The 288,358-nt window shown below is 38.0% G+C and overlaps 2 protein-coding genes across 3 annotated transcripts; one reads left to right on the plus strand and one right to left on the minus strand.

The window, feature by feature from the left end:
- The first annotated feature begins 7,907 nt into the window (after positions 1 to 7,907).
- Positions 7,908 to 235,964, plus strand: PDGFD (platelet derived growth factor D). 2 transcript variants are annotated; one of them, XM_059930502.1, is made up of 7 exons: positions 7,908 to 8,399; positions 161,025 to 161,229; positions 164,305 to 164,485; positions 205,383 to 205,445; positions 209,456 to 209,654; positions 223,859 to 224,073; positions 233,344 to 235,964. In XM_059930502.1, exons 1-7 carry the CDS (start codon positions 8,276 to 8,278, stop codon positions 233,467 to 233,469), a joined length of 1,113 nt encoding a protein of 370 aa, XP_059786485.1. In that variant the 5' UTR covers positions 7,908 to 8,275; the 3' UTR covers positions 233,470 to 235,964. The 2 variants fall into 2 exon arrangements, with proteins under 2 accessions (XP_059786485.1, XP_059786486.1); XM_059930503.1 differs by having other exon boundaries at positions 161,043 to 161,229.
- On the minus strand, positions 127,633 to 128,832 carry DDI1 (DNA damage inducible 1 homolog 1). The gene has a single exon (XM_059929359.1). The coding sequence runs from the start codon at positions 128,830 to 128,832 to the stop codon at positions 127,633 to 127,635; it is 1,200 nt and encodes a 399-aa protein (XP_059785342.1).
- Positions 235,965 to 288,358: the final 52,394 nt, after the last annotated feature.

Below are 288,358 nucleotides of genomic sequence, written 5' to 3' on the forward strand. Positions count from 1 at the left end.
CACCAAAAACAACAGGAACTACGAACCTGCAGCTTACAAACAGGAGACCTCAAACAAAGTAAGTTAAGCAAAATGAGAAGACAAACACACAGCAGATGAAGGGGCAAGGTAAAAACCCACCAGACCAAAGAAATGAAGAGGAAATAGGCTGTCTACCTGAAAAAGAATTCAGAATAATGATAGTAAAGATGATCCAAAATCTTGGAAATAGAATGGAGAAAATACAAGAAAAGTTTAACAAGGACCTACAAGAACTAAAGAGCAAACAAACAATGATGAACAACACAATAAATGAAATTAAAAATTCTCTAGAAGGAATCAATAGCAGAATAACTGAGGCAGAAGAATGGATAAGTGACCTGGAAGACAAAATAGTGGAAATAACTACTGCAGAGCAGAATAAAGAAAAAAGGATGAAAAGAGTTGAGAACAGCCTCAGAGACTTCTGGGACAACATTAAACACACAAACATTCGAATTATAGGGGTCCCAGAAGAAGAAAAGAAAAAGAAAGGGACTGAGAAAATATGTGAAGAGATTACAGTTGAAAACTTCCCTAATATGGCAAAGGAAATAGTCAATCAAGTCCAGGAAGCACAGAGAGTCCCATACAGGATAAATCCAAGGAGAAACATGCCAAGATACATATTAATCAAACTATCAAAAATTAAATACAAAGAAAAAATATTAAAACCAGCAAGGGAAAAGCAACAAATGACATACAAGGGAATCCCCATAAGGTTAACAGCTGATCTTTTAGCAGAAACTCTGCAAGCCAGAAGAGAGTGGCAGGACAAATTTGAAGTGATGAAAGGGAAAAACCTACAACCAAGATTACTCTACTCAGCAAGGATATCATTCAGATTTGATGGAGAAACTAAAACCTTTACAGACAAGCAAAAGCTACGAGAATTCAGCACAAAGAAACCAGCTTTACAACAAATGCTAAAGGAACCTCTCCAGGCAGGATACACAAGGAAGGAAAAGACCTACAAAAACAAACCAAAACAATTAAGAAAATGGTAATACATACATATCGATAATTACCTTAAATGTAATTGGATTACATGCTCTGATCAAAAGACACAGATTGGCTGAATGGATACAAAAACAAGACCCATATATATGCTATCTACAAGAGATCCACTTCAGACCTAGGGACACATACAGACTGAAAGTGAGGGAATGGAAAAAGATATTCCATGCAAATGGAAATCAAAAGAAAGCTGGAGTAGCAATTCTCATATCAGCCAAAATAGACTTTAGAATAAAGACTATTACAAGAGACAAAGAAGGACACTAGATAATGATCAAGGGATCAATCCAAGAAGAAGATATAGAAATTGTAAATATTTATGCACCTAACATAGGAGCACCTCGATACATAAGACAAATGCTAACAGCCATAAAAGGGGAAATCGACAGTAACACAGTCATTGTTTGTTTGGGACTTTAACACCCCACTTTCACCAATGGACAGATTATCCAAAATGAAAATAAATAAGGAAATACAAGCTTTAAATGATACTTTAAACAAGACGGACTTAATTGATATTTATAGGACATTCCATCCAAAAAAAAAAACAGAATACACTTTCTTCTCAAGTGCTAATGGAACATTCTCCAGGATAGATCATATCTTGGGTCAAATTTCAAGCCTTGGTAAATTTAACAAAATTGAAAGAGTATCAAGTATCTTTTCCGACCACAATGCTATGAGACTAGATATCAATTACAGGAAAAAATCTGTAAAAAATACAAATACATAGAGGCTAAACAATACACTATTTAATAACCAAGAGATCACTGAAGAAATCAAAGAGGAAATCAAAAAATATCTAGGAACAAATGACAGTGAAAACACGACAACCCAAAACCTATGGGATGCATCAAAAGCAGTTCTAAGAGGGAAGTTTATAGCAATAAAATCCTACCTCAAGAAACAAGAAACATCTCAAATAAACAACCTAACCTTATATCTAACACAATTATAGAAAGAAGAACAAAAAACCCCAAAGTTAGCAGAAGGAAAGAAATCATAAAGATCAGATCAGAAATAAATGAAAAAGAAATGAAGGAAACAATAGCAAAGATCCATAAAACTAAAACTGGTTCTTTGAGACGATAAACAAAATTGATCAACCATAAGCCAGACTCATCAAGAAAAAAAGAGAAAAGACTCAAGTCAACAGAATTAACAATGAAAAAGGAGAAGTAACAACTGACACTGCTGAAATACAAAGGATCATGAGAGATTACTATAAGCAACTATATGCCAATAAAATGGACAACCTGGAAGAAATGGACAAACTCCTAGAAAAGCACAACCTTCCGATACTGAACCAGGAAGAAATAGAAAATATAAACAGACAAATCATAAACACTGATATTGAAACTGTGATTAAAAATCTTCCAACAAACAAAAGCCCAGGACCAGATGCCTTCCCAGGCAAATTCTATCAAACATTTAGAGAAGAGATAACACCTATCCTTCTCAAAGTCTTCCAAACCATAGCTGAGGGAGGAACAGTCCCAAACTCATTCTATGAGGCCACCATCTCCCTGATACCAAAACCAGACAAAGATGTCACAAAGAAAGAAAACTACATGCCAACATCTCTGATGAACATAGAGGAAAAATCCTCAAGAAAATACTAGCAAACAGAATCCAACAGCACATTAAAAGGATCATACACCATGATCAAGTGGTGTTTATCCCAGGAGTGCAACGATTCTTCAGTATATGCAAATCAATCAATGTGATATACTGTATCAAAAAACTGAATAAAAACCATATGTTCATCTCAATAGATGCAGAAAAAGCTTTTGACAAAATTCAACACACATTTATGATAAAAACCCTCCAGAAAGTAGGCACAGAGGGAACTTACCTCAACATAATAAAGGCCATATATGACAAACCCACAGCCAACATCATTCTCAATGGTGAAAAACTGAAACCATTTCCACTAAGATCAGGAACAAGTCAAGGTTGCCCACTCTCACCACTATTATTCCACATTGTTTTGGAAGTTTTAGCCACAGTAATCAGAGTAGAAAAAGAAATAGAAGGAATCCAAATCAGAAAAGAAGAAGTAAAGCTGTCACTGTTTGCAGATGACATGATACTATACATAGAGAATCCTAAAGATGCTACCAGAAAACTACTAGAGCTAATCAATGAATTTGGTAAAGTAGCAGGATACAAAATTAATGCACAGAAATCTCATGCATTCCTATACACTAATGATGAAAAATCTGAAAGTGAAATTAAGGAAACACTTCCATTTACCATTGCAACAAAAAGAATAAAACACCTAGGAATAAACCTGCCTAAGCTGAGAAAAGATCTGTATGCAGAAAACTATAATACACTGATGAAAGAAATTAAAGATGATACAAACAGATTGATAGATAGACCATGTTCTTCATTGGAAGAATCAACATTGTGAAAATGACTACAGTACCCAAAGCAATCTACAGATTCAATGCAGTCCCTATCAAACTACCACTGGTATTTTTCACAGAACTAGAACAAAAAATTTCACAATTTTTATGGAAACACAAAAGACTGCAAATAGCCAAAGCAATCTTGAGAAAGAAAAACGGAGCTGGAGGAATAAGGCTCCCTGACTTCAGAGTATACTGCAAATCTACAGTAATCAAGACTGTATGGTACTGGCACAAAAACAGAAATATAGATCAATGGAACAGATAGAAAGCCCAGAAATAAACCCACGCATATGGTCACCTTATCTTTGATAAAGGAGGCAAGAATATACAATGGAGAAAAGACAGCCTCTTCACTAAGTGGTGCTGGGAAAACTGGACAGTTACATGTAAAAGAATGAAATTAGAACACTCCCTAACAACATAGACAAAAATAAACTCAAAATGGATTAAAGACCTAAATGTAAGGCCAGACACTATCAGACTCTTAGAGGAAAACATAGGCAGAACACTCTATGACATAAATCACAGCAAGATCCTTTTTGACCCACCTCCTAGAGAAATGGAAATAAAAACAAAAATAAACAAATGGGACCTAATGAAACTTAAAAGCTTTTGCACAGCAAAGGAAACCATAAATAAGATGAAAAGACAACCCTCAGAATGGGAGAAAATATTTGCAAATGAAGCAACTAACAAAGGATTAATCTCCAAGATTTACAAGCAGCTCATGCAGCTCAATATCAAAAAAGCAAACAACCCAATCCAAAAATGGGCAGAAAACCTAAACAGACATTTCTCCAAAGAAGATATACAGATTGCCAACAAACACATGAAAGAATGCTCAACATCACTAATCATTAGAGAAATGCAAATCAAAACTACAATGAGGTATCACCTCATACCAGTCAGAGGGCCATCAACAAAAAATCTACAAACAGTAAATGCTGGAGAGGGTGTGGAGAAAAGGGAATCCTGTTGCACTGTTGGTGAGAATGTAAATTGATACAATCGCTATGGAGAACAATATGGAGGTGTCTTAAAAAACTAAAATTAGAACTACCATACTACCCAGCAATCCCACTACTGGGCATATACCCTGAGAAAACCAGAATTCAAAAAGAGTCATGTACCCAAATGTTCATTGCAGCTTTATTTACAATAGCCAGGAGATGGAAGCAACCTAAGTGTCCATTGACAGATGAATGGATAAAGAAGATGTGGCACATATATACAATGGAATATTACTCAGCCATAAAAAGAAACGAAATTGAGTTATTTGTAGTGAGGTGGATGGACCTAGAATCTGTCATACAGAGTGAAGTAAGTCAGAAAGAGAAAAACAAATACAATATGCTAACACATATATATGGAATCTAAAAAAAAAAAAAATGGTTATGAAGAACCTAGGGGCAGGACGGGATTAAAGACACAGACCTACTAGAGAATGGACTTGAGGACACGTAGAGGGGGAAGGGTAAGTTGGACAAAGTGAGAGAGTGGCATGGAGATATATATACTACCAAATGTAAAATCGATAGCTAGTGGAAAGGAGCCGCATAGCACAGGGAGATCAGCTCGGTGCTTTGTGACCACCTAGAGGGGGGAGATAGGGAGGGTGGGAGGGAGATGCAAGACGGAGGGGATATGGGGATATATGTATATGTATAGCTGATTCACTTTGTTATACAGCAGAAACTAACCCACCATTGTAAAGCAACTATACTCCAATAAAGATGTTAAAAAAAAAATGTAGTGGCAAATTCAATCTGTCGGTAAGTTAGTTTGAGATACATGTGAAAAATTAGTTGATACAATCTTATCTATTATCTCCATACCAGACCTTTCCCATTCTCTCAATATATTTTTATTAAACTCTACTCTGTGTACAGTGATACCTTAGTTGATATAATCAACATAATTTATAAGAATTAAGTATTAGGTAATACTGAAAACAAGGTTCTGAACAATTGGTTAGGCTCAGGTGCCTAAATTTTTGGTTTTATAGTTGATTTGGTGTATTTACTGACATTAAAAATGAAGAACATGTTGATTATGTGTGACATCCTTCACTATTCTCAGGTAATTATTTGACATTATGAGTGAATAATACCTTGTGATAGCACAGTATTAGTATCTTGGACAAAACTACTTTGAGTGCTTTAAATTCAATATTTTATATAAGATATTGAGATAAATAATCTTGCTGAGTATTTCTTTGCTTATAATAACATAAGCCACTTGCACATTTTCTAATGATTCCTATATTCTCATGTCAGGAGCTATGGATGAAATTTAATGCGTGTTTCTAAACAGTTTTTAAAAGTGGTATCATATATTTTAATTACCCTCCTCCTATCCCATCAATCTTTGACACTCTTCTCTTATTAATACAGATATATATTTGTTTATGATCTCTCTCATCCATTAGAATGTACACTCCAAGGAAGTAGAGATTTTATCTCTCATGTTCACTATTTTATCCCCAGAGTTTTTAGACTAGGCTATGGCAAGAGGGAAAATCTAATGCTTAATTAAAACTTGCTGAGTGAATAAATGAACAAATGTAAGCCCAGGTTTTATGTCCCTCATCGGTGCCTCTTCCAGGGACTGATTATATTTTGAGACCTCTTTTCCCAGTGACTTACAAACTTTTTGATCAGGCTTGATGGAAATACCTTTTACATCCCTGTGCTTGTGTGTGTTTGAAACAAAATAGTCATGAAACAATCTGATAATTAAAATCTATTGTATTTCATTCTATTTATATTTATTTAAAAAATAATGCTGCAGCAGAGGATTTTTAGAGCAGTAAAAGTACTCTGTATGATACCACAATGATGAATATGGTATGAATATTGGCAAATATGCAATATTTAATGGCAAATACGCCATTTTATATTTGTCGAAACCCACAGAATGTGCAACACCAAGAGTGAGCTGTAATGTAATCTTTATGTGTACCATATGTAACCAAGAGTGTACCATAAATGCAGGTTCATCAGTCATAACAAATGTACCACTCTGGTGGGGGATTTGATAATGGGGAAGACCATGCATATGTGGGGGCAGAGGGCACATGGGAAATCTCTGGACCTTCCTCTCAATTTTGCAGTGAACCTAAAACTGCTCTAAAAAAATAAAGTCAGTTAAAAAAAAATAATGCTGGTCTTGTAATTTATTTCACAATGCACAAACATGCAGTTTGTAACACTGTTTTAGACAAAAATGCCAAGAGGTAAACCACATTAATTTTTGAGTATGTAGAAAGAACACATGTATTAGTCAGCCTTGGATGGTGTAATCTCAAGTCTAAATTTTCCTGAATTTCCTAGGCTTCTCAGGGCTTCCAGCTCTCTCTGTATATCATATACAGAGATATTCTCATACCCCAGACTTTCAGGAGCTGAAAGGCCTAAAAGAGACTGGAAAATGTCTCTTCCTTGAGCAGCTGAGAAATTATGTAAATCTGGAGTTGGATTCAGCTACAAACAAAGCAAAATACTAAAGTTATTTCATATAATTCTCACCACAACCATACAAACTAAAGAATGACTACTCACCTTTTTTAAGTAAAGAAACTGAGGCTCAAACGGTCAAATGACTTAAGGTGACAAGGCTAGTGAGCAGCAGAGTCTTGATTCACTCCTGTTCCATATATAGTCCCCTACCCCTGGGAGGTAGAGGCATGATCTAGAAGTTCTTGGAATCCAGAGGCAGTTCCTCTGGACCTCCGAGCTTCCAGACACTCAGAGTAGGGAGGCCCAAAGTCCTGGATGTTCCCTGCCTCTTTTTGTGGACCACGAATACAACACAATCCCCCCTCAACTTCTTCAACTTTCCTGTCTGTCCTGGCTCAACCCCACCCAACTTCTAGCCCCTTCTACTTTTCAGGGGGTGGGGGTGGGACATATACCAACACCCTTGAGGATTTACTGTACACTTAGTCACACGCACCTCTCATACCTAGGGCCCTGTGAGATAGGAAGGACAGGCTGTGTTTCTCCCTGAGAAATTAACCTTGACTTGGCCAAGGTCACACCTACTGGAGCTCAAAGGAAGCTCAGAAACAAGCTCATTTACTATTGAGCTCTTCCACTTTTTCACTTAGTAAAATCTTGACTGAGTAGAATCTGATCTTGATTATTGTAAACGACAAACTTCCAACTCCAGCCCTCCTCCCCAAACCCCACCATCACCCAAGCAGGAGCCATGTCTTATGGGTGAAGGAGCCCATCACCTCTGGAGAAGTTTGGGGATTCTACCCTCTCCCACTTCCTCCCGGCCACCCTGTTCCTTGTTCCCCGCTGTCCCTCTGGTCTAACCTCTAGGGTTAAGCCCAGAGTGGTGGGAAGAGTTGCGTCCTACGGTCACACTGGGCGCGCTCAGTGGCAGAGCGGGCTTCGGCCGGACCCAGGCAGCCTTGTGCGCGCGCCGCGGCTGGGAGCCCGAGTGCGCGCAGCTCAGGGGCCGCCGCCGCCGCTGGGGCCGAGGACGCGGCTTCTCTGCTCGCCCGCCCGGGACGCCGCGCCACCCGCCCCCTGCAGCCTGTGTTGCAGCTGCCGGCCACCGGAGGGGGCGAACAAACGTCAACCTGTTGTTTGTCCCGTCACCATTTATCAACTCTCAGCACCACAAGGAAGTGCGGCTGCCACCCGCGCGCGGAAAGTTCAGCATGCAGGAAGTTTGGGGAGAGCTCGGCGACTAGCACGGCGGGGCGGCCCGGGCTAGCGCAGGGCGAGCGTAGGGGCCAGAGCGCGGCGTGGTCCTGGGAGCCTGTCCCGGCTTTTTCTTGGAGCGACGCTGTCCCTAGGTCGCTGATCCCAATGCACCGGCTCATCCTTGTCTACACGCTAGTCTGCTCAAACTTTTGCAGCTACCGGGACACTTCTGCAACTCCGCAGAGCGCATCCATCAAAGCTTTGCGCAACGCCAACCTCAGGCGAGATGGTAAGAGACTCAGATTTTATTTTTTTTAATTAAGTAATCACATTTTTTGTTGTCATCATTGTTGTCCCACACCCCTTTTCAGTCTTTCATATGAACCTTGGTTGTGTGTATGGGTGGGGGGAGGGGGGAGGGGGAAGAGGGGTCCGGTCCTGTCTCCAGTCCCGAGAGAGCCCCTTCTTCGGGAATGGACAGAGGGGTGTGGGACGCGTGCCTGAGGGGATCGGATAGGTCAGGTGGCTCATCTCCCTGACCCTAGAGAAGTCATTTTGGTGTCCAACAGTCAACTGATGCTAGGATCCCAGAGTTGAAGAAAGTTGCAAGCTGCGCCGCAACACGGTCAGGCTCTTAACCTTTTGGACTGGAAACACGTAGATGGGGCATTTGTGATAGGTGGAGGGACTCAAGAGTGGCTTTCTCTGGGTGATTTATTTTTATTTTTCTTAAGTGTGGGGAAAGGGAATGATTCATTTCAGAGGAAATGATAGCTGGAACAGAGTGACAACTTATTTATGTATTATTTATGTTGAGGAGACTGCGGTGTGCAGTATGTTGCCCTTTTCATCCCCAGAGTGATTTTTCCAGTGGAGTTCAGCGTGGCTCAGAAACTCAGAGTCTGGGAGAAAAATGCCTTTTGGAGTTTTATCTGTATCCCAGGGGGACCTGGCTTCTGCTATTAGTTGTCTTGCATAGAATTCTTTCCAACTGTTTGCAAGAAGCAAAGCTCTTTAAACAGCTCTCCTAAGCAAGGTCCCAAGCAGGCTTGTTTGTTTTCCTTTACTATGAAGGACACCTGGGTCATTGGATCCCAGCGATTTTAATTGCGTTTATTGACTTTCTGGGCCTCCACCAAGGTCTGATTTATTCCTGAATTCTCAAGTACAGCTGATGTTGCCAATAATTTGCAGCTGTTTCCGCCATCTACCTGAACTGACCCATAGGTTTTTGTGTTTGTTTTGTTTCCCTTCATCAAAAATATCTTTCTTTCCTTCTGCTTGCTTAAAGTTCTAACAGATCTCCTAAGGAGATCACCAAGCTATTCTTAATGGCTTCACTCTTGGAGCTGGCAACATTTGACCTCTGGTAATTACATATTAGCCTTCTTATTTTCTTATCAGTTTCTCTCTTGGTATGTCCTTAATTTGGACATCACTGAAAGGCTTCTGTGCTTTGAAACAAACAAACAAAAACTTTATTATATTTTCTGGTGGCAAGTATGCTGTGTGTTTCAGTGTGCTAAAGTCATCTGAAGTGGAGGGGGTACAGGGAAGGCAGAGAGTAACCTCCAGGCAGAAGGTCACCCTGTATTTATAGAATTACCTTATCACAGTATTTTGTGTAAAATATGCTAGCAGTGCATTTTTGATAACTCTTCATCTTAGTGTAAGCACAAAATTATCTTATTAATTTTAAAAAAAAGGTTTAGGCTCAAGACTAAACTTTCATAGCTTTGTTTCACTCATTAATGTTTCCACCAGGGACAATCTTCTACTCATTGAGTTTTTAGATTTGTTAATGTTTGCACTTAATGTGCCCTTTCAGCTACATAGAGTAAAAGGCCATTTATAATTTGTATGACTTCATAGCGGTAATTTTGTAATCCTTAGCCTCCCAAGTATGAGTTACAAGAAATCAAGGACAGAAAATCAAAAGTATGTAACCATTGCCCATTAACCCAAGATTCTGACTAAAACCAAGTCACGCAGCTCATATCTCTGTTTTTTGGAAAAGAATAATCTCATTTTACTTTTTGCTGTTAAAACTCTGTACATCTATCTAGTCTATACGAGAAGTGCTAATGCTTTATTTTAGTAAAATTTGAAAACTACCCTGGATTTATTTCTTCATATTTTAGCTAGAGCTGTTATGCAGTTACAGCACACATACACACACGCACTTTGATTAGTTCAGATTGCTCAGTACTTAACTCAGTGTCAATCTCATTTATAAACAAGGCTAGGAAAGGGGGAAAGGTAGTTGGATTAAAAGAAAGTTGTTGTATACAGAGTAAAAATAATTAACACTCATAATGAACTTTTAGTTGGGGGAATTTTCAAAAGGCAGCTTATTCTAGTTATAGAGAGACATTCTCTAAAAATGGTAATATTGCCCCAAAGGAAAGCAGTTGGATCTTAGGAGGTGAAAAAGAGTCTTAGATATTACAATGGTTTGTGGTCCTCCAAAGAGTCAGTACATATAAACAGATATTCAGTACATCTGTAGTATTAGCAATTCATAGGGAGCAGATGTGATTAGAAAAAAAAGAATGTCTAAAAAGGCTTCTTAACCAGGGGAGTGATGATATGAAGAAAAGGTTGAGAAACACTGTTGTAGAGTTTTGGTGAGAGAGTAAGAATAAAGGGTCTTTGAAAAAGTTTAGACATCCACTGGGAAATTTTAATGGCAACAATTGAGCTGATGAGAGAAAGTAATAACTTATTAAATTAAACCCTTTTTCTGATTCCAGACATTTTAAACTTGCTCTCTCAAAGTTCCTTAATGGCTCAATAAAGGGGACAATACTCTTGATCTGATTAAGACAGGGTATAAGTTTGCGGAGGACATAAACAGAGAATACAATAAGGGGAAGATAGAAGATAAAAGTTTCCAAACATTAATTTAGGGTCCTTAGAAGACCTGGCCCTTAGATTACAAATTGTAGGAAGTCTAACAAAAGATTAGATATGGCCCTTACTAGGGGTTTCGAAACCATTATCTAATGACGGAACTGTCTTTACACTTGAGGGCCATCGTTTTGTCTCTGCTGATCCTGTTAGCTGCTGCCTAATGTTGGGGTTAAGAAAGGAAGAATGATGACAGGAATCCCCTGTTCTTGGCATGAGGTATGTTGGATCCTATCCAGCCTGATACAAAATCTTGATTTTTGGTCTCCCAGTACCTAATAGCTCCAGGTAACTGAAGTAGTTAAGAAATGAATTGGAGATAGAGTGTGAAGGTTGGTAAATGATAGTCTCCTTCTACCCAGTGTAGGAGGCTGCTCTGTTGCAGTCTCCTGGCCTTTCAGAACTCTTCATCACATTATGTTCTTGTTCTAAAAGGGATGTCTGTAGAGCCCTTGCCAGCACTTGCAGAATGACAAAAGGTGACCCAAGGAAGAGGGTGGTTGAATTTGGTCCCTGTCTCCAGGAGGAAACTAATAGGTTCTATAGCCAGGAAGAATTAAAATATAACAGTTTGCAGTGCTTAATTGAGTATTTATGCTTCCTTATATCATATTTGTTATTCTTTCTCAAACTGATTTACTTTTGAAACCCATTCCTGATCCAACTCTTAGCACAGAGAAAATCTTCCTTTAGCAATAGCATCTACATATTTTTATTTTAGTGCCTGTGCAGTTGGTGCTTTTGTTATAATAACTGGCCACAACTGGTATTTCTCAGAGTGTGAATCAAGAAGTGTGAAGGTAGCAATTAACTGACAGTATTGCTTACTTATTTTTAAATCTAACTAGATAGAACTTCCTGCTTATGGGGTTAAGATTACAGATGCACTCTTCATTTTCTTGACCCTTTTTTGCTTTCAGAAAGTACAGGTGTTGGTGGTAAATTATTCTGAATATAGTTCTGTTTTGTTGTTTAGTATGCCAGGACTTGAATTGTCTATTGTCTATTATCATTATCTTGTGATTGGCCTGCAGTTTTAGTAATTGTGGTCTGAGATTCTTTTTTAAGTGGTCCAGCTTATTTCTTAAATAACATCAGTTTCTATTGTCCTCATTGAAGACAGCACACTGACTTTGGTGCAAAGATCAGAGCTTAAAGGAAAGGCAAAAATAAAACAGAGGGTAATTTAAACAAATTAGTTTTAAAGTGTCTGAAAGCTAAGAATCACATTAGTGTCTAAACATGAGGTTCTTCTGTATTTATATTTTTCTGTTCAACTCTAAGTGTATTAAGGCTACAGAGCGTAATGGAGATTACATATTTTAAATGCAACATGGCTTTGACTTGCCACCATAGGTTATATTACTTAATAGAAGTTCTTTTAAAGAGGTGAGTTTAGCCAGATATCTCCACAGTGTATAGTGGAAGATGCCATAAGGTTGTGAGTTATACTAATAACCATTGTGTGTTCATTGAATGACAGTGATTTTTGAATACAGGATTTTTCCCTTTCAGCAAATGAAAGCAAACCTTTATTGTTTATTAAAGTGCTAACAATGGAGCAATGTCAAACAATGGAGCAATGTCCCCAGAGTCACTTACATGGGACTCCTGAGCATATGTGGTCTCAGAGAATCCTGTCATTCTGAGAGTCTGGAGGATATAGACATTTATGTCTCTGTCCTTGAGAGCTGAGTCATGATGCAAATCATCTTCCTTCTGGAACTTACTCTTGAACTTTCTTTGCTGAAATGATATTAGTGTAAAAAGGCATTAGCTGAACATTTTAATAAAATTCTTCCTGTATTAAAATAGGAGCCTAGTTCAAAATTTCTAAATTTAAAGTGCCCAGTGCCTGGATATCACTGAGGTCCCCTCACCCTGGAAGCCCCTCTGCAGCGCAGCATGCCAGATATTGGATTTTATTAACTGGATCTGAGGTCTCATTAGGGTAATGTAAATCACAGAGGTAACCTGGTTAGTGTTTGACAACATTTTAAGTTATTTCAAAGTTTTACATTTCAGAATTTATGCAATTTTGAAAGGGACTTTTTTATATAACTTTTACGTGAAGGACAGTTTCAGCAAAAAGCTACAGGGGGATGATATACAGTAGCAAAAGGAAAGAATCCAAGACAAATGCTGCAGCAAAAATGTTCTGACTCCCCATATAGTATTTTAGGACCAAATGTAAGTCCTAAATAAAGGAATAAGCCCGTGAGACACTAAAGTGCAAAAGTGCACAGACAGGAAGAAATATTTTCTTCCAAGAATTTTTTTTTTCAGAATAAGAATGAAGCATGCCTTGTTTCTTACAAGCATTGATGATGAATATAGTAATATATCTTTGCTCTTCACCCTGATATGCTGACATTCATTTTAGCTTTAATTTTAATAGATTAATACTGTGTTTTTTGTGATTTGTGCCGTGTGCAGACAGGGAGGTCATAGCACATGAGCTGTCCTTCATTATGAAGAGTGATCTTTTCCCAAGTTTGGGGTTTTTTACTTGAGCACTTTTTGTAGAGTGTTTATAAAGACGGACAGTTTTGGGTGCAGTGCTTTGCCTATAAATATGAGCCAAACGTGATTTGAAACCTTGTATGTTAGGACTCTTGACTTTTGAAATTTGAAATCTAGCATGCCTTCTTTGGACTGAGGGAGCTCAGTGACAGTTCTTGAGTGTGGGCTCTGAGAATGGGTTGAATATGCTGTGTTAGTTTTGAACAAGTCATTTCAGATCCGATGTGAGAAGCTGCTGCTAAGCTCTGCATTTTGCTGAAACATTTAATAAGCTCTCTAGCAAGAGCCTACTTTTTCAGAATTTCACTATTCAGCAGCTTCAGCTATGTAAAATGCAACCAAATGAACTAATATATGTGCAACAGATCCACTTAAAGGCCAAATCAGTGTCACAGCGTGTATAAATGAGGTCATAAAGTTCCTGTGGTAGACACTTATATACCCTGTTCCTTTACTTTCCATGTAGTTCTATCTCACTTGCATATGTGGTTTCCCTGTCCACAGCACAGCAAGAGCATGGTGTTAGAATACAGAACAGGACTGGTTCGATATATTCACACTATTAGCATTGAGAAGTGACAGCTAGTAGTTTTCCTGCTTCCTCTTACTTTTTTCAGGCTTCAAAAAGCATTCATAAGACCTGAGCAAGCACAGCTGGCTTAGGCTTCTTATTGAATCAGGTGAGAATAGCTCCAGCTTGCAATGGACTGAATATTTATTTGTGTCCCCCCAAAATTTGTATGTCAAAATCCCAACCCCCAGTGTGATGATCTTAGGAAGTGGAGCCCTTGCAAGTTGATTAGAATCATGAGAGCAGGGCCCTCATGAATGAGATTAGCACCCTCATAAAAGAGACCCCAGAGATATCCTCACCTCTTCCACCACATGAGGAGACAGCAAAAAAACATGGAATCTGCTGGACTTCCCAGCCTCTCAGACTCTAAGAAATACATATGTAGTTTTAAGCCACTCAATCTGTAGAATTTTGTTATAGCAGCCCCAATGGTCTCTAACCTCTTTCCGTATGTCACCAGGGAAGTACTATATTACAGCCCAGTAAAACTGATGATTTTAGAGGATGTTCTTGAGTCTTAAAGGAAAGTTTAGATTGTATGTTTAATAGGTTTACCAGGATCATAAACTGGAAGTGGTATTAGCTTATGTATATATGGATTTCAACCAGAAAATTGGCAATGCTTACTATGACAACCTTGTGGAAAAGAAAAATTATAGTCTGGATAATCATGGACTGTTATTATCATTCTTTTAGTGATAACTAATCGATTTGTGTTAGCCAAGAGGGAGGTGAACAGGAATTTTTATCTGCATTTTGGATTAGACCCTATTGGGTTCAGGATTCTGAATAACTTGAATGAAGACACAGAAAACACATTTACTTGCATACTTTATCTGGAAAAAAATAGTTAACAGGTTGAATTAGATAGAGTTTGGCTGATTTTTTCTGTAAAGGGCCAGATAGTAAATATTTTAGGCTTTCCTAAAGTCATGAGGTCTCTGTTGCAACTATTCAACTCTGCCATTATAGCATGAGAGCAGCCATAGGAATTCCATAAATGAATGTGTGTGGCTGTGTTCCAATAAAACTTTATTTACAAAAACAGGCAGTGGGCCTGCAGGCTGTAGTTTGCTGACTGCTGAATTAGAGAATCTACATGCTCTTAGGTTGAAATGATGGGCTGATCCTATCAGAACAAAATTCAACAGGGATAAATGCAAAATCTAGCTCTTTGGTTAGAAAAGAAAAACAACTGCATAATTACAGAATGGAATAACTTGAATTAACTTCAGTTTATGCTATGCTAGATAGATAGAATGATGGATAGATAGATAGAGATATGTCTATATCTTTATCTTCTAACTGGTTTAGTTGAACACAGCTTATGCTTCAACAAATGATGTAGCTGCTAAACCACAACAACAGTGTAAAACTGGTATTAGTGTTAATACTATGTCGGGATCAGGGAGGCAGCAGTGCTCTTATAAATTAGACTCTGTTCAGTCGTGCATGAGGGTGTTGTGCTCTTGGTCTCTCTCCTGTGCAGGATTCCGCCTCTTTCTGACTCCTTCAAACCCATGCCCTAAACCCACAGAGTTTACTACTCTCCTGTATTTAAACTTTCTCTTCTTATTGTCTCCATCCTGTTAGCCCACACATATGTTTAAGTGTCTTTGCATTGTCCCACAACATATATAATTTGTTTTAATGTTTTTCTTCATTTTATCACCATATAAACTTCTTCGGTCTCACCATGCCTTACTGTCTCTACTTCTTGTTTCCCTTACCCATTGCACTTTGAAGTCATCCCTACCACTCTGGGTGAGGTCACTGTGATCTGTAGCCTCCTTTGTGATCATTCTTGAAATGATCTCTTCCTTTGGTTTGACACTACCCCTCCTTTGCCTTAACTATTCCTAAATGTAAGTTTGAAATGGTGATAGAAATAAAGCCAGAATTAACACAGTACTTATTTTAGGTTCTTTGGAGAAACAAGATTAGAAAAGGCTTAAAAAGTGTATCTTATGTTTTGTTCTGTCCCTGTAACCATTATGAATAGTGAAAGAAGTAGGAAAAATCTTAGAATGTAATTGGGATCTTGTTAATATAAAAAGAAACAACGTTTAAAGTTAAAAAATAATGTCATATTATAACCTATCAAGCTCTACAACTGAAGCATTTTGGAGGTAGATATGTACATATACATATATATAAACTTATAATATTTAAAAAACAGAATACTTATACTATAGAAATATGACATTGAATAACCACATAGAAATTTTCCCTTATATCATTGAGTGCTCTTTTACTTATTTATTTTTTTGTCTCCTTGGCTGAGTCTTCATCTTCATGTCTGCCCTTAAGGCTCTGGCCTTAGCCTTATCTTCTCACTTTTCCTCACTGTTAGTCTCAAGAGGATCTTAGTTTTTTCCAAAGTATCAATTGCTACTTATATGTGAATGATGTGTAAATCTATTTTTACTGCTTCTGCTGTTTATTGAGCTTTTGATCTGTCTTTTTATTTCACTTCTTGAGGTCTGCAATGGGTGATCCCACTGGCACTTAAAGGAAATGCTCCAATTCAGTAGGCCTCAGGGTGAAATTATCAGTTTTTTAAAATATTGGGTTATTCATCCAATGGTGAATTCCTTAGCAGTATTAATCCTTTTGTTGTTTTTCTTCCAGACACAACATAATTGTTTTTGAATGAACTATTGAGTGAATGTGCTGACCAGGTATCACATTTTAGACAGGAATTGCACCACCCTATGTAGCCTTTTCTGACTCCCAATCCTCCCTAGGTAGAATTGGCTACTCCTTTGTTTTCCCAATGTTTCCATGGTGCTTATTTATTTACAAATCTGCCATCTGCTGATGTGAGCATACTTGTTATATTTAATGAAGCTGTGCACCTCATTGTCTGTTTCATTGCCTGGCACGTAGGACTTCTCCTCAATAAGGTTTGAAGAGTCAGTAAATCAACCAATCACTGTCTTCTGTTTATGACTGATATTTGGGCCACATGAGCCCTATCAGATTGTAAATGAATGGGAGCAAGGATGTTTAAACTCTGAATCTAGGGTGACTGTAAGGTTTCTGTTAATTGTCTGGATGGCTGTTTGTATTATTGAACAAGATAAGGATTAGAAGAGGAAGAACAGACGAGGGAAGGTCATGAAGATAGAAAATTAATTTGTGGATACTTTAAGCTTTAGGAGCTTGTACAATATCCATGTGGATGAAATCTAGAGGAGGGAGGTAATAGAGAAGCACTCATTTGCATGAAATGCATGCACAGTGAACATGAAGTAATCAACTATGTGCTATCATGTTTTAAAAGTAAGTGGTCGAAGTGAGAGAGTGGCATGGACACATATACACTACCAAATGTAAAATAGATAGCTAGTGGGAAGCAGCCACATAGCACAGGGAGATCAGCTCGGTGCTTTGTGACCACCTAGAGGGGTGGGATAAGGAGGGTGGGAGGGAGACGCAAGAGGGAGGAGATATGAGGATATATGTATACGTATAGCTGATTCACTTTGTTATAAAGCAGAAACAAACACACCATTGTAAAGCAATTATACTCCAATAAGGATGTTAAAAAAAAAAAAAAGGATGTGGAGAAAAGGGAACCCTTGTACACTGTTGGTGGGAATGTAAATTGGTGCAGCCACTATGGAGAACAGTATGGAGGATGCTCAAAAAACTAAAAATAGAACTACCATATGACTCAGCAATTCCACTCCTGGGTTTATATCTGAAAAAAACACCAACACTGATTCAAAAAGATACATGCACCCCATTGTTCATAGCAGCATTATTTATAATTGCAAAGATGTGGCAACAACCTAAGTGTCTATCAACACATAAATGGATAAAGAAGATGTGGTGTATATGTACAGTGGAATAGTACTCAGCCATAAGAAAGAACGAAATTTTGCCATTTGCAGCAACATGGATGGACCGGGAGGGCATTAGGCTAAGTGAAATTAAGTCAGACAGAGAAAGATAAATACTGTATGATACCACTTATATGTGGAATCTAAAAAATACAACAAACTAGTGAATATAACAAAAAAGAAGCAGACTCACAGATATAGAGAACAAGCTAATGGTTACCAGGGAAAGAGGGAGAGGCAATATAGGGGTGGGGGAGTGGGAGGTACAAACTATTGGGTGTAAGATAGGCTGAAGGGTGTATTGCACAAGATGGGGAATATAGCCAATATTTTGTAATAACTGTAAATGAAAAGTAACCTTCAAAAATTGCATAAAAAATTAAAAATTAAAAAAAGTCAAAAAAAATTAAAGTGGTATTCATGATTGTGGGTGTATAATACTAATAGCTGATATTCCTAGAGTTCTTATAACATGACAAAGTGCTTTCATAGCCATTATAGACAGTGGCTTGGTGTGAAGAATTGGTCATTTCTAAATGACTTAGTTGAAAATTTCAAGATCACATATACTTTTAGACTGCTGCCTTAGGCATAAGCATGACACTTTGGGGTTAATTTTGGACTAATATCAATGAAATGTGGAGAATTTTCAACTGTTTCTCCCCCATGCAACATTCCCCCCACACCCTGGCCAAAAAAACCTCACACATACTCTGACTAGAATCAATCCTTTTTGGTATACCTTTCCTTTCCAGAATTAGTATTTGAGTACTTCTACGTGAAGTTCCCACTACTTAATAAAAGTTCAAAAGAAAGAAAAAGAAATAAATTAAGGATCATGAAACAAGTCTTAAGGTTCAGTCAGGATGATTGACTATGGAAAGCTAAGGAAAGAGTAATGCATCTCCATTCTGTTTAAAGATTTATCTACAGAGAGAGAACATGTTCACGCTATTTTACTGAGGATTAAATAAGAGAGTTGCTATTGAATGGAATTAAAAAAGTATACATTTCCTATGAAAACAAAAAGTCCATAGATGAAGTTGCTAAACATGGAATTAAGAGATTTTTAGGTAGTTGCTAATTAAAAAAAAGGGAGAGAGAGAGAGAGATGGTGTGAGAGCTATTTGGAATTTAGTTTAAGTACAGCATATACGGAGATTATTTAAATACCCCAGGAAGAGCCACTGTGGCTTTATACTGTTTTCATTCAATTCTTTAGTTTACTACTTTTCACCAGACCCAACTGCAATAAACATAAACACTACTCATTTGTTCAACAAATATTTATTGAGTACTGACTACATGGAAATCTCTGGATGAAACACTGAGGCAGAAACAGTTAAACCTAGGGCACACTCTCTATTCTGTTAAAGCTTATACTTCAGTTGATGAGATAAAGTATTCATGGGAATAAACAAAGGGCAAGACAGGACCATCTGTGTGCCGCCATCATGTTACTTTGTTGTTGTTGTTTTTTTTAAATACTCTGTCCTTTTGACCAAATTGTAACCGTAAATCATCTATCCTAATATTTAGTTCAGAAAAAAATGATATTGATTAAGCTGTTGTTGAGCACAGTACTATTTGAAGATTGAAAGACAAATCCTTTATTGGTTATTACTATTACTATTATTATATCAATTAAGATTTGAGCAGAAAAGTAACTTTTAATTGTAGAACTGGGAGTCATACGTTCTTGGTTTTAGATTTTAGGCTAAATATTTCTGAACCATAAAAACAAATATAGGGGCTCACTTACCTACTCAGGAAGACTTGACTTTTTAACATGTGATATGCACTATGATTATTTGACCACTGGATGGCAGCAGAAAAGACAGCTTTGTGCATCCTTTTTTTTTTTTTTTTACTCCCTCTCTTGGTTGGGCATGTCAGTTCAACTAGGGAAATTTTATATTTTCCAAATACATTGAAAAGAATAAACTACAAATCATGTTAATCTGTCATTAATATATAACTATTATAGTCCATATGACCTCAATAAATTTTAAGTATAATTAAAATATGTTGAAAATACATGACTATTTTACTGCTTTGTACCCTTTACTCATCTAGTTTGCATGTATAAAATTCCTGAAAGTCCAATTTAGAAACATTGATTAGTTGAAAATCATTTTCTGAACAACAGTTGCATGTGCACAGCCATTGGTTGACAAATTTCCTTTGAGTGCATGGCCAGCTAGTTGGCCACTCTAGACTTGCAGTAAGTCCCTGGAGACTCCTCATTACTTGTCAGGTGAATGGGTTTATCAAAAATAAGTTACTTTGGGGGACAAAAGCATTATTATGATATCAGAAGTGAGAAGTCATCTTCTCTGAACGTTGCAGTTTCTGAGATCCTAAGGAGACACAGGGCAGAGTGGTGAGCATGTAAAAGTGTAGGAACATGAAACCTGCAGCTCTCTACCTAGATGCAGAGCAGTAATCAGTTATGGGTGTGCAATAGCCCCATAATTCCACATTAAAAACATTTGGTTGTGTTCATTCAGCTTTAATAAAAATTTCAAAGTGGTATACAAAAATGACCATTTTTAGTGAATGCTTTAGGGCAGATTGGAAAACTATGTATTGGGGTTTGTATGAGGCTGAATAATGACCCTCATGTCCTAATTCTGATACCTAACTGCCATGTTCTATGGCAAAGACTCTGCAGATGTGATTTAGCTTAGGATCTTGAAAAGGTGAGATTATCCTGAATTATCTCAATGGGCCCTGATGCAATCACAAATGCCCTTATGGGAGAGAGACCTAGGGAGATTTGACACAGGCAGAAGAGAGGGCAATGTGACCACAGAAACGGAGATTTGAGTGCTGCTGCGACCACAAGCCAAGGAATGCTAGCAGCCACCAGAAGCTGGAAGATGCAAGGAACAGATTCTCCACTCGAGCATCCAGAAGGAGCAAGACCCTGCCAACACCTTGACTTTGGCTCTTTGAACTGATTTCACACTTGTGGCCTCCAGGATTCTAAGAGAATAAGTGTGTGTTGTTTTAAGCCAGTAAACTTGTGGCAATTTGTTACAGCACTCACAGGAAACTAATAGAGGGTCTTTGATGTGAAAGATGAATGGTTGAACTGCTTACTTGTTGAGCAGTTTTCTAACTGTAAAATTTCATTGGCCAATAAAGCTGTATCGACATTTTAATGGTGCATTTTGATCTCCGCCTTTGAGAATTCTCTAGTAAGACAAGCCTTACTTCTGCCCTAGTTCCATACCAGAATATTTAGGAAATTCTGGTTCCAAACCTTATCTATTTTTCAGATAAGATTAAGTCCTGACATGATGAAAAGGACAGTGATCCTATTTCATCATATTTTCATTGATTCTTAAAATTTTCCCTTAACCTAAATATGTCATTTATGCATTTGTTGGCTCATAGTTTATTCATTTGTTTATGCCACAGAGTTTGTCGTGAGACTATTATGTGTCAGTTTCTATACTAAGTTCTGGGGCAAAGTGTTGAAAGTGATGTGATAATAATTATTTTGTTAATTAACTATATGATAATCATGTGATAATAGCTACCATCCACAGAGTACTTATTGGTATGGAGAGTATGCTGATGTAATATGATATGTGTAAGTGCAATGATGATATTGTATGTTAGGTGATGGAACATAGATATTTCTAGATGACATATTTGCAAATATTAGGATTATTAGAAATTTGGAGTTTAGGACAGAGTCAGAGAATTCCAGTTGAATTTCTGAGCCCAGTTCCCTTAGCTCAGATTGAACCCAATTCTCACCACTGTAGGCCATCATTGTCCAACAGAAATATAATGCAAACCAATGTTATTTTAAAAACTTTAGTAACCATATAAAAAAGTAAAAAGAAAAGCATGAAGTTAATTTTAATAATATATTTTATTTAATCCAATCTATATCCAAATATTATTGTTTCAATGTTTAATAAATATTTTTAAAATATTGATTTGTTTTTATATTATTTTTATCATATTGAGCCTTCAAAATATGATATGCATTTTATATATACATATAACACATACTATTTCAGACTAGTCACATTGCAAATACTCAGTAACCACATGATGCTAGGCATTACTGATTTGAACAACACAGTATCTTAAGATTATTTATGTAGACAAACACAAGTTATCACTGGTGTTTTTCCAACATAAAAAAATATTGAACTTATGAAAACTATATCTCCCTCTCTTTGTTGCAACGTGTTTAAATTGACTGTCACTTTTTAGGGGGATTAATAATCCAGCATGGGCAAGTTTTATGTGGTTTATATTTTGTTTTCTTATATCAACATCGTTAGAGTTGACATTTCTGTTTATTTTCATGTATACTCTTAAAAAAATTTTTTTTGCAGTATCTCATAAACTTGCAGTCAACTGGGCTACTCAGTTTATATTATATGCAGGTGCAAAATTTCTGATATTTGAGAAGCTTCTTTTGAAAACAGCAGCTGGCACTTCATTTCTCTGTTATGGATGGAAAAAAGCTGTGTTTAACCAGCACTGGTTTTCCTTTTCATTTACAACTTAATTTGACTTAGGTAATGATAACATTCTCTTTCTATCACTTGACCAGTTTAAAGAATTACTCTTTCTGGCTGATCAGTAAAAAGATCTGTGAAAAACAAAATACTGCTAGGTGTTTGGGAAGGGGTTAACCTATTATATATTTGGTACAGATTTTTATTAAATTACCCATATCTCCTTGGCTTTAGAAGCTTTGGACAGCATATATTTGGAGCATGCCTTTTTGTTAAGGAAAATTAAATGTTATGAAAACTGTTGTTTTGCATTTTAAAATTTCAGATCTATCATTCGTTTGCTCCGTGGCCAAGAAGTGAAAGGTGATTAATAAAAGTTATTACAGAAATATAAATAATTTCTACTTTTCCTAAGTGACATATTTCTACCAAGCTTTTGGTTGGGTGTTTGTTGGCATGGCCTTTTAATCTGTTTGTAATTTGGGCAAGCAAAAGTGTTCTATCAAGTAGAATGGCTTGTAAGGGTGTACTTTTTTTCCTTAACTGATTTTAGAAACATCTCATTGGATTGTGTTCCTGTGAGAGGCTTATATGCAATGATGTTATGTAAAACTCTCATTGCTGTAAAATTTATTTCTTTCTGTGGGGGTTGCAACCTGAGTTGCCCATTTTGATGTCTCATCCCAGGAAGGACCTCAGCATGGTATACCTGGTTTTCAAAACAAACACCCAAGATTGGAAAGGCTAAGGAAGGCTAAGAAAGGCAGTGCTTCATGAGCTCAGAATCTCTTCAACAACTCTTTATGTCAAGACACAGCATGACTCTATTGTTACGGAAAAACTTTTATTCATAAGGCACTTTTTGTTTTCAGTGAAGAAGTGGTTTTGAAAACACTGACTTTTTTAGTATGCCCTCGTGCACCCTTCTCACTTACCTCTACTTGAAATTGTATCATTCATTTTTATTTGTGCATGTCCTTTATCCTCCCAAGAATCTAAGCTCTGTTAGGATAGAGACTTTGTCTCTTTTATTCCCTACTGTATGCCTGGCTCCTGGAATAGTACCAGGTGTATAGGACATGCTCAGTAAGTATTTGCTAAATGATTGGATGAACATCAGCAGAGTGCAATTCAGATGAAGCTCAATCTTGAAGCAAGAGCAAGGTGTCTGTGGGTAGCAGTGGTGGACTGACTTGGAAGCTAATGAAACTTAAGCTTCAGGGTCCTTCCCTTACTAGGTCCCTTCCAAGGCCCTATTACCTAATTTTATATTTATAATATAAAATGATAGTTTTCTTAAAGAGAGCATCCCAAATTGTATGTGTCAGACCCCACAAAATCTGAATGATTCCTTGGTATTAAGGTACATATCTTGCCATTTGAGTTTATTCTGAAGAAATGTGAAAATATCTTCTACCAGATAAACAAATTAGTACAGCAGGACTCCATTACCCCACGAGCTGGCTTAACCACATGGTCTAGTCTTAATTTAAAACATTCTGACAGACTAATGAGCACAGTGATTGCAGTGCTTTTGTGTTACTTCCCTTGTATGCATTTTTGCTTCCATGATTGAGACATATATACATATATATATATATACACACACACCACGGGTCTGTTGCACAGCAGTCCCCCCTTAACCACCGTTTCTCTCTCCATGGTTTCAGTTACACGCAGTCAACTGCGGTGGGAAAATATTAAGTGGAAACTTCCAGAAATTTAAGAAAAACCCACAAGTTTTAAATTGTGCGCCATTTTGTGTAGCATGATGAAATCTCCTGCTGTCCCACTGTAGTCCGCTGACAAAGTGAATCATCTTTTTGTCCAAAGCCCTTTAGTCACTCAGTAGCCATTGTAGGTTATGTTGAGGTATCATAGCGCTTGTGTTCAAGTCACCCTTATTTTATTTAACAATGGCTCCAAAGCCCAAGAATAGTGATGCTGGAAATTTAGATATGCCAGAGAAGTCTTAAAGCACTTCCTTTAAGTGCAAAGGTGAAAGTTCTCAACTTAATAAAGAAAAAAAATCATATGCTGAGGTTGCTAAGATCTATGGTAAGAACAAACCTACTATCTATAAAATTGTTAAGAAGGAAAATGAAATTTTGCTGGTTTTACTGTTGCATCTCAAACTGCAAACGTTAAGGCCACAGTGCACAATAAGTGCTTAGTTAAGGTGAAAAAGACATTAAATGTGTACAATAAGATATTGAGATAGAGTAAGAGAGAGAGAGACCACATTCATATAACCTTTATTACAGTATATTGCACATTCATATAACCTTTATTACAGTATATTGCTATAATTGTTCTATTTTATTATTATTGTTGTTAATCTCTTACTGTACTTAATTTATAAATTAAATTTTATTATAGGTATGTATATATAGGAAAAACAGAGTATATATAGAGTTCTGTACTAGCCATGGTTTCAGGCATCCACTGAGGGTCTTGAACTGCATCCCCTGTGGATAGGGGAGACTACTATATTTGTTCCCAAGCATATGTCTTCCAGTTGTACACATTAATGTAATTACATAATTTAAATATTGTGTGACACAACAAAACAAAGGAGAGTTTTGTTTCCAAAAATATTTAATTGAATACTTTTTCCAAGCTTTAATGATGAGTTCCTAAAAAAATATGTTGTTGAGTTAGGTATGAGTGAGACAATTGAACTATTCTCCAGAGTGAAAATAAAATAAAATAAATCTAAGAAGCCTGAAGGACTCCATCTATAAATTACTTCATATGTATATTTAATTTTCTTTCTACTTTCAAGAAAGAAAAATTGGAAATTATGGATGAGTTATGGACATGGCTTATTCAAGAAATATTACAAAGATTTTATCAGTATGAGACATACCGAAAGAAAAGATCTTTGTACTTCATCAGAACTTGGTCACTGGAATGCACATTTTTATGTTTAAGCTAAAATAAAATATAAAACTCTCCATTTTAACCGGTGTTTTAAATTGATCAATGCATTGCTGTTTCAACTATGTTGATAAGAGGGTTCCCAATGTGTATACAGAAAAATAATGTCTTAGACACATATATTGTATAATAGAGCATCCAATTTATACTAACAGAGGTTAATGAAATTTATTATTATGAAAAGGAAATCTAGCCTGATGAGAGGCTGTATGGAATAATGATTAAAGATAGCAAGACCTGAGCTGAAATCCTGCCCCTACCACTTGCTAGCTACGTATTCTTGGGAAATTACTCAACCCCTCTCAGACCTCAGAGATTGAAAACAACAAACAAACAAATAAACAAAAAAGAGAAAAACACCTATATTATAAAGTGAATATGAAGATCAGTTACTAGATGGAGAGCTCTTAACACAATGTTAAAGAAACAATACTTAATAAACAATAGGGTATTTAGATGTCTGCATTAAGTTGTTTATCAGGGTTTTTTCACATTTCAACATTTTTTCAGAGTATACATTAAATAATAAAAGTTGTACCTTACTACAAGTAGTAGTAATGGCTATTTCTACAGCATGTTTATATGATGACTTCATAGGCTCACTAAATTTTAGGGCTGGAAGGCTTCTTTGAGGTAGGCTAGGCCATCTTCTTGCTGTATGGTTGATGAAACCATGGCACAGAGAGAAGTGCAGTGACTTGCCGAAAGTCACACAGTGGATCAGATTCAAGTACAAGTTTTCTAACCTCTCATCTGTTACTCTTTCCATAGTATCACAGATGCCTCATGTCTATTGTTAGGTATGACAACAGGCAATTTCAGTAAAGACTGGAGATAAGAATGAAAGAAAGTGACCTCACCAACCTCTTATTGATTATATCATCAATACTGTCTATCTTTCCCTCCAGCATTATGTTCAGTTTGGGCTTTTTTATGGCAAATATAATGGCTATAATTTTTTTTAGCATTTTGAACTAAAAAGTAGTGATAAGAATTGAGAATTTGTGATTGTTCCTTTTTTTTCTTCTTTTTTAAAATTTTATTTATAATATTAACCTTCAGTGTTCAGCTTACTGGATTATTTTTAAGTCAAAGATCAAGCTAGTTTGCAGCCTGTTCAGGAGAGACTTGATTTTTTAGCAATCTGCTTTTTGTATATAAAACATGAATCTAAATAAAGTTGAAAGTCAGGATGAAATCCACTTCTGAGTTGCCAATCAAAGCTTCCTTTAACATCTAAAAGCAATATATACAAACTAGGCTTAAGAGAAAGAACAGAAACTTAAGCTCCCTTAAATAATCTTAACTGAGTTTAAAAAGTAGACAAATCAGTTTTATAATGTAACCAAGGAAAAAAAGTAAATCCTTTCCTGGATTTTAAGCAGCACTTTGGAAGTGAGTTTTGCTTGATTTATCAGTCATTTACAGAATATTTACTGAATATCTAGCCAGGCACTTTAGCTGCTAGAGATGTGCTGGTAAAAGAGACATGATTCTCCACCATGGGAGTTCATATGGTGGGGAGACTCTCAAGGCCAGTAGATTGTAGGCATCAGAGTAACTGCCTTGAGCTAAACAAGCCAAGAGAGCACTGAGGGAGGGACCTCCATCCCAGAACCAGTGTAAGAGTGGTTCCCCAAAACTCTTCCCCAAAATGCTTTACATTGCCTCAAAATGTAAATAATGCCTCCAAGGATAAAAATATATAGGTGAAACCAAATCTTTGAAATCCAATCAGCAGCCAGATTTTGTATTTTCATAGAGGCCAATATCAAATAAGAATTCCACAAAGGACAGGGTTTCTGCTTTATTCTATAAGCATTGACTCAAGATCCCTAATTCACGTTTCCTCTTCTCCAGTGTGTTCAGAAACGCATAGGCCTGGCATAGATATTTGTTTTAGTATAAATCTTATTATCTAATTCATGAGTTTCTAAAACAGCCCCAGCAAACAATTCCTGATCTGGAGGTGTTCCTAATACCAAAAGGAGTACAGCTTCCTATCCAAAAAAAAAAAAAAAAAAAAATCACAAATGAAAATATGGTGGACCTTTTAAAATAGCATGTTTAGTAGAGAAAGCAATTAATTTTCTTTACACAATATTAATGATAACAGCACCCTATTCTTGAAATATTCACTAGAAAGAAAATCTCCATAGTGCCCTAAAAATGAGGCCATCATCTTCCAGGGAGCTGTTGGAGCTGTGTGATCTCAAGACCATGTGATCTCAGTGAGACATATCACTGTCTTCCCTGGAGAGTTCCCTGTCATTACAGGAATGATTTCCTAGCCTCACTCAGGATACCCTGACAGCAGGTGGTTCTGAATCCATAATGGAGATGCAGTAGCAAGGCCCACACCTTTGCTCCTTGATGCATCATAATGTTGGCTACTACAGAAGGCATTGGCTGTGTTGAGTGACTTATGGACAGTCTACATTTTCTGGACGATTTTCGAGGAATAACCATCACTTCTTGGAACACTTTCCCTTTCCAGTCACAAAGAAGTTCTTAGGCCTTACATTTTTCTAAAGCATGGTCAATCACATCTCAGACTCTCACTTAACTACATCAAGAACTTGGAGACTTGGTGATAAGGGAACTCACAGAAGACTTGAAAACTCATTGATTTATTTGACAAATAATTACTGAGCATCTGTTGTTAGTAAGGCACTGCCCTAGGTAGATAAGATGGAGATTTAAACAATCTATTAGATCATCTCTACATTTATATATTATGTATATATTCACACATACACACATATACTCAGATGCATGATAACATTTTACATATATGTATATACACAGGTATACACATACCTGCACACTTATTTATCTGTTCAAATGTATGTTACACATATCATAAATATGTTCATACATGATCTAAATATATGTGCTATCATTAATGTGGCAGTGTTAATTATATATGGTAAGTGTTAAAACATGATGCTGTAACAGTTCTAATTAGGGAGAGTTACTAACCCCAGAGAATCAGGAATCCTTTTATGGAATAGAAAATGGTGTTTGAACCAGACCATAAAAATGGTATATTTTCTAGGGCTGTTGTATCAAATTACTACAGCCTTGGTGACTAAAACAACAGGAATTGATTCTTTCACAGTTCTGGAGGCCAGAAGCCCAACAGCGAGGTGCCAGCAGGGTGGCACAGCCAGCAGAGGTTCTCGGGGAGAATCTGTTCCCGGCCTTCTCTTGGCTGCTGGCTGTCCTGGGCTGTGGACACATCACTCCAGACTCTGCCTCTCTGGTCACACTGCCTTCTCATCTGTGTGTTGACTATCTCTTGGCTCCTTTTATAAGGACAGCTGAGATTGTATGTAGGACTCAGGTGAATAATGCTGTACAGGGTAAACTCCTCAAGGTCTTAAACTTAATCGTATCTTTTGCCATATAAGGTACTAGTCACAAGTTTCTGGTATTAGAGTGTGGACATATCTTTTGGGGGACCACTATTCAACCCCCTACGGATGAGAACCTTTCAAAGGCTGAGTTTGAGGAGAGCATTACAGGCTGAGAAACTAAACTAAGCAGAGATGTAGGGACAGGAAAAAGAAGGCGTATCCAGTAACAAGGAGGAGCGTCGGAGAGCAGCAGTGTGCAGAGGAGAGGGGAGAGGGAAACGAACAAGGGTCAGGGGCCAGGCCACGGAGGCCCTGTGCTCCTGGGCATCCAAGTTAAAATGATGGGAGAACCAGTGAGAACCAGATAGGACTCTGTTAACATAGTGAGGCCTCACCAAAGCCTACATGGAGCTGTTAGCCATGAGAATAGAAAGGAAGGGAGAGATCTCAGCAGTAATTTAGATTCCACTGAAGAGAATTCCAAATGCATGGATAACTGGGAGAGGGTTAGGGACATTAACATTAACAAACATTAACAACGGTAGGGAAATTAGAAGATTAAAATGATGGTTGGGTCTGGATGTGTTGCTTCAGTTTCCAGCATGATATCCAGAGGGAGGTGCAGTTAGAAATGTGGAATTGATCTCCAGAGTGTTTGGCATCGGGGTTAACTACACTGAAGGGTGAGGCTCCTGAAGGATGAAAGGGAAGGGGAAGAAGAAAATGTCTCTAAAGTTACCATCTTAGAGAACTCCTTCCTTTAGGGGTTAGGGGAACTAAGCTTCCTTTTTTCGTTATATTTTAGAAAGTATACTTTTTGACACAGAGGATTATTTAATGCACAGGATTTTTCACACACTGATTGTAAATGAGCTCAATCTCTTTTTGTCGTGTCTACTGTAACACTGTTATGTGAATGTTGCTATGATTCTTTGCATTTTGTGCTAAAGTAATTTACTCTAATTATGACCTTATTAAAGTAACATGATTATATTTGCTCTTTGTTTATGGTAATGACTGATAAACAAAATGCTAATTGGCATTACAGTTTTGTGCTATATTTGTTCTGATATTCAAAAGTTTAATTAAGATTTAATTTGCACATCAGCCTGAGTAGTAGTCTATCCCGATATTTGTTTTGCTTTTTTTGTTCAGGGAAAGTTATTTATTAAGACATGGCAAGGGTTCAAAGTTTTGTCACTGTATGTAGTGTTAATACTGGTTTTCAGGGAAGGCAGTTTTCTTTATTAACCAAGGAATTATGCACTTGGTTCCACTTACGTCATTGAATGTGAAGTGTTTGTTGTTTCAAGTGAAAAATCACTGGATTATCCTTTGTCCAGTTGAAAGCAATAGCTTCTACACTAATGTTGGTGTTAGTCTTTAGTTTTTAGTGTTTGTGATTAAATTTTTGTCCCAGGAGCTTATTTCTGGTTCAGTTCGGATCCATATAAACCTTATGGTTTATCAGATATTAATTTCTCCTGGGGCACCTGGTGCTCATCTTTTCCCATGTATCTCCTGTTACTTTTATTCATTTTATTTTTTAACTATTTCCATTAGAAGTTATATCCCTTCTCCCCACCCCTGTTATGCTCTGAGGTCGCAGTGCAGTGCATCCAATTTCTGCATTAGGAATTAGCTGCCATAGGCTTCACTGCCAACTTTCACGAACTACAGAATCCTGGGTCATCTATTGGAAATAACACCATTCTGTGGTATCGTTAGAGCAGATAATGAAAGAATCAAAGGAGATCATGTGAATTTAAAAGTACTCTGAAAAAATTCAAAGTACTATACAATGTGTGGTATCATCATACTGTATGTTTAATGCTATAGATATTTAGTTATTTATTTTGAAATGACACATTCAGACCACAGAGAAGGAAAGGTAGATGGATTAAAGTTGTGCATCTCAAAATATATTGTGCATATGAACTACCTGGGGATAATGTTGAAATGTTGAGTCTGAAGATTCAGGAGGTCTGTCATGAGCCTGATATGGTGCATCTAACAAGCTACTAGCTGATTTCCATGTTGCTTGTTTGTGGAGCACACACTTAGTAGCAAGGAACTAAAGAACTAATGCAGGTTTCTCCCTAGTCAAATATTAGAAGAATTTAAAAGTACATATATATAAGTTTACACCACTTGTGGACCCAGATGGATTCTTGATAATACACATAGGTCTGGGAGGAAGCATAAGAAATTTTTTAATCCCATTGGAGAATCAAAGCATTGTAAAAACTGGAAAACAAAATTAATCTAACCAGGGATTTTGCTGTTTAAAAAAGCTTTGTAGTGATACCTCTTGGAATGCAAATTTCTGTCTAAAATAACTGCTTTGTAAACATGGGTTTCCTCACTGAGTTTTCTTAAGAGTGGATTTTTAATTTAAAGAAAGAGTTAATGTATAAATTACAATCTGTTGTCAATTTTTTCTCTGTTCAATAAATATGATAATTTTGGTAGTTACATCATTTCATTTTTTTCCTTTAACACATAGAATTATTATATCAGATTAGCTATCATGGATTAATATCATTTGTTCTTAATAAGAACATTTTCAGAAAATATTCATCTCCATAACATAGGCCAGGTTGGGGATGCCTACAGTGTATCGAGAACTGGCTAAATGTGGACGATACAAGATGAGTGGGCATGGTTTCTGCTTTTAGGAGCTCATTTTCTTCTGGGGAGACCAAGCATTTTTGCATAAGCATTGACAAAACCCTGGCATCTCTCTGCAGAGGGGAAGCTCTGTGCTCTGGATAAGGGTGGGTGTGGGGAGGTAGTGTGGGTTCAGCAAAGGTGGCAGACAGCAGCTTGAGCTAGGTGTTAAGTGGGCCTGTTTGGAAGCGCAGGAGTGGCAGACAGAATTCCAGATGGAGAATTCTAGACATTCAGTAAGTAAGAAGACACAAAAAAGTTTTGTACATTGCTCGCAGAATAATTTCAGGTACAATGGAAAATCATAATCAATCATCACAGAATTTGTTACGTGGAAGTCAGCCAGTCAATCTGTGACCCAGTCAAGTCAGGATGGTCTATGGCAACAAAGTGAGATTTTTACCAATTCAACTGTAACTTTCTGAAGTATGGAGTACTAAAAAGGCTCAGTACTCTGGAGCACTATAGCTTTTCCTTGTGCTAAGGATGAAATTTGCCAAATAAGCTTTACTTTTACTCTAGAAACAATGCTGTAAATTTTGTATCTGTAGGCATGTTTATGATTTCGGGGTTTGGCAGAATATTCCAGTTCCCATGAAGTATTTTCTGTGTTGATCATCACACTTTATTACATTTTTTTTGTTTTTTTAATCCCCCTTTCTCCTGCTAGAATGTATGTTGACAAGCTATAGGGCAGTGACTGAATCTCTTATTCACAGCTATGTCATGAGGAGAGTGCTGGAGCATTTTCTTTATTAAGGATGCAATTCTGTATTGGTCCAATGTTTAAAGGTCCTTTAAACATTCTAAACAACAGATAAATTTTAAAATGCACTTAATATTTACAATAGTGTTAATATTTTATGCAGGCCATTTGGTATAATGGGCCCTAGTGTTCAGTAGACCAGAGATGTAGAAATGCTGGGTTAGTAGAACAAAGAATGGAAGGAAGGAACTTTAAGTGCAGCCCCTGCTGAGCTGTTTGACGACTAGCAAATTCTCTAGGATGGTACTTAGTTTTTCCATATGCAAAATGAGGACCTTGGGCTAGTTATACTCTAAGTCTCTTCTAGTTCTAAAATTTTATGTTGTGTATAAGTAAAATATCACTGTAAAGTCTTTTAGGGAGTTGACCCCAATGTTTGAGTGTTTCTTAAAAGTACTTGATCTGGCAGGCAGGATAATCCTTTACATTTATCTGCAGTAAAGCATAAAAGTGATGACAGATAGCTATTGGTGCAGGCGCACCTGGCAGAGCAAATGTTGACATAGATTTAGTTTGACATAATCATGCTTTTCATGTTATTTATTATTGGAGAAGGTGTATTTGTGAAAAGTTACATACAAGCTGAATCTCATTCTCATGTCATTGATGTTGTAATTTATAAAATGTTTATTTTTGTCAGTATATGTATATAGCTAAAAAGTCAAACAGAAGTCTCTCAGCGTTTACAGTAACGAACAGTGGTCCTTCCAATCTCTTTTTATGTGCAAATCCCAATTCCCCGAGTACTCTGGCTTTTTTCTTTAATTGGCAAATGTTTTGTTATTCTTTGCATATACTTCTGTTTCTAGATTTGTCGATTTTAGGCATCATTTACTGTCTTTTTACACTGAGAGGTGATGATTCGTGGGTTTTGAGAGGAAGGAAAGGTAAACATGCTTGTTCAATCTGTCATGCTTAATGGGAAGACTGATAATATGATTTTAGAGATGTTTTATTTTCATTTCTATAGAATCATTATGGACAGTAGCTAGATCATTAAGTCATAGATAGCCTTGGCTCTCTTGGAGGTCTAGTCTTCAAAGACTGAATTGTAGAGACAGTTCTAGGTCTTTTCCAGTGTACATGAGAGCTGAGTGGTGCCTGATATCCTCCTTCTTCAGATTCCAAAGATGAGGCTCATGGAGTTGTCTCTGCATTTACACTCCCCTCTTTTGGAAATGCCTCCCTCTCCCTCACCATCCCATTACACCTGTCTGCCTGGACACCCCTTCTTTTCCTTCCAACTCAAATCCAATGTTACCTTATCTTCTCTGTCTAGAGCACTTTCCAGCCTTTCCGGGAGTTGACGTCTCCATCTCTATTCCCACAGCTCTTGGTGCTAGTATTTTATATATTTTCTTATTAGTGCTCAATGCATTTCCTAGACCTCTCCCTTGAGTGCAGACCCTGATCTTTAATTCCTTTATAGACACCTCATAGCTGTCTCTCAGGTACGTTAAATTCACTGAGCACAGAGCTAAACTCATTCTAGCCTTTTCTGAAGTCAGTTTCCCTTCAGTGCTCTGTATCTTGGTGAATGGCACTCCTATTAAGAAGGGTCCCACTCCCTTCCTGTTGTCATCTAATCTGCAGTCCTCCACCACTGCAAGGAGTAGGTAGAAATCAGAGCAGGTCCCTCCCTTCTTAAAATCCTCCAATGCAACAGAATAGCCTTGAGTAAGGCCCATTTGTTGACTTCTTCAAACCCCTCAAGCCTTTGCACAGACATACACCCTGGCTTCTGGCACACTAAACCACTTGGGATTTCTGGAAAATAGCAGTTCTCTCTTTCCTCTGGGATTTCATTTATACTCCACCATTTTGGAAAGCCCCCTTACTTCCACCTCCTACACAAATTCCCATCATCATCTATGTAGTTCCTTCTCTTTCACCAGCTCATCTCGCAACCCTTTCTGAGTTTCCTCAAAACTGAAACAGTGCCCCTGCAGTGGGCTGCCTCAGGTCTCTGGGCTTACTTTCCCCATAACACCTGACACTGTGTGGTGTAATAGACACTGAGAAGGTTAGCCACTGTTTATTAAGAACTTGTTTTGATCCAGGAATTGTACTAATTGTTTTATAGATAGCAGGCCATCTAAATGTGATTGTCTAATCACTAATATAACAGACATAGTTATCAGTTTACCTGCCTTACCTATGACCCTTCTCAGAGACTAACCATAGTCCCTGATGAGAGGGCAGTGGATCCCCTGCCATGCCCCACTGGCCTCAGGACATTGGGCAAGGACAGACACTTGATTCAGTCTGGGTCAACCAGATTCTCTCTCACTGAAAGCTTGAATTTCGGCTCAGAAACTCTAATGATGTAGGAGGTCACTGAAAGTTCAACTGAGAGGAATGGCTGCTTTCCATTTTGTGGGTACAGAAGTTAAGAAGACCAATCAGAAAAGAGAAAGGAGACTGGAGATAGGTAGCCCATGGGGCCTGGGGAGGCAAAGAGCAGACCTCTGGTTCTGACTTTGAGCTAGGGGTTTCAGCCCCTCATGAAGCCTGAGTAAACATACTGCCTTGGGTTCCAGGAGATCTCTGTGTGTCTGCCCCTAAATTCTCCTTTTTACCTAAGCTAAATATTCTATTGCTTGAAACCAATGTATCCCTAATTAAGATATTGATCTTAACCACAATACTGATTGTGAGCTTCTTAAGGACATGGAATGTGAGTTCTCAGAGCTTGGCATTTGTCTCGATACATTGGAGGTGTTTAATGAGTGAATGGATGGATGGATGACTCACTCTATCCTATGGACTGGGTACCTTCAGACAGTCAAAGCCATAGTGTGGTTCCCTATGTCTGGTGTTACTCGGTTTGTACCACTTGAATTAATTGGGCTTTTTATGAATCTTATTATCCCAGTTTAGAATTTCATTTTGTATATGTGATAAATTTTCTAATCTAACACAATCATTTCTTTTTAATAGTATACTTAGGATGTTCTAACTATGATTAATGGGATGTGTGTCCTTAGAGACTCTCAGCATCTGAAAAAAATTAAGGCTAAGTGTTTAATGTGTGTAATCCATTGCTGATTTTTCAGCAGATACCTAGTATGTAGTATTCCAAAGATGGTGTTAAATGTGTGTGAGTGTGTGTGTGTGTGTGTGTAACATCTAAACACCCATTTGTTTACACACATCTGGGTTTATACTTGCAAAGGGTAATAGAAACAGAACTCTTAAAAAAATTTAATTGCTACTTTCATGCTCCCTATATATTTCATTAGTAGGTGAAAGGAATGATTAATGTTACAGAAATGCATGTGGTTCTCAGAGATTCATTAGGTGAAACAAGAAGTAAGCATAGGCGTGATCCACGCAGCTGTCTCTTCTAACATGGGGCCATATCAGTAGTTAAGAGGTACTCATTTTGGTGGCTACTAGGTCTCTTCAGTTTTACCAGATCATGTCCCTGGTGAATGATATGCACAGATAAACCCTGGTTGCAGGATACACCAGGACTCAGGGCTGTGTCACATAATAGGTTATATAGCCTCTTTGAGCCTCAGTTTTCTTCTTGTTTTGGTTTGTTTTTTAAGAAACTGAATGGAACTCATCACGCTGATCTTGCATTCATGTATTAAATGACTAGTCTATATAGTCTAGTGTATTATAAGATACACAGTAGCATCTCGGTAAATACTAGTGATTATTATTGCTGTTTAACTCTCAAAGAGAGTTAATTAGTTACTGTGAATTAAAAAAAGTGAATCACATAGTGAAACATGCCAGAAAGGATAGCACTTGCAGAGGACTAGAGCACTTGTCACAGATAACACCGCCATACTTGAACATGTAGAGCATACGCATCACATACTAGACAACTCCAACTCCAAATGTGTAAATATGTTTGGACCTCCTTGCTGTATTGTCTTCAGTATAGAAGCTGAAAGTGTGATGAGAACTTCAGAACTTCACTGAAAACTTATTAGAAATAGTTCAAAAGTTCATCTACAGAAGGCTTAGCTTATAAAATCCTACTGAAATCTTGTTGATAAAGTTATTCACAATTCCTATGTCATTATTGACGAGTTATAAAAATTCAAATTAATCAAAATTAGAAAAATGATCTTTGTTGCATGTCATTTACTGGATGCTGGCAACCATTTAATCTTCCATTTATTTAACAAATATTTGAGTGCTTACCACAGTGCTAAGCACTGTTCTAAGTCCTGGATATATAATAATGGCCAGGAAAGGCAAATCCCCTACTCTTATGGAACTAACTTTCTAGTTAGGGAAGAGGCAAAGTAGTAATAAGTAAACAGGATGGTCTCCAAAATTTAGAAGTACCTTGAAAAAAATAAAACAGGGAGTTTTGACAATTAGTGGGGTTGATAGGTGGCAATATTAGGTGGGTTGTAGAAGAATAAACTCTAGGAAGTGACAGTTGAATGATATCAAGGAACAGGCTTTGTGAAAATTGGGAGGACGAACATTCCAGGCAGTGGGAACAAGTACAAACACCTAAAAGCAGGAGGACAGAAGGAGGTCCAGTGCACTGCGTTCTGGTATAGTGGGCTGAACAGCACCCACCCAAAGATGGCAGGTCCAAATCCCTGGAACCTGCCAGTGTTACCTGATATGGTAAAGGCAGTGCAAATGTGATTAAATTAAGGATTTTGAGATGAGGAGATTATTTTTGATTGCCCAAGTAGGCCCTAACTGCCATCACAAAATGTTCTTATAAGAGAGAGGCAGCGGGGGATTAGACACAGACAAAAGAGAGGATCCACAGAAGAGAAAAAAGCAGGGAGAAGATAGAGGCAGAGGTCAGAGTGATGCAACCACAAGCAAAAGAATGATGGCAGCCACTAGCAGTTGGAACAGGCAAAGAATGAATTTTCCACTAGAGCTCTGGAGAGAGCATGGCCCTGCCATCACCTTGATTTTGGCCTCTGGTCTCCAAATCTGTGAGACATAAATTCCTATTGTTTTGAGCCACTAAACTTGAGATTGTGTGTTACAGCAACCTTAGAAAACTAATATACATGATGAGTGAGAACTAGAGTGACAGTAGATAAGCAGATCTTTTTAGGGGCTTGTAGACTGGGTACTATGGATAAAATTTTTCTTGAAATCAATAACACATCCTACTTGGATAATAAACAAAACATGTAGGTTCTTCACTTTTACCCTTTGTTAGTGAACTATAACAGGGAAAAATATAAGTGCTTTTAAATATTAATATTGAATATTAAATATTAATCAACTTTTCTTTATCAGTCACTTTCATCATAATGCTGGGTTGCCATCAAGTAATGGTAAAAGGTGAAATGAAATTTTACTCTGATTGTCCTTGTAATATCTGTACCGCACATACTTGGGGTCATGCAAGGCTATAGAGATTTCTAAATGCAGTGAAAAGGTCCTGCATTGCAGAATTTTAAGCAAATCAGTTTGGCTCCTGGCACTCAGAGTGAAATAGATTATGGTGGGGAAGGGTTAAGGATGGAGTAAGAGTGGAAACACACTATAGTAGTTAAGGTTCGGTTGCAGTAATCTAAGCAGGAAATAATGGTGGCTTGGTTTAGGATGGAAGCAGTAGAAACAGAGAGATTTAGATGAATTCAGATTATATTTTGGAGGTAGAGCCAACAAAACTCACTAATGGATTGATAGTGGAACCTAAAGACAGAGGTACCTTGCTTTGAGTGTAAGTAAAATTATAAAGTTAAGGGAAGAATAACTGTGTTCATCCTGTTGACAGGAAATACAATCTGATAAATTTTTGTGATTCTTTTACTTTTAAACAAACTAAATCATGTATGAAATGGGCTACTACTAAGGAATTTTTCTAAGATATTTTAGGTATCTTCAGCTCACTGTAATTGGAAGGAGATAAGACTGCTTGTGTATAAGAGTGATGAGCAGAGTAAATGCCTCTTCTGGTGGATTTTGAGGAAATGTGTTAGAGAATACTGTGGAATGTACCACTCCATGCACTCCTCCCCTGAACATTTTAGCATGACTCCTTATTTTGGGGTTTTTAGAATCTCTGTAGCCCTGCATGACCCCAAGTATATGTGGTACAGACATTACAAGGACAATCAGAGTAAAATTTCATTTCACATTTTACCATTACTGGATGGTAACCCAGCATTATGATGAAAGTGACTAACTGATAAAGAAAAGTTGATTAATATTTAATATTCAATATTAATATTTAAAAGCACTTATATTTTTCCCTGTTATAGTTCACTAACAAAGGGTAAAAGTGAAGAACCTACATGTTTTGTTTATTATCCAAGTAGGATGTGTTATTGATTTCAAGAAAAAATTTATCCATATTACTCAATTTTCATTATTTGGGAAAATAATATTATAAAATGACCAGGATTCAAAATCAATCCATGAAACTGAATTGTTTAATAATAATAGTAATAATGAAATGGTAACACTTAGGTATTATATTAATATAACAATAATGAATTGAATTAGTAATACTTAAATATAATATGAATTTAATAGCTAAATATCAGTGAATGTTACTGTAGGCTAGGCGTTACTTTATGAGTTATTGTTTATTTAATCTTCATAACTAATTCTACCTAATGGACAGTAGTTGAAGTGACATTTGTCAAATCTGGGCTGAGGCAGTTAAAAGTCAGTGTGTCTCTTCCATTAATTTTTTCCCTCTACTTCAGTAACCTGGAGTTCCAAATGAGGGAGCTACAAGAGGGTCACCCAAAATGCTTTGTATGTGAATGAGAAACAAAGTTTGAGTTAAGTTTCTGAGATGTCAAGGTTATTTTGTTATGCAGTAGAATCTTTTCTATCCTAATACAGTCACTGCATAGTACGTTATGCAGTCTCATTGTTCACTTGGTATACTCTTGGAACATAATGGCGAATGGTGGGTTTAGTAGTAAGGAAGTATGTTTTATTTTAACAGATCAGCTAATTGTAATCTTAAAGTCTCCATGTAAGACTAATCATTGGTTACACGAGAAGAAGATAATGGTTTCAACAAGAACATAAATATTAAGCATGAAGAATTCTTTAAAATAATGCTGTATAGAATTATATTATCTGTAGTAACTGGCTCATTAGATAACTTTCCTTATAAAAGGGTTTTATAAGTCTGCTTTACTCATGTTATAAAGAGGAGAATTGAAAAGTAATACAAATAATTGATGCCAGGAAAAAATCAACATGAAAGAGGAACCTCCATATAAAGAGTTTGCAAAAGAGGTTACTGGGAACCCACACTGAGGCCACTGAGTATTTTATGTCTAGCTGTAGGGAAGTAGGTAAGTATATTGTTACATTTCTGTACTAAGAAGGGAAAAAAACAACAACAAGAAGTTCGTGTAGTAATAAACATCTGAAATTCATCTGGGTATGTTACATGTCAAGATTATGTTACTAGTGCAGAATTTTTTTTAAAAGATGCATAGTTTTTATTGAATCTTATCAGAACTCTTATCTATTCAGTATGCTATAATGAGAGAACTACAAGAGGAAGCATCAGAGAAAATGATGAGAAGTTGACCTAAGAATAAATAATTTGAATTAAATCATCCAATTGAATAAAAGGATGAGAATTTATCTAATACTACCTGAATTTCTGATAGTTTCTTGTTCTTTGGCATGCTTGCCATGTCAGGGCGTATTTAGATCTCTAGATTTCCCGCACCTGAAGGGGATGGTATGGTTTTTTTTGTTTTTTTTGTTTTTGCTTTTTTTTAAATTGGAAGGGATTATTTGTTGGGGTTAAATTTGGTAATTTAGATTTGCCTTAAATTATACAATTTTTTTTTAATATTTTTATTTATTTATTTATGTATTTATGGCTGTGTTGGGTCTTCGTTTCTGTGTGAGGGCTCTCTCCAGTTGCGGCAAGTGGGGGCCACTCCTCATCGCAGTGCGCGGGCCTCTCACTATCGCGGCCTCTCTTGTTGCGGAGCACAGGCTCCAGACGCGCAGGCTCAGTAATTGTGGCTCACGGGCCCAGTCGCTCCGTGGCATGTGGGATCCTCCCAGACCAGGGCTCGAACCCGCGTCCCCTGCATTGGCAGGCAGACTCTCAACCACTGCGCCACCAGGGAAGCCCATGGGGATGGTATGTTTTTAATGGAGCTTCTGTGGTATGTACATCCAAAGTTTCATCCTGCGGTCACGTGTCAATTTTATCTGTACTTTACTAGGCGTCTGCAAATGAGAATTTCAGACTGGAGGTTATCTCATCAAAGGGTAGATCACCAAGAAGCCTTTTTTTTTTTTTTTTACAGTTCATTGCTGTCTAGTATACTTAAAGGAATACACTAGGATAGTGTCTCTGTCTATGGAGATTATATGACATTTCTTCTCATTAGCAGCAACAAACCTTTAAGGCATAATTACTAGACCAGAAATGCCAGTTGTTGTTATAAGTTGACAGAGAAATTGCATTTGTAGTGGTTACTTCATCCTACGTCATTCTAGATGGTAAAGCAGCAGCTTTAGGAGAGAACACATCTCATTCTTTGAATAAATAATTTTTGAGTACCTACTACTTTCTCGGCTGTAGAGGTATATAGGTAAGATTCCTGCTTTCATAGATCTTATATTTTAAAGACAGAGGGGCTATGTGAGAGGTGGTAAATTATCAGTTAGGTTATTTTTCTGAGTCTAAGATACACATTTTGTTTCATGTTTTAGCAATTTTGAAGTCAGATGCAACTCACAGTTGAAGGTGTCTTCCCTACCACTGGCCAGACAGCAGTCTGACATACCTGTCATTTCCTGCTTATGCCCAAACTTGTTAAAAGGTGGGCACATTGTTGCCAATTGAATTGGATTATCTATATTCTTAGTATTACACAGGTTTAGTTTAGTTGCCATTTAAAATGTTTTTATGAAGATTACACTATGAGTTGACATTAAAACAGAAAGTTATTGTTGCTGCAGGAAGATTAGAAACAGAGCATTCAATTTGATATTAATGAAGCTAATATTCATTTTTGAAAGAATGACTAAAACTTAATATTTTACTGACAAACAGTGAACACCATATCTCATTTATATGTTCCTATTTATGTATGTAGAAGAGTTATTTATGGTAAAAATCAATGGCTAAATAAGCCTAAAAGAACTTCTTTTAATTAGCTCTACAATCAGAATTCAAAATGGTAAGAAAATGTTGTGTCTTAGCTTAATTGGCAGCATTTTGCTTCGTTGGGAATACACATAATACTGGTGCATTTTATAATTGATGGCCTTCTGGATTCAATTAAATACAATTAATAAACCAAAAAATACCAAGTGGTTATAAGGTCTATGAAAACAATAAAACAGGATGAGGTGCTAGAAAATGGCTGGACCCAGGGGAGGTGAGGTAGTTCAGAGAGGTGGTCTGAGAAGGTCTCTCTGAGGATGTCTGAGCCATGACAGAAATGAGCCATGCTCCAAGAAGAGCATTCCAGGGAGAGAGACAGCAAGTTCAAAAGCCCTGAGGATGATCACATGTGGCATATTCAGCCAGCAAAGGCTAGTATACTTGAATGCAGCGAAGGCTGATGTAAGGATATTTTTACCTCCTGTTTGTTTAAGGAGCTGGAGAATTACTTATGTAATTCAGATGTTGCACTTTCCGTAGTAGCTGAGATCACCTCTTGGTGCATTTGGAGAAAAGTGGGCTAATCGTATGCCCACTTCCAGTTAGTCCCACTGTTTCTCTGTGTCACACGCAGCCCTGCCGTGGGTGTTTTTCCACTTTGTGGCAGGTCACCACACAGACACTCAACAACAGCCACAACATTCCTGCTGTTTTCTGGTAATGCCTGTGTCTCCCTCCATAGTCCAGTCTCTGGAGGATGCATGGCTGCATTAGAGTTCACTCGAGGTTTTGGTAGAGAAAAGGGGGATTAAAAAAGACTTTAGAATTTAGAGGGTCTTTCTGTCTCATCTTATACCCTTTGTGAGCCTCCATCCACCTGAATTTCTGCAGACTGCAGCCCCATATTATGCTTTTCAGGCCCTACCTGTCTCTCCTCTCTCATTCTCTGTTGCCCTACCCACAGCCCCCCTCTTTATTTTCCTATGCTGAGTGGTTTAGCTATTTCTTCCTCTTATTATCTCCTTTCAACTCTTGCCTTCATGTCTCACCTTCCACCTCCCAGAAATTGATCAAGGTACTTAATGTGAGGTTTCTTCAAGAGGCACTCTGGTACCAACTTTTAAGATGGTAAATTTCATACCTCGCTTCTCCGAGGTTGCACCCAATGTTGGTGCGTGATGCTCCCTGCCATCGTGATAACAAGGTTTTATTCGACTCCTTTTCCCTTCTCTCCATCTTATAAGTAAAAAGGAAAAATAGCATGTTCCTAAGAGGCTTGACTGGAAAGGCAGGTTATTTACTTCCATGTGCCTGCTCATGACTCAAGGTGACCACAGGAGGAAGCGTTGCAGGTTAAGGAGAAAGTTGACAAGAAATGCCGTAAAATTTTCATGAGTATTATTTTCAGGAGGTGGAAGGCAAATGTGTCCGGGCTTCCTCATATTAAACCACTCTCCAGGGTACCTAAATAGCTGCCACACAGTGCTACCTGGAAAGATAAACAAAATTGTTTGAAGTTGCCAAAAGGAGAAAGGAAAAACAAAAACATAGATGACAATGACAGAGTGAGACCGTAGGTGTCGGGAAAATATAGAGGTTGAATTGGAGATAGCTCTCTGCATGTGCTTTGCCAGGTTCCTTGCAGTTTTTTAAGATTTATGTAGGTTTCCAGTTTAATTAAAAAAATTTCAAGATACACCTGCAGAATATTTCAATATTGACTTATAAAACTGGTGGTCACAGCATTTATTTGGAAACTGTTGAATCACTGGATGTTTGGACTTTGCATTTCTAGGTCACCATGAGGATAATTTAATTTCTGAATGCAGTATTGTCATTAAGAATTATGAGCAACAATATAGCAGCAACACCAAAATAATAATCCTTGCCATTTATTGAGCATTTTTTAATGTGGTAGAACAATGCCAAGAGCCTCATGCGCATTATCTGTGTGCATTATCTCATTAAATCCACACAGTAAATGTTCCAGATACGTGTGATTTTTGCCCTCGTTTTAGAGTTCAATAAATGAAATTTCCCAAAAGAGAAGCCATATTTCCAAAACAGATTTTTCTCATAACAAAACAATACTATACTGCTTCTTCTGAATCAGTATGTTGGGTTTTTTTTAACATCTTAATTGGAGTATAATTGCTTTACAGTGTTGTGTTAATTTCTGCTGTATAACAAAGTGAATCAGCTATACATATACATATATCCCCATATCCCCTCCGTCTTGCATCTCCCTCCCACCCTCCCTGTCCCACCTCTCTAGGTGGTCACAAAGCACCGAGCTGATCTCCCTGTGCTATGTGGCTGCTTCCCACTAGCTATCTATTTTACATTTGGTAGTGTATATATGTCCATGCCAAATCAGTACGTTTTAATAGCAAACATTTCTTATTTATTGTTTATGGCAGGCTTACAAAAAAGAAAGGAGAAATACACTCATAATCATGAGTGGAGTCATCCATTTGTGACGGCCTTTCCATGTACCCAGAGTCTCAACTGGGGGTGATACTACTATGCTAGAGGTGTTTGGAAACACAAGAGGTGTTTTGGTTGCTGTGATGAGCAGAGGTGTTTAAATGGATGTGGACCAAGGAAAAGGGCATCTGCTCTCCAGGTGGAGCTGTGTTTGGGTACAAATTTTAAATGAAACTCTGCAGCACTTTTTGATAGATTAGTCCATTCGCTTGTAGACCAACATTTAATCTCTCTCCTTTTTCTCTTTATTCAGGATGTCAGAGCCTTTACTGAGGTATGATCAACCTATACCATGTTTTATCAGTGAGCACAGGTAGCCTCCCTGTGTCCTTTTTGTACTCTTCTCCTCTTCTCAGGTGTGCCAGGGTAGACTTAACACTAAAGAAGGTGTAATGGAGAGAAACTGGGAGTGGGGGTGTTGGGAGGTTGGATGCTGCATAGTTCATGACAGCAGTTCTCTAAGTATATATAGTTCCTTGTCAGGGCTAATTATCCGTGGTTATTCCCGTGACCTGCGCTGAGCTATCATCTTTCTCCGCAGAATTTGTAACAGAAATGGAGAGAGGCACAGAGACTAAATGTATTGGAATACTGTAATGCTAATACGAGTACTAAAACTAAATAACTAATAAATGGCAGTGCTGCCGACTGGGAGAAGGTCCATGAATTTTTGTGCTGAAGTTCTCAGAGCTTCCCTGGATCCTATTCTTCTCAGTATTGGTTGGTTGTTCATATTCTTCTTTCAGTTTTTGAGCTCTGTGTGTGTGTGTATGTGTGTGTGTGTGTGTGTGTATAATCTACATATCCGCACACATATATTCTTTAATTGAGCCATAATCATTGTTTGCAAAACCAGCAAGCAAAACCTTGGCTGGTATACAAGTGTCCCAGGACTAGAATATGGTGTTGAAGTCTATTCTTTATAGTTACCTTTGCACAGATAGTTTAAAATTTAATAAATATTTAATGTTAAGTGCTTCTTAGAACCAAACTAGAATCTAGGCTTCCACACAGCACGAATTTGACCTCTTTGAAATGAATCTGGTTTTGTCACTTCATTCCCCTCGACTTGCTGCACATTAGAAACTTTCTAATATCTCAAAGTCCAGATCATACCCATACTAATTAAATCAGAAAGTCCGAAGGTGCCATGTAGACATCAGTACTTTTCAAAGATGCCCAGGCAATTCCAAATTGCAGCAAAATTGTAGCAGAATTTGGGAATTACTCGCCTAAAAGACACTAGGTTTCCTTCTCTGGCTTCCAGCTCCCACGCCAGCCTCAGCTCTGGCCACTTCCTACCTCATACTTAAGTTCTTATATAATGCTTTCCTATCGTTCTTCAGCTTTTTTTTTTTTTTGTCAGGATAACTCCTTTGTGGAATCACAGTATATAAAACAGGAAAAAACAGAGCTAAGGAGGTGATGGCATTGGTGCTGGCAGAGGGCCTTGAGCCCCTGAAGGTCTGTAAGAGCTCCCCCTCCTCCACGAAAAAAAAGAAAAAAACCTCTAAAGAGCAGAGTTTAAACATCACTGCTGTAGCACTTTCACTTTCAAATAAAGCTTCCTGTGCAGTTGGGAGAGCTCATGTAATTTGTTACTCCAAGGGTACTATAGTTTGCAAATGTGTTTTTCCAAATCAGAGTTCTTTCACAGTTCAGTAACTCCTGCTGTTTGCTTTGCAGTGTGTGTTGCTGTATGGGAGGGAGAGGGGTGGCGTCGTAGTGGCGCCTGTAACTGGGCAGAGCTCGCAGCCTCTGTTAGCAGATTGTGCTAAGGGTTGGCATGAGGTGTCAGGTGTATAGCACTTGCCACATTATATCGATATGCTCTATATATGTGTCCCTCTTTTACTAGACCTTAATCTCCTTAAGAACACAAATTGCATTTAGTTATTTCTTTCACATCTCACATAATGCCTAGCACATAGTATGTGCTCAACAAAGGTTGTTTTTCTTCTTAAAAATCAGCTGAATGATAATTTAATTTATTTGCGTTTAAAGAGACCCAGTGAGAATACTTGCCTTTTCCACCTGGTTTTTGATAAAACTGGTATTGGAGTATGTCTTCTAAGTGTGGGTTTCTTACTGCATATGGAATCCCAGTCGCGGATCCCCGCTTTGTTGGCCCGATGGAGGGGAGGCCTTCCCAGTGTCCTGCTCCAGTGAACTGCAGGCAGTGAGGATACTCAGGCCCAGCTTTTCATTCCCAACTTACTAAGTGTAGACCAAGTTACTCTTCTTTGAGAACGAGTAAGGGAGATGTGAGAGGCTAGGGATATCCTCATGGAGCTCTCTCCACTTGGAAGGAAACCTCAGGAGTCAGGAGGAAAAGGATTCCTTCCTTGAACCCTCACCACCACTGTGACTGCACTTGGTCACTCTGCAGTGCTGTACCCTCAGCCACTGAGCTTTAGTCTTCATTATACGATATGTGTGAGACCATGAATGCTGTTTTCTGTTATTCTGGGTCCTGAAATGAACATCTTGCACCTTCATTGTGCAGTGACAATGTCACCCGTGGTCATAGTATGAATAACTTTACCACTGCCTATCTTCAGCATCAGGAGTACTCATGCCATATGTTTATTTGCTAGGAAAATTATAGGGAGTTTGATATTTTTGCAAATAAAATTATGAGGATTTTCTGTGCTGTTATGCAGAGTCATTTGGTAAATACACAGTAGTATAATAACATGTAATTTGATTCTTAAAATGTTCCTAATAGTGGTATATTCTCGAGAGTCTATAAACAAGAGACATTTTGGGATAAAGTCGTGTGGTTTTTTTTGAACCTAGGTCTGAATACATATAATCTATAATTACTATTTTAAAGTAACTGCGTCCCTGATAATTTTCATGTGAACAGCTTAAAAAATCTGAAATTGAGAACTCTCACAAACACTCTAGTTAAGGTAGAGATTCTCTCAGTATAATGTAGTAGTAATAAAAAGAAAGTGCATGAGTGTTTTCTTGCTATGTGCAGCCCTTTATATGCATTATTTTATTTGATCCAGAAAACAACCCTATGAGGTATATATTTAGCCCTATTATCAGTGAAATAAATTTAGAGAAGTTGTTCAAGGTCAACTAGCTGGTAAGCAGGAAATTCAGACACCAAAGCATGTGCTTCTTGATGTCTAAGCCAGGCTGTGAAGGAGGCACGTTTCTAACCCTCCCTGAGGCTTGTAACCAATGAATAGGTTGGTACATATCTATCGTTCTCCTCCATTACTACTTTAAAAGTCCTGGCTAGGGACTTCCCTGGTGGCGCAGTGTTTAAGAATTCACCTGCCAATGCAGGGGACAGGGGTTTGAGCCCTGGTCCAGGAAGATCCCACATGCCGCAGAGCAACTAAGCCCGTGCGCCACAACTACTGAAACCCGCGCGCTTAGAGCCTGTGCTCTGCAACAAGAGAAGCCACCCGCCCACCGCAACGAAGAGTTGCCCCCATTTGCCGCAACTAGAGAAAGACCACGTGCAGCAATGAAAACCCAACGCAGCCAAAAATCAACCAATCAATCAATAAAAATATTAAACAAAAAAAAAAAGTCCTGGCTATTCCTGAAGCTTATGACTGCCCACAGAAGAAGCTGGAATTTATTTAGTAATAAAGATCTTGGTAATAAAGATCAGAATACTTCTTTGTTGTAGCAATTTTAATAGTAAAAGGCGATTATAAGTCTAAAAATTAGTGTTTCTGTCTCATCTGCTTTAAAAGAAATGCTAGCTAAATGATTGTTTTTACTGTTTTCTGCTTGACAATGTATAAAAAGTTATTTTACTGACTTGTCTGGTCTCTTTAAGATCCTTTATTTTAAATTCGTAAGCAGTTTATATGAAGAGGAAAGCCTGCATGTAGTGCATCTTTTCTGGAGGAGAGGAAACCCTCATTTTTTGTAGAAGCTTTAGGAAAGGGTATGGTTTGGGCTGGAGACAATACAGAAAAGGATTCATTATATCATTAATATAGTTACATTTGCCTATCAAAACTTTGTTTCATTATAAACTAGTACAAAGTTCTGAACTTTTTCTAGCCACTTTGATCAATGAATTTTATGAATCTATTCTGAATAAATGAGAAATAAGTGAACATACCTGGTTTAATGAATATAAACATTTATAATAATAATAAGTGACGCTGAGGGCCTTAAAGATTATCTGCTGGTCTTCTACTCATGAAGGTGTCCTCTGTGACAGGACTTCATACAGCACATTCACAGCTATTGACTCCAGAGGAAGAAAGTCCTTTCATTTCTTAAAGTGGAATCTACTTCCTAGAAATGCCCACAAATTTTTCTGACTTAGCAGATGAATATGCAAGATAACCCTTTCCTCCATCCTGACAACTCCTAAAATATGCTGGTGTTTATTTTGTTCTGTGCCTTTTATACTTGTTATATTTGTGCTGGAGGAGACAAGCACAGAGGTTCTCTGTCGCTGAGGTAGGAGGAGAGGAGAAAGATAAGGACTTTTATTAGCTTGAGCCTGCAAACGAAATACCTGGGAAAACACAGTATTTGGAGCTTGGTATAGTCCACCTGACATCATATAGAAAAAGGTTAGATAAATTCAAGGTCACTCCTCTCCAGGAGTCTAAGCCCCCTTCTCTTTGCATTCTGCATACTTTCTTTAGGAGTAATCTTATTAATGCTCATCCCTGCAATTACCATCTGTTCATTATTGATCCCTAGGTGTTTCTCCTCAGCTGCACTTCTGTATGTGCTGCATACACACATCCCTATTTACATATTTCACCAATATCATGTAAATGTCACCATATCATATAAATTGATCATGACAAAAAGCAGTCATCTTTTCCTGCCAGATATGCTTCTCCCCCTGTGTTTCGTATCTTATTGAGCAGCTCTACTATTCAGCCAATCGCTTGAGCTGGCCATTTGAGAGGGCTGCTTGATTCTTCCCTCTCCTTCACTTTCCATATCTTATCTATCAACAAACTGTTTTTCACCTCCTAAATAGCTCTTAAAGCTTTCTCTCTCCATCCGCACTGCAGCCATCCTAGTCTAAGCCCCTATTACCTCTAGCCTACATCCCTGTGGATCCTGCATGATCCAGCTCCATGCTCTGTTCTCTACCTCCGTGCAGGCCTCAGAAGAGCCTTTTAGTTCCTTGAATATTCCCTGGTTATTTCTAACTTAGGTCTTTCATGCACACCTCCTTCTGTAGAAACCCTCTGTCTTGCCTTGACTGCCCCTAGGGGCCTTTAACCCCCTCCCACAGTTGGAGTTGCAGTACAGGGGCTGCTTTCTTAGATTTAAACTGTCAATTCCATGAGTAAAGGACAACCTTTTCACCATTGTTTCCCGCCAGGGAGTCTGAGATAGACTAGGCAGTCAGTGACTCTTTGTGAGCAAATAAATGATCAACCTTTGAACTGAGCCTTAATGGATTGATTGGTTTGGCCTTACCAAGCAAAGAGGAGAGAAGACCACAAAGTCTGATGCAGAGAATAACTACAGAAGAATGGTGCCAGTTGGGTCTTTGCCGAATAGAAGCAAATTTTTAATTATTTTTCTTGATTATCTGGAGTAAGCATCCAGTGACTTTATAGATACTAAGATAGATAAAAGGAAAAAGTGTTTTAGAGAAATATCAAATCCCAGGAGGAATATAACACAAAGGAATACAGGTGTGTACAAAACAAAGGCCATTTGAAAAATCAAAGTCTACATTAAAATTGCAAGCTTTGTTAACAAGTTATTTTTCCTTTGAATTTATGAATTCAGAATAAAGACAAATGAATGCCACTTTAAACATATTTAATTAGTTGAATTCATAACTTCAGGATATTATTGACTCATAGTTTACTAGGTTTAAGAATTGATAGAAGACTTATTAATAATAGATGCTTGTACTCATTATTTAACATTCGCTAAGCAACCATAGTTTTGTCTCCATAGACGAAACAGTGGTTTGAGGCAATTAACTAGACATTTCAAGAACTTTTTTAGTTGAATTGTCTAGATAATTGCCCTCCTGCCCTGTTTGCTTTTCATGTGCTAAGAGATAGAATGTAAAGTTTTCTTTCTTTTTTTTAAAGGCCATTTTATAGGGAAAAAACTTAATTTGCTAGAGTAATTTTATGTCTATTATGACCTGAGCATTATTTCCCAGGTATCTTCTAATCACTGGTATGGTCAGAAGTTTTAAAAGTGCTATGCTGCTAGTCTTTTACTTATTTTATGTTAGTATTTTTTTTTTAAGTGAATTATTTCCCAAGTATGATACCATATTTAATAAATATTTACTACTATGGAAGTTCCCAGGAAAACATTCTTTTAAAAAAGGAGAGAAATAAAATTTACCAAACTTTCCAGTGGTTTACATTGTCGAGATTAAATGTTAGTAGAAAAAAATGTAAACACAGCTGCGTGGAGTTTGTAGGAGATCTAGGGTCCCCAGCTAGCACTAAGAGTAATTTTTCCTTTTGTATCCATTTTTTCTCCATCTAATCTTTTGTTCCATGTTCCTCTTATATAGATGAAATCATCAAGACCAGGTACAGTTCCAAGCTGTATAAATTCTTAAGACTGAAAAATCTGAAAACTGAAATTAAGGGCAAGTTTATTTCTTCTTTCACAGCCTTTTTGATTAGCTGAAGAAAAGAACAAATTTTTATTTATTGAAGGTTGTGTTTTAAGTATCACCTAGGACCAGAATAAGATACTTGGATATCCCTGGGTTTGCTGCTAGCTATGTTATTAGATATGTCTTTTTTATGGACATTAGTTTCTTTAGCTGTAAAATGAGGATACCTAAAATCCTTACCTAAAAAGGACTTTTTGAGGACTAAATAAAATAAGTTATGTGAAGAATCTAGATCACTGCTTGTTACGTAATCAGTGCTGAAAAAAAGAAAGTATTATGGTTCTCACTTTGCTCTTCTATAAAATATGGGGACTTTACCAGTGCCATTCCAAGTATGGATTGGGAACCAGTAATGACCAATGAACTAACTCATCTATAATGATATAAGTACAGAAATTGAGAGTGTACGTTATAAATTTTACATAATTTGCTAGAGTAATTTTATGTCTATTGAACCTAATAATTAAAAATGGAAACATGTATTCTTATAGATTTTGCTTTTTTATTATTTTATTTTTTAGTGATTCATTTTTATTATGTTTTACAAAATTAGTGGCACATTGAAAAGAAAAGCCAGGCACAGAGGTAGTTTGAGTACCACTGGACTAGATAACCTCTGAGATACTCTTTCTAGCTCTAAATTTCTATAATTCTGGATAAACTATACAATTTTTTTCAGAGCACTGTGATGTACTCGCAATAGATACAGATGTTTTTAGAACATTGCATTTAGTGAAAATAGTTCCACTAAACTAAAATTTCAAACACGTATGCCTTAATATTTGTTCACATTGTCACCTGGATTAAAAAAGATGTTACAGGTGCCTGAGGAAAGAGAAATGTGTCTGGATTGTTCACAAATTAAACTTGCAATTTGTTCTTTAAAATCTAATCTATTTGGATTCAAAGATCTGTTTTTAATGAAAAGCAGTGGGAGATTACAAAGTGAATGGTGACATGTGCTGTCACTTTGTGTCACCCATTGCTTTTGTTAGATTGGAAAGGAAACAGTTTCATTCACTTCTCAAAAACACCACTTATAATTTAAATATCCTGCTCTGGGTGGTTAAGTTAATTTGGAAATTAGATTGCAGATGGAATTAAGGTTGCTAATCAGCTGCCTTTGAGACAGGGAGATTTTTCATAGGGCATCTGATGGGCCCAGTGTATCAATAACAACAGGGGTCCTTATAAGTAGAAGGAGAAGTTAGAAGAGTGAGAACCAGAGAGATGGCAGCATAACCATTTTGCCCTGACATTGCTGGCTTTGAAAAAGGAAGAGAGCCAGGGGCCAGGGAATGAGGAGCCTCTAGACGCTGGAAAAAGTTCCCCCAGAATCTCCAGAAGAATGCAGCTCTGTTGACACCTTGGTTTTAGCCCAGTGAGGCCCATTTTGGACTTCTGACCTCTAGAACTGTAAGATAATAAATTTGTGTTGTTTTAAGCCACAAAGTTCATGGTAATATGTTGTAGTAGCCATGGAAAACTAATGCAGCCAGGCATTTGCCAGAGACATTGCTGTTGTTTCCTCTTTTCTGGCTTCATGTGGGGCCACCAGCCCAGCCAGGAGGAGATATACCTCTCTGGGCTCAGTGATAATGCTCTCTTTCCAAAGTATTTGTTAATTGATATGTCACAGAACAGAGAGCTGCAAAAATGTACTAATCTCGGGCTTCCCTGGTGGCGCAGTGGTTGAGACTCTGCCTGCCGGTGCGGAGGACACGGGTTCGAGCCCTGGTCTGGGAGGATCCCACGTGCCGTGGAGCAACTGGGCCCGTGAGCCACAATTGCTGGGCCTGCGCGTCTGGAGCCTGTGCTCCGCAGCCAGAGAGGCTGCGATGGTGAGAGGCCCGCGCACCGCGATGGGGAGTGGCCCCCACTTGCCGCAACTAGGGAGGGCCCTCGCACAGAGGCGAAGACCCAACACAGCCAAAAATAATTAAATAAATAAATAAATAAGTAAATAAATAAATGTACTAATCTCTCTCTTTCTCCCACCTCTCTACAGTCTACATATGAATTAAAAATTATGTTAAAAATTACCCATCAGATTTTCTTTTATGAAGTCATCAAGAGCGATATGAACAGTAAACTGACCTGAGGGCATGGCATCATCCAGGTTTTGTGTGGTTGTAAGCTTATACAATTGGGGGGGGGGTGTTATTTAAAAGAAAAAATAGAAATTTAAGATGAAACTGAATATGTATTTAGAACAAGAATTAAGAGATTACAAACAGAAATGCTAATAAGTACCACTGATACTAAAAAAAACTAGAAAAATAGTATGTAACTTTTAAATTAATGAAATGGCTGACACATCTTTATAATGCTTTAATCTATATTTTGACTATGTGCTCTGGATTATTTCTTCATATGACTATGATTTTTGTCATTTCCTTTCTGTAAGGAGAATTGAAAGATCAAGCAGTCTGTCTTCTAGCATGGCTAATTAAAATTTGGTTGTTTTTTAATTTATTGATAGTTTAGAAAAATTTCTTTTCAACTTGTAATTAGCAATGCTATGCAAATTTTTAAGGTTGTTTCAAACCTCCATCAAGTGTCTTTCATATATGAGCTTAAAGATTTAGAAGATTTTTCCGTAGTCCAGTTGCTGGCTCCACGCATTTCAAACTTTGCTTCTTCTCTACTAATTCTGTTCTTCCAGTAACAGGCAGGAGAAGACCTTTTCATATCTCTGCAGAACCTCTGGCTTTGCAACTCTGTGTCCTGACAGCATGTGTGTAGGGAGTCAGCACAGCAGGCGGTAGCATATTTCTGGAAGCCATTCCTACTCTAGGACAGCAGGACAGTTATCAATGACTTGACTATACAAGGACATGGCTGTGGACCACATAAGTATAGCCATTAAACACAAACTAAATGTATTCCCAACTCAACTTTCCTTAGCAGGACTTTCAATGCCTCCTCACACTTCATCACCACCCAACATGAGAGGGAGCCTAATGGAGCTTAAGTAAGAATGGAAAGAGACAGTGGTCTTAAGTGATTGCATTAAAAATATCTTACTTTAGCAAATTTTACTAGAACATATGATTTGTAAACACACTGTTAGTGCTCTCCTGGGGCCTTGGTAGGAGCCCTTGCAAGGGAGGGATCCTGAAGCTTTATTGGCTTCTCAGTAAAAACATCTCTGATAAGACATAGTTCCATATACTGGCTGGATTCTGTAATTCTTTTGTTTTTGACGTTTTCCAACCCATGATTCTGAAATTCCAAATGCAGAAGTAACTGAGAAACATGGTCCATATCCCATGGTTAAAGTATTTACTCCCATAGGCTACTTCGTTGACCTTGAAAGACCCAGCTTTACACTAGCATAAAGTTTTTAGACCTGTTTCTATTTGAAGCTTTCTTATGTGCTTTCTGTGGATTCAACTAAGGTATCCTTAAAGCATGTGTCTCCCTTTGCTTTTTGGGTTTTGTTTTTCATTCATTTTTATTGTAACTATGGTTTGATTTAAAATTGGCCATTTTGCAAATTCCTACTCATTTGTCATTTGACAAAAATTAATAAGCATTAGAACTTATTAAAATATGAAGGAAAAGTAGGGAATAATATTACCTGGAATGGAAAAAAAATGATGTACCAAGATTTCTAATGAAAGCAGAAGGAATAGATCAGAGCCTTCATTTAGCCATAGGTAGGAAGTTTCACAGAACTAGTGACTTACTTAGCTGGGTGAATGTCAGAAGTAGCTCTTGCTTTTCACTGCTAAGGAAGATGAGGCCCAGAAAGAGAAACTTTCCATCATTTCTGAATAGAAAATTCCCCTCTGGATTGATAGAGCTTTCTTCATTATTTTTAAATGTTTTTATATTTATCTGTTGATAGTATGTGTAAGCAAATAACTAATTTACTGGGATTTTTAATCCTAGGTGATAGAATTTCCCAAGTTTGATGGTGTCACTTAGAGTAAGTATTTGATGTTTTTTTGTTTTCATTGGTGGAAGGGTGATGTGGGGCATGGAACATTTGTCAGTCTCAGGGTATGATGTTTTGGAAACCTGTAGATGAGAGCAAGATGTGGCATTAATCACTTAGAAATACCTTCTCCAGACTGTAGTGTACCTTCAATACAAAACAGATTGAATCTTTTCATGTCAAGTATGCACCTGTCCTCCCCTAGTTTGCTTAGGTTAAAGTGGTGTGTTCTGAAATACACTCTGTGAGATGCCTGTTTTAAATATGTATTTGATGCCACTTTGAGTTGAGAACTTGCCCTTGGCAAACTTCTGACGGAACAGTTCCAGTTTAGAATTCTCTCCATCTCAATCTCAGATTACACAGGGTGGTGCTGAGGACCTCCATAGCACACTCCCCTCCTCCTCACATTTAATATTCACTTAGTTATGGCTGACTACTTGCTCCTTCCTGAGTAGGCCTCACTAATTATTTTCTCTGTGCTTTTACACAACTATTCTATTTGATATATAATACTTGTTAAAGAAAAAATTGTTTGGTCAAGGAGAGAGTCTTTATCATACCCTTTGTCCTTCCCACAACCCTTTCCAAAATCCTTCCTTTTCCACAGTTTACTTAAGTGCTATCTCCTTCTTGCAGTCATTCTTAGTTTTCCCTGTTGGAATCAATCAGTAAATACATCTCTCTTCCTCCCTCCCTCTTCTTCTCTTCCCTATGCTTGCAGAACCATTCTTATTTCATTCTGCCATGTTTTATTCTGCTTCTCTTGACTAGCCTATAAGTTACATGATGGAAGGAATGGTTTCTTGTATTTTTTTTTGGCCTTATCCTTAGTGCTTTGTATAAATAAAAGATGTTCAAATGTTTTGTTTGTTGTTATTCAACAAATATTTATCAAGGACCTACTATTTGGCAGGTACTACTCTAAGCATTTGAGACTTAGCAATGAAGCAAACAGACAAAAATTTCTGCCCTAATGAAACATATTAATTGAATTGGATTATACATTAATTGTATTATACTCGTATTTTGTTCTTTTTTTTTCTTTTTTTCACACACACACACTGTATTTTATTTTTACAAGACATAAACTGACACCAAGCATTGTAAATGGATGACCACAACAAAAGCAACAATGATTGTGATTACCAAACATGAAACACACTCATACTATGTCATAATATTGACATTCAGTCCAGTAATCCTCCACTGTAACAGGTCCTTTACTTTGCAGTGAAAATTGATTTGTATCATATTTTATTCTTAAATCTATGGTTTTCCCCTTGATTTGTAAAAAGTTAGTCTTGTTCTGTAGTCTTTGATACCTCCTCACATTAATGTCGATCCTTGGCAAATAGCATTAGTAGGTATAATCCTGTAAGGTTCATTTTTACTCTTTTGGCAAAAAAATTTTATAGAGTCCTTTAAAATTATTCCAAAAATTAAGTCAGACAGTGGTTTAGTTGACAGATCTGTAGGATTGCATACCAGTTATTTACTTATGGATTTTTAGTACTTTCTTGGACAGGTCTTGCTTAACCACCATTTTCCTACCCAATTTTTGTCCAGCAACTCTGCCCTCTCCAACCTCTTATTCTGTGTTACTTTTCCAAATTACACATATCCTTCTCTGTATTCTGTCATTGGGCTACATGTTTGTTGTCTGTCTCCCTCAGTAGAGTGTAAGCTTTATGTGGGCAGGAGCTTTGGCTTGGGCATGGCTGCATCCCCAGTGCCCATTATAATGTCAAGCAAAAAAAGATGTGCTCAATCAATTTTTTTTTAATGATTGAAAAATGCGTGAATAAACCTTCTTGATTTCTGGGGAAGTTATATAACCTTTGGTATAGACAATCTCCCTTGTGAAACTAATTTTGGAAACTTGCCCCTTATGAAAAACTATGTCAATGCTAGCCAAACATTTCAACTGACTAGGGCCCTCTTTCAGGTATAGGTCCTATTCTTAATTTATTAAGTCACGTGATTGGTTCCTATCTTTCTAATTCTGCTTTACATTTTTTCATTAATTGAATTAATTAGGAAATATAATAAATACCTTTACATTTATAATTTTATGAAATGACAGTCATCATACCAATGATGAAAATTGTTTGACTTACATTCTTATTTGAGATTCCAGTGTAATTAGGATTTGACCAATAAAATCATTAGTCTGAAGACTTGAAATTTATGGAAGTGTTTATTCTGTGGTAAGTTATACAGGTTACAAGCTATTGATACTTTTTGAAGACGGTTTAGGTGTGGTAATAACAGATGTGTAAATGTCTGAGCTGTTTTACCCTGACTTATAACCATACTTAATTTTATGATTCCTACTTAATTATGGATTCTATATTTTAAGAAGTCACTTATTATTTACCCTGCTTCCTATACATCCTAAACTGGATAATTTATCTAAACTGTAGAATGAGCATTATGTCTAAAATTTGCCTTTTTCTTACCATCAGCATTTCTTCATTTTTTCACCAACTTAGTTTCTTTCAGTAGATTATTGCCAGAGTTATCCGGAACCTAGAATGGTAGAGAATGGGATTTAATTGTTCATGAGAAAATAATTAATACACAGATCTTATAGGATGGATTTGTTACTAATGCTCTCTATGTGTAAATGTTAGTTTCTCCTGAATTGAAAATTTAAGGAGAAAGGTTGGAAATAAACATTGAGTCTATTAGGAATCATGCTGTTTGTGTGGTTATAGTCATTGTTATTGTTGTATGAATAGGTACCTAGAATTCTTCTACTTTTAAACAATAACCACCATAAGAATATTTTCCTCCCATAGAGTTTCACTCAATAAACAGAAAAAATGTATTTCTTAAGTTAAAACTATTTACACTAGGATAAAAGAAGCATTTTTGGTGATATATGTAATGGTTAAAAAGAATTTATTTTGCCTTTATACCTTCCTGCATTCCAGTTGTTTTCAAAATATCTTATCCTGAGATTCTAGTTATTCTTGGAATCTTTCCTAAAACTTTCATAATCTTCTTACCATTGAGAAGGGGGACAAAAATGCAAATAGACCAAACAGTTAACCTCATAGATGCTGCCATCACTAAGCCATGATTAGGGTTCTGTAACACCACTTATGTGAATTTTATTTTATTTTATTTTTCTTTCCCGCTTTTTTGAGAGATAATTGAAAATAACATTGTGTAAATTTAAGGTATACAAAATGTTGATTTATATGCTTACATGTTGCAAAATGATTAGCACCATGGTGTTAGCTAACATCTCCATTATGTCACATAATTACCATTTCTTTTTTTGTGGTGAGAACATTTAAGATTTACTCTGTTAGAAACTTTCAATTATATAATACAGTGTTATTAGCTATAATCACCATCCTATACATTTGATCCCCAGAATTTATTCATCTTAGAGCTGGAAGTTTTTATACTCTTTGACCAACATCTCCCCATATCCTCTACCCCACTCCCAGCCCCTGGTAACCGCATTTTAGACTCTTTTTCTATGAGTTTGGCTTCTTTAGATTTCACATATAAGTGATTTCATACAGCATTTGTCTTTCTCTGTCTGACTTATTTAGCATAATGCCCTCAAGGTCCATATATGTTGTCACAAATGGCAGAATTTCCCTCTTTCTCATGGTTGTTTCATATATATCCTATGTGTATATATATATATATACACACACACATATATGCATGTATGTGTGTATTTATGTATCTTTATATGTATTTTTATATATATATATATATATTTTTCCTTTATCCATGAAACATTTAGGTTGTTTCCATATCTCGGCTATTGTGATTAATGCTTCATTGAACACGGGAGGGCAGATATCTCTTCAAATTTCTGTTTTCATTTTCTTTGGCTATATAGCCATAAGTGAGATTGCTAGATCATATGGTAATTCTAGTTTTTAATATTTTGTGGAGGCTCCATGCTGTTCTCCACAGTGGCTGCACTAATTTATATTCCTACCAACAGTGCGCAAGGTCTACCTTTTCTCCACATCCTCCACAACATTCATTATAACTCATCTTTTTGACAAGAAAGATCTGCTGATAACCTTATGAGGGTTCTCTTATACATAACAAGTTGTTTTTCTTTTACTGCTTTTAAGGTTCTCTCCTTGTCTTTAACTTTTGATATTTTAATTATACTGTGTCTTGGTATGGTTTCTTTGGATTCTTCTTTTTGGAACTCTCTGGGCTTCTTGGTTCTGGATGTGTTTCTTCCCTGGTTAGTTTTCAGCCATTATTTTTAAAATAAGCTTTCTGTCCCTTTTTCTCTCTCATCTCCTTCTGGGATCTCTGTAATGCATATATTGATCCACTTTATGATGTACTCTTAAGTCCCTTAGCTATCCTTACTCTTTTTCATTCTTTTTTCCTTTTGCACCTGTGATTGGATGAATTCCACTGTCTTGTCTTCAAATTTGCTGATCCTTTCTTCCACTTGATCTAATCTGCTGTTGAATGCCCGATTGAATTTTTCAATTCATTTATTGTATTCTTGAGCTCTGTGACTTCTGTTTGGAACTGTCTTATCTTTTCTGTCTTTCTGTTGATATTCTCACTTTGTTCATGCATTGTTATCCTGACCTCTGTAAGCATCTTTATGACTTATTCTTGAACTCTTTATCAGGTAAATCACTTATCTCTGTTTCATTGAGATCTGTGTTTGGAGTTTTGTCTTGTTCTTTTGCTTGTAACATATGCCTCTGTTTCTTCATTTTCTTTGACTCTCTGTGTTTATTTCTGCATGCTAGATAAAACAGGTACTTCTCTCTGTCTTGACCTAGTGGTTTTGTATAGGTGATGGACCTTGTCAATCAGCCTAGCCTGTGCTCCTGGTTGTTTCTCAAACCTTTTGGATCATCTAAGCTGGTATTTTGTTCTTAGTGGATCTCAGTAGTTGAGAGTGTGCCAAGACCCACTGGTGTCTCAAAGGGGAGGATTACACTCAGCACCAAGATGCAGGCTGGTTGGAAGCTGGACTTTCAGGTAGCACCTGGGAAAGTATGTAGTTAGGCCACTTCTAAGGAGAAAATGGGAGATGGGCATTTTTGTCTGTTCCCTCTGAGTGGGGCCTGGGTGTATATATATGGGGAGGAGGGTGCTCCTGAGCCCATTAAGAATTTCTTTATTTGCTACAGTCCTGTGGAACTCCTGAATGCAAGCCCTGTTGGCAGACCCAGGTGACCCAGTGGCCTGTTTCTCAGGTGGCAGCCACAGTAGCTGGGGTGCCAGATGTGTGTACAAGCTTTTCCCAGGGAGATACTGGTGACTTGGAGTGGGCTAGTGGGTGCCTTCCAGCTTCCCTGGTTTCTAGTCATTCCTAGATGCATGCTAAATTAGAAACCTGATCCTCAGGCAGCAACTTTTAAAGTAACTGCAATGAATTTTAGGAAGCAGCAGGTAACAGCTTGGGAAATAGACATAGTATGGATGGCCTGGTTCACAGTTTCCTTTGCCCATAAAAAACGTGCCAAGCTGTTGTTGGGTCCTTCAAATCTTTTGAGGCTTTCCTAGGCTTCCTGTCTCAGTCATCTCTAGTTCCAGCATGACATCTCAGTTTTATCTCAATTGCCAAGAGTTCTCAGTAATACCTGCCCTGGGCATTGTGATGAAAAGGATTGTGAAGGGCTCAAAAATTTTGTTTTAATGAATAAATGGTTTAAAAGCATGGCTTAGAATTCTGGATACCATGACTTACAATAAAGAGGACCTACTTCATTTCTACTGCTATATCTTAAGCTTGTGAAAGGCCTAGAACTAACAGCTTTTATTTTGCCCACCACATACAACAAAATGCCTTGCAGGGAATAGGCAATCGATATCAACTGAATTCACTGAATGGGTGAAATTTTTATCTGATGCATATCAATTCCAGCATTTCACCCAGAGTCCTTATTGGTATATGATCTTTATTAATATAAATTATGACTATTTTTAGAAACAGAGGTCTCTGCCAACACTGTTTGGAAGTTATGCTAATGCAGAGGTAGTGATTTTGTCAAAAAAAACACAAAAAACAGCCTGTGTTATGATACAATTCTGGCTGTGTTTCTTGGTGGTATGCTAACATTCTTCAGAGTTGAAAAATGTAAGCATATGCTATCAATTAGTGGGCTCATGAGGAAAAATTGGAATTACCTCATCTTGTTTACAACTAGGCTTCATGGAAGTTTGAGATTCCACAGTTTAGTAAGGCATATTGTCTGAATGCTTTCAAGTTATCTACCGAGGATTTATTCTTCTCCTCAGAGCAAAAATATATGTTTCTAATATATGCATAATTTAAAACTCCCTGTGGTGCTGGTTTCATTTTTGAAGTGAATATTTAACAAAATTTCTAGAGTTACTCTTTTATAAACTTACACATTTTTTTTTTAATGATCATTATATCAGGAATTTTTGATAACTACACATGTCATTCTGGACTTCTTTGCAGCCCTGTCTCAAGTTTAAGGTTTTTTTCTAATTCATGATATTATAAACATCTACTTATATAAAACAAACTTAGAAGTTTACTTTTTCTCTGAAGAAGTGTGAATTCTCCTTCAAGACCCAAGAAAAATTTCCAGGAATTCTTTTACGTGATAGCTTTGTACTTCATCTTCTTTTACTGTCCCTCTCCTTTGTCTTCTTGTGACATTATTTTCTTCTGTCATTTTGGAAATTATGGGCTTGCACATTTGAATATGAGCCATCACCTCTATACAGAATATCATTGACTCCACATGTCAATGACATGTAAAGCTGAATAAGCATTTGGAAAATATGAAAATATTTACAATACAGTTCGAATAACTGGAGACACACACCTCTACTTTCTTTTACAAGAATGGTCTTATGTGGGTTGGAAGATAACTGACCAATACTCTCCTTTACCCACAAAGACAGGGTTTACTTTTCTCCTTCCCACAGTTTGTTCTAAGCTCTGATTCCTTAGTCTAAGTGAGGTGACTGTATCCAGCAGGCATTTTATTAGGGCCTATGACTTGTTAGTTAGCTCATGTGATTTGAGAAAACTAGTTGCTAACAAACATAGTATGATGAACAGTGGGTCATAATGAGAACTAAAATTTATAGACCTAATTTTAGCACTCCCTCCTTCTTGCTATAGCTACATATAGGGGAGCATAAGCTTCAAATCAGAGACCTGGGTTCACTACCAGCCCAGCTGTTAACTCTCTGTTTGATCTCAGACAAGTTACCACTTAGGTGATCTTTATCTCTGTTTCTTCATCCTATAAAATGATGATCATGGAGCCCCCCTCCCCGCTCCCTTGTGGGGTTGCTGTATGGCCTGTGTGAGTAATGCATGTAATGTGCTTAATACAATGATGGCACATAAGTTGTTTCACTGAAATGTAAACTGTTATTATCATTACATTTTATCATTTATGATACTGATATATATGGTGAGCAGCAAGAAGGAAATCCTTACTGGTGAAAAATAAGAGTTTTTGGTATAGTATTCTTGTAGATATATGTAAATTTGCATGTGGTGTCAGTGTTCGAGGTAACAAACAACTGACTTACAAGGTACTTTTGAATATTACCATATGTTTTCGGTAAGGCATAGCACTTGGAGACTTAGAACACTTCTTGTTTAGAGAAGTTTTTGTAGAAGTATGGTAAATCATTAATGGAATATTTGCACAATTTTGGATAGATTCTTCATACACATACACAATTTTCTATTTTTATTTGGATGTTTTACTTATTGAGAAAGGGAAAGAAATCAGTTCAGCTGAAAGATTCAGATAAAAATAAATACTTACAAATAGAATTTTTTTTTAAATAAATTTATTTATTTATTTATTGGCTGTGTTGGGTCTTCATTGCTGTGCACAGGCTTCTCTTGTGGTGGAGCACCGACTCTAGCTGCAGGCTTCAGTAGTTGTGGCTCACGGGCTCAGTAGTTGTGGCTCATGGGCTCTAGAGCACAGGCTCAGTAGTTGTGGTGCATGGGCTTAGTTGCTCCGCAGCATGTGGGATCTTCCCAGACCAGGGAATGAACCCATGTCCCCTCCATTGGCGGGCGGATTCTTAACCATTTCACCACCAGGGAAGTCCCTACAGATAGAATTTAACAGACCTACAGAGCAGGCTAAGAAAAAAACAACAAACTCATTTTATTTATAAAGAACAAAAGGTAACATTTACATAGCTGTTACAATATGCCAACACTCATCTGAGCACTTCACGTGTATTAGTTCATTAATCCTCATAAAATAACTCTGTGAAGTGCACACTATTAATATTGCCATTTTACAAATGAGGAAACTAAGGCACAGAAAAGGTAAGTGACTTGTTTGTGGTCACATGACTAATGTATGGGGAATAGTGATTTGAAGCCGTGTAGTAGGGCTCCAGAACCTTTGCTTTAAGCCAATATACTAGCTCAAAATAAAAGGTCTTTTCACATATTTCCAAGTAATACCACCTTTGACCCAAGAAATAGAGACCCTTGCCCTAGGCCCTATGTTTTAGTGAGCTCTGCTAATCACACACGCACACACACACACACAACACACACACACAGAAACATCTGAAATAGCATGAGCACATGGTCTGTGCTGGCGAAGTGTGGCCTGCAGCCCATTCAGGCCATGGGAACAACTTTGGGCATTTCTTGTCCTGAGTCCCCAGCAGGGCATCTGCATCTGAATGTCCTGAGGTGTGTGGGCTGCCAGTGGCAGAGGGAAGCTGCTTCTGAGGGTTCAAGTGGTGGAAGTGCCTAAGGGAGAAGATTAATTCACCTGCCAAATCCTTCTTCCCAGGTGGCATGCATGCAGTAGATTTTTATTGCATTGAAAAATAGAATGTTCTCTATTAGTTGTGAACATCCATTTTCTTGCTTCTGCTCCTGTTCCAATTTCAGGTTCAAGAGGTATTAACCCTCTAGTGTGGTATTCAAAACATGCTAACTAATTAGCATTTTGCAAAATAAAACAATCCATGTTATTCTTAAAAATATACATATAAACTTAGACATAACATGCATAAGGTGTGACACCTACATTGGTGACTACAGATGGACATGAAACACTAGATTTGTAAATATTTTTATTTTGCAATAATTATGAAGACTTAATATGATTCAGAGTTTCAAAATATTAATAAAACAATTTAAGCTGTATTTTTAAGGTAGGATGAAGTATGTTTCATTGAACAATTTATAACTTTTAAATATTTAGACTTACTGTGTATTGACCTCCATTTATACTCTTGCTGTGGGCAAAGGATGGACCTGTTTCAAATATCCAAATGTTTGACAGAGTTTGAACTTGAGCAACCACATGATTTTCCTATCTTTTTACTTGTTCTCGGAAGGAAAATTTGAGACCCTATAAAATCCAGATTTCACCTTCTCTACTGTAGATGGTACCTATAGTTATAATTTTTGTTCGTTTGATTATTTATTAGTGTTTTTCAAGGTTGTATGAATTAAGAAACAAGATCTCTTTCAGAAATTCTGTTAAGAACACAGGTCCTTCCTACTGCCAAGACAGACTGGCTTAAAATTCTGGCTGTGCTGGTCATTAGCTGTGTATTGTTCTTCAAATTAGCTGTGCTCTTGTCTCAATTCATCCCTGAAATAGAGGTGCTAAAGGGTCCACCTTCTAGTGTTATTGTGAGAACTGATTCCAAGAAAACCCCAGATGGAAGTTAGGCATTATTATTTTATTTAATTTTCAGTGCCTTCAGCTGTTTTATTAAGATGACCATTTAAAAAAATCACTCAACAATTTATTTGAGGAATTTCACCTACTTTCTCAAGAATAAGACAAAAATTTTCTCCAACAGATTTTATAATTTTTGTGTGGCTTGCCCATTTCTATGTAACATATTACATTTTCCTTCTTTTTTGTATTTGGTAAATAAAATTAAGAAAAGCAGAAGAAAAAAATGCTCCCCTCCATTTTTATGATTCGTTGCCTTTAGACTGTTTTGGATTAGCAAATACTTTTATCAGAGCAAGTAAAAGTGCAAACTAAAGGGAACTGCCCCACCACAGACACACCATGCACCTCTTCCTTCTCCTTCTTTCTTTTCTTCTGGAAAGTCCAGGTCCCTTGGCCTCAAGCCTCAAACCCAGCAAAGAAGTATGAGAATTGAGGAGGGTAGCCATCATGTCTTTACTTTTCTCTCACAAAACAAAAGCCTAGCCCAGAGCTGCGCACGTAGTAGGCACCAGGTGGATACTTTGATATTTGCCACAAGTTTAAACAAATTATGTGGTTGAAGTAGGTTGTTTTCAAGTAGAAGTTGGTAACTCATCTCAACAATGACAGAAATGTTTTCATGCAAAGTACTATTTGTGATGGCATTTTAAGGGGGTGATTCTTTTTTCTGATAAATTGAGAGTGGTGCAGGAAGAAGGTGTTTGGGACTTTTGGAAAGCAAGTGTCTGAAATTTGCTGTAATATTACAATAGGCCCCACTCAGGAATGGTTAGTGCTTGGAACAAGTACTATAGTTATGTTAAAATAAGAACAGAGCTGGTACAGGTCAAAGCCCGGTTGCTTACCAGTTGGACAGATTGAAACTATAAGCCTCAGTTTCTTCATTTTATTGATAAAATAAGGATAATAGCAATACCTTCTCATAGAGTTGGGGTAGGCATACTTAGAAAAGTCTGTGTAAAGTACTTAGCACAATTGAAGAATACAATTACTACTCTACAAATACGTTATCATTATTAAGTTCTTACTGAAGTGTCAGAGTAGCCTCTATGTAACATTAGCCTCTGTGAACTGTTTGGGACCTGGATCCTAACCGTTTAGTGACCACCCCGTTTATTCCTGGCATTGTTCTAGAAGTTTCATGTTCTTTTCACAGCAACACTAACCAGTAGATATTATTATATCCTCGTCACAGGAAGAACAGAGAAATGCAAAGTCTCAGTTTCTGGTTATCGTGAAAATGTTCATGTACTGCATTTTAAAGGTTTGGAAATGCCTCTATATGTGACAAATCACGTCTTGAAAGAATATAATAAAACTTTCTTTGTAATTACTGTGATATAAAAACTGTTGATGTACTAATACCCTAATAAATGCCTCAATATATGTAGCATGTTTGGTAGAAGTACATGGCCTGATGTGCTTATGACTTTATTTTGAAACCATATGAGCTATCATCTAAGAATTACACAAAGAATCAACAACTCTGTTGAGTGTGAGGCTCTGGCTGAAGTCTGGGACAAACATTTTGACCTCATTGACTCTCTCATTCAAGAGTAGAGTAGTGATGGTTTCCAGAAGTACTGTAAGGGATGACTTGTTGAAGAACAAAACGATTTAATATAAAAAGCTGTGTTAAGAGGAAATAAATAGTGACCTCACTTAAGTCACCTTGTAATTATTCAAATCCTAACCATATAATCCATCTCCTTTTAGCCAGTCTGGTCACATCACTACTCCTTAGCACAACTGTAGTTTTATACCTATTGGAGAAGGAGTTTTAAACCACTGGATAAAATTTTACCATGGACGTCATCTCCCATAATTACATCCTACACCAGTCCCGTATACAAATGTGTGCCTAATTACAAAAGATAGCTTGAATTGTTGTCCAGGTTATTAAATATTGACCACTCTTGAATGAGGCAACTTAATCGCAATCCTGGAAACCTCTACAGAATAAGACACTTGTAAAAGAGGCTTTTTGAATGACTGCATACATGATACGTATTGAATGAAAGGACGTGCATCTTCTGTGTATCCTCTCTCATTCCAAGCTGAGTACCTTGCATTTAGTAGAGTCTGAAAATGTTTGCTGAATGAAGAAATGAAGTGTGGGGACTGTTGGTAACTGTAATTTGTCCATTGCTTCCTTTTCCTCATTCTAGGATGAAATCGAGTTGAATAAATTCACCATTTGCATTTCTTATTTTTCATTAACATTTGGTTTTAAGTTACACAGTAAGTGCAATGCTTTCCATTTGCAGTTTTTCCATCATTCCTGATATTTTGACCAATACCCCCATTATGGTAGCTATACATAAGAGAGCTGCTTTTCTCTTTTTTTTCTTTTATAATCTTGTAGCCTTTTTTTGTTTTTGTTTTTGTTTTTGCAGGAAAAATATGATAGTTATTAAACATTTGGATTATTGAACAAGTGCTTAGGGAAAACTCAAATTGTGGTTCATTTTATAACTTCAATTAGTAATTTTAGATTGAAATTATTACTTTTTCAAGGTACACATTACAAAAACTTAACTGCAGTAATATCTGGAGTTTTAGAACTTAATGCTAGATTCTTTAAGTGCCTTAGTAATTCTCTTGGGAAATGTTTAGGCACATCTGCAGATTGTATTACTTTTTTCATGCCACTGGGGGAGTACTGAATGAGTTATTGTTTCAAAGTATGGGTTTTCAAATAATCTGCTCCAGAACTAAGAGCACTAACTCACATTTTTATCTCCTCATATATCAGTAAGAGGGATTTGATTTCAGTCATGAAATATATGAAGAGATAAGTATGATACGAGAGATTGTAGGATGCTTCCTTCTAAAGATTGGAGCTGTATATCTGGCCTTTCCAAATATGAACAGTAATGGAGATTGCATGTGCAGGTGTTCATTACAGAGATGATAGGCTTTTCTATGGAGTGTGTTTTATAGACCAAATCTTAAAGGAAAATGGTGAGAATATTTCTTACATATCAAATTCGCTTCAGCTACAAAAATTAAATCTTTCTCTCTTTCTCCTCCTCTCATTTTCTTTGTCTTTTTTGGTCTCTAAACAGTCAGTGATAATGTGACAAGAAATAGATATTATAATGGGAATTTTAGACATAGATGGCAGTCTTGCTGTGAATGAAAGCAGGAGCTTGTAAATCTCCCACCTACCTCCTTTTTATAGGGCCCAGATTAGAGTTGAGTGGGCTGCCAACTTCAGTGGGAAGAGTGATTTTCAATAGTCAAAACCTTTTCTGTTTATAATTTACACATAATTCTTTTTTTTAAACTTTTTATTTTATATTGGAATATAGCCGATTAACAATGCTGTGATAGTCTGAGGTGCACAGCAATGTGACTCAACCATAAATATACATGTATCCATTCTCCCCCAAACTCCCCTCCTATCACCTCCTGTCTGTACTGTGATAAGTGCTGGATATACAGCATTTCAGAAATAAACATCTAATTCTTGCAACCATGGAGATTATAGTTTAGATAGGTGACATAAAACAAACAAAAATGAATAAATATACTGAAATGAGAGAGTAGTGGGATTAATTTAGGTTAGGTGGATTGTCAGATAAGGCGTTTGAGGGTTTAATATTTAAACTGAGATCTGAAGAGTAAGTAGAAGTGAGTGAGGTTAAGAATAGAGGGTAGTGAGAAAAAACCCTGGCCCAATTGGAAAGGACCCAGAGAAAGGATCATTGAAGTCTTAAGGCCAGGAGAGCGCTGTTGTAGTGCTGACCACTAGGGAATAACATTTCTCAGTTTCTGCGTCATTGGCTCCCTGTTAACCGGGATGGTTGAGAAGTCAGAGACCAGCAATGTGAGTCACAAGAGAGGCTAAAATGGGATTTCTGCTGAGGTGGAAGTAGGCTCTGTGCAGCAGTCCCAGAAGACTTGAACAAGAAGAGTTTCAGACAACAGAAAATAATCCTAAGCGACTGTGCAGTGGGTTTCCGTGGAAAGTGATTTTTGCTGGATTTGGAGGATGTAAAGTTGTAAGCATTGAATCTTTGAATGAGATTCATCCATCTGAAGATGGCAGAGGAGTAAGACGTGGAGATCACCTTCCTCCCCGCAAATACATCAAAAATACATCTGCATGTGGAACAACTCCTACAGAACACCTACTGAACACTGGCAGAAGACCTCAGACTTCCCCAAAGGCAAGAAACTCACCACGTACCTGGCCGTGTGGCTGACAGGGTCTTGGTGCTCTGGCCAGGTGTCAGGCCTGAGCATCTGAGATGGCAGAGCTGAGTTCAGGACATTGGTCCACAAGAGACCTCCCAGCCCCTCATAATATCAGTTGGCAAGAGCTCGCCCAGAGACTCCATCCCAACGCTAGGACCCAGCTCCACTCAATGACCAGCAAGCTCCAGTGCTGGACACCCCATGCCAAACAACTAGCAAGACAGGAACACAACCCCACCCCTTAGCACAGAGGCTGCCTAAAATCCTAATAAGTTCACAGACACCCCAAAACACACCACCGGACTTGGTCCTGCCCACCAGAAAGACAAGATCCAGCCTCATCCATCAGAATACAGGCACCAGTCCCCTCCACCATGAAGCTGACACAACCCACTGAACCAACCTTGCTCACTGGGAGCAGACACCAAAAACAACGGGAACTATGAACCTGCAACCTGTGAAAAGGAGGCCCCAAACACAGTAAGTTAAGCAAAATAAGAAGACAGAGAAATACACAGCAGATGAATGAGCAAGGTAAAAACCCACCAGACCAAAGAAATGAAGAGGAAATAGGCAGTCTACCTGAAAAAGAATTCAGAGTAATGATAGTAAAGATGATCCAAAATCTTGGAAATAGAATGGAGAAAATACAAGAAACGTTAAACAAGGACCTAGAAGAACTAAAGAGCAAAGAAACAATGATGAACAACACAATAAATGAAATTAAAAATTCTCTAGAAGCAATCAATAGCAGAATAACTGAGGCAGAAGAAAGGAAAAGTGACCTGGAAGATAAAATAGTGGAAATAGCTACCACAGAGGACAATAAAGAAAAAAGAATGAAAAGAATTGAGGACAGTCTCAGAAACCTCTGGGACAACATTAAACTCACCAACATTTGAATTATAGGGGTCCCAGAAGAAGAAGAGAAAAAGAAAGGGTCTGAGAAAATATTTGAAGAGATTATAGCTGAAAACTTCCCTAATATGGGAAAGGAAATAGTGAATCAAGTCCAGGAAGTACAGAGAGTCCCATACAAGATAAATCCAAGGAGAAACATGCCAAGACACATATTACTCAAACTATCAAAAATTAAATACAAAAAAAAATATTAAAAGCAGCAAGGGAAAAGCAACAAATAACATACAAGGGAATCCCCATAAGGTTAACAGCTGATCTTTCAGCAGAAACTCTGCAAGCCTGAAGGGTGTGGCAGGACATATTTAAAGTGATGAAAGGGAAAAACCTACAACCAAGATTACTCTACCCAGCAAGAGTCTCATTCAGATTCAATGGAGAAATTAAAACATTTACAGACAAGCAAAAGCTATGAGAATTCAGCACAAAGAAACCAGCTTTACAACAAATGATAAAGGAACTTCTCTAGCAGGAAACACAAAAGAAGGAAAAGACCTACAATAACAAACCCGAAACAATTAAGAAAATGGTATTAGGAACATACATATCGATAATTACCTTAAATGTAAATGGAGTAAATGCTCCAACCAAAAGACATAGACTGGCTGAATGGATACAAAAACAAGACCCATATATATGCTGCCTACAAGAGACCCACTTCAGACCTAGGGACATGTACAGACTGAAAGTAAGGGGATGGAAAAAGATATTCCATGCAAATGGAAATCAAAAGAAAGCTGAAGTAGCAATTCTCATATCAGACAGAATAGACTTTAAAATAAAGACTATTGCAAGAGATAAAGAAGGACACTACATAATGATCAAGGGATCAATCCAAGAAGAAGATATAACAATTGTAAATATTTATGCACCCAACATAGGAGCACCTCAATACATAAGGCAAATGCTAACAGCCATTAAAGGGGAAATCGACAGTAACACAATCATAGTAGGGGACTTTAACACCCCACTTTCACCAATGGACAGATCATCCAAAATGAAAATAAATTAGGACACACAAGCTTTAAATGACATGTTAAACAAGATGGACTTAATAGATATTTGTAGGACATTCCATCCAAAAAAAAAACAGAATACACTTTCCTCTCAAGTGTTCATGGAACATTCTCCAGGATAGATCATATCTTGGGTCACAAATCAAGCCTTGGTAAATTTAACAAAAATTGAAATCGTATCAAGTATCTTTTCTGACCACAGCACAATGAGACTTGATATCAATTACAGGAAAAAATCTGTAAAGAATACAGACACATGGAGGCTAAACAATACACTATTTAATAACCAAGACATCACTGAAGAAATCAAAGTGGAAATCAAAAAATACCTAGGAACAAATGACAATGAAAACACGACAACCCAAAACCTATGGGATGCAGCAAAAGCAGTTCTAAGAGGGAAGTTTATAGCAGTACAGTCCTACCTCAAGAAACCAGAAACATCTCAAATAAGCAACCTAACCTTACATCTAAAGCAATAAGAGAAAGAAGAACAAAAAAAACCACAAAGTTAGCAGAAGGAAGAAATCATAAAGATCAGATGAGAAATAAATGAAAAAGAAATGAAGGAAACGATAGCAAAGATCAAATTGATAAACCATTAGCCAGACTCATCAAGAAAAAAAGGGAGAAGACTCAGTTCATCAGAATTAGAAAAGAAAAAGGAGAAGTAACAACTGACACTGCAGAAATACAAAGGATTATGAGATTATTACAAGCAACTATATGCCAATAAAATGGACAACCTGGAAGAAATGGACAAATTCTTAGAAATGCACAACGTCCCGAGACTGAACCAGGAAGAAATGGATAATATAAACAGACCAATCACAAGCACTGAAATTGAAATTGTGATTAAAAATCTTCCAACAAACAAAAGCCCAGGACCAGATGGCTTCACAGAATTCTATCAAACATTTAGAGAAGAGCTAACACCTATCCTTCTTAAACTCTTCCAAAATATAGCAGAGGGCTGAACACTCCCAAATTCATTCTACAAGGCCACCATCACCCTGATACCAAAACCAAAGATGTCACAAAAAAGAAAACTACAGGCCAATATCACTGATGAACATAGATGTAAAAATCCCCACCAAAATACTAGCAAACAGAATCCAACAGCACATTAAAAGGATCATACACCGTGATCAAGTGGGGTTTATCCCAGGAATGCAAGGATTCTTCAATATACGCAAATCAATCAATGTGATAAACCATATTAACAAATTGAAGGAGGAAAACCATATGATCATCTCAATAGATGCAGAAAAAGCTTTTGACAAAATTCAAAACCCATTTATGATTAAAAAAACCCTCCAGAATGTAGGCATAGAGCGAACCTCCCTCAACATAATAAAGACCATATATGACAAACCCACAGCCAACATTGTCCTCAATGGTGAAAAACTGAAAGCATTTCCAATAAGATCAGTGACAAGACAAGGCTGTCCACTCTCACCACTATTATTCCACATAGTTTTGGAAGTTTTAGACACAGCAATCAGAGAAGAAAAAGAAATAAAAGGAATCCAAATCAGAAAAGAAGAAGTAAAGCTGTCACTGTTTGCAGATGACATGATACTATACATAGAGAATCCTAAAGATGCTACCAGAAAACTCCTAGAGCTAATCAAAGAATTTGGTAAAGTAGCAGGATACAAAATTAATGCACAGAAATCTCATGCTTTCCTATACACTAATGATGAAAAATCTGAAAGAGAAATTAAGGAAACACTCCCATTTACCACTGCAACAAAAAGAATAAAATACCTAGGAATAAACCTACCTAAGGAGACAAAAGACCTGCATGCAGAAAACTATAAGACACTGTTGCAAGAAATTAAAGATGATACAAACAGATTGAGAGATATACCATGTTCCTGGAGTAGAAGAATCACTATTGTGAAAATGACTGTACGGCCCAAAGCAATCTACAGATTCAATGCAATCCCTATCAAACTACCACTGGCATTTTTCACAGAACTAGAACAAAAAATTTCACAATTTGCGTGGAAACACAGAAGACCCCCGAATAGCCAAAGCAATCTTGAGAAAGAAAAACGGACCTGGAGGAATCAGGCTCCCTGACTTCAGACTATACTACAAAGCTACAGTAATCAAGACAGTATGGTACTGGCACAAAACAGAAATATAGATTAATGGAACAGAATAGAAAGCCCAGAGATAAACCCATGCACATATGGTCACCTTATCTTTGATAAAGGAGGCAAGAATATACAATGGAGGAAAGACAGCCTCTTCACTAAGTGGTTTTGGAAAACTGGACAGGTACATGTAAAAGAATGAAATTAGAACACTTCCTAACACCACACACAAAAACAAACTCAAAATGGATTAAAGACCTAAATGTAAGGCCAGACACTATCAAACTCTTAGAGGAAAACATAGGCAGAACACTCTGTGACATAAATCACAGCAAGATCCTTTTTGACCGACCTCCTAGAGAAAGGGAAATAAAAACAAAAATAAGCAAATGGGACCTAATGAAACTTAAAAGCTTTTGCACAGCAAAGGAAACCATAAACAAGATGAAAAGACAACCCTCAGAATGGGAGAAAATATTTGCAAACGAAGCAACTGACAAAGGATTAATCTCCAGATTATACAAGCAGCTCTTGCAGCTCAATATCAAAAAAACAAACAACCCAATCCAAAAATGGGCAGGATACCTAAATAGACATTTCTCCAAAGAAGATATACAGATTGCCAACAAACACATGAAAGGATTCTCAACATCACTAATCATTAGAGAAATGCTAATCAAAAGTACAATGAGGTATCACCTCTCACCGTTCAGAATGGCCATCAACAAAAAATCTACGAACATTAAATGCTGGAGAGGGTGTGGAGAAAAGGGAGCCCTCTTGCACTGTTTGTGGGAATGTAAATTGATGCACCCACTATGGAGAACAGTATGGAGGTTCCTTAAAAAACTAAAAATAAAACTACCATATGACCCAGCAATCCCACCGCTGGGCATATACCCTGATAAAACCATAATTCAAAAAATGTCATGTACCACAGTGTTCATTGCAGCTCTATTTACAATAGCCAGGACATGGAAGCCACCTAAGTTTCCATCAACAGATGAATGGGTAAAGAAGATATGGCACATATATGCAATGTAATATTACTCAGCGATAAAAATAAATGAAATTGAGTTATTTGTTGTGAGGTGGATGGACCTAGAGTCAGTCATACAAAGTGAAGTAAGTCAGACGGAGAAAAAGAAATACCATATGCTAACACATATATATGGAATCTAAAAAAAAAAAAAAAAAAGGTTCTGAAGAACCTAGGGACAGGACAGGAAGAAAGACGCAGATGTAGAGAATGGACTTGAGGACATGGAGATGGGGAAGGGTAAGCTGGGACGAAGTGAGAGAGTGGCCTGGACATATATACACTACCAAATGTAAAATAGATAGGTAGTGGGAAGCAGCCACATAGCACAGGGAGGTCAGCTCGGTGCTTTGTGACCACCTAGAGGGGTGGTATGGGGGTGTGGGAGGGAGACGCAAGAGGGAGGATATATGGGGATATATGTATATATATAGCTGATTCACTTTGTTATACTGCAGAAACTGTCACACCATTGTAAAGCAATTATACTCCAATAAGGATGTTTTAGAAAAAAAAAGAATAGAGGGAAGACATTTCTAGGTAGAGGAATCTACAAGAAAAAGAAATATTAGTTAGGAAAGATCTTGATGCATTTGAATAATTGACAGGACACTAGTTTCGTTGGTGTGCTGTGAGCTGGAAGCAGGATTGGAAACCTAGGCGGGAGTCAGATCATGCAAAGTTTTGTGGGTGTATTTAGGAGTTCTAATTTTGTTTTCAATTTAGTAGAAAGCCTTCTTGAACTGTAAAAAGGAGAGCACCATAACCTGATGTACTTTTTAAGACTATCACTCGGCAGTGTGGGTTGGAAGGGGGAAAGTGCATGGAAGAAACCACCCAGGAGACTCTTGCATTTGTGCATGTAAGGGATGATGTCATGACTAAAGTTTTGGCAGTACAGTTGGAGAAAATAAAACTGAAAAAGAATACATGGGTATAGGTGTATTAATAGATTAGATGAGTCTTGGCAAACCATTGGATGAGGATGGTGAGAGAGAGGGAGATCTCAGAGTTGAAGCTTAGATTTTTTTTGTCCTGAGCAACTGGGTAGATTAATGCTATTTACTGAACAGGAAGACATGCTTTGAGGGGAAAGGTGAAGAGTTTAACTTAGAAGAAGGTAAATCTGGGATACTTCTGTCTCAAGTGGGTTTTGGGACGTATTATTGTGGTCCTCGGGTATAAGTTTTGGCATTCTTGGCACAGAAATTATATTGTATGGGTGAGACAACCTAAGGAGACTATATGCAGAGAGAAAAGTAGAAGGGGCCAGGATTGATTACCAAAGAATTCCAACATTTAGAGTTTGGTTAGAGGAGGAAGAGCCAGCAGATACTACCGAAAGATGGGTTGGGGAAGGCACAAGAGGCAAGAGGATGGTCAAGAAGCTAAGCTGAGTCAGTGACTAAGAAAGAGATTATATCAAGATAGAGCTGGTGGCTAATGTGCCAAACGCTGCTGAAAAGGCTGCTAACTTAGGAATTAAAGCATGTCCAATTACAGTTAACAACGTGAAGATAATTTGGTGTGTAAGATAAGAAGAATTGGTGAAGTTATGGAGGCTGACACAAGGCTGGATGGAGGTCAAGAATGAGTGGGGAGGGAGAGTGTTGACAACGTGTGTAGATAACTCTTCAAGGATTTTTTTCTCTGAAAAGGAGTAGAGAAATTGGAAAGTGGGCAGTAGCTGGAGGAGACTGTGAGACTAAGAGGATTTTTTTAAATATGGGTGATGCTAGAATCAAAAGAGAGAGGTTAACCGTTAGAGCGAAGACCTTGCAAAGAGAATTAATCAGTGAGAGTCAGAGGCATGTGAGGAACTGGCCTTCATTAAGAAAGGAGAAGGGGAAGATGGGTGGAGACCCATAACATTTTGTAATTTGGTGATGCAATTAGGTGAGGGGTGAAAGGGTTTGGGAGGTTTGAGGAAGAAAAAAGCAAGCTTACTAGGAGAATATTATGAAAAGTGTACCCATTTGAGAACTATTCCACAGAATCTTGATGTATAAAATTGGTAAAAGGAGAGAGGTTTCGTTTCAAGATGAGGGGGAGGAACAGCGTTTTGCCCATTCAGTTTTCTTGGCACTACTGGGGCAGCCTCAGAGGAACACTCGGGCTCCAAAGCACTTCATTTAAAAACACCGACACTAGGGAAAATGTTCCTGGCAAGGCATACAGAATTCCCAGTGAAAAATCAAGTTCTAGAAGAGCTGCTGGCTTGTGAAACTCAGAGCATTTAGGTTCAGCTGACAGAAAGCAAGATGAATATCCATACCTGGGACCTGGGAGACCACAGAGTGGGGAAGAGAGCCACTCAGAAGGCACTGGGAAAAGAACCGAGGCAAACTCCATCTACTTTATAATTTTGTAGTAGCTTGAACTTGCTTTTTCTAAGCAATTGTTTAATGTCACAGGAAAATGTTGGACCTGCATGTTCTCAGCCCTCCTGTGGAGTGGCTCATTCTCTTCTTGGGTCAACCTTAAAAACACGAGAGGGAATGAGAGTGCAGGACACATTTTTTAAATCCCAAGATGATGTTTTGGGCTTTCCCTATAACCAGTATTGATTTTCTACTTTTTATGTAATTCAACACATTTATCTTGTCAGAAAAAGCTAACACCATTGAGGTACCTTTTTTAAAAAGGGGATTACATTTCTCAAAATTTTGATAATAATTACTTATGCACATGCCAGTGATATCATTTTCTTTCAGGAAGATCAGAATCAGTGCTTTTTTTTTCTGAAGACATGTTTTAATTATTAAAAATAGGGTAATAATTCTTTTTTTTTTTACTTACAGTAGACCTATAATTATTAATTATAAAAACATGTCCTTTTGGCAGTGACATTTTCTAATCTGTGAGGAAAGCTATTATTTTTCAGAATATCATTCTAAGTGATTTTAAAATGGTAAAAATAATGGGTCAAGTTTGCTGTCTGTTTTGCTGTCTTTGTACTTGGGGTTCTGGATAGTGCAGGGCTCTGGGGAGTTCTGCTGGGTGTGAGCACAGGCACTTTTCTTTTCTCTTTTGTAAAATGTGAATTATAAAATTACCTTTCTCACAAGGTTGTTCTATGGATTTAATGAGTTCATATACCCAAAACACTTCAGCTATTGCCTGGTAAGCAGTAGCCATAAGCTAGTTTAAACATACGAAAAAGCTACAGAATCCACTGGGAAGCCACATGATATCAATGAAAACTCACTGTCTTTGAGTCAGACTTACAGAGATTCAAATTCTGGCACTGTCATTTATTAGCTGTGTGATCTTGGGAATGACACCTTCCTCTCTGAGCCTCGGCCTACTTAATCTTACTAACTTGGTGACCCCACTTTTTCTCTAAGCTTTAGTTTCTTCATCTTCAAACTAGAAATAGTCATCCTTCCTTCATTGGGCTGATGTGACAATTATGTGGGATAATGTGTAGAAAATATATGGAAAAATATCATATATAAGGTTTGTTTAACAGTTGCCGGGGACGCTTATATAAGGTCAGCCTCTCCTTTATTGCCAGCCAAATTTGCTTCCATCCTGACAGATATGACTGTAGCTATTTCTGACAGCTTACTCAATCCTCATGGTCTGTTGCACCTACCAGTCCCTGCATATTAGATCATTTTTGCAATGAGGTGTAGATTTTGGAAAAAGTCAAAATCAAGATTATGAAGCCATTAGTTATATAATGATAATTGTCATTTTGTTTTACATAAACAGTATGGGCTTTACGCTAAGTACATAAAACCAAACTCCTAAGGAGTAAATCATAGCTTATTCCTCATTCAAGGGCAACCTTGGGAACCTTTCAGCAGCTGTGAAAACTGACTCATTAACGACAACTTGTTAGCCTTTCTCCAGCAAGTGCATGTCTCAGAGTGTTGTTGCTGCAGTGAATCAAATGTGAATCAGTTTAGGATACATACCCTAGTGGCTATAAGCTCAATCACACTGGGTAAAGTGTTTAATGTGACTAGCTCTATCTGGGTCATGTAAAAATAGAGAAGGGTTGAAATATGGAAATGTATGGAATGGAGGACGCATCTCTTCTTTAGATACAAATTAAGGATGTTGTGGTACCTATCTCTTAAAAGGAATTCATAGTTGAATCTATAGCTTAATACTATATACATATGTACTTTATATACTATGTATATCCTTTTTTAAGAAAGGAAAGGCAATTATCAACATGATTTTAATTTTTAAATATATTCAACTGAAAAACCATTTATAAAACTATTTCTACAATATGCTTACACACATATAAGCAAGCATGGTTTTGGCTAAAGACTGTTAGAGACTCTATTTTAATTTACAGTGCTTCTTTCTTTTCATACCCTAGGCATCAGCTGTATATCTGTGGAAATTACATTGTTTTAGCTGGCTTAGAGGCCCTGGGGAATGCTTTAGGATTTCAACATTAGACCTGGTGTTTTGCCTAAGGGGCTTCTGAGAGACTAGTCACAGGCCAAGTTACTATATGTGTTTAAAAGCCTTAAAATAAGCTACATCATAGGCACAGTGACTGCTGCAGCTTCCATAACCTCAGTTCCTGGGTGAGACCCAGCAGATCAATAAAGTGCACATTCCAGGCAGAGTTGGGAGAAAGCTCTTGCTTAGCCGTGAGCCTGCCTCAGAAACGGGACACAAACAGAGAAAGAGTCATTTATTCCATTTCGATGTATTTCTCCATTGCAGGCAAATGTTTCTTGAAATGTTATATTTTTAAAAATAGTATTGTGGGTTTTTTCTTTTCCATTAATGCAAAATTTTCCACAATGCCTTGTTCTGCTATACCTTAGTTTTTAGCATTGACAGCACTGAAAGTGATCTCAGTAATGCTGAATTTTAGATGGAAATTTTGAAAGCCACAAACCCAAATGTGAAAACGGAAAATTCATTTCTGTAAGATTCATAGCTTGTTATTGTTGCTGGTGTCATAATATGGTTCCAAGTATTTTGAGGGGAAAAAAGAGAGGAAATATAATTTAAGATGTCTTCTTTCTTTTCTACCTTCCATTTCTGTCTTTTGAGAAAGAGATGACACTGCAATCAATCTTCTAAAAATTACATTATAGATTTGATTGATAGGGACATTAATAGTTTGTCAATATTGATCTCAATTAATTTGGGGCAGGGAGTTGTATGTTCTACTCTGTTGTCTGGATCTCAGGCAGGTGAACTGAACTCTTAAATCTCTGTATCTAGAGAAAATGCACAGCTCCAAGAGAATCTGTACAATTTGTGCTTCTTTTGCTATATTATGGTAAGTACGTTACTGATAAGTTGTATTAATTTTGTGATGACAGATAGATTATGCTTCACATATATCATGGAGACTTTTATTTAAAGCATTCTTTAGTAAATTCTTTCTTAAAGTTAAGAAGGCCGCATCTTGTGATAGGAAGTGAATAAAATTTCAAGTCTAGGTGCGCTCATCGGCTGGCCAACCATAGACATGCATCTTCACCTTGCCGAGACCCATTTCCTCATCTACAAAGTGGAGACAATAATTTCCCATGAGGGTTGGTGAGGATCAGTTGATGTGATTCTTGCAATAGCACTTGGTAAACTCTAAGTCGTGAGCTGATATGATTAAAGTTCTATGTGATATTATTTTATTTTTACAATTAAATTTTTACTTTGTATAAACTTGGGATTTCCAACATCAAAACTACATGGAAAAGGCATAATCTCCTGCACCTGGAATGCTGTGTTCACCTCCTGTTTCTTTTTTTTTTTAATTTTAATTTAATTTTATTTATTTATTTATGGCTGTGTTGGGTCTTCGTTTCTGTGCGAGGGCTTTCTCTAGTTGCGGCAAGTGGGGGCCACTCTTCATCGCGGTGCGCGGGCCTCTCACTATCGCGGCCTCCCGTTGTTGCGGAGCACACGCTCCAGACGTGCAGGCTCAGCAATTGTGGCTCACGGGCCTAGTCGCTCCGTAGCATGTGGGATCTTCCCAGACCAGGGCTCGAACCTGTGTCCCCTAGCATTGGCAGGCAGATTCTCAACCACTGCGCCACCAGGGAAGCCCCTAACTGTTTCTTAACAGTGTTGCTTTCAACCATTTCAGCTTTGGCAGTACAGTGACTGCCTCCTAAGGGTTCAAGCTCTGTATGCTCCTCAGAGAAGAGAAGACATTCTTGTGACTCTTCTTCTTCCTAATCCCTGTGGTTCCAAATCCAGTGTAAGTTAATGCACTGACACTCAAATGAACTCCGATTTTTATCACCTATTCAAATTGTTCCTAGATTTCAGGGTCCTGCTCAGGACCTCATCTTTCATGAAATAGTCTCCGATGACTCCAAAGTCCATGGCCTGCTTCATGTTTGAAGACAGTCTTTGGTACCCAGTTTCCCACTTATGGATGCACATGTTTATTACTGTCTAATGAGCTGATTTGTGTTGACTCCCTAACATTAGCTTTTGGAGTTCCTTAAAGATAGAAGTAATATCCTATAATTATTTTGTTTCCCTGCTCGATGGATTTTTTTACTGTAGCTCTTTATTCCACTTTGATGCTCAGCTTTGAGCATGATGTAGCTAATGGGCAGTTGCACCCTTAGCACTTTCCTGGATGTAGAGGGAGGACTTTTGGATCAGCAAGCGCTAAGAGTGCTTACCCAGCTGAGAGAGTAATCTGGCTGTTCTGATACCTCTTAGCCTCACTCATCCTCAAAGCTGATGTGGCTGACCCAGCTATTGGTCCACGAAGATCTACACATTCTCCATCACTGTTGCCTGTGGGTCCTTCCCACAGTGGCCTACTTTGTTGGAGCAGTCTGCCTTCCCTTCTCCCAGAGAGCAGCTGTCGGTTACTCAGGCACATGCGAATAACAAGCTGTAGTATCCAGACAAGGATACAAACAAACAAATCAATCTTAATTTTGGACTCTCATATTTAAAAAACATGATATCCCTTAAATTTCAGAAATCTTTTCTGTGGTGCATCTATGTATTCGTGCATTTGCCCTTTGTATTGTTCTACGTAATGGGGTTTTCAGTATGAAGAGATGAACTGAGTGCTTAGAAGTAAATTGTTAAGCAGTCAATAAAGAAGTGATATTAAGCCCCATTGGGGTGTGTATAGATACTTGGTTTATATAATTCTCACCTTTGGAGAACTTTCAGTAAGGCAGAGTAAACATTGTTATTTATTGAAATGTAATTGTGAGTTTGTAAAATCTCCTGTGTATGTGTGTGGGTATGTGTGAAAGCATACTGAGCACCCACCCACCATGCACAAATGCTTGTACTAGCTGCACGTAACACAGAGGTAAACTAGACACAGGCTCTGCCTTAAAGGAACTCACTCTACTCACTCTGCTCATTTACATATAGTCAAGAGGCAGTTGTTGGCCCAATGTAAGGGAAGCATAGAAAAAAACTGATTAATTCTATGGTGAAAAGAGATGTCTTCACAAAGAATGTGAAGCTTCAGTTTCCTATAAATGGAAAAATAAGCTTTCACTTATTTTTCCAAAGGTACTGTGTGAAAGGGTGTATAGCATGTTAAGGGAACAAGTTATTCAGTTTGACTGGACCAGGGAGTATGTAAGAAGCCACATCATGGAACTTTATTATTAACTAGCCCAGGCCTCCCTGCCAATTATTCCAAATCAAATCAGTGTAGGTCTCTTTTTAACAGATAATTAATAACTACCTGCCTGGGACACAACACCAAGGCATTAACCAAACACCCAAATGGAAGCAAAGTTTGTTTGTGTTGGGGGTAAAATATTTCAAAAATTGTCCCTGTGCATCCTGAACCTAAGATTGTATTGAATCGTTTAGGAAAAGATAAAGTGGTGAGCAAACAGTAATCTGTGGGTAAATGGACTTGCCTTTGGATTCTGTGTGGTCATAATATGATAATTTAGGAATAGATTTCATTTTTTAATACCATGTGTTAGATGTTAGATACATTGAAAAGATGAAGGAAAAAAGCCCTAAGAGCTGAGATGCAAAAGGAAAACTGCTTTCTCTCTCTCTCTCTCTCTTTCTCTCTCTCCCTCTTTCTCTCAATCAACTCAGTGATGGTCACTGCATTATAAGCTAAAGACCACCAATTCTGACTCTGTGTTTATAATTTTTTCTTGAAGGATTTAGACATTACCTTTCCTGTGACTTGGAATTTGTTATAAGAACATTCCTTGGCACACAAGGGAAACTCTATCTGTTGCTGATACTGAGATAGCTCTGTTTACATCTGGGTCTAAATATATACCTCAGTTTTGACTTCAATAAAATAATTTTGTTGAAATAAGCATAGCAGAGTTCAGACCAAAGGATATTAACTCTAGGCAAACATATCACCCAAACACTGTAATAATACTCATTTTTTTTTTCAATTATCTGAAAAGTGAGTATTATTACAGTGTTTGGGTGATATGTTTGCCTAGAGTTAATATCCTTTGGTCTGAACTCTGCTATGTTTATTCCTAACTAAGGTATTAACAACATGGAGAGGAAAATGGAATCATTAAACATTTGTGCATTCCTACTTATAAAACTTGTTATAAAACTGCTTTTAAAATCTATACTTAGTTCTAATCTGTATTTAACAGTAGTGAAATAGAGAAGATGTGTAGTCTCTTAAATATGAGATGTCATTGATTTTAAGATGCACCATCAATTTAATAGCAGCTTTGGAAGAAGGGGGAAAAAAGGAAAGTCTATGGCTCATTGAATGCACACACTTTTCTCTTTTTCCAAATTCACTCTAAAACTTGCTGCTTCTCCTGGCTTTATCTATACACCAGTGCTCAAGTACAAAATATGTGAGGGATCCCTGTTACCTCTCTTTCCTTCATCTCCCGCATCTGCTTCATCACCAAGACCTTAAAGATACACTACATCACTGCTACTTTCACTGTCACCCCTCTAGTCCAGAGTACCACAGTGTCTTGCCAGGAGAGCATCAGGAGCCTCCTAGTCAATCTCTCCACATCCCTTGCCATGTTCTTTGGTGTCACTAGCCACCCCAGGTATTCATTATGCACAGAGACTCCAGAGGAGTGATATTTCAAAAAGGTATAAATCAAGTCACTGCCTGCTTAAGCTCTACAGTAACCTTCCTTCCCCTTAAAATCCAGCCCCTCTATTATCCAAGACGTTAACTCAGTGGTTCAGGAAGTCCTGGGAGCCCTTGAGGCCTTTCCGGGGGTCCACGAGGTCAAAACTGCTTTTCATCATCAAACCAATTCGTTATTTACTTGTTCTCCCTCATTCTCTCACATATGTTCAGAGGAGGTTCCCGGAGGTCACATGACATGTGATATCACAACGGACTAAATGCAGAAGCACGTATGAGAATCCAGCAGTCTTCTGTTAAGCCAGATATTAAATAGGTTTGCAAAAATGTAAAACAATGCCACTCTTCTCACTGATTTTTTTTGTTTAGGAAAAAAAAAAAAGACTTCTCATAAAAGTAGGATCTTTCTATGAATGCATAATGGGTTTGTTGCTATTTTAAGCAAATTAATAAATAAATATTTCGAAATGCCTCTGTTTGAACCTCTAACACGGTATATATATCATTATATGTAACATATATAAACAAAAGCTATTTGGTATCCGCAGTAATTTTTAGGAGTGTAAAGGCAACACAGGTGTCCTTCAGTGAGTAAATTGGAAAACAAACTGTGGTCCAACCATACCTGGAACACTGTTCAGTAATTAAAAGGGAGGAACTGTTGAAACATGCCAGCAATTTGGGTGGACCACAAGGATATTATGCTGAGTGAAATCAAAAAGCCAATTTATATAACATTCTCAAATTAAGAAAATTATAGAAAACACATCCCTGGCTTCCAGGGGGTTTTACTGTCGTGATGGAACAGTTCTGTAATGATGGTGATGGTGGTTACACAAATCTACACATGTGATAAAACTTAATAGCAATACATAAAAAATGCAAACTGGTGAAATGTGAATAAGGTCTGCATTTGAGTTAATAGTATTCTACCAACACAGATTTCCTTGTTTTGAAATGTACTATAGTTATGTAAGTATTATCATTGCTGGAAGTGGGGGGGAAGGGTACTATATTTAATATATTAAATATATAAAATATATTATTATATTAGTATTATAATATATAGTAGTATTTTATATTATTTAATACATTATTAATTCTGTATTAATTAAATATATATGTAATGTAAAATTATATAATATAAAATATGTTTTTTGTGTTTTATATATATAATTTATGTTCTTTTTTAAAGAGTGTGAAGGAGCTCATAGAAAAAAATGTTGGAGAAACATTGCCATAAATAAATCTGCCACCTGCCTGCCTTTTACATTTCAACCACACTCCTCTCTCTTCTGTATCCAGAGCTCAGGGCCTTTGTATCAGCACTTGCTTCTCCCTGGAAATCACATCCCACATCTCTTCAAGGCTGGTTCTGTCCCATCATTCAATCTCAGCATACACGTCATTTTCTTGGAGAGAGCTTCCCTGACCATGCAGCATTGAGCAGCTGCTCAGTCATGCTCTGTGCTCTCCACTCTTTGATTTTTACCCCAATGCTTCCCACCCCCTGATGTTTCTTGTTTATGTATTGTTTTGTTGCCTGTGAGCTGTGCTGTGAGCTTCATGAGTGCAAGCATCTTCTTTGAGCATGAACTGCTGTTCCCAGTGCATCAAAAACTTGAAATAGTGTAGGAACTAGTTAAGTACTTGCTGAGTGAATGCACTGATCCATACAGGTTCTTCTTCACTGTCACCTCAGAGTTTGAAGCTATGCTTTCTTCACATGCAGCTCTAAGTCTGAAGGGTTCAGTCAGTCAGTTCTCAGTTATTTGACTGCCTTTCATAACCTGAACGTGGAATCTTGACCCCTTTGGCACGTTCAGAATTGACAAAATTGTACTTTAGAGACACATTAAAGAATTCTGAAGCTATAACTGCATTTGCTGTCTTGTAAAACTAGCACTACAAACCCAAATGCCTGTCAGGCCGTCTGTGTAAATTGAGAGGACTTTTTGGGATGGAGTACAGGAAAGCAGGAACAAAGTCACCATATGGAAATGATCAGAATGGCCAGATTCCTCATGAGGGGCAAGAATCTAGAACTCTGTAGAAATCTATTAATTTTAGAATATTGTCAATTAATTTAAATTTTTAGAAAAAGCTGTGTGGGGGAAAATATCATGTATCTGTGCATCAGCTTTTATGGTTGTTCAGATTGTGGCCTGGATTAAATTTGTGGGTTTTATTTTCTGTACTGCAACTGTAACTATATATGCCTGGTATAAAGCACAACTACTTAGAAAATAATCTGGAAAGTTTTGATTAAAAAACCTGGTGATTCTCCTAGAGAAATGGAAATAAAAACAAAAATAAACAAATGGGACCTAATGAAACTTCAGAGCTTTTGCACAGCAAAGGAAAACATAAACAAGACAAAAAGCCCTCAGAATGAGAGAAAATATTTGCAAATGAAGCAGCTGACAAAGGATTAATCTCCAAAATTTACAAGCAGCTCATGCAGCTCAATATCAAAAAAACAAACAACCCAATCCAAAAATGGGCAGGATATCTAAATAGACATTTCTCCAAAGAAGATATACAGATTGCCAACAAATGCATGAAAGGATGCTCAACATCACTAATTATTAGAGAAATGCAAATCAAAACTACAATGAGGTATCACCTCACACTAGTCAGAATGGCCATCATCAAAAAATCTACAAACAATAAATGCTGGAGAGGGTGTGGAGAAAAGGGAACCTTCTTGCACTGTTGGTGGGAATGTAAATTGATATAGCCACTATGGAGAACAGTATGGAGGTTCCTTAAAATACTAAAAATAGAACTACCATACGACCCAGAAATCCCACCACTGGGCATATACCCTGAGAAAACCATAATTCAAAAAGAGGCATGTACCACAATGTTCATTGCAGCTCTATTTACAATAGCCAGGACATGGAAGCAACCTAAGTGTCCATCGACAGATGAATGGATAAAGAAGATGTGGCACATATATACAATGGAATATTACTCAGCCATAAAAAAAAACGAAGTTGAGCTATTTGTAGTGAGGTGGATCTACCTAGAGTCTGTCATACAGAGTGAAGTGTGTCAGAAAGAGAAAAACAAATACCATATACTAACACATATATATAGAATCTAAAAAAAAAAAAATGGTTCTGATGAGCCTAGAGGTAGGACAGGAATAAAGATGCAGATGTAGAGAATGAACTTGAGGACACGGGGAGGGGGAAGGGTAAGCTGGGACAAAGTGAGAGAGTGTCATGGACATATATACACTACCAAATGTAAAATAGATAGCTAGTGGGAAGCAGCCACGTAGCACAGGGAGATCAGTTCAGTGCTTTGTGACCACCTAGAGGGGTGGGATAGGGAGGGTGGGAGGGAGGCACAAGAGGGAGGAGATATGGGGATATATGTATATGTATAGCCGATTCACTTTGTTATAAAGCAGAAACTAACACACCATTGTAAAGCATTAATACTCCAATAAAGATGTTAAAAAAAAAAAAATATATATATATATACACCACACACTATTCACAATAGGCAAGACATGGAAGCAACCTAAATGTCCATTGACAGATGAATGGATAAAGAAGATGTACATATATACAATGGAATATTATTCATCCATATAAAAAGAATGAAATAATGCCATTTGCAGCAACATGGATGGACTCAGAAATTATCATACTAGGTGAAGTAAGTCAGAAAGAGAAAGACAAGTATCATATGATATCACTTATATGTGGAATCTAAAAAAGTGATACAAATGAACTAATTTACAAAACCAAAATAAACAAACAGATTTAGAAAACAAACTTATGGTTACCAAAGGAAAATTGGGGGAGGTATAAATTAGGAGTTTGAGATTAACATATACACACTATTATATATAAAATAGATAACCAACAAGGACCTAATATATAGCACAGGGAACTCTATTCAATATCTTGTAATGACATTTAATGGATGAGAATGTAAAAAAAGAATATATATATATATATATATTTATATATATGTATAACTGAATCACTGTGCTGTACACCTGAAACTAACACCACACTGTAAATCAACTATACTTCAATTAAAAAAGTAATAAAAACTCAAACTCATTAAACAAAAACCTGGTGATTGAATAATACATCTTTTCTTTGATGTATAAATCAGTCAGTCCTACTTGTAGTTTCAGAATCCAATGACTACTTCTGAGAGACTTGGCATTTTCTATTGCTGTCAATGATCTTGTCCTTTATTCCAGTGCTAGTTTAGTGAGTAATTTATTTGAAGGTGTTATGCAATAATTAATGATCTTAATTTATGTGACTCTCCTAATGGAAATAATAGTTTCTATTCAACAATAAATTTTTACAGCCAAGTTCACATCTGTCTAGTCAGTCTCAACTGGGTCACAGCTCACATGCCTGGTGTCAGGCAAGTTTCTTTTGATGTTGACGGTAATAAACACTGCAACACTGGAAACTCTGAGACGAAGTGCATCGTAAAATTGAGTCAATGTAGTCATTGTTAGTTGAGCTACATTGAATTAGAAGACACTGAATTGCTGTTATGCAGAATATTCCCTGACTAGATCCTTTTCCTTTACTTAAATTTTTCATCCAGCAAGAGGTTGGGCAAGTTACCTTCCCCCTTACCAAACCATCTAGTGGCAATACTCAGATTTGAGAAGCATGGGGGCCTACCATTTTCTACTTTTTATGGGTACATTTTTTTTTTTTTACATCCTATAACTGGAGTTCAAGTATTCATGAACTTTTAGCTTACTAAAATAAAGGTACTATAGCAAAACATTTTGCACAGTAGAGTAGATGAAAATATGATTGGTTTCTGAGAAAGCCAGAAAGAAAAGCAATTTCAATTTTATTATTAATAGAAGTATCAGTGTTATTAGTATTATTCTGAATCTTAGAACTATTAAAGAGAAGGCAAACCCAGAGGTAAGGTTACAAGATTTAGCAAATAAAAATACAGGACATCCACACTGGATTGGTCAGCGTCCCCCAGAGAAACAGAACGAACAGGGTACATTTACATATAAAGAGAGTTATAAGGAACTGGCTCACATGATTATGAAGGCTGAGACGTCCAAGATCTGCAGTCAGCAAGCTGGAGACCCAGGAGGACCAACAGTGTGGTTCCAGTATGAGCCTGAAGGCCTGATGTCCAAGAAGAGCCTATGTTTCAGTTCGAGCCTGAAAAGACCAATGTCCTCAGCTCAAAAACCACTGAATACCAATGCCTCAGCCTGAAGACAGTCAGGTAAGAGATGCTTCCACTTACTAGTTGGAATGTCAGCCTTTTTGTTCTCTTTAGGCCTTCAACTAATTGGATGGGGCTACCCACATTAGGGCAGACAATCTGCTTTGTTCAGTCTACAGATTTAGTTGTAATCTCATCCAAAAACACCCTCACACACACACCCAGGATAGTATTTGACCAAATATCTGGGTACCCCTGGGCCTAGTCAATTTGACCCAAAAATTAACCGTCACACAGACTAATTTAAATTTCAGATAAACAATGAGTAATTTTTAGTATAAATATATCCCATGCAATATTTGGAACATAATTGAACTAAATAATTACTGCTTATCTGAAATTCAAATTTAACTGTGCTGTATTTTATCTAACAACACTGCTCAGAGAATATTGGATTACCTTGTGCTCCTTCTTCTCAAGTGGATGGACTGACTTGTCTGAGTGGCAGAATGCCAGCTAATACCTGAAACTCAGAACAGTATGAATGCATCTTCCTGCACATGTCAGTGTTTTATTACAAGTTTGAGGATACATTTTAAGATTTTGCAGTCTTCCAAGACTGTGTCAAATGCATGTGTGATATGCATGTCGTAAAGCAACACAATCCAGTTTTTCTATGTTGGGACAATACCATATTTTGTTTGGTTGTTTGAAAGCCTAGACAAATTTTCTGTGCAATTAGCAATTGAAGAAAGTGATACTTTTGTGTTGTCAGGAAATCTAGTGGTATTAACATGAGCTTTAGAGTAAACGTGATCAGAGCTCTGGAAAATAACAGATAATGGAACTTCTGCCTAATGTGGAATGTTCCATTTCTTAGGATGCCCTCAAAAACCTTCACAGACAATTTTTAAATTATGCTGTTGTCTCTTGTAAGCCAGGTACTTGATACTTTCTATCAAAAATATTGCTTCCATACATCATTTCAGCTTTTCCCCAGCTTTGACCAGATCAAATATTTTGTTTGCAAATCAATGTCTATTGTTTATTCTACTTCTCCATGTAGTTAGTTTAAAAATGACCAAGATGCTGAGATATTTTTGAAAATTTTATACCATTCTTTATCTAACTTTTAGAAATGTCATGGATTTTATTTTCTACTAGCAATATACATATGAAACCAGTATATTATGAAACCAATACATTTCATGAGCAATTTATAGCAACCTGATATATACAGGGGTTACGATTAACAAAAAGAGGACCCTGAAAGTATTTACAATTGGCTGCAACTAGTATATTTGGTAGGATGTTTTTAAAACTTATTTATGTGTTTTAATTAACTGGGACGATAACAAATAAACCTAAACCTTAATGTTTTGAATTGATCTTTAAAATGGATGAACCAAAAAATCAAGCATGCAAATTTTGGACAAAAGTCACTAGTACTTTTGGTAACTAAAAAGAAAAAAATCATGACTATAATCTAGCTGGTAAAAAAAAAATACAACCAAATCCAGAAAATAATACTTTTCTTGGAACTTCCTTCAAGGCCAATTTCAGAATGACCTTTGAAAGTGATATTCACTTAATGGGAGAATATTTTGTGAAACCTTGCCATGAATAAGGTTGAAATTCTTCTGGGTCAAAAAGAGGTAGACACTCAGGAAAAAAGGCACCCTTATTAACACCATCAGAGACTGTATATCTAAACAACTCGTTGAGAGCTTGAGTTTTTGCCCATATAGCTTTATGATTTAGAGCTATTAAAGTTAACACTTTAATGGACTTTGTTCATATATATAATGGTATCAGCAAAGATATTAAACTTCATATTGCCCAAACAACAAGTAAGTGGGAAAAAGTTTTGCAATAATTGACAGCTCTATACAAAGCAAAATTTGGGGAACTTAATAGACTTCATCAAGACCATTGCTATATTTATTAAGAATTACCTGCCTTAAATACTTTGTCTCATGGTTCTCTAAATATTTTCAATGGGATGGTTAAAAAATTATTTTATGAAATCAAGTGCTTCAATTGCTTATTAATTTTAGACAGATTTGTGATGAATTGCAAGATGAATTCAAAAACTAGTTCTATGAATATGTATATTGAGGTGAGAAAAGTGGTCAAAATGCTACAACTTGAGTTTGAATTGTGGCTTTTCCTTTGAAAAGGAAGGTATGGGATAGCATGACAGAAGGCAAAGACTTGGATAAATGGCCAATCTCATTGTTCTCATAAATTTGGTTTATTTTTCACATTTTTTGTAGCTGAATATACTTATTAACAGCTGCAGTTGCAAAACCAAACTTTTTTTTTTTTACTATCAACATTACTACAATAAAAATGAAATTTTATAGTTGGATGAAGAGAGATGATCGTATGGACTATACTTTATGGCTCTTATTTCATTTGGATTTGACAGAAATTATAGGTTTCTTGGTAAAAGAAAAATAGCTTTTGATGACTTATTTTTCCAAGACATTAAAAAGCAAACTGAATAGCGATTCAGAGAATATTTCAATCTGTCACATAAAACAAGCAACTTTACCTCTTACCAAGAAGATGAACTCAATGAATTTTCTATAAACAGTACCTTGAAAATATAACTGCACCAGCTTACTATTAGGACCATGTGTACCTTTTTTTCAGGTATTTCCTTGACATAGTTCATGAAGAAGTAAAAAATAATTTACATCCTATATCCACTTGTGTATTATTTATTGTGCATAACAAAATATCCCAAGATTTAGTGGCTAAAAAAAAAAAAGAAATACACATTTTTCTCTTAGAGGTCTTGTAAGAATTAGGAGTCTTGGCTGGACATTTCTGACTCTGATTATTTTATGAAATTTCAGTTAAGATATCATCTATATCTAGATGATAGATATCTATCATCTGTCATCTGCAGATTTACCTGAGGCTGGAGGATCTGTTTCTATATGACTCACTCACATAAATAGTGTTATGGTCAGTGCTGGTTGTTGATTGGAGGCCTCAGTTTTCCCCCAAGTTTCCTCTCAGTTTTTCCATGGTGGTCTCCTCATGACAGGGCAGCTGGTTTCTTCCAGAATGAGCAATCCAAGAGGCCAGCATGGAAGCTGCAAACGTCTTTTACGACATATTCTGTGAAATCACACACCGTCACTTCCTCAATATGTGTTGGTCATGCAAGTTACCCTTATTCGGTGTGTGAGGGTGCTACCCAAGAAAAACAAGTGAGGATCATGGTGGAGGGACGTATTGGAGGCTGGCTACTCCCACCCAGGTCAGAGTACAATCATGAAATATTGTGATACCACTATGGAGACAAGAAATTGTCTAGATGCTGAAACTGATATGCACTGAATGTCGTATCTCTTTAATTCAGTCCAATTTTCAGACCTTTAGACTTAGTACATCTTGACTATTAACCAAAGTGATATCAAAATTTCTCTTTGTTTTCCAGAAGGTATTTTAAGTCATCATTTCAATATCCAGACATAATTGATATATTATGGAGTTGAATTCAAATTTAAAATGAGATTTCTAGGAGACTTTAAAAGCAGACCATATTTAGGTCAGGCTGCCTAGACATTTATTCTCCTCGAACTTTAACAATTCTTTGGTAGCGAAGTTTGAGAAGCACCTTTAGGGAATTCTTTTCTTTAGACGGTTTGGCTGCATAACTAATTCTAAATATCTGAGTTAAAAAAGTGCAGTGTCAGACTATTTCTTATTAATGTGTAAGTTCTTGAACATGTTCTCTATAAATCTTCAGTCTTTTTTTTTGCATTTCTATGTAGCCTAAGGTCTTTTCAGTCACCTCTCATCTACAGATGTATAAATCCTTCAATATTTTAAAACCATGATTAAATGCTTTGTTTTCCACAAAGACTTTCCATATGGCCTGCAAAACCCTCTCTTGCCTACCAACTTCTGTCCACTATGGGTGGGGTGGGGACCATGGAGTAAATGGGATTGTGAAGAGAGAGGGAGTGTGGTGATAAGTTAGAAGTAACAACAGTCTTGTCTGAAATTCCCCCCATGTAGCTTTTCCTCTGCTAGTTTCATGTCAGTTACAAATACCCCTCTTGTAATAGCACAGTCACATATAAGAGACTCAGTAATGATTTGTTGAATGTATATATTTTGAAATAAACCTGTGCTCAATAAATAACTTTACACTGGTTATCATGATGTGGAAGTCAGGCCTTTCATGTCATGCTTTTTTATATTCTCTTTGAGGAAGAGAAAACTCACAAATTAAAAAGTTCAACTCTGCAATTTGTCATTCATTGATCTTAGTTTAGAATGTAATTGGTTTTAATACATTGAAGGTTTGCTACTTTGGTTCTTCGTTCTCATATAATTCTTGGTATTACTTTCATTGACAAAAATATTAGTCATACTGTTGTACTTATGAAAAAAGGAACACCAGTGATTACTCTCTCAGTTATTTTTTGTAGAAGTTGCTGCTTGTACCACCTATTTAACAGTTAAATTGAATACTGCCTTGAATAATTCTTGCTTTCCTAATTAAACAATAAAATATTATAAGACAAGGTTATTCTTTAGACTTCCTGCAGCATCAAAATACAGTACGTTTTTGTTGATTCATTTGATTGCAGAAGTTGTGAACTGCCAAAATAGTTTACTTCTCTTACTGAAAGCTTGTTTCTATTTTGTTTAAATGGCTTCATTCAAATCAGATTCTGTCCCTGCTTTCTCTCTCCCTTCCTTCCTCTCTCTCTCCTCTCCTTCCTCCCTCCCTCCCTCCTTCCTTCCCTCCCTCCCTCACTGCTTCCTTCCTTCTTTCCTGTTTAAGCTAAACAATTTAGGGTCACAGCTGGCCCTTTTTGCTTCAGTTTTGAAAACTCACTAGTTTGTAAGCTTCCTTAGGACAACACTGTGCTTAGCATAGTGTTATATTCTTGACATCTAATAGAGTGCCTGAATAGAGCAGAGGTTTATAAATATTTGCCCAATGAATGAATGAATGAGATGGTTCATACATAATGATTGAATTACTGAATGCCATGTATAATTATAAAGTTTAAATTTCTGGCCTATAGGTGATATTACTTGAGAGGTCTTTTTTGGCTTAAGCATTATTTATTTACTGTTTATCAACATATATCTCATAACATTGGTAGCATCAAAAGGCTGCAGTGTTGAAAGACCAAAGAAGTCGTGAATTTCAGTCTTTGGAAGTTCTGCCTTCAAATCAGGGCAGTGCTAGCTAACAACAGATTTTAATGATTCAGGCATAAAAATCCCCTATTTTCTCTCGGTAGAGGACACACTGTATCAATCCTCTTTTCACTTCATTTAATCCCAGTTACTGTAGAATTAGTGGGGAAAATGAAGAGTAACTTACTGGACTTTTCCAGTCACATTTGTATGCATAGGCAATAATACTGTCAGCACCATTATCTTTTAATTCAGAGAGTATGACATATACTTCAGAGCATGTACAAAACATATAAATTTAAGTTTAAAGAGATTCATTGCAGAGCTATGAATTCATTTAGTATAAATAAATAGTATAAATGTAAGCTTATGCTATGCATAAATGCCATTAAACCATATTTTCAGCCTTTATCTTTACATCCTTGCCATTAATAATTCATTTATGGATGTGGTATATATAGGTATTTATGCAAAGATTAATTGTTTAGATTACAACTACTCTATCACTATACATGTGTTGGGAAAATTGGCCAGCATTCATAAAGGGAATTGTCAATGGAAATTGAAAGTGGGTCTTAGGCCAGAATTAGCATATCTGTTCAAGATATTCAGGGTATCAACATGATAATTTTAGGAGGGTGAGGTGGAATATAGGCTTATTGTAATTCCATATATTTTTCTTGAGTAAATACTGTGACTTACACATTGTGCTAAGGTGATTAAAGATAGGAAGATACTAAAGCAAATTACTTATTTCAGTTGCTTGAGTAGTGGATCCTGAATTATTTAGCTAACACATCTACATTGGTTTGAATTCACTGGATAAGTTTTTTTTTTTCTTCAGATTTTCAGATCTGTGCTTGTTATTATCAGAATTGAGAAAATTAAATTGTACTATCTGCTAAAGTGAAAATAGTAATTTAACAAATTATTTTTAGCAATACCCAAAGTAGACCTTAAGAAACATCACATGGAAAAACATTTCCTAATCTACCAAATTGCTAAGTGAAAGCTTTCTTAAAGTACAAGAAATCCTAGACAATGTTCAATCTGACATTTCTTCAGGAAACATACATAAAGTATATAAAGAGAACAAATAATGTGACTTATAATGTTTCTGCTCTCATGGGTAAACAGCTGACTGCCTAAACATTAAATACTTTATGGGAATAATTACTTTGAAGACCATTTTTGTCAAAATATGATCAATTTATTGAAATGAATAATATTTTGGTGGACTGCTTCCAAAAGCAACATGAATTACATATTGGTTAGCCCTCATTAACATATTCAAATGCATTTTTGAATGACTTTTATTGGACTTTCAGGTTGTGTAACTAAACCACGTAGAATACATAATAAATAAATTACCCATGAAAGAAGAAATAAGAAATAGATACTTTCAAAGTAGAATGAAGTAGTCCAAAGAGAGAGCAGATGTTCACTAAAATGCTAAGGCCATGAAGGCATAGAGCATCTTTACCATGCGTAGGCAGCAAATGGGCATGTAAGAGGGGCAGTGGCAAGTGCTGTAATAAAGTCCTTTTGAAGTTGTGATGTTTCCTTCTGTGTGTGGTTAAGTGGTGGAGCCAGAGCAACCCAGCCAGCCATGTCCTCCCTCAGTGGTCCACCAAACACAGCATGAAGCAGGGAAATAAATCACCTTTGCAATCTACTATACCTAGTTTCATTTCTGATACTTCTACTCTGCAAAAGTGGGGAGTTCCTTAATCATGTTTAGTCTCACTTTCTTCATTTGTAAAAGAGGATTAAAATACTTAACTTTATAAAGTTATTGTGAGGATGACAAGGATGTTTTTACATTTTAAAATACCTCCCACACTCTCTCTCTTAATGGATATTTGTTTTTCCTCCTGTACCTCATATGCAGTATCATCCTGGGGAGGGAGGAGGGAGAACACCACCTTGGGAAGGAGGTAAATATGGGGGAGCACCTATAAGACATAAGGGGGAAGTAAAAGAAAGTCTGAATCAAGGAAAGTGATGGGGTAGGGGAATGGGTAAGAAGGAAGAGGTAGTGGACCCATCAGATTAGAAACAGCCTACATAGAAAAGGAGGAATCTGAGAACTTGGTACTTAGTGGCTGGCTTCCTGGGACATAGGGTTGGTGAATGTGTCAGCCTTTTAGAGAGATGCTGTCCAACATGCTTCAGAAGCCAAAGAGAAGCACTAATGGAAAAAGATGTCCACATAACTAGCCTGAGTTAATGCTGCTGGTTAGATGGAGCACGTGTGTTGTGCACCTGATGCACAAGCTCCCCATTACTCGGCTGCCAGCCCATCCCTCTGGCCGTGGGCACAAGGATGTGCTTAGTGGATTGGCCAAATAGTGCAGAAGAGGAGGACACCAAGGCCGGGAGACTCGAGAGTCAATGGCAAGGTCCAGAGTCCACAGCGGCAGACCTATGTGAAACAGGCCAGAGAGGACCAATGGCATTGCTCACCCATGTCTAGTGCTCAGAGACAGGAAGGCCAAGGGGCATGTCTGCAGAGACTGCAGGACGGCACTGATCATCCCTAACCTGGCTCCCAAGACCCATAAGCTTTCCTGATGACCCAAATGCCATTTTGAAGGAGAGGGGAAAGGATGAAAAACAACACCAAAAAAACCAAAAAACATTTTCAGGGAATCTGAACTTTGAATTGAATGTTTACCTATAATTGATCGATTAGTACAAACTAATGCTCTTATCAAAAATGCTGAAATACATTTAACTAGCAAGGTAATTTTCTTTCTACTGTCCTTTGGGATAGGGGATCATGAGAAAATCTAGATCAGTTACAGAGAAGGAAAGAAGCTACAGTAGTTTGCACAATCATGCACACTACAAGTAAAGTTTTATTCCTCTGTGTATTTTTAATGCTAATCTCTTCTGGACTTCTGCCCTTGGGTGTCCTACAGGCGTGTCAAAAATCCTGCATTTAGCATTGAACTCATTATTTCTCAATTACCTTTCTCCAAATCCCCACTTATTCTGCTGTTCTCTTTTTGGGGGAAATGACACTACCAGTTGCCCAAACCAGAGTCCTTCTATTTTCTTAACTCCTGCATGTCTGTCTGTCTGTTTGTCTCTCTCTCTCTCATAATTTACTCTCCATTTCCACTTACACTGCCTTAAATCCCATCCTCGTCATCTATCACCTGGTTGTTCTCAGAACCTTCTTCTTGGCCTCCCTGCTTGCAGGCTTGTCACCAGGTAATCCATCATCCACTGAGCCATTAGGAATGCTTTTTCAAATGTAGGTCTACCTTGGTCTGGCCCCTTTCTTAAAAATCCTTCCAGAACAAGCCATTACCTAGAGAATATAATCCAAATTTCTAAGCATGATACATTTGGCCTTTCAAAACAAATGTATCAGAATATCTGGGTGTGAACCTCCTTGGATTGATATATTTTCAAAGCCTCCTTAGAGATACCAGTATGATGCAAGGTTAAGAAAGAAATGATTCAGGTAATTCAGAACTTATTTATTTTTTAAATGATGGATCTGATGTGAAAACACAAAATTTTAAAAAATTCTCATATAAAACTTGCAGACCCCAGACCTGTTCTTTGCAAGGAGCTGGAGAAACAGCATTCTATCCTCGGATGGAAAACACTTGAAGATTTGTAAGCTGAAGAGTGATGTGATCATACTAAATAATAATAATAATACTAGTAGTAGGAGTAGTAATTCTGGGAGCACTTTTAATGGTGGATGCAGAGAACGCAGAGCTATTAGGAGGAAGTCTTGCAATAATCCAGGTGTTGAGATGCTGTTGATGTGAAGATAGATAAGGCACGCAGAAATCACCATAGAGCTAGTCTAGAAGAGAGAGACCATCATGGTACCTGGCAGTGAGTGTGGGAGAAACACATACCAAGTATAAAGACAGCACAACAGAGAGGGGCAGGTGGTAGACAACTCAGATTGTGGATATATACCAAGATTTTTAATTATTGAAATTATTCTACCAAGTAAGTACAGTCTCATATGAAGTAACAACTGGGAAGAAAGGAAAAAAGACTCAGACTTAGTGTGGATTAAAATTAAAAATCTAGAAAATGGAATGGTGAATTCGAATAGACTTATTGTATATTTTACCAAAGGCTTCTGCTTATAAAGCCAAGTACAGCTAATGGTTCATTAGAGCAAGGAGGCTTGCAAATTCATCAATGGCATACTTCACTTTATTATTCGTTTGTGAGAAAGAAATAGTCAAGATATATGAACTCTTTAAAGAGAGCAAATTACAGGACCCTCCTGTTGGCTATTTTTATCGCAGACATGTTTGGAAGCTGTATTTTCATGTTACCACATTACAAAACAATGACCCTGGGTCATTAAGAGAAAGCTAGATGGCAGCCAACATACAATGTGTATTGCATATTGTAGCACGCTTCCCAGCTCTCTTAGATAGCAGAGCATTTTTAGTCCATGTATGAACTGCTTTTACTTAGATGTTTACTTTAAAGTAGTTTATTTAGTTTTTTAATAATGAAATAAGAATTTATGAACCCACGTAACAAAACAAGAGCTAGAAGTTTTATAATGACGTACATTTAACTGTACTTCCCCATCCACCAGCGTATTCCAACCCAAGCAAGCAGCATCCTCAATCCCCTGCTCATCATTGCCTTCCTTTCCTTTTTATATAATTTTGTTATAATCACACTTTGGATACTCTCTCTGGACTTGCTTTTTCACTTTATGTTATTTTACTAAGATTCAACCGCATTGTTGCCTGTTGCTTTAGTTCATTCATACAGACTCCTGTGAATACACTGTGACTTATTCTTCCTTGGTTAGTTGTGTGTATCTGAGCTAGTACCACACTTCTTTATAATCAGTCTTGATATCTGCCTTTCTTCACAGGTATATTTATGGTTCCTTACTTATATGTTTACATTTTATAATCCCATTATCAAGTTACATTTAAAAACCTCTGTTGGAAATAGCACAGCCTTTTTGAGATCTTGACACCAGAAAACATTAAAAGGAAATTTTAGGTGTTTTCTGTATAAGTTGTCCATTGCCACAATACTATTGTAAAACAAACTATCTCAAAATTTAAAGGCTTAAAACAATAGTAATTTACTGTTCTCACAAGATCACTGGTCAGCTGGGTGCTTCTACTGACCTGGGCTGGGTTGACTGTTCTAAGCTGGGCTCAGGCGAGTGTCTGTGGCCAAATGATGGATTGCCTAGGACTAGCTGTTTTAGGAACAACTCTGCTGGGACTACCCAACTCTTCCTCCTGTAGATGAGCCCAGGCTTATTGTCATGGTGGTAGCAGGAGTCCCAAAGAAGAAATGGAAATGGGCAAGCACTTTTCCGTGCCTCCACTGTGTCAAGTTTGCTATTAGCCAATTGGACAAAGCAAAAGCCACACGGGGTGCACTGACTAACAATGTGAATAAGAGAGGTTGCAGCCATTAATGCAATCAATCTGCTGCACATTTTTTTAAAACTCAAATATTAGTTCTTATTTACCTTATGAAACTATTTCATATTCATTATATGATTGAGCAAATAAGTAAATATATTGTGGACAATGGGAAACAGGTTTCTCACTGTTGGAGAAGGGAGTTACAAATATAGAAAGAAGGAAGAACAGAATGAACCCTGTGGTGTTGGACTTGTATTTAAGGCATCATTGTGAACTAATGGGTTGAATATACAATTGTTCAATAACTGGATACATCTATGTCCTAGCTTGTTTCTCTGAGAAGGCCTAGAATCCATGACACTATACTAGGAATGAATACGCTTGGTACCTAGTGCTTGATTTCTACATACCATTCTCCACTAAAAAGGACCAGGGCTCCTTGGAGAAATGGCTGATTCCAGGACTAAGGCAGGGAAAGTCCAAGGTTAGCCTGAAAAATCCTGTGTGCCAAAGGGTAAGGAAGTATTCAAAGAATGATGGGGACATGTCAAAAGGACACAGGGGCTAACATGAAGGAGCTCCCAATTGGTCAAATCTGGGATAATATGAATGTGAATATTATGATTTTGGAGAATTGTAACTATTGAAGTTATAACCTGGGAGCCTATCTGGGGAAGCTCTTGTTTCAGTAGAAAGCCATCTGATAAATGTACAAGGAATGATGGAATTAGAAAACCACCATTTGTCAGCCATAATAATAATAATTGATTTAGGCAAGAAATATCAATGGATGCTAAAAAGAAATGGGTGAAAGTTTAAGAAGTAACAGAACACTTACATAGTCTTAAAATATCTCTCAATAAGATATGTGTTCATTAATTTTAAAAGGTAAAACAATTGTAAAGTAGAAAAGCATGGCAGACACAACCTTAATGACATAATAAAAAACAACTTTGTCAGTTGTGAGTCTAATTGAAAGCGTGAGCTTCCTGATAATGACGTATCGGAAAGGACACAATAGTACTTCTGTGGTATTCATGCCAGAAGTGCACAAACTGAATATAATTGTGAAGAAACATCAGACAAACCAAAATCCATGGTTATCCTACAAAATAATTGGCCTGCACTCTTCAGGGATGTCAGTGTTGTGAAAGAGAAAGACTGAGAAACTATTTCAGATTAAAAGGAGCTAAAGTGACATGACAGCTGAATGCAGTGCATGATCATGGACTTTCATTTGCTCCTTAAGACATTATTGGGACAACTTGGAAACTGAGTAAGGTTTGTAACATCTGTAGATTAGAAAACAGTATTGCATCAATGCCAATTTCCTGATTTTAAAAATTGTACTATGATTATGTAAGAGAATTTCTTGCTTTTAGAAAATACACATTGAAATAGGAGTAAAGGGACATTACATCTGCAACATACTTTCAGAGAGTTTAGGGAAAAAATACAACATATGCATAAGAGGAAAAGGGAAAAGAGAGAGGGAAGGCTAAAGTAAATGTCATAAAATGCCAACACCTCTGTGAAGGTCATTCACATATTCTTTGTACTACTCTTATAATTTTCAAATTATATCCAAATACTTTAAAAAGTGATAGATCACCACAAATATGTAAATATATATTTTCCCATTGTTCATCAATATCTTTAATGAATTAGTAAATATTGGTCAATCACAATTTAACACCATATGAAATGAGGAAACTCTATAATAGCTGGGCTAGCTATTTACTGATTACCAGCAATATTAAACTGAAGAGTGGGATTTTAGTTGGTCCCAGATCTTGGCCATTTTCTACTTTGGAGTGAAGGAACTTTGTATAAGTGAGTAGGGTTGGACTTTCCCCAGAGTCCCTGACTGCTAAAGCCACATGGTTTTGCCAGAGGCATCCAATGGGCATTAGCTGCTATCTGCCTCTAGTCATTGCTGGAATATGCACAGAAGCACAGATTTTTGAAGGTCAATCACTTTACGAAATCATAATCTGGGAATAGTTAATGTCTTCTCTATGAATATCCCCAGATGTTTACGTTATCATTGTATTGGGAACTTAAGAGAGAGATTTAAGTCATACTATAGATTCATCCCCAGTTTGGAAATAAAGCATGGCTGTACACAATGAAATATTGAGACCTTTTTAAATCCTAAGTTATAAAAGCTACTTGGGGAAGAGGTAGTCACAGCCAAAGAAGAAAATAATTATTAGCATTTGATTATACTTTAATGAAAATGTATTCCCTCATTTGGGCTTAAGTATGTGTCCACTGCCTGTAGAAAATAGTCAGATGCAAAGCAGTTTGTTGGTTGGTTACAAAAACTCCGGAGCCAGGCAGATTTGGGTTCAGTTCTTATTCTGTTCTTAATCTTTGAAATGCAGACTTTGATCTCTACCACATAGGGTGTGGGTATGGTTTAACAAGATAACCTAAAGAGGTACAGTGTTGCCATTGTTGCTATCGCTCCAGTTTTCTAAATAGAGAAGTGATACAATCAAACTAGCTGTTTTCTGATCTCGTAGGTTAAAAATAATTATTTGGGAAAGAAACCTACTCTTTAATGTGTTAACATTTAAGTGTGTGATAACACACGATTTCTTTCACTTAACTGAAATTTTTGTGTCAGTTTCAAATATATAATTCTCTTTCCCCTGCAAACTTATTAGCATTATTCCCATGAAAAAAACAAAGAAATAAAGCAAAAGCATTTTAATTAACTCAGGTTTAATGTGTTTTCTTTATTTGCCATTACTGCAGATAACAGATGAGCAGAACTGCTCGGTGTATTCAAAATCTTTTAGTTGATCAAAGAAAGGAAATTCAAGGTTGGAAATTCATTTAGTTCTGGTTAGGCCACGGGCATGAGCAGAGGCCATTTATCCTTCAAACTATCTTAAAATTATGCTTTTCTACTTGAATCTAATATTCTTCAGAATTATTCTGGCTTGCTAAAGAAGACGGTGAACCTGGCTGACCTCCTTTTTTTCTTCTAGTCTTGTATCTTAGTAATGGGAAAACAGGACATTTCTTATGATACATTTGGTAATACTTTAGAGTTTATAGGTTCTTGCGTGTGCACGCACGTGTGTGTGTGTGTGTGTGTGTGTATTTAATTTGACCGAATTTCAATTTTGAAGTACTTTTGTTTCTGTCTTTATATATAAAGCAAGAAAATTTACTTAGTATACTTTTCAACTGGCTGTCTTAATATGGTTAGAACAATTATTCAGTCTATTAAACATTTAGCAGGTATCTGCTATTTGCAAAGAAATGAGTAATTGAGAACCACCACAAATAATTTTTTGATCCTGCCTCAAAAAAAAAAAAAAAAAAAATCAGTTACATTCCCCAGAATGTTCACAAAGAGAAATAACTCCCTTAGTTTAAGACATTTTTATCTCTAGAGAAATGTTTGCACTTGTGTATATCATGATGGGAGCTGAAATGGCACTAATGCACATATTTTATTTCATTTACAATACATGTATATATATTCAGCATATATTCTATAGAGAAGACTAAATAAATGACATAATCCTTGCCTTCGAAGTCTTGAGAGGAGATACGTCATCTTTGTACCTCCTTCACCCTTGCTCAGCAGTGCCTAGCACAGTGCCTGCCCCATCTTTGGCACTCAATAACCATGGGAATAATGAGAATCTACAACTTAGGGTGGAATAGAAAGTATTTGGAGGGACTTTCCTGGTGGCACAGTGGTTAAGAATCCACCTGCCAATGCAGGGGACACAGGTTCGATCCCTGGTCCGGGAGGATCCCACATGCTGCGGAGCGACTAAGCCCGTGTGCCACAACTACTAAGTCTGCGCTCTAGAGCCTGCAGGCCACAACTACTGAGCCCACTTGCCACAACTACTGAAGCCCGCATGCCTAGAGCCTGTGCTGCACAAGAGAAGCCACCGCAATAAGAAACCCACTCACCTCAACTAGAGAAAGCACGCTCGCAGCAACGAAGACCCAACGCAGCCAAAAATAAATAAATAAAATAAATAAATTTTTTTTAAAAAGTAAAAAAATAAAGTATTTGGAGAGTCTCCAAATTCTCCTGGTATTTGGTAGTATAAGTACTTTTACTTCAAGACTTCGATAAAGGGGAATATTGGAGCTAATCCTCAAAGAGTGAGTGGAATTAGATCATATGATTTGTTCCTACAAACTGTTCTGTCTGGGATCAGTCAGTGATGCTCACTGAGCCCAGAGTTTTATACAGTGGCACCAGGAATGTTATATCCCTTCCTTCTGATATATGCTTAAAATATGCTCCAAATACCCTCAGCATCCTTTATGAACTCTTAAGACTAAAACAGGTATTAATTTATCCAAATACTTTATAGTGTGTTTTTCTGGGTGTTAGTTCAATGAGTGTATTGCCTACTGTGTAAAAGGATATTTCTTTTTAGTTGTCTGAAAGCTACTATGACAGTGTTTGTGTCATCTCACTTAGAGGTTTTACTAAGTGCTCACTCCAGGTTTTATAAGACTCAGCATGTATTCCTGAAAGAAATGCATTGTTAGTACTTCTTTATCCATTGAAGAATCTGATTATTTCTAACCTCTATAACTATATGTGACAAAACATGCCATCCAATTCAATTCAACTGGGTCTTTTTTCAGTATTTTTAAAATTTATTTTGTGGTTTTGTTATACAACTCCAGAGGAAGGATTTTTGGTGGTTTTAACAAATCATGGCTTATAATTCTTGTTCAGGTATATCAAAAGTTCTAGAAGATAATGAAGGTACAGCATGCTTCTACAAAAGTTAGTCATTTCCCCACATTTGCAGTAGACAATGCTGCTGTTGCTTCTTTATGTTTCAACAGTAAACATGCTTTATATTTTATCAATTTGAGAGGTTGTATATATGATATCATATTTTCCAAATAAAATTAAAATATTTCAGTTTATCAGACAGATATTTTATTTAGAATGTTTGAACAATTTATGTTTTTGCATTTCTACACTCTATTTACTGGTCAAAATGATTTGTTTTCCCCATATCTTCAGTATTTATTAAATATATGCTGTAGTTCCTTCAGGACAGAATAAAACATCTCCAGGACTTTAATAAAATTTTGTTGTAGCAAATATACAGGAACAATATGTGGAGTCAATGCTTTATGCTTTCACATGATTTGAGGGTAGTTCTCCACAAAACCTTGATATAGAAGGTGGAACAAAGAATTACACAAACATTAACAATGGCTTCATACAGAGGTTGCATTTTGAATAATCACTATCATATTGAATTTGACTTAAGGATTTTGCATTGCCAGTTAATTTTTTGACACATTTTTAAAAGCCAATTCCATTTTAAGAAATTTTATATTCTATTCTTATTTTATTTATATTTCTTTACCTTTGATCAGTTCTTTGTGAGAAATAGTTATAAGTAGTTTAAAATCTCATGCTCCATAATAAGAATTTTTTAATGCTAACTTTCTAAAAATTCTAAAACTTTAGTAAGGCATAAGGTGAGAACAGTAGTTTGTTAAAGCTGCATATGTTAAAGAAATACACAGTTGAGGTCTAGAAATAGTGCCCCAGTAATTGTATTTATATTAGGTTTTGTTAATAGGTTTGTATATAGGTTTTGTTAATTTGCAGAATGAACAATTATATATTGCCTCAGTTTCAAGTCAAAATCAGAATATAAAATGTACAAAGAGGTAACATTTACAGGATTAAATGTGAAAATGCAGAGTGACCAGAACATAGCTGTTTTTTTTGTTTGTTTTGTTTTGTTTTTACTTTTTTTACTTTATATATAACAATATTCTAAATTTATTAAAATCCGAAGTACTTTCTTGGAAACAAACCCCCCCCTTTATAAACAGTGCTTGTCCTGCCTTGTTTATGTACTGTGTTGACCTTGTGGACATCTTAACTGATTCTGTGTCTGCCTGTTGAGTGTATTATGAGTGCATCTACCAGCCTTGCAGAAAGGGTAATTATATAATTGTTAATATACTGAGGTGCAGTAGGCATCTGTCTAAAGGGTGTTCATCAGCACTTCCACTGGACTGCCTTGTAGCCCCAGTCAGGGTATTTCTCACAGGATGATTTGATGAATCACCCAAACACATTAACATAGTCAGCTTTAGGTGATCTCTCTGTATTGTTGAGTTCAGTGGGAAAGGACACATTGTAAGACAACACTATTCTATTTTCTATCTTATAAACACATAGTCGAATTCACCATGAAAGTTGTATTTTAGATGTTAAGAATGTACATGTACTTTTATTACTGACTTCATGTTGAAAATCACAGACTTATGGACTTCATGGGGTAGGTTCAGAGGCTTTGAAGCCCAGCAGCTAGGCTCAAATCCAGACTCTACCACTGACCGTAAAGCCCCAACCAAGTTACCCACATTTTCTGAACTTGCCTGCTTCATTCCTCGTTCCCCTCCCTCCCTCCACTGGTGCTCCGCCGTCCTCATCCTCTACTCTTTGAGGCAATATAGACTTTTTGGTGGCGTCGGGTATAGTGATTGAAAAAACAAATTCCACTTAAATTTTCAGGATGAAGAAGTCTGTGACTTAGTAATGTTCCCAAGGATCCCATATCTAATTATTGCAGAACCCGGAGTCATTACTCTTCTTCCTCTGCTTCTTTATCAAAGTGAAGTCTCTGTCTGTCTGTCTCTTTCTCTCTCTCTCTCTCTCTCACACACACACACACACACACACACACACACACACACACACACAGATCTAAAACAGCATAGAAGGGAAGACAAATCATTAAAGGACTTGCTGAGAACCATCCTGTTTTACTTAATGCTGGTGATGATGCTGGAGTCTGTTTCCTGAGTGTGTACTTATAGAAAGGCCTCAAGATCTTTTGCTTCAGGAGAAAATTACCTTCCTTATTGGCTGCTACCCTTCACCCTCATTCTGTAATATTTAGCAGCATAATTGAGTGGATGTCTATTAGTCCTTTTCAAAGCTTGGAGCCTGGGGCAGTTGCCCTAGTTTGCTGGATCTCAGGGGAAGCTCCTCATAAAGTATTTATATAACCCCAATACATGGAGGTTTGAAATGAGAGCGTTTTGTTTTGTTTTGTTTTTTGTTCAGAGATGATAGATGTTCACAAAGTTTGATGAGAATATGTGGGAGAAAAAGTTAATAGCCCTGACATATACTCTATATATGTATCTCTAGAGAAAGCTGTATATGTGATCAGCAAGTTCATTAGCATATATGTTGTGGATAATAGTGATTAATCTGATTGAAGACATTTTTATTTTCTCCCCTTAACATGATTTTTCAAACATTCCCCCTTGTCCCCAGGAAATAGGTATGAATTTACTATTTTTTAATTGTAGTTATTAAGAGGATATTGGTAGTAACACAATACTCTATACTCTTTTTATGTCAATTCTCAGCTGGTTTGGAGCTACAGTAAATTGAGGATTTAAGTGTGGATAAGCATATTTAATTAATATAAGTAATTATTTCTAAGGTATTCTGAGGTGTTGAGCTGCCACCTGGATATTTTTTTCATCTAACCAGAAAAACATAATTTAATTCAAAACTTAAATGGGCTGTTACATATCAAGCTGATAACACTGATTATTCATTTTCACATACTTTATTTGAATTCAGAAGAATCTTTATTAGATGGAGTCAGGGAGAAAAGATGCACAGAGCCAGACCAGAGGACAAATTAGGAAAGAACAGGAGGAGAGTTTGCCTTTTCTGTGGCCAAGAACAACAGGGATGAGAAACATCGCAGGAAGAACTGACCCAAGGTTTTAACTGGAATGGTGGTTGAAGGTATTTGTTTCCGAGTGACAGAGAAAACATTGGGAGCTGTCTGGGAACTGCTGGGGATGGAGTCAGCAGTTGCTAGCCGGTATCCTTCAGGTCCAACAAAATGTCACTGAAGACCTTCCCCACCGGCTCCTCCCCTGCCTTAGAAAAGCTTAGCTTTGTATCTATCTACATATTTATTTATTTATCATAGAAAGGCATTTTATTTTAAATACAGTAGTGTGTACACGTCAATCCCAACCTTCCAGTCTTTCCCTCCTCCACACTCTTCCCTGCTGGTAACCATAAGTTCATTCTCTTAAGTCTGTGAGTCTGTTTCTGTTTTGTAAATAAGTTCATTTGTATCATTTTTTTTAAGATTCTGCATATAAGCAATATCATATGATATTTGTCTTTCTCTGTCTGACTTACTTCACTTCGTATGATAATCTCCAGGTCCATCCATGTTGCTGCAAATGGCATTATTCCATTCTTTTTAATGTCTGAGTAATATTCCATTGTATATATGTGAAAAGCTTAGCTTTGATTAGAGGGGATGGTATCTCAATTAGGAACTATTCTGTGAAGCACAACAAAGAATGTGAACAGAAAACAGAAGAGGACAGTACCTACTGATCTTGGTTTGGCATGCTAGTTTTTAAGTTGTAACTACTTGAAACAATAAAAACAACAGAGAGTGTATATATGTCCATGCCACTCTCTCACTTCCAGATGTAAAATAGATAGCTAGTGGAAAGCAGCTGCATAGCACAGGGAGATTAGCTCGGTGCTTTGTGTCCACCTAGAGGGGTGGGATAGGGAGGGTGGGAAGGAGAGGCAAGAGGGAGGAGATATGGGGATATATGTATATGTATAGCTGATTCACTTTGTTATACAGCAGAAACTAACACACCATTGTAAAGCAATTATACTCCAATAAAGATGTTAAAAAATTTATTAAATAAAATGACACCAAAATTTGAAAAAAAAAAAACACCAGAGAAACTTAATTTAAAATGTATCAAGAATACACATGCAAATATGCCATATGGGAAATGTGGTTCCTGAAACAGATGTGGAACATAATAGGTTTGTTCATTCACCTAATAACTAGGTATTTAGCATTTATTGCTCTGCTAATAAGCTGGACATGCAGAGGTGTATATAGGAATTTCTACTAGTGAGCCGATCAGAATTCCCCTTTGTGGCCTACCTCTGCAGAATTTTACCATGGGCAGTATAATTAGGTCTGAATTAGCAACTCAGAGGCAGTCTTTCAGCGCTTCCCAGGAATAGTAAGTAATGAGAGAGTAGTGATACCTCTCCCCCCTCATCCCACCCAGATGGGGACCCAGGCCCAGTGTAACAGGACTGTACTCTTCCAGGCTTCTAGGCCAGCCATGTGGCCCAAAGGACCATGCCTACCTGGTCTATAGGAGGTGATGAAACCTGGCCTAGGTAGGAGGAAGCCACATGGGTCAGAATGCTGTCAGTCTACGTGTGCAAGGTCTGAAAGGTACAGTTACACCCAAGTGCACCTGGACATCTGGGGCCTTGATGGTTGCTGACCTGGGCAAAACCCAGATCTAGAAGTGAAGATGCCAGAACACAGTCAGAATGTGATTCATAATGTAGTGGATCTGTATAATCCTTTGCAGCTCTAACACTGCATGTTTTCTGATGTAACCCCCCATTAGTAGGTCTTTAGGGATGACACAATGTCTTTATGAAGCAGAAACAAATAGCAGGCAAGCACAATCAAATTAAAATTTAGTCTATTGTCCTTCAAATGCCATTTCATTCTGAAATCCCTCCGTGGGCTATGGTCCATTTAGGCCAGTCTCTTGCAGGGGCTAAATCTCCCATACAGTGAAATGACAACTGATGTTCAAGATAGGATGTGTTTTCAAAGCATACTTGTATTTAGCACCTTCTAGATGTTAGACACTTTGCTAAGAGTTGGTCTAATAAAGATACATAAACTAGAATACCTGTTCTCATTTTAGTAGAAGAGACAAATAAAATGTCAAAGGGGTGCTATCCTGGAAACAGACTAGACGCCCTAAAGCTCAGGGGAGAGACGGGTGAATCAGCCCAACACAGCAGCAGAGGGCTCAGGGAGGAAGGCTGTTGGAGCTGTCTTGAGGGATTAGTTGTAGTTCCTTAGGCAAACAGGGTCTCAGAAGAACAACAACAACAAAAATGCAATAGCATATGAGAAACTGCTCTAAAGTGAGAATGTTTACCAGGTAAATTGGAAAAGCTCAGTAACTTAGAGAACTAGATTTGAATTAACTAGATTAATAGAATTAGGTTTGAATTAACTAGATCTTATAATAATACCATCACAAAGCTGAACTAAAACTTTATGGGCTATTTTCACCTGGGAGGGGGTGTTTCACTTGTGAAGAGGTACTTTGTGCTTAGTTTATCAAAACAGGATATTTAAGAATGGCATGGTGACAACATTGCTGACAGTTATTTTTAAAAGGTCTTTATTTTTTTTGTAAAAGATACATACGTAGATTGTATTTGTTTGGGAATGTTTAGGATTTGTATTTGCTTCAGAATGTCAGAGTTTTTGCAGAACACACCTGTGTTAATAAAGCCTCAGAAGAACAAATGCTATTGTATAGCTACTCTGAAACTCCCTAGTTCCAAACCCTCCTCTTTGCCATTGAAATAATTTTTTAGGCAGATTTATTGAGGTATAATTTACACATAGTAAAATTCACCAGTTTTAGGTGTATGGGTCGAGTTTTGACAAATGTAAACAGTTGTGCAGCCATCACCACAATCAAGATATGGAACTTGTCACCTGAAAACATTCTCTGATGCTTCTCTGTAGTCAATCCCCTCCCCCAGCCCCAGAAATTCTGGCAATTTCTGTTCTGTTTTCTGTCTCTATAGTTTGCCTTTTCATGAATACCATATAAATGGAGTCATGCAGCATTTTTAGCCTTGTGTGTCTGAATTCTTTCACGTAGCATACGCTTTGCAGATTATCCATGTTCTTGCATGTATCCATAGTTCATTCATTTTTATTGCTGAGTGGTTCTCCATTGTTTGGAAATTCTGTAATTGGTGTGTCCATCTAAATGCCCATAGGCATTTGGGTGTTTCCAGCTTTTGGCTGCTATGGATAAAACTACTGTGAACATTTGTGTACAGGTCTGTGATGTCATTTCTTTGGCATAAGTATCTACTAGTATGGTGAGTATATGTTTAACTTTATGTGAAACCCCAAACCATTTTCCACGGTGGCTGCTCCATTGTGTATCAGAGTTCTAGATGTTCTACATCTTTGCCAGCACTCAGTGTTGTCAGCTGTTGACGTTGTTGTATAATCTTAGTCATTTTAGTAGATGTGTCTTGTTATCTCATGGTGGTTTTCATTTTCATTTCCCTAATGACTAATGATATTGAGCATCTTTCCATGTGCTCACGTAACACTCATACCTCTGTAGTGAACTGTCTCTTCAAATCTAGTGCCCATTTTGTATTGGGTTGTTTTTCTCATTATTAAATTGTAAAAGTTTTAAAATATATATAATTGAATATTTATCAGATATATATTTTGCAAATAATTTCTCCCTGTCTGAAGTTTATCTTTTTGGTTTCTTAAATCATTTTTTAAAGAGTTTTTAATTTTGCTGAGGCCAAATTTATCAATTTTATTTTGTTTTATGGTTCATGCTTTTTGTGTTCTACCTAAGAAATCTTTGCCTAATCTTTGTCACAAAAATTTTCTCCTAGAAGTTTTAAAGGCTTTACATTAAGGTCTGTGATCCATTTGTGTGTGTGTGTGTATGGATGCCTTGTTGTTCCAGTACCATTTATTGAAAAGACAGGTCTTTCTGCATTGGATCACTTTGACATCTTTGTTGAAAATCAACTGACCATATATGTAAGGATCTATTTCTGGACTCCCTATCGTGTCTATGGATGTATATGACTGTCTATGTGCTAAACCAAATCATCTTGATTACTGCAGCTTTGCAGTAAGGCTTGAAATCAGGTATTGTGAGACTTCCAACTTTTTTCTTTTGAAAATTCATTTTAGCTATTTTAGGCCCTTTGTTTTATGTATAAACTGTAGAATCAGATTGTCAATTTTTACCCCCAAAAAGTTCCTGCTGGGTTTAGATTGGAATTACTTTGATTCCATATATTAAATTATGAGGAATTGACATCTTAACAATATTGGACCTTCCAGTATTTAATTTTCCTTATCAATGTTGTATAGTTTTCTGCATACAAATCTTACACATATTTTGTTAGATTCATCCATAAGAATTTTGTTTTTGATAATATTGAACAATTTAAAATTTGATTTTCAAATGATTATTAGTAGTACATAAAAAATGAAGTTGACTTTTGTATTAAATAATAGTTTCAAACATTTTATTAAAATCAACATGTATACACTACCAAATGTAAAATAGTTGGCTGGTGGGAAGCAGGAGCATAGCAGAGCAAGATCGGCTCAGTGCTTTGTGATGACCTAGAGGGGTGAGATAGGGAGGATGGGAGGGAGGCTCAAGAGGGTGGGGATATGGGGACATGTGTATGCATATGGCTGATTCGCTTTGTTGTGCAACAGAAATTAACACAGTATTGTGAAGCAATTATACTCCAGTAAAGATCTATTAAAAAATAAAAAAATATATATAAATATGGAAAGAAATAATTGTTTTAAACTGCAATTTGGGTGAGTTTTCTTAGAAGCACCTGTCATGCTATAGAGGAAAAATATTTTTACTAAAGTGTATAATAGTTGTAATACCACTGAAAAATATGTTTTACTCTAAACCATAATTAATTAGAACTAGTGTTCTGTTAGAATCTAAGAGTGGTAATAATATTAGAGAAAGTCACTTCTCTGGGCTGTCAATTCTCCCCCTGTAGAGGGAATAATTTTTTCTCTCCAGGATTTTGTGAGATTAAAAGAGATTAAATGCAAAACAGTGTGGCTTTTGATGCATAGTCAGTGCTCAGCAAAAGTCAGTTTCCTTCACTTTCCTTACCTTGTTAAATGCTGTGTTAGTTTCCTAGGTCTGTTGTAACAAATTACCACAAACTGGGTGGCTTAAAACAACAGAAATTTATTCTCTGTGGAGGGCAAAAGTCTGAAAGCAAGGTGTCCTCAGGGTTCGTTCCTTTCAGAGTCTGTGTGGGAGAATCTCCTCCATGCCTGTCTCCTGGCTTCTGGGGATTGCACAGCCCTTGGAGTTCCTGAGCTTGTAGCTGCATCACTCCGATGACTGTCTGTGTTCTCAAGTGGACTTCCCCTCTGTGTCTCTGTGTCCCAAATCTTCCTCTCCTTACTCTTATAAGGATGCCAGTCATTAAACGCAGGGCTCACCCTGAATCCAAAGATCTTTAACTTAATTACATCTGCAAAGACCCTATTTCCAAATAAGGTCACATTCACAGCCACTGTGGGTTAGGACTTGAACAGCGCAGGGCAGGGCAAAAAAAAAAAAAAAAAAAAGAATATAGAAAAGACACAACTGGGACATATGATGGGTTCATATTTGTAGATAATCTGACATGTACATGGATTACTTCATCCTTTTCCATTCTACATTTTAAAACTCTTTATTGTTTGATAGATTTATGTAGGTAAAAACAATAATCAGTTTTGAGATAAGTGGGTTTTTACGAATTATATATCATATTATAATCTTTTAACTTGGAGGTTGGGGTGAATTATCTGGGTCTGCTTGTTGATTTTAGCTTTATTTATTTATTTATTTATTTATTTATTTATTTATGGCTGTGTTGGGTCTTCGTTTCTGTGCGAGGGCTTTCTCCAGTTGTGGCGAGCGGAGCCCACTCTTCATCGCGGTGTGCGGGCCTCTCACTATCGCGGCCTCTCTTGTTGCGGAGCACAGGCTCCAGACGCGCAGGCTCAGCAGTTGTGGCTCACGGGCACAGCCGCTCCGCGGCACGTGGGATCTTCCCAGACCAGGGCTCGAACCCGTGTCCACTGCATTGGCAGGCAGATTCTCAACCACTGCGCCACCAGGGAAGCCCAGAAAATTTGCTTTTGAATATATACGATTTTCGCATAAAAGCCACTGGTAGTAACAGGTAGTGTTTGTATTAAAATTTTTTTTATTTAAGTAAGCTTTTATATGTCAGATGCTATTTGCATAATGTTTTCTAAGTGATAGATATTGTCGTTCTTAATTTAAAGTTAAGAAATTGGGCTTAGGAATGTTAAGGTACTTGCTGTACCTGGCCTGGCCCCTCCCTCTCTTGCCTGAGGCATATCCCTCCCCCTTACCTTCTTTGTCATCTCTTTCTCTCCAGTATTCTCACTCAGGTACCACTTCTGAATCTTCTATCTTTCACCATTACTGGTGGCTTCCTTCTGCATTTTAACTTATTCCGGTATCTCCCATCTAAAAACAAATAAATACTCTCCCTTTGCCCTTCTATTCCCCACTGTTCCTCTGCAACCAAACAATTTGAAAACGTTCTCTACATTTGCTGTCATTACTTTCTCCTCTCCTATTTATTCCTCACCATTTCAGTCGTGTTTCTCCATTTCTACTCTAAGTGCCTTACCCAAAGACTTTGCCAATCTGATGTTACAAATGATACCTCATTGCCCATGTGTTCAATTTATTTCTAATATTATTGAATATGGTTTTTTTCCATTTCTCATATATGTGTTTATGTTGCCTGCTCAAGACTTTTGCTTACTTTCTTGTTATGGGTGCCCTATTTCTTTTAAATTATCACATATTTAATGGGGAAAATAGATTGTTTAACCACTTTTGACCAACATCAGGCAGAATTAAGAAGTTAAAACAACATCACTGGTAAAGGTCAACAGTGTATGTGTGGATGAGAACATTGGACAACCAAACTACGAAGTATATTGTGCAAATAAGCAGCTATCATTTTACCAGAACATTATTTCTCAGAAACATGAAGCTTTCTTCCTCCTTCCCAGAAATCGTTTCCCAATAGTCAAAATCCATTTATGAAGTAAACATGTAGTCCATGTTTGGCAGTGTTTGCTGCTGCAGTATTTGATCTAGAGCTCTCTGGAGACTACCTGTTTGTCTCATAGTATTGTGTTGGAATGGTGGGTGTTGTAGGCTTCCAGCAAGTTGATCTCATGAAAAGTACTATGCCTCCTTTTGCTGGCCTCTTTTTCTTCTTCTGTAATTCACGTATCATCTACCTTGATAAACGTAGAGACATTACATGTTCTGCCTCGTGCTATACTGTAGATCTCTTTTATCTCTGTGATGTGGCAAAGTACCATCATAACCAAGACTGTCCTGCAATTTGGAAGCTTCCAATGAATGGGGCATTGTTCCAAGCAATTTTATAGATTCCTCAAATCTTATACTGAGCATGTGTTGTTTTGTGTCTCAGAATCATATATGGTTTGATTTCTCTGGGTTATGCAAGTGTTTATAAATCCTGCTCTGTTGAATATATGTGCTTCTTGTTCTGTATCAACCATTACAAACTATATTCTAAATAACTGATGTGGTTCAAAAGTTCATTTTTATGTGGATGCAATTCGTTTTACAGATGACTGCAATTACATTAAAGGATGCAAATAATTTATCTGCAGTTTGTACCTATTATAGCTATTTAACACATTTCCATAGGAATAGTATACCGATCTGGAGCATTTTTGTAGTAAGTTGATTATATTCTAAAAGCTTTCTGGGCAACTATTAATTTTTGCAGGAATGACTTATCAACTCACTTAAGTGAGTAAATAAAATGGCCACAGTTTTTCAAATACAGATATTTGAAAGACAGACACAAAGAGTTAAATTTCAGTTATTTTGCATAGTGTTTTTGCCTAACTAAAATACAAGAGACAACAAAATAATGTCTCCTTGAAGGAAAACCTATACATTGTAAATGGACTCTCAACTTCTTAGTATTCTTTCTGAAACTTTTGTAATACAAAAAGGGCCCTTTTTTTCCCCTCAAAGGTATCATTAAGAACTCAAGTTAGTTGCTATCTTACTTCAATTCAATGGACTGAGGTTCTTAAAAGGAGTTCACTATTCCACATCTCATAATAAGAAATTATTCATTCAATTAAATCATAAGCATATAAACCAAATAACAGGAAATGTATGACTTAAAATCATAGCATGGAAAATCACAGTTAAGACCAATATTCTATCTCATAAGTTACTTCACTGTGTCTCTGACAGTGAATAAAAATATAGAAATTCTGTGCTAAAGATAGTTCGAATGAAGATCCCACAGGATAGAGATGGAGATTTAAAAAGGAAGAAGAAAGATCCTCTCTGACTTTTTCTATAGCCTACTCAGGGAACTTCATGCAAAAGCAACCTGTTCCACCAGCCCTGATGTGGATCAGGCTACCAGTTTAGAAGCAGGTTCATGATAACTTTTTTTTTTTTTTTAATTTTATTTATTTATTTATTTTTGGCTGTGTTGGGTCTTCGTTTCTGTGCGAGGGCTTTCTCTAGTTGCGGCAGGTGGGGGCCACTCTTCATCGCGGTGCACGGGCCTCTCACTATGGCGGCCTCTCTTGTTGCGGAGCACAGGCTCCAGACGCGCAGGCTCAGTAGTTGTGGCTCACGGGCCTAGTTGCTCCGCGGCATGTGGGATCCTCCCAGACCAGGGCTCGAACCCGTGTCCCCTGCATTAGCAGGCAGATTCCCAACCACTGCGCCACCAGGGAAGCCCTATGATAACTTTGAGAATTAATGTGACTTGACACCAGAAAAAGAAACAACTCCCTCTGCTTGCTCATGTCAATCACCTTGCATTAGCCCTAGTTGGATAGAAAAGAACAAACAAATAAACAAACACCAAAACCCCCCACGTAGTCTCTTTGATTCCTACTTCAATTTACTCAACAGCCATTTACTGGGTGCCTTCTACATCCTAGCTAGGGAATTCCAAAGCTTCCAGTTAATCGATAATTAATGAGTATTTATTATGTCTCATTAGTAAAGATCTAAATGTCACTTAAGTAAAGAAAGGACTTTCTAACAGTAACATCTTCAGTTTCATGAATGATTCCTGATAGTAAAATTAATAAAATAAGCTCCTTTTTTGCTCTTCTTTCCTTAAGACTTGTAGTAATCAGGATAAGGTAGGTTTTGCTGGATTTCTGTTGGGTTCTGCTTATTGTTGGCACTCAGAACTGAGAGGTAGCTCCATGCCATGCTTTGAATTAACATTGTAATTATAATGTAATTATAGGCTTCTGACATGAAAAGAAGTGAAGTACTGATACATGCTTCAAGGTAGATGAGCCTTGAGAACATTAAGCTAAGTGAATGAAGCCAGACACAAAAGGTTACACATTGTATGATTCTATTTAAATGAAATATCCAGAATACAAAAGTCCATAGAGACAAAACATGGATTGGTGGTTGCCAGAGGCTAGGAGGAGGGGGGGAAGGTAGAACAACTACTTAATGTGTACAGGCTTTCCTTTCAGAGCGATGAAACAATGAAACTGTTTTGGAACTGGATAGAAGTGTTGGTTGCACCACATTGTGACTGTACTAATTGCCACTGAATCATTCTGTTAAAAACGGTTAATTTTATGCTATATGAATTTTACCCCAATAGAAAAGATTGTAAAAATTTTTTTTTAATTTTTTTGAAAAGTCAAAAAACAAGCACATTGACTATTTGTATACTTTTACTATATTGATAACATTCTATAGATGAAACAGTAGTTTATAAAATATAATATCTGGCAGGCATTTTTATTTGATAAATGTCAGCAATAAGACTCTTTGAGAAACTGTGTAATCACTGATTTTTTTTTTTTCCCCAGGAATCACCATCCTACTATTTAAGATTTTCACCTAGAATTTTTCCTATCTGTCTGTGTTATCTCACTGTATAATTGCCCATCTTGAATTTTAAATCCTACGAGGAAACTCTGTATTCGTTTCTACTTAAGTTATTACTGTGATGTTGGAAACTCGCACTTACAGTAACTCCCAAGGTAGAATCAGTCTTGCAAATCCATCTACATGCTGGTTTTCCTCATACACATCATTAATGAAGGTGTCAACTAGAAAGGTCACTAACAGCCCTGCCTGCAGCACTGCAGTGATCATTTGAGTAGAATGTGATATATTGCCTTTACTAATTGCCTTGTCCTTGTTAACTAATTCTCAGTTCATATTGGGGGCCTTATGGTCAATACAATTAAAATTATTTTTTCTCTTTTTATGGTAGTGAGATGCTATTGCCATACTGGCAGTACATGGGTATCAAACTTTCTTTGCTACTGTTCGACACTACCACTGGCAGCACTTCTGTTTAATTATTGTGGTAGCTAATGACAATGGTTTCTGAAATAACAGAGCGCTGATTTTTCATTGCTGGATCACCCTGTACTGGCTCTTCCTTTCTCTGGCTGTAATCTGTAGACCGTTTCAGTGCTCATTAGTACCTTTTAAGGCCTGAGGAAATAACAAGGGCAAATTCAACTTGTGTTCATTTTGTCTGGCTAGCAGCCTGTTTTCAGTCTAAAAACGCTTCGGGGGTGAGGGTGATGATTATTGGTGGTGAATTAGAAGGATATATGGTTTATCCACCCCTGTGAGCTAGCTCCCCCTAATATCAACACTGAAAGTTACAGATAGAGCCTAGAGTTGGCAGAATGCCTGGTGTGATCCTCTCCCCCATGTTTCTCACCAGGGGTGGGCACTGCTGGAGATTTGCGAGGGAGAGCCATTTGTCTTACAGAATTATTCCATACACTAAAGGACTTAGAGCACCCCGGACCTGGTGTTCTAAATGTCACTGGTTGCCAGGAGAGCCCGAAGTACCCCACACCTTTGTGGGTGCCTCCAAGCGGTACTCATCCACATCTTGTCACTTATGAGCAAACTGAGGCCCAGAGAGGTTTGGTGTCTTGCATAAAAGGTGCATGTCCAGTAAGTGGCAAAATTGGTGCTAGAATCAAAATGCCCACTTTCCTTATCCAGTTTTCCTGCTAAGGAACTCTCTCATGCTATAAAATGACTATTTCACATGCTCTCCCTACTTCTCAATCCTTTGACACTTCCTACCTTCATCTCACCATTAACTGGGGCCCTTGCTTCTTAATTCACCCTGAAAATAGAAGATAGAGGAGAACTGGCTTATCTTCACACCCTCAAATCTGCCCGCCTGCCTGTCTTTACACCTGTATGTTCTGCCCGCCTTCCCATCACAAGCTTTTGCTCGTAAGACTCAATTCCTCCCTTGTACTCAAGGACTGTACTCCTTGAGTTATCCTTGTTCTCTCTTGCTTCCTCAGTTTTTCTCTCCTACTGGATTATTCTCAACATATAGACTCAGTTACCTTTCGTAGGAAAAGAAATGCTCTCATGGCCCCTTCATCTACTAGGGTGTTTCTTTGCTTCCCTGAAAGAATTCTTCCCTAAGAGAACTGGCAGTACTTGCTCTCCCCACCTCCTCTGGTCCAATGGACTCGTCAAGCTCCTCAGACTAAGCTTTCTTTACCCACCACACCCACAAAGTCACTCTTGTTACCAGCGCCCTCCACCTTGCCACATCCATCCATGAATTCTCAGCCCTCTTCCTAACCTCCCAGCAGTACTGGACACAGTGACCACACTGTTCTTCAGGAAACAGTTTCTTCATTTGGCTTCTTAGATGTGATTTTCTTTATTTTTCTCCTACCTCTCTTACTTTTTCTTAGGCCTCTTTGCTGCTTCCACCTCCTTGGCTCAGCCCGTAGTTACTGGGCTTATCAAGGGCCCAGTCCTCAGCTCTTCTGTTTTTAACAAAGCAACCAGAGAAGGGCTTAAAAAATAAACCAAATGTCTTCCGTTGCTTAAAAGCCCTTACGTGGCTTCCCATAACACCTAGAATGAAATCCAAACCCTTTACTTAGACTGCAAGGCCTTGCATATCTAACCCCTTCTAGATTACTCCCTTATTCCACCCTAACCACTGACCTCCTTGCTCTTCCTTGATACTCCTAGTTTACTTCTGCCTTAGGACCTTTGCATTCCTTCTTCTGAAATGCTCTCTGCCCAGATCTTCTAAGAGTTCCTCTCCCTCACCACCCAGGTTTCTCCTCAAATACCATCTCCTTGGAAAGACCTTCCCTGACTATTTTATCTAAAGTAGAATCCTCTCCTCTTTCATTGCTCTCTATTCCTTTATGGCACTTTATTCTTATTCGTAGAATGTATCTCTACTAGACATTATATATATTTTATTTACTGTTATTGAGAGGTAATATGGTAGACTGATTAAATATTATACATAGATTCTGGATCCCAAATTCCTAGATGCAGACACTAACTCTGTGACCTTGGACAACTTCCTTAACCTGTCTTTTCCTCTGAGTCCTAACCTTTAAAATGGAGATATTGTTTAGTACTTACATATTGTTACAAAGATAAAATGAGTTAAAACTCATGCTTAACAAAAATGAGTCACCTAGTGCTATGTAAATGATAGGTATTATCGTTATTTTTTATTATTGTTTGAAACTTCCATTGGAAAATAAGCTTCAAGAGGACAACTACTTTGTCATTCTTGTGTACCACTATTTTTCTAACTCCTGAAGCAGTGACAGTACCTGGTGCATTGTTGGCTCTCGATATCTAGTTACTGAATGAACAAATGAATAACTTGCAGCTAGTTGGACTTAGGTCTCAGCATACTCTCAAATCAGATTTGTATGATCTGAAAACAAGGTAGCTTTGAGAATGGCCTATATCAGTAGCAAAGGATGGTCTTTCCAGAGCTATAAGTGACTTAGAATACTTGTAAAATAAAACACCCACGTCTGCCTAGCTATCAGTTAAGGTTTTGGTGACCTTCCATTTAGGCTGGTTTCCATTTACATGGACACCATAGGGAGAACAAGAAGGTATAAAATGTTTGAGGTGAACTAGGAGACAGAAGAGTGAGTGATACATTAAAAGTATGAGCTTTGCTCATTCAAGGAAGAAGGTAGAAGAAAAATAAATGAATGACAGAATAAGAATCAGAATTCTTATTCTTATCAGAATAAGAATAAAGAATTAGCTTTACCTATTTGCTCCTATATTATTTTAAATGTTCTCGGGCAATCTGTCACTTAATATTTTCTATTTAGAGTTGTATTTTTCTTTCTACCTAGTTGACCAAATTCCTCTGGGTCAGTAAGTTACCCTCAAGATGAAGACAGGGTCTCCTAGAAATTGAACTGTTGAATGCCTGTGCTTTTTAAAATACAACTAAATCTCATTCAGAAAATGTTCCTTTAAGAGAAATACTCCCAGATTTTCATTGATGAGACATTACATATGGAGTCCAGGAATCTGTAGTCCACTCAGAAATGTGTGCTAAATTTGTTCACTTGTATCTTGGTAGACTGAAATAACTCAGTGCTTCTTAGGCACTATCAAAACTATAGCAGATTTACCTTGGCTGTGCACTAGAAGCCTTGCGGCCAACTATAAACGAACATAATGAGCATAATGCATTTAATCTGACCCCCTCACCTGTTCTTCATGGCATCTCAAAGGATACTGATCACTAACCTATTCTCTGAACTTCCTGTAGGACTTAAACCCATTCATTTGGTTGGCTGCCAAGTTTTTTAGACCTCACAAAACTATGGAAAGTTATAGTGCAAATGGAAATTTGAAACTTCCACATGTGCCTTTACAGCACTTAACTACAACCTGAAATAATGTTTAGAATGTTTTTCAAAAGGAGAAAGCATTTAATAGCGTATAGTCACCGTTCTTTGGAGATTTTGCTAAATCACTTTTTAAAAATTAATTAACCTGAATCACTGAGAATAGTTGAATAACATGGAAAGGTTTTTGCATTTTTCGTAAAACTTAAACAGATTTTTTAGTTATTGTACACTTAGAGAAAAAAGAGCAAACACTGTTTTAGTTTCTTGTATTAATGAAGACACTTTCAGACCAGACACTTAAGAATTATTATGAAATGAGGTTCTGACAGTAGAAGCCTTGCCATATGGGCACATAAACTCCTATAGCTTATGGAATATCAATGAGATTGTTTTCTCTCAGTTACTGCTTTGGAGACCAAGTGATGGCAGTTGGCAGTTTTTGAACAGAGAATATCTTTGTTTCTGTTTTACTCTAACTGCCCATCTGTTGCTTTAACTTTATGCAATTATTTCTGACAGAATGAAGCTTAAAATGCTGGTTCCAGTATATTTATGTAAATTTGTTCTTAATATTATTCATTTCTAAATTCATGATAATATGGGCTAGAAGGGAAGTTATTAAACATTGAAGTTATTAAACAACTGAATCAGTTCAACTGATAAAAGTTGCCTTCTGTATGTTTCTGATGTTCCATTGATGCCATTAACTTCTCTGTGCTACCCTCCCTCAATTCTACAAAAGCTACCCTCATCACAGGTTGTATTGTCCTTCTGGTGGCAAAGGTAGAGGTCTCACTTTGCCATTTTGCTTTTCTTCAAATTATTTGGTACACAGGATGTTAGTGGATAGCCTATTTTTCCTTAAAACCTTCTCAGACCTCTGCTTCCATGGCAACATCATAATCTGGTCATATCTTCCTCTTCTTACTTCCTAGTCCCCCAACACTGTACAGCTTCCTACCGAAGAATACTGGACCCTCCATATTTCATCCACTCCTCAGCCAGATACTCAGCAAAGCTTCTTCTTCTAGGCATCATCTGCAGGTTATAAGCACAACTCTTTATCAAAAACTTGCTTGTCTTTTACTGCTCCCCATTGTGCAGACCTACCTTACATCCCGTTCATTGAATCTTGACAGTTTAAAATAAACATGAAGGTAACATCATTATTTATTTGTGTTTCTTTCTGAAGTTTTTTCTGCTCTTTTGTTCAAATATTCCCTTAAAAACTCAAAACCTAGGATTTACTTTGGAACTTAGATTTAGACTATCACTATCCTTACTCTAAGTGTAAAAAGTAGTATAGTTTTGTTCTATCAGTGCTTTTTCATGATAACCTAAATTCATAGATAATTTAAACATTTATTTTGATTATCTCATGCCTCCATATTCTGATGTGAATTTCTACTCATTTTATTTTTTTAGTTGCAAGGAGTATTGAAAATTAAAGAAGTTTCATGGACTTCAGTTAGAAAGAAATCATGAGTTCTTTTTCATTAAATTCTTTTAATATTTCTTTTTAAAATGTGATTTTCATATAATTTTTAAATGATTAACTTTCCAGTCCAGAAATATTTGATGAATGAGTTTAAATAAGGTTATTTCTCCTATACAAAATAGATTAGGAAATTCTACTTTGATCATTTGGACATATATTAATAACATGGAACATTGGTCATTCAGGCCTATTAAAAGTGCAGCGTGTTTGGAGGTGCCCACAGCATGCTCATGTGCTTGAAATGAAAACTCTACTTCCAACACTTATAGGCTAACCAACTTTTCTGGTTTGCCTGAGACTGAGGGAGTTGCCAGCATGCTGAGCTATCAGTTTTAAAACGAAGACAGTCCCAGATAAACTGGGGTGATTTGGCTACTGCAAGTACTAGTTAAATTGCTCTTAGTGTGGAACAATTGGCAGCTTTACCAGATTAGAAGCATGTTAAGGGTTTGTTTCTTGAATCACTTACACTTAAATCTATGCATATAAATATTAGCCATGCAGTTAACCCAAACCTATTTATTCTAATTATACAAAGATAATCTTACTGTCTAGATATGATTTAGTTTTACCTTACGTACTTTAATATAAAAACTGAGTTAAATTAAAAGCCACACCTTTTCTATGTCAGTTTATTAATAACAATGGAACTTTGTCTATTATATTCATTCAAATCTGTATTTATTAAGCAGATACTGTTTGCCTCACATAAAATACTAAAAATTAAAGCTATAATTATGAACAAGGTTATAACCCCAGCACTTATTAGATTTTTGTTCGTAATTTTGTGCCCCATTCTAGGTGTTCTAAATGCCCAAACATTTATTTAATTGCCTTCTGGTTGGTATCTCACCGTCCATGAGATCCCCTGTTCTTTTATTCCCTGGAGTTTAAGTATGTGACAAATGTTGCACCAAATTAACTCGTCTCTGGGTGTTAATTTATTCTGCTTGTGTTGCTGGTTGTTCATCAACTGTATAAGCCCCCAGTCTTTTTGAGAGAAGTATTTGTGTACAGTGGCTGAACCATGCTCCAAGATTAAGCCCATCATAGGAAGCTAGTCGAGCACGGTGCCACTGTGGGTCAAGGCAGAAACAGACCACACACTTCACCTTCAAGTTTAACCTGAGAATCAGCTGTATGCTAACTCTGGTTGTGTTAGTTGGGTCATCTCAAAGGGACTCTAAATGATTCATCTTTGAGGCGGTGACAGATTCTCCTATATGCCTGGCTGCATCTCAGAGTACTAGTTGAGCAACATAAGACTCTTCCTGCATCAAGGAAATCCAGCCTCTAAAATGGTGCCTGACATACAGTAGGTGCTCAGTAAAATTTTGTCCAATAGGTCCTGCCCTGTTGTAGTTACCATCTCAAATGGGAAGCAGGCATTCATTCCCCTGAACTCATATAATGTATTTCATGATTCAGCACTGAATGAAATTTTATTTGTGAATTATTTACTTTGTATTTTTTCTAGTTCCTCTAACTGGACTTTTAAAAATTTTTAAAGGCTAAGACTATAACTTACATTTCCTTTGTCTCTTTGAATGACATAGGTCAATGACAAGACTCTTGAAAAAGTATATTGGATTTTTAGTGACATAAGTGAATGCAAAACACTGATACATTTTGGCCGATAAACTAATTGAATCCCTAAACAGGACATGAGTTTGGAAGGGAGAATAGGTGAATTAATGTAATTTTAAATTAATTTTTCTCTTCATCTCAAGGGGTCCTTGTAAATGAAGTGCCGTTAGAGTAAGATTTTAGAGTGGTGATTGATGTTGTAGGGTAAGAATTTGATGGATTTAAGTGATTATTTTACCTAGAATATGCTTGTGTTGGTAGTTGTCGTCTATTTTATTTGGACGCAGCAGCAATATGTCAACAACACGAAAACATACACTTCACTCTAATCTGGAGCACAATCCATGTTGCCTCCTATGGACTTTAACATAGGAGGAAATTACCTTGTGATTTTTCTAATGATGTTCTTAAAATAAACCTTACTCATTAGAATATAGAAAAGCTGGATTCATAGAAGTCTTTCTCCAAAGGAGGAAAAGGAGGAGGAGGGGGATAAGGAAGAAGCAGCAGCAGCAGCAATCATCAAAACATTCAGGGCAGTAATAAGAGACAAAACAGCCCCAGGTGTGCCCATCTCGATAGGATTGCCTGTTAAGTATACAAAGGGCAGCAGGACCTTGAACCCCATTTTTCTGATAACAGACCCTTAGAAGTTCTGAGATTCTAAAGGATGGACCCAAATATGCAAATAAGCTGGGGTTCAAAAGCAAGTTTGACTCAGGCCCTAATGTGAAAATATTTTTATTTTTAGATAACTGGCCAATGATGGATGAAGTATTATGGAAATGTAGCCAATCCTCAATCTCAGCCCAGTCCCTACCTACTTTATGAAACTGTACTTAAACCAAGAGATAATTAGTTAAAAGCAACTCAGATTTCTGTGGGGGTTTTCTTCCCCTCTTCCTCCTTTACTTCTCTTTACCTTTGTCCCTCTTCTTTGGTTTTCCAGGCTCTTGTTTATCTCAAAGAATAACTATAAATGTTAGCGTTGATTAATATGTTCATCAGCAGTTTCCTGGTGTGAATCCCAGATGACTCTCATCATTTACTCAAGTGTTTCTTTATGAAATGTTGGATGTCAGCAAATGACCCTCTGAAAGAAGTACAACATTTTCTTAAAAAAAGCAACATTTAATACCCGCAGTGAAGATGAAGTCATACATGCAGATATCCATTTGCCTTTTTCTCTTGGGGGAGTGGATTTTCTTCTAGAAGCAAGAGAAATTTTATGAGCTGGTATTTTAAGAAAGAAGTTAGGATTATATATATGCTCTATTAATCTCAGATATTATCAGTCTTCCAGTTTAACTGTGGCAGAATGCATTGCTATAATCTTCAAATGAATGCTTATTAACAAAGTGATTTTCTTTTAGGTAAGATGGGTATTTCAGTGGACATTGGTGAAAGCAAAGGCTTGATGGAATTTTAAAATGGCTTGTTATTTTAAACAGGTTATGTCTATTTCATCATGTGGTCTACTTTATCATGATTTCTAATGGGAATAAAGAAAATGAAGAACTGTTCATCATTTTTCAGGTAGTAAATTCCCAAGAGTAGATACTTGTAAGTTGTATATTAGCAACCTGAGCTTTAGGAGGAGAGTATGGTTCGTTGTTTGTTTTTTCTAGCATCAGTGATGGTCATTTTAGACATATTGAAAGTACATTTTACTGGCTTGCTTATTTATTTTAAAAATAACTCCCCAATTAAAATTTATTCCTTCATTTGCACTAACATAGTACTGATTACATGTCTACCTTGTTTGTTCTTAGTTGATCACAAGACTGTCTCCTACCTCTACACAAAGGTGTAATCACCTTGAGGTCTAGAACTCTACCTTATTCATTTTCATGCTTATAAAAACCTGGCTCAGTGCTTGTTTCATGGATGTTCAGTAAATAATTGCTGAGTGTATTCTGATTACTGCTGCTCTGTTTCCATTTGTACTGGTAGTGTTTTGGTAGTCTTCATAAAATGAAACTTTGAAACAGTTTTGTGCCAGTATCTAGAATTAAAATGAGTCATGTCAAGAAGGTTACATATTAGAAAGAACTTGGCATTTGAAATCAGAAAGACTTGAATCAGGCAATCTGGGAGGTCAGGGCCTTTCAAATTGTGGATCAGGAGACCTTGGGTACAGTTAGTGGGGCATGTCTGAAATATTTGTAAAATAATAAAATATAACATTTTAAAGAAATAGGCTAGGAAAGGATAAAACATTTCATATTACTTCAAGAATCTTTTTGTTTTAAAGATAGATGTTTGTGTGCTTTTGCCTGTGTGTGTGTGATGTAAAACTTGGCTACAATTTAAAATGCAGATTGTTGTCAAAAAAAGTTTAAAAAACAGTAAGCTTTGGATATTTGAATGTTTCATAATAGTTCTGAGGCTTGAATTTCTTATCTGTAAAACACAGTCAAATGATAACTCTTTTGAAGGTCTATTCTGAAGACTAATGGTACTAGTATATGTAAAACACTTTGCATAGTACCTGATTTACATAGGAGACATGCAAAAGATGCTGCCTTTTACTAAAACTAATCCATTTAAAAGTTAATTAAGATCTATTCAAGTGTACACTGGACTGAGTTAAGACTTTAAATCCATACAACTAATTTTCAAAATACTTTCTGATTTGAAAAACAATGATCTTAAAAAAATTAATCAGCAAGGACATTGCTTAATTAATTCACTCTGTTTATTGATTTTTCTTTGAGATCACTGCTTTTCAATTCAATAGAAGTATTTTTATTTACCAATCCATCTACTCAAGTAATATATTTAGAAGCTGGAATATATCCAAAGGAACATGACAGAAATTTTTAGGTGATTCCAAACTTCTCCAATGAGGAGCAGTTATAGAATCTGGTGAAAGCCTACAAAAGAGACTATTTCAGATGACATTGATTTCATATATTAAAAGGATTGTTGTGTGCCAAAGAAAGTAAGTGTGTTCTTGAAAAAAGGAAGAATGAAGACCAACTTTTTGGAAGTTATGGAATAATAGAGTTCAACTCAAAATAAGAAACAAAGAATTATACCTAAGTCTGGTCCTGAAACATCATAGCTACATTAGAAATGATGTTCGTCTGAGAAGGGCGAGTGAGTGTGGTGGGATTTGATATCATGCAAACTGTCTTTTTAGTTTAAAAATTTGGTGATTTTTTGATTGGCTTTTATGGGTTAGAAATCCTGATACACCATATACTGAACCTTTATGTTGAGCAGCCCCGTGTGACATATGCATATGAGATATGTTTTTTGCATAAATGGACCTGAAACTCAGTCCAGCAGAAAATACTGAGGAGTTTGCTAATTTTTATCCCTGCAGGAATCCATGCATTTATCAGGTCAGTTCCCATCTTTCACAGGCATTTAACTGTTTATCCCTGGCTTTACTCTGAATTTCTTCCTTCATTTTGTCAATTACTTTTGTCTTTAGTACTTAATTAGAAACAAAAGTAGAAAAGAAGTCTATCTATTTGTCATTTTTAGTTACTCTACTGGATGTAAGCCCTGGTACAAATGTAGACAAGGTTTGGGAAATGACATGAGCATAGGAACACCTATAAAGAAGAAGAATACTGGGAGGCGAACTGATGATGGCTGGAAGGGGAGAGGAGACTCTATAGAAAATGATGATTAGTCTTACCTAGAAGCCGACCAAGAAAGGGAGACCTACAGGGGAAGATTGTTTTTTTTTTTTTCTGTAGCCTTTGGAAAGGCTTTGGGTGGCTTTAGATCTTGTTGGGAAAACATAAAGGATATCCTCGTTCATAATGTAGTCTTAGTAGCTGAAAATGACTCTCCCCTCTGAAACAGTTTATAGATGAGAAATTGAGTTGTACTGTATGTAAGCTGATTTGCCTAATTAATATAGAGCTAAAATCAGAACATATATATTATTTGACTTTGAATCCTGTATTCTAATACTAGTCCTGATGGATTACTGCCCTGAAACATTTTCTCTGAGTCTGATGGCCCCAGGCAGCTGAACCTTGTCTCTCAGGGTTTTAGCTGTGGATTGTAATTACGTCGGGAATCTTCTATTTCCCACTATCAGTAGTAATGGAGAGTAGCTTTGTCAGAATGGACCATAGAGCTGAATGAGGCCTTAGAGATCTCATTCAGAAATTTTCAAATGTTATTTTAAAAGTGAAACCCTTTGTTCAAACAATATTTATGTAATAACAGCTTAATATATAAAACAGACCAGAAAGAGAATTAGAGGACCTAGACCACCGCCTGTCCCTACCTCCCACTCCCACCACAGTACAACCACGAGGCTCCCAATCTTCATGTTTCCAAGAAACATGACAATTAAAAAAAAAAAAGTCTATTTGATTGCCTTTCTTTTACAACCAGAGCTTCTTTGAATGCCGAAGAAAGAGTAAATTATTTTAGGACATCCTAGGAGAAAAATCCACTATCTCAAATATGGCAGAAACAGCCTTTAGGAATGGATTTCAGTGAGCATGACTCCACAGGAGTCCAGGGGAAGGGAAGATGTAAAACATGAGGAAATGGGCCCTGATGCTGCCCCAAACGGACATTTATATATATTAATCAACTCAAGAGTACAATTGACTAACCATTTCTAGTACCTTTCCTAAAGAAAACAAAGTCCGTGAAAATAAATGTATTTCTCTGAATATAAACACTTGTTAGTGCTGATTTAAAATAATTTTGTATAGGTGCATTGTAGCAGCTGCAGCAATGGCTTTTTCCAGGGAATTCTGCAAAATAGCAACAGGTTTGGACAAGCCATCCTATAGTTTCATAGAGCAGTGTCTCTAAAGAGGCTGGTTTTCCTTTCATGTATTATCTGGAAATCAGTTGGAGCCTCCAGAGCCTTCTTAGGATAAGGTTCAGTGATTTTTGGATACGGGAAATGGAGGGGCCAAGATCAAGTAATCACAATTTACGTAGTGACAGCTCTGAGAACTTAATCCCAAGGCCAGGTTTAGTGGTTACTGATGTTTTTAATGATTACATTGCCAGTGAGCTCATGTCTTATAATTTCCTGAGACCTGAGACTCCCTCATGTGATGGCATATTTATAACCTGTTTCAATGCTTTTTTTGTCCTGAATCCATGACTGAATGTTTAATAGTATCTGCTATTTCCTTGTCTGAAGACTCGTCTTGCCCAGTTTCACTTACCAACTTAGCACATGGAGGTAACTCTACCTCAGGAAGAAAGTAAGTCTGTGTGCCAGTCGTGCCAATCACCGGCACATTTTTCTTCAGGTCAATGGAACATTGATGTCTCTTGAGCATATCTAGCCCTAGAAGCATGTCCATGGGCTGCTCCTCAAGTATAGAGAAAGAGCATTGTAAGAAATCACCTTCGATTTGAATCTGAGCTAGGTGAACTCGGCCAATAATTCTCTGCGTGCCCACACCTTTAGCAATCCCAGCCCATCGTCGGTCCACCAGCCGTATGATATTACATCTCTCGGCACAAGCTTGGCTCATAATGGTCATTTGGGCACCCGAGTCAACAAAAGCCTTCAAAGGATGTCCATTCACTTTGCAGTTGATGTAGAGCACGGCCACTTGTCCAAAACTCTCTGGAACCTCTTCCATCGCTATATTCATGTTCTCCTCAATGTTCTGCTGCCGGATCTCTTCCTCTATTTTGGCCTGAGCTTCCAAATCGAACGGGTCGGCAGAATAGAGGCTAAGTCTCTCTTGCTCTCTCAGGGACCTTTCCCTTTGCTGCTCCATCAGGACCTGAGAAAAGGTTTCCGGGTTTCTGCTGAGCAGGGCTTCGGCCAAGGCAGGATTGCATTCCTTCAGCAGGGACAGATCGTGGGGGTTGGAGAGCAGCATGCTTCGGATCAGGGCGGGGCTGTCCAGCCCTTGAGCAGAGGTCATCTTCTTTCCAGAGTCCAGGCCGCGGGACTGCTGGGCCGACTGTGCCCGCTGGTGCTGGTGGTGCTGCCGGGAGCTGGATGTCCCAGGCACGGCTGTCCCGGTGAAATCGCTCTGAGGCAGGCTGGATGTCTGGCCCGGAGGCCGGGGCCCCACGTTCTCCTTCTGGAGTAAAACGACGACGTCGCCGTCTTTGAGGCCATAGGAGCCCAACGAACAGTGGTCGTCGGCAAGGAGTCGCTCCGTGTAGACAATCTGGATCTCCTCGGCGGGGATGCCGGACTCAAGCTCACAGAGGACACGGAAGTTGTGGAGCTCAAAGTCAGGGCTGACCTGGAGGGAGAAGGTGGCCTCGGAGAGGTCTCTCCGCACACAGTAGATAGTGAGCAGCATGGCATGAGCATGGGCCCGGGAAGGCCAGGTGGGCAGAGGGCATCGGGTTGCTCACTGGCTGATTGGAGCTGGTCTCTGTAGATGGCTCAGCTGCTCCTCACGACTTGGTGTCTTGTTTAAGGTTCATTCACCTCTCAAGGAGGTGCAGCTACTCACCGGTCTGCGTGACCGCCCGCCAGCCTCAGTGCCTGCTGCTTGGCCTTGTGGAACCTTGAGGGGACACGTGTGTTCTGAAGTCCATTTGTATGTGTGCTGCTTGGAACTTAGAATGCCTGTTCCCATAGAAACAAAGTCACTCGAGTCCCTTCGGTTCCAAGGCTAGCCCTTCAAAGCCTATTTAACCCATGGTCTGAAAAAGATTGTTTCAGCGTTTCCTAAACAACATATTAACATTTTGTTCTTTGAGAATTGTATTCTGTGTACTTTTACTTATCCCCCAAACAGTGAGTGCTTGTTTCCTACATGGGAAGTATCAGGCTATGTGCTTGGTATAAAAAAAGATACATCAGACTTGGTGCGTTCCCTTGAGGGTCTCACATTCTAGGGATAGACTGATGGTAAATGGGTAAATCACAGTACCGGAGGTAAGTACTTTGCAGACATGTTCAGCATGCTGAGGGATGTCTTTAGAGAGAGGAGACAGGTGGTTGTTGAAGGATGAGCATGTCCCATGTGGAAAGTGGTGAGAGTCACTCGAGACAAAAAGAATTGTATGTGTAAAGCAAGAATTCATGACAAGGCCTGTTATTTCCAGAGAAATGTGAGACATTAAATGTCTTAATAGGATAAATCTGTACATGAATTCGAATGGCAGGATATGAAGCTGGAAAAAATTCATTGGAGCCAAGTTATAAGGAGTCACATATGAGCCCAAGGAGTTTAAATATTATCAATAAGCAAGAATCCTCCCCTCCCCACCCTTCCCCCCCAGAGGGAGAGAAAAAAGAGAAAAGGAAGGAAATGGAAGAGATTTGAAGCAGGTCTTTGCGATGTTTATTTGTTTTATTTAATTGATTTAAGGAAGAGGTTTCTCACAACAAATGGAAGACATGCGATTTGGCAGGAGGGCCAGGTAGAGGCTTTCTCAACGGCTTAAAGAGGGAGCTCTTCCTAGAATACGAAAATGTAAGAGGCAGTGGAGAATTAAAGTGTTTCTTGAGTAGAATGGACAGGATATGTTTACCTGTTGGATCTGGGGAGCAGAATTGTGTGGAAAACACAGAGGGTCTCTAAAATAGGAGACTGGTTAGAAATAGGCCATTACCTTGAATGGATGAGTGAGAGGAACCTTGAGGAGACCAATCTGACATCTATTCTGTAGTAAAATGCATGGTGAATGCCACACTGGAGGCCAGATTTGCCTCACTCCCTGACCCTAGGGCACAGCCCTGCCCCATACCAGAGTGGAGGCTCAAAGGCAAGGGTAACGTGGTGCCTCAGGGCAAAAGGAAATTAGCTAGGAATCCTTGAGTGCCAGTTGTTTTTCTTTAGATTTCACAATGTGTTTTGCCCTGTAAAGAGGTCATGTTTTCCTAGCTTGGTCTTCCCAAGTGTATTTTCTTATGAACCAAAAGGTAGTCAACATCCTCTGCCTCATCCCCTCTCCTTATTTCAAGTCTTGTCAGAAGACCTGCACTATTACTTAGAGAAAGATGTTGCATCAGTCTAAAGAATTTAGGGGGGGGCGGGCAGGTGTCCCTGTTTCTCATGTGTTTGTCTCAGATGGAGGACTATATTTCACTCATTGCTCTAATTATCCTAATGTTTCGTACTCATATTCATTTATGTTTGGAATGTTGACTGAATGCCTACTGTGTGTGAAGCATGTGCAAAGATTTGGGGATGCACATGATAATGTTAAATACAGGCTGTGTTCTTAAAGGAGCGCAGTCTAAAATAGAGGACACATACACACACACACACACACACACACACACACACACACACAAATCGGGTGTTTAAAAAAGTACCATGGAATCTGGCAGAATGTGGGAGAAATTAATAATATACGCAGAACAAATGCAGAATATGGAGAGGACTGTTGGGCAGGGAAGGCTTCCTGAAAGAGTTGGACTTAGAAAGATGACAAGTCAGTCATGTGGGGGTGGGCTGTGGTGGAGGGCAAGGCTGAGAAGAAGACTGCCTGACTTAGAGCCTTTAACAGGAAAGGCAGCACTTCATGATAAGGAGGATTTTATAAAAATTTAAGGGAAAAAAAACTAGCATCATAATATTCTTGTAGAAAATTATGAATTATTTAGAACTATCTTTCACTATTTATAGAGATGGATGGCCCTTTGGCCCAACAATATTAAGTCAATAAATTTCTTCTGCAGTTCTTAGTGTCCTCATCAGACATCAGTAGTGGTTTCCTCTGAGTTTGGGAACAACTATAAGGTGAGACATGTTCATATGCAAATTACTCTGCTAAGGACCAGGTGAGAAGTTGGTAGGGCTTACATTCCACATTCCTTTCCCCCTACCCCAACCAGCTTCAGACAATGTTTCTTAAAATCTTAATAAGTTAGGGAGATAATACTAGGGTTTTTGTCTTTTTAAGCAGTGAATAAAATTATTTTTGTAGAATAAGGTTTTTTTTTTTTTGGCAAAGCAGGTATTCAGGATTCACATCAAAAGCAGCCAGCAACTTTTTTCATGTTACAATTGCCTTCATACTGAACATAATTAAGTTTTATTCATTATGTTTTATTATCTTGTTGTAATTCTTTACTTTTGGTGGCATTTTGCATTTATGTGCCTTTTACTATTTTACCCTTTACTGAGAACACACAGTGGAAAGCAAAGAGACTCAAGGTCTGGCCAATTAACTGTCATCATTCCATAGATCACAGGATGTCAGGATTGGCAGGGAGCCTTCGGATTCTGTGGTCCACTCAACCATCCAGATCTTAAACCTCTGTTGCAATTTGCAACAGAGGTTTAAGCCTGGAATCTGAAAAGATAAATACAGCCTCCTGGGGCTTTTTAGTACTTCATTTTGTATATTCTTTGATTTTTTCATTTTACTCAGTATTATTGGTGATTCAAATACCATATGTATAATTCTCTTACCTCAAAATTTTAATTAAAAACCTCTTTTAATTATGTAATAAATGGGGGATCATTGGGAGTATATAAAGATACTCCTAAATGTAAAATGTTCTTATACCTTAAATCCTTATTGCACAGACCACTTGGAAATGGGAGGTCTGAATTATCTAGGGGTACTAATCTGGGTTATTAGGTTATTGCAACTCTTTCTTTAGGAGTTTTTGTGAAGTATATAATCTTACTTTTCTTCCTTGGTAAGTACAATGTAGGAACATAATTGAATCTTTCTTTGATAAGTGAGACACCTGCAAGGTCTCAGGGCTATCACTCAGAAAATCAATTCTCATTGTATAGTCTAAATACCCATAAAATAGAAAAGATGACACTTATTTCATACTGGCCAAGTAAGTAACCCCAAAATTATTTTTTGAAGTAAATCCACAATAATACCTTTTATAATTTGCTTCTTTATAAAAACTTAATGCAGCAAAAATCCAGATAATTAATGGTTCCACTGAGTACAGTGAGTTGATGTTTAAAGTACCATCTCTTGCTTTACAGAGCAAAACAAATGTCTTTTATCTGAAAAAATAATATAACTACATGAATGTCATTATATAGTGTATACAATAATTAAACCACATTAAGCAAATATATTAGCTTGCTGTATTTTGATTTTTTCCTTTAAATACATGCCTGGTGTTACTTTAAAAATAAAGTGTAATTGAGACTTATTAAAACAGTTAAATCATCACTTGAGATTTTCAATGCCATTTAGGGAAAGATACAGAATTTTTAAAGCTGTATTCATAGGCTGAACAACTAAGTTTCCCACTGTATTCATAGGTTAAACAGCTAACTTTCCCGCTGTTTTTCTGTTTGCAATACAATACACTGTGCCAGAACTGCCACTAATGAATAACATTTATTTCTTCAGGTAGTTAATCATTTAATAGACATGTTAAAAATGCTCTGATGGAAGTTTAAGCTTTTTATTAGTTTGTTTGGAGGTTTCCCCTATTAAAATTTTAGTATTGCCCATTTTTGAAGCTTAAAGACCATGATAAGTCCTCTTAAATATATAAACATAAACATATGTAATTGAAGAAACTCATGAGACCTGAGAAATTAGTCTGCTGGGAACTCAGCTAGTGGTTTTTCTTTATTGTAAGAAAAATAAAGAATATGAACAGAAGACCCACACATGCCTGCACACGTGTGCACACACACACACATGCGTGGAGAGAGAGAGCAAGTGCACACTCAGGATATGTTTTCAATTACTTTGAGAATGCAATGAAGATGATGTCACTTTTCATCAGGGAGTATTTTTATCATGCCTTTATTTATTACTTTATTTTATAGATTATCATTTTAACAACTTATCATAAAAAGAGATGCATTTTAAGGTATACACTGCATATTGAAAGTAATATAATCTCTTGATAACTTTTAATGTTTTCAATATATATACTTTCCATGTCTAAATATACATGTGTGTGTATTTTCATTTTAAAGAAAGTTTGCTGCTATGATTTTGTACTTTATGGTCCCTTCCAATGTCTTAAGACTATGAAAAATATTCTGATCTATGGGATGCCCACCTTGTTTATTGAAGGTTTGAAGATTACTTATAATTTGTGAGGGAAACATTTATAGATTAAATAAATTTAGTGTAACAAATTAAAAACAGGATAAAAACAATTTATAACTTTGTGGGTTGATAATTACTTTTCTTAACTTTCAGTGTACCTTAGATAAGGAATGTATTTATTTTCCTATTCCTGCTGTGAGAGTAGCCATATAACACAAAATAGTAGCAGAAATGAAAATAGGGCCTTATGTTTCGAATTCAGCTGTGACTGAGGAAAATTATTCAAACCACTTTTTATCGTTTTCTTGTTTATAGTAACTTGTAATCAGCTCACCTCAAAAACACTGTCAACGATAGTTTAGAAATACCAGTGGGATCTATTTATAAGTTCAAATACACTTTAATAGTTCTATCAATAATTTACTTGTGGTTTCTATACTTTTCTGCTTTGTCCTTCCTGTGTACTTAGTCCTAGTGAGAAACCAGTGGAAGTGTCTTGGCTTGGTCCAATTAGTTATAAAAAAATATGTATTTGGAAAGTTACAGATTTGTTTAAGTAGTTAAGTTTTCTGCCACTTGGAGATGAGCTCAGAAACATGTTAATAATTTCTCATAGTAAATATTTAATGACCACTTCCTATGAGCAAATCAGTGGACGAGTAGGGGCTTTGAGGACAGAAAGATGAATAGGAGTCACTTTCCTCCAAAGAACAAGATATTTCCTAGGCCAGATAAGACTCAAGCACTTTGAATCATTTTATGTAACAGAAATTAGTAAGAGTCGTGATAGATGTATAAATAAAATGCTGTGCTTGCTCAGAGGAGATAGAGGTTACTTGTTTGGGTGAGGGGCGCAGGGAGTGAGTAGGACTATGCAGAAAGCTCACTGGTGAAAGTGCTACTGAGTTCAACCTGGAAGTATGATTTGGTCACAGCCATAGTTAAATTTTACCCCCTGGGTTTGGAGGAACAATCCTTTCCTTGATGTGTCATACCACACACTTGACTCCTTTCTCCTCTTACACACATACATTTTACTGTTCATTTTGTTTCCTTGTAGATGCCATCATCAAATGGATGCAGTAGAATAGTAGGGTTGGTACAGGGAAGGAATAATAGTCTGTCTAGCCTTCTCCCTGAACCCTAGCATTCACACAGGCACCCACACAGACAAACAGAATGAATGCCCATGTTTGTTTCTGTACAGAGCCTGGCTGGTTAAGCTAAGAGACAGTCTTTATCAGGAGGAAAAGCCTATGCAGTGCCTGGATTGAAATCTGCATAGGTCTTGTTCTCAGTTCACCTTCATCTGCTTTAGAGTTAGTGAAGATTCCTTCAGGACTGTGGCATTGCCTTGCCTATCAGTCTTAGATTGTTACTGTCTAGCCTGTGGAGATATTTTATTAGAAAATGTGTAGAGGCTGCATCAGGAATTTCCAAATGTCCTTGTAAGTGCTTTCAGTGTGAGTGTATGTAATTAGTGAATATTATACTTTAATTTTTAAAAAGGTGTTGATAATACTACACATGTATGGATAATACAGGGCAAAACGTTCTGAAAGTAACCGGTTTTTGCATTGTCCACATATATTCACTTCTGACACATGAGACATCTAACCCCAGGGCACAGAGTAATTAGCATGCAGTCCAAACAGGAAGGGTCTGAAGAGGCCTCCAGCCACCAGCCATGCCCCCAAAAAAGCCAGTAATGTGACAGGTCACTTCATTTATTGTGACACTTTGGGTCAGATAGAATGGATGTATGTTTCCTGATAGAAGAGAGGTATATTGAAAAGATCTCAAATAAATAAAGAAGCCCATTGTACCACAACAACATGGTCATTTGGATATTTTATGAATTATATGCATGATAGGTGATGTTTCTACAACTGTCTTATACAAGACAAAATTTCCAGGTTGTTTATGTAGCTTTCTCTATTCTAAACAGCAGCTGAGTTAATTGATCACCATGGTAATTAGCATGGCTAAAACCCATCTGTCTGTAGAATTTAATTGTATTCTAACCATGAAAATGAGAACGCCTGATAAACAAAAGCTTCAATTGAAAAAAAAAAAAAAATAGCAAACAAAAGAGAAATCAACTCACCTATTTTGCTCAGATAAATTAAACTTAGCAGCCTAGATACAAGGAGAATTCTTTCTTAGGCCATCTAAATGATATCAGGTGCAGAGAATTTTCCTTCTTATTATCAGAATGGTTTGGGAGTCTTAATGTCTCTGTAGGCTATCTCTCTATTCTGAGAGTCATGAAACTCCCAGGCTTGTCCTCTATTCCATTGTCATTTCCATTCCACTTATAAATATTCTGTTTCACTCAGCTCATAAAATGTGCTTAACTGCTGATATGCTTTTGTTTACTCATATATTGGTACAATATTTCAGTGCTGCTTATTCACAGAACATGAATAGTCTCTCTTTGGAGGCCTCCAAAGGACACGTACTAATCAGAGAAACCACATATCCTGGCTTTCAAAATAAGAGACCCAATTTCAGATGTTGAAGGGAAAGAAGATAGGATCATTGATTTTTTTTTTTTTTTTTCTTTACAAACTATAAATGAAATGGAACAGAAATGTCTTTGGCAACCCTAACAAAACTTATTGAGTTTTGAGTCTTATTTTTCTGTATCTCCTTATTTTTCTACTAAACAACCTAAATTACTATTAATCTTAAACAAAGACATGGTTTGATTTCACGTTCTTACTTCAGTGTGTTTCATCTAGAATGTAGAATTGTGGTGAGACCTTCATGCCTGTGACTAAGAGACACTAGACCAAATGTTAAGGATAACTCATAAATTACTGCTTCTACAACATAAAATATACTGGCATTAGATTGACATCAAAAAGTGGAGCCCCACTGAAGTCATGGTTTCTGCTACTAAGATTGTGCTCTCAGACTATGTCTTTAGAGAAAAATTTAAACCAAACAGGATCATCAACTCCTGAACTTGCAGTAAGCCAGCCTAAATTAAAAAACAGGGACAATTTAAGGTAGGAGGTATACTTTGTGTTTGTTGGGATGGATATGTAGCAAATTTATCTAGCAGTTAGCCTCAGGTCTCTACCTTCTCTTTTGTAGTCCTAGGTAGATCATTCCTTTCTGGTATTGAATTCTTCATCTAAAATAGCTAGGATCGGGGCTTCCCTGGTGGCGCAGTGGTTGACAATCTGCCTGCCAATGCAGGAGACATGGGTTTGAGCCCTGGTCTGGGAAGATCCCACATGCCACGGAGCAACTAGGCCCGTGAGCCACAATTACTGAGCCTGCACGTCTGGAGCCTGTTCTCTGCAACAAGAGAGGCCGTGATGATGAGAGGCCCGCGCACCACGATGAAGAGTGGCCCCCACTTGCCGCAACTGGAGAAAGCCCTCGCACAGAAACGAGGACCCAACACAGCCATAAATAAATAAATAAATAAATAAATAAATAAATAAATAAATAAACCCAAGTTTAAAAAAAAAAAAAAAACTCACCTATCCTGTATTCTGCTTAAAAAATAAATAAATAAATAAAATAAAATAGCTAGGATCATCCTAGATAAAAGGTACCTCAATAAGAGAAAAAGAATTTATCTTATAATAAAATAGGATCTAGGTGAATCACTTCTTACAAAGAAGGCTGCAAGTTCTTTCCTTTGAAAATATCAACTCATTGTGACTCTGTGAACAAAAAACATCAACAAAATACAAGCATCTTAAAAAATTAGTATCAAACATTTAATCAAGTTACATTATTCTATCCTTGTATACAACAACAGTATTCTATATCTGCAGTAGTGGAAAAACAGTCACACATACACACACACACATATACACACACTCGAACTGGGTTGGATACACAGATGAGTAAGACAAAGCCTGTTGTGGCTCTGAAGTAAAAAAAAGGAGGGTTTATGTTCACTGGATTTGTCACATTATCTGAATGCCCTTGGACAAAGCATGTATTTCTCTGAGGCTCATTATCCTCTTATATAAACTAGGGATAATGACAATGATCTGTTTTCCATAAGATTTTGCTGTGGGCTTAATGGATAGATAATTTGAATTTGTCCTGTAAATAGAAAAGCACTCTACCGAAGTTATTTTCCCTCAATGAGTAGAGGCAATAATTAACAACCCGGCAAAGTTAAGAAGAGAGAATAGAATTTATATATCCTGAAGGTGATATGCAGATTAATTTTTAACCCCTCATTGACTAGGACTGGGTGCTTTTGTGCTTTTAGAGCTGTCCCTACTCTCTTCAACCTTGCACTCCAGGCTTCTCAGGGTAGTAGCAAGAGTCTGTCACTACTTTGTTTCAAAACCCCAAGAAGTATCCTTCAAAAGTTGAAAATAAATCCATTCAGAGTGTATTATCTCAACAAACTATTCACTGTCGTTTTTAACCATAGCAGTCTGTGAGCTGTTCTTCAGTGTTGTTTTTAACCAAAGGAAGTAGACAACAAGGTTCTGCTTGTAAGGCGCTTACAGAATTATTATTGAGCAGAAAGAACATAATGAAAAGACAATCCATTCACCATAATTAAAAGTGTTGCAAAGTAAGTCAAGTTAGTAGACAATCCAATTGTTGTGGTTGATGCCAAAAGTATAAGTATGGTCTTTCCCATAAATTATGGTTTGGAATCATTATTATGGACGGTCATGTGTTAGATGGAACAATGAGAGAGCCTCATTCCACATACCTTCCTCAAAGTCCTTTTTTTTTATTTTTTAACCAAATCCTCAGAGCAATTTACAGAGCTGAGCAAATCAACACTCAGGGTGGATGCCCAGAGTCATTTGGACTGGACAGTAGGGGACTCCTTGGGACAATTGGTAACAGCCATCTAGAAGTCCCCTTGAAGAACTGCTATTTTGATGGTGGTCATTGATCCTGTGGCCGTGGAACAGCAGATGCAGTCTCTCAGAGCAGGACCTTCAAACCTTTGTGATGGTTCGAAGTTAGTTAAAAAGAATCAACAAGAAACTTTGATCACATTCTCAATATGTGTATATTTACAAACTATATGTAGTACTGTATAACATTATAAAATACAAAAAGGATAGATATTTTAAATGGATCGGTTAAATACTACTTTCTACTACTTTTTGTCTACCCTCACCAATGCATCTGGAGGTGCAAGAACCTTACTTTTGAGACCATCAGAGAAAACAATTAAGACTCTGATGCTCTGGATGTAGGCCCAAGGAGCAGGCTTCCTTTCAGGGTGGCATAGGTTAGGATCAAAACAGGAAGGCAAGTATCTAAAGAAAGACTACCCTTAAGAGGTACTGCAGAGAACCATGCATGTAATGGCACTTCATGGTCTGAGAAGACAGTGTCCCAGCCACAGCCACTGAGTCAGGTGCAGCTGGAACACAACTCTGCCTGCCCTAGCTTTCCCACCTCTTGTACTGGCTTGGGGGGCAAAAATGCAAAGGGCGTTTGAGGGACTCTGTAGAGAGTCCATGTGGGAACTGACAGTCAGATGATGAAGGTGTGCCCAAAAGAAAAGAGGGAGATAAGGAAGGCAGATTCAGAACGTCTTTACCTTTGCTGCCCCGTGGCTGGAAAAGTTTATCAGTGCTTTAGAAAGACAGTACTGCTGAATAAACAAAGCTGTGATTTTGTTATGCTTGTACTTTTGAAGCAGATACTGTTGCTGCCCCAGCTCCATCTCCCTGAGCCCAGGCTTGTGTTCCTGTAAATGCTGACAGCTTCCCATTTCCAGAGCCCTTGTGTCTTAGTTTCCATGTCTCTGGGGAGCTTGCTCAGACCTCCTCAGCTTGGAAGTGCTGGGGCTCTAATGTCTCCAGAAACAACTCTCAAGCAGCAAAAGATGGGATTTGGTGGATAAATGCCCCAGCTTCTCCATCTTTCTGTGGGGCAATTCTGAAGTCCGCTCTACACGGTGCCTCAGAGGTGTTGAACTGCAGTGGCCCACGGCAATGCTGTGTTCACTAGGTTTTCTCCCTGCCCTGTCTCAGTTTATCCACTTCTCCCTTGTGCATCCTGGAATGCCCTCCCAAACAAAGACTGTCTGCACCCACATCCTTGTCTCAGTGTTAACCTCTGAGGAGAAACAACCATAAATGAATTTGGGTGGGCAGGGGTGGTGGTGGTGGTTACATATTTATCTATTGTGTTGTGTGTGGGTTTTCTTCAGTCATTTCTTCCAGATTCTCAAACAATTCATTTACATTTTACAAAAAGTTAAACATGACGGGTTTACACCTCACATCATCTGGTCAAAATCTTGATGCCTGGTTCCGGGTTCAATGTGGGTGTGTAGCTTTCACTAATTCTATCTATTCTGTAACAGTGTTCTCAATTGTTGCTCTAAATTGGCTGATTCCGATTCGAGAGTGCTCTGTCAATTAAGCTCACAGTTTTAATGTATTCAGTAATTACAATATATAATAAAATGTAGACAGTTTGACATAAGTCTTAATGGCATGGACTTTGGATGTACTGAGATTCAATTCCCCCACTTTGACACTTTTAGTTCTGTGCATAAATTTCTTTATGTTTTAAACAAGAGTGTCAGTGTTGATACCCCGTTGACTCCTGAGAAGTCCACCTGGCGTTGGTTTGTGGGCTTGTTTTTAAGCATCAATCACGTTATGATACTTGATTAAGGATGTGTTCCATATTCTGCCCACAACTTCTTGAGATCAGTTCTTCAGTAGAGGTTATACAGATTTGACACTTATGTGTGCAAATTGGTAATTTGTATGCACATTTATTACAGAGGCCTTATGTGTATCTCTCATTGTTTTGACAATATTAGCAAACATTAGAGAGACACAGACTTAAGTATCAGTTATTTGTATGCAATTCATGAGACTTATTGTGGTTCTTTGAAGAAAATTCATATTCTCTGACCAATTTGTTTTACATTTGAAATATGGTTAGAATAGCAGCGTTATAGGTAATGAATAAACGTCTTGTTTCATTTTTCTTTGTATCATATCATCATGTTCAAATGTATTCTTAAGCATATACTTGGAGATTTTTTTTTTTTTTGGAGATGTTTTGATTTAGCTATTTTATCATCTAAATTTATAGCCCAAGATGAAAACTCCTTCTTGACACTAAGTGCCAAATTATGTACTTTGTGAGACCTTTTTGTTCACAAGAGTCACAAAGGGGGGAAGTACCTCTTCACTCAAGTGATTTTTATTCCTCATAGCCTTAGTTAACATTACACTATCACACATATGTTCAAGTTTATAAGAGGTTGTCAAAAGCAATGTTGAAGATACGTTTGGGATCATACTAACATTAGTCAGAGTGTCCCAAGTTTGTACACCTTTTTTCCTTAGATTAGCAATGTTTTTATATTAAAATATGGCCAATGTTAGAGACACAAGTTGTGATAATTTCTCTCTGAATATGGCTTTTAGATGTAATAGGGAAATCATTTCTAAGAGAATTTCTGCAGTAACTGTGTAAATTGTAATAAGCATTTTGCCAACCTATAAAATTCCATTTGAGTGTCCATGGTGGCATAATACTAGTTCGTTGTTGAAAGAGAAATGCTGAGCATGTGTTTAGCAAATCTCCTGATCATGTTTATGTAATCTTTAGTCTATGACTACATAATGTGTTTCAAGGAAAAGATATGTGACATTTCTTAACAGTGGATTGTCTTTACATGATGTTAAGATAAGACATTAGGAGAAATTGTGAAATTTACCAAGAATGGATCAATAGTGTGCTTTTTTATGAAAAAAACAGAACTATTGATACAAGTTAGTGGCATCTTTTTCCCCTTGTACGCAAAATCAGCACTTCTTAAATATTGCCCAGTAGGTAGGAGCATTTCTAGAATGATTATATAAGTCTGTCTTAGGTGAGTTGAGTGAGATGGAAGAAACTTTGCCTTAACTGCAAAAGGATGATTGAATATTTTGAGATCAAGATCTTCCTGAAAAGACAGGATGCTGTTTGAAATGCATTGGAGCAAAGAAGTTTGTAGTTCAGAAAGATGTAAATAAAACACTGCTCAGAAGACATTTTGTTGCTTATCTTGCAGCTGCTATTTACTCAAGATTCCGGTTATTTAATTATACTTTATTCCAGCAGATATTCAAGGTCATAGTCACGGCAGATTTTTAATTATATACAGGGCTATACACAGTGGAAACATTTCACCCTGGGGAGCCCCCCAGAATGGGTATAGCCACTTTATTAAGTGAGCTGCTGCAGTTTGCTATGGTTGCTAAATCAAAGGTTTGTGTATGTTTTGTTCCTTCGGGCGATAGTTGTTCCATAGTTTTCATTTTTGACTAACTGGAAGTACAAACAAATAAACCTTTGAAGAAATAAAAACAGTTTTTACATTTTTATATAGTTATTACCCAAATAGTATCGAATAGTATACAGGAAACTTTAACAACAGCAAAAATGGCCTGTAAGTTTAGTGTGTGTATACAGACCTAAATTTAATTAATATTTGTTAAGGTTCAGATATATACACTAAATTGTGGCTTAACACTGTAAAAACAGAAACCAAGATAAAATATTGTTTCACTTTTTTAAAATCTTAAGGTCATATTTTTCTTTCCTCATGGTGTGGTTGGAACCAAGTATTTTGGAAACTGACCTAGGGAATTGGAGGGGTAAAATCCATTCTTAGTGCTACAGAAAGTATATGTTATTATACTATCATGCTCTAAATAATAATTTTGAAAGCATTTTCTATAAGCAATCCTGTTTGTCCAGTCTACTTACAGAAGCTATGTAAATTAATGCGGTTGTCTCTCTGAGCTGTTGAGTCCAACTATGAATTTTGGACATGGGATCCATTAAGTTAGAACTTGAAAGGAAAATACAAAGAATAATAGGAAATCAGTTGAATCTGCTACTTTAGCATGACTATTTTAAGAAAGCAAACTGAAGACTATAACTTTATATATGTCTATTATTAGATTAAAATTCCTCTTCTCTAGTAAATGGTTAAAGTCTTTTATATCTCAGTTCAAAACATTCTTCTTTCATTAACAGATTTCTGGTCTCTGTGCATTACATTCTGTTTTTGTTCCTTGCTACATTCACTTGGGAAGAAAATAAGGAAGAATGGTCCTTCCTTGTATAAGAGCCCTGATGGGGATACTCAGAACTTGTGAAATCAGGAGTTTTTAACATCTGCTGAATGTGCTACTCATAAACATAGTTATTAATACCTTTTCTACCATGCCTGTAGCCAGGGTGTGAGTGTACCCTTTCCAACACTATTCATCTCAGCAACCCCCCTCCACCTTGACTCTTAAAAGTTTCCTTTTGTATATACATTAAGTAGCTATTTGCAGTAGCTGTGTAACAACCATCCCAAAGCTCAGTGGCCTAAAACAAAAATTATTTATTCTCACTCATGTATCTGGGGTCAGATAGAGTTTGACATACATAGACTAGGCTTGTATGGTGTTACCTCCTACGTTCAGGTTGGATCCACATCTGCTCCGTGTGTCTCTCATCCTTGTTAGCCTAATAGGCTACCCAGTATATGTGCTTCTTATGGAAATAGCAGAAGCAGAGGATGGTTGAATAGAAACACAGGATGACTCCTAAGGCCTAGGCTCAGAATTGACACACCAGTACTATATATATTATAGCCTAATATAATATTAGGCTAGATATGAATTCTCCTGTCTCAATCAAGTCATATTCCCAAGTGCAGTATCAATGGGGCAGGAAAATGAAGTGGTTGACTCTAGAGGGACTACAGGAAAGTCACATGGCAAAGAATGAGGAAACTATGGAAGGATGAATAACTGGAACAGTAATGAAATCTATCATAGTATACACTTAAGAATTGGCCCCAGTGCCCTTTTCTCTCTCAAAACAATGCTGTGTGAGGAAGCTCTAGAATACTCTACCTAATTAGGCTAGTGATTCTGTAGATCAGACTTCAGAGAATCAATCCATTTATAGTTTTCCCTAGACCAGTGCAGCCCAAATGTGATCCGTGGACCTGCTGCCATTCCCATGAACCCTTTGTTCTTAGTCCACAATAAGATAAGGAACTTGCACCAAATGTAAATTAACTATGAACCTGAGTGCATTGTTTAGTTTGCTAAAATTGTTTTTTATAGCAAGAAATTTTTGACAAAGGAAGCAGTATGTTGATTTTCAACCCAGCAGGCTCTTCATCACACAGCAGACAAGCACTTTGAATAGCATTGCCCTAGAACTTGTCTAGCAAGTTCATAGATCATATACAATCTCCAGAACTGAAGTTAAAACATAATGAATTCAATAACTTTATATTGGCATTAATGGTCCTATCTTTTTGAAACTATTCCATTAGTAGTACAGATGCATTCAGGGAATAATATAATATTAGGCTAGATGTGAAACCTGGCAGTTATGTAAAAGCATAAGAAAAAGGGAGTATAAAATATGACCGTATCCTAAGCTCAGTACTCTTAAAATATAGTCATTTTCCTAGATCTAAATAGAAAAATATGTTTTCCATTGCCTTTTTCAACATAGTCTAGAAACATTTATTGTGTTTCCTAACGTTGTACAAGGTATGTACCAAAATACAGCTGTGATACAATAAAATACTTACTGCTATTATTAATATTTATGTGCTTTGTCATACCTATTATCTCATTCTTATTAGATTGAAACATTTTTCCATTTTTTATTTTCATTTAGGAGCTATCAATAAATTATTTGTAATGTCTTTGGGAGAGTAAATGGATAAAATCAGGTCATACTTAATGGGGTTTATATTTTCAGTATTATGTCGACAGCCACAGTTATCTCAGATTTATTAGGAAAAAATTAAGGAAATAGCTCTGGGGCCTAACATTTCTAGAAATTGTGTCAAGGAAGGCCAAATTTAAAATATTAAGTGTATGTCTCCATCTCTACATTCTATTACATATGTTACTTCTTCTGTTTGAAGCAATAAATTGGGCTAAGCCTCACCATCCTCTGAACTCCTAAAATGTTTGCTGCGTAGAATTCGTTGTTTACTCCTTTGTGTTATTTTTCTGTGTGCCTGTTTAGCTAAACGACATTTCTCTCATTTCTGCTTTAGATTTTATAAAGCATTTCCACGTGTCTTTTTTGCTTATTTGTTTGTTTGTTTTTGGTCCTTGGAGTCCTGTGGACAAGTTAATGTCCTCACTGTTTTGCAGATGAAGATATTGCCACTGAGATTAAGTGATCTTCCCAAAGACACACAGGTAGAAAGCAGTACAGAACACTCCATTCAAACATACTTATTTTTAAGAAAGCTTATTCACCTTAGCCCTTTTACAATGGAGGTGGCAAATATAATATGTGTGTATGACCCTTTATCCCCCTTCCACACTCAGGGTAGGTGCTAATAATTATATATGGTAGTCTTTCCCCTAGAACATGTCTGCAGTCTTCTCAATGCACTACTCCAGGAAAAATCACATAATTTTTTGGAGTTGGCATTCAGGATTAAATGTGTTTGATTTTCCATCTATATATCTTGCTTTGTTAGGACTTATGTCTTTTGTGTTTGTGCCCTATAATATCTACTATTGTACTTTGCACAGGATAATAAAGACTAAATAAATATTGTTAATAATTTATGGTTAAATGGATATAAGTCATAATGTGGTAGAATTTGATTTACTGTAAGGAAGAATTTTTCCTTTTATTATCATTGAATAATTTATTTCTAGATATTACTCAGCCTCATCTTGTGCCAGGCACTGTGTTATGCATTTGAGACTCAATGATTAATTTATCCACTGGGGCATGAAAGGGAGGCAGAAAAGGATATACCATAGCAGACAGAATGTTCAAGGGCCGGGGGCCCAATGATGGGTTATAAACATTGCTGAATGTAGCTCACCCCTGAGGACTGGGGGCCACCTGGGCACCCCCTGGATCGCTATTCACAAAGAAAAGGGTCTCACATGCATTGGCCAGACCCCAAAAAGACATCTTAATTTACAAAAGCAGTCTAGCAGGAGTACATGTCATAAGTTTGACTGCAGGGTTTGTGAATTCTGGTTTCAAAACTGCAAATGAACCTATTCAGTCAACGAATGGATTGATTTCTTGACTTCTCCTGTACTGCTTCCTCATATGTAAATGCACATAAATATCTTGCTTTAAGAATACTCTGAATTTCATTCATTCAAAAAATATTTATTGAAAGCCTCCTATTAGCTCCCATTATGTCCTGATGTAACAATGAGAAGACCCAGTCGTTATTTTCCAGCTTTCGTTCTGGGAAATGGAGGACAGGAAACGAATGAGTATTTTAGGCAAAGGCAATAAAACAGTGCATGCTAAGTTTTTTGTCACAATGCCTGACCCAAGAAATTCTGATTCCCTCCCCCCTTTCCCACTTACCATATCATCATGAGGTACGCTGTTTATTTTTTTAAATTTAAAAATCTCTCTGTTCCATAATTACTAGTGAGAATAACAATTGTCACTGTACTAGTTTTCAAATCTTTCTACAGGTATAAATGACAGATGCACCTGTACAAAATGGCCCATCAGAAGATGTCAGAGATCCTGTCTATAACACCCATAACAATTAAATATTGTGCACTTACTTTCTGTAAGGCTCTCATGGGTGTAGCTATGTAAGACTTCAGCTCTTCTTCACAAAAGTTAGTATCCTGAAATACGTAATAAGATAAAGATGTAGGCAATGCCAGCTGAATATGTCTTTGTAAGACATATGTCAGGCACCCACAAAAAATCCTGTAGGTGAGAGAAAAAAATCAAAACTTCCAAACTTCAGTTACTGTTTATTGGATACTTTTGTGTTTAAGCATTTGGGGTTTATGAAGATTCCTAATTTTAAGAACTATATTTTTTATAATGGAGGGTGTGAGGCATTGGACAGGACAATGATGAAGGCTATATTGAATGCTAGACTGGAAACTTGAACTGGAGAAAGCAGGAGATGAGGGCTAACGTTTGACTATGTGGACCGAGACTCAGCTTCCGGTGGATAGAAGTCAGTCTTACTTCCTATCTGATGTCCTTAGCACTTGTTTCTATATAATGAATAATAAAACAGACAGGAAAAACACCCAAGGAATGTTAACAGATTTTTTTAAGGCAAGAGAGATTTCTGAGGGCTAAAAAAGTCAGAGATTTCCTTACAGAATTCATTTTAATATGACCAATATCTCTTGAGTGGCATTCCATGCCCAGTGTGGAAGGAAAGATTTTTCTACTAACGTCTCTTCCAGTAAACAGATTATAAACACAGTTTTCAGAGCAGGAACTGTGTCATGTTAATTTTTTCATTCCAGCAGTGGTTATGGTGCCCTGTCCATGTTGAAGTAGCACGCACTCAGGAAGTATTGGTTGAATGTATTTTTCAAGTGGCCTTTTATTCCTTGATAAAAACACAGACAAACATGCTAGTTCTTAAATCACTGCCATTAGTGGCCACTCCAACTGCTTTCCTGCCTCTTTTTTCTTAATCACAGAACCATGATGGGTGGACATGGGCTTCAGGGGAGGCTCAGCTGCCCCCAGCCCAGGGAGTATGTTGTATGAGTATGAGCCAGTCATGGTAACTCCATTCCCCTTACCGGGACTGGAGTAGACTTGCAAACATGCCCAGTGAGACAGAGGGTGTGCCTGCTTGGGGTGGGCATGGGGGTTCCAGAAAGATTTCTGCTTTCTTAAAAAGAGACACATGTGGGGAAAAGCCCTTTCTTTGGCCTCTGAATCCTACCCTGTGAGGAGGAGATAGCTGGAGGAGAACATTTTGAGGAGAACAGCCAATACACCGAGGATGGCAGCAGAGAAAAGTAGAAGCCCATGACTACGTTGCAAAGCCTTGAATTAACCAACCCTGAATATGTTCTAACTCTACATTGCCTATGTGACAGGACACATTTTATTAAATCATTTTTCAGTTTGGTCATCTGTTACTTGCAGCCTAAATTAGCCTATAATAAGATCAGTGGATTGATTAAACACATGGTGCTGTGCAAATAAAGTAAAAGAGCTCTCCCTGTGTGCAGAATCTCAGAAGGATTCATTCAGCAAATATTTCTTCAGAGCTTACTAATTTTCAAAAGTTGATAGATTGAGAGAGAATGTGTTTCTATCGAGGCTTTGGACTCTGTAGCACAAACATGAAATGGATAGTAAAAACCAGTTGGTACTCAGTGTATTTTCCATGCAAGCTCTTTATATGTATGAAAGGATTGTCTTTGAGTCCCTTTTTTAAACCAGAAGTGAAAATAGAAATAGCTAAGTTGGACAACCATGCAAAATTCTCACATGATATCATAATTTTGTGAAACATGCCATCCTAATGGTTTAATGAATACTAATACTCTGGTACTTTTTAATTTATTCAATTTTTGTACTTCCCAAGCCCCTATTTTATTTTAGATATATCCCTAGGTCTAATGTAGAGATGTTAGAAAGTCATGCTTTCGAATTTACTATTTTATTTAAGGAAAATGTTAAATAGTTTTCCTACGTGCACAGGTGCTTTAAAATGCTTTTTTTTTAATATTCCAGATGCAAAGGCAATGCTGTTTTTACCTTTCTTTTTTATCTCGAAATACTGAAAGAGATGACCTGTAGTTCTTCCTGCCTCTGAAATTGGTATTTTCTAACTTAAAATGTAGCTTTGTTCACACCTGAGACCCCTGGAGAACAAACAAAATCTTCATTTCTTTTTCAAGCAGTACCCTGCCAATCTAAGAAGAAAATAGAACCTTGTTTCAGTCGCTGGCTTCTAATAGCATGGTATCTGTAGCAATCTCACAGAAGATTAGTAACTCTAGCTCAATTTAAAAGTTAGCATTGTGAAACACACATTGAGTGTGTTTCAGAATAAAATCTAGTAAGATTTAAAAGCAGTTATTCATGATTTATGAATAAAATAACAATTCAGAGCAACAGACAGACTGGCAAGAAGGACTTAAGTTGATGGGAGAAGAACGTTCTATCTTTTCTCTTCCTTTGCAAAAACAGTAGTAACAGAAGAACTTACATGTTGCCCGTTCTGCCTAGTGGAATCATCTTAGTGTGAAAACATCATACTTAGGGTTCCACTGTCTAAATGCAGCTCCTGATTCCCATCAGGCATTCTTTAAGATCTCAGTCAGTGCTTGTATAGTGGAGGACCACTTTGGGTCTTGTCCCAGAAAATAACATCAGATTTCTTTTCTGCGAGACATGTGAGAGATTATCTGATTATTATTAATATGTGGGTTCCCAGGGAAGCCAGACAGATGCTGGTATATCATTAGTCATTTTTTCCCATATAGTCTTCTAGTTTTCTAGCATAAACCAGAGTAGGACTCTGAAGATGCCTCTTTGGGTTCACAGATAGATTCCTTTTTAGCAATTTATGTAAACACAATTCCATCATTCTCAATATTCATTCAATGCTAGTATGGATTGTCCTTTATTAAAGGCAACACCTTTTCTTCTATCTCATCCGAAAAAGAAAAAAATTTTAGATTACCACAGGAGTGGTCCGACCAGAAAGCAAGCTTGACTTATATTGACATATGTTTTGTAAGCCAAGGGTATATTGCAAGCATTTTTTTATTGAGAAATAATCGATGTATAACATTATATTAGTTTCAGGTCTACAACATATTGATTCAATATTTGTATATATTGCAAAATGGTCACCACCATGTCTCGTTAATGTCCATCACCACACATAGTTACAAAATTTTTTTCTTGTGAGGAGAACTTTTAATACCTACTCTCTTAGCAACTTTCAAATATACAAGTATTATTAATTATAGTCACCATGCCGTACATTACATCCTCAGGATTTACTTATTTTATAACTGGAAGTTTGTACCTTTTGACCACCTTCACAGATTTTGCAAGCAATTTTAATAATCTCTAAAGGATAATATGTATTAAAATATTCACAAGTTCCTAATTTGACAGGCTGACTCCATTATATACAGCAGAGGTCCCCAAGTCCCAGGCTGCGGACCTCTGTCCGGGCCGCCGGCTGTTAGCAACTGGGCCGCACAGCAGAAGGTGAGTGGCAGGCGAGCGAAGCTTCATCTGCCACCCCGCGTCGCTCCCCATCGCTCGCATTACCGCCTGAACTATCTCTCACATACCGCCTGAACCACCACCCAACCCGCCCCCCGTCCGTGGAAAAAACTGTCTTCTCTGAAACCGGTCCCTGGTGCCAAAAATGTTGGGGACCGCTGATGTACAGTATATATTTTCCAAACATATGATTATATCTTGTTTAACATAGTTAAACATAGTTATTTACTACTAATTTTTTTTAATTGAAGTATAATCGACCTATGACAATATGTTAGTTCCTGGTGCACAACATAGTGATATGATATTCCTGTACATTATGAAGTGATCACCATGATCATTTTGTACTAAGTCTGTCAAGTCACCATACAAAGTCATTACAATATTATTGATTATATTCCATGCTCTACATTTCTGCTCCATGATGCATTTACTTTGTAACTGTAAGTTTGTACCTCTTAATCTTCCCCAGGTATTTCACTCATTCCCCCTACCCCTTGCTGTTAAATTTTTGCTTTACAGTTATGGTTATAGAGAGAAAGGTAATCTTATTTGAGATGGGAAATGATCTCTTCTGAAGTATCATCTATCAGCTCATACAATTTCTATTCATTTATTTAGTCCTGCGGCAAACACTTAAGTTATCTGCTAAATGTTAGGAACTGTGTATGGTGCTAGCACCAGAGAGAAGCTTGCCTATGGTGGTGACCAGCACCAGAATAAGTGGATGTATAAAGTATTGAAATGAGAAGGAGAAGAAGATCCACTGAATATTAACCTCATTTGTTCAGTTCTCCCCTCTTGATCTGCTTAACTGGTTACAGAAATCTGACTGTCTACTGCTTAGAGTAGGTGATGCAATTAAATTAAGTCATGATGTCATAAATAAAGAATAAAATAAAATTTACCTCTGCTACATATAAGCAAGCGACTTTCTGTTTCGGAGTAAGTGGTAATAATGAGGACTAATGCATAAGGTTCCCTTGACTTTTAAATAGGCTAATAAACATTAAGCACTTATTGTAATGCCTGGGACATATTTAGTAAATACTAACTTTTGTGAAGAATATTACTGTAACCTAACATTCATCAATATTCTGAAGAATATGTAAATGATGTGCTACATAACTTTAATTTGCCCAGAGATTTCTTTGCTCCCAAACACGTAGACCACGCAATTTTCCTATGTTACTTCCAAGCAAGTATTCATTCAACAAGTATTTATCAGATACCCACTGTGAATAATAATACTATCCAGAAATTTATAATCTTGTTGAACAAGCAAGAGAAAGGTAAATATAAAGTAACAAAGAGATATAGAATATGATTCAGTGTTAAAATCAATGATATAAGCAAGGGATACCATTCTGTCTCTTGGCCTATACTAGACATTGTTAATCATTTCCATTTTTCCCCATTTAATATAGAAACAAGTTCAGAACCCTTTTTAAGATAGTACTGCAGGAAGCCATTACCTTTGAGTTTACCTACTGGGTAAACTATTTGCCATCTCTAACAAGACAAGTTTTAAAGAAAATCAAGGACACTTACTCAAATATCTTTTCTGGCACCTCAGCATAATTTTTCTGCCCCTGTAGTCATAAAGTCTTCATCTATGAATCCTCTGCCCTTATTTTTCTCTCCTGACCATGTCTCCCACCATCATTGAAATGATTTATAGTAAAATAACAATGAGATGTTATTTAGTATATGGATAGATCACGCTGCCAGTTGGAAAACAAGATGAGTCAAGCCATCACTTCAGTATGTGGGAAGCAAGTAAACCACTGCAGTGGCCACCAACACTGTTCGTCAGTTTCCAGTTCTCCCTTTCTTCCAGTTACCTGCTCTGGTAGAAGTAAAGGTCTGGCCATGTGATTAGCTTTGGCCAGTGAAACGTAAACAGAAGTATTTTAAAAACTGATGGGCAATTCTTCATCTTCTGATTTCCCTCTGCCATGACTGTTAATTTTACAATAACGATGCCTCATTAGCTCAGGTCCCAGAGTGAGAAAACAGGAGGCAGAGCCCTATCAACCCAAAGTAGACATGCAGTGTGAGTAGGAAATAAAATTTTATTATTAAAACCACTGAGACTTATGCCAGCATGATTTCACCTCTCATGACTAATACTACTCTATGACTGTACGTAGTTCAAGGGAAGAATCCATGGAGGAGGCTCACCAGACCAGGTAACAATATTGAAGAGACTTGATAGCATGAGATTTGATGAGGAAACAAAAAGTCTCATCTCATTCTAAAATGCTCTCCATTGTGAAACCCAACATTGATTTACTAATAGCTTTTGTGGGGAAAAGAGATCCACATGGAATGTACACAAAACTCTTTTTAAAAAAAAATAATAGCATGAATTTAGCCATTAAAGTAAAAGGCCGCTTTTTATTATCTCAGTGAAAATCCAAGTACAAGGCTTTTTGAATTGTCTCAAAAGTCTTCAAATTACTTGGCCTTCAGCATTGACACATAGTTTCAAGGTAACATGACCTTTTTTGTAACTTCTGTGTGTGTGTGTGTGAATGTGTGTGTGTGTGTGTGTGAGAGAGAGAGAGAGAGAGAGAGAGAGAGATCTTGATGTGCTTAGCTTAGCACTTTTAGGGCCCAAAAGAATTTTAAAGAACATTGAAGAATACTGGGCATTCATATGCATTTTCTGTTTAATTAATTGTTGTATCATTTTTGATTGAAGTGAGTTACATATTAAACAACTATCTTGAAAGTCACTGGCTTTTGACATATAGATGTTTATCACCATCACAGTACATGAATTGTTTGCATTAATATCTAATAGCTTTGACAATTCTTTGATCTATTCTGAGATATGTAGTCATTTCTACTGCCTTTATTTTTTCTGTCTGAGGTGGGAAGGGAATTTGTTTCCTTGAATCTCAATGACAAATCAAAATTCAGCTTTATTTACTTGTATGCATCTTAGCTTTGGTCCTATAAAGTACTTGATTATTTCTTTACAAGAGAATGAGGATGAGATACCATTCCTCCATTTTTTATTGTATTTATATTTATCACCTTTTTTCTTACTCATTTATATGCACAAAAACTATTTTTTATTTTAGTGCTGCATCATAGTGCAACTTTTATAAAGGCATTTTAAATGACAATAAGATATCCAAATATAAGCTATAATTCATCTTACATATGGTGCTACTAGTGAAAATATCTGAGGTTGAAATCAGATGAACAGTTATCTCCTGAGCATTAGTAGATTTGCACACACAAAAGCTATGACAGCTGTGTCCCAATTTGCTCTACTTTCTAACAGCTGGACAGTCACTTTCAATAGTAATCATAGGGTATTTCTCCATTTTGAAATATTAATATGTGAAAAAATTGTTCTGGAATTCAGTGAAATCTGGTAATGAAAAATGACTGAGTCTATAAATAGCACTAAAGCCATATAGGTTAATAAACATTTAAGTACAATTATAGATATACATAGTTTGTTTATATGTATATATGAGATATAACTAATATACATGTTAAATAATATGTTAATTTATATTTTAATAATAAATATAAATTTGTATGTATGTATGTGTGTCTGTGTGTGTGTATATATATATATATACCACAAATAATAAACCATGTGATTCTTATATTAACTCCCAGTTAGTTTTCTCTTAGGAATTGATGAGCCCTTTAGTCAGATGTGATTAACAAAATGTTTTGTCTTTGCCACACAAATCAAGCTTTTAAACATTAGGGTATTTCAGGGTCAGCTTCTCTGTTGCACACTGTTCAATTCCATGTCAGCTTTGTTGGACTGATTACATCTTCCTGAAACTTACCCTGTAAAATAATTTCAGAGAATTCTCACTCTTTGAGAATAATCATAGTTCATACTTTAAGTAGCTTTCCTTGACAATGTTTCTAAGAATGTTGGTTTTCCTATATTAAGTGTTTTCTAGAAGAAATACTAAATCTACTGCTTTCTGGGAATGACTTTTCTTTCTGTTTTGCCTGTTACCTTCCTATATCTCTGAGCTATGTTGGCAGTGGGAAAAGCAGATATTTTTGTCATTAAGGTTGTCTTGTTTTCTGGGTGTGTTAAGTTGGTATGATTGAAAAGACCTTGCTCTTCAGCAGCCTAATCTATGATACTCTCTGTCATGCTGTTCAACATTGCCCTTCCCCATCTGCCACAGTTCCGAATGTTATTGTTTCATTTTTTTCACATCCTTTACATGTAAACAACATCACAACACAAAGAGACTATAGTAGAAGAGAACTATCAGAATTAATTAATTTGAATTATCTTAATATGATAAAATACAGCATAGTTAATTTAGGGCAATCTTTATTTTCACTGATTTTAATTTTCTAAAACCTTAGACCAAAAATTATTTCCATTTTAATGTAATTTTATGATCACTTCTATAATCTACCTATAAAATACAAGTGGTCTTGAAGGAAAGAGTATAATTGCTCGCTGTTGTACAATAAATAACAAGACCAATCCTTGTTCCTTAAAAGATCTAGTGAGGTGAGGAATAATAAATATCAATGTAGTGCTTTGGGCATTACTACACTGCTGGTGACTGTTACTGGAAAATGTTCAAAAGGACTTTACAATGCTCTTTTTTTCTTTTTTGATGGACTCAGATTTTTAAAGAAGAATAATTTTGAGCTCAGGGATTTATCAATTGATTACTCTCCAAAAATATCATCTCTAAATTGTTACTCTGAGGAAGTTTGTTTATAAAACATTAACACTTTGGTTTGTGCGAAAGGGAATTATAATTAAAAATAAAAAGGTATGTAACTGGCAAACAACCAACTCCCTCCTCCTCAAACCTTTATAAACAGAAAGGTTTTGTATTACTACTGAGTTCTTAGAAAAATCTCTGCTAGAGAATTCTAAATAAATGTCTGACATTTAATCAGCTTTGCTCTTGAGTTGCTTAAAAGCAGAGTGAGCACAGGGAATGGTTGTTTTTAGAGAGCTGTTCCAGGCTTTTGGAAGATTGGTTCTTGCCAGACCATGGGCCAGGTGTTAACCAAAAATTCCTTAATGAAGATTGGCCCGCTGGCAGTCCCAGGAGGAATTTAGTTCATTGATTGCAAGCTTCAGTCCTCAGGAAACACTGAGGAAAAAAATGTTGAAAATGCTTTCATGCTGATTTTTAAACTAACATTGTTAACGAAGTCTAATTTTCACCTTTAGCAGCTCACAGGGTGAGACTCCAGCCCTGTGCTTTTTAAGTTAGGAGATAATTTATGAAAAATTATCTAATTAAATTCAGTTTAATCCTAATTGTGTATTTTAGGGTCTGTTCTACAAATTGACTTATTCATTTTAAAATTAGGGACTCCTGCCCTACTCTCCTTTATGTTCTCCATCTCTCCCTTGTTTCTTTTTCCCTCTTCAACAATACACTGCGTGATGTCTCGCCAATGAAGGTACTATTTTGCGTTCTAGGACACTTTTGTATAAGATGTCATTAGTTGAGGGAGAGTGCAAAGATTATTAGAGGTAATTTAGTAATAATAATAATAGTGCATTAGGCAGTCACAGGCCTGACTCTTGATTAGTCTTGCTGAGCTTGCTATTCTAAATTAGACGGTTGCATAGGATGAGAACCTGGGGGATCTAGTCAGTCACCTAATTCCATATATTGCTGGATAGATCCGAGAGTAGATCCCAGCTATAGCAACAAACAAACTAAATGCTTTAGTCCAGCATTCTTCTTCTCTTCTGTCTTGGTCACAGCTTTTTAAAGGGTGGTGTGGATTGACGCTGGTGAGCCTGGTAGTATAGGTTTTGATAGAAATAGTGCAGAAAAAGAGGCAGTTATTTTATAATTGATGGCTGAGCCAGATGGCAAGCAGGATCATTTCAATGGAACTCTTTCCAAAATAGTCCTTTAATGTTCATGCTAGATGTGTTCCCACAAACATCAGGCACACCAGCTACATCAAAATTAAATTTCTTAGAAATAAAATATTTGGGTATTTTTCAACTTTATTTCTGATAAAACTGCCTTTTATTTGTTATCTTACCTCAAAATGCCTTTCAGTGTTTAAGAGCTCTGCATATGCATTATTTGCAGTAACCATTCATCTACGTATGTATTTAACAGATCTATTTTGAAAGTCTCCATATGCCCAGACTGGTGAGGCTCTGGGGTTACGTTGGTAAACAAGACATAGTCCTTTCCCTCAAGACATGTAATATTCTGCATATAATTTTTTTTTTTACTTTCCTATGAAACTTTCAAAGAAATTATAAAGCATCTTTTAGTATCTTTTTTTTAATCCTTATACATAACCAGCCTCAGCGAGAAGCCGCTACTTAAATTTTAAAAAAAGCAAAACATAGAATATGTTGTGTTTACACTAAAGGATTTATTTACATTCCTCCACAATGTGTTCAGCACAAATTGATAGGCTAAGTGGCCAGTTATGTGCCAGGGGCACTTTTCTAGTTGATAAGAAAGTTTTTCATATATATGTTTGAACAACTTGTTGAAATATCCATTTGTGCGACTTCCCTGGTGGTGCAGTGGTTAAGAATCTATCTGCCAATGCAGGGGACACGGGTTTGAGCCGTGGCCTGGGAAGATCCCACATGCCATGGAGCAATTAAGCCCTTGTGCCGCAACTACTGAGCCTGTGCTCTAGAGCCCGTGAGCCACAACTACTGAGCCCACGTGCCACAACTATTGAAGCCCACGTGCCTAGAGCCAGTCCTCCACAACAAGAGAAGCCACCACAATGAGAAGCCCGTGCACCGCAATGAAGATAGCCCCTGTTCGCTGCAACTAGAGAAAGCCCACACGCAGCAACAAAGACCCAACGCAGCCAAAAAATACATAAATTTAAAAAAAAAGAAAACAAAATTAAAAAAAAAGAAATATCCATTTGTACTCTTATTTTAGATGACAGCAATGACAGCATACAACTATATATACTACCATTGTTATATGGGAAAAGTGTCTGTTTAGCCCGCTGAAGATTTTGGATTTCAGGTTCCCTTGTCTCATTATTGCCTCACTTATGTCTGTTAGTCACAGTCAAACCACTGGCAGTTCTGTCTTCTTGAAAGAAAATTGTTGAGTTGTCATGTCATTTAGACCTGAAAAATATCTTAAGTGTCACGTTAGCCCAGACCCCTAAACTATTAGCTTAGGAAACAGAAGCCAGAAAGATGACATGGTGTGTCTGATGCTGCTCTTTGTTGTAGTGGGGAAAGTCACCAGAACTAGAACATGATGGAGCTGAATTCAAGACTCCACTCTTCCACAGACCACCCTTCCATTCTTTTGACTTACAGCAAATCACTTTAACTTCAGTGTGTTGGTTTCATTACCTGTTAAAGTAATATAAAAAAATTAAATTTAAAAGAAAAAAGCAGAATGAAAACAATGATAATTACTGCAGTGATATTTACTTTTTGTCAACTTATATTTACGATAGACTTACAAAATTGGATGCTTGTAAACTATATTACACCCCACAAAAATTAAGTGGTCACATTGCGGTTGTTTAGCAGCAGAAGTGGTACTGTTTGGTTTATATAACACTCAACCTACATTTCTGGGCAAACATTGTTCCTAGGATGTATGGTATGATCATGAAACAGCTATTTTACAAATGAAATGTTATAATAAATCCCTTTGCAAGTTAGGCATTTCCTGACGCAATGACCATTCTTTGCTTTTGGATTTTATCTGCGGTACATTGGGTTTGTGACTATCAGTCATGCTGCTGGCTCCTGGATGTCTTATGGAGACAGTGGGACAAATGAGTATTTCTGCACTGTTCACTGTCCACTGAATTTGTGTGAGGTGGCACAGTCTGCAGAGATATCATTATTTGTTTCTATGGAATCATTGATGAAATATTTTAACCCTTACTTCTAATAACTCAGCATTTACCCTTTGGATCTTATGTTGTCATAGATAATATTATGATCTGAGAAGAAGAAATAAAAGTACTACCATTATTTGTGATTTCGTTTCTCCTTGCACATAATTTGTGACGATGATTACCAAATGCATCTATTAGGACCAGGAATGACTATTCCATGAAACGGGGAAAGTTAGATAAGGGGTCAAAGACACTAAAGTACGTAGCTCTTACCCTAGGTCATTGTGTATCAAAAACGATGCCCCAGAGAAGGTTTCAAGGTCAAAGACAGGAAAGTGAATCCAAGATAGATCATCAGTCAGGGAGGTAAGAAGAAAAATCAGATGTGAGGTATGAAGTCAAAGCAAGGCAGTGAAGGAGCCAGGGAAATCAAGAATAAGAAGCAGAAGACTAGAAGGTTTGAGGTGGTCAGTGGTTCTCATACTTTTGGGAGCATCAGAATCACCTGGAGGGCTTATTAAAACAGTAGTGCTGGGCTCCACCTCCAGCATTTCTGCTTCGGTAGGTCTGGGATGGGGCCTGATAATTTACATTTCTAACAAGCTCCCAGGTGATGATGCTCATATGGGGACCACACTTTGAGAACAACAGTTGTTCTAGATGAATCCCAGAGTAAGTAATAGTGCCTGCAGTGATTTCATGAGCTCCCGGGATACTTGGTTGGGCGAGCTGAGTTTGCTTAAAGGTTTAGGGACAGAATAGACAAAACATTTTGGCTTTTTCCCTTTCATTTTAATTCGCTTTTTAAAAAACATCCAATGCATAACTTAAAGTTATAAGGATGTGAACCTCCTTCTGTATTAAAATATAAAATAAGAACTTATATTCTTGCCATATAAACATAAATCAAAATTATTCCCTCTCTATGAAAAATGACATATTTCATATTTTTATAGTTTAACAACTAGTACAGTGTTCTGGTTAAGAGTGCGTGTGCTGAAGATAGACTGTCTAGGGTCAGATATTGATTTCACCACCTGCTTTGTGCCCTGAGGTCATAAGTTTCTTAAACTCTCTGAGCCTCCTTTGTGAAGTGGGGATATTACTGATTGCATAGAGTTGTTGTGAGGATTAAATGAAATAATTTAAACCACTTACTGGAATGCCTGGAACACAATTATTGCTCCATAAATGTCAGTTACTATTGGAACACCAAAGTAAATGCCTTCATTCAGGAATGTGACTTTGTATATAACACTTGGTAGCTATCTCAGATTTAACCTGATAGGTTGCTCTCTATAATTCATTACAACTCTTCTGCTAAGAATAGCCCTGAATTTGGCATGAAGGTATAAATTATATATAAACAATGGGATTCAGAAGTCAAAGTGGATTACAGATAGCAAAGAATCTCAAATTGCCTCTAGCAAATTTCAGACTAAGAAGGAAAACTACCTTCTCTTACACAGAAGTTAAGAGCATTAGCTCTGGGACCAGAGCACGGTGACATGACTGCAGAGCCAGTGCTCTGATCTCCTAGTCGATATGCAGGGAGTGGGGACATCAGCTCCTCCAGCCACCTTTGCTCTTCCTAAGACTGTCTCCCACACAAAGGCTAGCTGGGCAAGCACAACACATTAAACACTGAATTATCCAAAAAAAAAAAAAAAAAAAAGTTGAAATTCTCATACATACCGGAACATTTGTAAAAGGGAGAGAAGCCTTTGCATTTCACATTCTGATTCCTTGTTCACTCTCCTTCTCTTATTTTGGAAGCTTTAACAACCACCCTCCGCAGCCCAACCTTTCAGTGGTTTCCACCAGCAATTTAGGCCTCCCTGACTAAGCTCATTGAATTATAGGCTTCGGAGTAAACTCTCTGCAGGAGGACATAAATAGACTGTGGCTGCAGTTCTGCTTACAGAGGGGCCTAAAAAGTCAAAATCTCAAGTGCAAAGAACTCTGGACATTGGGAGATAGGAAAAATGGGTTCACTGTAAGGTGCAATTCTGAAGCAAACTACCTGGAGTTAGGTCAGATTTCATAGCTTAACAGCCTAGTCCCTACAAGACTGTACTTCAGTCACCTGCTGAAAATTGTGAGGTACCCAGGTTACCCATACTCTTTACCAACTGGCTATAAATTCAGGGTTGCCTATAAGCCCCTCGAGTTTGATAATTTGCTAGGACAACTTATAGAACTCAAGAAAGCACTATAGTTACAATTACAGTTTTACGATAAAGGGTACAAATCAGGACCAGCCAAATAAAGACACTTGTAGGGTGAGGACTGGGAAGGTCCGAATCATGAAGCTTCATGTCCTCAGGACATGTCACCCTCCTAGCACATCAGTGTGTATCACGGACCAGGAAGCTTACCCAAGACTCAGTGACGAGAGTTTTTATAAGGGTTTCATTCTGTCGACATGATTGATTGAATTGGTGGCAACAGGCTAGGGCTCCAAGGCCTCTTACCTCCAGGGAGGTTGGGAAGTCAGGCTGATATCAGAGCTCAAAGCCACATGATTGGTCTTTCTGTTATAGCCAGTCCCCATCCTGAAACTATTTAAGGGCCCACAGAGAATCACCTCATTAGCATAAAATCAGGTATGGCCCCAGGGGCCTACCATGAATAACAAAGACACTTGCATCACTTGGGAAATTTTAAGGGTTTAGAAGTTCCCTTTTAGGAACCCAGGACAAAGATCAGACAAGTTCTTTATTATACAACATATGGAAAATAGAATTAGAATTGGAACTATTTTAAGTCACCAAAAACGAAGGCCAAAAAAAGTATGATTTTTATGATGGAGAAACAACTGGAAAATGTCATTTGATTATAAAATAAATGGTCATTAAACATCATTAGATTCTTTTAATTTGTTTTTCACTCAGTTGTTCATTCATTCAACAATATTTATTGAGTATCTCCTGGGCTAATCATTGAAGATATACTGTTACACTGTAAATGAAAAAAAAAATGTTTGTTTGTACAGTTGACCCTTGAACAAAGTGAAGTTTAGGGGTGCCAATACCCCACACAGTCAAAAATCCACATATAACTTTTGACTTTCCCAAAACTTAACTACTAATAGTTTACTGTTGACCAGAAGCCTTACTGTTAAATAAACAGTTGATCAACACATATTTTGTATGTTATTTGTATTATATACTGTATTCTACAATAAAGTGAACTAGAAAAAAGAAAATGTTGTTAAGAAAATCATAAGGAAGAGAAAATATATTTACAGTACATATATGTATTTATTGAAAAAGATCCACAGACCCACACAGTTCAAACCCGTGTTGCTCAAGGGTCAGCTGTATTACATGGAAAAGAGGAAGGATGAACTATTTGAAATTATTTGCTCAATTTTAATTCCAATTGAAACGAGCCTGAGTTCTGAGATAATCATTAATTTTGCTTGTCAAAAATGATGTTAAGAGAGCTCCCAAAGTACAAAATATTAGGCATCAGGTCTAGATTTATGAAGAATTTGGGGAGGTAGGGGATAATAGAAAAAATATGGATGTTGTTTGTTTAACCACAAGGCTGCCATTTGGCCTTATGTTTTTAAACAAAATCAAGAAGTGCTTTGAAATGTGATGTGTTTTAAACTGTTCTTTTTTTGCTTTCCTGTAATTGGAGCAACATACTAATTTCTACAAGTTGTGACTACTAACAGAGAGCAATCACCTCACAGACTTGTACCGAAGAGATGAAACCATCCAGGTGACAGGACACGGCCATGTGCAGAGTCCCCGCTTCCCAAACAGCTACCCCAGGAACCTGCTTCTGACCTGGCGGCTCCATTCCCAGGAGAAAACAAGGATACAGCTAGCCTTTGACAATCAATTTGGATTAGAGGAAGCGGAAAATGATATCTGTAGGTAAGTGGGAAATAAAATCCATTTCAGGGTAAAATTCCAAGGTGGAAAAAAAAAGACAGATTTAAAACATCACATCAGACTTCTCTTTAGGGCCCTCCGGACCTATCCGAGGTACTTGACTTCTTTTTCAAAAAGCCTTTATGTCAGTCCTAATGGACAAAATAAATTGGAGCGCAGACTGCCTCTGCAGAAAGCCTGGTAACCTGGCATGACTCACAGAAACTCACTCCTGCAATTGTCAGAGCCAGGCTGTGTGACTCCCAGAGAAGGGGGGAATCTGGGGGCCTCTATCTTGGCCAGGCCTAGAACAACTTTTGTGAGCAGGTAGATGCATCCAATATCCCGGTCACCTGCACCATGTCACATGGCTCTGGTGCAAGCCTGACAGGGCTTAAGGAGTGTATTCCCCTGCTGGGCTCCAGGAACTGACCCAGCACTGGGAGATGATGATGGCAAGGACCCTGTCAGGTCCTTACCTGAAATCGTAATTTTAAGGCCTCAGATATGTGTAAGAAGGAAGAGAAGGCAACCTCCCAGGATCAGTGTGCTCCTTAGAGGTCTGTTTCTTCCTGTAGTTTCTGGGTCAGCAGAAGATGAAAGCTGCGCCTGATAATCTTCTCCCTTCTTAGCATGTTTATCAGAGAAAGCCCTGACTGTTGTTCTCTGAATTGTCCGCTCACAGCATCTTATTCACTTAATTAGCATGTGTAAGATGCAGAGGATTTTCTTTTTCCTTTCTGTACTTTACTGCACGCACTTGTTCTGCATTGCCAATGAACTACTACTAAACTGCTAAATTCTTTCAGCAGGTTTTACTTTGAATAATAAAAATTGGGTACTTCAAATTTGGCTGTCCTTTATTGCATGTCTATTATGCTGACAGCTTTTATTATGTTGCTGTTTTTTCAAGAATAACAGCAGTGACCGTTACTTTCTAGGACCATAGAGGGTAATGTATGCCTGAAAGCAGAGATGAATACATGCAGGAAGAGCCAGTTAATATTTACAAAGAGAATAAGCTTGAGGAGACCTTGTGTCTTTTCAACCTTGAAAGGGAGAACTCATTTTCTGTGTTCAAAAAAAAAAAGACCTTGGAAACAAATGAAAAGCCACTATTATGGGGATATATGTATACTTATGGCTGACTCACTTTGTTGTACAGCAGAAACTAACACAACATTGTAAAGCAATTATACTCCAATAAAGCTATTTAAAAAAAAAAAAAAAAAGATTATTAAAGCTGATGTCATTGAAGAGACACTGGTCTCCACTGCAGAGCAAGATTTTGATCTGGTAGTGATTGAGTCCTTTTGGCATCCTGACCTTAAAACTAGGAGAGGAAGTTAGGATGGTTTCTTTTCCAGACCCTTCATCAAATCAAGTTGCTCCTAAAAATTTATGGAGGGAGGTAGAGAAGTAAGAGGTAAAGGGGAGAGGAAGCAGGGAAAGAGGCAGATCAGAGACCTGCCTCAGGACCGTCCCTGAACCAAAATGGTGCTCTTCTGACTTCAGACCCAGAGTAAAAATTGTGCTGATGTTGTGTTTTTTAAAAAACAAAAGTGACCTCTTGCATTATTAACAAAGTTCCAAGCATATTCTTGCTTTGTGCAATAAATATGATTCACATATATTGTATATAAAATGAAATGCAATTGATTTCCTCCCATCTGTTCCAAACCTCCTTGATGTTTACATTGTAATATTTTATTGCCGGAATAGCGATTCTTTCTTAGTGCTTTTCACTTTTCAACACCGTATATTAAGTAGTTAATTTACATAGCACACAAGAGATATTCAGCTGGTAGAATTACATAAACCTTCTTATTTTGCTCATTAGGAAACTGAGGCAAAGGACATAAAGGTCTCACAAATCACTGTCAATGAAATTTAGTAACCATTTTATTATGCTCGCCTCCTCCTTAGATCACCCTGCCTGATCCAATAAGAGCTCTGAGGTGCGTGGGTAAGACCAGTAAAGTTGTATTGGATTTTCTTCATATTCAGACGTGATGGTTCTCATGCTGATTCCTTTTGGCAATCGTGACAGGAAAATATAAAATAGATATGAGACTTCTGCCACTGTTCACCTTGAAGGCTCACCCTGAGTGCTCGTTTGCATTGTGACTTTAGCATCTGAAGTCATTTGAGAAGAGGTAGATTGGAGGAGTGAGACACAGATGCCCGGAACTGAAAGGCACAGAGTTCGGCTCTCAAGCAGAATGTTTTAAGATCTTGGGTGTCTGAAAATAGAATATAAATGATCCCTAGAAGATGTCAGCTTGGTCACTGAAGATGTCCTATTATGTGATGAAAAAGTGAGATGCTGTGGAGGGACTTTGAGGATTCAGACGACTCTGTGGAATATCTGAAACGCCTCTCCTGTCTTCTTCAATCCTGGGATTCTGTGTTTCTCTGACTAGTGCCAGTGGTGAACCCATGGTCTTACCCTCATTCACACACAGCCCAGATATTTCCAATATTGGCTAGCGCACATCCCTCCTCAAAGTCATGTGTTTCCATTATGATACGATCCTTCCAAAAGACAGTTTCCAAAAAGAGAAAATAGTCTTTTATTTTATTTTACCATTTATTTTCTACAGTGAGAGTGCTGATTTTATGTGCTGTATAGGTATAGATCATTTCCTTTCTTAAGGAAACACTGGATGTGGTAAATTAATTCAAAGTGGGAATTTGTTTAAAAACTTGATATAGTAAATATTTGGGTATATAATTAGAGCTACATCTCCTAAAGTATGACAATAGATTATACTTGTTAGTTTTTCCAGGAAAACGTTATGAGCCAGATGCTCAGAAAGTAGCCCATTTTGATTTTTGACGATTTAGGAAGAGTTACGGCTAAAAGTGTGTAAGGGTGTTTCCTCAGAATAGATTGTTGAAGTTTGAATTTGAGAAACCTAATCCAAAAATGAGTTTTCCTTCTAAAATATCTGTAGGTTATAATTTTCATTTCAGATGATAGGTCATAAGAGATCACATATGTTAGTTTCAATTTCTCAGTGAAAGTATGAATTTCAAAGTCTAGTTTAATCAAAGTTTATGTCAAATTGGTACTAGGTATGATTTTGTGGAAGTTGAAGATATATCTGAAACCAGCACTGTTATTAGAGGACGATGGTGTGGACACAAGGAAGTTCCTCCAAGGATAACATCAAGAACAAACCAGATTAAAATAACATTCAAATCTGATGACTACTTTGTGGCTAAACCTGGATTCAAGATTTATTATTCTGTTGTGGTAAGTAGCTTAACCACCCTATGATTAAAAGCAGACACTGGTTACATGAAGTATAGAGATCGTTTTCTGTGATTAAATTCAGTGGTGTGAGAGTGAATGAACTGTGTTAATTGTCTATGGTATGCTTTGTCCCTGCCTTGTGGCCAAAATGTTAAAGCCTTCTTTAGTGAGAAATGCCATTTTAGCTCTGTTAAGTCAATGCTTGGGCCCATGCATTTTTGAAAGAAAGCATAGTGAATAGAAAAAGTAAAATAGTTTATAGTAAAGCATATACCATATTGCCTTTGATTCAACTGGAGCAAAATAAATGTACAGCCAAATAGAAGGTAAGTGAGAATTGAACCTCTTGGTTTGAAAAATTGTCTATGTAATTCTAATCACAGAAGAGTGCCAATGATTTTAGTTTAAATTATGACTCAAATTTGGGAAGGGCCTATGTTATAATCATAGAGCCTCAGGGTTAGCAAGTATCTTAAGAATTGGAAGGTATAATTCAGGACCCAAGGTTTGATTTTTGTTTACTACACCCATGCTTATTTGTGGTCTCACCTCTACTTAAACACCTCAGCAGCCATTTCCAACTTTATATGGTTCTAACTATTAGAAAATCTTCAACCTCATATTGCGGCATAATCTACCTTGTAGTTAAGTCTAGTTGTTGGGTCACCCATGGTCATGGGTCTTCTTTACTCAGTCATTCATTAGTAGAACAATATAAAGTTCCTTCTTATTGACAAATATTCTGATAGGTGTAGTAGATACAAAGGCAAGCAAGAAGACAGGGTTCTTGAACCTCCTGGAGCTGATAGTCTGGTGGAAATGACAATTAGAAGCCATAACAACTGAGAATGATAATAAGACAGAAGTACTGGGTGTTACAGAGAAGCCCAGGGGGATATTGGGATAATTTTGCCTATACATTACGTTTAGGATACATTAAATATCCCTGAATCCTTCAGTTGTTCGTAGCATATTGCCTTTTGCTCTCCTGGCAACGTCTTTAACTCTCATTCAGTTTATTGCTATCCCTTTTCAAAGTGTGGATGCCGAAACAGAACACAGTACTACAAATGGAGTCAATTTGGGTTTTTTTTTTTCCTCATATGAGTTAAATTTAGAGTAGGAAAAATCTTGGTTTTTTTAATCTAATGTGGTTTCTTTTTTCTTCTTTTTTTTTTGCATTATGATGAGTGGTTAAACACAAAGTGAATTCTACATCAGAATACTATAAATGAAAAAATAGCATGTGGTGATACTGGTTCCAGTTTTAATTTGAAAATAATCCATCAAGCATGATATACATTATTGCACACTCACGCAGTGCTGCTCAGCATTAAAGTGGAAGTGTGAACCTTTGGTTTCTACATGTCTTTGCTTTTAATGTGTTCAGTGATGCATCTGTTCTCAATTGTTCATGGCCAAAGCAGGCTCAGCATGTTGGAATGGTGCTGTGTCAGAATGGCTTAGTGAAGGATCTTTTTTCCCCTTAACATATCAAGGCCTGTTAGCGCTCATGTGTATACTTTTTTTTTTAATTAATTAATTTATTTATTTATTTTTGGCTGTGTTGGGTCTTCGTTTCTGTGCGCAGGCTTTCTCTAGTTGCGGCGAGCAGGGGCCACTCTTCATCACGGTGCGCAGGCCTCTCACCGCCGCGGCCTCTCTTGTTGCGGAGCACAGGCTCCAGGTGCGCAGGTTCAGTAGTTGTGTCTCACGGGTCCAGTCGCTCTGCAGCATGTGGGATCTTCCCAGACCAGGGCTCGAACCCGTGTCCCCTGCATTGGCAGGCATACTCTCAACCACTGCTCCACTAGGGAAGCCCCATGTGTGTACTTTTTGTGAAGCTTTGGTTATGACTAAGTTAAATGGTCCATAAGTCAGTTAGAAACACCTTAACTCTAACACCATATCTTTAAGGCAAAATAACTCCTTTTTGTAGAAAAAGGCAGTGCAGGTGTGGATTTAGGGAAGAATGAATATTTTTGTTTGAGGTGCTTTGGGTTACAGTACAGGTTCATCACTCATTTCCTAGCCAATGTTAAGTGGAATATCGGACAGCCTTTGTAGTATGGATGTAAACCTTTCGGCATGACTCCACTCACTTACTTATTCACCTCCACCAGTACATTCAGTTGTGTTTTTAGAAATGATGGTAGTCATAACTTTTTTGTTATACAGCCTCTTGGTCTGCATTCATTGAAAATAGCTCCAGGCTCTCTTTCCGCTCCTAATTGGCTTCTGGCACTAAATATGATCAATTAGGGCCAAAGTGCTTTGGTGGCTGAATTCCAAGAGGTAGAGTGAGCTTAACCTTCAGGTGTATATAAACTCTACATCTGTGTGGCTTTTTGATAAACTCTTTCATTTGATTCTTGTTCAACAGGGATCATTTATGCCTTGACCAATGTTTTGGAAAGGTCATTTTATTCATGTTTAAATTTTTCTCAGAGAAACTTTAAAGCAGAGATTATGAACTCAAATGCTACAGAGCCCAGACTTAAAATTCATAGTGAGCCAGATATAAAATTAGAGGGAGACAGTGGGATTAAAAATGGCAAACCCCAATGTATGTCAGTCAGATCATTATGCTGTACACCTTATACAGTGCCATATGTCAATTATATCTCATAAAACTGGAAAAAACGGCAAGCCTTCTTTAAGTGTATTTAAATAATGATTTTTTAAATGTTGTACAGGCCCACAAAGCCTGTAGAGTTTGGAGGCAGCTGTTTTGCAATCCCTCCTTTCAGGAATGGCAGGTGCTGGGGAAATTTGAGCAATAGTTCCCGAGCAATCACAGTGCTCTTAGAAAATGGCAAGTAGCTATTTGGATAGGTAAAGACCACCTCCCTTCTCATCTCTACCTTTCTATCTCTCAGCCTTCCATCAAACGTTTCTCTTCTTCCTACCTTAGTGACTCTCCAGTTGTATAAGGGCCTCCCCTGAGGCTGTAAGTTATAGGTGCCCAGGACCATAAGAGCCCACTACACTGGAATCACATCTACATGGTTCATGCTTATGACGTTTTTGGAATACCAAGTCTAGTGTACATTTTTAGTCAATTTTTCACTCCAGCAAAGTGTGGGAGACTGACTAATGGTTAACATCTTGATCACTTATTTTTGGTTAGCAATTATTCTTATATTACAATTTTGTTTGGTGTGCTTGGAATTCAATCGTCTACCTTTTTCTACAGCATCTATCACAGTCTTTCCTAGGGCAAGGCAGCACAACCATAGGGGACCAGAGCTTTGCTGTAAAGCACACTTTGGATCAAAGGAAATTTCCCCAGTTAGTAATGGTGTGTGATATAGAATGGGTCTCTTACCTTTTGGTTTTACATCCATAAAATGGGGATAATAATTGGAGTTGGTGTGAGATTTTAAATTAATAGCAAATACTTATCATAGCACCTAGGATATAGTGGAAGTGCTCAATGAATAATGGTGATAATGATCCTACCTTTACCATCACAAATTGTGTGTGTGTGCGTGTATATATATATATATATATATATATATATATATATATATATATATATATATGTATTCCCTCTAGGTAAATGGTAATGAACTATTTGAGGGTAGGACAAACATCCTGTGTGTATTCCACACAGTGCCTTATACGTGGCTAGACAGTGTGTTTGTTGAATTGACTCTTCCTGAGAAAATATTTCGTATTTCAAGTTTTTGCTCTCCTACTCAGCTTTCTTTCCTAATTTCACTCAGCTGAGGAGGATAGATACCATCAGAGGACATAATGAAGCAGAATGGATAATGTTATCAAACTGTTATCAAGATGTGTTTGTCTAAATAAATTAAGCTCTCCCATCTCAAATCTAGTTTATTGGGGAATGAATGGATGGATTGGATTGTTAGGAATCTTTGTTGGAAGACCATTAAGTAGTTTATTGGAAAGGTGTCCAATTACAAGGCTCCCAATGGATGGTGTGCAAAGAAGTCAGTAAGCATGGTTATATGAATTTCAGCTCTGCTGCTCACTGGCTAAAGGCTCAGTTTTCTCATCTGTAAGATGGTGATAACACTGCCTGACACACAGTTAACTAGTTGTAGGATTAAATTAGATAACTTTTGTAAGCCACCCTGCCTGGAACTTAGTAAATTACTCAAATATCTGCTGCCCTTATTGTTATCATTATCACTGGCATAATAATTAATATATCATCAGATGATAAATGAACTTGGCAGTCCTGTACAAACAGCGCAGCTGTCAGTGTGTGTGTGCATACACATATACACACACGTCTGACCATAATTCACCTCCTTCATCCAAGGTAGAAGCATTTTATTGTATATTGTGACAAACATTTAAAAAGCCTTTTATTTGTGTGTGTGTTTAATGGAAAGTACATTTTTTAATTCAAAAATTCAAAAATTATTTATAATTTTTTTATTGAAATATATTGATAAATGATTTACAATATTGTGTTAAAATAAAAAATTAAATTATTTGAAAGCTATTCCAAACCTTTTTTGTTTTATTAACAAACTGTAGTTTATTTCATAAGTTAAATTTACTAATACCCATTCTAAACACTTTCTAAAATAAAAAAGCAATTTTATCACCAATTTTTTAACTGTGTATCTCTGCAGTTTGAATTAACTTCAAGTGGCACAGTTAAGATTGCCATTGAGATTAAAACTCCACATGAATCATGGCTTTGCATTATAAATAATTTTTTTAAATAGAGGAAGAAAGGGAAGAGGATGGAAAAGAAGATGAGGATGCAAAGAAAAAGGAGGAATAAAACCAGTGAGTTAATAAATAAGATTCTCAGTTATAACAACTTTCACAGATTCTAATTTTGCTCACCTAAAACTTACCAGTTGGTGAAACAAAAACAAAATAATGGTGGACAATTCATTATTATTCCCCTAAACTAATTTTCAAACAAAGCTAGAGAGTAAAGGACCTCATTCACTTTCTCTACAAAATGTGGAAATTCCATCTTTATTTGCATAGTCAGATAAAAATTGTTGAAGGTTTTGAATATCCATGGGTATTCTGACCACTTCAGCCAGGACTGTATATAGAGCCAAGGATAGTCAAGGTGAGGGTGGTAATCACATAGCAGATTCTGTTTACCTCAGCTTCTACATTTTGGTATATCCTTCTGGAGGTTTGGTGATATGAGAGCTGCAGTATTATTTATTAAATTCCTACTGTGTGCTAGACCAAGCTCAGTCTAGGGTCCTAGAGATACAGCTGTGAGGAGGATAGGCAGATCTCTGTCCTCAGGATCTCATATGGTAGCAGAAGGAAACAAACAATAAACATTTAAGTAAATAGGGAAATAAGTACATACATACAAACATAAATTTTTTGAAGTTCAATAAAAGCTAGAAAGAAGATAAAAGAGAACAGTGTGACGGAGAGTGACTGGAAAAGGATCCACTCCAATCAGAGTCAAGGAAGATCTGTAGGTGTAAAATTTGAATTGATACCCAAAAAAGGAGCAGGAAACACCATGGGAAGCTATGGGAGAAGTGCTTTAAGAAAAAGAACAGCAAATGCTAAGCCCTGAAACAGAAAAGAGAAGACATCTTTGACTGTAATGATTCTTTTGGTGTCTTGGGATTCAGGCTACTGGAAGGAGGCAAACATAAGAGAGGGAAGTAGAACAGTAGCTCATTGCTCTCTCAGCTAAGCATGAGAAAGAAGTTTTCTTATCCTCATCTCAGCCCATCTATTTTGGATGTTTCTCAAATCTTTCAGTACTTAGACCAGGTAAGGTAGCTAAAACCAGAGGGTGAGCTAGGGGCAGATACTAAGAAAATATCAACAAGATAACAAACAAAGTGTGGGGCAGAAAGAAAACAAGGGGCATGGTCCAGGTCAGACAGGAGGATAGCATATGCATACTCCAAAAGCCCTAAGTAAATGTCATGGCAGTAGACTGCCAAGTTGGCAAGCCCAGGAGCGTCAATGGATATTGGTTGAAACATTCATTCTTAACGCCAGAGTCTCATTATTGCAGCATTTTATAGGCAAGGCTAGATAAGTGTTCTTATTTAAAACTTTACAAATGTTCTAAAATTTCACCAATTACAGAGATCATTTTGATGAACGAGGAGTCTCATTGGGAAGGTTAAGTGAATCAGTTATTTTCATCAGATTACCTTCCTAAAACCTGAATACATAATGAGAACTTTGATAGAGTTCTTGAGAGAGTAAAGAGCAAAATGTAATATAGTCCTAGAGCAAAGAATAATTTGACAAAGAATATGGCTAGGTCCAGAAGCAAATGATAGGGGTTGAGGAGAATAAAGGGGAAGTGGCCTCTTGCAGGTGGGGGTGGGGAGCGGAAGAGGAGGAGGTAGGTAAAAATAGGATTAAGGGAGCAGGAGGAGACAAGAAAGTGAGGTGGAATGAAATCCCATGATAATATGTTCCCCTATGGAATTCAGGGCATTTTTGCTAGTTATGTATTCATTTTAATGCATTATTCAACAGACTTTTTATTGGACACCTATTATGTTTCGTGCATAAATACTGGATATAGAGTAGTAAACAAAATGAGACAAGGTTCCTGCCCTCATAGAACTTACAATTTGGTAGGCACAGTCCTGATGATGAGGATGATGACAAATATATTATAAAATAAAAATAGTCATAAATAATAGCATTAACTCTTTGGGTTATTGTGAGGATTAAATATATGGGGCAATGTATGTGAAGTGTTTAATTCAGCACACAGCATATTGTAAATAATCAATCTGCTGCTATTAAACCATGTATTTTGCCTGAAGACTGGTTGTAAGCAAAATATAGAATCTTAAGAGATCCAGTGCCTAGGCCAACCCTCTTATTTTATAAGTGAGGCAACGGACTCAGGTTGAGTAACTTTACCAATGAAACAGTGAACACAGGTTGTGAGTTTGTCTGTGGTCACAGAGCTCACACATGTGTTATCCAATGAGATACGAAAGCTGTGGACCCTCTCCAAAGAAAAATAAATATATCTAAATTTTTGCATAAAATCCCAGGGAAACCCCCTGAATCTCATCTGTGATGTCCCTTAGATGCAGTTAAGAACCCCACACATATTGCCTCTGCATGTTCTCTGACTTTGGGAATGTTTTCTTCCATGTTGGCTAATCCTTTCCAACATAAGCAATGTTTGAAATAGTACTTTACTACTGTAATTAATTTTCCTCATAAAACCCATGTGCTAATCACATGAGCAGAAGACTCCCCAGGTGCTGAGTAAACACATTTCCAACTTTGAGAGGGATGCTGTTTAATGGCACTTGGACAGTCCAGTATCCTGTTTATCTAGTATTACATTATATGGACTTGCCACAAGTAAACTTTTGTCCTTGAAAACCAGAAAGATGCAGTGATATTAAATAACTGGGCCTCTTTATACACATACCACTTGCTCTCTATAACTGTGCTTTTTGATGTACTAATATTTTGGTAGATGAAAGAAGTGAGAAAGATGAAGAAGGAAAAAGCTATTCGACTATATTAGAAAGTAGCTTGCGTATTAAAGATATGCCTAAATCAGAGCAGTACTTCTTTCTTAAAAAGCTATGAAGAAGTGAACCTCAGTAAAAAATATCTCTGCCTAATGTTCACTTATAAATTCAACAGATACTTCTGAGAACTTACTGTGGATAATAAAAAGAAAATGATATTCCTGTGAGGGAGAAAGGCACACAATTATTAAGCACTGTGAATTGCAGTGATGAAATGTGCATGGAATATTCTGAGCACACAAGGAGGAGGAACACATAAGGGATGCAGTGTTCCTCACAAAGATGGGGCTTGCTGGTGTAAGGAAAGATAAAAAAGTATTTTTTTCCTCTACCCTCCTAGGTTCTGTCTTGAACTCTGCAGATTAGACCGGCAAAAAACAGGTTAAGGAGAGAAAAGCACCCAGATCATTAACACATGCATATCATACACACGGGAGCACTCAGTGACGAGTAGCTCAGAGTGGTGGTTGGAACTTGGGCTTATATAACGTTCTAACCAAAGGAGAACACATTTTTAGAGAAGTGACAAGACAAAGGAAAAGGACTTTTAAGTTTCTAGGGCAGCAAATTGTGGGAAGGTAAATATATGGGAGAATAAATGGAAGCGAAGGACTAGTGAGTAAAGTTTGTTATGTGGATTCCTCTGGTGCCTCTCTAGGCTGATAAGGGTTCAGAGTTGTCTCTGGTGAGGGGATGGGGGACAACCTTTGCAAATTTATGTGCTTCTGGGCATGTAGCGGGAGGACAGAGAACTTTTCCTGAGCCTGCTTCTTTTCAATTGCCTTCAGCTCAAAATAATTCTTATGCGAAAATGGCACATTTTGGGGTGGCATATTCCACTACCATTCACTGGACTGGGTCATGGAGGGAATAGCACCCCGAGAAGGGAATGTTGCCTAAACAAAGGCACAAAGTCAGAAAAGCAAGGCATTTCAGAATATTCTGATGAATTAATCCAAAGTGTTGCAGGTTGAGGGTGCTCACCACTTACTATCCTTTTCTATTCTTGCCAGTAGGAAAGAGATACAAGAAGCCAAAAGATGATGAAAGTAGCAACTTTACTAAGGGTGGTCCATGAAATTCCAAATCTCAGGACTTTCTTGTAAAACTAGAATAGAGAATTTGGCTGGGACCCAAAGCCAAAGTATGGTTGTCCCAGTACTGTGATGCAAATTCAGAACAAAGGGTTCTTTTCAAGGGGTCTAGGGGATACACTTACATGCCCCTCCCACTGCATAGAAGGTCACAAATAGTCACAAACAGGCAGGAGAGCTGTTGAGGACAGGATGGCCGACTCCAATCCCAGCTATGCTTAGCAGATGGACCCAGGGAGTGGGGAAGAGCTGAGATCCTTCCCAATGGTTGGTGTCAGAAGCAGGCAACCCAAGAGAGACATGGGGAAAGGGAATGGGGATGAGGAAGGGAGAGAAGATGGAAGAAGTGATGAAGGGAAGAAATTCATGAAGGGAAAAAAATGTCTGTTGATATCTCCATATCTGAGGGCTGAGGCAGGAATATGGAAAAAAGGTTTCTCCTCCAGAAGAGCAAACAAAGATCTTTGTGCCCCTGAAGGGTCCAAGACCACAGTGATTTTTATGCTTTTTTCAGTCAGTCATCTTTGGTTACAGTCTTTGGGGGGTCAATACTACCCACCTCTGGTCCTAAGGAGAGCTAGGTGACCCACTCCATCTACATAAGGATCAGCCATTCTGACTGGGAAATTGAAGATCCCTGGAACTTTGGGGAAACTCCAGTCTTCTCTCCCAGGTGAACGAAGGAATGAGAAATCAATCATACAGACAGGACTCATCTAGCCTTGAAAATAACTGTCCCTAATGTTCCCTTTATCAGTGGAAGTGTGACAGATTAAGGCTGACCTCCATTCAACATTGCTTCTTTCACCTGTGAGAAAATTGAGCTACATAGTCAAAGTGACTCTTCCCTTATTTCGAAATCGAAAAAAGGAGCCAGACAGGAAAAAAAAAAAATTAAAAAGAGAGATTGAAAAGGCATGGAAAAAGAGAGATACATGAATAAATAATCAGGCTACTTCTTGGCTGGGCCCTGCTAACCACTTCCTGATTGGTCTCCTATCTCCCGTCTCCCTACTTTTAGTCTCTCCTGCACATGGTTGCCAGCTGAAGTAGAGCTGTAATCAAATCATTTTCCAGCTGAAAACTTGTGAATGATTTTCAGTTTCCTGTGGAGTAATGTGTAGATGCCTCACTCAGATACTGAGAGCCTTCCGTGTTCTGATCCCCCTAACATTCTAGCTTCAGTTCTCCCATCTCCCTCCACAGATTGTTCAGTCCAGGCCAACAGCATTATGCCCTGACGGCCCAACTACTTCATGATTTTCCCCCTCTTATCTCTGACAGTTAACTTTCAGATGTATATTTCCTCAAGAATCCAAGCCCTCCTCTCTCTGTCAAAGACATACTCATGTCAAATATACCACTTGTTCTTAGCTCCTCAAGCACAAATGCTCGTTCCCTTTGTCAGGCACCCACATTGCTATTCTTTATCGACATTTTTTTTTCCAAAGAAAAAGTAATGTATACATATACCAGACATTTTTGAAACTACATAGAAAAGTAAAAAAGAAAAAATAAAACCACCCATAGCTCCCATCATTCAAGTACAACCACTATGAATATTTTGCACCATTCTTTCCAGCCATTTTTTAACCCATGGAAACCTATTTACAGGTCTCACTGTCTCCATTAGACTGAAAGCTCCATGAGGGTCAGGAGTGCCTTATTCCTACAGGTCTATCACAGGGCATTGTGTACTAAGTAGGTCTTAACATGTTTAACTGAGATGAACCAACAAGTAGTATTCATTGAGTACCTGTGAGGCATCTGACAGTTTGGAGTAAAAGCAATATATAAAAGCAATCCCCAGTGATGCATAAAGAGACCATTGACTATGTTTTTCCAGACTTAGGACCAGAAAGACTTTCTCCCTCTCACTCTAATGTTACAGTCATATCAACATACCAATGGCCCTCAGTTGCTTTGGAACTTTGCCCTCACTGGGCATTGGAAGGGGTGGGGGTGAGAGTGGAGGAGTGGGGGCCCCTGTCAGGGTCAAACGTCAGGAAAACTGTGGATTGGAACCAGGCATCCTGATTGTAAACTCTGCCTCCACTACATTTTAATCTCAAGGAGCATGTAATTGTGTCAGTAACAGCCTGACCTCAGCAGTTCTTACATCAGACTGTGTAATAGTGACATCATAGCAAACATGGTTCAGATCCTCTATTGATGCAGCTGCTGAGCTGCCCTTCCTCATGAAGAATGTCGGCAGCCTTGAAAGACTCAAGTCTTCTTATTAATTGTACAAAGGTCTTTGAGGTCCTGATGTCTGTCACTCCAAGGGTCTTTGCTGAGGCCCCAGGAGCTTTCCAGGTTTTTAAGATAGTCCAGAGCTATTTGTTTGTTTGTTTATTTGTTTTGAGGTTTTCTGTACAGGATAAAGGATATATGACTCAGAAACACTCAAATTCAAATCACTGTATTGTCTATGAGACTTAGGACATATGATTTAAACTGACCAAGCTGGTCTTTCTTCATTTGTAAAATGGGAAGGATCCACCTGCATCATAAAGTTGCTTGAGGATCACCTATAAAATATATGGGTTTGATAAATATACTATACACAACAGAGGGGACTATTATTATTACTGTTACCATCTAAATGTCTTTGGAGAATTAGAATCAACTTAGGTACATCCCAGGTCCTTTAAGAGATATTGTGTCTTAGTTCATCTGGGCTGCCATAACAGAATACTGTAGCCTGGGGGGCTTATAAACAACAGAAATTTATTTTTCACAGTTTTGGAGGCTGGGAAGTCTAAGTTCATGGCACCAGCAGACCCATTGTCTGGTGAGGGCCTGCTTTCTGTTTCAGAGACGGCCCTCTTTTTGCGATAACCTCACATTGCAAAAGGGGCCAGGGAACTCTCTGGGGCCCCTTTTATAGAACACTAATCCCATTCATGAGATCTCCACCTTCATGACCCAATCACCTCCCAAGGGCCCACTTCCTAAAGCTATCACATTGAGGATTAAGTTGCAACATACCAATTTTGGGGAGACACAACAGTGGGTCTCTAGCATGTTGGAACCAGATGAACACTAGGGAGATCTATGGACTTGGAGTAAGGTCAGGCCTAGGAACAGTTATGCAGTATGATTCCGATTCCCAGCTAAACCCACAGATTTAGGCAGATTTGGGAGGAGAGCAAGGCAAAACCTCTTAATACCTCTATTCTGCTATGCTACATTAGATGTATACTCTCTTCATCCCTTTTGAACTATTCATGAAAATATCTTGAACTATACATTTAATATGAAGATTCTAATTTTACCAGTGTATTTGTATTTTAAAAGTTCCTTGATGTCACTCCTATAGAAAGACATTCATTCCTCATCTACAAAATACTGTGCAAATAGCCCCTTTGGCTCAAAGGCAAGCCAGGTCTCTCAAGTATATAGTTGTTCAAGCTATGAATACTCAGTGTCATCTTCTGGCATGTTTTTTTTTTTTTTTCTGAAGTGCTGAAACCAGCTATTTTTACAAAGAGAAAAAGACACTAACCGCCCCCCCCCCCAGTATTTTAATCTCTGCAATAAATGTCTCTATAACAGATAAAGAAATATGAATTTGAAATAGAAACATTTCTTTTAGGCATGGAGGATAGCCTAGATAGGGAAGGGTTTTTTTTAATCATTAAAGAATAGAAATATGAATACAAAATCTTAACCAAGAAATCAGTCCTAAAGAAAAATCTGTTATAAAGGCAGAGCTCTAAATTAAAATTTCAGACCACTACCTCATTTTGATTTAATGGTACAATTAGTTAGAATACACAACTATCAATAATCTGTTTTATTCTGTGCCTTTTGTAAGAACTTCCCTTGGATAACAAAAACATATGCTATTTATCAATATGAAAATAAAATGATGTTTCTAAGTCCCGTTGTGGGCAGAATGGCAAAGCAGATCTAAGTTTTTGTGTCTCCAGTTTCCTTTTGGAATCTTCTAAAACCCTAATCCACCCCACCTCACCCCACCTCTGCCCAAATGTTTTTTTCCTCACAAATCAAAATGGCTAGCAGATCTTTCATGAAGACCAAGCTGTAAATTAATTCTCTAATTAATTCAGTCTCTCATTCATTCTACATGTATTTTTGTGGATCTCCATCTCTATGTCAAGTTCCAATTCCTGGGTATACAAATAAGATGGGAAACTTGCCCTCAAGACAGTAAAGTTAAGCAGACCTGCTGTGATCAGCGATAACAGAAACACAAACTGAGAGGTTGTGGGAGGGGATAAGAGAGAAAGTAATTGTGTCTGAGGGAAAGAGAAGATGGTCAGGAAATGAGTCACAGAGGAAGCAGTAGCTGACCCTAGGAAAAGGTAGGGAATCATTTAATCCAAGCAGAGGGAACAAAAAAGCTGACTGATGACAGCTTTAAAGGCTTACTCATCCCAAGTTATTTGCATGTAAAAGTGATAAATCCTAAAGGTAAAAGGAAGAAAATTGGCCAAAAGCATTTCAGGCTTAAACCATAGAGTATAATTTAGACAGCAGCATCACAGTTCCAAGAAAATGATTCTTAATCAAGTGTTTGCAGTACAACTATCTAAAGCTTTTTTTTTTTTTTTAACTATAGGTGCCCAGAATTTACCCCAGACTTAATGAATCAAGGGCCTGCAAAACTATTTTTGAAAGCTCCTCAACTGATTCTAATGTGCTGCCCTGATAAAAACTATTTCCTTTGATAAGAATTCTTAATTTATAAGCAGAGCCCCAGAATTTACACTATTCTTTAAGGATACCATCCCAAGCTTCGTGTTTGCTACTCGTTTTACCACTTCGATAGCACCGTTTACCACAGCTATTTTACATCACTTATGTGTTGACATTTCTTGTTCTGGTTTTAACTGGACGAGGAGCACTTTAAAGACGACGACAAGCCTTAATTATATTGTGTCTGTTGCTTACTCCCATCACTTAGTAGGGTGGCAGTTACTCAGTAAATGTTCCTGAGTGAATTAATGTTCTGTAAGCTTCCGGAAGTCATCGTGAACATTTCTAAAACATGTGCTATGTACCAAGCACACAGTAGGATTAAATGAGATAAGATATGGGAAAGCCCTTTGTAAAATGTAAACGCACCACAGTTTCCAGATATTGTAACAAACTACTGAGTGTGCTTCTTAATTTCATTAAAAAGCTCGATAGGCTGAATTCACACTTTTACATCAATGTAAATATATTTAAGTCCCGTGAAAAGAGACCTCTTAATTAATTAGTTTTCTTAATTGCACACTACCTTCACATCAAACAGCAAGCTGGTTCACATCTTCCATTAGTCCGTTTTCTGTGTGGAAGCTTTAGGAGAGGCGGGCACAGTGGCCACTTTCAAAGACAGCATTCATGCTGTGATCCGTTCACGAAAAAAGAAAGCAAAGCAGCTTTCTTACCTCATTCACACCATCCCCACACATGGCCCATTCTCTTCTCTCAGCACACTAGATTGCATTTTGAAGGCACTGTTGTTCTGACCTTCAGTTAAGAGAAAATTTCTTCAATTTTGCTATTTAAAAATAGTTTGCTGAGACAGAGAAAATACACCTAACAGTGCCTGTTTGCTTAGCTGTTAACAATGAGAATGACACTTTTTATGATAAGGGTACCAGTGGAGACTGTAGCACTTGCGTCTCCCCATCCTCCCCTGGGCTGTGGAGTGCCTTGACTTTGTTTTCAGTGCACTTACTATACAGTATCAGCCTTCTTTTCCCTGTTCTAATAATTCTATAACCTCTACTTTAATTTCTATAAACTCTGCTTCTCAACACATTCCAGTTTGAATGACTACTGCCTCACCTTATTGTTTAGACTGGTGGTCTCAGTAACCAACCATATTTTTAAAGGAAAATAAAAATCTCTATACACAGTTCTTTTGGGTATATTGAGACCCAATTTCCAACATGGGGTGGAGGGTTCCCCACACCAGCAAACAATTCTCGGACACTAGCAGGGTATCCAAGAATTCAACTCAGTTCTGATACTATCTACCTAGAGATAGCATCAGATTCCACAGGTTAAGGGCTCAGTCCCACAAGACTGTCCTCCCCCCCTCCTCCCCAACAAACTGCAGACTATTCACCTGTGCTTCTGACAGACTGGCTGTAAATCACAGGTTCCTGGGGTTTGATTAATTTGTTTGAGCAGCCCACAGAACTCAGAAACATTTTACTTACTGGATCACTGGTTTATTATAAAAGCATATAACTCAGGAACAGCCAAACGGAGGAGATGCATAGGGCAAGGTACTTGGGAAGGGGCACAGAGCTTCCTTGCCCTGTTCCAATGTACCACTCTCCCTACCTCTCCATGTGTTCACCAGCCCAGAAAGTCTTTGAACCCTGTCCTTTTGAGTTTTTATAGAGGCTTCATTACATAGTCGTGATTGATTGAATCTTTGGCCATTAGCAATTGATTCCACCTCCAGCCCCTTTCCCTCCCTGGAGGTCAGAGGGTGGTCTCCTAGTGACCAGCCCCCATCCTTAGGTGTGGTCCAAAAGTCACCTTTTTAACATAACAGAAGACTTACCTTTATCACTGTCAACACTTAGGAAATAGGTTTAGGAGCTGTGAGCCAGGAACAGTGGACAAAGAGCGAATGTACATGAGAAATGTATTTTGCTCATCACAATATCACAACAATATATCCCATTATCCTCAAATGCATAATAAGTGATAATTGGCCCTGCCATTCCTGCCCTGATTTTATAGGTGAAGCGACTGCCAATAAAGTTCATTGCTAGACACACTTGGTATATTTGAATGAAAATGTAATCAAAATAGAACAAAGTAATACATATATTATTTGATTCATCTGTGTATACTCATATACTATAATTACCAAGAAGGATTTGAAGCAGCTGATTCAACAAATAATTATGGAGAACCTGCTGTATGCTTGGTACTGTGGGGGATTCAGGGGACCTAGTCCAGTTTTGGAAGAAAAACCAATATTTGACAGTGTTATCAGTTAGAATGGAATAAGGGTTATGAAAGAAGTGCAGAAAAGTGCTATATGGTCACTCGGGGTAACAGAATTCAATCTGTTGTTGGAGGTGGCAGTAAGTCAGGAGAGAGGAGCACTGCTTCACAGAACTCGGATGTCCCACCACTTGTAGCCCGTATCCCGTCCTGGTGCACTTTGGGCAGTAGAAGAAAATACTGGGAATGAGGGTATAGGCATTGTGTTTTCTGTTTGCACTTGGAAAAGTGCTAAGATTTTTCTTCATTAATGAGCAACTCCCTTTTTACCTCCCTAATGCCTTAGTATCTTTCTCTATGAGCCCTGTTTTTTCCTCTCTTTTTCTGTTGGTCTGGATATAGCTACCATAATCTCTTCCCTGGGCAATACCCAAAAATCTCTTTCCTCCCTTGTTTCTCTGCCTCTAGGATTGTCATTGAACCCCTTTTCCCCATAGCAACCAAGAGATCTTTCCAAGACTCAAACCCAAACAAATCTGCCATTCCTCTTTTTAAAACCCTTCAGTGGCTCCCCATTTTCTGTGATGAAATCCAAACCCTAGCATGGAGACAGAGCATTTTGTGGTTTGTCTCTGCCTGCTCCTTAGCTTTATCCTTTACCCTGGCTCATCTCTCATCCTGTCTCCAGCCATCCTGAGCATAATAGTGTTCTAGGAATAGTTGTGGCATGTTCACAGTCTCTGCAAGTTAATTTATGCTTCCTTTGCTTAGAGGAGGCTCCATAAAGTCTCTGGAATTTGAATGCAGACTCTGCTGCTTACTCAGTATAGGACCATCAGCGAGGCTTTCAGCTCTCCAAGCCTAAGGTTTCTTATAAAGTGCAAATAGTGAGTTGTGGAGTCCTTGTCAAGAGCAGAGATAGTATGTCCTGGTGCAGAGGTTGACACATAGTAGGTGTGCAGGATTACCACCTACTTCTGATCTTTCAAAGCTCCTTTCCAAGCATCACCTCTTGAGTTGGGCCTCTCCTCACTTCCACTTGTGTGTGCCACACTTGCGTTCTTTTACGATGCATCTATAACAATTTATGACACTTTTTAGATGTTAGTCTAGCCCTAAAATTTCATGAAGGCAAGGGTCCTGTCTTAATGATTTCTTTAGGCCAAACCCTTGGCAAAATTCCTCGCATATAGTTGACACTCACAGTATATATATATGTATATTGGTCAAATGAATGAAATATTGTTGCTAGACTTTCATAAAAGTTTCTTTTGATATTGGCCAGTTCATTGAAGCTCGACAGACAAAAACTGGAAGCATCCCCATGTTGCAGTTGAGAATGCTATATCCATGAAATGGAAGTGTACCCACATTTATACTGCTAGATGGTAGACTTCTAACTATAAGTATATATATGTTTTAACACGTATTAATATTTGCACCATCTCACTCCAGCTCCCATTATTGGCTCATAGAATTAGATGTGAAGTTATCACTAACACATTCTCAATAAGGGGGTAAGGGTGCCTCTTGTCAGGGAGGCTATGTATTAGCCTATCTATACCTATTTTTGAGTTTTCACAAAGCTGACCTTCACAGTCTCATTCCCTGATGCCATGTGGAGAGGATATTTCCTGCTAATGTTTTTGACAACCAATCCCTGTCCAGTCTTCTTGCAACTAACTGCCTTCTCCATAGAGCCTTGGAAACATACAAGAGGAAGAATAAAAAGGCAAGTGAGTAAAGTGGCTCCTCCTACCCTTTGCCACTTTGCTGTAGCACTTGTTCTCAGCCAGGGGTGATTTTGGCCTCTCCTCCCCCACCACCCCGAGATAGTGGACAATTTCTAGAATCAATTTTGGTTGTCACAGTGGGACTGGGGGTGGGGGGGATGCACTGGCATCTAGTAGGTAAAGACCAGGAATGCTTATCAGTGTTCTACAGTATAGAGGTCACCTCCTTCCTCAGCCCCAGCAAAGAATTATCCAACCCAAAGTGTCAGTAGTGCTGAGTTTGAGAAGCCCTGCTCAAAGCCATTTGTATACATTTTACTGCCCAAAGTTACCCTTGAGATTTCCTGGAGTATTTTGGAGATAGGGGTTTGAGGAGAAATGAGAGCAACAGAGGACCTATTAGGACTTAAAGGAGAAGGTTGGAAGGGGCAGGATTATATATGTAACAGAAAACAGAGGGAAATTTGTACAAATCACAGCCTCCTATCACCATTTCTTCACTTATGTGACCCTCTCTCAAGCTTCACTGTCAGTGTGCTTAATGCTGTGTGTTCATGCCGTGAGGATTCCCAGTGGGCAATCTGAAATTGATATAATTAACAAAGTAGCTGGAGGTATGGTAAATATTACAACTATATTGTTGCTATACTGTGAAGTAAGAAACAACTTTATAGTGGGAGAATTCCTTAATAGGTTTAAATGGATCTAATACATGAGATGGAATAGTAACACAAAGATAGCATCCTAGATTCTTATTTCTTTGGCAGTTCTTTTAAATTTACAATAAATTCTTACCTAGCCAGGTATTTTATATTGTAAAATATGTTGCATATCCAAGAGTAGTATAAATGATTAAGCAACTATTTTCAATGTACAAAAAGTATCAAATATTTCTACTCTTTATATTCGTTGTCTTTAATCCATTCCTCATCAATTAAATGCCCATGAGCAAAAGAATTGGGGTTCAATACAATATGGAAAAGTTATTTTCCGTATTTAATTTATGAATGATTAAAAGAGAAGATTTCTAATATGGGACTTATAGCAATAAATAAAATACAAATATTTCTTTCCGCTGTCTCATTATCTTTCAGAGGCTACAAGTTTAGGATTAGTTGTATACATTTTGAGATGCATTATAAAATGGATTAACATTCCAACTGTCTTTGTTGCTTTTTCCTCAGAGCACTTTTCTGATAGAGAGCTCAGGATATTAACGACAAATGTGATTTTCATAAAGTATAGTCCAGGCAAACCAAAGGGTTTACGAACTAGAGGCCTTTTAGGAAAATAAAATAAAAAAGATATTGAAATAATAAACATAAAACTGAAGCTATGATATGAATATGTTCACAATAGAAGACAGATGCTCAGTGAAAAACACATAACATTGCTAAAAGCAGAAATGGAACGCTCTTGTGGGTCATTCATTATACTCTCCATTACATCAGTGGGGTTGATTTCTTTCCAAAGGTATGTCTTTGAATACTTTGTCCACTCTGGTGTGAAATGACTTACAGGATGGCTTTTCTACTACTTCCATTGTGAGGCCATTTCACAATTTAATAGATATCACTGCTGGGAAAACTTTGTAGATACGGAGGCTACATTTTCTGTTATACAATTTCATGCTCTGACTTCTAGTTATTGCCCTCAGGGAACATCATAAACAGTTCTTTCCCTTCATGGTGACACATTTTGGATTCTTGGAAATTTGTATCATACCCCTAAGTCATTCTCTTAAATATTTTATATGTAGTGTACATCAAGTACTTAATTCCTCTGTTGATGAACAATATATTTAGTTTTTATAATCTTGTCTCATAAGTCATTTTTCTCAGCCTGTTAATCAGTCAGCTGTTCTCTAAATCCCCAGAAGTTTGTCAACATCTTATACTAAAGTACTTGCAAAATGATTTGGTAATCTGATTCCATCTTACCAATGCACTGCACAGATCAACAATTGATTCCTAGTTTCAGACTGGAGCGCTTTTGTGTTTTGACAATTTTGCAATATCTTAACAGTTCCCTCCATAGCTTTTTTTCACTTGCTATATTTCATAGGACTTTCTCCACTGAAATCTTAGATAAAATAGTTCCACTTCTAGATTCAGTGACACCAAAGGAGTCCTAACAACTTTTTTTAAATTAAAACTCATTTACTCTCTACTACGTATGATATAATGTAATAGCCACTTTGCAGCAATTGTTAATAGAGAAATAATTTCACAAATTTCTATGTTCTTTCAGCTCTGAGATAATCTGTATCTAACGTAATATCAACATTTCCATATAAAGAATATCTAAAATATGTTGCAAAATCTGCCCCCACAAAGACCCTATACATGTACATTATGCAAGTTATTGGAGTTACTGAGGGACCTTTGTCAGGTTAATAATTTTCTCCCTCTGAAATGTATAGGGTACATAGTTAGCACAACCATCTTTTCCGTTTCTTTCAAATTGATTACGCATGGTCATCTATGTTGGGAAGATGATCAACTTTCTTTTAAATTTCTAAGGTTTTCTTTTTAATATTAAATGTTTCACATCCTATAAGATGGTCTTTCCTTTTCACAATATTAAAGTTTAGAGTTCTCCAGTTCCAGAATTAACATTATTATGAAAACCACTGTTGTTGTTTTGTCTGAGTATTTTGTTGCTATCAGAATCTACATTTTTCACCTTAAAATAAATCAAATATGGGTAGTGAACAAATTTTAAAAGATTTTGACCCTGTTCACAGAGTTGAATCTATGAGAATCTTTGTAATATCTTGAATTTCAGTACTAAAATCCCCTGAATAAGTAGCTCCGATATCAAAGGACAGAAATATAGAGAAAATATTTTTTTCACAGTGCCCTTAAAACACTTGAATTAGTTACCTGCTACTCCACCTTCATAGTATTTATGTTAAGGACAATACCTCAATAGTTTAGCAGGAAGAAGAACACTTTTGGAGCTAAAACTAAGTGTCAACTAAGGACAATACCTCAATAGTTTAACAAGAAGAAGAACACTTTTGGAGCTAAAACTAAGTAAGTGTCAACTAAGTGTCAACACTTTGGAGCTAAAACTAAGTGTCAGCTGTCTCAGTGCCAAAAGGTGGCTTTATAGAATATTTAGTTGTCACACATTTTAAAATGTTTAAGAATAGAAATCATCATTAACCCATAAGCCAATCTTTAACTTTAAGCCACCTTTATGAATAAAGATAGCTTAAAAATGAATTGGCCACCTGAAAATATGGTCTTTAAACTTAATAATTAAATTCCCAGCTGATAGATAATGGATCCTCATTAAGAATCTGAGAAGGACATGTGTCACATTATGCCCTAAAAGCCCAGCTATTCTTTGAGTCTTTATTGAGAACCTAATATGTCCTAGGCAGTATACTGGCTACTGTGGAAGCATGAAGGTCAACAAAAAGTACACTGTAAAAATCTGTATACTCTGGGAACACAGAGGTGGGAGCACCTACATCAGAACTAATGATGCTTCTCAAAGGGAATGATGCAATTTGTGTTCTAAATGATGAGGTGAGATTAGCTAAATGGGAAAGAGTTGGGAGGACTTTCCAGGCAAAGGGAACAACCTCTTCAAATTTGAGGAGGCTGATAAAGCATGAAATAATTCTGAAACCTTGGGGAAATATGAGTGACTGGCTAGAAAAGTTGGAGAAGATGACAGGAACCAAATCATGAAGGTTTTGATGTACTCATCAAAGGACTGCAAGCTGTTCAGAAACTCTGAGGGATTTAGGCCTTGGAAGTTACATAGATAGTATAGCACTTTTTGTTTTGATTTTACACTTGAAGACCAATATGGCAGGTCAGTGGAGGACAGATTGCAGTTGGGCAAGAATGGAGAAAGACTAATTAGGAGGCTCTCATAGTCATCCAGGAGAGATATGATAAACTTTTAAATTAAAGCAGAGACTAGAAGACATGGTTTTGAAGGATTAAGAAAGTATAATCTGAAGGATTTAGTGACTAATGAGGGAATGTTTCAGCATGACTCCTAAATGTGTGATGTACACAATTAAGTGAAGGTGGTTGTATTTTTCTAGGAAAGGAAACACAGGAAGACGAGCAGGTTTTGTGGAAAAACTGATGAGTGCCATTTTGGACATGTTGAGTTTATGGAGATTATGGGCCATCCAATGGGAGGTGGCCAGAAGGAATTTGGCAAAATGATCTGATATCAACAAAGATTTCTTGGCCTAGGATACCGAGTCAGGCATCATTCATGTATAAATTATTGTTAAAGCCAAGTCAAGTAAAGGCTAGAAAGGGTGCATTGAGAACTCAGAAGCTATTAAAAATATTAATAGGAGTCTTTTTATCAGATTGAGTGGTGGAGCAAGAATCAGGCTGCCATGAGATGAAGAGTGAATCAAATTTGCAGTAAACAGAAAGGGTAAACTACTATTTAAAGAAGTTTAAGTGTAAAGGGACACAGATTTAAAGAAATGATACCCAGAGAGGTTAGATGAAGGAAATAGATCTTTAACTGATAAAGAGACTCAAACATTTTTTATAGGTTCTATAGGACAGGCATGTAGAGAAAAGGTTAAAGATACATGAGAAAGAAAGACAACATGGTGTGGTGGGTTTGTAATTTTTCTCAAGCAGATATCCAGGTGAAGAATGATTGGATCGCTCTAGAGAGGGGCTTTTGCAGGATGGGTACCTGAGGACAGCTAGGTGGTAAGGCAGTATTGATAAGAGAGGACTTGAAGTGATGGATTATGAGGTCTCTAAGATCAATAGGAGACTGATAACTTAGAGGAACATGAAAGTATTAAGTGAATGAAGAGAGAGAGATAGCAGCAAGTAATACAAGGGCTTGCAAGGATATGGAAGGCATGGCCACAGAGTGCACTGTGCATTTCAGATTTCAGATGAAGAGGGAGTGGCTGAAGTGAGGGTATATAAGAAGGGACACTAGAGTTGAGAGTGAAGGGTATTTTCTCCATGCTATCTGCATGGACACTGACATCATCCACGATGATGGTAACGACGTAGAGAGAAATACCAGAACACAGATGCTGTGGTCCTTAGTAAATATGGGGAAGTGACCAGAACTTTAATAGAAGCAGCAATATGTAGAGAGCAAGCAGGGAATAATAAGTGAGTGGTTGTGTTTCAGAGGAGGTGATTATAAGTTTACTTATATATGCCTACCATGTCTTTAAAAGAATATGTAAGAAACATAATGTTGATTGCCTCTGAGTGGCATCCCTTTTCTAACTGTTAGACTTGGACCCATATGAATATATTGTATTAAAAATATCAAGCGTCTGGAAGTTTCAGAATGGAGCCAGATGAAAGGCAGCCCACAGCCACGTGCCCCAGCCTAGCAGGGTTTCAGAGTGGGAGCTCTCATTAGCCAGGCCTGGAGGGAAGTACTATCTTCAGGGGAGAACAGGAGAGAGTGGTCAGTGAGGGCTTCGAAGGTGTTGAGGTTGTTTGTCCACAATGATGCCTGGTTCTAAAAGACATTGCAAAATGGTAGTCTATCAGAAGTGACGTTGTGCTTATGGTGCCCCATTTTAAAATTAATCTGCTCAATAGTTTTTAGACTAAAACCATTCAACCAATGTCAGAAATCCAATTTAAAGTTTCCTTTTTATTTTTGAAGAGAATATGGAGTCCAGGCCAACACAGCTCCCAAAAGCAATATTCTTTACTGTGTACAGTAAATCATCAGCTTTCTATCCCATCAGTAAACTAAGAAGTTGGCAGAAGATAATGCAGTGTTCTCTTGAGAGAAAAGATTCTTGTTAACTTATGTTCTTATCTTCTATAAAAGTTTGTGGCTTTTTTTGGTTATTGTTGCTCTTGAAAGGATAGTATCTTCCACTTAACACAAGAGAGTTGGGGATGTTTTTCTCTTATTTATCCTGAGGAAATCTAGTACATACATTGGCTGACTAGTGACTGTAGAGGTTGACGAGCCCCACTGAGGATGACCAAAAATGAATGGAGCCATAGAAAGCAGTCAAGCAAATATCTAGTTTCCTTAATGCAGCTTTGACACTGGTTAAATTCAAACTCATTTTGCTCTGAGCAGTCTTTCTTCCTTTTCTCCCCACCCCCATTCTACCCTCCATACTCTATAGGAAGCCTCCTAGACATAGCTGAGAATAAAATGATTCTAATTAGATGGTTTTTGCCTGACCCAAATCGTCTTTGGCTTTTATATATTAAATGTAATTGCACAGTTCTCTCTTCATATCATAAGGAAATATGAAAAAGGTCCCCTCCTTTTTCTTGTTCCCTTTGAAAATAGCTAAGTGCTAAAGGCAGAAGCACTCAGTACTGTCAACTTGCTGAATCAGGTTCTATGAAAGAGAGTCTGAGACCAGCCACGCATGCTGCCACTATTTCCTATCCAGTCTGCTGGGAGAGAGGCCGGGAGGCTTTTCTTTCTCCCAGCCTACATATCAAGAAGCTGTTGAAGTGTCAGTGTTTTCCATTCGGCTCAGCACAGATGTTCCTATTATTGAGGAAGCCTCCTCTAAAGCTGTCAGTCAGAATGACAAGAGTTCACCAAAGACCTCTGAAGGGCAATGAATTTCACATTAGGGTTGAGACTACTATGGTCAGCATTTGAACATGATAAATGGTGTGAGCTGGACCATTAACTCTACCCAACCCACCCTCCCCCCACCCCATGGGCACTGGGTTCTTTTCTGCATGTAGACAAAAGCTTTGAATTTTAATTGTATTATTTCTACCCATAAACATCCCATTAAATAGCAGTATACACAATATTGTGCAAAATCTTGCATCCAATTCAAATAAAATCAAGGGGGAATTTTACAATGGTTGGATTTATTTTAAAATAGAGCTTCCATAACTAGAAATAAAGACCACTGGCTACAGCTTTTGATGATTACAAACAATGGTTGCATTTTGTAGACTATGAACTAAATGACCCGTAATATCCTCCCTAACTTAATATTTTATGTAAAATGAAAGATTATGTGGTAATATAGGATGTGTTTATTACATCTTCAAAAGATGATTGTTAAAGAGACATCCTAAATTGTACAAAGTTTCCTGACTTCTCACATGTCAGGTGCAGAGACAGCAGAGTGAATGTAGTCCTGTGTCTGTGTATCAAGGTGTGTGTATCGTTTTATGTAAAGTTTCCCTGTACAGAGGAATTATTTTAAACGCCAGTGTTTTTTTCCTTGAGGGAACTTACACTTATGTTGTTGATCAAATATGGAAGAAGAATTAGTATTTTTCAAATACATCTAGTATGGGATTAACCCCTCCCCATTCCACCACCCTTGGGACAATTTCTACCTTTTTAAAATATAAAAGTAAATATTACCTGAGATACTATTGGCTGAAATGTCATAAGAAGTATACACTGGGGGCTTCCCTGGTGGCGCAGTGGTTGAGAATCTGCCTGCCAATGCAGGGGACACGGGTTCGAGTCCTGGTCTGGGACGATCCCACATGCTGCGGAGCAACTAAGCCCGTGAGCCACAATTACTGAGCCTGCGCGTCTGGAGCCTGTGCTCCGCAACGGGAGAGGCCGCGACAGTGAGAGGCCCGCGCACCGCGATGAAGAGTGGCCCCCGCTTGCCGCAACTAGAGAAAGCCCTCGCACAGAAACGAAGACCCAACACAGCCATAAATAAATAAATAAATAAATAAATAAATAAAATTAAAAAAAAAAAAAAGAAGTATACACTGTACTGCAGCAATCATGGGATCTGAGCACAAAGACTGGGATATATATTGCAGTAGCGCTTGGGCTCACGGTAGATGGGTACCTCACTCCCACCCTGTACCAGGAGTACCATTGCCTCTACCTGCTCCCTGTGTACCTCATACAGGACAACCATTGATCCCTCCAATATTTTCAGCTGCCTCTGAAAACAACAAGCTTTTCATCATCTTTCTTCAACACTGATCAACCGGGGGTAAAGCTGAGCAGAAACTGGGAGAGGACTACTACAGAGTAAGGCAGTGTTCACGGACTGACACTACAGGGTTTGGGGAAGAAAAAAATGTGCAGCTAGAAATCACTCTAGAGGTCTGAAGAACTATTTAGAAAAGGACTAGCTTTTCTTAAAGCATGTGCTAGCGTAGAAAAAATCTGGGCTAGAAGTCAGGAGACATGGAATCTAGTTCTGGCTTTCTCATCAGTTTAGGTGTGTTCCCATTGGAAAGTAATAGTTCTGGACATTGATTCCTGAAATAGTCATAGTTTGCTAAATTATGCTGCAGTAACAAACAGCCCCAAAATTTCAGTGGCTTCCAAAAAAAAGCTTGACTTTTCAATCAGGTTACACATCAGCTGCTCGTCTCCTACAACTGTGTTCCACTTAAGGATCCAAGCCTGAAGGATCAGCCCCATGTGGGACATGCAGCAGAGGGAAAAGAGCAATGGTAGAACCGCATGATGTGTTTTAAAGCTTCTCCTCACATTCCTTTGGTCAAAGGAAGTCACATGGCCAAGCCTGCCTCAAGGGTACAAGAAGTACACTCCTCCCACAAGGAGGGCACCCAGGAGAAGCCCTGAGAAGACAGACCCAGTGGAGAGGGGCAGCACAGTGCCTGGAAACTGAAAGCACTGGTCAGTGATTTGTAAAGGCTCTTCCAGCTCCAAAATTACAAATTTTAATTCATGAGTTAGAAATGGCAATAATTCATTTAGATGCAGAAATATTTTACCAGGAGATAAGAGACTGGTTCAAAGATGACCCAGTCCAAGAATGGGCTGAACTCCTGCATGAATCAGTAGTTTACATATGCATATAAAGGTTTTATATTTAAATTCCTTCAACTATTGATATTTCTGAAGCAAGTTCTCACCCTTTCAAAATTTTCTGTTTGATATTTTGAAGAATACATAAATAACAGTCCTTTACATATGTGTAGTAATTTACAGCTGGCAAAGTACTTTTACATGCATCTGTTCCTGTCTCATCTGTTCCCCATATGGCCAAATTGACCATGTTTGTTTATTTACTCTGTATTCCCTGGAGTATCCCCAGAACAGTATCTAGCACATAGTAAGCACTCAGTAATTTGCTGGGGGATGGGGCAGAACTACCTTTGTAGGGAGGCTAGTGGATGCAGTTATGGGGCTGGAGGAGTGTATCCTAACACGAGGAAAATGCCGAGTAGTAGTAGAAATGAGCAGGCAGGAAATCAGAAAAGCTTCTCTTTGAGTAGACCCAGACAATTATTTTATCTAATGTATCTGTACTCCGCTCACATGGAGATGGGGAGAGTGAAATGAGATGAGATGTGAAGCTTTCTGAAAATTTCAAAATTCTAATGTACATTTTAGATGTTAGGCCATTGTACATTTAATGTACATTTAGTATGTTAGGCCATTGTAGATTGGATAGACCAATCAACGTTTCTTCCAAGGAAAAAAATGTGTTAAGGATAAGGATTTTCTTCTACATGTCAGCCACTTTTATTACTTTACATATAGTGATGTATTTAATCCTCAGAACATCCCTCTGAGATAGGAATTACTATGATCTCTGTTTTCAGATAAGAATATCGAGGCATAGAGAAACTTAGTAGTTGGTACCAGGACTCTAGCTGGTAAGTGGTGGAGTTGGGATCCAATTCAGTCAGACTCCAGAATTTGTAACAGGTGATTCCCATCTTTGCAGAGGTCTTATATAGCCATCTTTCCAGCAGAAAGATAATATATTGGAAAGACTGTACTAGTTTCAGAAAGTATGCAGTAAGTGTCCACCTGTGCCAGTTAGTTTCACACGAGTCATCTAATTTAATCCTCAACTAACCCTGTGTGGGGGGAAAAGGTATTTTTCCCATTTTACAAATCAGGAATCTCAAGCACAGAGAGTTGACCTTGCCCAAAGTCACACAGTCAATGTTCCATGTAGAATTTGATTCTGAGTGCTCTGTCTCCAAAGCAACATTTTAAAAAATGCTTTAACACACATTATCAAATCTCTTCTACCAATTAAAAATGTTGCAATCCTTATTCAGCAAGGTGAATAGCAAAGGAGTTTCTCAAGCTCCCTGCTCTTCATTTAAAGACACGTGGTTTGCTTTTATTTTGTTGGCACTTAGAGATCCTCTGATGAAAGCCATCCATGCCCATTTGTGTTCTAGCTTCTGTCTCTATGATCCCTGCTAGGTTTAGACATAGCTTTTAGTAATCCCACCAAATCAATCTCTCCTGACCAGCCTCAGGGGTCATGATAAAATACTTAAGGGATTCTCATCTATTGAATCTTCTCATCAGGCAAACATTCTAACTCTTCTTTGAAGTAGAAAGGTAATTTTGCATCCTGCTGAGGGATAAAATAGAACTAAATTGTATTTGAGTGGAGAATGCTATTATCATTTTAGGGTTTTGATTACCAAAATAAGGAAAATCTCCTAATTCTAAGGTTGCCTTAGAAGATCACTGACATTCCAGAAAGTTTTTTTTCAAACCAACAGCACTGAATTTCTTATCTTCAATTTTCTCCACTATTCTCATCTCTCAGAATAACTATCTTCTGTTTATTATTTATTTTCTAGGAACTCCACTATGTTGCTTAAGATCACTGAATTCAAGATGATAGAACTTTTAATTTTTTTTTCGTACACACAGAAGGGGATGCATGTGAGCAGGATCAAGGGAGATGTGGCTTTACTAGTAACCAGCTTCCTATGAGTTAATGCAATGCACTCCAGTATGTCCAAAGACCTAGGCTCCAGGCATCAGATCTGCTGATGAGGCTGACACTTGACCTTTTCAGGGCTTGATTTACTTGCGTGTAGGCACAGGATGGTCAGATTGAAAGCTCTCTGAGAGCAGTGACCTTGATGCGTTTTTCATTTCTGTACCTGTAGCAACTTGAGTCATGTAATCACTAATAATGAATCCACAAATACCTGTTGAATGAATGGTTAAATGCCCTACCCCACCCCACCCCCCCAAAAAAAGAAAGAAAGAAAATGAAAAAGAAAAAGCCAAGCCTGGCATTTAAGACCCCCTGATTTGTCCTACTCCTTTTTCAGCCTCATTTCCTGCCTGCTACTTTGGGCACAGGGAAAACTCACAGGTCCAAGATCATGCCACTCTATGTCTTTGTTCATGCCCTTTTTTCCACCTGCCTACTCCCATTACTATCAGAAGCCCTGATTATCATCCAGGGGTCAACTCCAGGCCACTTCTTCTGAGACATTTGTTTCTATAGATCTTGTGTTATTCATTTATTCATTCCACAGATATTTATTAACACTCAACTGTGTAGCAGCCAGTGTGCTAGGGCTTTACGTGAATCATCTCGTTTGATCCTCACAGTAATCCAATGTCTATTTATTCTTTCATTTAACCAGTATTTATTGAAAGCATGTTAGTTAACACACCCCGTTGTAAATGCTGGAGGTTGAGCAGTGAGAACGTTAGAAAACATCCCACCCCCCAGGGCTTATATTCTAATGGAGACACACAAGGTTGGAAACAAGTACAAAAATAAATGAACAAGATAATTTCACATAATGGTAAGCCATTATGGAACTAAAAGTTGCTAATGTGCAAGGGAATGATAAGAGTGGGGAATTAGAATTAATCTAGATGGTAAATTCCTCAAGGGCAGTTTTACATCTTATGCATCTATGCATTACCCAGTGACCAGCACAGTGAGTTATAAACTCTGGTCATTCAAAAATCTTAGATAGAGAATAGAACGTTGAACCTAGTGATCTGTAAGATCCCTTCCAGCTCTAAAATTGTGCTGCTGAGAATAAGAAATAGGTACAAGGTTTAAGTGTGAGACATGAAGTATTCCTAAAAAAACCCATGTGCAGGGAATATCTCAGCTAATCCTTGAACCTGGGCAACAATTTAGTCAGCTCTGACTTTTCCCAATCCAGTAGAGAAGAAGCAATAGTTTACCCAAGCCCTAGAGTATTTTCTCTTTGACTTTGGAATGCATTGTATTTTTTTCTTTGGCAGCAAAAATACCTTTGTAATTATATTTGGCTTAGATGAATGCAGCAGTGAATTCTTAAAGTACATAGCATGTGATAATACAAAAAAGTATAGCAGGAAGCAAAGGAGAGCCAATCTGGGATTAAAATTTTGCTGTGCAAAGCCTAGTGTTTTCACTCGCTGAAACTGCTGATGAATACTGCTAATGTAATGACAAGCAAAAGTTAACTGAGGATAAGGAAAAGTAAAAAGGAATTGTAAAAACCCATGAATACAAACTGATAGGATTCAGATTGCAGGATCTCTCGTCTAAACACCTTTTGTCCTATTCAAAATGATCTTCCCAACCAGTAGGAGAAGACTTTGAGCTGTTTATTCAGGAGTGATGATGAAGTTATATGGGCTGAGTTGCACATCTGTTCCTAGGAGGCCTCCTTCACTGGCTTTAACCAGAGTCTGGCCAGAGTGTTGAGTTTTTCTCTGGGTGAAGCTTTACCAGCCTTCACAGGATGAAGCTCACGACCTGTGTGTTTGGTGATCAGCTCATAACGCAGACTGCAAGCCTGCTTTAGAGATCCGAAACCTGCGAACTGCTTTGATTAGTTGCTAGCTGAGTGGGGAGTGGAAAGAGGAACTGCAAGGTCAAGAATGTGCTCATCTCACCTTTGTGAAGTGTAATTTGCAGGGGGACGGGTACTACACTTTTGTTTCAAACTTTACAGTAACCAATTCTCCAGTTTAACCACATAAATGAGTGTGGAAACCCCCTTACAGTCAGGTCAAGAAAAAGGTTGTCCTTTGAATTAACTGTTCAACTGTTCATTTACATAGTTCTACGATATAAACATGTCTATTAAATATTTCACATTCAGTGTAGCCTATAGTGCCAAATGATAATTATGTGTTGCAGCACCAGTGAAAGCATACTGGTCGAGTATAAGGATAAGGATTAATATGTACAGGAAAAAATGTGTCACCAAGAACACAAAGTCACCTCCCTAGGCAATATTTATATTTTTAAAAAAATGAACAGCTTTTTGAATGCTTTATGCATGGCTTGCCCTGATTCTTTTATAAGATGTCCCCCTTTATAAACCTGTCACTTGCTGAATAATGTTTCACCAGTGCTTTTTTTCCTGGTAGTATGACAAGCTGTGTTGACTATTGAACTTTAAATGGTATTTTCTCCTTAAAGTAAAATCTTAGGAGTTTTAATTAGCAATGCAATAATTTGAGTTCATAGAGGAAATGCTTTTAGCTAAAGGATTTTTGTGATATGGCCTTAATCTTCATAGTGTTTGTAATTCCCATTTTCCTTAATATTTGTCTTAATAATGGAACTAGCTTTTGGCCAAGATGAGGATAATCCATTTATATAACACCATTAAAGTACAGAGAAGTTTAGTAGTTCTTAGGAGTGTGAATTTCAGCACAGAGTCATCCAATCAAAGTGAAATGGTTTCTCAAATTTTGAGTTTGAAACAGTACTTCCTCCCTCAACAAAAACAAATACAAAACAAAAAACAAAGTGTGCTCACAGTGTACCAGGCATTGTGCTAAGTGCAAGGAAATGAAAATATGAATAATTCAGGTCAGTATTTCTCTTCTTCATTTCAAACTTGTAATTTTCCTGAGGTAGCAAAGTAATTTCCTCAGCCATCCATTTTCTCTTGGTAGTGAAAATAATCTTTAAGATTAGCTTAGCACTATCAAAAGCACAATCTTTAATAATCTTCAGGCTACTGGTGAACCAAACCAAATGTTCTTTTTGAAATGCATTTAAGGAATGTATGAAAACCTGTACTTAGCACAAATCAAGGGTATTTGTTTATCTTATAAAAGGATTCTTTATAAATGAAAGGAGGAATAGTTCAGCAGAGATGAAAGAGCATGAAGAATCAGCCTCAAGTTGAGGTATCCATGGGGCCTCTTAATAACCAGGCTTGATTCCATGGGCAGGTTCCTTAAGTACCTTGTCTCCCTACTTTCTCATCTCTTAAAGCTACAGAAATGAGTGGGATAACATATGTAAAGGGTTTCCTATAGTGCTGGTCACATAATCTAGGCTCCATAAAAAGCAGCTGTTTCTACAAAACAATCATAGGGTTTTCTTAATATTAAACAACTTTATTGTGTTTACAAGAGCTATTCACAAAATTTAAATCTGTACGAGTTTTTCAGCAACACATTGCAGAGAGACCTATGGCAGTACTTTTCTAGATGTAAATTAAATGTTCATTTATCATTTGTGTGTATCAAACACAGTGAAAGCTATTAGCAAGGTTGTATCTTGCAATTTACAATTTTTTGTGCAGCCCTTTGCCAAGACGTCCTTGTTTGGCAAACACAGGCTTTAACCACCTTCTTCATCATCTGTTTCTCCTCTCTAAGATCCTTATGTTTTCCTCAAGTCATAGTACACAAACAATAATTGCAGGCTGTTCACCTTTTTTCTATTTGAAAACACACCTCTGGAACTTCTTTAGTTCTCAAGACGACTCTCATGACCCCCTCCACGTTGATGATCTCTTCTCTGCTTGTCAGAGGAACTTTCTTATTTACCGTTGGACTGGTATTTACTCTAATCTTTGCTTATCCTATTGAGAGCAACTTCCCAGACTAAATTCCGTCTGAAGAAATCAGAAGCTATAAAAAGTTTTTTATCTTATAAGAAGAAAAGTGAACTTTTAAAAAATATCTTGACATTAGCATCAAGAATACATGGATGATTAGTTGATGGATCCTAGTAGTTTTAAATTAAAACATTATACATACTTCATTGTTACTAATGATAAATGAAAAAGTGGTAAAATTAACTCTTAAATCAGTGGAAATCTGCAAGTATGTCTTATCTCTGAGAGATATTTGTTACTAAAGGTATATTTATTTTATATAAATTATATTTCCAATAATAGATGACTCATGCCCACAGCTTCTTATAACTCTAAGTGTATATGTTATTAAATTTCACAGGCAAATTCTCTAACTTTGAAAGATGCTCTTTGATTCTTGTTAATTATTATTTTTTTTAACATCTTTATTGGAGTATAATTGCTTTACAATGGTGTGTTAGTTTCTGCTGTATAACAAAGTGAATCAGCTATACATATACATACATCCCCATATCTCCTCTGTCTTGTGTCTCCCTCCCACCCTCCCTATCCCACCCCTCTAGGTGGTCACAAAGCACCGAGCTGATCTCCCTGTGCTATGCAGCTGCTTCCCACTAGCTATCTATTTTACATTTGGTGATTCTTGTTAATTATTGATCCTTGAATTCTTGATATCCTTGTGTTACATGTTGTTATCAATAAAAGCTGGCATCTAACCAAGGCTTTTCCCTTAATTCTTGTAAAAGAGCTGGTTTGATGATGAGCATATAATGAAATATACTTGTAAAGGTTTGGTTGGATCACAGAGTTTGATTGAACCTAAGAGTTTTCAATACTTGCTTTATTCTATTCCTATGAACACTAGGACATCGATGTATCATTTCCACATATATTGCTTGGACTGCATGCCAGAAATTCATGTACTGGAGTATCAAAAGTCTTTGTTTTAAAGGATCTCACCCATAGAGTGATCCTAGGGCACAGGGCTCCAAGTTTAGCATTATTTGAATTTCCCTCAGTGGGTCATGAACTGAGTGGAGTGTCATGAAATGAAGAATTCACTGAAGGAATAAATGTTGTAGTGTATTTGCTCGTTATTGTTTTATGAATCCTGACAAATCCCTTGTGTTTCTTTTGCATTTCAAAAGAAACACTTTTAAGCATTAATTCAGTCAAGAAGCACAAATATAATGAGAGATATTTCTTTCATTTTTGCCTCTGTAGAATGAATATAAAACAGCAAACAGTAGAAGATTTTCAAAATTAGGGAAATCTTTTAAAACGTTTCCAAAATAAGTCATCCTTGGTAAGTTAAAGATTGTTTTGATTGAATACTTTTTAAAAACCCCAAGTAGCATATGTTTTGTTTTAAGAGATGGTAGAATACGACCTCTGAGCAATGAACAGTTCATGGCTCATCTACTCACATACAGCATAATCACCTAGGATAAAAATGAACAGCCGTCCTCTGTGAGATCCAGGAACAGGTGGTACAAGTAATCATCCTAAATGTTTGGAATACTGGCCTGGCAACAAGATTCAAAAGACAAGTGTCCCCAGCTCCACTATAAAGGGACAGGAGAAGGATTCTTTTGCACATCCAGTGCAGGCACTCGATGAATAAATGTGTGCAAGCTTGCCTTGGGAGAGGAATGAGTAGGTTATTCACTTATTAGCTTGTGATATACCATCTGCCCTCTGGGATGGGCTCAAGGTGACTGAAGGCAAGTAAGGGTTATCTGGAGATACCCTTTCTGAAAATGGAAATTCCCATTCATATTGTAGACTTTAATAGAAGAGATTATTATTGAAAATATTCATTGCCTATAATGCTATTTTATCCCCAGCTGTATTTGCTTTCAGCCTGTGGGCAAACTGTCCACAAACAGAGCCAGATAAATGCCTGTCTGACCCTGAGCTGACTTCATATTTCTGTGGCTGTTTTTAAAAACTGCATATTTCTGAGAAATAACAAGGTCCTGTTGTATAGCACAGGGAACTATACTCAATATCCTGTAATAAAACATAATGGAAAAGAAAAATAAATAAATAAAAAAGAAGGAAAGAAAGCAACAGTAACTAAAAAAATGAAATAAAATAAAATTATACTGCTTCAAAAAGAACTGCATATTTCTGTGGCCGTTTTTAAAAACATCAAAGTTTGTGCTGCATTAGCCATGGTTTAGGTGGAGCCAAATGTGATCATTCTAGAACAGTTCTTTATTATTCTATCTTTGAACAATTCTCTATTTAGCAATTGGTGAGAAACATTTCTATAAGAAGGCTTTTATTTTCCACCAGGGACTACATGGGTGATACCATTCAATCTAATAATATAACATATAAGGCTTTAGGTAAATGATGACACACATATCCCCCCCGCACCCCAGTCAATTTTTTCTTTCCCACTGTTTCAGCCCTGGTGCAATCATATAATCTGTACATTTTTCTAGCAAAATTGTATTTTTTAACCTTTTGATTTATGAGTTTATTTTACTTTAAGGACACTAACTGTTTATCTGTTGTATCTGTTACCAGTATGTTTGCTAGTTTGTCATTATGCTTTCAATTCTGTTTTTGGTATTTTTTGGATTTATACAATAACTTATGTATGTGAGGTGTATCAATTTTTATGTTTTCCGACTTCAGCATTCATGCTTAGAAATATCTCTTCCACGCTACAATTATATAAATATTTATCTGCATTTTATGCAGTACTTTTAAGATTTTATTTTTACATACCTCCCCAACTTTCTAGTCTATAACACTTTTTCTCATACAAACCAAACTATGCATACTAAGCTGTTTAAAAAGTGAAGATCTGAGAATCATATCTATGTTTTCAATACTACTCCAAATAGTAAAATGCAGAAAATGAGGGAGTTTCATTTCAAAATGCCAAATAATGAGTTTCACTGCCAAAATATAATTAGGAACTATTTTAATGTGAGGACATGAGCTGAGAGTAAGTTATTATAATTTATAGTGATATAAATTAATTCTTATTAGATTAAGGCAGTGCAGATTAAGATGCCTGTAATTATAGAATGATACATGTCATTATTTGGTGGATTGGAAAGAGCATGTGACTAAGACATCAGTTTGCTTTTCTCTCAAGTGAGGGCATTGGACCCTAGATGACCTCAGTAAGGTACCCACAGCACCAAAGGGCTAAGATTCCTACATGGACTGAGGGAACAAAATAGCCAAAATATCAGCTCCTTTCTTCTAGGATGGAACATACTGCCTTTCAGGAGCAAGAGCTAAGGAAATCAAGGGCTGAATTTGTCCTGACTTCTTGGAGCTTGCAAACAGTTCTCTCTCCTCAGAAGAATGGGACATGGCTTTTAAAGCACTTACTGGAGTTTGCTGTAACAAAGAACAGAAATATGATTTGGAAGCTGGACTGTTTTGATACATTTTAAATGATTATTCACTGTTCTATTTTAGCATTTCTTAAAGTAATGCTAAGGGCAGTACCTTTCAGCACCCATGAAAAAGGAGTTTGTCTTTAATTAAACTGCAGCTCGAAAAACTAGCAGTCTACCCAGGATGATATTAAAAGTATGTAACAAATAGTATGACATAGGCACCAACTTCTCAGAAAGGACTCTGGTTATAAACTACAGATCTTCCTCAACTTATGACAAGGTTGAAACCTGTTGAAAATATCATAAGTCGAAAATGCATTTAATACACCTCATCTACCAAACATTGTAGCTTAGCTTAACCTACCTTAAACATGCTCAGAACACACATTAGCTTATTGTTGGGCAAAATCATCTAACACAAAGCCTATTTTATAATAAAGTGTTGAATATCTCATGAAATTTATTGAATACTGTACTGAAAATGAAAAACAGAATGACTGTATGGGTACAAAATGGTTGTAGTGTGTCAGTTGTTTACCCTCGTGATCTCGTGGATGACTGGGAAAGAGTATCATACCACATATTGCTAGTTGGGGAAAAGATCAAAATTTAAAGTGCAGTTTTTACTGAAGGCATATCACTTTTGCACCATCATAAAGTCGAACAATCTTAAGTTGAGGACCATCTGTATTGCTTGCCTATACTGGGGGGTAGCAGCTGAACGTCTTTCCTGAATGTACACTGGGGACCAGAGAAATTGGAATCTGTACCAAAATTAGCTAGGAACTTGGGATAGAGTGGAGAACAATAAACAAGGTCCCTGCCATTCAAGAGCATACTTTCTAGTTGGGGAAAGAGATAATCAGCAATAAAACAAATATAAAATCATTTCTGTTCATCATAAATGCTTTGAAGAAGATTAAGCCGGTTATGTGAATAGCGTGACAAAGAGTGGAAGTACTTTAAATAGAGCGTTCAAAGGACGTTCTCTAAATATATGATACTTGAACAGAGAACCAACTGATGAGGAGCCAGTCACTGAAGACCTGGAGAAAGGGCATCCCAGCCAACAACAAATTTAGATCCAAAGGGAGAATAAGCTTGGAGTGTTATTTGAAAGATTGTAAGAAGGCCAGTGTAGTGAGAGGGGAGTTAGTGAGAAATGTAAACACAAGGAGATGAGGCAAGCAGTGGTCAGCTCTTATAAAACCAGATCCTGAGTGCAATGGAAAGCTGTTGGAGTGTTTTAAGCAGAAGACAAAAGTGACTTGATTTACAGTTTAAAAAGATATCAATGAAATAGAATCGAGAGCCAAGAAATAAATCAGTATTTCACAGTGGAATCAGGAATACTCAATAGAGGAAAGATAGTCTTCAATAAATGGTGTTGGGAAAACTAGATATGCAAATACAAAATAATGAAATTGGACCCCGATCTTACACTACTCACAAAAACTAACTAAATATAGATTAAAGACTTAAATATAAGATCTGAAACCATGAAACTCCTAGAAGAAAACGTAGGGGAAAAGCTCCTTGACATTGGTCTTAGCAATGATTTTTTTTGATATGACAACAAAAGCAAAGGCAATATATGTAAAAATAAGCAGTTGGACTACATCAAAATAAAAAGCTTCTACACAGCAAAAGAAACAATCAACAGAATGAAAATGCAAACTGTAGAATGGGAGAAAATATTTGCAAACTACGTATCTGATAAGAAGTTAATATCAAAAAGATATAAAGAACTCATACAACTCACTAGCAAAAAAAAAAAAAGAACCAAATAATCTGATTTAAAAATGGGCAGAGGACCTGAATAAACATTTTATCCAAAGGCATATAAATGGTCAACAGGTACGTGAAAAGATGCTTACCATCACTAGTCATCAGGGAAATGCAAATCAAAACCACAATAAGATATTACCTCCCACCTGTTAGGATGACTATTATTAAAAAGACAAGAGATAACAACTGTTGTTGAGGATGTGGAATAAAGGAAACCCTAATGCACTTTTTGGTGGGAATGTAAATTGGTGCAGCCACTATAGAAAACAGTATGGAGGTTCCTGAAAAATTAAAAATAGAACTACCATATGATCCAGCAATCCCACTTCTGGATATATATCCGAAGGAAATGAAATCACTATATTGAAGAGAGATCTGCAACCCCACATTCATTGCATTATTCACAATAGCTAAGACATGGAAACAACATAAGTGTCCATTGATAGATGAATGGATAAAGAAAATATGATATATATAAATTATATATATATGTATGTTGTATATATTATATATATTTTACATTTTATATGTATATATATATTTTTTAATCACAATAAAGAAGGAAATCCTGCATTTGTGACAACATGGATGGACCTTGAGGACATTATCCTGGGTGAACTAAGTAAAACAAGATAAAAACTGTATGATCTCACTTATATGTGGAATCTTTAAAAAAACAAATGAAATTCACATAGAAACAGAGTAGAATGAGGGGCAGAAGAGTTGGGGAAATGGTGGGATGTTGGTACGGACTTCTAGTTATAAGATGAATAAGTTCTAGGGATGTAATTCATGATGACTGCTGTATTGTGTACTTGAAAGTTGCTAAGAGAATAGATCTTAAATGTTCTCACCACATTCTCTTTCACACACACACACACACACACACACTTGTAATTATGTGGGTTGATGGATGTGTTAACCTTATTGTGGTAATCATTTAGCAATATATACATATCATCAAATTATCACATTATATACTTTAGACTTACACAGTGTTTTATCTCAATTATTTCTCAATAAAGCTGCGGAAAAAAAGATAATTCCAGCTGCCATGTGGAATGTGGACTCTACGGAGAAAGGTAGAAGCATGGAGAAAGTTAACAGGCAGTTGGCAGACTTACTGGTATCTTGGATTTGGGAGGTTATGGGGAAAGAGATGAGAATGATCATAGTGAGGATAGATTTAGAAAGTAAAATTGCTGTGTTCCTTCCCATGGAGAGATTCTCCATTCAGGGCTAAAGTTTGGAGTTTCTGTATTTTATTTTTATAAGGGATATCATTCCCTTTTATAAGTTTATTTTAAATGTCATTTATAAATAATGGCAAACTTTTGAAATAAGGTAAAAGATAGTTGGTTTCTTTTAAATGTCTAATATTCATGTTCCTTAGAGAAGGTAAATTTACATTTTATCTAGGATTTAATGAAATCCTTTATCATTTGTGCCTGTTAAAGTGTCTGGTTAGAATCCTGTAGCCCAGATAGTGAAGAAGATAGTCTTCAATAAATGGTGCTGGGAAAACTAGATATGTAAATGCAAAAGAATGAAATTGGACCCCTATCTTATAATACTTATAGAATTTACATAGAACCTTCTACCAATACTCTGCTTTATTCCTTTCCTGCTTTTCTTTTGACTCCCTTTTTGGACTCTGTTCCATCTTTTTCCCTCGGGCATACAATTATCAAGCTAGCTGTAAATGATGTGAAAGATCACCACACAACTTGTACTGAGGAATGGGCTTTGCTGGTCCAAGCATTCCCAGAAGAAGGCTACGTGATACAGAGCACACCATTTATCTTTCTGAGAATTGGTTTTCTAATAATTAAAATGAAGAGATTGGACTAGATAATCCTAAAAATTCTTTTCACTTCCAAGATTTTAAGATTGTCTCTCTTCTGATTTTCATATGTTGTTGATATAATCCATTACTTGCTTTAATTAATTACACAATGTTATATACATCAGCCATTTTTATGCTGATGATTCCCAAATTTATATCTCAAGTTCAAGACTCGCTCATGAGGTCCATTCTCATGTAACAAATGGATTCCTGAACATCTCTACCTGGACATTGTATAAGCACCTCAAACACTTTATGTTCAACATGACTCATTAACTTTCCCCATCAACTGGCTACTTTTTCTGTATGCTTTCCTCACATTGTCTAGATCTCTCTCTCTTTGACTGAGTCTTCTACTCCACCTTTCTTGCAAATAACCATCTACTTACGAGTCTACAAAACTCAGCTCAAGAGTCACCTCGTTATGCAAAATTTTTCTAAAGCCCACTCACTTCCTCTGCATGTAGAATTTTTTACTGCCTGTGGTATCCTGATGAGTATCAGAGCACCTGCATGAGTTTGTTCACCTGTTTATGTGTCTACATTTTAAACTCCATGAGGGCAAGTATAGTTTCTTATTTCCTTGTGATTCTACGCTCAGCTTAGAATGTATCACAGTAGATGATTAACAAATATATAATGAATGAGTAAAACTGAAAATTCTCTGATCTGAGAATTGCTCATGTCCCAGTTTCTTACCTGGAATATGTTCTGCCACCAATAGTCTCTTCAAGACAGGGGGAAGCCATTGGCTTTCTTGCTTTTTTCACCTGTTTACCAGTTTATGAAGACTCATATAAATGCCAACCTCCATTTGTTTGCACACATTCTTCTGTGAGAATTCAGTGCCCTTTTCATGTATATTCTGTCTTGCAGGGTGCAGAGACCACATTTTCTCTTTCTTTCCTCTCTTCCCTGAGGTTGAGATTAGAATAGTGATGTCCAGCCAGTTTTTAATAGATGTTCATTCCTTGAAGCCCACATTTGCCTTAGTTCCCTCTGGTAAACAACTAAAATTTCTTCAACATAGACAGTTATATATAAACCAGTTTCATCATGAGCACTTAACAAATACATTTCTGGCTTCTCAAAATGCTAATGAAATTTAGACCTGATACTTAGCTCTCATTCAGTATACTTGGGTGTATAAGCTGTCAGATTTGAGTGGCTGAATTTTTTATCAGCATCATCTTAAAATACCTCCTACTCCCTGATCAGGCTGGAAGAAATTAACCAAGGTGATTTATTTCAGCAGGATCAAGAAACCATCTGTGACTTGTAAAAATGATAGGATCAGCTTTCCTTCCCATTATGTTTTTAAAACTTACTGCTACTGGAGTAATTAACATGAAACTTACAGACAAATTAGAAAGAACTTTGCCTTATAAGAGAAATTTCTTTCTCTGAGGTCACAAATCCTTTAAGACTTCTGAGATAACTAACTTTCTCAGGTCTGCTCTCTACTTTCTTTTCTTGAGTGGGTAGTACTCTGTCCCTCCCATGGCCATTTTCTTCCCCCTGCCAGTCTTTCTGACATTTCCTGATAGAGTCAGGAATAGCACTTTGTCAGTTAATTTATCTTTGAAAAGATCACAGATTGAAAGTGATGCAGGAGGTAGTTCAAACCAAATAACCATTAATACTGACAATAATTATCATTACTCTTTATTAAGCACTTTAAGTGCTAGTTATAATTACGTAACTAATGCATTTAATTCTCAAAACAGCCCTGTAATTTAAGCATCCCATACCAGCCTTTTACAGAAGAGGAAGAGAGGAGAGTAGATTTCCTGAGGTCACACAGTCAGTAGATGGCTGAGTTAAAATTTGAACTCCTGTTCCCACATTTTTTCATTTCGCCAGTGTTTATAAGTAAATGTGACTGCAGTTGTCCATGTCTTGAATGACAAGGATTCTTGAGGAGAGGTGCTTAAGGCAGATGGTGACCTGTTCAGCAGTAATGTAGCCTGTATTCCTGTTGTCACTTAGTTGGAAGAAGATTCAGATGGCTGAGATGAAACTGTGCATGTAATGAATTGAACAGAGGTTTGCCTGACTCGCATGGATGTTTCTTTGCCTTCTAGGAAGATTTCCAACCCGCAGCAGCCTCAGAGACCAATTGGGAGTCAGTCACAAGCTCTATCTCAGTAAGTAATTTATTTTTCTGTTGCCTGCAAAGACAACTGATGGAGAAGTAGCTAAGGTCAACCCTGGGATGACTTCAGCTGCATGAAGGATCTATGGCTGGACCCAAAGCCAGATCTCAAACATGATGTGTTCTTCCATTTTTTTTAGGTTATAGTGGGCTATGTCAGATGCCCTTTTTTCTCCTCTTTCAGAAAGGTTTCCAGGAAATGTCAGTACCCCTTGTAGGAACACAGGATAGACAATGACTTAAATATTTATCAGTTTCAAAGCAGAACATTGCAACTAAAGGACTGTCCAGACATATCAAAGGTATGAAACAGTTCAGGGCCTAAGCTCAAGTGGGGAATTTTGAAATAGTTTTTTGAATATTCCAGGGGATTCCATTAACCTTTGCATTTTCAAGGATCTTTTCAGATGTGAAAAATCCATGTTTATGGTAACATAACTTAAGTGCAAGGCAGGCTTGTGTTCTATTTGGCTTGGAAATAAAACATAACTCACCCTGAAACTATAAAATGGTTCATGCTCCATTTTTTTTTCCTCCAAATTTAGTCATTTCCCAGTATTCTGTATACTTATCTACTTTGTACAGAAAGAGCAGACTTTGTTTTCACCAATCTTATGGGTAGCACTTATGTAGCAATAAACTGCAAGATAATAAATGCAGTTGTTCATTAAAAGATTAAGAGCATGGAGAAAGCTTGTCCATGGTTCTAAAGTGGGTTAGTGTGGCTGAGTCAGAGTTGATTTTTTTTTCCACAAGTGATGTTCTATCTTTTGTTCTTGGAGGGATTTTTTAAAAATTCCCTCAGATGCCAGGATTTCTTCAGCTATGGATTCTGTGACTATTTAATTCACCTGGTGTGGCTGCTGAACTAGAACATGATCTGATTGAGATCAGTGAGGTCTCTAATGGTGATATTAAGAGTGTTTTGTTCGTTTCTGATGGTCAAGAATGCATGCTCTGAACCTAGCTGAGTATAGGCAATCATTGTCAGGAAGGTGAAAATTAAAATAAGGCAGGTAATACTGAGGAGCTGGGAGGCTAGGCAAGAGGTGTGGGCAGTTAGCAGCCCAAGACTGACAATTCAAGGTACATGCCAGTGGCAGCTTTTGCCATTCAGGACCTAGTGGTCTATTCGGTCAGGAGATCCTCTGGCTTCTCAAGTATCTTACACATGATAGCTCAGGGTTATCTAATCATTCCTGCCCAAAGGGCAGAAATCAGTTTAAAGGACCCTTCACTGATTCAGGATAATCCAGGTCCTCTTAAAGAGAAGGATTGTCCTGTCCATTTGGTGCATCTGTGGAAGCTCAGCTCTAGGTCCAAACCCATTGGAAACTCTTCTGGGTTGAGTTCCAAGTCCAGGTTCTGCTGAGTCCTCTAGGAAGACCAGGGAGACCTAGCTTCTTTTTCATTCTGATTTTCAAGAACCTTCTGGAGTAGGAGCAAGGGCCCTTGGACCTACCATTTACTTCTGTATAAACCATTCTTTGTTTTTGTTGAAACCGGTTTACAGTTTTCAGAACATTTTTACAGATTTTTATCATTACTTTAAAATAATTCACCTAGCTTTAAAATTGATTTTACAAACATATAACAAAAGCTGAATGAGATCAAATTTACAGTGCAATTGAAAGAGGCACACCCAACTAGTATTTCTCTCAAAAATAGTTCTTATATAATTGCCTCGGAAACAAAAATATTCTCGTGGGTTGATTAGATCACCTAGTCACTCATAAATATTTTCTTAAATATCATTAGTGTTTCAAGTCAAAACTTGAAAAGAGCAGTAAAACTCACACACAAGGACACTTTCACATTTTACCTACGGTTTGGATTTGCTCTTCAGACTAATGTTAGAAGAGACTGGACTCCCTCCTCCTCCTCAGGGATTAAGATCCCCTCCACAGCTTTCTCTTGGAGAAATATCTGAATACACACTACACCTTAGGTACTGATAGGACCAACCCCAGGAAACTCCTTGCCAGGAGTTCCTCAGAGCCATTTAAGTAGCTTATGCTTGTGTCTGAATGGCTTGATTGATGTTTCTGCTTTTGTTTCAAAAAAGAGGGAAGAATTTTAATTTCAAAGCTTTCATATGCTGCCATGCACCTAACTTTGGCCAGCTCATTTTGACTTTTTGGATCTTAGACCCACATGATACAAAGCTAATTGTAAATCATCTGTTGTGTATGAGCCAGGTAGACTGTAAATCCTGACAATACAAAGTTGAATGGGAATTTGGAATTTTGTTACTGAGTCATAAATTTAGCCGCCTTTAGCATAGGATGCCAAGAGGAATCTGAAAATCAGAAGTGACGTGCTTCAATCAGGGTTCAGCTTCTATGAGACACACACACACACACACACACAAACACAAATACACTCCTAGATTAAGGAGCTGGCCTGATACCTTCAGCAATCTATCTCATGTCTCACACGCTACTCCCCAAACCCCGTCTGCCACCTACTCCCTTTCCCTACAGGACGTGTTTGAAATCTCCTAAATTACACCAATGGTAGGTTATGCTTTTATAAAACCTCTTAGTTTTGCTAAAGACAGACTGTTCCCCTAAGAGCAAGTAATCTTTTGGGGACCTTTGGATCTTGATTGGCTAAAAAGAAAAAGTGTTACCTGAGAGTGAGAATATAAATGTGGGCTTTACTGTCTGGGACTCTATAATGCATAGGCATATTATTTCTCAGTAGGAACGCAGCTGAGTTTCAGAAATGCAAGTTTTCGTTAATCTCTATTTTTCCTGTAGAGATATGAGATATTTGCCCTTGGAGGATCTTATTTGTTTGGCAGTTTCTTTAAAGACATTTAGAAATCATTGTAGACTATGTGCTTTCCATTTCCTTGTTAATGGGTCATGAATTTTTACAAAGATGTTTGCTACATGGCTCATTTACCTCTAGATTGTACAAGGGTTAGTGAAGTAAGTGCTTGGAAAGTTAAGTGGGGGTGTATTCCATGGCAAAATACATAATCCCTTCCAGACTTTCAATGATGTTGCATTCCCCATTTGAAGAGTGTTCCTGAGAATGTTTTAATGGCAACTGGGATCCCTCACAAACTATAGCACTTAAAATGCACACACACATGGGGAGGGGGAAGGGGAAGCTGGGACGAAGTGAGAGAATGGCATGGACATATATACACTACCAAATGTAAAATACATAGCTAGTGGGAAGCAGCTACATAGCACAGGGAGATCAGCTCGGTGCTTTGTGACCACCTAGAGGGGTAGGATAGAGAGGGTAGGAGAGAGACGCAAGAGAGAGGAGATATGGGGATATATGTATATGTGTAGCTGATTCACTTTGTTATACAGCAGAAACTAACACTCCATTGTAAAGCAATTATACTCCAATAAAGATGTTAAAAAATAAATGCACGCACACGCATGTGAATCTTCTACTCTTAGGTCAAGGGAGCCAGTTTCATGGCTCATTATCCTTGTTGACAGTAAGCTGGTTAAAGTGCCAAATTTTATCAAGATGTCTCCAGAGTAAATTTAAACCCTGTTCACAGAACGTCTACAATGCTAGGTGAGCTACAAAGATGGGACACTGAGGCTAAATGGAGAGGATGAATGGATTATTCAAGATTTGCATGGAAAGGAGTTCAGAATTTACCTGCTCACCATTATTTGTTGATATGGATATGATGATTTGAGACTTTGAACCAAGAAATTGGATGATTTATTTTGATATTTCCATTTAGCTGGTATTTTTTTTTAATGATTACAATTCAGATGACCTGGATGTTTTATGACCTTCCTGTTTTTGATTTGCAAAAAAGTGAATGACTATGACTTACCACTTAATTGTTCTTATTTAGGAATATAGCAAGACTATGGCATAGTGGCTTAGCATGATATTTATGTACATGATGTCTTGTAATCAGAAGTCTGTTTATGTTCCTTCCATATGGTTTTGTGACTCTTGTATTTCATAACAATGGACTTTTTCTGAGTACACTGAGCTGTATGTCACTCTTAGGGGGTATCCTATCACTCTCCATCAGTAACGGACCCCACTCTCACTGCGGATACTCTGGACAAAACAATTGCAGAATTTGATACTGTGGAAGATCTGCTCAAGCACTTCAATCCAGAATCATGGCAAGAAGATCTTGAGAATCTGTATTTGGACACCCCTCATTATCGAGGCAGGTCATATCATGACAGGAAGTCAAAAGGTAAGAAACAAATAAGGTTCTTCATAAGCAGATAAAAGTGCTAATAGTAATAAGTAAGAATTCGCAATGCAATGTAGTTAATTCACTTACATCAGATGATTACTGTTAGTTCATTATCACATATCTTTTACACAGCACCTTCAAATGATGTTCTGTATTTTGTCCAAACTGTGTTGTTTGTATGGGACTAAGAAAGTTTGATTCAGTCAAAGATCTATCATAGTTTGGAGTTAGAAAAGACCTTATAAAATCATCTGGACCAATTTTGTGCTTCTTGGCACGTAAGGCATTATCAGTCCCACCGTAAACAGTAGAAGCAACCAAAGTCAGGGAAGGTAAATAACTCTTCAAAGGCTGCATGGCAATGGAGAGGAAAGGAGAGTCATGTTCTCTTGTGTCCAATGGCAGTGCCTGTGTAACAGTCCCCTGTGCCTCTCTGATGGATATGAATGTTGAATTAGCCCGGGACTCAGTCATTTTTGGCAGGAGAGGCTTCTGGTAAAGTAATGGTCAAGGGGCTTCCCTGGTGGCGCAGTGGTTGAGAATCTGCCTGCCAAAGCAGGGGACGCGGGTTCGAGCCCTGGTCTGGGAAGATCCCACATGCCGCGGAGCAACTAGGCCCGTGAGCCACAACTACTGAGCCTGCGCGTCTGGAGCCTGTGCTCCGCAACGGGAGAGGCCGCGACAGTGAGAGGCCCGCGCACCGCGATGAAGAGTGGCCCCCGCTTGCCACAACTAGAGAAAGCCCTCGCACAGAAACGAAGACCCAACACAGCCATAAATAAATAAATAAATTAATTAAAAAAAAAAAAAAAGTAATGGTCAAAACTCTGGAAAATTTCACTCTACTCATTCAATGTCCATTCTGAAATTTTTTATGAGGTCCTACTATGTGCTTTGTGCCCTTGGTGGTTCATAGGATATAAATGTCTCAAGGAAGAAACCAATATCTGGGATATTTTGGACAAGTGTGAGGGCACACATTCAGCTGGAAGGTTCAGGAAAGCAAATGAAGGGAGAAGAAAGGAATATTCAGGCAGAATTAAAACATCATGAGTTAAAACAGTAATACTTACACTCTTAAAAAAATAGGTATCCTAGTACTACATCTGAGTGATATGATCTTAGGACATGGATGTTTATTTGAATGTTTAACTCAAATTAATATTGAAATAACTTGTAATTACCTCATTGAATAAAACTATAATTTCTAGTCTGTTATGTTTAAGATTTGTTATTATTTAAACTTTCTCTACAAGTCTTGTAAGGCTGGCTTGCATCATAGATATAAAGGTATTTAGGACAATACAGCTTGTTTCCTATACTTTGTAATAACATGGGTACTTTCAGGAATTAAAAGGAACCCTGGGCCCTTTTGTAGATAATGTTTATGTTGGTAAGGACAACATATTAAAACATGTAGGCTGAAATGACTAGTTAGTTAACTCCTGCCTGGGTCTGCTGCTTATGGCTTAGGTCATAATCTTATATACTTAAAGTGCACAGCTAAGTGGGGACAATAGAGTCAGTGGTGGCCCTGATGTTATGCAGATATGTCATATGTAGGTCAGTGTAACTCTCAAATCGAATTTCCCCAGGGTTCAGATTGGATTCAACTCAGAGAAGAAATGGCTTTTCTATAAAGCGTTGCTGTCTTTGGATCTCTACTAGGTCAACTTGAAGGAAAGTAAAATACTCACTATGTTTTGAAAACCCCAGAAAAAAATATTAAAAATGGTATTGGAGAAAGAAATGATAAAATCTGACTCTGTCTTCAAGTATCTTAACCACTGTAGCTATTTGAGGGACAGCCCTTCTTGACACCTATTTTTTTGAAGTATTAAAATTTAAAAATCACCTAAATTCATTACTTATTTTTCCCCAGATACTATGTTGAGTTGGAGGCAAGGTGTCTCAGTTCAAAGCCTAACCCTGCCACTTAGAAGTTTTGTGATTTTTTCAGCAAGTCACTGACTCTTCCTGGGCCTCAGTGTCCTCATTGACAATGTGTGTATGATAACACCTACTTTCAGGAATTGTTAGGGGTGCCATCGAAAGCACTTGGCACATAGTACTTGCTCAAGAAATGTTAGCCAGCTGCAGCTACTGAGAATTCTGAAATGTTTGCCTCACTTCCCTGGTGAAGCCTTTCTTGTCCCTTGTCATCTCCCTGTGAAGCACACCACTCCAAAGTTTGGAGTACTTGAGATGCCACAGCATTTATTTGTCCTACTACTGCATTGCTATTTGTATCTTTGTGTTTTCTCTAAGGGAATATGAGAGCCTAGGACCTAAGGGTTTCAACTCTGGCTAAATATTAAGTCACCTGGGGAGCTTTAAAAAACTACGGGTGCCTAGTCCTATCCCAGTCACAATGACTCAGAATCTCTGAGAGCAAGGCTGGGGTATTGATATTATTTTATGGCTCCTAGGAGATTGAGACCAATCCTTAGAGGCAGCCAGGGTTGAGAGGTGGTTCATCCTGTATCTCCAGTAAATTGGCACAGTCTCTGACACATTTTAGCTGCTCGGTTAATGTTTGTGGAACTGAAGATATTAATAATTCAGTATTAGTATATTTCTAACATTTATAGAAACCCACCCCATAGACTAAGGATTGTAGCTTTATTAAGAATGTCTTTGGTTACCGAAATAACCTTGCTAGAGCATTCAAGGCACCATTCTACTTATTTCTGACAGCGTAAACATTTCTCTCCCCTGTTGGCTTAGATTTCATTTCTCAATCTCTTGTTTAAAATGGCCCTAAGGCAGGTCTGTACCCTTTCATTTAACACTGGCAAGCCACCACTGTCTCTGCACTTGTATAACTGTGCTGATTTAATTGTTTATCATTCCACCGATGCTGAATCACCTGCCTGTATCACAAAAGCAAAGGAAATCAGGTTTAATATTTCAGCTGTTATTTTCAGCTTTTAGAACTTAAAAGTACAAATTCATGGTTTGTATCCTGATGTATAAGAAAGGGGACAGTGAATAAAAGAGTGAAAACCGAAAAGTAGTTATAGATGATGGAGGTCCATTAAGTGTCAAATAAAATGTGAACTTTATAGGATCCCTAAAAAAGTTTTCTACTATCAGTATAATAATCTCTTAATGATGTTGTACAGAAACAAACATCATTTTTGAATATCTATTGAGCATCCATTCTTCTGATTTGCCCAGACTGATCAAAAGTGGCATTTTTCATGATACCAAAGAACAGGATTCTAAGATGACCCTTGAATGTGAATATATAAATCACAAAATTTTATAAACTCTAAAATAAAGCACAAACACACTAGGTGAAGAACTTATGTAATGAAGTAGAAAACAGTTAATAAAATTAAATTTTACTTCCACTGTTATTTGAAGGGAGATTAGGTGACAGTGAATTTTTAGTTCTCCTTAAGAAGAGACTTAAAAATGAGAAGCAAGAGGACAGTAAAAGTTTAGGGAGAAGAGGGAGAGAAAAGAGACATAACTTTGCCAAGTATTGAAGCCAGAACTTCAGCGTATAAGGTCCACTTTTTTCAAATTCACAAGTAATAGATAAGCACAAACTTGTCTGTAAAACCTTCTGGACTGATGATAATAGGACAAGTTAATATATCCAACTTTCAGTTTCCTAGGGGGTAATGGAGAAAAGGGTAGCATGGATAATTGAACTCTGTAGATAAGTACAGTTCCAAAACCGAATTTTTGCCAATAATTTCAACCCCATGCCTTCAACCTCAACGCTGCCCAAAAGTTTTAAAAAAAAGTTGTTTGAAATACAAGTTGTATTTACTTCTTCTGATGAACATGCCAATAACATAGTAAATTTGCCCATAATTAGGTAAAATATTATATGGATGTTCTACAAACTATGTAATCACTCTCTGAATCATTGCATGACCACTGTAGTTTAACTGAAATTACACTGCAATTCCTTTAAAACACAATACTTTGAACTTGGTAGCAATGTATATTTACTGAAGTATATAGCATGAAATCTGACATCTCTACATTGAAAAACTATCGGCTGTAAACTCTACTAGACTGGGCAATAATTGAGAGGTGATTTATGGAGATTAACAATGTAAGTGAGATGAAGTCTTTTACTTATTCCAGGAGAGCTTGACTTTCCTGAATGATGGTGTGTTTGCCATAGAAAAATCCAACACATAATAGCAAGAGGAAAACCTGTTCTCACAGTTTGTGTTGTGATTAAAATATGGATATAATTGTTGAGGCACTCCAACTTAATAGTTTTGAACTACAGTAATGCTTGACAAAAATACAATTTTCCCCATATTAGTGTATACATGTCAATCCCAATCTCCCAGTTCATCCCACCACCACTGCCACCACCCCGCCCTGGCTTTCCCCCCTTGCTGTCCATATGTTTGTTCTCTACATCTGTGTCTCTATTTCTGCCTTGCAAACTGGTTCATCTGTACCATTTTTCCAGATTCCACATATATGCATTAATATATGATATTTGTTTTTCTCTTTCTGACTTGCTTCACTCTGTATGATGGTCTCTAGGTCTATCCACGTCTCTACAAATGACCCAATTTCATTCCTTTTTATGGCTGAGTAATATTCCATTGTATATATGTACCACATCTTCTTTATCCCTTCCTCTGTTGATGGACATTTAGATTGCTTCCATTACCTGGCTATTGTAAATAGTGCTGCAATGAACATTGGGGTGATGTGTCTTTTTGAATTATGGTTTTCTCTGGGTATATGCCCAGTAGTGGGATTGCTGGGTCATATGGTAATTCTATTTTTAGTTTTTTAAGGAACCTTCATAGTGGCTGTATCAGTTTACATTCCCAGCAACAGTGCAAGAGGGTTCCCTTTTCTCCGCACCCTCTCCAGCATTTGTTGTTTGTAGATTTTCTGATGATGCCTATTCTAACCAGTGTGAGGTGATACCTCATTGTAGTTTTGATTTGCATTTCTCTAATAATTAGTGATGTTGAGCAGCTTTTCATGTGCCTCTTGGCCATCTGTATGTCTTCTTTGGAGAAATGTCTTTTTAGGTCTTCTGCCCATTTTTTGATTGCGTTGTTTGTTTTTTTAATGTTGAGCGAGTCGCCATTTTTTGATGCAGGGGCCAAATTTGATGTGCATTCCTCTTTAAAAAATCAGTAATTTAATATTCAGTGAAGCAAACATATTGATATTAAATTGAGTCCAAATGATGGAGTTTGAAATATATGATTTTCACAGACTCTAAATGCTTAGACGTTGTAACTCTGGGACAGTTACCAACCCATTTCCCAGGATCTAATATCAATTTGTGATTTCTTACATGACATTATTTTGCTGTAAGATCTAAAACACTTGATTCTTTAATTTAAAACTATTTATTGGTAAATAACTGGCATAAGAAGCTGATGAGTAAATGAAATAAATATGTTTCATATAAAATGTTTGAATTGGTTCTAAATTCTCTTAGATACAAATATCTTTTATGTTTAAATTAGTCATTTATTGCTGTTTCTTTGTCATGCCCTTTGTCATACTAACTAGAAAGAGCCAAGCTCTGGAGATGTCATTAAATGGGTATATAGTTTCAGTCATGCAAGATGAAAAATTGCTAAAGGTCTGCTGTACAACACTGTGGTCATGGTTAATAATACTGTACACTTAAAAATTTAAGCAGATACACCTCATGGTATCTGTTGTTTAACATGTTTTTTTATAAATGTTCTTTTTTGTGAATATTTGGTAGAAGTTGCCCATAAAAATAATTAAAAAACAATTTAGAATGTAGGAAACAATTTCAAAGTGTATTAAGATATGAACATATTTTAGAAATGACCTAAGGTCACAGTAAATTGAATGCTTACAACTTTCTCTCTCTGCCTATTTGATATCTGGTTGAGAATTTGCAGAAAGCCCTTGGCTGACGCTAGTGATGAATCAGATAAGTCAATCTTGAGATATCCTTCTGTAACTATCTATCGGTAAATTAAACAAACAGAGGTACTACAGACGTTAAATCAAATGGATTTCTTTTTCTAATTTCTTGTGTTGAATAAGGGTTAGCTTTACTGAGTTTCCTGAACCATGTGGTATGTACCAAGTAAAAGCTTTCTTTATCAATATTAAAATTGTTTACCATAAATTTGATAGAAATAGAGCAAAAGAAAGAATGTGATAGTGGGAAGAGCATGGACTTTGGAGTCAAGTAAACTCATAATAAAATTCTAACTCAGGTACTAATGGTGGCCTTGGAGAGTTATGTGCAGACCTCTGAGCCTGTGTTTTTTCCATTAGGTAAAATGACTCTAATGATAACAACTTTGCAAAGTCGTGTGAGGGTTAATAATAGCAGAGTATCCAACTCTTAGTGGGCCCTCAATAAATGCTAGCTATTATTATTACTTGAATACAGAACTCTGCACAGAACCAAGGTATTTCTGTGGACCCTGCTCTCTTCCTTGTAAGGCTCTTAGATAAGCATCAGTAATCTGGAGAGCCTCCTACAGAGTATCCAAATATTGTCATATTTAAGTATCTGTATAATCAGTACACTCATTAAAAGTTTACAATATAATTGCCAAGTACTAAACTTTTCTATGATATATTTACCCAGAAATTTCTGGCACCCTTTTGCTTTTTGGACATTTCCTTTTGAAAGCTTATTTTTTAGATTTTAGCCACTCTTTATAACCCATATGATTTGTAAGTAACTAGATTCCCCACTCATTCAGTTTGCCAGCAAGCCTTAATAAAAACCATATTATCATTTATAGTGTTACATGTGTCTATGAGGGCACACACATAAAATGTTTGAAGAAGATCTCAGCACAGGGACAAGGACCTTTATGGTTGTTTATTCTCTTACTGCCACTGCAGCCTCTGATTTTCTCCTATAGTGGCTGTCTGTCTTTGTGGATATCCTAAGCCCACTCTCATCATCAAAGTTATTCCTCCCATCTAGGCATATAATTCAAATGCACATTGATTAAGAAATCCATTTTGCAGTAGAAAACCATAGGTAACTTTTAGTGTCTGAGTGGACAAATGTGCCTTTTCCACAACAGTCACTCTTGTTAAAGATGAATGGGTTTGCCTTGTAGTTCCTGTACCCATTTTTATCTGTGTAGCATTGGGAATCCTCTGCAACATCCTTGTGCTCAGTGCCCCTATGGACTGAAGGAGAGAGCATACCCTTCCTAGAGCACACATTCATGCAGAAACTGCTGGTGCTGGAACATCTGGCTCATTAAGTGTCTTTACTTGCAAAGGACTGTGCTGAGTGCTACGTCCCATGAAATTTAACTAAAAACAACACATCATCATTGTTTTCTGACATTTCAATCAAGGTGGACATGACCTTCCTTTCCTTAGTGATCACCAATTGCAGAATCTTAGCCACTTCTGGTTTAGGTGATTCTGTTCTTAACCTTACTTCATTGATCTGTTTTACTCATTTCAAGGTTAATGTGAGGCATACCTACTGAGAGCTAGGGTCTGGACCTTGCTTCAAACACTTTTAACTCATTCAAGCTCAATGAATTTCTTGGCAGGAGAGTATTGTTATTTCCATTTTATCTAATAAAAGAAACAAATCCAGAAAGATTCAGTGACAGCTATAAAGTAGAGAGCCATGACATGAACCTGGGTGTGTTGGCTGCAAAGTCAATGCTGTGGGGGACCCAATAATGCGTAAAGCTCAGAGACTCATAGCCTAGTAAATGAGAGACAAGAGAAAGATCTCCTTGATTCTTACTCATTGCCTAACCTGTTTTCTTATTTTTCATTGCATAGATGTACTTCATACATCCCCCTAGAGTTCAGAGAATTGCCTTATGATGGTGTCAGCTGCTTTCATGCCTAATCCAATGCCTTGCAGATATCCTTGCACTCACCCATTCATTTTCCAGCAAGTATTTGTCAAATGCCTACTATATGTCCAGTGACTGTAGGCAAGTCACTCAACTCTTCTGCATCTCAGTTTCCACATCTATCAAATGGGAATAGTAGTCTCTAAGATAACAGTTTGTTATGAGAATTCCATGAGACTTGAGTAGGTGCTCAGTAAATTTCTGTTCGCTCATTGCTTAACAATGTTTTTAAACCCTGACAATTAGGAATTGTCTGAGTGGGAACATTTTACTGTGATTTAGATTAATTTCTATAAATACAAGTGGTAAATGTTTCCATTCTTCAGAAATTAAACCAGCAAATGGAGTCATGAGATTCATGATTTTAAGTTTAAAATACCCTGATATTCCCTCATTAAAAGTTATAAGATAATTGTTCTTTCCAGACTTATTTGCACTTGCAAATTGGGGTTGAAATGTGGAAACAATTTTCACAATTATGTGCTAATTTATAGAAGAGGGAATCTGAAAATCACAGTGAGGTTGTAATGTCCATAAAGAGGAATAGACTCCTCCTGGGAAATTTATGAAACTTGAAGAAGGCTGAGAGCCCTTAGTTGCTTGGTATAAAAATACTACAATTATTTATATATTCCCCTTACCTCCCACCGCCACATAAAGTGCCATAAATCTAGTGTTGTAACATCAAAGTCAAGTTTATAATAAAGCACTTTACGTAACAGACTGTGGGACTACTCCCCATTTGGCAAAAGACATATTCCTGAGCACCTTGAGATGTGTATCAGAGAGCCAGCCATCTGGATGCCATCCTTTACCCATGTGGCACAGCTTCTAGAGCCCATGGGTCTTGGTGCCAATCTTCATGCATCGCAGTTCATCCTTGATAGAGCTGGTTCTAGAACCCTAGTTTTTCAATTCTAACCCAACAACCATCAGTAGTTTGATTCATTTAGATAGTAGTTACTGAGTACCTATTCCTTGCAAAGAAAATCTGGATTGATTAGTGGTCTATAAATGGCCTGAACTTTTTCTAATTTTGACTTTAAGTTTATGGGTATCCCACAAAAGATAGATATTTAAGAAAAATCAGAAATGTTTGTCTTGGGGAGCCATAGTGACTCCAGTTATTTTTTATTGGATTTAATTAGTTATTTCAAATATCCTGAAATGGCATGTGTGCTTAGACTACCAAAAAAAAAAAATGTTGTAGTTTTTTCATCAGTATGCTGCTTCTAACTGTTGAAACCAAATGGTTTTAGGAAAGGTGGACTTAAATGACCTACATTTGGTCCTTCCACTAGGGGCAAAGCACTAGGAGAGGGGAGATAAAAAGATGATTAACTCTGCTTTCAAGAACCTTATGGTTTAGTGGACAAGAAACACCTAAATAAAGAAAAGGATAAAGCAAAGCCTACAAAGTAAGTGCTATCATAGAAGGCAGAGAATGTGTGGTGAGTATATAGTGAAGGGGTCAGAGGAGATGTAGGGTGAATGTGCCTTTTGACTTAGAAGATTAAAATGACATAGTGGACTGAGATGCCAGAGAAGGTAAACTAGAATGACAAAAGCATGGTTTTAAAAAAGGCACGGCCCTACTTCAAGCACTTGCTCTTCTATTGCCAAACCTGCACTGATATAGAGGCTGCTAGTGAGTGCCTGCTAAGAGAGTTCATAAAGAATTTTAGCCTGTAAAGTCTCAATTTGGTTGTATTAAGATGATTACTGGCTAGCTGCAAGAATATAGAGAAGTTTAATTGAACACTAGCAGATTCAGGAAGATAAAGAGAAAAAAGGCTGGTGACACACATAACAGAATAAAGACTGATGAAAGGCCAGCACAGTGAAAGCCAACCAATAAACTTGACACCCAGAAGAGACTGAACCAAAGAAACCATCCTCCTATTGAACAAAACAAACCATGAATCAAACATGCATGGGAAGGAAAAATAGTTTTCTTACATTCAATGTGAGGACATTATTTTGTTTCACAATGAATTTTTGTATTCACAAAAAAATTGAAATGATTAATTCAGAAAAGGCCTTTAAATTTTTATCATAAGCTGATCACCACCTATGCTGTGTTTGCCAAGCATGTGAAATACAATATTGGCTTTATCTGTCCTATAGAAAGAATCTCTAGGGTTCTATCATTTGTTGCCCCCTGAAAACAATTGCTATCAGCCCATCCAACTCTTTACGTGGACCTCCGATTGGTTTTCATAACAAAGACTACAGGTAGGTAAGGGCAAGAAGGAATTCAAGGAGAAATGAGGACAAAGCGAAGATCATGAATTGACAAAAGTCTTCTCATTTCAGGTGAAAAAATATGAAATTCATTGTATTTCTCAATACCAAAGAAAAAAGTACGTTCTGTGCAGTTGCCCGGTTTATTTGCAAGAACCCAGCATACATTTCCAGTACAATCCGATAGATGAATGTGTGTGCACAGGAGTACATGCTTGGGTATATGTAATTGACAACATCTTGAAAGTGACAGGTCAGTGCCTAGCAACGCGCCTAGGAAGCCAGGTCATTTGACAGCGAGTAGACCTCTAGATGGAAAGCTCCAGCAGGGCTCGTAGAATCTGCTCTTTGCACCCTCCTTCAAATCTTTAGACCTGGGCTCAGAAGTGCAAGAGTAATGAAAAAGCCTGAATTCAGACTCTGGCTCTACCACTGACTAGGTATGTGGCTGTGGACAAGTTCTTTTCCCCACCCTCTCAGAGCCTCGATTTTCTCAAGTGTAAAAGTAAGGGTAATGAGAGTATGTAATTCCTAGCATTTATGAGGATTTCATGCAATTGTGTATGTGAAGAACTTTTCATGCTACCTGATACTTAGGAATATAGATGGTCAATATAAAAAAAGACCAGGCTGACTCTCCTTCCTCCCAAACCCGAGCCTGAATGGATTAGAAACTGAACCAGTGAGCGCATTCACCAATGTACCATTGCTTTACACATCCCTGCCCTAGTGCTCAGGTCCCAGAGCTCTTACCACAGCCCAGGAACCTCCGTGACTAGGCTGCACCTTCAGGCCAGAGCTGCAGAAAAAAGCGTGCTCCCTGAGGTTCTAGGCAGTGGCCCACATTGGATTACCATGTCCAGAGGAAGGCTTTGACAACAGTGGAGCCTTCTCAGCCTTTCCATCAGGTTGTCCGTACACAGCCCAAAGACGTAACTAATGTCACAGATCCATGAGAAGGCAAGACTCAAATTCAAAAGGACGTCAAAAGAAGGATTATAACATTATGTACACCTGGGTGAAATAAGGGCAGCTAGGTGCAATTAATGGGCCTTTGAGTGAAATTTGGAACGTCCTTGTTGCTCTGTAATATTCTGCTGTGGAGACTGAAGCGGGAATGGAAAGGGCAGCTCCCCTCTCTGAGTTTGTACTGCTTGGCCTGCCTCCCTCACAGCAGGCTCACACCAGAGCCTCCCTTCAGACCAGACCACTGGAAACCTTAACTGCCACTCACTCCCTTGTCTGGCTCCCTGCTCTGCTGTGCTGCCTAGTCAGTCTTTGACTGGAAATTCAACATCCCCTGCAGAAAGTCTGCAGTGGCACTTTGAAGTTATTTGCATCCACTCTGAAGAACCTTTTAGTTCTCGTTCTAAATTGAGTGCCTTCATGGTTTCAATACCCTGATAAGCAGGGCAGCTGGATTCTACAGCAGTCACATTGGGTCACAGTTCTGAGTCACGTCAGTGAATTGATGCATAAAACTGACAACACTGTAAATCTCTTCATGGCAGGTAGGAAACAGAAGTAACCAGTGCTAGTCAGTAAAACAGTTATACAATGTGAAGAGTTTTGTTCCAAGATGAATAAGGCATACATGCCTATCCTGATTTGTTGACAGCACTTTGCGGGTTAGCTGAATTCCCACAGGGAATCATACTGTAGTTTGGCTTGGACATATTCTGGAGATAAGGGTGTAGCCATTTACCACCCCAGTCCTAGCACAATGCCGTACAGGAAAGCTTGATACAGTGCCAGGGAGGTCGACCTTCCTCCTTCAGCTATAAGGTTGCCTGCCATCCCCCCACTCTGCCTGATGTGGCAGAGACCATGAGGCAAAAGAGAGAATGACTTCGAGCCCAGTTTTCCTACTTAGTATTCACTTTGAGTAAGTAATACACATCTCAAAAGGGTGGGCGAAAAAAAAAGAGGGTGGGGAACAACGACAGGTAGTCCAGTGTATCATGTGCCTAGCAGAGGACTGGCTAAACTCAAGTTGACTCAGTACTGTCACTTCCTTCCCATCCCTCTCTGCCTTCCACATGCCACAACCCCTTCCTGCTAATAGGTGTTAGACAAGATATATTCCCATCATCACAAGCAACAGCTTTGGCCCTCTGCATTAGCCCTGTCCATAGCCCAGTAATGCACAGCCAGCATCAGTATTTATCTCAAGGTGACACTTTTAATGGATGATTGGTGCACTTCTTAATCCATTTACGTAATCCTTTCTGCTTTGCTTGCAGTTATTTTCAGGGCTTTAGCAGCAATAAAATGGTTCCTTTCCCAAGACAGAGTTCATTCACTTTAAATCTGGCTTGATTATAGCTAAACTTATGACACGTCTTTACAAAGGAAGGGGAAAAAGGCAATAAATTATGCACAGTAATTATTTAGAATTTATTCAGACACCACAGTGTCCTGGGCTCAGCATATAACAGTTGGGGGAAAATCCCTGCCCTTGAGAATCAAAGGCACTCAAGGCAGAGCATTAGTCCAATTGCCATTTAATTCCTCATTCAAGGGGTCATTGACCATATGGCCAGCCTTTTAGCTGACTTCATGGGGTTAAGTGGACTCTTCACCCACTTGTGCCTCCTTTTATTTCTGTTTCATTCAGATGCATTCTACTGACAGCATCCTTAGCCTTTGACCTCTACCCCAAAAGAGCACTCCTTACTATTCCTCAAGCAGTTTTGGTTTAGGACTAAGACATTTAATGGGGCTAGAATCCAGAGTAAGCCTGATGATAACTGCCTAATGTTTATGGGATTCCTTCTGTGGTGGCCTGGCTGGTGACAAGGGAAGTGCACTGGGAAATGGTGTGGAAACCGGGGCGGGGGGGTGGGGGTGGGGGGGGGGTGGGGGTGGGGGTGGGGGTGGGGGGGACAAAGGACTCTCTTCTAACTGCATTCTTGTGAGAAGATAGTCATGTACATTCACCCGCCAGACGATTTGGATGCCAAATAGATGGGCGATTAGATGGATTTTGAGACCACAAATTAAAATGTAATTTATATAGTACAATAATACAAATTTAACTCAAGTAAAATATTAATGACTAAAATTTGAAAATTTAGGGCGATGCTTTTAATTCATAGAAGTCCCAATAACCAACCCCCCCCAGATAATCATTTACATAGAATAACAGCCAAAAGAGAGAAATAGAGGAGAAAGATCTGAAAAAAAATTTTTTTTAAATTATTGACCATTTGACTTTAAAGGGAAAATATTGGAGGAAAGATCAAAATGAATCAAGATGAATAAAATAACCAGCATTAATTAGTACCAGGCACACTGCATTCAATACTTCAAATATTGCTGTGAAATAAGTAAAGTTATACTATTTACATTTTATAGATGAAGAAGCAGAGGTTTGGAGCAGTCAAGTAACTTTCCAACTAAAAGGAGGCATAACCATGATGTGAGTGCAGCTGTAGCTTTACTGCAGAGCCCAAGCACTTAACCAGTACGCTATACTGCCATCTAGGACCCAATGCACAAAATTCCATCATATTCACAACCCCCAAAAAGCCATGTCCTTTGACATTTTGGTTGACCTCGGAGTTAAAATGAAGCCAAAACCTTTTTATTCCTCACATTTACTTGTAAAATTTCACTGCCAGGTGCATCGATTAGAGTAGTTCTCCCTAATGTGTCCCTGATATAATTCAAATTTTATTTAAGTAATGGCTTACAGTCAGGAGTTATTTAGAATCAAGAAGATACACACACACACATTTTTTAAAGCAAAGACAATTATTTTAAATTGCTGAATGTTACATTTTCTTTCCTTGGAACTTTTTTTTTTTTTTTGCATTAAAAAAGTGCAAGGAAAATTGAGCCAAGATATAGATTTAACTAAGTTTTTGAAGGTTTTTTGTTTTCTCTTTGCTGTTGTTGACTTTTTTTTTTTTTGAAGGGCAGATAGGATCAAAAGAGAAATTAGATTTTCCATCTTTGGTGTTTGGGGTAGTAACTGAGATCCCAAGGATAGATTCAAGCCCTGGGTTAAGGCTGTCCTCACAGAATCTTCCCAGCCTATTTGCAAAAATGTGTGCCGAGTGTGTATGCCGCAGTCGTGCACTTGCTTACACGGTGCTGTGTTTCTTACAGTTGACCTGGACAGGCTCAATGATGACGTCAAGCGTTATAGTTGCACTCCCAGGAATTACTCGGTCAACTTGAGAGAGGAGCTGAAGGTGACCAATGTGGTCTTCTTTCCACGCTGCCTCCTCGTGCAACGCTGTGGGGGAAACTGTGGCTGTGGAACTGTCAGCTGGAAGTCCTGTACATGCAATTCAGGGAAAACTGTGAAGAAGTATCACGAGGTATGACGTTTTCAGATTTCTTTGTTGCAGTGCTGCATTTAGCCTTTTCAGCTGCAAAAGTCCTGTAATCTCTAGGCTGCTGGGAAACAGGGCCATTGCGTTGGTTGTTCACGTTGTTCACTGCACAGGGGCACCTCCCAGGGGGATGATTGGGAAATTGTACTCAAGCTAAATTTGCCTAGCCAGGTGCCCTGGGGAGAGTGTATCCTGAAGAAGGGTTTCCTTTTTCTTACCCTTATTCATAATATATCATGTGGGTTGACAACACTCTTGTTAGTATACACAATCAAATGTATGATGCAGTAATTTGAGAGCTTACTTGGCTTCCTTATAGAAATATGATGGGATTCATTTACAGTGTATGACTGCAAATCTAGGTTATGTTAAGAAAATGCTAAGAGCCAAACTTTAATTCAATCAAGTCATTGAAAAATGGAGCAGGATAAAGATAGCAAAATATAAATTGTCAGAAAAAATACATTGTCAGAGACTTTTTCATTTTCTAAATATGGAAATATTTTTCTTCCAGAAGTACTAATTTTTCCTAAATGTGACTGAGTGCTCTGAGGAATCAGCTCTGAAATTATGCAAAAACAAACAAAAGTAAACCTAAAGATATAAGAGGAACAAAAATTTAAGGAGAGCAGTAAACTTTGATGATAATAACAGGGAATGCATGTAAGCCTTTACTGTGTACCAGACATAATTGTAAGCAATCATTAACTCACTTGGCAGTTTCTCCACAATGCTGACAGGGGAGTGCTATTTTTATTCCCTTTTTATAGATGAGTAAACTGAGACCAGCAGTAGATTGACCAGCGTGACTTGGTCAGTAACTCACAGAGCCAGGACCTAAACTGATCAACTGTTTCTAAAGTCTATATTCTTATCACTAGTAACACTGTGCTCTCTTTTTTAAAAATATATAGCACTTTATTGAAGATTAAAGAAAGAGTGGACTTAAGGGGAGTTAGCACTGCTCTTGAAATTGACGGCAACCCTATTACTTCCTGATTTTGTGAGTCACTAAAGTTTAGAGACGCGGTTTTCATGTGCGTGAAATAGGACTAAGAAATTATATCCGATAATCCCGTACAGGATGGTTCTGGGGAATCACATAAAACGGTGCATATGAAGTTCATTTTGTAAGATGTGAAACATCTTATTGAAATATGTCTAAAATATAAACTAAAGGATTTCCCTGGTAGCACAGTGGTTAAGAATCCACCTGCCAATTCAGGGGACATGAGTTCAAGCCCTGGCTTGGGAAGATCCCACATGCCACGGAGCAACTAAGCCCATTTGCAACAACTACTGAGCCGGCACTCTGGAGTCCGTGAGCCACAACTACTGAGCCCACATGCCACAACTACTGAAGCCCATGTGCCTAGAGCCCGTGCTCCACAACAAGAGAAGCCACCGCAGTGAGAAGCCCACACACTGCAACGAAGAGTAGCTCCCGCTCGCCTCAACTAGAGAAAACCCACACGCAGCAACAAAGACCCAATGCAGACAAAAAAAAAATATATATATATATATATATATATATATATATATATATATATATATATATATATATAAACTAAAGTATGAAGCAAACACTATTGTTAGGAATTATTGTTTGAGTTGCTTTTCATCAGTATCCACCAAAACAAAGGAATAGATGATGCTCCCTAAATAAAATCTCCCGCTTTATACAACCATTTTGTTATCCTGAAAACAATAAAACAATAAGTTAGGAGGTAATTTCTGAGCTAAATGAAAAGGGATATGTCATAAGCAGTATTTTCAACTTGGGAAATGCAGGAGGTCGGAGACCACAATAACCCTGCTTACCTCAGACAGACGGGGACACACGATTTTAGACCGGCATAGAGCTGGTTTTCTTAGTCACAAGAATTTCTTACTCCACCCCACAGTTTTCAAAGTAAAAAAAATATCTGTTCTCATATCCAGGGAATGCTGTTGACTGTGTTCATTGTGTTTTATTTTTGTATGACCTGATGAACTCTAGATTGGACTTTGTCCTTTGTGTCTAAGAACGTGAATTTTGTATTGTTGAGTCATACCCTGAGGACAAATGCAGAATTCAGTAATTTGGTTCCAGTTAAAATAAGCCAGGAAGTGACAAGATCTCTACGTAGTCTTAACTGTGAGGAAAAACATGTGAGTTCAGGCCTTTGATGCTTTATTTTCATCTTGACTCTCCGCTCAGATAGAAGTTGCAGTTTGATTTTTTAAATTGCTTATTGTGGAAACACAGAGTTAAACATACACCCAAAAGGACCCTCACCTCCCAGACAGTTAACTCTGAAGGAGTCTGAAGGGTCCTTTTCTTAGGTCTATTCTTGTCTCTGTACACAGTAGCTGTTACCTGTAAATTTCTGTTCACAATTAATATCTAGAAGGGGAAGCCCTTGGTCTCTTTGTTCAGTCACATGAGTGGGTTTAAAATGTTGGCATATTTTTGAAACTGCTGTCTAAATCACGTCTTTGAAACATGTCATGATATTTTTACTTCTCGGAGTCTGCTGAGCTCTGTACAAAATCACACTGCTGAGTTCTGGACAAAGGGACAAAACAGCATCAATCACTCAGTCAGTAACTGCATACCTGGAACACACACGGCTGGCACACTTGCCCCAAACTCCTAAAATACCTTTGAAATGTGTCACAGTGACCACTCTGTCCAGTGCCCTGTGGAAAAGAGCAGGAGGCTTGTTCCATTTCCAGAAATGGGGGTTGCTTGAGCTCAGTCTCATTAGGGAAGAATCCTTGTCCTCTGTTCTATTAGTTCTGTGTCTGTATTCTTAACTCAGAGAAATGAGAAACTGGTTTCCCCAGCTCCTGGTTGTAACTGATGAGATGTGAAATGAGTTTTCATGACAGATGAGCACCCTTAAGGGGGTGACTAGAACTTGTCACATAAGCAGGCCTGTATGACTCCACAGATATTTCAAAGCTCAACATTTAGGAGTAAAATCCAAGAAATTAAAATGTATAATTATAAAATTACCAATAATTAGAAATTATAAATAGAAGGAAGTTAATATCATTGCTCTTTTCCCAGGTCATGCGACTTCTCCTGTAGGGCTCTGAGCATTTTTCACTGTGCAATAAAATGTTACCATCTGTATTATTTCCTGTTCTCAAAATTTTATAGGTATCCTGTTAAAGTCTTTTTCCTAGCAACATTTCTATGCTTCTTGGAATATGTAGGATATTAAAAAATACTTTTGGTAGTGATTTTTAAAAAGGGAAAGTTCCAGAAAACATATTGTGTAGACAATTAGAGGGTGCTATTATTTTAGTTATCTTTCCTTGATAATGTGTAATGAAGGGATATTTCCAAAAAATATGGTGACCTTTTAAATTAATACTTACTGGTTTATTTTTTATTGTTTGGTCTCCTGGCTATGTCCATTCAGTCAACAGCCAAAAACTTAGGAGGCAACAGAGAGAGAAAGATAGAAGTTAATTTTCTCTGTCCTTCCTCTCATGATTTTGTCACAATGCTGATATACCTGCACTATCTGGTAGAACTTTCTGCAGTGATAGGAATGTTCCATATCTGTACTATCCAATCTGGTAGTCACTAGCAACATGTGGTTATGGGGTATTTGAAATGTGTGTAATGCAAATGAGAAACTGATTTTTTAATTTTATTTAATTTTAACTAATTTAATGTAAATAGCTACACATGGCTAGGGACTACCATATTGAACAGCATAAGCCTAGACACATCTCTGTGTCTGGCATATTTACAACATCTAGAATCATTCCTGTTGCTTGAAAAAATGAAAAAATGACTTCGGAGGATTCTTTTTATTTTAACTTTACTTTAAGTATACGAATTTTATATTAAAAATCTGCTGCCCATTACAGTTTGAGTTAGAAGATGTAAGCAGATATTTATATATATGAAACAAAAGATTAATTAGAGGTAATAAAATGTTGAGCTTTAGACTTGAGATAAAAGAATGGTACTTTTAATTTTTACATGTTTTAAGCATCTGTCATTGAAACAAATTTAGGTAAAATTGCAAATTGAAACCAGCGAGACAGGAAAGCAATTTTTTTCAAAAGATTTCTACTCTATGGCAAAGGCAATGAGTTTTGGGGTTATGATTATAACTAACCATAACAAAAGTCAAGAAAATCTCTTTTCAATTCTTTTTCTGGAAACAGCATTTCTAGAGCTTATATAGAATCTCCCTGCTTCTTCCTCTTTCTCCCTCTTTGAGTGAGACCATGAGACAACTCTCTTGCAGGCCTTTCCTGTGTGTTCCTAGAAGAGACAAGACAATAGAGAAAAAAAATCACACAACTGAAGAGAGAAGATGTGGGATCACATGGGAGGCCACCTAGGGCCAGCTACTTAAAACTCCCCAGGGCCTCGGGTTTGCTCACTTACTCCCCATGATAACCTACAATTTTCAGTTCCCCGACAGATCTGAAATTATATGATATCCATTCACCTACTCCCTAAATCTTATTTTACTGAAATTGTGTTAGGAATGTAAACAAATTGGTGGTTGAAGTGCTAAGTAAATGCAAAAGAACAAAAATATATGATCTGGAACAGTTGCTGTTTATAGAATGCTTATAAAAAAGTTTATTCACTCTTCGGTAGTAATACCTGTGCTACTTATCTCTTGGGGATCCTGGTAGAATGAAAGCATCTGAAGACTGTAAAGCACTAGACAGATGTGGGTGGAATTTTCTGAGAATGTGGTCGGGACTTCTCAGTTCTGACTCCCTTATGGCCCGAATGACTCACTGGTGAAGGGACTCTCTAAGTACTGCAGAGTGCATACATCCTTTCCCTTGGAGCTCTGGCTTCACATTAGGCCTTCCTGCCAAAGTTTAGCAAACCTGCCTTGGGGCATGATATTCCCCAGGTAGACAAAGACCTATCTGTGACATGAATGATACTCAATGCTAATGCAGTGCTCTGAAACTTGGTGCCCAGCTAGGCTTCCATTATGTTTTCTGCAATTGGTGGGCTGAACGTGTAGTCGTTAACCCTCTAAAGTGCTGTCAAAATCATACCTGTTTAGTTCTCTGAAGGTAGAACTGTGGCTAAATACACCCCAAAATGCTCACAGAAAATTTCAATTATAAGTAAATGTCCACTTACTTTTAGAGGTCAAGATTGCATTTTGAAAATTCATGAGCATTGTATAGATCCATAGTATAACCCCCGCCTTTGGTCACCTTCATACTTAGCTTGTCAGCAAAACATTGCTGAACTCTGTTATTTGTGTCTTTCTTATTGAGGACTATGTCTCAGCTTCCCTTGAAACTATCACCTGCAAGATGAGCAATGACCCAGGTAGAAAATAATATGTTATCCCTTCTCAAAATATTTTTGCTTGTAGTCACTTTAGGTTTCAGAAAAGTTGACTACCAGCCCTTAAAAATCTTAACATTTTTCATAAAGTCTATAAGCATAAAAGAAATCAAAATGGAAGCAAAAATATGAAGCTTTTTTTTCTTAAGATAAGAAACTATGTGTACTGAATGCTACCTGTTTTAGGAGTTCGGTAGAACCTTAAATAAATTCTTAATGATTCAGGTTTATACAATGCATGTGTCCTGAAATATGTACTTGTGTTCCTATGTCAGCCATTAATTTGAGAACAGTTACAAGGCCTTAACAACCTTTTTTATATTTGCAGTAAACAAGAACTCAACTTGGCAGATAGCTTTTCTGCCTAGTATTGTTTTATTAGTGTAATAGCTTTACGGCAATGATTCATTCAGTGGTTTATGGGCAACAAGGCGAGTAACCGTAGTTAAATATCTTTTGTGTTATGGTAATTTGCAAACTGAGCATCTTTGATTTTGTGTAGTGGTATGAAAGCTGCCAACTGGCTCAGTCATTCTCCATTTAGTAAAAGTCATCTTTCCTTGGCTTCATGTGGTTTTCCAGATGGTGGAGAAGGGCCAAGATTGCCATTTTCACCCATAGGTGATAAGAAATGGCTGGCTGCTCCTCCGTGGATTTTTATTTCAGTGTGTGTGCTTGCAGCTGTGAATCAAAGCTCAGAAAATAGGAAAGCATTTTGTGATGGTACCTATTAGTGAGTGTCCTTTGGCAGCTGTAATTAATTCAATGGTTCCTTTCCTTTAAAGGTGACCAGATGACCCATAGACCGTTTGCTTTCTCAGATAAAGGCTTTTCATTTTTCTTTTAACTTTTCAGGCTCTCTCAAATCAGCTTTGCTTTCTTCCTCCTTTCAATGCTGTATACCTGAACCTAAGACTATTACATGGTCTGAAAGCTTTGAACATCAGTGCTGTGATCAGCCAGTAAAGCAGTCCAATTTCCACTTTGTTCAAACAATGCTTTCCTGTCTTGTCTGGAAAAGTGTCTGCTAATTCATTTTTCTCCTCTTATCAGCAAAACACATATATACTGTGCTCACATGGCTTAATATAAAACACAGGGAAAATCCCTGAACAATCAGGAGACCAGTTAGAAAAACTGGCCAGGCTCTGCTCTCATCCCAAGGCACACACTTTCATTTGTCATCAAAAGAGGAAGCAAATCAACAGAGCACTGATTTTATAGATATCAGCCATGGCAACATATTAGGCTTTGATAATGGTCTTTTTTAAACAGAGAATATTTATCATATGCTCAGCTTCTTAGGAATCATTTTCTTACCCTGAATATTCCAACTCCCCAATCTGGTTTATAGGCTGGACAACAGTGACTAATATTAGAGAAATTCTTGGCAAAGTTGTAGGAACCCAACCCTTAACCCCTTCCAAGGCATTTTGACTAAATATGGCACAGTAGGGCTTTCATATCTGTCATGGGCAGGGTATTTAATCCCCCAAAACGCAATATACTCTTCATCCATTGCTTTGGTTACTTATTTTTTCCACAGAGACACAACAGCTTTTATTTTCTTTAGAGACCCAGCAAGAGAGAACATGGGAGCAGGGAAAGGCAAATGTCATTGTCATTCTGCTATCGATACTTGAAATTTTATTTCACAATTGTGAAAGGCTTAAAAGTGATGCAAAGCATAGGCCACTTCATTCTGGCCTCTGCTTTATTTCTTGGCTTGTTTTGTTTTGCCCCGTTTGTTTGTTGGAGGTTGGGGTAGAGGAGATGCAGGGAGGAGACACCGTGAACATACGTTCCCATACTTCTACACTGGCAGCATCACCCACCACATTCACCCAGGTACATTCTTTAGCAGCTACTATGTTCCCAACATGCTGCTGACCTGCACAAACAAAATTTCAATTTCCAGGTAAGGGTACGAGTTAGGCCACACGGAGTCAAATACTGGTTACACCAGTCACTGGCTCTGTAACCTTAATCTCTCTCTTTCCTTATCTGGGAACAAAATTAGAAAAGTACCTATCTCATAGTATTGCAGTGACATCCAAAACATTTAATACTTGCAAAGTCACAACAGTGTGTGGCATCTTGTAAAAACTCAATAATGTTAGTGATTGTTTTTGCTATCCTTGTCCTCAAGGCACTTGTAATACAATTAATAGAGAGAAAGCATCATATGTCATGTGAACTTGTGTGATACATAGTGTAAGTGCAGTAGAATTGCAGGTAAAAAAGATAATTGGCTATCAAAACTGTCATCTGGACTAGCTTTACTACAATCAAGTAGTTTTGAGTCTTTATGCCTCCCTCATGAACTCTCCTGGGGCATTCCTTCCCACCCAACCCACCCCAGTTTTGTATTCACAATATTCTTTTGAAGCTCTTCTACAAATGGGACTCAGTATTTCACTCTGTGTTAGCAGAGTCCAGGCTCCTTAGCTTTATTGAACATTGAACAAATGACCCGCCCCACAGAATGCTTATGGAACAACAGGGCTAAATGCTAAAGTAAAGGGGACACATGAGGACTGAGGACTCTAGGCCTAGTGTCCTAGTAGGTGGTTTTGGTTTGTTTATGACTTGAAACAGGGAATGTGAGGATGAGAAAATTGCTGGGAAGACAATCCATAGTAAAAAATTGTGGGGATGCCATGAAAAGTTATACAGCCTTGAAAGCATCTAATCTTCATCTAGGACCAACGTATACCAAGCATCAGGTCCCCATTTCAGTTCACATGTGTGCCTGACACAGCTTTGAGACACAAAAGGAAATCGTAACCACATTGGAGAGGTGTTGGGTCCTTGGGTTTGAGTGTGCTAGAAGCCTAGAGGACAAAAGCCCTGCTCCCAGCTCCAGGTTGCCAGAAGACTCTGGCACTTGGCCTCCTTTGGAATCTCAGTTCTCCCGCCTATAAATTGTGAATAAAGATACCTTCTCTACTGTGTGACAAGGTTTGTCTGAGGGCAAATGAAATAGTGCATCTGTGCAAATTCTTTGAAAACCATAAAATGCTACATAATACATGTAGCATGTGGTGTCATGCAGAGTTTAAAGTCTAAAAGAGAAAGTAGAACAAAATCAAAACTAAAGGCTAACAGGAGCCTCAGAATATAAAGCAAGAAGCAATTAAACTGACTGTGGAGTGTATAGAAAACCAGTATTTGTGCATATGATGGCAAATATTGACTTCAGTGAAGGCCACACTCGGGAAGAAGAGTTAGCTCCTATTTAAACTTAATAATTCAAAAAATTACATTTAAACCTATTAATGTAAAAAATTAAGGATATACTTTATTAATTCAAGAAATGTCATACTGTTATACAGGTATTAATGTACAAAGATCTTAGTGGAGCATGATCTGTTTCGAATTATAATAGGTATTCTATCTTAACAAATATGTAAGAACATACACACATTTTCAGTTATTTATGGCCACTAATGACCTTCGTCAGGGCAAAATGTTTTACGTCAACCAAACATTTAGCCATACCAGCATATTATGTTCATGACTTTATTCGTTGTCCTGTCTAAAGAGATAATAATGTGCTCAGTATTATATTTATCCATAACACATGCTTTGGTCAGAAGAGTCTTTATGATAATATTTGGGACAGCACTTGGCACAAAGCAGGCCCTTAGAAAGCTCTCAGTAAATACCTGCTCAGACACCTGAAGTCATCTTGGTACTGCAGGTAGGTAATGCAGGAGGCATTACTATCAGTGAACTCCATTACTTTAAGGAGTTGGTGATTGTAAAAATATTTACACGTGTGCAATCTAAGAGCGAGCACATAGCTTTCATTGGATCCTCAAAGGCTTAAGAACCAGTTGTCATAAAGAGAATAAGTGGTATGTAGTTGAGTTATACTCCAGGTGCTTTCTAACAGGAAATGCTTTTTGTCCTAGGTGTTAAAGTTTGAGCCTGGCCATTTCAAGAGGAGGGGCAGAGCGAAGCACATGGCTCTCGTTGACATCCAGTTGGATCACCATGAGCGGTGCGACTGTATCTGCAGCTCAAGACCACCTCGATAAAAGAATGTGCACATACTTACATTAAGCATGAAAGAACCTTTATTTTAAGGAGGGTGTGGTAAGAGACCCCTTTCCCACCAGCAACCGAACTTACTATTAGCCTGCAAAGCAATGAATACAAGTGGTTGCTGAGTTTCAACCTAGCTTTGTTAGTGCCATGAGAAGTAGAAAGGTGTATCATCAATCTCTATATCCAAGAATATAGGATTGCATTTAATAATAGTGTCTGAGGATATATATGTATATATATCCATGTCCCTGTGTAAATAGATCATATGGTTTATTCAGTATATATAACCAGGTACACCAGAGCTTACCTATGGTTTAATTATCTAGACCCTTAAAATCTGACAAAATAAGGGACATAGTAAATACATGGAACATGTCATTGGAATATTTGGAAGATGAATTTGTTTATTTTTAAGTTTTGAATCACAAAACAATTTTGGATCTTGCTCTTTTAAAGAAAGCACCCTGTATATTAAAAACCAATAAATGAGATTTTTCTTATGCATATATCTTAATTATAAAAAAAGGAAAAATATGGTTTCTAGGAAGAACACATTCCTAACCATTTTTCTCACGAGATGTACTACATACTTGGCTATATAGACAATAATTACCTGTCTCCAAAAGCATGTCATAATAATATAGGTGCTTTAGAAATTAAGGCTTCTTTTTATGTGTCTTGCTGACACATGCAAATTCATTAACACCTATCTCCAAAAAATTCTCACAAGGTTTATTATTATAACCCTATGAGAGACAATTTATAAGCTAGAGCAGAACTGTTTCTTTTCAAAAACCTCTCTGCGGAAGTAACTCCTTTGGAGAATGGCATGAGGACTCTGCATGAGCCTTTCAAAATAGTGTTCATTGAAAACTGGGGGCAGTTGAAAGTCAAAAAAGTGAGCATTGAAATATTAACATAACTGGGAATCGGATGGAATATTTGAATGGGATCCATATTTAATAACGGATACATACTCTCCAAATTATGCCAGTTAATTTTACGTATCTTGCTTTTGTGTTTCTGTCTCTTCGATATACAGACATGGATTTACAATGGCATTTTATATTTGGCAAGCCATTATGGACTATTTATAGCCTAGAAGTTTTTGTGTATTAAAACAACCCAGTTTTATTGATGTAGATTCCTAATCATGTACTCACTCACCATTCAATTCAGATGAATTCCTGTTTCTGAACTAAGTGAAATTAGATCTGGGGTCTCTGGTTCTTTCCAAATCTATGGAGCTTGTTCTAAGAAGCCACACTGTAAATTGTGGGTGCGCAAGTTCGGCCACTGCTCTACACTAGGAAGCAGTCTTTGCACTGGGGGTTATTATTGGTACTTAGAGTAATTTTTCCTCCCCGGCTCCTTAATGTCTGTTAAGACCTCAGAGACTGACTCCAGGTGTAAGAAGTGATTCATCATTCTCCAAAGCAAGTCTCTTAAGAGAGTGACACTGAAATCAAGATAGCTCAGGGACTGCTCGGAGAGAATGACAATTTTCATCTCACCTTGAAAGAAAATAGGAGAGCCAGTTTCTTCCCTGAGTCCAGGGCCCTACTGACTACAGCCAAGTTGAGTGAGGGCTATGTGACTGGGGCTCATTAAGTCCCAGTGTCAGAGGAGCGGCCTAAATATACTTGGATTTCTGAGCGTGGTGCTTTCAGGACCAAGTTCTCAACCATCCTTAGGAGCTCATTTCTGCTCAGCTCTTTGAAAGGCCAATGCTTATTGAAGATGTTCCTTCAAAAATTCCCTGAAAGTGTCCAGTGTTTTTACCTCAGGGGATGACTGGTAAAAATAAATACTCTATTGCTGAGTTGCCCAAAATCCCAGAGCACAATCAAAAATAGCTGAGGCAGACCCTCTAGTAATCAGGAACCACTCTTCCCCTTCACGCCTCTTCCAAGTTTCCTATGAAAACAGTCTTCCTGTACCAAAACCCAAATTTGTGTTATATCACCCTAGCTTGTTCAGCTGTAAGTATGAGGAATTAGAGTGTTCTACCCAGTTTTCAATAAACCTTCCAGGCTGCAATAACCAGGATGGTTTTCAGTTAAAGCCCCATCTGTACTTTTTATTTATTAGCTGAAATGTAAGCAGGCATATTCACTCACCTCTTTTTTTCTTTCCTGAGTGTTTTATTAAAACTTCTCCCTTGGTTATCTGTTATCTATTGCACTTCTAACAAACATGTAGCCAATAAATCTGTTTCACTGCCATCAAAGGGATAAAAAGCTCACCGTACAAATTACATTTCAAAATAAATCCTAATAAGTCCTCATTTCTGCATGGCTCACTCACCTGGAATAATGCCTTCTGTTCAATATGTTCTTATAGGGCAGAGCACTTTTGTAAGTAGAATTTTTCATGTTTTTTGTCATATCAGTAACATGCAGCTTTTTCGTCTTGTAGCATTTTCTATAACAAATGTAATATGCCTCCTATCTTCATGAAAAATAAATATTGCTTACGAACAAAACTACTCCATTATTTAGTACTCAACTGCAGTTTTAAAAGGTGCACAATGTTACAAACTTACTTCCCCAAACACATGCAGCTGCTTGGAGTGACAAGATCGGGTGATTTCTGCAGGCCTGGTTTTAGAACGTTGTTCCCTGAAAACAGGCTTTTACTTTGTCCCTTCCTGAAGCCACCGGAAACCGGAAATTAAGTGGGACTTGGGTTTTGTTGTTTTCTTGCTGCTGTTGTTGCTTCTTTGTTTGACTGTTTGTTCCCTGCAGGCCTTTTAATGAAAGATATTCTCCTCTGACATTCCTTACTTTGGAGAGTACACAGCCTCTCTCTCCTTGCCGACCTGGAATCAATAACATTATGTCCACCCTCACACCTTTTCCCCTCTAGATGGACACCCCAGCTGGTGGGCAAGTGTTATCAGCTCAGTTGTTTATTATCAATATTTTATTTCATTATTTGGAAACAAACCCCCCCAAATAATGCCTGAACCTAAAGCGTACATTAAAGTGACCAAAAATATTTTAAAGTAATAGATTTAAAGATCATATGTAGTTTTCCTTCATAACATGAGTGCTTTCAGCTGGACAGTAAATTACGAACCGTCTCAAATCACATGAAGGCGGATGATCAATCTGGTAGCATTTGTAAGGATTCCTGGGAAGTGACCTGTGGGAGTTGGGGACTTTTCCTCCCAGCAGGTGGGGGGCTGCAAGTATCATAGTGCATCAGAGAGAAAGCTAGAAGGCCTTGGGTATAGTGACAAGTCGGCCACTTTCTGGACCAATTTAGGGGCTACACTCCTATAGAGTTTGGTGTGTGACGTGTTGGCGTCACGTGGGGGGGCAAAAACTGAAGAGAGCTCTTCTCGCTGCAAGAAATTTTGCTTTTGCTCGTATGTATTTCAGTCTTCATCATCATCCCACTGGAGACAGGATGACAGCAGCACAGGGTTGGGTGAAACTCTGCCACTTTATTTAGTTTAGTGGTTTTGAGTTGTTTGGGGAAAGGGAGTAGAGACATGTATTCTGTGGCAAGAATCAATTTTACTATCGGAAATACCAGCTAATGTGTGAGTCAAAGTATGGGGAAAAACGGGGAAGGATGTAGAGTAGTTCATTTAGCTAACCTGGATTTTTGTGTACAAAAATCATGTTATCCATATATATATAAACAGTATTTTAATGCAAATACATTAAGAATTTCATTTTATTTCCTGAAAGGTGCATGTGTCCAGTTTTATATTAGTAACTCAACAGATGTCCAAATTTTTCATATTCTCCTAGGGTCCTCTGATAGAACATTAAATTAAATTCATAGATTAGTATTCATGCCTGAAATTCTAGGCAATACAATTTCGTTTATTGACAGCTCTGAGCAAATATGCTAGAAGAAAGAATATTTATAATTCACTGGTTTTATTGACATTCACTTGAATTCTGTTGTTTTTTAATGATCAACTTACTTAAAGACTACACAGGTCTTTAAAACTTAACATAACACACTGGGCTATCTCCCGAATATCATAGTTTATCAACAATGGATAAACAACTAATCACTTATTTAAGACTTTGTGCTTGATGTTCACGTTATAGTTCAGAATTGCAAGTTAATTTTTATCTTTTTAAAGTAAATTTTAATTCTATAGAGATCTCTAAAAATTCTTTAGCAGATCGCATTAGAAGAGAGTGGAGCTGAGTCCATAATAAAGGCTAATATATTCAGTGCAGCAAGTTATGGGCCAAGAAATCTTCATTTTCTAATAAAGCCATTTGATTTTCTAATTATTTTAAACTGTTGAATACTGGTTTCCAGGCTTAGTAGCCAGAAACCAAATGTTAAAATCACTCTTGGGTTCAATTTATATTTTAAATAATGCCTGTAATACAAATTCACTTTTAAGAATTCAAGTCTCTGGGTCATATTCTCTAATCTCTATCTTTGATTGAGGCAATATTACAAATTCATTCTCTTCGAGTATCTTCTAGCCTTTCCTTTTCTCCTTGTGACTTCCGCATCCCTCCTCTTTCTCACCAGTCTCTACCCACCAGACTTCAAGTCAGAGAAAATCAGGAGCGATGTGTACTTTGGGAAGGCACAGGAGATGGGGTCATTTAAGGAGATCAGGAGATCAAATGCATGGTTTACCAAATGAGCAATTGGTAGGCTAAAACTGCCAAATGTTAAGAAATCACTGCATTTTGAGAGTTGAACACGTCAAGTAAATATTTCCCAATATTGTCCATTTTTTGTGTAAACTTCAGAATATGGTGGTGAATGTTATTGACTTCTATCAAAAGGGATTTAGCCATAGGCAATATGAGGAAAACTGGCTAAATGTTTCATATATTCATTCAACAACAAAATGTTTTAAAATGCATGTATGCTTTGAATTTTAAAATGCAAGATCCACAACAGGGGATAAAACTAGGGAAAGATGTTCTAGGTAAGATAAACAACAACAACAACAAAAAACCTAAAGATCCCCCAGCAAAAATGCATAAGGTAAATGTGGGCAGTTCAAAGACCAGAGAGTAAAGTGGCAGAAAGGAAAGTAATCTATATAGAGGAACAATTGGTGGTATGTTTGAAAAGGTAGATAAGTACCTGATTATGCAAAGTCTTCTGTGGCTGGTTAGCAAAGAGCTTTGTCTTTTACACGTGGTAGAGGAAGCCATGGGGGCTCCTGAGCATAGTGGGGGGCTGCAAATGTCATAATGCATCAGAGACAAAGTTAGAAGGCCTTGGGTATAGTAACAAGTCTGCCACTTTCTGGACCTATGTTTCCTCATTTGCAAATTAGAAGGATAAGATGTTCTACAGGTCCTTCCAACAGAACAATTCTGCAATTCTGTATTTTGGAAAGTGGCAATCTGCAGGAAGGACAGAGGTAGGGATACAAATTATGAAACTCTTAAAGTTGTAGTGAAACCAAGTCCCCCTAAAACCAAGTTCTTCTGCCACCCCTCAAAGTTGAGAAGTATCAAAGAAGAGGGGGTATTGAAACTGAGCAGGACCCTGTGGTGCCCCTAACCCAGGTACAAAGTGCTCTCTGTATCCCCCATTTCTTGTTTATAGGAAAATGGTTTTCACCTCCTAGACCTTCTTTGAGGTCCAAAGGGCAGATTCAAACAGTTACTAATTAGGGGAGTGAGAGGATGCAGAAACAACAATAGTGTAGGAATGGGGCCTGGTCCTAGTTCCTCCTGGAGGGATGGATGTGCATAACAGTTTGATACACATCTCTGAGTTCTTCTACAGGAGCTAAGTCCCCAGACCACGTGGAAGAGGACTTCAGGCTGAGCACAAGCACTTGGGCCCCAGACTGGTTGGAACCAGAAGGCTGATGATTGAGATTCCTGGAACACCACCCGGTTACCTCACCACCAACCAATCAGAGGAGAGTCACACATACCCTGCTGTCCTCCTCCCAAATTTTGCCTATAAAAACTTCTTCCCTGAAACCCATCAGGGAGTTCAGGTCTTTTGAGCATGAGCTGCCCCATTCTCCTTTCATGGCCCTACAACAAATAATCTTTTCTTGGCTCCGAACTCCTACATTTTGGTTTGTTTTATCTGACTGTGTGTTGGGCACACACACTTGGGTTTGACAACACTAGGGGTGAGACAGTAAGGACAAAAGTGAGACCTCAGAGACAGGAAGGCATGTAGGTCCCCTGTGGTTGTGCAGGCTGTGCATTTAAAATCTCTAGGAGGTGCTGTTTGCCTAGACTAAGACCAACCAACCGCAAAAGAGGTTAACAAGAGGATTCAACGGTCGTAATGGCTAAATGGGGAGGGCAATGCAGGCTTGGGGGTGTCCTGGAGGAGAGAAGCATGTGGGTTGGAATTTTGAGAGTATTCTCAGAAAACTGGGGAGGCAGGAAGAGACGGTAATTTTGAGAGAAGAGATCATGTCTCCCAGAAAAGCCAGGGCTTGTAATGTTTACTGGGAGTCATCCTTAGAGTGGCAAGGCTGAAATCATGAGAAGATAAAGAACAGAACCTAAAGGACATCCATGACCACAGAGAAGAAGAAAAAAGAGGAATTCACAAAGCTCACAAATAATGTGTTCCAAAAATTTGATAAACACTAACCAAGGGCTAACTAGCCCTCATTAAGTGCCAGACATAACAGATTTAGAAAACAATAAAACAGCCATGTTTCCTGCTCTTATCAAACTAGATAAGGAAGGGTAGATATTAAACAAAAAAGTAAATAATTCATTATATTTGTGGAAAGCAAAGCATAATATGGGATGACATTAAAAGGTAGAATTTAGATCAGGTGCAGGAAGGGATTCCTTAAGAAAATGACATCGAAGGAGAAACAGAAAGTTGAATAAATATTAAATAAATATTAACCAGAGGGAAACTAGAAGGAGAGTGTGGCATTAGAAATGAAAAAAAAAAAGAGTGACTAGATTAGAGAAATATTTTGAATGTTTAATCGACCAGTCGGTGATGGATTGGGTGTTGAGAGAGAAGTGAAGGAAGATGTCAAGGATTTTTCCAAGGCTTCTGGCATAACAAACTAGGCCGATAGAGATGCCATTTGTTGAGACTGGAGACAGGGGAAGAGGAGGAGATTTGTATATCAAGAATTCAATGTAAGATATTAATGCCAAATGGTCTTTGACATATCCAGTTGAAGATACGAAGTAGGCAGTTAGGTCTGTGGGTCTCAAGCTCAGAAGAGGGGTCTGGGAATAATATGTAAATTTAAGAGTCATCCACATGTAGCTATTAAAAGCTACAGGGATGGTTGAGTCACTTAGGGGAGGATGAAGATTGAGGAGAAAAGGGATCACAGGGCAATTGCAAGAATATAAAAATATCCCGACTGCCAGAGGAGGAAATTGTTCCAAGGGGACTGGGTAAGTTTTATCAAGTATTGCAGAGAAGATGTAGGAGAAACCTACTGATTTAACTGCCCAGAAACACCCCTCCCTACCCCTACCTCCACTCCCTTTCTGGGAAAAACCACTTTATCTATAGTGGCACTGTGCAATAGAAATTTGTGATGATGCCAAGTGTCCTATATCTGCACTGTCCAGTACTGTAGCCACTAGCTACATGAGGCAGTTGAGCACTTGAAATGTGACTGTTGGGCTGAAGACTTTTTAATTGTACTCAATTTTAATTAATTTGCATTTAAAGGTAAATAGCCACATGTGACTAGTGGCTATAGTATCAGACAATGCAGCTCTAGACTCTAGATATCACCCACAATGTTGCAGCCACAATAACACTTCACAGCAACACACACACACACACACACACACACACACACACATCTCAGCTGAATATCTAGGGTTGTGACACTTGATCCAAGCAGGGATCTAAGTCTTTCTCAGGATATGTGAAACTGAGAAGAGATCCAGACAGTCTCTCTTTGGTTATTTGGAAGGTGGGATGTAAAAATCAATGGCTATTGAGAACCATACTCCTTCCACATAGACCAAAAAGACCAGAAAAAGTCATACTACAAAGGGAGATAGGGAAAAATGACACCAACACAGAGAAGGTGGCTGAGGGTCCTGAGGGAGACCCCATTCCTGTGGGTCTTGATGTATGGACAAATCCCTCTCTTGGGTTCTCTGAGAATATCAAGTGGTTGAGGTGTGAGTCAGATGGTGAAATATTGTGGAGGGAAGAGTTGTGATGAAATGGAAGTTTTGAATGAAAATTACCTGCTGGAGAGCTTGATTAGTGAGTGGAAGGAGAGAGAAATAGTTGGTTCTTATCAACATGTACATTGAGTTAGCAAATACTGAATCACAGCTCTGAAGGGAAATACAGGCTTAGGTTCCTAGGAGCCTCTAGTCACTACTTTTTCATCAACTGATAGATGCATAACCTTGTTTTATGTGTGTTTCTGATTAAGGAAACCTTATTTTAATAAATATTATTGATCCATTAACATTGAACTCACAGCCAACAGCACTATAATTCATGCCTAAATGAAGCTTGTCTAACACATATTTTCACCATAAGGTGCATCACAGCCTTCCTGTGCTTGGGAACACCAGACAGCACTTCAGCTACACTTTGGGGCTATTTTAGATGACAAAATCAGCACAAAAATGCAAAACATGTCACTAAAAGGACACTTGTTTACAGGATGAGAGCTGAAACAAGAGGGCAGTGTGTTGCCTTGTTTGGCCTCAGCGGGGAACATGTGTTGGACAGCTGAAAATTTTCACCACTCTGCACATGTCTGCAGATGACCACAAAAATACTTCATGTATTAATTTTGGAATTACATATAAATTTTAGGGAGCGGGCAAATTTGCAAATACAGAAGCTACAAATAATGGATATTAACTGTAATATCAGTGCCCATTTATGGAGCGTTTACAATGTGCTAGGAATTTTTCTGATGCTTACATGTATTTGCTTAATTCTCATAATAACCCAATGATAAATGGGTCTTATGAAATTAAAAAATTAATGCATGTAACATTTTTATTATAAAGCAATGTTATTATGCCTGTTATGTTTTATAAAGATGAAAAAATAAAGCATGGAGAGTTTAAGTAAATTACCCAAGGTCAACAAGTAGTAAACTCCAGGCAGTTCCTCTGCAACCCACATCCTTAATCACATTGCAACACTATCTGTCCAACTCATTGAACAGGAGGCAAAACTAAATAATTTCTTCATAAATTCGTCCCAATTACAATTCCAAACATGGACCTTGAGGTCGTCACTGAACATTCTGGTCCAGTTTCATTCATTTAATTAATCATAATTGAGCATCTATCATAAGGTAGGCACAATTCTAGGCACCAGGAATAAAGAACAACACAATGTTCTAGCTCTCAGTGAATTTGCACCAATGTAGAAACAGAAAATAAACACATATATAATTTCATATAACAAGTGCTATGAGAAAAACAAAGCAAGTTAGGCAAAGGAAGGTCTCTGTCCTAAGGAGGTGACATTTTTGCTGAGATCTAAAGGAGGTGAGGAAATAATGGGTAGAAATATCTTGGAGAAGAGCATTTTAGGCAAAGGGAATAGTACTTGCAACTCTGGGGCAGAAACAAGCTAGGGAACATGTGAGGAACGGGGAGAGGGCTAGGGTCAGGTGAGCAAGGAACTCAGCTATAAGACACCAGAGGTGAAAGAAGTAGGCAGGACAATTCATATGGGGTCTTGAAGGTCATGGTAAGGAGTTTCTATTCTGAGTACAATGGGAAGTCCTTAGGGGGTTTTGAGGAGGGAAGTGAAATAATATGACAAGTTATGAAAAGATCTCTCACTGTGTAGAAAGTTGATCGTAGGAAAACAAGAGTTGAAGGTGATAGTCCATTTATGGAAACAGGTTCAGGAGGGGTAGGAGGCTCCATCTAGGGAGGCTGAAGTAGAGAAGTGAGAAGCAGACAGTTTCAGGACATATTTGAAAAGCAAAGCTTTAAATATACGATATAAGGGAAAGAGAGGAATCTAGGATGTATCCAGGGATCCAGGACTTCTAGGTGAATGTTAGAATCTTTTAACTCAATGGGGAAGATATTGATAAAAGGAGGGTTGGGGGATGGAAGATCCAGTATTTTCCTTCAAACTCACAGTCTTTTACTAAACTCTAGATTCTGGGGTTGAGATTATTTTTTAAGTTCATTTCTGTGTCTCTGGGCAAAGTGTGCTCTCAATATGTAGGAGTAAATCACCTTGGTTATTCCCTGAAACCCTCATTTTGTTAAAAAAAAACAACAAACTGATTTTTTCCCCCAAGCAAACCTTATCTGAACACCAAATAGATCTTGGCTTTTACATAAGTAAAAACTGAAGGTTGGTGTGATAAACTAATTGTCCCTGTATATGCACATGCTTAAATGGAGACACTTGAGTATAAAGCTCTGAGAGGAAATGGTATGCAGATTGACAAATTAGTTTTGCGGAGAAATACATCTGCTACTCATCTGAAGCCTGCAGTGGAGAAAAGCCTGGACCAAATCAGCAAGTGTATAAATTGAAAAAAAAAAGGAAATATTTTGGTCAACTATTTACCCAAAAATGGATTCAAGAACAAACTAAAAATAATTCTTTGAATTCCAATACCTCAAGCTCACCCCTAGGTTCTACAGTAACTAAAGTCATTCCCTGTTTCATCCATAGGAGGAAGCATCACTGCAACAGATATTTTAACAAAATATATAAGCTTTTGCACAAGACTGGGACTAATATGACTTTCCTTTTTCTTCTCATAGATGTTGAAAATGGGCTAAAAGCCACAGAGCTGTGAATAGTATAGGTCTAAATTTGAACTAGAGTAAAGGAAGCCAGGCACAGCTTAATCATCATCGTAGTACTTACTGTGTCTAGAATATATCTAGTGTTTTAATATGATGCCTTTTTTCATTAACTCATTCAACAATTATTTTTTGAGGACCTACTATATTTCAGACACTGTATACACTGCTAGGAATGTACCAGTGAACAATACCATTTCAACTGTTGCCCTTGTGGTACTTAACAGTCTAATACTGATAGGTAGAAAAACACTGATTATCTGAAGCAACTTTCAGACCCAAGGTGACCAGGTCAGGGTTTCTCAAGTTCAGAGCTATTGACACTTGGGGCCGGATAATCTTTGTTGTGGGGGCTGGGGAGGGCTGTCCCATGCATTGCAGGTTATTTAGCATCATTCTTGGTCTCTACTTACTAGATGCCAGCAACACTTTTCCCCCATTAGTGGCAATCAAAAGTGTCTCCAGATCTTGCCAAATGTCCCTCAGAGGGAAAAATGTATCCCCTTGTGAGAACCACTGACTTTAGAGGATGATATTAGCAACAAGATCCTGGCTTCCTGTGAAATTTCCCATTTGTTCTCTAAAGTTGCCTTTGCCAAACGATATTGCCAGGAGAGGAGATTGTGGTAAATGTGGAGGGGCCATCAGTCAGACTGGGCTGAATGAGGCTACAAAGGCAGCAGAATCCCTCAGTCAACTTTTGAAATACAAAGGCAATAACTGTTTCTGATGACAAAAAATATCAACTTCCAAGATAGTCATTCATTTACTTAACAAAAAGTTATTAAATATATATATATATGTCTATATGCCAGATACAATTATAGATTCTAGGGATAGTGAACAAAACAGATCAAAATTCCTATCCTTATGGAGTTTATAGTGAGGGGAGACAGATAAATAAGTAAAATGTATATGCGTATGTGAGAAGGAAATAAGCGTTATGGTTACATATAAATAAAAGCAGGGAAAGAGGATCAATAGTGGAGGGGAATTCAATTTTAGATAAGTTGTTCATCTAAAGTAAAGACCCAAAGGACATAAGAGAGAAAGTCATGCAAATATCTAATAAAAGAGTATCCCTGGCAGAATGAATTGTAAGTGCAAAGGCCCTGAGGTAAGAGCTTGCTTGGTGTGGGGCTGGAATGCCATGAGCTAGATTGAGTGGTAGAGGTGAAGTTAGGAAGCTGGTAGAAGCCAGATTTCATCAAACCTTTAGGCCATTGTAAGGACTTTGACTCATACCACTGAAGATTTTTAGTGCTGTTCAACAAATGTTTTCAATCATCCTTCTAGGCACACAAGGAGGATTTTATTTCCCTGTTCCCTTAAAGCCAGATATGGTTATGTGTGATAGATTATGTCGTTTGCCCCAAGTCTTCACTCCTTTGTATCCACACGCATGCCCTGGCTTCTCTGTACACAGAGTATACTTCTCTACCTGTTGGCTGTGGTTTTGGTCCCATGACTTGCTTTCACCAACAGGATATAAGTAGACATGATGCAAATGAGAGCTTGAGATGCGCTTGCCTTCTTGTGTTTCTGTCATCACCATGAAAAAACATGTCCTGCCTGCCCACCACCCTAGGAGGAAGATAGGAAACATGTTCAACAAAGCTATCACAGATGAATTGTAGCTTAAAGCAGGCCACCCAGCCTAGCCAAGTCTATATCAGCTGACTCCCAGCCAGCCTGCATTTATGCCTGTTGTTGCATGCCACTGAGATCTTGTAGTGGTTTGTTGCACAGCAAGGCACCTTTGTTTGGCCAGTGAAATGGGAGTGGAAGTGGAATGTGTCACTTCTGGGTGGGAGTGGAATCTTTAAAAGCCACTGCCTATTTTCCCATCCCCTTCCCACTGCTGCAGTGATGATGAATTGTATGTCAAGGTAGAGCCTCTATCACCCTGGTACCCTGAGTGACTGTGTTGCATGGAGCCCCTTGTGACCCACACTAGAAAGAAATAAAAATCTGTGGTATTAGATGTTGTTGTTTCTGCTTCTGATACTGAGCTATAACCTAGCTTGGCTGAGGCCTGAAGTCACTATAGGATTTTCAGGTGAGAAATGACATATTTTGATTCAGATGTAAATAATTCTGGCTATGTTAAGAATAGACAGGACTTCCTTGGTGGTCCAGTGGTACAGAATCCATCTTACAATGCAGGGGACACAGGTTCAATCCCTGGTCAGGGAACTAAGATCCCACGTGCCTCAGGGCAACTAAGCCAATGCACCACAACTACTGAGCTCATGCGCCTCAACTAGAGAGCCCATGTGCCACAAACTACAGAGCCCACGTGCTCTGGAACCTAGGTGCCACAACTAGAGAGAGAAAAACCCTTATGCCACAACTAGAGAAAAATCTGTGCACCACAAGGAAGAGCCCACACGACTCAACGAAGATCCCATGTGCCACAACTAAGACCCCACACAGCCAAAAATAAATAAAATAAATAAATAAATAGTTTTTTAAAAATCAAAAAAAAAAAAAAATAGAATAGACTGAAAGGGGGTAGGGGCAGAGGCCAGGAGACAAATCTGGAGGTGGTTAATGCAACAGTAATACAGGCAAGAGATCATGGTGGCCTAGATCACTGGTAGCAATAGGGAAGGTAAAAAATTGCTCAGATCCTGGATATATTTGGAAAATAAAACTGTCAAGATTTCTTTATGGATAGGATGCAGGATGTTAGAAGAAGGATGAAATTAAGGGTGACTCCAAAAGTCATATAAAGTTTGGGGCTGAGTGAAAGGTCTGATGTAGTTTCCATTAACTGAGATGGGGAATATTGTGAGAAGAGGAGGTTCGCCTGTGGGAGATCTGGAGCTTAATCTTGGACATGTTAACTTAAGGGTGCCTATTAAGCATCCATGTAGGCGTCAAGTAAATAGTTGGATTTGCTAGTCCAAGGTTCAGGGAAAGAGTTGGGGCTGGAGATGTGATTTGGCTGTTTGTGATATATAGATTGAGATTGCATTTAAAGCCAGAAGATAGGATGAAATCACAAGAGGACTGAGAGTAAATAGAAACGAGGCTAAAGCCTCTGGTGCATCCTTGATTAAGAGGTTAAGGGATAGTGAATGACCAGCAGGAACAACCAGTGATGTTAAGATAGAAAACTGGTGGGTGCAGGGCTGTGCTGTATGGCTTGCCTTTGCACCTCCAGATGCTCTCTTCAACATTCTATACCTGGTTCTGTCCCACGAGGCTGATCCTAATGGAATTGACCCCTGTTCCCTCCAGCTTCTGGTTGGGTTTGGTTCTTGGGAAGGAGCATTAATAGGGGATTAAAAAGAAAGGAATAAGGGACTTCCCTGGTGGTCCAGTGGTTAAGACTTCGCCTTCCAATGCAGGGGGTGTGGGTTCGATCCCTGGTCGGGGAGTTAAGATCCCACTATGCCTCGGGGCCAAAAAACAAAACATAAAACGGAAGCAATATTGTGACAAATTCAATAAAGAGCTTAAAAACCGTCCACATCAAAAACATCTTAAAAAAAAAAAAAGGCATAAGATTAAATCAGTGTCTGTCAACTTTAAGAAAGCATCAGAATCACTTGCAGGGATTCTTATACAGAGTGCTGGACCCCATCCTCTGAGTTTCTGATTCTTAGGTGAGATAAGGATTTGCATTTTCACATTCCCAGGAGATATTCATGCTGCTCATCCGGGAACCACACTTTGAGAACCTCTGGGTTAGGTTATGTATTCCCCTGATCTCTTCCTTGTAAGAGTTCTTCACCCTGGTTGTGACCCTCCACATGAGGTCACAATTCCTCCCCAGCTGGCCTGTACTACATGATTTTATTTCCTCTGAAGTTCCAATAATTAATTTTCTTTTCTGCCCTCAACTTTTCAATGATTGTGACAGCTCCATTTTTGACAGCCCCGAGTTTCTGCCCTATCACCTGTCCTTTCCCTACACCCTACTCAGAGCTCGGTAATTAGTCTCTTTGTAAATACACCCTCCTTCAATTATCCTAATTTGAGTGAGCCATGAGTGTCACTGATATAGGACTCTTGGAGATGAATAAACAGCATTTTTAAAAGTGCTGGCCAATTGAGTTAAATGATGCTGAAGGGACAAACAGGATGAGGATTTAGAAATGACCATTTCATTCAGCATCTGGAGGTCATTATGGAATGTTGTAGACAAAGGCTGATTAGGGTGCATTTGAGAAAGACTGGTAGGAGGTATATATTGCAAATTAAGCCAGTTCTCCTAAAGATCCTAACTAATATTGAGGACAATGATTATGAGGCCCTGTGTCACTGGTGGTTCAATTTGCTAAGCACTGAGCCAGATACTCAGATACCTGTGAAGCACCCTACACCCCTCTTCTCCTAAAGTCAAATCAATTAGCAAATCCTGTAAATCAATCTGTAGCAGTGGTTCTCAAACTGTAGGGTACATCAGAATCACCTGTCAGGCTTGTTAAACCAGAATGATGAACCCTGCCTACAGAGTTCTGATTCAATAGGTCTGGGATGAAACCCAATCATCTGCATTTTTAACAAATTCCCAGGTGATGCTAATGTAGCTGGTAATGGGAACCACTACCAAATGTAAAATAGCTAGTGGGAAGCAACCGCATAGCACAGGGAGATCAGCTCGGTTGTTTGTGACCACCTAGAGGGGTGGGATAAGGAGGGTGGGAGGGAGGGAGGCGCAAGAGGGAAGAGATACGGGAACATATGTATATGTATAACTGATTCACTTTGTTATAAAGCAGAAACTAACACACCATTGTAAAGCAATTATACTCCAATAAAGATGTTAAAAAAAAAAAGAAAAGAAATCACTATTCTGTTGGAGATTTTTCCTATCCTACTTTTCCTTTCCATCCACGACCAGTGCAGGCTTTCCTGACATTTGCCTGAATTACCACCACACCCTCCAAACCATCCTTCTGCTCCTAGCTTTATTCTTCCCCCCCATGCTAAGACACCTTTCTAAGATACAAATCTGATTATATCACTTCTTTGCCTAAAGCACAGGGATCAATGCCCACAGGCTTTAGGAAAAAGAGTAGACCCTTCAGCATAACCTTCCACTCTCACCTCTCACCTCTCACCATTTCCCACTCTTATCACACTCTGAACATGCTGGATTATTCCCTGAATACAATTCTGCCTCATACATGGCATTTTCCTATCTTTGGAGGGCTCTTCTTTCCTAAGAGTCTCATCCATTCCAGTTCTCAGAATGAGAAGACACCTCCCTCTCCTCTGTGATCCCCTGACAGGCACTGGAGGTCACATAGCTCGGACCCTGTAGCCCCCTGCACAGTGACAAGTTGTCCTGTCTGACTGCCAGTTGGACAAGTCTCCTGGGTCTGTGTCTCCAGTGCTTAGCACTGTGCCTGGCCCACAGGAGAGCAAGCCCTCAACCACTATTTGTTGCGTACTGAGTAAAAGGTCCTGTATTATGTCAGAAATGTGGACATTTTAGTAAGAATTTCAATAAGAAACAAAAAACATTTTTTAGTTATTGACCAGAAAAATCAAAGAACCATAGCAGTATATTCCCTGGTTAATTGATATTTCAGTGACCTAACAATGTCACAGGAATAATAAAAATGAAAGAGGGTTGGATAAACCCAGCTTAAACCCTTATAGTTTAGAAATTCTCAATAAAGTGTTATCAAAAATTAGTATAGATATGTTGCATTTAGGATTCAATTGTGCTAAACCATAAATTCTGTAATACAATTTCTTACTTTTTTTTCTTTTCATGTTATAAGGACTTTTATAGAGATAAATAAAATCAAGCTTTTAACTAACCATATTTTCTGAAGTTTATAAGCTCATCAAAAAATGTATATCTCTACATGACTATATATATAAACAAACCACATCCCAACAAAATGAGAGCCCTTACAGTATTTAACAACTTTTACTGTGGTTCTCACTAGTCACTTTGTGGCACAACTGGTCTTGGCATTTAGAGACATTGTATTTTTCTCTCTTTTGTATTGAACGAAAATCACATTTAACAGAGGGATTAATTGACTAGCTTAAAGATAGACAGGAAGTAAGGGTCAGAGTGGGACCAGGGTCATAGAAAATCTGAGTTCAGGTCTTGTATGTGACCCACCCAGAACATGCCCTTACTGTGTGGGAACTGTACACATTTATTCTGCAGGCTTACTTTAAAATTCGTAAGTTGAATTCATTGCCTGAACATGTGCATGGACTACAATTCTACATCAGAACTGGAAATCACCAAAGCCAGAAAGCTTCTTCAAAATTATGTGCCAGGGACCTCATGAAGTAATGGATCCGAAGGCCAGGAAGTGGGACTTGCAGGTCATGAGAAGAAAGAAAGTTGGAAAAGTCAAGTCCTGGGAATCCGGTGGCTTATGTGCTAGAGTTCTTGTTTTGTTTGTTTGTTTGTTTTTTAAAGTGTGTGTATGTGTGTGTGTGTGTGTGTGTGTGTGTGTGTGAGAGAGAGAGAGAGAGAGAGAGTGAGATCCGACTTCACAGGCCAGGGTGAGGCTCATCATCTACTTGGGAAAAGCTATTAAGGTAAATGTTCAAAGTCACCTTTAGAAATTGGAAGAATAACACTGAATGCTGAAGTTGTTTGTCTGACAAAACAAACCTCTCTTGAGAACTACTAGGCTTAAGCAGTTTTTAAAATTATTTTTGAGTCCTTAATCATTTTTCTTACCAGTTACATGATTCATCACTGCTTCAAAGATGCTCCTTCTTCAAAACTCATCTTTTACAAAGTGTTGCAATTTTTCTGTGAGATAGTGCTCATAATTTTAGGGAGAATAAAATGGTCAGCTTTCTATAAAGCACAAAGCAAGTTTATCTCTCCAGATAGACTATATCTATAAGATTACAGTGTGTTTCTGTATTGCTGATCAAATGCAGTTGTGTTAAACTGTCAGTATTTTCATAGTCAACCAATCTTTTTTTCATGTAAACGTGCCTTAAAATGCTCTGAAAGGATAAACATTCAATTTTTCAAAAATTATATGTTAATTTGGACTTATCCCCCAAACGGCCAAGACCAAGCATTTAATTTGTAGAAAGGCTAATGGTTGTGTTAAACTTTATCTGAGGGGACTTCCCTGGTGGCACAGTGGTTAAGAATCCGCCTGACAATGCAGGGGACACGGGTTCGATCCCTGGTCCGGGAAGATCCCACACGCCATGGAGCTACTAAGCCCATGCATCACAACTACTGAGCCTGCGCTCTACAGCCCACAAGCTACAACTACTGAGCCCACGTGCCACAACTACTGAAGCCCTTGCACCTAGACCGCATTCTCTGCCACAAGAGAAGCCACCGCAATGAGAAGCCCGCGCACCTCAACGAAGAGTAGCCCTTGCTCGCCGCAACTAGAGAAAGCCCGCGGGCAGCAACAAAGACACAACACAGCCGAAAATAAATAAATAAATAAATAAACTTTACCTGAGAAGAGCAAGAGCCAGTGGCTAGGGACCAAAGGTGTGGGGAAGTTGGCAACCCATTAAGGAAAGTTGGGTTATCAGGTTTTAGGTGTCCTATCCAGAGAAGGAAATAATTGCTGGTAAAAAGTGAATTTGTCTCTTTTAAAACATAGTTTGTACTTCTTTTGTTATAGGTGGGTTTATGAAAATCTTAAAGATTGAGTAAGGAAAGGTAGCTTCATCACATGAAAATGATGAGACACAGGGAGATTATTGTCAATGTAATTTTTATAGAATGCGTATTTTTGGCCAGGTGAAATTTTGGGTTGGCACATTGGTTGGTGATGTTGAGGAGCGTGTGGGAGGGGGGCAGCAAAGGAGCTCTGAGGAAAGGGAGCTGAGTGAGGAGCCTGAGCAAGAGGCCGGTCAGGAGACTGATCCAAGAGAGGCTTTGGATGGAAACTATGATGACAATTTTGTTCTGAAGCCAAGGAGGAATCCAGGTCTCTGACAGACGTGCAGACAGTATCATACCTTTTATGGGCCGAAGATAGTAAGGGGTGGGATAAGAATACCACAGACCAAACTAAACAAAAACTTATTTTGGAGGGGTTGGGAAGGACAAGAAAGGGTGGGGGACCCTCGGCCTGAAGCTGAGCAGAGCTGACAGTGACCGCATGAGACCTGTCCTTCACCAAATTCCCTCTGGTCTGTCCTCTGAGCTGCCCTCAAATCTTAGTCAGATAGCTGATACATTGTAAATGTATCATCTATTGTAAATAGATGTTGGTAAAAACAATGAGTTAAAATAGGAATGCGGAAGAGGAAAAACACATTCCCACCTCTCCAGCCCCATCCCCAGGTGGTAGCAGCAAGTCTCAAGCAACAAGGAACATTTCTCCCACTTCCCCCACAGAGTGCATTGGCTGATCCATGATCTCGACCACAGTGCCCTGGGAGAAGAGACTACAGCGTATACCCTTTGTGAACAGGAGCCAGAAGCATTTAATACTAGTAATTCTCACCATGGTCAAAGCAATGATCACTAACCTGCCTTGAGGATGTGCTAGGAGCTGTCTTAAGTACTTCACATCATTCGGTCGTTTAACTCTTACACAAATCTTGTTCTTTTACTATGCATATTTTAAAGATGAGAAAAATAGGAGACAGAAGATTTTACATCACAAAGCTAAAAACCTTCAAAGCCAGAACTTAAATGTAGGAAGTCTGGTTTCAGGGCCTGTGACCAGCATGCTCTACCACCATACAGACCTTTAAGAAGACGCTGTTCCTCCAGTTTCTGCACCTTACATGGGAATATGTACAGATGGATTTAGAAAGTAGAATTCGAGCAAAACTGAGAGCCATGAACAAACCTCATGCATCTATAGTTTGCTAATGCTGTTTCTTTCCTTTGAAGTCCAGCTCACGTCCGTTATCCCTCCTCCGTTTGGTGAACCATTTCACATCTTTCAAATCCCTCCTGAATGCCACTACCCTACAAAGTCATTTTGGTCTCCCCTACCACCACCTCCTGAATTGATCTTTCATTTATGCTGTCATAGCGTTCTCTTCGAACCTTTCATTCCTATAGCACTCATGGCATTTCATCCTAAGTATCCATTTATTTATATGACTCTTTCTTGCTATGCTCTGTGCCCTCTAAGCTAGAGATCCTATCTTTCTTATCTTTGAATTCCTAACGCCTAATACAGTGTGTGACAAATAAAAAAGTGTCCAATAAACTGAATTAATTAAACAATCAATTAAATGCCCTGAAAATCATTGTCTTTCTTGGCACTTGAATCCTAGGATTATATTTCACTCACTGCATGCTTTCTCTAGATGTCTGTAAGAAAAATAAATGCAGAGGGATTTTCCCTTTTTTACTTGGAAGTAAGAGGATTAAAACAATCAACTCATTTCAACTGTGATAACACTCCACCATTGATTGCAACTGCTTGTAACTAATATCTGTGCCTACTGCTAGAGTGTAAACTCTCTGATGGGCAGAGCTCTTTTTCTTCTTTTCTTGGTCACTGCTGTATCTCCAGGCCTGGGGCAGCGACTGGCAGATGGTCATTACTGGTGGTCACTTTATATGGAATGCAGAGTGAGCTCTGAACTAAGAAGCAGAGACCTGGATTTACATCTTAACTCTGCTACCAAAGTTCCATAAAACTTTGGGGAGGCCTGACCCATCCTGGCCTCAGTTTTCTTCCCTTTATAATATCAATCAAGTTCAAGAAAAGTATGTTTTATTTTTGTGGATATAGAGACAGGCAATTTTTGTCTTGTAGAGACTTAAGATTTCATATCTCTAAAGCTGTACAATCACAAGGCAAGTGGTAGTGGTAGAATGGTCAAAAGTACTTACTGGTCACTGAACCAGTGTCAGTGAGACATAGCCCCAGATGACAGTGTTCTCACTCCAGCTGTCATTGGAGACAAATGTCAACAAGGGCACTTCAGGGAGAACAGAGATGGCAGCAATAACCATTCGAGTGATCTCAGACGAGGATGATCCGTCGACTGGGGCTGCCCTACATTAGAAGATTTGTAAAGTCCTTTCCAGTTCTCAACATCTCTGAATCTATGAGATACACAGCTGAAATGAGAGATAAAAACAGATTAGAAGTTACTAGAATCCAAGGGTCAAAAGGTTACAAAGGGGTGATGAGTGAATGTAATACCACTTCTGCTTATTCTAAACTCAGTTTTTCATTTGAAGTTACAATAAGCCTAGGGCAAAGGGAAAACCTCCAACTTCTCCTGTGTGCATATCAGTGGTACAACTTACACAAAACTGGAAAAGCACAGGGGCATGTCAACCTTTTCTTTATTCTGCCTAAAACAGCAAACTCAGGAGAAATGAGGCCGAAAAAGCATTCTGGGACTGATATGCAAATGAGAATACCAGGCTTTGCACTTGCCAGCTTCATATTCCTGTGAAGTGGAAATTTTTTGCTTTGAAAGCAGTGTTAAAAGATTGCAAGAGATGTAAGTGTGATGTCAACTATTTGTATTCCACTCATGTTTTCTCAAAAGACTCAGGACTTGAAGCCCCATAACATTTTGAAAAACCATAGTCAGAATTTTCAGCAGCCTCATTTCCACCTGCTCAGCACTGCAGCTGATATGCGGCCTCTGACATAGCAGCAGTCATGGAGTTACCCCTGCAAAGCTCCGGAGACAGGGCAGCTGCAACTCTTTCCCACAACTCACACTCCTGGAAGGGGAAAAAAACCAAAGAGAAGTGACAAAGCAGTCACGAGCTATTGAACACTAACACTCGGCTGCAAATTCTGCAGCCTAAGCAGCATCTGAGACCATTTCATAAGGAGGTGGCTGTTTTTATAAAGCAAATACAGTTCCCCAGGGATTGTTGACAGAAACTTAGGTAAGAAATTTAGTGAACAGGTTTTATTTAAATCCTGTCTAAAAAGTCCCACACTTTGAACCTTATAGTATAAAGTTTAAAATGCATAACAGCTTCGCAAAAGAGAGTGGCACTTTAATAGAGAAATACAGCTGTAACTGGGGACTTTATTGAATGTTAATTTGCCTATTTGCTGTGAGGAAACTTGAGATTTCTAATTGGTGTTCCAGGCAACCAAAATGTGCATGCTTTGTGACCTGTGTGGAACAGGAGAGGAGAAATGTGATGTTTGCTGCGTTTTTTTTTTAAAACATCTTTACTGAAGTATAATTGCTTTACAATGGTGTGTTAGTTTCTGCTTTATAACAAAGTGAATCAGCTATACATATACATATATCCCCATATCTCCTCCTTCCTGTGTCTCCCTCCCACCCTCCCTGTCCCACCCCTCTAGGTGGTCACAAAGCACCGAGCTGATCTCCCTGTGCTATGTGGCTGCTTCCCACTAGCTATCTATTTTACATTTGGTAGTATATATAAGCCCATGCCACTCTCTCACTTCGTCCCAGCTTACCCTTCCCCCTCCCTGTGTCCTCAAGTCCATTCTCTACATCTGTGTCTTTATTCTTGTCCTGCCCCTAGGTTCTTCAGAACCCTTTTTTTTTTTTTTTTTTAGATTCCATATATATGTGTTAGCATACTGTATTTATTTTTCTCTTTCTGACTTACTTCACTCTGTATGGCAGACTCTAGGTCCATCCACCTCACTACAAATAACTCAATTTCGTTTCTTTTTATGGCTGAGTAATATTCCATTGTATATATGTGCCACATCTTCTTTATCCATTCATCTGTCAATGGATGCTTAGGTTGCTTCCATGTCCTGGTTATTGTAAATAGAGCTGCAATGAACATTGTGGTACATGACTCTTTCTGAATTATGGTTTTCTCAGGGTATATGCCTAGTAGTGGGATTGCTAGGTCGTATGGTAGTTCTATTTTTAGTTTTTTAAGGAACCTCCATACTGTTCTCCATAGTGGCTGTATCAATTTACATTCCCACCAAAAGTGCAAGAGGGTTCCCTTTTCTCCACACCCTCTCCAGCATTTATTGTTTGTAGATTTTTTGATGATGACCATTCTGACCGGTGTGAGATGATATCTCATTGTAGTTTTGATTTGCATTTCTCTAATGATTAGTGATGTTGAGCATCCTTTCATGTGTTTGTTGGCAATCTGTATGTCTTCTTTGGAGAAATGTCTATTTAGGTCTTCTGCCCATTTTTGGATTGGGTTGTTTGTTTTTTTGATATTGAGCTTCATAAGCTGCTTGTAAATTTTGGAGATTAACCCTTTATCGGTTGCTCCATTTGCAAATATTTTCTCCCATTCTGAGGGTTGTCTTTCCATCTTGTTTATGGTTTCCTTTGCTGTGCAAAAGCTTTTAAGTTTCATTAGTCCCATTTGTTTATTTTTGTTTTCATTACCATTTCTCTAGGAGGTGAATCAAAAAGGATCTTGCTGTGATGTATGTCATAGAGTGTTCTGCCTATGTTTTCCTCTAAGAGTTCTATAGTGTCTGGCCTTACATTTAGGTCTTTAATCCATTTTGAGTTTATTTTTGTGTATGGTGTTAGAGAGTGTTCTGATTTCATTCTTTTACATGTAGCTGTCCAGTTTCGCAGCACCACTTATTGAAGAGGCTGTCTTTTCTCCATTGTATATTCTTGCCTCCTTTATCAAAAATAAGGTGACCATATGTGCATGGGTTTATCTCTGGGCTTTCTATCCTGTTCCGTTGATCTATATTTCTGTTTTTGTGCCAGTACCATACTCTTTTGATTACTGTAGCTTTGTAGTATAGTCTGAAATCGGGGAGCTGGATTCCTCCAGCTCTGTTTTTCTTTCTCAAGATTGCTTTGGCTATTCGGGGTCTTTTGTGTTTCCATATAAATTGTGAAATTTTTTGTTCAGTTCTGTGAAAAATACCATTGGTAGTTTGATAGGGATTGCATTGAATCTGTAGATTGCTTTGGGTAGTATAGTCATTTTCACAATGTTGAGTCTTCCAATCCAAGACCATGGTATATCTCTCCATCTGTTTGTATCATCTTTAATTTCTTTCATCAATGTCTTATAGTTTTCTGCATACAGGTCTTTTGTCTCCTTATGTAGGTTTATTCCTAGGTATTATATTCTTTTTGTTGCAATGGTAAATGGGAGTGTTTCCTTGACTGCAGGCACTACAGAGGTCAAGGACTTGCTTCTGCCACACCAGGGCACAGCAGCCTAGTGCTGAGGTGACGGCCCTGAATGAGACCCCATGGCACAACACAGGCTGGATTCCTTAGGGAAATTATAGAAGTTTAGCAGAATTTCATTATTTTAAATCTGTGAAGCCCTGCAACTGTCCCAAGAACTCCTTAGAGGTACTGCTTTTGGGAGAGTAAGACTTCAGTCTAATCGGAAGTGGGTCATCACTGAGGAGAGACCTTCTAAGACCAGATGGTAAACGGGGATATTGGGAACTATTTAAAACTCTAAGTGAGCCTGGGTCCTGTGATGGAGCAGACAATCAAACAGGGTAGCAAGAGCCATCCAAAGAGACAAGTTCAAGACATTAAGGGGTATCCAAGGAGAAAGGCACAATTCAAGAACACCTAGACCTCATCTGCTTAAGGAGTTTCCAGAGAGAGCCCCAGACTTAGAGGACTACATTCTTAAGGAGAAAATACATGTCAGCTCTTCTTGACTGTGATCACCCTGGGGGAAGGTAGCAGTTGTGCTGCCATGAAGAGATAGGTGGTGACCAGGAGTGTTAGGGATCCAAAAACCTGGGGGAAGTGTAAGGGATGTGAACTGGAACAGCCCCATAAATTCCTGGATGGAGAAGTTGTGATGAAATTGATAAAGTGTCAGAATGATTTAGAGGTAGGCTGATGAATCTTTTTTTGTTGTTATTGAAGGAGATATTTCAAATCAGACAAAACTTCAGAAAGTGTCTGAATACTATTAATGAATCCTACACTTAATAACATCTAAGAATTCACATACAATGAACATTTGAGAATGACATCAATAGTATGTGAAAATGCCTAGCACAATGTCTAGACATACTAAGCGTTCCCCCCATTCTGTGTAAAGTGCTGTCAAGAGTCATTTATTCCTGTGAATGGAGCCCAAACCAAGGTTTTACACCAGCCTGCACTAGGAAAACTCTACCTATGACCGGGAGTATGCAATAGTCAACCAATTAAAGTGTCATGGTCTTTTATTACTTGCCAAATTCAGAATTTTAAAATGTCTAATAAACAAGTCTGCTCTTAAAGTATTTATGATTCCATTGGTATAGATCAGTGACTCTCAGCCCTGGCTCTACATGAGCATTAACTAAGCAGTTTTGAAGAATACTGCACTTGCTCCAGAAATGCTGATTGACTTGGTCCATTAAGAGACCATACATCTGTATTTTTAAAGCTCCTCAAGAAATTCTATTGTGTAGCTAGGTTTATAAACCATCGGTATTGCCCATCTCTTAATCAGTCTCCCATGCTGTAATTTCCCCTGAATTCTGCCATCAGAGGACTTTTTCTCTTCAACTTATATCAAAGTTTCTCATTAAAAATCTTTAATAGCTTCCCATGGCATGGTAAAATAAATTTCAATTCTAACCTGACATTCAAGGACCTTAGAACTCTACTTTCAATCTATCTTTCCAGTTTTATATTTTCCTGTATTCTATGAAGCTATGCAATTTAACTTAACTCTTCTGTTCTCCCAAAAAGAATATACATTTCCATGCCTCAACAATGTCCCTACACTATTCCCTTGTGAAAAGTGCTGTTCCTCTACTTTGCTCAACTAGCAAAGTGTACTCATCTTTCAAGGCTCCACTTTAATGTCAGTTTCCCTAATGTCTCCGCAGATTTAAGCGACTGCGTCATCTCTGCTCCCTTAGCGCTATGCACACACTACAGCCAATTATCATATTTTATTATTAAATGATCATATGGCAGAGACAATGCTAAGTGGTCACCACATTTTATCTCTTTTTTCTTTTCCTGGACACACAGAAAAAATATATTTCTCAACCTCCTTTATTGCTGTATTAGGGTCAGATGCTGACTCCTAGCCAATAAAGTGTTAATGGAAGCAATGAAAGCTATTCCCAGACATGGCCCTTGAGAATATTCCAATAAGCCTCCTATTTTTCTTTCTTTTACTGTGGCAACCTGAAATAAATTTCTTAAGTTCGAGGGCTGTGCCTTAGTCATCTCTGAACTCCCAAGAACTAGTAAAGTGCCTAACACATATAGTAGGTGCTCAATGAACATTTACAAATTGATGCCAACATATAGTAAAAGAAAAATAAGTGGAATTAGAAGTTTAGAAACAAAGCTGGAATCAGATTACTGCTGAGAAGGCAGGACATAAGCCAATAAACAGGGAATGCAGTAGACCGAGAAATAGAAAACTGTTTCAAAAAGGTCAGTGTATCCTTTGGGAAAGTAGCTGGCATATGTGGAGGTCAGCATGGCATTTGTCTTCAGAGCAGTTAAAAGGTTATGGAATAGGTTTAAAATGATGGTGATGGTCAATATTATAATTCCTTGTATTTGCTTAATATGCCATATGCTTGCCAAAATATATTATTACTTATTATTTAATTTGATTCAGGAAACGATACAGAGGTAGTTGGAGCAGGTATTACCATTTCTATTCCAGATAATGAAATTAAAGCCCTGTGAGATTAAGTACTTGCTCAAGGTCATACCTTAAGTAATGGTAGAGTTAGAAGTCCACTTTCCCATGGGCAGTAGGCTGTCTATTACTCTGCACTACCTCGAGACTTAGACCTGTCATCTCTCTATCATTTATGTGCCTCATGAGATTCTGTTATCAACTGTAAAAGTTAAAACAGTAAAAGAGGCTGGTTCACCAGCATCTACTTCAGCTACACTGATTAGTCAATTCCCAAGGCTCTTACTGTTTTTCTTGCAATGGCCCTGTCTCTGAGGTTAGTAGAAATGGCCAGGTTGATTAAGAACTAAGAGAGCCAGACTTAGAATTCTGAGCAGCAGACACAGTACAAGACAGGAAACAAGTTTTAACTTCTAGGACTCCCTGACATAGGACAATCAGAACCAAAGATTTTATTTCTATGAGAGTTTTGATAAGCCTGTAAAAAAAAAAGAAGCTAAGCTGAAAATTCCACAAGACAAGATATAATGTGTAGAAGGCAGACCTGGGCAGCATCTCCAGCAAGTCAATGGAGGAGGTGAGATCATGCTGAAGATGAATGAGACAAGGTTAGGGGTTCATACCTTCATCTCACAAGTGATCTTAGTGATAGGACACCGCACTAAGATGGAGGGTTCTGGTCAACCCAACCTCCTAATAAAGGAGCAGCTCAGAACCTTTATTCTGACCAGGACAGTCTCTTCCATTTGGAGAGGTTGCTCATCATTAGCAAGGTCAGCAGAGTTGTCCTCAGTGAGGGTGCTGCAATATGCACATTTTGTATTCCATGTGAGTCTGTTCTTTTCTCTCCAGGGCTGCCAGTAGATTGGTTTAGTACCTAATACATTAAACTTAAAGAAATACTACAATAGTGAGACTGCCTGCATGTGAAAACTACTTAGGCTTAAAAATTCCTATATAATTTAATAGGTAAAACATAATTTTAATAATATTAGTTACTATGTATTAAAAGACTGCTATGTGCTAATTTTATTTATTATAACCTGCCACAAGCACCAAAAAGATAACTAAGTTCACCCCATTAGAAAAGGGAATATTTCAAAATCTCTGTTCTTTCAAGAAAAGAAAATTACATGGAAAGATAGAAAGAATGGGAGATTCCTTTCCATTGTGTGACTTTGAGCATCTGTTATATGCAAGAGAAGTCACGTACATTGTACTGGATCCTCTGCAGCAGCTTCTTCAACCCTCAGATTCTTTTTGAGCCTTTTCTCCTGTTGCCTTGAGATCTAACTGAGGGACCCTCCAGCCAGCCTCTAATCTTATCCTCCTTAGAATTCAAGGTTCAGGAACAGGAGTTTGGGGGTTGGGTTCCAAACATTTGTCCTGAAATTCTCAAGCTGGTCTAGTGCTACTCAAGGTTTAGGATGTGAAATCTGTCCAATTTCACCTACATCATGGATTATAAAGGCTATTGTGGGCTTGCGTGGGGTCTGAGCTGCCACGGGTTACACTGTTGCTACTGGGGAAATTGTTCCAAATTCCAAAGAAGTGACTTACAAGTAAATGTTGGTGATGCCTCCATTCATAAATTTGGGACAGCCTATATAGATATGACAAGCGTATACAATTCTTTCTACCTTAATGAAAATTTAAGGATATGACCACTATATGAATACTGTTCAGAGTTAGGAAATCTAAAGATTCCATGGGCTTTTATCACTCACATGAGGGTAATGTGCTTTTTCTAAGACCCATACACTGGTGATATTATTAAAGAGCTTTATCACAGGTGTACTTCCATAAACTACTCTCTTCTTAGTAAGCACTTTCCCATAGAAGGCTCTAATTGAGTGAGCCTTCAGTTCTTTTTTTCTGGCTTTGAATGAAGAAAATGAGTGCAAATGTCCACATCACCTCAGACCACACAGGAAATACTCATGCCTGGCTTGGGCCTGAGTATTCTTCATTGCTGTGAAGGCCATGGCAATGAAGGTCTCTACTGCCATCAGGTACACGAGGGTACAAAGGTGGGAAATGGGCGGGTAGAAGTAGAGATTGAGAAGAGATCTAATTTCTCAAATGCAAGGGTACCACTAATGAATTTAATCACAGGCATTTATTGAGTACTTGCTATGTGACCTACACGGTGCTTTGGAAGAAGGAGCAGCCAAGTCTCTGCACAATGTGATAACTGGGCAGAGCTCGCCATTCCTGAAAATGAATTTATGCTCTAAAATAAATGTAAATCTGCTCTTCCCAAGGCCAGTATCATTGCTCATGTGACTTTCATAATGTGAGCATTTTGCTGAGCTGAACTCTGCAAGTTCTTTAAAGTTACGATTTTTTTTTTCTACAACGTGTGCTAAACTCAAGCCAACTACTTCATCTAGTTGCCAGTAAAAAAAAAAAAAAAATAGGAAAAATAGCCATGTCAGACTTACTGATGGACTGTGTGTCAGTCCAACATTTTCTAAGGAATGTTCTGCATAGTTTCCACCTTACATGCTGTCTCTAAAACCTAACCCTTGTGTAAAATATGACTCTGTTCTGTTCGATTTGAGGATTGGATTCTTGAGCCAACTATCAATTCCAACATTTTTAAATTGAGTTATCAGAAAACATACATAAAATAAAAATTCTGTCACTTTTTGCTCTTGTGTGCTTATGTTGTGCTGTCATCTTTCACTATGGTTTGCAATCATTTTTGTCTTTGAATTGCACACAATGAACACACAACTGCTATCCTGCCTGGAACATCAGTGTTTTAATCCACGTGGGCTGCTAATAACAAAAATACCATAAACTTGGTGGTTTATAACAACAAAAATTTGCATTTCTCACAGTTCTGGAGGCTTGGAAGTCCAAAAACATTGTGCCGTCAGATTTTGGTGTCTGGTGAGAGCCCGTTTCCTCATAAATGGCCATCTTCTTGCTGTATTCTTACGTGGCAGAAGAGGAGAGGGATCTCTATGGAGTTTCTTTTATAACTGAGTGAGCTTCATGGAAATCAGTGAAAGATATACAATGAAAAAAGTAGCAAGCTGTAGAAATGCAGGAAGTAGGGTTTAGGAAATCATTAGTCCACATTATGTCAAGTAACCTCAAGCTGTCCAGATAGAGATGCCTTATGGGCAGTGAGGATTTGTTGGCAAGATGCACCCCAAGAGGAATCTATAGTGAGAACAAGTCTGTATAAACTGCATTTAGCCATCTGTACAGATAATAAGTGTTTCCAGAGTTCAGAATAAGGAAAAGTCATTAGGAATCAGGAAAATCATACAACCTTCTAGGAAGATGTGGGATGAAGCTTGGCCTTCCAGGATGAGTGTGAATTTAATAGGTAGAAAGGATTTGGAAAAACTTTTCAAATTAAGGATGAAACATATGAACAATGGTACAGAAATGGCAAGATACACAAGCTGTCCAACGTGGCAATTTGTAGACCAGCTTTTCAGGTGAAAAGCTTCGAAGAAAGAGGAAAGGAATACAAGATTTCTGAGAGACTTTAGCACTGTGTTATAGTAATGGCAGACAGGAATTTGTCAACAGGTGAGCTGTTGGGGATTTTTGAGAGAGCTGTGACAGACGCGCTGTGGCAGAAGGTCAGTAAGTGAGTCAGTTGGAAGGGGCATGGCTGTGGTAGAAGGAAAACAGCAGACCTTGGCACCCTCAGATGCAGGTTCAAATTCTGACCTGCCAAGTATTAGGTGTGTGACTCTAAGTGTTCTACACAATTAACCTTTCTGAGCCTTACTGTTTTTCTCAGTTAAATAAGCATATAATATGTAACTCTCAAGGTATAGGAAAAAATGCCTGGTGCAAAGCAGGCCTGCAATGGTGAGTTAAATGAATGGATTGGAGGGGGAGAGTCTTGAAGGAAGGATCCTTTAAGGAAGTAATTAAATCTAGACTATTATTTCACCAGAAAGAAAGGAAAAATAGGGATAGATGGGAGAGATGTTCTGAAGAGAAAAAAATGATAGAAATTGGCAGTCTATTGGATTGAGTAAAGGAAGAAGAATGGAAATGAAGCCCTAGCTGATTCTAAGTGCTCTGCTGGAATTATATTGTCTACTGTCAGAAATCAGGGTGTTGAAGAGAGCTAGAATATATTGAATTTGGCTTTAGGCTGAATCCATGCCAGATACATGGGAAACGTGAAATAGCATTACTTTCCGTATTTCTAAGTTCAGTTTAGCCTCTGTTATACTTTGTTTGTTTGTTTGCTTTTCATGACAACCCTTTTGTTTAACTTTCCCATCATCAGTGATTTGGATTCCATCATCCCTTCTCCTAATTTGACCAGGAGAGGAGCATAGGGTAATACAGAGAAATAAATTTATCCAAGGCTGGTAGAAGTCCTTTTACACTCACTGCTGCAGAAAAGCAAACTGCAAATGTTTTATGATCTTTGGTAACAGTTGCTCTGCCTTCTGGGAATCAAGTTTGATTTTCCACATCAGCATAGGTGGAAGCCAATTGCCCAAGAGCTGAGATTGATGGTCTATCAAAATGCAACAGCTTTTCTGGAGAGAGTCTGTGGCAGAGCATCACAAGTACTAATAAAATGGTTGCTTATTTCTTGCCCTTATGGTGATAGTGCAAAAGTGCTCCCTTTGTGCACATTGCAAAGTAAGAATGAAACTCGGTATTCATATGGTAGTTTCCTGCCAAAAAGTTCATAGCATTTATTAACAATGTCGCCTTGCTCCATACCCTCTAGAGCTTGGTAGAAAATGATGATCTTCTCTCTCCTAAAGACTGAGTTAAGGGGCACAGCCAAAACCTTGCAGAGAGACAATGAGTAGGCTGTATCATCAAGGACAGATTGACTTTCCTTGGTGTATTTAGGTTGAGTCTGAAATAATTGTGACATCACAGTTTGAAGAGTACTCTGTAACTCATAAATACATTCAAATACATACCCTTAGAGTTGAGAGACTAGAGTTGAGGATTTGGTATCCAAATCCTACCACTGATCCCATCTTTCTCACTAGAGTCCTAACCCAAAGAGCTGGGTACACAAGGAACAATTGCCAAGCAGGAAGGAAAATATCATTTTATTAATAATATATGTGCTGAAGCACATGATCAAGACTAGGAAGTCTGAATGGAGAATCCTCTTCCTCCTCTTTTGACTTTAAGAGAGTTAGGCTTACAGAGCAGGTGCTCTGCTGACCTCATGTGCCTGCCCAGTTTCAAAGGGAGAAGCAGGAATAGAGGTGGCTCTGAGTGAGTCTTTCCAGAAAAAAAATATAGAAGTTTGGATTTTCTTTAAAGTATTTCATGAAATTTTATGTGGATTTGAATAATGAGTTTACTTAAAATATAAACTTAAACTTTAATATCTTTGATCTACCACAGCATTTTGATCATTCATGCAATACCACATCCTACTTAGGCTTAGAAGTGAAAGCCATTAGCTCCTTTTCCATCGTTTTGTAAGGGATGGAGCTGTGAAAAGGTAGAACTTGTTCTGCAGACTAATAGGACTATGGAGTGGGGTGAAATGCAAATTATAAAGTCCTAAGGAATTAAATAAACAAATAGCTTCACCCAGGCCAACATCACCATTCAAGAGCTGTAATCTGGTATGGCTCCAGACAGGTACCAGGCACACAGGGGGCAGATCAAAGTTTGGAGACTCTGATGTCCCCCTTAACTTTGAGCAGAGTCCAGCCTGTGGGGAAGGGAACTGGAGAGAGCTAGGCTGTGAGTCAGGGCCCCAAGTAAGTAGACATAGTTCAGGACAAAGCCGCAGTCTCAAGGAAGAAATTGGAAAGCCCATCAGAAAACCAAGGCCCAAGTAACAATGGGGTGGCCGTGGTAGGGCTGAGGGAGAAGTCCAAGACTTGGTCAGTCAAGCTGTATTGAGGGCTCAGCCTACTGACTCTGGTGGCAAGACCGACTATGATGGTGGGTCTGAGCCTCCAGATTCATACTTAAACCAGATTAGCTCTAAAGCAAAAACAGGAAAATATATATGAAAAGACAGGAGGACAAATCTATTCATCATAAACTGTACAGAATTACTGATAGTTATGTGGGCTGGGAGTTGTCCCCAGAGCCTAAGCCTTTTCCCCACTGGGATTCAAAAACGTCTGGTCATTTTGGATAAACTGGTAGAAAAGGCCCATCAGGAATTTATTTGTATCAGGAGCCAAGGAATCTGGGAGCAAGCTAGTTCTATAAAAAGAGGATCAAAATGTTCAATTCTGCTCATCCACAAAGCCTTAGACAGAGTTCGATGGGGAGTAGGGATTGTGCTTTTGGAATATTTTCTTTCACTTGGATTTGCCTCCCATCTTGGTCCTTCTGAGGACTTATGTCTGAGGTGGTTCATTTTAAGTAAAAGGTCAAAGAATGGTTTTACTGACCATTCTGTAAGACATTGAAGCAAATGAAACACTATACCATTAGTATGTAACAAAATGATATCCAAGTGAGGAAAGAGACAGTCAGTGAGCTCATGATGGCATCTGTCTCCTGAGAATGCCTCCACTCCCTCGAACCCTAGAGGCCTGAGGCACCCAAGCGAGGTCACGCACAAGAGCAAAGCCCACTGACTGAGCTCAGCCTGCTGTCTGACTCTCCTCTGTTCATTTCACACTCTGCTGCCAGAGTTATCTTTGTAGAACAGTGCTACTCTCAAAGTGTGATCTCCAAAATACCTGCACAGGAATCATTAGATGGTTGTTCAAAATCTGTTCAATGGAGCCTGAACCAAGATGGCGGAGTAGAAGGATGTGCTCTCACTCCCTCTTGCAAGAAGACCAGAATCACAACTAACTGCTGAACAATCATCAACAGGAAGACACTGGAACTCACCAAAAAAGATACCCCATATCCAAAGACAAAGGAGAAGCCAAAATGAGACGGTAGGAGGGGCGCAATCACAATAAAATCAAATCCCATAACTGCTGGGTGGGTGACTCACAAACTGGAGAACACTTATACCACAGAAGTCCACCGACTGGAGTGAAGGTTCTGAGCCCCATGTCAGGCTTCTGAACCTGGGGGTCCGGCAACGGGAGGAGGAATTCCTAGAGAATCAGACTTTGAAGACTAGCGAGATTTGATTGCAGGACTCTGACAGGACTGGGGGAAACAGAGACTCCACTCTTGGAGGGCGCACACAGAATAGTGTGCACATTGGGACCCGGGAGAAGGAACAGTGACCCCATAGGAGACTGAACCAGACCTACCTGTTAGTGTTGGAGGGACTCCTGCAGAGGCGGGTGGTGGCTGTGGCTCACCATCAGGACAAAGACACTGGCAGCAGAAGTTATGGGAAGTATACCTTGGTATGAGTCCTCCCAGAGTCCACCATTAGCCCCACCAAAGAGCCTGGAGGCTCCAGTGTTGAGTCACCTCAGGTCAAACAACAAACAGGGAGGGAACCCAGCCCCAACCATCAGCAATCAAGTGGATTAAAGTTTTACTGAGCTCTGCCCACCAGAGCAACAGCCAGCTCTACCTACCACCAGTCCCTCCCATCAGGAAACTTGCACAAACCTCTTAGACAGCCTCATCTACCAGAGGGCAGACAGCAGAAGTAAGAAGAGCTACAATCCTGCAGCCTGTGGAACAAAAACCACATTCACAGAAAGATAGACAAGATGAAAAGGCAGAGGGCTATGTACCAGATGAAGGAACAAGATAAAACCCCAGAAAAACAACTAAATGAAGTGGAGATAAGCAACCTTCCAGAAAAAGAATTCAGAATAATGATAGTGAAGATGATCCAGGACTTAGGAAAAAGAATGGAGGCAAAGATCGAGAAGATGCAAGAAATGTTTAACAAAGACCTAGAAGAATTAAAGAACAAACAAACAGAGATGAACAATACAATAACTGAAATGAAAAATACACTAGAAGGAATTGATAGCAGAATAACTGAGGCAGAAGAACGGATAAGTGCCCAGGAAGACAGAATGGTGGAATTCACTGCTGATGAACAGAATAAGCAAAAAAGAATGAAAGGAAATGAAGACAGCCTAATAGACCTCTAGGACAACATTAAACGTAACAACATTCCATTATAAGGGTTCCAGAAGGAGAAGAGAGAGAGAAAGGACCCGAGAAAATATTTGAAGAGATTATAGTCAAAAACTTCCCTAACATGGGAACGGAAATAACCACCCAAGTCCAGGAAGTGCAGAGAGTCCCATACAGGATAAACCGAAGGAGAAACATGCCAAGATGCATACTAATCAAATTGGCAAAAATTAAAGAAAAAGAAAAATTATTGAAAGCAGCAAGGAAAAAACAACAAATAACATACAAGGGAACTCCCATAAGGTTAACAGCTGATTTCTCAGCAAAAACTCTACAAGCCAGAAGGGAGTGGCATGATATACTTAAAGTGATGAAAGGGAAGAAACTACAACCAAGATTACTCTACCCGGCAAGGATCTCATTCAGATTCCATGGAGAAATCAAAAGCTTTACAGACAAGCTAAAGCTAAGAGAATTCAGCACCATCAAAGCAGCTCTACAACAAATACTAAAGGAACTTCTCTAAATAGGAAACACAAGAGAAGAAAAAGACCTACAAAAACAAGCCCAAAACAATTAAGCAAATGGTGATAGGAACATACATATCGATAATTACTTTAAACGTGAATGGATTAAATGCTCCATCCAAAAGACACAGGTTTACTGAATGTATACAAAAACAAGACCCATCTATATGCTGTCCACAAGAGACCCACTTCAGACCTAGGGACACATACAGACTGAAAGTGAGGGGATGGAAAAAGATATTCCATGCAAATGGAAATCAAAAGAAAGCTGGAGTAGCAATACTCATATCAGATAAAATACACTTTAAAATAAAGAATGTTACAAGAGACAAGGAAGGACACTACATAATGATCAAGGGATCAATCCAAGAGGAAGATATAGCAATTATAAATATATATGTACCCAACATAGGAACACCTCAATACATAAGGCAACTGCTAACAGCTATAAAAGAGGAAATCCACAGTAACACAATAACAGTGGGGAACTTTAACACCTCACTTACACTAAGGGACAGATCATCAAAAATGAAAATAAATAAAGAAACAGAAGCTTTAAATGACACAATGGACCAGATAGATTTAACTGGTATTTATAGGACATTCCATCCCAAAACAGCAGATTACACTTTCTTCTCAAGTGCACACGAAACATTCTCCAGGATAGATCACATCTTGGGTCACAAATCAAGCCTCAGTAAATTTAAGAAAATTGAAGTCATATCAAGCATCTTTTCTGACCACAATGCTATAAGATTAGAAATCAATTACAGGGAAAAAAATGTAAAAAACACAAACACATGGAGGCTAAACAATACGTTACTAAATAACCAAGAGATCACTGAAGAAATCAAAGAGGAAATCAAAAAAATACCTAGAGACAAATGACAATGAAAACACGATGATCCAAAACCTATGGGATGCAGCAAAAGCAGTTCTAAGAGGGAAGTTTATAGCTATACAAGCCTACCTCAAGAAACAAGAAAAATCTCAAATAAATAATGTAACCTTACACCTAAAGGAACTAGAGAAAGAAGAACAAACAAAACCCAAAGTTAGCAGAAGGAAAGAAAGCATAAAGATCAGAGCAGAAATAAATGAAATAGAAACAAAGAAAACAATAGCAAAGATCAATAAAACTCAAAGCTGGTTCTTTGAGAAGATAAACAAAATTGATAAATCATTAGCCAGACTCATCAAGAAAAAGAAGAAGAGGACTCAAATCAATAAAATTAGAAATGAAAAAGGAGAAGTTACAACAGACACCACAGAAATATGAAGCATCCTAAGAGACTACTACAAACAACTTTATGCCAATAAAATGGACAACCTGGAAGAAATGGACAAATTTTTAGAAAGGAATTTCCTTGCAAGACTGAACCAGGAAGAAATAGAAAATATGAACAGACCAATCACAAGTAATGAAATTGAAACTGTGATTACAAATCTTCCAACAAACAAAAGTCCAGGACTAGATGGCTTCACAGGTGAATTCTATCAAACATTTAGCAAAGACCTAACACCCATACTTCTCAAACTCGTCCAAAAAATTGTGAAGGAAGGAACACTCCCAAACTCATTCTATGAGGCCACCATCACCCTGATACCAAAATCAGGCAAAGATACTACAAAAAAAAAAAGAAAATTACAGGCCAATATCACTGATGAATATACATGCAAAAATCCTCAACAAAGTACTAGCAAACAGAATCCAACAAAACATTAAAAGGATCATACACTATGATCAAGTGGGATATATCCCAGGGATGCAAGGATTCTTCAATATATGTAAATCAATCAATGTGATACACCATATTAACAAATTGAAGAATAAAAACCATATGATCATCTCAATAGATGCAGAAAAAGCTTTTGACAAAGTTAAACACCCATTTATGATAAAAACTCTCCAGAAAGTGGACATAGAGGGAACCTACCTCAACATAATAAAGGCCATATACAACAAACCCACAACAAACATCATTCTCAATGGTGAAAAACTGAAAGCATTTCCTCTAAGATCAGGAAAAAGACAAGGATGTCCATTCTCACCACTATTTTTCAACATAGTTTTGGAAGTCCTAGCCATGGGAATCAGAGAAGAAAAAGAAATAAAAGGAATACAAATTGGAAAAGAAGTAAAACTGTGACTGTTTGCAGATGACATGGTACTCTACATAGAGAATCCTAAAGATGCCACCAGAAAGTTACTAGAACTAATCAATGAATTTGGTAAAGTTGTAGGATACAAAATTAATGCAGAGAAATCTCTTGCATTCCTATACACTAATGGTGAAAAATCTGAAAGAGAAATTAAGGAAACACTCCCATTTACCATTGAAACAAAAAGAATAAAATACCTAGGAATAAACCTACTTAGGGAGACAAAAGACCTGTATGCAGAAAACTATAAGACACTGATGAAAGAAATTAAAGATGATACCAACAGATGGAGAGATATACCACATTCTTGGATTGGAAGAATCGATATTGTGAAAAATGACTATACTACCCAAAGCAATCTACAGATTCAATGCAATCTCTATCAAATTATCAGTGGCATTTTTACAGAACTAGAACAAAAATCTTAAAATTTGTATGGAGACAAAAAGGATCCCGAATAGCCAATGCAGTCTTGAGGGGAAAAAGTGGAGCTGGAGGAATCAGATTCCCTGACTTCAGACTATACTACAAAGCTATAGTAATCAAGACATTATGGTACTGGCACAAAAACAGAAATATAGATCAATGGAACAAGATAGAAATCCCAGAGATAAACCCATGCACCTATGGGCAGCTAATTTATGACAAAGGAGGCAAGGATATACAGTGGAGAAAAGACAGTCTTCAATAAGTGGTTCTCAGAAAACTGGACAGCTACATGTAAAACAATGAAATTAGAACACTCCCTAACACCACACACAAAAATAAACTCAAAATGGATTAGGGACCTAAATGTAAGACTGGACACTATAAAACTCTTAGAAGAAAACATCGGAAGAACACTCTTTGACATAAATCACAGCAAGATCTTTTTTGATCCACCTCCTAGAGTAATGGAAATAAAAACAAAAATAAACAAATGGGACGTAATGAAACTTAAAAGCTTTTGCACAGCAAAGGAAGCCATAAACAAGATGAAAAGACAACCCTCAGAATGGGAGAAAATATTTGGAAGCGAATCAACGGACAAAAGATTAATCTCCAAAATATATAAACAGCTCATGCAGCTCAATAACAAAAAAACAAACAACCCAATCCAAAAATGGGCAGAAGACCTAAATAGACATTTCTCCAAAGAAGGCATACAGATGGCCAAGAAGCACATGAAAAGCTGTTCAACATCACTAATTATTAGAGAAATGCAAATCAAAACTACAATGAGGTATCACCTCACACCAGTTAGAATGGGCATCATCAGAAAATCTACAAACAAGAAATGCTGGAGAGGGTGTGGAGAAAAGGGAACCCTCTTGCACTGTTGTTGGGAATGTAAATTGATACAGCCACTATGGAGAACAGTATGGAGTTTCCTTAGAAAACTAAAAATAGAATTACCATATGACCCAGCAATCCCACTACTGGGCATATACCCAGAGAAAACCATAATTCAAAAAGACACATGCACCCCAATGTTCACTGCAGTTCTAGTTACAGTAGCCAGGTCATGGAAACAACCTAAATGCCCACCGACAGACGAATGGATAAAGAAGATGTGGTACATATATACAATGGGATATTACTCAGCCATAAAAAGGAATGAAATTGGGTCATTTGTAGAAATGTGGATAGACCTAGAGACTGTCATGCAGAGTGAAGTAAGTCAGAAAGAGAAAAGTAAATATCGTATATTAACACATATATGTGGAACCTAGAAAAATTGTACAGATGAACCGGTTTGCAGGGCAGAAATAGAGACACAGATGTAGAGAACAAGTGTATGGACACCAAGGGGGGAAAGCAGCTGGGGGGTGAGGGTGTTGGTGTGCTGAATTGGGCGATTGGGATTGACATGTATACACTGATGTGTATGAAATTGATGACTAATAAGAACCTGCTGTTTAAAAAAATAAAATTAAATTTAAAAATTCAAAAAAAAATCTGTTCAATGGCTAGACCTCAAACAGTACCTATAGACTAGTATCAACTAGGTGAAGAGCCTGAGATTGACATTTTTATCAACTATTAAGTAATTCTTGTATGCATTCGAGTTTGAGTCATTATTCTAGAACTTAGATCATCCCATGGTGCTCTCATGTTTAATGACTTTAAATGGTTTTCAGTTTGTGTGAAATAAATTCTAACTGGTAAAAAGGGTCTTCTATGTTGCTCACAATTGGAGGTGCCACACAGCCTCTCTGGCCTCCTTTTCTCCCACCTCATGGGCTGTACTGCTCAGCCACACTGAGAAATTGCCTCTTGCTGGAGCACAATCTCTTGGTCATGTCTCTGTGGGGTTGTGGCTCCTTCTGAAAAAAACTTTTTGCTTTCTTTGTTTCCTTAAAGAACAAACTTCTCCTACTACTTCTTAAAGATTAAATCTGCTGTATCATTCTGTGAGTTTTCTTAACCACCCCAAGCAAAGTTAGTCACTATTCTTCCCTGCTTTAATTGTTTATTTTGTGTGTCCACTTGGATAGGCTATGGTGCCCAACTGTTTGGTCAAACACCAGTGTAAATGTTACTGTGAAGGTATTTGTGGATGTGATTAACAGTTATAATCAGTTGACTTTAAGTAAAGCAGATTACCCTTTATAGTGTTGGTAGGCCTCATGCAATCAGTTGAAGGCCTGAAAGCAAAGACTTAGGTTTCCTAAAGAAGGAATTCTGCCTCAAAATTGCAACATAGAAATCTTGCCTGAGTTTCTAGCCTGCAGATTCACCATGCAGATTTCAGATGCAAGACTGCAATATCAACTCTTACCTGAATTTCCAGCCTTGCCAGCCTGCCTTACAGATTTCAAATTTGCCAGCCCCCATTATTGTGTGAGAATATTTCTTAAAATAAATTTCCCCTCACATATATATATGAGGAGGGATGAGATATATATATATGATAGATTTCCTGCAGTCTCTGTTTCTCTGGAGAACCCTGACTAATGCACTTGACTTTTATTTAGCTTAGAGTTAAGACGATGAAACAACCCACAGGAGAGAAAGGGCTCCAAGTGAGTCACAGCATCTCCCTTGTCTCTGGAGTGAAGAGTGGGAAGTGGCTGCTCAGTTCCACTGACCTGCTACCCAGGACAGAGAGAAGGACTGTCTAGGCGTGCAAGGGCCATGTCCTCTCCCTAACACCTTTAGGTAAAAGAGAAAGATGGTTTCCTCTGCAAACACAAACAATCCTTCTGGATTTCTCCCAGCACCGTGTGGTCTGCTTGTTGATAGCTATTGCATAACTCTCCTAACTGCCCAACTAATCCATAGTTTCTGTGAACAGCTCGTATATCTGATGTTGCTTGTATTGACCCCCACAGCCCCAGGGCCACCTCAGTGACCTGGCATGTAACAGTGCTTCATAACTGTTGAATTACTGATGGGAAGACCTTTTTTTTTCAGGATCTTTCTCCCATCCCCACTCTGACCTTTGCATGGCCCCTGAGTGGCATTGTGTCCCTGGCACCTGGAGGGAGAGTTCAGCACCAAGATTTCACAGTATTGGTTTTCAATGTTCCACAGAAATATCTCTTGAACAAGGTTGATCTTCTTTTCAGAGTGTTGTCACTGCTCCCTCTCTTCTTCATAAATACGGGATGACAGATTGATCTTACCTTTGGTTGTGAAGTGAGAGTGGTGACTTGCTATTTAACCTTTTGTTTGGAACGTGGATCATTTCAGAATGAAAGGTCTGTACTTCCCAAGTGTCATTTTAATCAGAGGTGATTGTGAAATGAATGTGAATTCCATTCTCCTGTTGAGAATCCTCTAACCAGCTGCTGTGCACAATAATATCTTCTACCTCTTAGCACTTTATATTGTGTGAAGCCCTTTCGTATACAGTAATAAGAGCTCAACAAACGTTAGCTACTCTTTTTCTTTAATTCTGACAACAAAACTTGGAGGTAGTTATTAATGTCAAATTGTAAAGGCAGCTCAGACAGGTTAAGGGGATTGTTCAAGGTTAGAAGTTAGTAATTCAAGGGTAGGTATATGTATGTATATAATAATAGCTACTGTTTATTGTTGAGTGCTTGTTATATGCTAAGCAATTACTAAGAGCTTTACATGAATTATATCTTATAATTCTTGCAATGACCTCGTGAAATAGGTGCTATAATTATTCTCATTTTATATCTTCAAACATAAATGCATAAAGAAGGTACCTTGCTCAGAGTTGCACAGTCCCAGGTCCATCTGAATCTAGAGCCCACATGCTTAGCTGCTACCCTCTACTGCTTTTGTATCAGAATAAGCATGCGTGTGAATGTTTGTCTGTGCACATTGTATGTTATTGTGTTTCAAAAAGCAGTAAAACACCTCATGCCGTTAGTAAGAGGCACAGCCAGAGCTGAATTGGGCCTTGTGCTCTTTATTATACCAAGGCTGCCTTTCTGATTGCTGTGGTTGCCGCTTTAACCAACAGGCTCTGTGTCAACACTAGTTTTCAATTAGCTCTGATGATTGGGGCCAGGGAGAACACAGGTCACTGAAATCCAAAAATAACCCCTCAAAACTATTTTTTACAGTGTCTTGCATTCAAATATCCTGCCAAAACTGTTTAAAGTAGTCCTGGAGATGTGTCTGGCTTTACTTCATTTCCCCTCCTGTCGTTCCTGGAACAGAGGTTCAAACCGACTCCCTAATGACCAAAGCTGGACAACAGGGGGAGGCTGAGGGAGGGTGCTGGGGGAGAAAGAGACTTTAATGATATCCACATGACACTGAGTAACTGAGAAGTTTTTGGCTCCATTATTTGAATTTTTAAAAGTCTAAGAGAAAGAATGAGAGGAATGAGAGAAGGGCAGGCGTGCATGTAAATGGGTGCCATGGGGCTCAATTGACCCAGGACAGGATTTGACACTGTGTCCATGTTGACTGTATGTTTGTTGAATAGATGACTGACTGAATGAATGAACTATGGGGAATTGTTTTACCTCAGCTGACCTTTGCATGTATACAACACCTTGACTTCAATGAACATAACCCAGTCACCTGAAAGGGGGTATAGTGAACAGAAACTGCTTGAGAGTCCTAGTCATTCCTTGACTGTCTAGCATCCAATCCTCCATTCCTATTAACACCTGAAATCTCTTAGTAATCCCACACTGCATACAGTCTCAGAGTGAATAAGTGCCCTTCTCTCCAAAGGAAGACAGTGTGTCCCCTTCCTCTCTCTAATTCCCTGAGTCAGTGGCAGGCACGTGTGTTAAGTTCAGCCAATCAGACTCACTCTCTGGAATGTGAGTCTGAAGTGAGGGACATGGGGTCTCCAACTGGCTGGGGGGCATCATCTTCTCAGTAGCAGCAGACCAGCTTGTGGCTGCTGCATGATCTTAGCTCCAGACCCCAGAGCACTGTGGTGTCCACCCATGTTCTCGCTCTGGGTTTCCAGTCTCCTCTTAATTCTGTGAGCTCCAGTTACTCTTCCAAAATATTTTTGGCTTAAGATTGCCAGACAATGGGCTTCCCTGGTGGCGCAGTGTTTGAGAATCTGCCTGCCAATGCAGGGGACACGGGTTCGAGCCCTGGTCTGGGAAGATCCCACATGCCGCGGAGCAACTAGGCCCGTGAGCCACAACTACTGAGCCTGCGCATCTGGAGCTTGTGCTCCGCAACAAGAGAGGCCACGATAGTGAGAGGCCCGCGCACCGCGATGAAGAGGGGCCCCTGCTTGCCGCAACTAGAGAAAGCCCTCGCACAGAAACGAAGACCCAACACAGCCAAAAATAAATATAAAAATAAATTAATTAATTAAAAAAGAAAAAAGACCTAAAGAAGAAATACATGGTGAATATTTAAAAAAAAAAAAAAAAAAAAGATTGCCAGACATTTTCTGTGGATTGCAATCAAGAACTGTGACACATATGTGTGAGTACCTTGAAATGAAAGAGCAGTGAAAGAAAATGTCTATGGATTTAACCCTCACTGGTACCACAGCCATAAAAGTCAAAACACAGCACCCAGAGTCCCATCTTATTTTTTTTTAACCTTCTCGAGCAACTCTGTCAGACACATCTACTGAATTAAGCACAGCTTTGAAATCACTATACAATTCTCACACATAGAAATAGCAGGAGTTCAGCTTGGGCATCTGAGAGAATGGCTTCTATCGCTAGAAAACTGTATTGCTTCTTGACTCAGAAATTGGAAATTGTTCACTTGTAGTTCAACTTGAACATAGTTTAACAGAAAAGACTTGTTGCAGAAATCTTCTGCAAGCCTTTCTCAATCATGACCTTCCACAAATAACTCCTGTAATGTTTATGAGTGATTTGTGTTAGGGCAAGTTCAAGTGCAGATTTTGCTGGGTGAACACTCCCACCAGTCCTCTGGGACTTAAACAGGAAGCTAGAATTAGGAGAATCCCTCTTGTTAAATTGATAATACTTCCACAGGCCAGCCAGGAACCAGGTAATTGTAACAATATTTCTGGGCTAAATTCCAATCATTGCTGCTTCAAATCAGAAGGAATGGGAAAGACATCCTCAGGTTTTTAGAATTGTATTATCTGTGGTAGAGGAGAGTAGTTCAAGGAGATAATTAAGATTGCAACCAATTTTTTTTTTTACCACTGGATTTAGTCTCAGTATCACTTAATGAAATTATATATTAAAAAAAAAAAAAACTAATGTGTTGGACCTCCCTCCTTCCACTTCCTGTCTCCTTTCAGGTGATGGGATTATTGGACTCAGAAAACTAGATCATTGATTGTGTATAGTTGTATGTGTGGCTGGACCAAGGTCACAGTGGAGTGGAGGAGGGGAGGAGGGAAGCAAGGGAAGGTCTGAAAGGTCAAGTTCAAAGCAAGAAAGGGGACTCAAAGACGGAGATCTACACTAGTTATCAGTTTATTTCCTTTCAGCTCTAAATCCACCATTTATCACCTGCTTCTGCAGTAATGGACCTAGACCTTCATTAAGTATAATATTTCACTTTTGCAGATAGCACAAATTAGACTTTGTTCATAGAGAGCACTTGGGGTGGAAGGGTATTGCAGGAGGCAGGGCTTCTGTTTCTGGTTCTGGAGTGCTGCTGTTCCTTCTTTCTTGTTTGTATCACTTAGCTGCTAGTGATATGTATGAGGAAAATTCAGTGGCTTTCTTCCCCAGCCTCTTTCCTGGAGCTCTCAGACCTCTGTCAAGTTTGCAGCTGCTACCCTGACTCCTTCTCCATGAACCTCTCAATACGGACAACATGCACCCCAGGCCTCATGCTGCTCTGCTAGTGAGTGGGCTCCTATTCTAGACTTTTGTTTGCTAATCCCCAGCATCATCCCTCGGTACCCCAGAGAGTTGTCTCCTGCTTACCTGGTACTGGAGCAACTCAGGGAACTTCTCCGTCCAGTAGATAAAAACCACACCTCAACCTCCAGCAAGGTGTAAGCCTTGGAGAGGGGACCTTCCTTCTAAGTTTGTTCTTTAGATATTCTTTCTCAGCCCTAGGGAATTCTTTAGAGTTCTCTTTACCATATTTATAGTCACTCCTCTATTAAAATGAGTAATGCTTTATATTAAACTTTACTTGTGTGGTTTCTGTCTCCTAACTAGAACCTGATTGATAAAGAATTGGTAGAGGGAGTAGTCTCACGAAGATGGGATTTGGGGATTGGATTGGTCATGCCCTTAGGCTAAAGTGTAGTGTGGAGCTCCTTGACAACAGGAAATAGGATACTAGTAATGGCATACAATGATACTATAATTACTCAAGTTATAACCTGTGTTTGATTTTGATAAAGTGCCAACTGAAACAAGTGCCTTAGGATCTCAAATGGTTGCTGCACTTGACTTTTATGGCAGTAATGATGACTACAAGGACTGTGATTTAGAACTGTTTTTTTTTCAATGCACTTCAGCATTTACAAAAAAGAAAATGGCATGCTCAGTTCCTTTGACTTCCAGCTTAAGTTATTGTCTGAGCACATCCATGACAGCTTTGAAAGGATCTCCTTTTTCTTATAGTTACGGCGCTATTATAGCTGAAAATAAAATGCAACACTTAATTATGTGGGTGGCTGAATTACAACAATAGTTTAAATTCTCAGTCTCGTCAAGTTTCTCATGTGAAATTTAGGACATTGATTAGGAAAGAATGGGATCGTGAAACTTAGAATGGGGACAACTGGTTGGACCCAGATAACGCTGACAATCATCAATCCCCATGTCATGCTGAGCCTCATTTCCCAAGGGAATTAATTTCCTCTTCAATATCTGAGAAGAATAGCCTACGTTTGCTTAAAAACCCTGTGATAACCTCACCTTGGGCAGAAACTTTGAAAATGGATTCTTATTCCCCTTAAAACACACCACAACCATAATCTGTTGCCATTAGATCCTTGGTCAAATCCCACCATATTCTTAGGGGCCAGGACACACTATAACCAAGGAGAAAATAGCTTGCATACCAAAGAATTGCAAGACTTTGCTATTACTATGGGTAGAAACTGAGGGGAAGATGTGCAAGAGTAAATTCTAAGGGTGTTAGACCAAGTGCAGCCCTTAGCTACAAAGACAAGGTGGAAATACTTACCATAAAGTATAGCATAGATGTACTAATAATCAAAATGCTTTGAGCCACAAGGATATTCAGCTAATTCAGCTAATTGATCATAGTGTGCCTAGGAATTAAATAGACTATAAACTATTAGTTTACTTCTTGACTCATATCATAGGAAAAAAGTCTTGATCTGGAGCCAAAACCCTGACTTGAGTCATCGCAGTGAATAATCATGGCCTTTCACTGTTTCCAGACCATAGTCAAGTCACAGACCCATAGTCTTTTGATTGAAGGAGAGGACAAGTAAACTTGACGAGGGACTCTATGCCATTGCTGCAAGTCCTACTGTAAAAAAATCCTGCAGCTATTCATTAGAGTGAGAGTGCTCTGGGGAATGATCCCCTGATCTTTGAGGGGTTATCAGACAATAGTCCTGAACTGATGCTAATTCCTGAGGACTCAAAATGCCTCTATGGTCCAACAATCAAAGTAGGGGATTATAGAGATCAAATAACAGATGGAACCTTAGTTCATATCTGACTTACAGAGGGTTCAGCTTAATCCCTAAATTCACTCTCTGACCATATGGTGAGGGTCATTTTGACAGGAGTGATGAAGTGAATGCCCCTGGAATATCCCATCCTTACCAAGATTGTAAGCTAGAAGCAATACCTCATTCCTAGGAAAATTTCAGAAATTAAAGTTGCCATCAAAGATTCGAAAATATCAGGGGTGGTGACACCTATCACATTCGTGTTTGACTCATGTTAGGCCTGTGACAAAGTCAGATAGGTCTTGGAGAATGATCAGGAACTATTATAAACTTAATTAGATGGTAACTCCAATTGCTGCTGCTGTTCCAGAGGTATTACCTCTACTGAAAAAAACTCAATGAACTCCGGCACTTGGTATACAGCTAGTGACCTGGCCAATGCCTTTATCTCCATATCAATTTACAAGAAACACAAGATGATATTTGCTTTTACCTGGCAAGGCAGGCTGTATACCTCTACAATCCTACATCAGTGCTGCATCAGTACTGCTCTGGAAGATAATACAGCCAGCAGAGATTTTTGAGTGTCTTATTCCAAAAAACATTCACTGATCCTCTATATTGATGACATAAAGCTCATTAGATCTGATGAATAGAAATTAGCAAGTACTCTAGATCCTCTAGTAAGATGTGAAAAGTAGAGGATGGAAGAAAAATCCCATAAAAATTCAGTTTCCTGAAGGCTCAGTGAAGTTTCTGGTGGTTCACTGGTATGCAGCGTGTCAGCATTTCATTTCATCCTGAGATGAAAGATGAGTTTTTTTCACCTCACACCACTTACCATGAAAAATAGACCTGATGATTGGTAGGCTTTTTTGGATTTGGAAGACAGTGTATACCACATTTGAGTGTGCAACTTCAACCCATCCTCAGAGTCACTTGTAAGGCTGCCAGTTTCAAGTGGGGACCAGAGCAAGAGAAGGTTTATAGCACGTTTAGGCTAAAGTACAAACCAAGCTACTACTTGATCCTTGGTCTTTGATCCAACAGATCCAATGATACTTGAAGTGACCATAACAAATAGGCATGTTGTATGGAGGAGCCTCTGACAAGCACCAGTAGAAAAATCACAATAAAGATCTCTAAAATTTTGGAGAAAATCCATGCTATCTTCTGCAGATAACTTTTCTCCTTTTGAAAAACAGCCTCTGACTTACTATCGGACTTGGTAGAAACTGAATGCCTAAACATGGAATATGAGGTGACCAAGGGATCTGAACTTATCCTCATAAAGTGGGTTATCTGACCTACCTAGTCATAAGGGTAGATGTCATCATGAAATATACATGGCATATAAAAGACTGAGCTCAAACATGTCTTGAAAGTAGGAGTAAGCAAGTAACTCAGACTCCTTCAACATCAACTCTTACTGCATTGCTTTCTCTACCTTAATTAATGCGTATGGCCTCTGGGGGTATTCTTTACACCCAGTTGACTGAGGAAGAAAAACCTCGAGCCAGATGGGTCTGTATGATAGCATGGTACCACCAAAAAGAGGACAGCTGCAGCCCTACAGCCTCACTCAGGCATGGCTCTGAAGGACAGTGCTGAAGGAAAATCTTCCCAGTGGGCTGAACTTTGAGCAGTACATTTGGTGGCCCACCGTGTCTGAAGTGAGTAAGAGATGGGTAGAAGTGTGAATGCACACTACTCTTGAACAGTTGCTAAGTTTGACTTGACGGTCAGGGGCTTGAAAGGAATAGGATTAGAAACTTGGTTACAAGAAGTCTAGGGCTGAACCTCTCATAATGGCATAGACTGTGAAGATATTTATGTTTCATGGGAATACCCAACAAAGGATGTCCACTCCAGAGGAGGCTCTAAAAATAATGTGGGAAAAATGCCATGCTCTACAAATGTCAGCCTCTTTCCAGACACATTAGTGCTTGTTCAATGGGCCACTGAACAAAATGGCCTTGATGCAAAGATAGAGGAACTCAATAACAGATTTCTCCTTACCAAGACCTCCTTGGCTAATGTCACGGCTGAGTGTCTAATTTTCCAACGTTAAAAGCCAAAAGTGAGCCCCATATTGAGCATCATTTCCCAGGGTGACCAGTCAACCGTTAGCAAGTTTATTACATTTTACATTTTATATCATGGAGGGGACAGAGATTCATCTTCACTTTAATAGACTCATATTCTAGAAGTGCTTCTAGGAATCAAGGAGTAGGGGTGGCTCTTCTCACTATTATGCTTAATAACCTACTCTCAGAATTTTTTGCTTCTCATCTGAGAAACTTTGAGCTCTGTGAATTTGGAGGTCTTAGTAACTAAAAAGGGGAATACTTCCGTCAGAGGACAAAATGGTGCTTCCATTGAATTGGAAGATGAGACTTCTACCTGGCCATTTTGGGCTCCTTTAGCCACCTGAACAAACAGGCAGAAAAGGAGTTATTCTAATTGCTGGAGTTACTGATGCTGAATACCAGGAGGAAATTGGGTTGTTCCTACACAATGAGATCAAGGAGGATTTTGTTTTCAATCCAGTGGACTCTCTGGAGTGCCTCTTACTACTTCCATGTCCAATAGAAAAAGTTAACAAAAACTACAGTAACAAAAAAACCCCCAAAAAACTATAATAACAAAAACAGGCAGGTCAATTGATAACTTAGACCCTCTATAAACTAATGTTTAGGCCACTCCACCAGGTAAATAAGCCCAACCAGCTGAGATTCTGAAGTTGGAGGAAATACAGAATTCATAGTGAAAAAAAGATGTAATTAAATATCAACTAGAGCCTTTCAACCAATTAAGGGAATAAGAACTATAGTACCTTTCATATTTTCTCTTTGCTTGTATGTTTATTTGTACAAACTGTTTCTTCTCTCTCTTTTGCCCATTTTTTATTTTAATACAAGTTATTGTGGGTTAATTTTAAAGTTTACTCATTAAATTTTAAAATTTACAGAATATTCAGTGGTACCGAGGTAGAATTTGGGAGTTATTAATATAGTCAGATATAAATACAATGACTGTTGCAACTGTTCATCTCCTCACTTTTGGAAAAGGGTGAGAATTTTTCACCTTTAAGAAGTATAGCTGTATTTTTTAGGTTGAAATACAGAGTTGTTTAAATGTTGTACAGAAGTTCAAATGTGTGTAGAAGGGTACATATGGAATCTGAGTTATCAAAAGATGGGCTGTGACATCAATCAATTTATTGCTTTTCAATAGATTTTATCATACAGTATCTGCTCTGTGATAATAGAGCAGGACCCTTTAAGCATTTCTCCTTTGCAGCAAGCATGATGTTAAACTTTGTCAGTGGAGGGTGACGGAGGGATACTGCAGGACAAAGGAGTTTTTCTTCTTGGTTCTGGGATGCTGCCATGTTGTATTTTTCTTGCTTCTACCACATGGCTTCCAGCAGTGCCCAAGGCAAAAATCCAGTGGTGCTCCACTCTGACTGCTTGCCCAGAGCATGCAATTCCTTACAAGTTCACACCCCTTGCCCTAGCCCAGTGACTATCTCACCATGGCCCTCCTCACAGACATAACACTTCTCCAGTCTCACACCATCCTGCTGGAAAGAGGGCTCCGTCTATTCAGACTCAGTAAATTGAATTTTGCCTAGACAAATGGAATGTCCTCTGAACCAGTGTGAGGCATTTATCTGGCCAGTGGGTGTTTCAGCTTTACACAGTAAATCCACTCAGGCATGCTCTCTGAGCCTTTTATTCACTTATAGTCAACCGTATCAGTTCTGGCATTTCTACTTCATTTAGTGTGTGCTATCACTTTTTCCAAGTTTTCAAGGGACATTTTAGGAGCATGTTAGCACCAACTCGCAGGGTCCTTGCTAGGGTGTTATGTCCCATATTATGTGAGAGTACACTCATATCAATAAACTCTCCCTTAGCCAGCCTTATATTTAATTTCCCTTGACCGAGAACCCTCAAGATCCAGTTCCATATATTTTTCCCACTTCCTACCAGAATGTATTGGCCAAATTCTACAGCTCCTACAGAGTATAATTCCTCTCTTCCCTTAGCAGACCCAGCACAGGCTTAGTTTTAGACTCTTGTTATATGTCTGGTTTCTGGGAGGGTATAAGTGAACCTTGTAAGACACCATCCTCATTTGAGGTCTTTGTATTATCTTTAAGGAAAGAGTGGGTCACTTCTATATACCCAGCACACTCAGAGAAATCTGGGAGTTCTCAAATGAATCTACACAGATATCCCTGTCCCAAGTCTCAGGGTCCCACTCCTTCCCGGATGGAGTCCTAATTTTGGCATAGGAAGTCTGTTGTGGTAGAGAGTTTGATTTTCTCTTAATTCTCACTACTTTCATGACTAAGTCCTGGGCCTGATCTTGAGTCTGTTCCTCTAGTCACAGGAGTAACTTAAGTGCTGCCAAAGAGTTCTCTCTTGCCTTCACATTATGTCTTGAATTGGTGATTTATCACCCTGAGCCTATTATATCTCTTCAATTAATTATTGGTACTTAACACTCAACTCCATGGTTCTTTCTTATGGCTATCATTTCCTTCATCTTCCTTCGGCACCAGAAATATTATATAAGCCAATGAATCCTCTTAGACCAAAATCTTATCCCAGGTTACCACAAGTGAGCACTTTAACAACTGCCCTGTTACAACATTTCAGGGGCTATTCATTCTCCACCTACCACTAGAGATGGAATCTTCATTGCCAGTCAGCCAGTGAATGATCTATCTCCAAAATCCTACTTACAGTCTTCAGACTGTAATCCCATTTACAGAACCACTTCTGACACTTGGATTGGGTTCTCTGGCAACAGATACTGAGACGCTGAGATGGATAGTTGGTCAGGGATGTCGGGGGCAGGGACGATGGGGACTCTAAGGAAACATAATTTTAAGGAAGTGAGGAAGGCAGGATTGGGAAGAAGGAGAGTTGCTGATTTGCAACTGAGGCCTCGGTTGATACTGTTGAGAGCTTTGGAGCTGAGATGTCTCAGAGTCCCAAATTGAGTTCCAAGAAGGCCTTTTTCTCCCTACCTTAACATATTTTTGGTTGCAGGATGCTTCCTGGGTAAATGGTAAAGCTTTGGACAAAGCTGATCCCAGATACTAAGGATTCCAGTGAGAGATGTAGCTGAAGCTGTCAACAGATGATAGTCCCAGAAGTCAGGGACTGAGTGAATCAGATTTAAAGAAGGGATCTGGGAGGAGCACCACCATATTTACTGTTCCAATAGCTGCTGAGGCAGATCCTACTAAATTTGCTGCCAGTCTGGATCAGAAATTGTTCTAGAATAAGCCAGTAGCTTCCATGACCTTGGGGCCTGCAGATGAGTTTAGCTGGGAAAGGGGGGCACTGACAGCTTGCTTTATCTATTCCAAAATAAAAACCTATTGAGACAGAGTCATTGAATTCATTTAATTAAACTATGATTTTTACATGCATGGCTTTTGTATTCTTCTTTTTGCTCCTGCTGTTTGGAATGAAAAAACGAATGAAAAGAAAGAGGACAGAAGGAAGGTTGTTGGCTTACTGAGCACTGGGCTGTCAAGCCCTATCCTTGGCAACTCTGTTCTTTTGTAGGTAAAAGTACAGGTGGATATGAGTTCCAGGCCCACAACATGAATTACTTCCCTCTTGTCACAGTTCAGTGATTAATCAGACATAACTGCAGAAGAAAATGGAAAATAACTATAGGCACACATGACACATTAAATCAAGTTAGTTCATCCTGATTAGCATGGGTTCACTCAGAAGCAAATAAATTAGCAGTCACCTCTGGCTGAAACTGTGTTCATAAGCAGGGAAGTGTGAAGGATGTTATGACCACATTTGAAAGTATTGTTTAAATCCCTGAGATTAAAAAAATATCATCTCCCAAGGAACCTCCATATTGTTTTCCATAGCTGTTGTATCAATTTATTGAATACATTCCCACCGAGAGTGCAAGAGGGTTCCCTTTTCTCCACACCCTATCCAGTATTTATTGTTTGTAGATTTTTTGATGGTGGCCATTCTGACCAGTGTGAGGTGATACCTCATTGCAGTTTGTATTTGCATTTCTCTAATAATTAGTGATGTTGAGCATCTTTTCATGTGCCTCTTGACCATCTGTATGTCTTCTTTGGAGAAATGTCTATTTAGGTTTTCCACACAGTTTTGATTGGGTTGTTTGTTTTTTTGATATTGCGCTGCAGGAGCTGTTTTTATATTTTGGAGATTAATCCCTGTCAGTTGCTTCGTTTGCAAATGTTGTTTTGCAACGACACTTGCAAATGTCGTTTGCTTCTCCCATTCTGAGGGTTGTCATTTCATCTTGTTTATGGTTTCCTTTGCTCTGCAAAAGATTTTGGATTTAATTAGGTCCCATTTATTTATTTTTGTTTTTATTTTCATTACTCTAGGAGGTGGGTCAAAAAAAGATCTTGCTGCAATTTATGTCAAAGAATGTTCTGCCTATGTTTTCCTCTAAGAGTTTTATAGTGCCTGGCCTTACATTTAGATCTTTAATCCATTTTGAGTTTATTTTTGTATATGGTGTTAGGCAGTGTTCTAATTTCATTCTTTTACATGTAGCTGTCCAGTTTTCCCAGCACTATTTATTGAATAGGCTGTCTTTTCTCCATTGTATATTCTTGCCTCCTTTGTCATAAATTAGGTGACCATATGTGTGTGTGTTTATCTCTGGGCTTTCTATCCTGTTCCATTGATCTATATTTTTGTTTTTGTGCCAGTACCAAACTGTCTTGATTACTGTAGCTACCATATGACCCAGCAATCCCACTCCTGGGCATATACCCAGAGAAAACCATAATTCAAAAAGACACATGCACTCTAATGTTCATTGCAGCACTATTTACAATAGCCAGGTCATGGAAGCAATCTAAATGTCCATCAACAGAAGAATGGATAAAGAAGATGTGGTACATATATACAATGGAATATTACTCAGTCATTAAAAGGAACAAAATTGGGTCATTTGTAGAGATGTGGGTGGACCTAGAGTCTGTCATACAGAGTGAAGTAAGTCAGAAAGAGAAAAACAAATATCATATACTAATGCATATATGTGGAATCTAAAAAAATGGTATAGATGATCTTATTTCCAAAGCAGAAATAGAGACACAGACATAGAGAACAAACATATGGATACCAAGGGGGAAGGGGGATGGGATGAACTGGGAGATGGGGATTGACATACGTACCCTATTGATACTATGTATAAAATAGATAACTAATGAGAACCTACTGTATAGCACAGGGAACTGTACTCAGTGCTCTGCGGTGACCTAAATGGGAAGGAAATCCAAAAAAGAGGGGATATATATATACATATAGCTGATTCAATTTGCTGTACGGTAGAAACTAACACAACATTGTAAAGCAACTATACTCCAACAGCAACAACAACAAAAGACAAAAGAAACATGACAACACTTGGTGATTAGTTGAATCAAACAGAAAAAAGTGGTGTTTGGAAAAAAAAAAATCTCCCAAGCTTGCAATTCTACAAAATTTCCACCCTGACCACCCGCAGTGACAGCCTTCTTAAGTTTGTGTGTACAAGGTCCTCTGCTGTGCAGCTGAGGTGTGAGGCCCCCAAGCCCACTTCCAGAATGACTGTCCTGCTCTCCTCCACAATCCAGGTAGCATTAAGTTGACTTCTCTGAAGGTCTGTTCTCTCTCCTGGATGTGAAAATCTTCTCCAGGGCCAGAACTAGGGTATGCAAGTGAGTCATTCACTCCAGGGACAAAATTTAGGGGGTCACCAATAAAACTCAGTAATTAAGACAAATATTTTTATTTAAAAAAATTTTTTTAAGATACCAAGGAGCCTTTATTCATACATCCAGCTATGTTAGCCTTTTTTTTTTTTTTTTTGGCTGTGCCTCGTGGCATGCAGGATCTTAGTTTCCTGACCAGGGATCAAACCCGCACCCCCTTCAGGAGAAGTGCAAAGTCTTAACGACTGGACCTCTAGGGAAGTCCCCAAGACAAATATTTTTAAAAATCAAAACTAAGGCAAAATTTTTATGGTGAATAAATTATCTAAATTTTAAATAAAGACTGAATCAATTTATTGATTTTAACTTTTGCTTGAAGCTAAAAGTATAGTTCATCATTGAACTGCTAAGGAGGAAGCATATCATTTCAAGGGACTGGATTAAATAGATTTCCTGCCTAAAATTGATGGTCTCTAGAGCAGTGCAGTGGTTCTCCAACTTCAGTGGACATCAAGGTTACCTGAAGGGCTGGTTGAAACACAGATTACTCAACCCCAAACCCAAAATTTCCTAGGTGGGCCCCAATAATTTGCATTTCTAACAAATTCCAGACAATGGGAATGCTGCTGATGCAGGAACCACACTTTAAGAACTACTATGAGACAGTTATATAAATAATATGCCAATAGTGCCCATAGTAGGTGCTCATTGTATAAAAATGTTTTTGATGAGCTGAGCAAGTGAATGAAATGTCATAATGCCAAATCAGCTAGTGAGTATATTCTGAGGGGGGTTTATAGATAAATTTCTTACCCTGTGTCTTTTTAAGGAGCATTTCACTCTCCACATGAGTGGGCTCGGGCCTCTATTGCCTGGTACAAGATGACCATCTCAGACAGATGTAGGAAACAGCAAAGCTCTGATGCCCATCCCCATGCTCCAGGGCAGGGCACAACCATGACAGAGATTGAATTTCAATTTGGCTCCAGAGGCCTCTTTTCTTTAATGCTTCCCTCCACAGATCCCCTACTTTTCCTGACATTCTTTATTTACATGCTATCCAGTCCCTTCCTACAGTGGTACCACCCAGACCTAGTCCCCTAGGCCACCTTTAGAGATAGGGTGGGCGTCAAGGTAGTAAAGCAGGGATGGAGGGAACAATTCACTTCAGGTCAGGCAAAAGGACATTTCAACACCTAACCATGGGTTAAGTTCTAAATTTCCAGACTCCATTAAAGTGTCAGTGCTATCAA

Source organism: Balaenoptera ricei, chromosome 8 (genome assembly GCF_028023285.1).
Source record: "Balaenoptera ricei isolate mBalRic1 chromosome 8, mBalRic1.hap2, whole genome shotgun sequence".
NCBI lineage: Eukaryota > Metazoa > Chordata > Mammalia > Artiodactyla > Balaenopteridae > Balaenoptera > Balaenoptera ricei.

Excerpts from the sequence above, each read along its gene's own strand:
- PDGFD (XM_059930502.1), top strand. The coding sequence starts at position 8,276 with ATGCACCGGCTCATCCTTGTCTACACGCTAGTCTGCTCAAACTTTTGC. Across the intron at positions 8,400-161,024 it reads CGCCAACCTCAGGCGAGATG|AGAGCAATCACCTCACAGAC; the intron begins GTAAGAGACTCA and ends GACTACTAACAG. Across the intron at positions 205,446-209,455 it reads CAGTCACAAGCTCTATCTCA|GGGGTATCCTATCACTCTCC; the intron begins GTAAGTAATTTA and ends TGTCACTCTTAG.
- DDI1 (XM_059929359.1), bottom strand. The coding sequence starts at position 128,832 with ATGCTGCTCACTATCTACTGTGTGCGGAGAGACCTCTCCGAGGCCACC.